This window comes from Nymphaea colorata, chromosome 4, assembly GCF_008831285.2.
Source record: "Nymphaea colorata isolate Beijing-Zhang1983 chromosome 4, ASM883128v2, whole genome shotgun sequence".
NCBI classification, from domain to species: domain Eukaryota; kingdom Viridiplantae; phylum Streptophyta; class Magnoliopsida; order Nymphaeales; family Nymphaeaceae; genus Nymphaea; species Nymphaea colorata.
In genome coordinates, this window is record NC_045141.1 from 22,739,559 (window position 1) to 22,994,886 (window position 255,328).

General features: G+C 39.2%; 22 protein-coding genes and 1 long non-coding RNA gene across 49 annotated transcripts; 12 read left to right on the top strand and 11 right to left on the bottom strand.

Annotated features, from left to right (window-relative positions):
- Positions 1–2,154: 2,154 nt before the first annotated feature.
- LOC116253256 (21 kDa protein-like) lies at positions 2,155–2,995 on the top strand. Its single transcript, XM_031628021.2, has one exon. It carries the CDS (start codon positions 2,161–2,163, stop codon positions 2,779–2,781), a length of 621 nt encoding a protein of 206 aa, XP_031483881.2. The 5' UTR covers positions 2,155–2,160; the 3' UTR covers positions 2,782–2,995.
- A 3,958-nt stretch (positions 2,996–6,953) lies between these two features.
- LOC116253530 (non-specific lipid transfer protein GPI-anchored 7-like) lies at positions 6,954–38,035 on the top strand. Its single transcript, XM_031628377.2, has 3 exons — positions 6,954–7,716; positions 9,951–10,153; positions 37,819–38,035. Exons 1-2 carry the CDS (start codon positions 7,377–7,379, stop codon positions 10,049–10,051), a joined length of 441 nt encoding a protein of 146 aa, XP_031484237.1. The 5' UTR covers positions 6,954–7,376; the 3' UTR covers positions 10,052–10,153; positions 37,819–38,035.
- Positions 30,645–31,485, top strand: LOC116253449 (21 kDa protein-like). Its single transcript, XM_031628270.2, has one exon. It carries the CDS (start codon positions 30,651–30,653, stop codon positions 31,269–31,271), a length of 621 nt encoding a protein of 206 aa, XP_031484130.1. The 5' UTR covers positions 30,645–30,650; the 3' UTR covers positions 31,272–31,485.
- On the top strand, positions 35,889–38,035 carry LOC116252360 (non-specific lipid transfer protein GPI-anchored 7-like). 3 transcript variants are annotated; one of them, XR_004172147.2, is made up of 4 exons: positions 35,899–36,691; positions 36,828–36,878; positions 37,053–37,253; positions 37,403–38,035. XR_004172147.2 is itself a non-coding variant. In XM_031626565.2 (3 exons), the coding sequence occupies exons 1-3, from the start codon at positions 36,352–36,354 to the stop codon at positions 37,453–37,455; spliced, it is 444 nt and encodes a 147-aa protein (XP_031482425.1). In that variant the 5' UTR covers positions 35,889–36,351; the 3' UTR covers positions 37,456–38,035. The 3 variants fall into 3 exon arrangements, 2 of the variants coding, with proteins under 2 accessions (XP_031482425.1, XP_031482424.1); XM_031626565.2 differs by lacking the exon at positions 37,053–37,253 and having other exon boundaries at positions 35,889–36,691; XM_031626564.2 differs by lacking the exon at positions 37,053–37,253 and having other exon boundaries at positions 35,904–36,691; positions 37,616–38,035.
- A 4,595-nt stretch (positions 38,036–42,630) lies between these two features.
- Positions 42,631–65,122, top strand: LOC116252429 (UMP-CMP kinase-like). 9 transcript variants are annotated; one of them, XM_050077309.1, is made up of 10 exons: positions 42,631–43,111; positions 43,211–43,345; positions 45,653–45,747; positions 46,425–46,527; positions 59,789–59,842; positions 61,323–61,427; positions 61,530–61,686; positions 62,656–62,736; positions 62,850–62,957; positions 64,199–65,122. In XM_050077309.1, the coding sequence occupies exons 4-10, from the start codon at positions 46,463–46,465 to the stop codon at positions 64,280–64,282; spliced, it is 654 nt and encodes a 217-aa protein (XP_049933266.1). In that variant the 5' UTR covers positions 42,631–43,111; positions 43,211–43,345; positions 45,653–45,747; positions 46,425–46,462; the 3' UTR covers positions 64,283–65,122. The 9 variants fall into 9 exon arrangements, 7 of the variants coding, with proteins under 7 accessions (XP_049933266.1, XP_049933262.1, XP_049933263.1 ...); XM_050077305.1 differs by having other exon boundaries at positions 43,214–43,345; XM_050077306.1 differs by having other exon boundaries at positions 42,631–43,345.
- Positions 65,123–74,308: 9,186 nt separating this feature from the next.
- LOC116253257 (uncharacterized) lies at positions 74,309–76,940 on the top strand. Its single transcript, XR_007573293.1, has 3 exons — positions 74,309–74,598; positions 74,704–75,453; positions 76,608–76,940. It is a non-coding gene; the product is annotated as an uncharacterized LOC116253257 (long non-coding RNA).
- A 5,125-nt stretch (positions 76,941–82,065) lies between these two features.
- Positions 82,066–82,891, top strand: LOC116253059 (21 kDa protein-like). The gene has a single exon (XM_031627795.2). It carries the CDS (start codon positions 82,131–82,133, stop codon positions 82,716–82,718), a length of 588 nt encoding a protein of 195 aa, XP_031483655.1. The 5' UTR covers positions 82,066–82,130; the 3' UTR covers positions 82,719–82,891.
- A 5,462-nt stretch (positions 82,892–88,353) lies between these two features.
- Positions 88,354–111,078, bottom strand: LOC116252905 (tubulin-folding cofactor D). 3 transcript variants are annotated; one of them, XM_031627519.2, is made up of 18 exons: positions 110,622–111,078; positions 107,780–108,324; positions 106,158–106,260; positions 104,186–104,362; positions 103,780–103,971; positions 101,031–101,147; positions 100,715–100,819; positions 99,852–100,022; positions 99,562–99,777; positions 97,772–97,970; positions 96,294–96,499; positions 93,115–93,339; positions 92,471–93,028; positions 91,703–91,960; positions 90,119–90,160; positions 89,263–89,448; positions 88,639–88,887; positions 88,354–88,540 (listed from the first exon to the last, which is right to left on the bottom strand). In XM_031627519.2, exons 1-17 carry the CDS (start codon positions 110,805–110,807, stop codon positions 88,672–88,674), a joined length of 3,702 nt encoding a protein of 1,233 aa, XP_031483379.1. In that variant the 5' UTR covers positions 110,808–111,078; the 3' UTR covers positions 88,354–88,540; positions 88,639–88,671. The 3 variants fall into 3 exon arrangements, with proteins under 3 accessions (XP_031483379.1, XP_031483378.1, XP_031483381.1); XM_031627518.2 differs by having other exon boundaries at positions 88,354–88,887; XM_031627521.2 differs by lacking the exon at positions 101,031–101,147 and having other exon boundaries at positions 88,354–88,887.
- A 5,854-nt stretch (positions 111,079–116,932) lies between these two features.
- Positions 116,933–122,738, bottom strand: LOC116252146 (UMP-CMP kinase-like). Of its 4 annotated transcripts, none has more exons than XM_031626230.2 (9): positions 122,383–122,738; positions 121,281–121,334; positions 120,394–120,442; positions 119,818–119,935; positions 119,557–119,713; positions 118,489–118,569; positions 118,268–118,375; positions 117,939–118,004; positions 116,933–117,285 (listed from the first exon to the last, which is right to left on the bottom strand). In XM_031626230.2, exons 1-9 carry the CDS (start codon positions 122,449–122,451, stop codon positions 117,277–117,279), a joined length of 711 nt encoding a protein of 236 aa, XP_031482090.1. In that variant the 5' UTR covers positions 122,452–122,738; the 3' UTR covers positions 116,933–117,276. The 4 variants fall into 4 exon arrangements, with proteins under 4 accessions (XP_031482090.1, XP_031482089.1, XP_049933166.1 ...); XM_031626229.2 differs by lacking the exon at positions 122,383–122,738 and adding an exon at positions 122,197–122,375; XM_050077209.1 differs by lacking the exons at positions 121,281–121,334; positions 122,383–122,738 and having other exon boundaries at positions 120,362–120,400.
- A 7,241-nt stretch (positions 122,739–129,979) lies between these two features.
- On the top strand, positions 129,980–135,180 carry LOC116252271 (vacuolar-processing enzyme beta-isozyme-like). The gene is made up of 8 exons (XM_031626427.2): positions 129,980–130,234; positions 131,539–131,703; positions 132,555–132,711; positions 132,877–133,162; positions 133,389–133,437; positions 133,533–133,742; positions 134,047–134,250; positions 134,802–135,180. The coding sequence occupies exons 1-8, from the start codon at positions 130,040–130,042 to the stop codon at positions 134,949–134,951; spliced, it is 1,416 nt and encodes a 471-aa protein (XP_031482287.1). The 5' UTR covers positions 129,980–130,039; the 3' UTR covers positions 134,952–135,180.
- Positions 135,181–138,159: 2,979 nt separating this feature from the next.
- Positions 138,160–140,043, bottom strand: LOC116252376 (glucan endo-1,3-beta-glucosidase 13). Its single transcript, XM_031626580.2, has 3 exons — positions 139,734–140,043; positions 138,612–139,652; positions 138,160–138,454 (listed from the first exon to the last, which is right to left on the bottom strand). The coding sequence occupies exons 1-3, from the start codon at positions 139,780–139,782 to the stop codon at positions 138,423–138,425; spliced, it is 1,122 nt and encodes a 373-aa protein (XP_031482440.1). The 5' UTR covers positions 139,783–140,043; the 3' UTR covers positions 138,160–138,422.
- A 7,316-nt stretch (positions 140,044–147,359) lies between these two features.
- On the bottom strand, positions 147,360–150,439 carry LOC116252242 (uncharacterized). Of its 4 annotated transcripts, none has more exons than XR_004172100.2 (5): positions 148,907–150,439; positions 148,742–148,814; positions 148,560–148,625; positions 147,783–147,932; positions 147,360–147,470 (listed from the first exon to the last, which is right to left on the bottom strand). XR_004172100.2 is itself a non-coding variant. In XM_031626377.2 (5 exons), the coding sequence occupies exons 2-5, from the start codon at positions 148,936–148,938 to the stop codon at positions 147,849–147,851; spliced, it is 255 nt and encodes an 84-aa protein (XP_031482237.1). In that variant the 5' UTR covers positions 148,939–148,974; positions 150,212–150,439; the 3' UTR covers positions 147,446–147,848. The 4 variants fall into 4 exon arrangements, 3 of the variants coding, with proteins under 3 accessions (XP_031482237.1, XP_031482236.1, XP_031482235.1); XM_031626377.2 differs by having other exon boundaries at positions 147,446–147,932; positions 148,907–148,974; positions 150,212–150,439; XM_031626376.2 differs by having other exon boundaries at positions 147,446–147,932; positions 148,907–148,974; positions 150,156–150,439.
- A 6,926-nt stretch (positions 150,440–157,365) lies between these two features.
- LOC116253385 (hsp70-Hsp90 organizing protein 3-like) lies at positions 157,366–162,213 on the top strand. The gene is made up of 7 exons (XM_031628180.2): positions 157,366–158,470; positions 159,697–159,985; positions 160,858–160,943; positions 161,193–161,416; positions 161,508–161,574; positions 161,660–161,719; positions 161,973–162,213. Exons 1-7 carry the CDS (start codon positions 157,565–157,567, stop codon positions 162,084–162,086), a joined length of 1,746 nt encoding a protein of 581 aa, XP_031484040.1. The 5' UTR covers positions 157,366–157,564; the 3' UTR covers positions 162,087–162,213.
- A 901-nt stretch (positions 162,214–163,114) lies between these two features.
- LOC116253091 (uncharacterized) lies at positions 163,115–167,488 on the bottom strand. 2 transcript variants are annotated; one of them, XM_031627853.2, is made up of 6 exons: positions 167,370–167,488; positions 167,172–167,227; positions 166,100–166,223; positions 165,865–165,971; positions 163,534–163,603; positions 163,115–163,468 (listed from the first exon to the last, which is right to left on the bottom strand). In XM_031627853.2, exons 1-6 carry the CDS (start codon positions 167,452–167,454, stop codon positions 163,392–163,394), a joined length of 519 nt encoding a protein of 172 aa, XP_031483713.1. In that variant the 5' UTR covers positions 167,455–167,488; the 3' UTR covers positions 163,115–163,391. The 2 variants fall into 2 exon arrangements, with proteins under 2 accessions (XP_031483713.1, XP_049933471.1); XM_050077514.1 differs by lacking the exons at positions 163,115–163,468; positions 163,534–163,603 and adding an exon at positions 164,928–165,075.
- Positions 167,489–168,361: 873 nt separating this feature from the next.
- LOC116253085 (uncharacterized) lies at positions 168,362–174,093 on the top strand. 2 transcript variants are annotated; one of them, XM_031627840.2, is made up of 9 exons: positions 168,362–168,719; positions 169,309–169,436; positions 169,540–169,611; positions 169,781–169,923; positions 170,018–170,132; positions 170,216–170,296; positions 172,131–172,268; positions 172,701–172,788; positions 173,686–174,093. In XM_031627840.2, exons 1-9 carry the CDS (start codon positions 168,479–168,481, stop codon positions 173,808–173,810), a joined length of 1,131 nt encoding a protein of 376 aa, XP_031483700.1. In that variant the 5' UTR covers positions 168,362–168,478; the 3' UTR covers positions 173,811–174,093. The 2 variants fall into 2 exon arrangements, with proteins under 2 accessions (XP_031483700.1, XP_049933470.1); XM_050077513.1 differs by having other exon boundaries at positions 168,581–168,719; positions 169,309–169,440.
- A 5,572-nt stretch (positions 174,094–179,665) lies between these two features.
- On the top strand, positions 179,666–189,738 carry LOC116252493 (putative ABC transporter C family member 15). 5 transcript variants are annotated; one of them, XM_050077357.1, is made up of 13 exons: positions 179,666–179,855; positions 180,267–180,506; positions 180,645–180,868; positions 182,134–184,508; positions 184,667–184,753; positions 184,940–185,608; positions 185,907–186,071; positions 186,606–186,900; positions 186,990–187,204; positions 187,521–187,826; positions 187,912–187,975; positions 188,183–188,426; positions 189,470–189,738. In XM_050077357.1, exons 3-13 carry the CDS (start codon positions 180,841–180,843, stop codon positions 189,585–189,587), a joined length of 4,566 nt encoding a protein of 1,521 aa, XP_049933314.1. In that variant the 5' UTR covers positions 179,666–179,855; positions 180,267–180,506; positions 180,645–180,840; the 3' UTR covers positions 189,588–189,738. The 5 variants fall into 5 exon arrangements, with proteins under 5 accessions (XP_049933314.1, XP_049933315.1, XP_049933316.1 ...); XM_050077358.1 differs by having other exon boundaries at positions 180,267–180,390; XM_050077359.1 differs by lacking the exon at positions 179,666–179,855 and having other exon boundaries at positions 180,168–180,506; positions 180,654–180,868.
- A 2,362-nt stretch (positions 189,739–192,100) lies between these two features.
- LOC116253076 (tobamovirus multiplication protein 2A-like) lies at positions 192,101–200,336 on the top strand. 3 transcript variants are annotated; one of them, XM_031627814.2, is made up of 7 exons: positions 192,101–192,176; positions 192,445–192,763; positions 194,829–194,928; positions 196,377–196,457; positions 196,538–196,642; positions 199,402–199,617; positions 199,803–200,336. In XM_031627814.2, exons 2-7 carry the CDS (start codon positions 192,531–192,533, stop codon positions 199,908–199,910), a joined length of 843 nt encoding a protein of 280 aa, XP_031483674.1. In that variant the 5' UTR covers positions 192,101–192,176; positions 192,445–192,530; the 3' UTR covers positions 199,911–200,336. The 3 variants fall into 3 exon arrangements, with proteins under 3 accessions (XP_031483674.1, XP_031483676.1, XP_031483675.1); XM_031627816.2 differs by having other exon boundaries at positions 192,509–192,763; XM_031627815.2 differs by having other exon boundaries at positions 192,147–192,228.
- A 3,164-nt stretch (positions 200,337–203,500) lies between these two features.
- Positions 203,501–204,623, bottom strand: LOC116253135 (acidic endochitinase-like). The gene has a single exon (XM_031627910.2). It carries the CDS (start codon positions 204,578–204,580, stop codon positions 203,615–203,617), a length of 966 nt encoding a protein of 321 aa, XP_031483770.1. The 5' UTR covers positions 204,581–204,623; the 3' UTR covers positions 203,501–203,614.
- A 5,997-nt stretch (positions 204,624–210,620) lies between these two features.
- Positions 210,621–211,586, bottom strand: LOC116253258 (acidic endochitinase-like). Its single transcript, XM_031628022.1, has one exon. The coding sequence runs from the start codon at positions 211,584–211,586 to the stop codon at positions 210,621–210,623; it is 966 nt and encodes a 321-aa protein (XP_031483882.1).
- Positions 211,587–215,528: 3,942 nt separating this feature from the next.
- On the bottom strand, positions 215,529–221,417 carry LOC116253441 (acidic endochitinase-like). The gene is made up of 2 exons (XM_031628256.2): positions 220,586–221,417; positions 215,529–215,777 (listed from the first exon to the last, which is right to left on the bottom strand). Exons 1-2 carry the CDS (start codon positions 221,382–221,384, stop codon positions 215,611–215,613), a joined length of 966 nt encoding a protein of 321 aa, XP_031484116.2. The 5' UTR covers positions 221,385–221,417; the 3' UTR covers positions 215,529–215,610.
- A 4,811-nt stretch (positions 221,418–226,228) lies between these two features.
- On the bottom strand, positions 226,229–227,194 carry LOC116253260 (acidic endochitinase-like). The gene has a single exon (XM_031628024.1). The coding sequence runs from the start codon at positions 227,192–227,194 to the stop codon at positions 226,229–226,231; it is 966 nt and encodes a 321-aa protein (XP_031483884.1).
- Positions 227,195–231,926: 4,732 nt separating this feature from the next.
- On the bottom strand, positions 231,927–232,892 carry LOC116253261 (acidic endochitinase-like). Its single transcript, XM_031628026.1, has one exon. It carries the CDS (start codon positions 232,890–232,892, stop codon positions 231,927–231,929), a length of 966 nt encoding a protein of 321 aa, XP_031483886.1.
- Positions 232,893–237,760: 4,868 nt separating this feature from the next.
- LOC116253262 (acidic endochitinase-like) lies at positions 237,761–238,726 on the bottom strand. The gene has a single exon (XM_031628027.1). The coding sequence runs from the start codon at positions 238,724–238,726 to the stop codon at positions 237,761–237,763; it is 966 nt and encodes a 321-aa protein (XP_031483887.1).
- Positions 238,727–255,328: the final 16,602 nt, after the last annotated feature.

The following is a 255,328-nucleotide window of genomic DNA, read 5'->3' on the forward strand; positions in this document are numbered from 1 at the left end:
CCTTCCTCAAATCAGGGCAACCCTTTACCCCAGGGTGTGCCTGCACTCACTGGTGAAGTTCGCCAGCCAAATGCAGAGCAGCCCAAGGGAGTTGGCTCGTGCCGCACTGTTGGTGAGCCTAGCCAAGGCCCGGTCGACGTTGGCCAGGATGTCGGAACTGGAAGCAATTGCCATGGGAAGATTGAGTCATGAGCAAGTGGGTGCCATGAAGGACTGTGTGGAAAATGTGGCCGACTCCATAGACATGTTGAAGCAATCTCTGGTTCAAGTTGAACTAAGCCCTTGTTGTCAAAAAGCCAATTTTTCCGGGCAACTAGTACTAGCCTGATTTCTTTATTACCCATATGGTAGAACAATGAACGCAGAAGAACAATGAACATAGCATGCTTCACTACAGCAAGAAAAACATGATAGCTTACTTTTCCTAATGCAGTTGCTTCAGGTAAAAGTCTGAGGAACTGTCTTTCGCTTTAGTCAGCAACGTCACATGCCACTCCAAAAATCATGCAACAATCACAGGGTAGATGATTGAGACTTGAAGCTGAAGCCAGTTTGATTTGGTTCAAGGTCCAGCTCTATTTGTGCCATATTCTACTCCACATGCTATTTGAACTAAAATATTGATATCACCACCAACCATGTAAAAACACCTCGTATCGTGGCTCTCATTCGGTCAAGGATCATTTCACATCAATTGATTGACATTTTTGAATAGTAACTTACTGAAAGTGGTCCAAAGATAAGATCGAGACCATGATAGAATTAAGTTGCTTCAGGCATGAGCAAGCCATGCCAAGTTGGGAAATCCAATGAATTAAGGCTTTTACATTGGGGCAGGTTCTATGGAAGACATGTAAGGGTCATTAGAGTTAGACAATGAAAATAGTAAACCCGTGAATATGTCCTAAGGATTGGGGTGGATTCATGAACCATCATGAATAGCCTTCAAGATTAATATGATTTCATAAAACAGTTTGTTACTGTTCCCATTGCTAAACAATCCCATATAAAAATTGGCAGTTGGTTCAGCAGCCACAACTAGGACCTTTCACTCATCTGCATGGTTTTGGTAGTCTGTGTAAGGCTTCCACTGCAAGAGCCTTCTTGAACAACAATTTAAACTAATGGTCATGCTAAAAGCCAGGGCCAATGGAGCATATGATTGCTAACTTAAGACAGTTTATGCAGGTGTAATTGGTTCCACTAGGAGAGATGTCACATTAATGCAGTCACTTCCTATGAGTAACACTAGAGCAATGTGTAGCAGTTCCCATCAGAGGACAATGAATAAGAAGAACATTGTATTCTTAAAGCAAATTTCCCTACAGCACGTGTTCCAAGAATCTTATGTTTACATTTCAAGGAACATCTGCATTTGGATCCCACAATCAAATGGTTGACATAATCACACCATGTTCATGGACCAAGGACATGGCGTTCTGGAACACAAGTTTTAGCAACCTGTCTTCTAGAAGCACAGTGCTCTTCTTACCAAATGTCTTTTTGTAAGTACTCCTGGTTCTACCAACCACACTGCTTTATAGAGAAAGGAAAGTAATAGTACGGGTTCAATGACTAAATCTTCTTTCCTTCCACCAGCACTAACTAAGAACACTTGGAGCACATAAACGTCATTTGGCAGAAGAGATACTCTCTAGTAGTCTCTTGAACCTGCTCCAAAGAGTGAGGAATATTCATGAAACAATAGGTCTAGTGTTTCATGAATCTACTTCAATCTTTGGGTAGGCTCATGGGATGCTCACCAAGCGTCCCTGCTATCAAAAAACCTCTATAGAGCAAGTTACCTTACCTTGGTACTCTGCATAAATGGTGGAACTGGTTTCCCAGTATCGATGCTCATTCGTACCCTTGTCCTTAGCATGCAACAAAATGAAACAGATAATTGAGTTTGCAAACCAAACATGCTACCATCCTGCCCCGATGTAATGATACTAAGCAAACGGCTAGCGTAGAAAAACACCAAATACGAACTGCTCCGGGAAAGAAGATTCAGCTAGGGTTGCCAATCAATCCAGACAAAAATTTCTGGTCTTTTTCCTAGTGACTCTTTAGACGCTTGTAAAATTCCAATCCAATGGCGTCTGCACTATATAAAGTTCCTCATCTCTGTTCGAGGAAAGACAAAATAAGAGCAACAGCATGAATTACCTCCCTCTCTCTAGATCCGTAATCATATTGTCTGTCACCATCCTCAGCATTACAAATCTGGAGTTGGCTTATGGAGACACCATGTTCAACCAGACTCAAAACAGCACAGAGTTCATCAGGGCTTCTTGCAATGTCACCCTCTACCCCAGCCTCTGCTTCAAATCCCTGGAACATTTTGCTAACATGATAGATAGCAGCTCAATGAACCTAGCCCATGCTGCTCTAGCTGTGAGCCTAGTCCATCTTGACCAGGCACTGGTCATAATATCCAGGATGCGGTTCATGGCTATGAGCGCAGGAGAAGCAGGGGCCCTTAGAGACTGTATAGATAATCTCGCGGATTCGGTTGATGAGATGCAGAGGTCCATGCGAGAATTCAGGCACCTAGGCAGCGGGGCCGGCAACCTGAGGTTTCAGATCAGCAACATACAGACTTGGGTGAGCGCGGCTCTCACTGACGAGGACACGTGCTTCGATGACTTCGGCGGCGTCGATGGGAGCATCACGTTTACTGTGAGGAGGATGATGAGGAAGATTGAAAGGCTGACCAGCAATTCCTTGGCACTCTTCAACAAATTTGCAGATGATGTGATTCAAGGATTGATCCATTAGATAGAAGAGATGATATGCATGCTTCCCAGTTTGTGAGTGTGAGTGCTTTGTGTTCTTACCCTGTTGTTGAACTGCGGAGTAGATCCTTGTGAGTTGTGAAGTTTTTTCTAGAGAAAAACTTAGGAAGTTTTTTGCAGTTGACTGGCAAGGAGATCAGGTTTTCAATGGAGGCCTATCAGATTATGCCATATAAAGATGAAACCCTGGCATTGAATTCTTGACCTTCTTCAAATTGAACATCTTCAAGGACAACTCTCTAACCAGGTGGATGAAGCTCTTTAATTTTGACAGAAAACTTGAAAGCTAGAACCATCTTGTTTGATATGGGCAGCTGATCATTATCTTCAAAACTACTCCTTTATCCTCAAGGCCGGTTGATCCAATATGAAACCCCACCACATAAAATCACAACTTTGAAAGAAAGAAGTTTAAGAAATTTAATGTTTAATGTTCTAGGAATCATACTAACCATTGGAAAAAGGAGCCACTAATTGTTTCACGGTTATTTTTCTTCAATAGCATTTTCTCTTAATTACAGTAGTGGGCAGATCAATTGGCCAAAAATATAAGTTAACTGTGTCGTTGCGGCTTTCTGAGTTTGGGTAATAAGAATCACAATTCACTAAATTAATCACAAATTCATTAATAGCTCGTTTTACTAACGATCCTAAAAGAGATACCGGTAAAAACTAGTTAAGATTGTACTGATTAACCGGTTCATTTACTTAAATTTTGCTTTTCGTTTAACTGTCTTGCTATACAAGCTCCACTTTTTCTATGAATACTTCTTGACTATGACGTCATGCTTCTTGCTTATTGGAGTTCAACTGGCAAAAATAGTTTCTGTTGTGCTGCTGTGAACAAAATTGTTAACAGGCAATTCTTGAACTTGGGTAGGAGTAAAATGATGCATGTCAAGCAAATCGGATGTAAAAGCACTTCCAAGTTCTTTGCAGATCTGAATCTTGAAATGATGAATCTTAAAAATTTGGCCATGCCCCACGGTGGTAGTAATGATCAGGAATTGCTTTTTGCAGCTGCAAGTTGCAACTGCCTCCATGCGGATAGTGTGCATTTTATAAGATCTGTTGTAAAATTTAGACCTGAACTAAAAGTTAAGTCCCAAAACTGTCTGTTTGTATCCCATTCCTTTCTTCTGAAGTCATTATTTTAATAGTGGTTATCTCAGATTTGGCAAGAAAAGTCGAGCAACTGCTTTCTCTCTCTACGGCTAGATCCTTCGCTGTTTTGAACTCCCCAAAACTTCGATTAACTTTAGCAGCCCGTCCAGCTAGAAAGGGTGAGGCAAGGACCATCTTCTTCCTCGCTTCCCAAGATCGATCTCTCTATCACATTTGCAGACCTCACGGATGCTGCTGCGTACACAATTCCCCTTCTTGCCTTAAATCTGGAAGGTGTGTTAGGAGTCTGGACAATTTTGCATTGCCGTTGCATGTTGCAGATCTTTCATTGCAAGTCTGTTAGAGACCTGATCATTTAAATATTTGTTGTTAATAGAATATATAGACAAAATGCTGTTCTTCTTAAATTAGTTGTAGACTTGGATTGAGTAGTTCAGAATTCCGAAGGAGTAGCTTGTAAACATCACCCTGTGCAAGAGAATTACTTAATTTTCATCCTCACGTTAAGCCCAAAAGCGGAGAGTCCCTCATTAAATAAACAAGTGATTTTAAATATAACTACCAAAGCCAGGGTATGGTAGGACTATATATATATATATATAATACAAAAAATTCAACATTTAAATAAACAAATGATTTTAAAGAAAACCATTACATTTTAATGAACAATAACTCTAAAAATAAAATGAAAACTGAGTGGAAAAAAATAAATCACTTAAAATTAAGCAATTTGGATCAGTTTCATTCTAAAAAGTAGCCATGTGTTGGAGTATCCACTTTGAGTATCGATACAACAACACTGGCACATGAATTTTATTAAAGCACTCATATGATTTAGCTTATAATGATTGACAAATCGGTTATTGCAAATGATATTTGTATATAAGTGTATTTGCATATAAAGTATTTTGGAGGATGCTTGATCACTGTATATTTTAGATGCTTAAGCAGAAACAAGGATGATTTTTCCAATGATAAGATGATTGGGATGAAGCGCAATCGATTTTTTTTCTCAAAAAGGGCCTCAACATAAAAAAAAAAAGTGTTCATTTAACTGCATTTTGTGTATCAACTTGTTAGTTGTTAAGGCATTTTACGTAAAATGCTCTAACACCCAAGTTTTTCTTCGTGTAATGCATATCCCAACTCATGTTTAAAAAATTCGAATCGCTATCTTGCCTTTTTAATTCTTTCTGAAGTTTAAGAAAAGCATGCTCCTTTGAATCACTCGATGGTCATTTTCATGTCAGTCAATAGTGGAAATCTCCAAGCATCCAATGCGCAATTGCACCAGAGATAATTCTCTTTCTTTTAGTCTGGAGATCGACAAAAGAAAAGGACAAGAGGCTGATGGAAAATCAAAATAAATATCGACGGTCCGAACAAAAAAAGAAAAGGTCAAGGATAAAAATAGAATTTTTTTGTATCAGGCTATTTTGGACGTAGGGGTAGAGATAGAGATTTTTCATGAGGATGGTCAAATTATAGTTTTAATATTTTTTAATTTTTATATAAGATAAATAAAAATTTTAAAATTTACATATAAATTTTAGAAAAAAAAAAGTTTTGAACGAGGCAAAGCCCCTGGCTCCTCCCGTGTTTGGACAACATTACCAGGTTGGTCCAGTCTCTTCATTTTTCTGTCCTCTTCCCGATCGCTTTAGTTGAAAACTTTCCTTGTTTACAGTCATCAATATACGGAAAAGTCTCGCCATCCATGGCGGCGGAGTCACGTCAGCCAAGAGGCACCAGGCCGCACCTCGTCATTAAAAAATTTACATATTTTAGCACCCCTCTATACTTAGCTATTAATGAGTTATGGGCCTTCTTATTAGCTGGTAGTTCAATTTTTCATGGGTGCAATACATATGCATCTTAACGGCAAGACTTAGATTGTTTGAGTTCCACTAAGCATGTTGAATGTGCAAGCACAAGAAAGGCTTTGAGCTGAATGTAGCCGGCTTAGCTCGACTCCCAACTGCACCACAAAGGAAAATCATCATGTAAGTAACTTTTTCAAGAAACCAGAATCACGATTGACATTCATGAAAAGGATGGTCTGATCTCCGGCCTTTAAAGTCGCAGCAATCGAGCAAAACCCACTAAGTGAAAAGGAGGCTAAAACCATCTAAAATACACTTTGAAAGTTATGGGTTGTTCGACATTATAAGACTCCATCAATCTTTCAAATCTTTGGAACATATTCACAAGACATTTATAGATGATCCCTAATACCAAACGACCTCTCAGAAGCTGTTCGGTAACAGTTATGAATTTGTGTTAGAAAATGAGGCAGGAGTGTCCCATGAATCTTGTTCAATGTTTTGGGTATATTATCAGATAATCACAATATATTACTGTTGCTAACGGAATATTCAGAAACATTTTGTGATGTTGTTCCTCTCTTTATTGTGGACGATCCTTAACGATTATAAGATTGACATCTAAATAAACTACCAGTTTCTTTGTCCACAGAACAATTATGATTGCCAAACAGTAAGACATAGTTAATTCAGAAATATCCGATACAATCTGTCTGCAAGTATCTCCCAGCATGATAAAAACCACAAGAGAACAAGAATGTCCCGTTTTAATATTGTTCTGCTGATTTCCACGAATCTCCTTGTTACATGGAGCTCAGATGCAAGTACCAATACTCTTCCTGTTCGACTCACAAGTTTGGAAAAGGAGTTCCTAGGCCACGAAAGATGACAATGGACAGGTGGGGGTTCTCGCATGTTATCAAAAGTAAAGGTAATTCCAAATCAAACTTTTCCAGAAAAAAGGAACACGGGAATGCGTCTAATCTTTCTGCATGGTTCAAAATAAAAGCCTCAAAAAATGGTTTTGGAGAAAAAGAGAAGATTGAAGGAAGATAATTTCAAATTTGGCACCTAAGTTTCCTGCAGAATTGAAAGGCTATTCGCCATTCGGTACTATGAAGTTTTCAAAACCAGCCATGGATTTTTGGCCAGTAGAAGACAACCCAAACGGGTCTCTTTCTTCCCAGGCTTCGAACGCAAGGCCGGATCAATTTTGACTAATTTCGCAGCCGGAACGCACACGCATACATACACATTTCCTCCAAATTTTCAACTTTTATCTTTGGTTTCGGCTCGAAGAATCTCTCTACAGATGCAAGGCTGTTTCCTCATTTACAGAAAGCCATGGCCCATGATGCGTCTTTTCTACAGAGGGTTCGAGTTAAAATACCGACGGACGCTTTGCGAGTCGCTCGAATGGCAATCATTCACCATGGTTGCAGAAAATGAGGTCTCACGGGACACCAAGAGCCACCAGTATATAATCCAGGGAGGATTCTGTGGAGCCCCATCCATCTTCCCCTCACCAATACGCATATCGGTTCAGTTGGCAAGAAGAGAGGTGCTCCTCTTCTTGTTTTTCTTTTCAGAGAGAGAAGAAGAAAGGCGGTAAGGATCAGGAGGAGGGGCAATGGAGGCGGGAGCAGGAGGAAGAGCCATGGTGGTGATGACGATGGTGCTGGTGGTGGCGACGATGACGGGATCCCACAGAAGAGGGGTCGGCGTGCAGGCACAGCTGGACTGTCCTTCGAAGCTGGTATCTTGTGCGGATCCCATCAGCAACACGTCGATTAAGCCGGGGAAAGAATGCTGCAGCGCCCTCGCCGACGCTGTCAAGAACGATTTGAAGTGCCTCTGCGACGTCTATAACAGTTCCAGCATCTTCCAGAGCCTCAATATCAACGTTACTCGGGCTCTCGAGGTCCCCAGGCTGTGCGGCGTCTCTGGCGACCCCAGCCGTCGCAAGTCCGGTATGGTGTCAAAAGTCCAAACCCGAATGATGAAGATTCTCTCCCTCCTGCATCCGTATTTTGGAATAGCAGAAGTTTACTTATCGCACGAAAAATTGCTTTCTTTCTTAAACTGTATTACTTTGGCTAAGCACTGTCTAGCGTCTGTCCCTTTCCATGCTCTGGCCGTCTTTCGGCCTTCTGTGGTGGTTTTGAGTAAGTTTTATTCGTAAGTTCATTTGAAATGATGATCGGTCTTCGAATCGCCTTACGTTTTGGGATGTGGTTGCTTTTCCGCGTCTTCTTGGGAGTGTTGGGGTTACCAACCTTAGTTGGGCATGCGAGTCTTCTTTGTGTTCTTGGTGGTGGCGTCTGGCAATTGAGCATTCTCCCATCACCCACTTTATTAGTTCTAAATTCGACTTGCCTTTCCTTAGTGTTTGGAATAGTTTTATCTCTCACTTTTCGTGTGACATGCTTTCTGTCCTTTCTCTTTTCCTCCGCCTTGCCGACCTCTCATCGTCCGCACCCCCATCCTGGCCTCTTTCACCTACCCGTGAGTTCACTTTTTCCTCCTGCTACCTGGCCTCATTTGGTCATTTTGTTGCGTCGTTCCCTCCCCGTTCCCTTTGGTCCCCTGGCCCCTCACCTCGTGCCATTGCTTTTGTCTGGCTTCTTCTTACTGGCCATATCAATACATTTGACCACCTACAACGTCTTGGCATCAATTTGGCTAACCAGTGTCCCCTCTGTCTTGTCACGACTGAGTCTAGGGTCCACCTTTTTACTTCTTGTCTTTTCTTTTCTAGTGTCCTTACTTCTACCTAACCTTCCATTGTTCGTAACCTTCCAAACCCACCATCCATTCGTCTTCTTTTTCTCTTTTGTCATTCCCCCCACCTGTCTGCTTCTTGGGGTCGGAGGCCGTGGCTCATTTCAGCTTGGTGGCGCATTTGAGAAGAGCACAACAACAGAGTCTTCAGGGGTGCCTTCTCTTCGTCAGATTTTGTGGCCTGTCTTGTGCAAGGGGATGTCCAGTTTGCTATTAAATTGAGGCACTGCTGTACGTCTGCGGCTACGTGACTTTGTCGCCTCGTCTTTCTTCTCTCTTCTTGCCTCTCTTTTTCTTCTGTGCAATGTATTTATATTTCATCTTTTGCTCTTGTTTTTGCGGTTTGTTTTTGTATTTAGGGGATATCTTGTCCCAAAATTTTGTTATATATTCCCATTTTATCAGCTCTCTCTCTCTCTCAATATCTGCTGTTCTCTTTTGTCAATGGTACCTGCCTCCTCTCCGTCATCTTCCTTACCACCCAGTGGCGGAGGAACTCAGTCACTCAAATAATTAAAAAAAAATTACATTTCAAAAATTTAAAATTTTTAGTTGCATATTCTATTTTTTAAGTTGAGGTTTAGTTTGGCACTGAAAAAAATGTTGGATTTGTCGGTGTTGGCACCAAATAAAAAATTCTGACTCCGCTGGTGCTGGCACCAAATGCAACTTCAAGCTCTCTCTCTCTCTCTCTCTGCCTGAATTTTGAGTGGAAACTATGAAACATGATGGACAAGCTTTTTTTTTCTTCTTTACTTGAGATTTGTTACAAATAGGAGAGGGGAAGAGAGTTCTTGCAATCTAAGTCTGAGAATTTCCCATAACGTAATAGGTTTGTTTTGGACTCGTTCTCTTTAATGGAGGTGGCTGGACCATTTTCTCCTCAACAACTCGGAATGTTCAATAAAAAACAGGTACTGTATGTCAGCAATGGTGTGGAGCGAAAGACAGCAAAAACATTCAATAAAGGCTTTAATTCTATGGGCAGAGTTGGTGGTGAATCCTGTCCAGCCATTAGTTCCTTTCAAACTCTTAATTAATGGAACAATGATCACGTGAGTTCTCCCCCTCAAGCTATTCATGCAACACCAGGGTTATCACCCAAACAAATAAACCAAATTTTAAAACTCATTGAAAAATTGACTGTATGTCTAACTAATTTTAATTTGAAGTTTGAACTGAGGTCTCTGACATGGCTTTGAGTTTCATGCATACAAGTCGCCGGTCTTAGTTGTGGAGAAAAACTTGAACCTGCAATCTGCCTGATCTAGTTAGAAGTGCTTAGGCTTTGCAGTTCTAGTGAGAAAGCCAGGGAGATGAGTGTTCTTGGCTTGACTGAATTTGCTAAGTGCTGTTAAGAAAGATGTTTTTACCATTTGCTGGTGCCATTCTAATTGGGTCTGTTGAAATATGGTTGATACAGGTTCAGATAATAAGCAGGGGAATGGAGCATTGAGGTTGACATGGTCATTGAAGCCTTTGTGGGCGCTTGGTTTATTCTGGATGTCACTCATCATGATTTGAGCTGATACAGTGATACCCTTTTCACCTACATGAAAAGAATCCATTTACAGAGTAGCCTTCATTCATCTTTGGGCTGGTCCACTTTGGAGAGTGTAACTTGAGGTCTTCTCTCCTTGTTTTTATTTATTATTGTAGGGCATCACCTTATGCACTGTCATTTATGTTTTTACTAGTGGCTATGGTTCATGTTCGCATTGGTCTTGCTTTTGATGCTTCTTGGTTGCTTTCTGTTTGTTGTAATATTTGTCATTTGGAAATTTACTTTGTGAACCAATAGTCATGGTTTTGCAAATGTATTTTAGAAACTGAGTTCATGAACTCATGGGTTTGACAGTTCCTCCAATGGTTGGCAGCTGGGTTTATCTAAGAACTATCTATAGGGGTGCTGGGTTTATTGGTGGGTTTCACATAAACGATGTAAACAAAGTCTTTCTAAGAAAATTTCCCATGAGATTGGAACCATCACATGCCGAATAGACTGATTCAGAGATCCAATTGAATTGATTATAAAGCGGTAGGAGCTATTGTTGTATACAATCTTTAGAAAAGATAAACAGAGGGGATCCTGCAGGAAGAGGAACATTCACTTACTCCTGTATTATTGTGTGTCTGACTCTTATTGTTTGTTGTTCTTCGTCTTCCTTTACAATACTTCTTTTGCTTATGACGATATTGTCCACGACAATGTAAGGCCGTAAATACAAGCCCCTTGAACCTCACGAAGAACCATGTCTTAGTAGAGTTCCAAAAGAGGTTTTGTAACTCATGGCCAACTTTCACTAGATTGGTTATGACACTTTGGCGTTCTTAGTTCACACAATCTAAGGATCTCAAAATCGACCATATAGGCATTTCATCTATTCAGGGCTTGTTTGTTCGTCTGGACAGTTTGTCTATGGACACATGGTTTGAGGCAGGCAGTCAGCAGGATCTTCTATTATATACCATTCGTTCATAGTAACACAGCATGTTTGAAATGGATGTGCATGCTGAAACTATTTGTTCAGTATGTTTTTTTTCGGGCAGAAGGGAGATGTTAAAATTACATGTAGGACCATGTATTCTTTAGCATATTTGACCATGCTTCCCCCACAAATCATGTTATATTGTATTTCAAGTCTAACTATATTTCACACCTATTATTGTAAATATTATTATTTAATGTTAAATATTTTATGTTTACAATTATTTTGTGTAAATAAAATTATTGTGAATCCTACATCCCATGGTCTAATGTGTTTGATATTCCAAAATGTTGCTGGAATCATGGTATATGATCCTTACTGACTAAATGTGACCAGAACCAGCAAGGTCATTTATCATCTTCAGGAGCATCCTCCTGCATATCCAGATTTCAACTTTTGCTTCCCGTGACGAATGGTATGCAGGTGTGAATAATCAAATCTAGAATCCAAGAAAAGTTACCCACAATTTGCATTATAATTTGTCAAAATACGACATTTTCTTCACCTAAGAACAATATAAACAACAAACACGACATTGATCTTGCAATTAGTGGACTCGACAACATAATCGGATGATAGACCATTCTTTGTCAAGATACGATCGCTGTTAAAAATGCACGCTACAATGGACAGATTTCCTCCTTAAGGAAAGCTGATTAGTCCCATGATAGAAATACATGATCTAGAAAATGAAAGTGAAAAACTCATTTCAAATATATACCTGCACATGATGCAAAAGATTTGTGTTTTATTATGAACTAAAGAAGTTGACTCTCCTACGGTTCATCACATCTATTGGCATGAAACGGGAGCACTGCTTTAATGGCAGCATAAATGGTGGAATCATTTAAAAGTTTCAAGCATGGTCTGTCACCTTCTCCCTATTGCCTTTTGGGTTCAGTGGAGCTACACTAAGAAGAATGAGATGTTAACAATTCCATGGTTGATTATGTATTTTAATCCGAGGACACCTCCTTCAGTCTTGGCTTTATCACCAACCTATGCATACTTCTGCCCCACCCCAACCATAAACAGAAAATTTCATCAGAGTTTTTCTTGTGTTCAACCTGATTCTTGTTCCACCTCCAATGTTTTTAGCTGTTGCGGGAAAGGATGTAAAACACCTGAACTTGGATTCGATCCCAGTCTTTTACTGAAACTTACTTTATCAGAATATTCTAATGTAATAGAATTGATTCCGAATCGGATTTAAACTCTACCCGATAAAATGAATTGGATAAAAAACGCATATGATCCGACATTTATCGTTAATTTGCTTATATTTTAATCGAATCGCAGTTGGATATTGAACTTCAAAAATGAATCACTGACTCGTTAAGTTCATAATCAGTTTCAATTCTCCGTCTGTAGAACTGGGATCAGGATGATAATCAACTATACCTCATCCATGAGGTCTCCAATTGAGTAATCCCAAAATCAACACTCATCAATACCACCACCATGGCTCGAACTGAAGACGTGGTTACTACACACCACCTAACTCTATCTCTTGTACTACCCATCATTTGGTACGTACAAGACTCTTAGGTGTGAGATCCATAAGAAATCATATTGGTCATTCATCTTTCTTGTATACCTTATAAGATGTGGATTTTTATAGTTCTTCCGACCTTACTCTGGTTGCTCAAACCTCTCACACATGCAGCTCAATGTATTTCTGGATAGAGGACTTCAACTCCTCGATATATCTATATAAGAATGTGTTCAATCCGCCTAGTTCCTCGTCTTTTGTTAAAAATAAAAAGGATGATCTGCTTTTGCGTTTTGGCTTTTGCTGTTAAAAAGTGTATTGTCAGCACTCAGCATCAATTTTTGAACGGTGTAAACTGTTGATTTTCAGCAACGTCAATGTGGAACAAAAGCCGCAGCGGAAAAATCGAAGATCTATGTGAGTGGGCTTCATAAAACTTTTCAATGAGCGAAACAATGTTGTTTTTTCTAATTTTAATATGAAAGTGTGGCTTTTCAAAATTTCTAAAATTTTGTAAACAATTGATGATGCCAATAGTTGCTGCTGGTTTTTTTTTTTTAAAAAAAAACAAGATAGCCTCAAGGGGCTTGGGCTGCTTGGCAGACCTGCTCGGTCGCTAATAAATAGTTGGTTACTGGTTGGAGTGGCATGAGCATCAACTTCTTTATATTGGAGTGGAATGAGCATCAACCTCTTTGTGTTAATAAATTTGACACATGGATTAGGGATCCCATATCAAGCCCAGACCTCAGCCGTGGTGACAAAGCTGGGAGAAGACTTTACTCTTGACCATATCTACTTTTTCAGATATTCACATGTTCAGATTCAGATCCCGAATGCGGATGAAGAAAAATCATACCCTCTTTCCTGATAACAATCAGCTTTAGAATTGAATTATATTTAAAACAGCATTAAAATCAAATTGGCCAGACCATCTATGCAATGAATTGATTGGTTCAAGTATCCATCCAATCGATAAGGAATGAGCAAAAATATTAATATACAAACTGAAAAACTTAAAAGAGAAAAACACGTAAGCAAAATAATTGAAGTTCTTGTGTCTCACGCTTCTTTATCGGACGTGAAAGAATCGTAGAACGGTTTCCACCGTCAATTCCTGAAGTTCGGCTGAGCTCCACGGAGAAGGATTGAGTGGATGATTTCATCGGCTGCCAACTTTTGGTTCTAATTCTATACTGATCAGTCCCTATTTTTTTTCTTAATATTTCTATCTTCAATTGTTTGATAAGGACCAATTTCTATCATTTTCTAAAATACAACTACAGCAGATTCAAATAGTGGAAGTAATACTTTTCCCGACGACAAAAGAAGGCGGAAATTAAGTAGATATATGGTTGGTTCAAAATTTTCCAAAATTGCTTAAAGTTAAAGGTATGAGCATGAAAGGAAAATCTTCCAAGTGAAAGCAACAAATGCCAGCTAATGAAAGTTTGAGTTTCTTTTCTCCCGAGGGAGACTTGTCACCTGGTTACCTGGCTGCTTCTTGGAGTCACTTGAAAACTCTCCGGAAGTGACATTTCCGTGAACCTAGTGCCCGATTTGGGATAGACGTTGAGCTTTATAGTCGAGCAACCAGAGGAATGGTGGCGGTGGCAATTACCGGAAGCTCCCTGCGTTTTCTTCTCCATTGATCATTTGAAACAGGGGCTGTGGGAGCTCTTCGACCATGGGAGAGCTAAGAGGCAGATTTCAGCGGACGTGCATGATACTGTGTCGTCTTCCCTGCTGCAAATCGACAACCAGAGGCTCAAATCCATGTTAGTGTCATCGATCTCCACAATACTAGCTAGTTTGAGCGTTGTGTCCCAATCAGACTGCGCCATCACTGCTGACGCCCTCAACGATTTCCACCAGTTGGATCTAACGTTGTTGGTAGATCGGGTGAAACCTTCCGAATCACAGGATTGTAGGATCATTCGGCATAGACCTGCTGGTGATAGTGAAGAACTAATTACGATTCTCCATTGGATCGAGTGGTGACCTGCCGATTGTGAATCGATCACCATTTACTGTTACATGGGAGTTGATCTTTGTATTCTTACTTGCAACGAGGGATCATGGAGAAATCAGAAGGAAATCGAACGAATCCCGTCTCATTGAACTACTCCATGTTTGGTTCCCCTGTTTTGCCAACCAGTCTCTAATCAATTGTAAATCTGAAGCAAACAGGACCTGCTTCTGGCAAAGAAAAAATGGCATCATCTTCCTAGCATCCCCACGGTCAATCTGAGCTTAACGTGCTAAATCCGTGCCCAAACGAGAGAGAAATCGATCGATGAACAGTATGCTGTTTGGACCATTGTTCTGCCGCCTACCTTTGTCTGATCAGAGGCAAATCTGAAGAAATCTGGAGTTCCTTTCGACAAACGGACACTTGGAACACCTTCCCAACATCCCTGCGGAGCTTCTGAACTTGATTTGAGAAAATCCGATCAGTATCAAGGGAGATATCCTCATCAGGAGAATTCAGGCAGAAATCAGCGGTGATTTCCTGCATTCTCTGCCAGAACGACGGCAGCGACCCCAAATTCATCAAAAATTGAGGAAAACTTCATGGACAGTGATATGACTTTCTTATGGTTGATTTTCCATGATGTTTTTGCTTCATTGCTGTTGATTAATCCGTGGAAACATGCTTTGATTGGCTGGAAATGATATGAGATCAAGCGGCGGTCGTTTTCCTGCATTGACCTTGTTTTTGCTTGGCTTGAACCTGCGACCTGTTGGAGGAGAAAAGCTTCAACGACTTGACCTTAGAGAGCTGATTTTGATATGGTCTTTTGGGCGTCCTCTTGAGGATTTATGAGGAGAAGCATCACCGGATTGGGATTTAACCCCAGGAGTAGATGGAATTGGGCTGGAGCAAGCTTCGAATAATGCTGAAGCACGCGCGCTGCTGCCCTTAACTTCTCCTTTGTCTCCTCACGCTTAGATCATGATTCAATGACAACAAAGCATCAAGGACATATCAAGAACATAAATCAACTTGAGAGGATGGAGATTGTCACTTGGGTGAAAACCCAAATTAAAAGACAGATTTGAGTAGCAGCCAAGATCCCTCTCGCTGGTCTGGGTTATGTCTTCTCAGGCTTCACAAGTACTCAAAAATCCGCTAAAAATCAACCGTAGCTTCGATCAGTGCAAAATTTGGATTGTAGCACCCTTGGATATATATGCAGACATGCTCCAAAAGACAGATTTGAGTAGCAGCCAAGATCCCTCTCGAAGATTTTCCTTTCATGCTCATACCTTTAACTTTAAGCAATTTTGGAAAATTTTGAACCAACCATATATCTACTTAATTTCCGCCTTCTTTTGTCGTCGGGAAAAGTATTACTTCCACTATTTGAATCTGCTGTAGTTGTATTTTAGAAAATGATAGAAATTGGTCCTTATCAAACAATTGAAGATAGAAATATTAAGAAAAAAAATAGGGACTGATCAGTATAGAATTAGAACCAAAAGTTGGCAGCCGATGAAATCATCCACTCAATCCTTCTCCGTGGAGCTCAGCCGAACTTCAGGAATTGACGGTGGAAACCGTTCTACGATTCTTTCACGTCCGATAAAGAAGCGTGAGACACAAGAACTTCAATTGTTTTGCTTACGTGTTTTTCTCTTTTAAGTTTTTCAGTTTGTATATTAATATTTTTGCTCATTCCTTATCGATTGGATGGATACTTGAGCCAATCAATTCATTGCATATATGGTCTGGCCAATTTGATTTTAATGCTGTTTTAGATATAATTCAATTCTAAAGCTGATTGTTATGCATTCGGGATCTGAATCTGAACATGTGAATATCTGAAAAAGTAGATATGGTCAAGAGTAAAGTCTTCTCCCAGCTTTGTCACCACCATTCGGGGCTGAGGTCTGGGCTTGATATGGGATCCCTAATCCATGTGTCGCATTTATTAACACAAAGAGGTTGATGCTCATTCCACTCCAATATAAAGAAGTTGATGCTCATGCCACTCCAACCAGTAACCAACTATTTATTAGCGACCGAGCAGGTCTGCCAAGCAGCCCAAGCCCCCTTGAGGCTATCTTGTTTTTTTTAAAAAAAAAAAAACCAGCAGCAACTATTGGCATCATCAATTGTTTACAAAATTTTGAAAAGCCACACTTTCGTATTAAAATTAGAAAAAACAACATTGTTTCGCTCATTGAAATGTTTTATGAAGCCCACTCACATAGATCTTCGATTTTTCTGCTGCGGCTTTTGTTCCACATTGACGTGGCTGAAAATCAACAGTTTACACCGTTCAAAAATTGATGCTGACAATACACTTTTTAACAGCAAAAGCCAAAATGCAAAAGCAGATCATCCTTTGTATTTTTAACAAATGACGAGGAACTAGGCGGATTGAACACATTCTTATATAGATATAAAGACCAGATCAAAATCAGCTTTCTAAGGTAAAGTCGTTGAAGCATTTCTCCTCCAACAGGTTGCAGGTTCAGGCCAAGCAAAAATAGGGCCAATGCAGGAAAACAACCGCCGCTTGATCTCAGATCATTTCCAGCCAATCAAAGCATGTTTCCACAGATTAATCAACAGAAATGAAGCAAAAACATCATAGAAAATCAACCATAAGAAAGTCAAATCACCATTTATGAAGTTTTCCCCAATTTCTGATGAACTTGGGATCACTGCCGCTGTTCTGCCTGAGAATGCAGGAAATCACCGCTGATTTCCACCTGAATCCTTCCGATGAGGATATTTCCCTCGATACTGACCGAATTTTACTCAAATCAAGTTCAAAAGCTCCGTAGGGATGTTGGGAAGGTGACCTAAGTTTTCGATTGTCGAAAGGAGCTCCAGATTTCTTCAGATTTGCCTCTGATCAGACAAAGGTAGGCAGCATAACAAAGGTCCGAACAACATGCTGTTTATCAGTTGATTTCTCTCTGGTTTGGGCACAGATTTAGCACAGGTTAAGCTCAGATTGACCGTGGGGATGCTGGGAAGATGATCCCTTTTTTTTTTTGCCAGAAGCAGGTCCTGTTTGCTTCAGATTTATGATTGATCAGGGACTGGTTGGCAAAACAAGGGAACTGAACATGGTGTAGTTCAATGGGGTGGGATTCGTTCTATTTCCTTTTGATTTCTCCATGATCCCTTGTTGCAAGTAAGAATACATAGATCAACTCCCTTGCAGCAGAAAATGGTGATCGATTCGTAATCGGCAAGTCACCACTAAATCCAATGGATAACCGTAATCAGTTCTTCATCAGCAGGTCTACGCCGAATGATCCTACAATCCTTCGATTCGGTTTCACCCCATCTACCAACAACGTTAGATCCAACTTGTGGAAATCGTTGAGGGCGTCACAGTGATGGCGCAGTTCGATCGGCAACGCTCAAACTAGCAAGTATCGTGGAGATCGATGACACTAACCTGGATTTGAGACTCCGGTTGTCGATTTGCAGCAGGGAAGACGACACCGTAATCAGTATCGCGCATGTCCGCTGCTTCTCCAAACGCTGAATCTACCTCTCAGCTCTTTGGTGGTCGAAGAGCCTGCAGAGCCCCGGTTTCAAACGATCAATGGAGAAGAAAACTCAGGGAGCTTCCGGTAATGGCCATCGGCGCCATACCTCTGGTTGCTTGATTATAAAGTTCAACGTCTATCCCAAATACAGCACTAGGCTCACAGAAATGGCACTTCCGGGAGTTTTCAGGTGACTCCAAGAAGCCGCCAGGTAACCAGGTGACAAGTCTCCCGCAGGAGAAAAGAAACTCAAACTTTCTTTAGCTTTGCAAAAAGATAGGGTTACTGTTCATCTCAAAGCTTAATAGGCTGAGTGAACCGGTTCTAAACGTCTCGTCTCGAGACAACCAGAAAAACACACATGAGACAAAGCATAATAAACTGTACATAGACTCGGTTTGACCGATTCAGTTAACTTTATTAGACTTAAACCAAGCCAACTCCTCGGTCTAGGCTGCCGCCGCGTAGTCCCACCTGGGTCCAAACCCACTTCACCTAGAACCGGTCTAGGTGGCCTTCTCTCTGTCCGTCTCGGTCTTTCTTCCTGAAACTGTCCAGAACTCCTTAACGTCCTCTGTTGGCCTGAGTGTGACTGTGCTACCTGTCTGTCCTCAAACTGTTCTAGACATCTGGACGCTTTCTGTTCCTGTCCAGTATGTGCAGTCACCGTATGTCTGTCTCGGCACAGACTGCTCATGTCCCGAACACAGTGATCTGGTCTCTTGGGCTGAGTCCAGGGAACCTGTTCTGGATTCCTGAACATCTCCTGTTCTGGTCCAATTTGTCCAGATGCCGTTCCCTTGTTCAGGTACAGTCTGTCCGCGTCAAGGACGTAACCCCTCTAGTCCACCGAGCTGTGCCTTGGGCTTCTCTTCATGCTGATCCAGAGGTGCAGGGTCCTCTAAACTACGCTCAATTACGTGTGGCTCGGGTTTGGTGAGGAAGACAACCTCACTTCGCTCGAGCTCCTTTGCGCTCTCCACATCCTCGATCGCAACCAATGCACCCACTGTTGTTGCTTGAGGCGGAATAGCCTCCCTTGCATTCGAAACACCTGTTACAACTAAAGCAGGAGAAAGGTTAGCTTCACAATGCCTAATCTCGCCCTCAACTGCGGGCTCTTTGCCCGCGCGGCGAGAGCGCGCGACGCTCTCGTCTCTCGGCAAGCTCCAAGGGAGGCCTGTATCAAATCCACCCCCATTGAATTGAGCTTGTCCCCAAGCTCTTTCTTGGCAATATTCGAGGATGGACTGCACCTTCCCTTTGGCAATGCATCTTGTGGTGCCAATCTGATTCCGCTGCACAGCTGAAAAATGTGTTGGACAAGAATATGTTGTAGAAAGTGAGGTCACAGAAATTTCCGTGGACTACTGAAGAAGATCAAATTTTGGTGGCTTACATCTAGAAATTTGGTCACAGAAATTGGATGGCGCTCCCTAATCAAGCTGGTAAGTTCCCCAGTTGGGTTTTTCTCTGCCAATGTGCAGATAGAATAGGGTACATATCAATAAAGGACGGTTCTTCCCATATGGGAACATTTATAATCATCTTATGGGAAGCTATACGGGAACATTTATAATCATCTTATGGGAAGCAATAAGGGAAGAACCGTCCCTTATTGATATGTACCCTATTCTATCTGCACATTGGCAGAGAAAAACCCAACTGGGGAACTTACCAGCTTGATTAGGGAGCGCCATCCAATTTCTGTGACCAAATTTCTAGATGTAAGCCACCAAAATTTGATCTTCTTCAGCAGTCCACGGTCCTTTCTTGACCAAATTCCTATACCATTTATTTCATCCTTGACTGCGTGTCACTCAGGAATTTCTTCTCCGTCATTCCTTTATAAATTTGAACACGGAAATGTGGTTAGGCAAGTATTGCATTCTGACGGTGGGCATCACATACCCATTTTGTTACCTTCATGGGGTGGCATAAGTGGCGTGATGTTAGAGGACCTGTGTATGGAGAATTTTTGGTTTTAACTAGATGAATAGGCGTTGTTTGGTCTTATCAAATTAGTCGTAGTGGGATGAATCTAGACTTCTCTCATCCTCTCTAAGGTGAGTTTTCTGGTGAAACCAGGGAACCACAGCCCCACCGGTAACTTGTTTTATTCCTATTTCTGATGACCTTACTTCTAGTGAATGTGATGTCACATTATTAAATTGGCTTTGTAGAAACTGAGGTCAGATTAGATCATTAATGATTCATGAATAAAAAAACACTGAAAATGTGTGTTTACATAGCCAGAGACTGGCATGGCTCGACCAGTTCTAAAGTTCCCAGCTTTTGAGTCATTGGAAGGGCCTGACGATGATACGTTTGAGCTGTCATGAAGAAAAAAGATTTTCGTCAATGCTTTGTCTTCCATGGGAACTTTCTCCATTGTAATCTGGTTCTTTTGAATTATATTTGATTTCATTGTCTTCACTGCAGCAGGATGAAGGAGTGAGGCCTTGGAAAGCACTTTGGTTTATCATTTATGTGACGTAGTTCAGTATTTAGTCTAGATCATGCATATGGAATTTTTTTTGGATTTTCTCCTTGCATCTGTATTAATAGAGTGAGAATACAAACCTTCATCCTGTACATGAAGGATTGGAGAAACAGAGAATTGAAATCAACCACTATTTAGAGTCTGTAGACTGTGGTTTCTTGTAACAATGGTGATGGTAGTTTTATATCGATGATAATTTTTTAGAACTCAAAATAGCTTTTCCAGGATTTTCTTTAGATGGAGATATCAACCATCTGCATTTACAGAGCTGTATATTGATTTTTTATTAGGTTGCTGAAAAAACTAAACCCATTTTGTTTCCAAAAAGAGAAGCTGATCTTGGTCTTATATCAACACATTGTTCTGGGATACTGTTTCCCAAGGACCAATGTAGATATGAACGATGTTTAAGTCATAATCATGCATTATCTGCTTGTTGTATTCATTTGATATGTGTAGTGGCCACATAAATTCGATCATTTGATATTTAATGTAGAAATGAGGATAGAGGAACCAATTTTGTATGTGAGGATGCAGATAGCTGCATTTAAGCTTGAACAAGGAGATCAGAAGGAATGTAAAAAACTTCTTGACGAAGGGAAGAGCAGTTTGGACAGCATGACTGATATAGATCCTTCAGTTTATGCAAGCTATTATTGGATTTCATCGCAGTACCACAAATCTCGCCAAGAGTTTGCTGAGTTCTATAAAAGTGCTCTTCTTTATTTAGCATACACCACAGTGGAAACACTGTCAGGACCATTCAAACTGGTATCTCTCTGTCTCAGTCTCTCTCTCTCTCTCTCACACACACACACATGCACGTGCATTATGTTAAAATTGTCCATTGCCTAGACTAATAATTATTTCAGTCAATGTATACATTATATTTCGGCAATAATTGTTTGTTCTATTTAAGGGTTTCAACGTTCTGATCTCTGGAATATTTCGTACCAATGGCTCGGTCCATTGTTAAGTTACGTGGCTTCTGGTAATTGAGTATTTACCTCACCTAAACATTGACATATGTTTTTCACCGTGTCCATTTTGTTGGTTTGTAGTCATGACCTTTGTCCTTCCATCCATTGGACAACTAGCTTATAAGACAAATGTGCACACTGATGGAAACTGTTATAGAGTTGATGAAGCTTGACTTGTTTCACAGTCTTGATTCATTTAGCAAATGTTGCATTTTTGGGCATCATTGTTGTGGCAACATGGCAATTGTGGTTCTTTGATACCCAAAATCCTTTGGTGCTTATCTGATTATGCAGATGTACAACAATGGTGGTCTTGCATTCTTTTCTATCAAGACCCATCTGCATAATCGTGCAACTGTCTTTGGTGAAGCAGACAATGATGTATTTAGTCGTTTGCAGGCCACTTATGGGCTTCATTGTTTTTCGTCAAACATTCAGCTCTATACCAAGTTAAAAAATAAAGAAGAAGCAAAACAAATAAAAACCAACAATGAAAAATTCTTTTCATTGCATAGTTTTTCACCATGGAAGGCCACTATGAGCCTTGCTTATACAATGCATAGAACAAATTTAAATAGTTGAAGTTCCTATAATTTTGGCAACGATAAACATGGAAAATTAAATCTGATTTTTATGGACAGATTTTCTTTTTCTTTTATCATTAATTTTGATTGATTTTGTTGGGATTCTTTCCTTGAATTTCTTTATAACAGTTGCCTTTCAACCTTATCGTTAACACTATAATTTTGGCAACTATAAACATGGAAAACCAAATCTAATTTTTGTAAAAAGATTTTATTTTTCCTTTATCATTAATTTTGATTGATCTTGCAGGGATTCTTTCCTTAAATATCTATAAAACACTTGTCTTTCAACCTTATCATTAAGAGGACGAGACAAGGGTTAAAAGAACAACAATAGACCGTGTTCTCTCGTTCCTTCACGAACGTGACTCTCAACATAACGAGGGTTTCTCAGTGCATGTACAATTATGAAGATGGTATTGGTGTCTTGCAGTATGAGTCCATGGACCGTATCTACTCTCTCATTGACGAGGACATTGACACTGCCTAAGCAAACCACCAGTCGCTGTTTCCACTTTTAGCCATGTTGGTGCCCATTAATCGAATCCTACTTATGATGCTATATATCATCATGTAATAAAATAGGTACATTAATACGTTAAATTCAGTACACACACACACACATAGGCACCTAGCTATAATTTGTCTTTCTATGTGCTTCCAATCTCACCTTTACTATCACTAAAACTGGTTACTATCACTAAAACTGGTTGGATTTAGATAAATGGTGTTCTTGTTTGGTAATTTAAACTAAAAACTATTTCAGTAAAAATACATATATTGTACAAATGGGTCTAGGTCTCTATCAAAATAAGAGGAAAAAAAATTAACAAAGCATATATATACATAACGACCACTTATTATTTTAACACAAACTTTATTAATCTTTATGTTTTACACTATGGAAATCAACATAAAAGTGAGTTTTATAAGCTTAAAAGGATGTTATTGACTCTTGAGATATTATTTCTGCATCACAACGCCACTTTAGGTATATTTATGTTGTTTTCATGACTGAGATTCATGTCTATATTTTGTACGGAAATGATATGGAATGTTAAAGAGCGCAATACACTGTTTCTAATCATCTTTTGCAAGAGACCTTCTAGATCCCAAAAGCACTAACTTTCATAATTCATGTCCAAAGAAAACAAAAAGTGTCTCTCCAGAAGAACTTGACGGGTGCAAAAAGTAAGAGGAGAGACGACTCCTTCACTGCTACACATGTGGAAGATGCAATTCAACGAGAAAAAATTCAACGAGAAAAAATAAATGCAGATGACAAATCTTCTTTAAAATCATTTTACTGATCTAGACACTTCTGAAGCTACAATTACACAGCACTCTCCCATTGACATGTGCAGAAAAAAATGACCTGAACCACCCACCACCCACCGACGACCGGACACCTCCTTCTCCACCACCACCACCAAGGTTCACGTCGAGGGTCCCCACAAGACCTCAGCAATAATGGTAGCAGCCTCGGCGTCGGAGTCCACCGCCTCTCTTTACCTCCTCAGCACCTCCAGCTCGAAGGCCCTCTTCTCCCGCTCCCTCAGCCCCTGCCCCACCTCCAATTATATAGCAAACTTGGCCACACACCCATCAAATGAGTGTCTGCTCCAACCACCCCTCCTCCAAGTCTGCAAAAGGGAACCCTCCATCGCCACCATCTCCACAAGGAGTGGAGAAATCTTGCATTTCTTCACCACTCACACTGCCCAGTTCTTTCTCTTCATTGCCTCCTTTGTGCCGCCAAAGTACCCAATCTCCATAATGCAATCCAAAGCTTCTGATTTCAAACCCAGGTCTTCCGAATCCAAGGCCTTTATGATCTTGGGGAGCTCCCCGCTTTCGACAAAGGGGCTTTTAATGGCGAGGATCAAGCTATAGAGGACCCTGAGGCTGTTGGCGGAGCCCAATTCCACCAGGGCCGTTGCCATCTTGCTCATCACCACCTAACCCACAAACATGTCCTTGTTGTTCCTTTCCTCCCATATGAATATAATTCTTAGATTGTTTTTTATTTTGTTAAATCGATTGAGAAGATAGTCAAAAATTGCAACAGTTTCATAATTTGAAAGGAGCATGAGAAATTAACATATATGCATTTAAATGCACCTAAAACATCATTTCACAAATTTATAGATCCAATATAAAACATAGGGAGAATTGGTAGATTACAGGCCCCTAACTTGGGGATAAAAACCAGACCCTCTATTTTTTTGCTAAAATAAAACCATCATAATATGTTTATAAAAACTAATTTAATATAAAACATGTTTTATTTTTAGTTGTTTTTACAAACAAGGAAGATTTTTCCATGGTTAAAATTTAGATGTTATATTAGCCATTCAATTATATGTTTGATCACATGATTAAATTCAATAAATTATTAACTTAACGTATGTTTCTAATCATTTTATTCATGAGACCATAGCAGTAAGTAAGTTTAGATCACAAAAAAGGAAAAGTACTCTAATCATTGCATTTAAGCAGTGTGGTTTTTATCCCTAACCTAGTAATATAGGACATAAAAATTGCTTATGTAGTTACCTAACTAATTTTAATATTAATAAAAAATAACTAATTTGAATAGTTAAAAAAGAATTAGTAATCCTATATTGTATAATTAAAGAGACCAATAAAAATCAGTCAACATGCAATTTGTTGATATAAATGTTATTTTAATAAAATTTTCCATCAACCCAACTAATTTTAGCAATAAACTTGGCCTTAAAAATATTGAAATACATTAATTTATTTGTAAAACTCATAAAATCCAAAAATAGGGCAATATGAGCTGATTCCTAGCCAAACGAGCTTGACAAAAAAGTTGTTCTCCATTGAAAAATCCAAAATTTATGTGTATGGTTTTAATAATATCAAAAGGTAAGGCGTGTTTTCTGTTATTTTAACTTTTTATGTTCTGTTCACCAAGACCAAATATTACACAATTAAAATATCTCACAGCAACCACATGATCGATGTACCTCACCTTGTGGTTAAATATTTTTTAACATATTGTTTTTTTTAAAAATAATATAAAATTTAATTGACTGAATTTACTGGGTTAATTACACGACACCATTTACTTGGTTGACTCTTGGGCAATTCTTTTAGGATTTTTTCCAAGGATGGTATATAATTACCAAAATTGATCAAGGGTGAAATTAAAATGTTTGGAATTGTTAAATAGTAAAATTTTATTTTTCAAAATTTCAAGGGACCGTGCCGTGAACTCAAATTTGAGGTAGGCGAATAATGACTGGTGCTAAAAGATGTAAAGGTAAAGAAAATATACGGATAAAAATTAACTTGAAGGATGAAAGGAACATAAAATAATTATTATAAACACTTGTCTGAATATAAATGAGAGGGAAGGGAAGTAAATGAATTGTTAAATATGATAGTTTCTTGTTGATTAAGGAGATTACGTCAAATAATTTAAGATTGTTGTCAGTCTTTATAACATAGTAAGAAAATTTTTTCACTCTTTCAGATTCTTTTATCCAGGACTTAGTCTGACCTGCTCTTATATTTATAGCTTAGCAGGTTTAACTTTTAATTGTTTTTAAAATTTTAGAATCGGGTTATGTGGACTGGGAACAATTGTTACATTTATTAATTTTCATTTTATAAAACACAAAGATTTAATAGTGAAGAGTAAAAATCCAAAACGAATCAGATAAATGTAAACCCAGTAGCCAATCCAAATATCCGCTAGCTTGCTCTTTTCCGTTTACATCGAATAAGCAAACTATTGGCTTTTCACGTTGAGATATACAACTAACTAGCAGGTTGATAAAAGAATGTATTTCTTTTGTTAAAAAAGAAATGCAACCCATTTTTCATTTGTTAAATGCATTTGTTGTTGTTGTTGATGTATATACATGTCACCTTAGCTGTTTCTTCCTCAGTTTATAATCTACTCATCATCAACTCAAACACAAGATGGAACTGGTAAATTCAAGTCCGGTTCCTCACACTTAGAGGTCGTTTAATGACCACATGACACGCGAGACAAGACACGTGTGTCCTGTATAAATAATTTTTTTTTTCATTCTGTTTCAAGCTAACCTTTAGAACAGACTAGACAGAACACTTCCTCTCTCGCCCCGAACGACCACGAGCCTTGACCCCGAGCCCTCGATGCCACCTTCTTCTCCTCCACACCCGCCCCCATCTCTCCACCCTTTCTCCTCTTTTCCACCCCCGAGCTGCCTTTCTCTTTCATCTCTGTCCCCGAGCTACCGTAGCCTTTTTTATTTCTCTCATTCTTTTCCATTGTCTGAGCTGTCCTAGCCCTTTCTGTTTCTCTCTTTCTCTTTCTCTTCCGTCTCTACAGGAGGAGACCCCCCATACTTTCCTTTGTGCTTCTTCCTCTTCTTCATCAGCTGAACGGAGTCATTGAGTTATCTGCCCGATGCTTTCCTTTGCACCTTCTGTCTAAGGTGCCATGAAGGACTGTGTGGAAAATGTGGCCCGACTCCATAGACATGTTGAAGCAATCACTTGGGGGAGATGGAGAACCTTAGACAGAAGCAATGGGGGCTGGAGATGAATGATCTGCAGAAGTGTGTCAGCGCGGCGCTTACCAATGCCGACACCTGTGCCGACGGGTTCTCCAGCGAAGCCATGAATGGTCCGGTCAAGGAGACCGTCCGAGCAAGTATCCTTACCGTGGCTCCGTTGACTAGCAATGCCTTGGATTTCGTTAACAAGTTGTCACAAACTAAAGATGGGATAGTACACTCAAGCCCCCTTGTGTGAGTCATTAGATAGGTCAATTAGTCATCTGTGCTCTCTCTCTCCTCTCTCTCTCTGGTGCCAACAAAATCTCCATATACCTGTGATGGAGCTAAACTTAAGACCTTAAAGTTGGAAATAGTATTGGATGCGTTTCTCTTGAAAAGAAAAAGGAAATCCATGAACCCATCGGGCAATTAGTCTATGTATCTATTTATTTATATATAGATGTTTATCTATCTATGCATATTCATGTGCTTAGAGATGCATTAAGAGACGTATTTAATAAGCATATCTAGAGACGTATATAATAAGCATCAATCTTACTTAAGCAACAACTTGTTTAATTCATGATAATAAGTATTGATAGCGCATTTCTCCTGTTTTTTTCTGCTTAATTTAATCTGCAAAGAATCAAGATGGGGAGGGAGGATACACTATCACATATTAGTTGGCATTAAGATATAAAGGGTGAGAAACAATGCACATAACGATCAGCTCAAAGAATTAAGATACTAATAACATATTTTCTCTCTCACTCTCTCTCTCTCTCTCTGTTTGTGTGTGCCATTAAATCGAATTAATTTGAGGAGGCAGTGCTTGGACGTCGAAGATGAGCGATAATGCACTTAATTTGCATCCTTATCAATCGTTTTCATGGTGTGAGTTATTGATTAATAAAACGACGTGCTAAAACAGAAAGCTAGAAAATGTGAAGAGAAGAATGTAGCACATCGTGGACGAGCAAGGAGAAATTGCGCTATCGGGCTTTTTTGATTAATTTGCAGTGTACTTCTTTCATTGTGACCCGACCCGGCAAATTAATTTTCCTATTTATGGAACTTGTACACTTTTAAACACCGTTATCAATAATGCTCGGGATTGGAGCGTGTCGGCCGATACAAATTTGGAATCGGCTCCCAGCCTGTATACGTTTTCAGTTTTTTTTCCTATATAAATTTTAAATTATTTTAAAGTATTTTAACATTTTCAAATATATATATATATATATAATAATATATATATATATATATGTATATGTATATATATATATAATTATAATGATACGTATCGGCCAATATGCTATAGGGTCGAACAAATTGGTGTGGCGCTATACTATTATTTGCAACCTGAATTTAAACAATAAAATATTTATGATCTTGTTATTATAAATCATGATAATTGGCAGAATATCATAGTCAAGCACTTTACGAACTGAGTTTATGTTTATCTTAAAGAAGGACTTGTACGGGATTTTATTGCTATGCCTTTCTTTAATTTTTAATATTTTTCAAGTTAAATAGTTGGAGGGGAGCATGATGAATGCCAATTAAGTTGAAAACTTTTAATATCAACTCTCAACTCTATCGATTACGCTAAGTTTTTTTAAACCGTGCAATTCCCACCTATAGATGTTTTTGTGAATGTATTTCCTAGGGTTTACACAAATTGGATACGGTTTTCTCGAATGACGTTGAATCGAGTTTCAACTGAGAATTCAAACTTTTTTTTGGTAGTTGTGCACCAAAAAATATTTTGGGAATCATGAAGGATTATTTTGAAATATTTCTGCACTACTGAACAATATTGCTGCCAATTAATCCACTTTGGATCGGCTGGAAATGGGTCAGATCTGGTTAGAGGGTCCTAGCTTTTTTTGGGCCAATCCCATATAGACCGGACTGGATCCCTATATATATATATATATATATATATATATATATATATAAACGGAAGAGTTTACAAATCCTACCGCAACAAAACAAAATGCAAGTCTTGAATGAATTGGTTAAATCTCTGGTTCAAGTTGAACTAAACCCTTGTTGTCAAAAAGCCAATTTTTCAGGGCAACTAGTAGTAGCCTGATTTCTTTATTACCCATATCGTAGAACAATGAACGCAGAAGAACAATGAACATGACATGCTTCACTACAGCAAGAAAAACATGATAGCTTACTTTTCCTAATGCAGTTGCTTCAGGTAAAAGTTTGAGGAACTGTCTTTCGCTTTAGTCAGCAACGTCACATGCCACTCCTAAAATCATGCAACAATCACAGGGTAGATGATTGAGACTTGAAGCTGAAGCCAGTTTGATTTGGTTCAAGGTCCAGCTCTATTTGTGCCTTGTTCTACTCCACATGCTATTTGAACTAAAATATTGATATCACCACCAACCATGCAAGGACACATTATATCGTGGCTCTCATTTGGTCAAGGACCATTTCACATCAATTGATCGACATTTTTGAATACTAACTTATTGAAAGTGGTCCAAAGATAAGATCGAGACCAGGCATGAGCAAGCCATGCCAAGTTGGGAAATCCAATGAATTAAGGCTTTTACATTAGGGCAGGTTCTATGGAAGACATGTAAGGGTCATTAGAGTTAGACAATGAAAATAGTAAACCCGTGAATATGCCCTAAGGATTGGGGTGAATTCATGAAACATCATAATGTTTCATGAATATGCCTTCAAATTTAATATGAATTCATAAAACAGTTTATTACATTAATGTTTCATGAATATGCCTTCAAATTTAATATGAATTCATAAAACAGTTTATTACTGTTCTCATTGCTAAACAATCCCATATAAAATTGGCTGTTGGTTCAGCAGCCACAACTAGGACCTTTCACTCGTCTGCATGGTTTTGGTAGTCTGTGTAAGGCTTCCACTGCAAGAGCCTTCTTGAACAACAATTTAAACTAATGGTCATGGTAACAGCCATGGCCAATGGAGCACCCACCTGTAAGTACTCTGGTGATAGATGATTTTGCATGTTGGCAGTTAGTTATTTCTCCCAGTAAATCAACATAAGATGATTGCTAACTTAAGGCAAAGTTTATGCAGGTGTAATTGGTTCCACTAGAGAGGTGTCACATTAATGCAGTCACTTCCTATGAGTAACACTAGAGCAATGTGTAGCAGTTCCCATTAGAGGACAGTGAATAAGAAGAAAATTGTATTGTTAAAGCAAATTTCCCTACAGCACGTGTTCCAAGAATCTTATGTTCACATTTCAAGGAACATCTGTATTTGGATCCCACAATCAAATGGTTGACATAATCACACCGTGTTTCATGGACCAAGGACATGGCGTTCTGTAACACAAGTTTTAGCAACCTGTCTTCTAGAAGCACAACGTTCTTACCAAATGTCTTTTTGTAAGTACTACTGGTTCTACCAACCACACTGCTTTATAGAGAAAGGAAAGTAATAGTTCAATGACTAAATCTTCTTTCCTTCCACCAGCACTAAGAACACTTGGAGCACATAAACGTCATTTGGCGAAGAGATACTCTCTAGTGGTCCCTTGAACCTGCTCCAAAGAGTGAGGAATATTCATGAAACAATAGGTCTAGTGTTACATGAATCTACTTCAATCTTTGGGTAGGTACATGGGATGCTCACCAAGCGTTCCTGCTATCAAACAACTTCTATAGAACAAGTTACCTTACCTTGGTACTCTGCATAAATGGTGGAACTGGTTTCCCAGTATCGATGCTCATTTGTACCCTTGTCCTTAGCATGCAACAAAATGAAACAGATAATTAAGTTTGCAAACCAAACATGCTACCATCCTGCCCCGATGTAATGATACTAAGCAAACAGCTATCGTAGAAAAAGACCAAATACGAACTGCTTCGGGAAAGAAGATTCAGCTAGGTTGCCAATCAATCCAGACAAAAATTTCTGGTCTTTTTCCTGGTGACTCTTTAGACGCTAGTAAATTTCCAATCCAACTGCCTCTGCACTATATAAAGTTCCTCATCTCTGTTCGAGGAAAGACAAAATAAGAGCAACAGCATGAATTTCCTCCCTCTCTCTAGATCTGTAATCATATTGTCTGTCACCATCCTCACCATTACAAATCTAGAGTTGGCTTATGGAGACACCATGTTCAACCAGACTCAAAACAGCACAGAGTTCATCAGGGCTTCTTGCAATGTCACCCTCTACCCCAGCCTCTGCTTCAAATCCCTGGAACATTTTGCTCACATGGTAGATAGCAGCTCAATGAACCTAGCCCATGCTGCTCTATCTGTGAGCCTAGTCCATCTTGACCAGGCACTGGTCATAATATCCAGGATGCGGTTCATGGCTATGAGCGCAGGAGAAGCAGGGGCTCTTAGAGACTGTATAGATAATCTCGCGGATTCGGTTGATGAGATGCAGAGGTCGATGCGAGAATTCAGGCGCCTAGGCAGCCGGGCGGGCAACATGAGGTTTCAGATCAGCAACATACAGACTTGGGTGAGCGCGGCGCTCACTGACGAGGACACGTGCTTTGATGACTTCGGCGGCGTCGATGGGAGCATCACGTTTACTGTGAGGAGGATGATGAGGAAGATTGAAAGGCTGACCAGCAATTCCTTGGCACTCTTCAACAAATTTGCAGATGATGTGATTCAAGGATTGATCCATTAGATAGAAGAGATGATATGCATGCTTCCCAGTTTGTGAGTGTGAGTGCTTTGTGTTCTTACCCTGTTGTTGAACTGCGGAGTAGATCCTTGTGAGTTGTGAAGTTTTTTCTAGAGAAAAACTTAGGAAGTTTTTTGCAGTTGACTGGCAAGGAGATCAGGTTTTCAATGGAGGCCTATCAGATTATGCCATATAAAGATGAAACCCTGGCATTGAATTCTTGACCTTCTTCAAATTGAACATCTTCAAGGACGACTCTCTAACCAGGTGGATGAAGCTCTTTAATTTTGACAGAAAATTTGAAAGCTAGAACCATCTTGTTTGATATGGGCAGCTGATCATTATCTTCAAAACTACTCCTTTATCCTCAAGGCCGGTTGATCCAATATGAAACCCCACCACATAAAATCACAACTTTGAAAGAAAGAAGTTTAAGAAATTTAATGTTTGATGTTCTAGGAATCATACTAACCATTGGAAAAAGGAGCCACTAATTGTTTCACGGTTATTTTTCTTCAATAGCATTTTCTCTTAATTACAGTAGTGGGCAGATCAATTGGCCAAAAATATAAGTTAACTGTGTCGTTGCGGCTTTCTGAGTTTTGGTAATAAGAATCACAATTCACTAAATTAATCACAAATTCATTAATAGCTCGTTTTACTAACGATCCTAAAAGAGATACCCGTAAAAACTGGTTAAGATTGTACTGATTAACCGGTTCATTTACTTAAATTTTGCTTTTCGTTTAACTGTCTTGCTATACAAGCTCCACTTTTTCTATGAATACTTCATGACTATGACGTCATGCTTCTTGCTTATTGGAGTTCAACTGGCAAAAATAGTTTCTGTTGTGCTGCTGTGAACAAAATTGTTAACAGGCAATTCTTGAACTTGGGTAGGAGTAAAATGATGCATGTCAAGCAAATCGGATGTAAAAGCACTTCCAAGTTCTTTGCAGATCTGAATCTTGAAATGATGAATCTTAAAAATTTGGCCATGCCCCACGGTGGTAGTAATGATCAGGAATTGCTTTTTGCAGCTGCAAGTTGCAACTGCCTCCATGCCGATAGTGTGCATTTTATAAGATCTGTTGTAAAATTTAGACCTGAACTAAAAGTTAAGTCCCAAAACTGTCTATTTGTATCCCATTCCTTTCTTCTGAAGTCATTATTTTAATAGTGGTTATCTCAGATTTCGCAAGAAAAATCGAGCAACTGCTTTCTTTCTCTACGGCCAGATCCTTCGCTGTTTTGAACTCCCCAAAACTTCGATTAACTTTAGCAGCCCGTCCAGCTAGAAAGGGTGAGGCAAGGACCATCTTCTTCCTCGCTTCCGAAGATCGATCTCTCTATCACATTTGCAGACCTCATGGATCCTGCTGCGTACACAATTCCCCTTCTTGCCTTAAATCTGGAAAGTGTGTTAGGAGTCTGGACAATTTTGAATTGCCGTTGCATGTTGCAGATCTTTCATTTGCAAGTCTGTTAGAGACCTGATCATTTAAATATTTGTTGTTAATAGAATATGTAGACAAAATGCTGTTCTTCTTAAATTAGTTGTAGACTTGGATTGAGTAGTTCAGAATTCCGAAGGAGTAGCTTGTAAACATCACCCTGTGCAAAAGAATTACTTAATTTTCATCCTCTACGTTAAGCCCAAAAGCGGAGAGTCCCTCATTAACTAAACAAGTGATTTTAAATATAACTAACTACCAAAGCCAGGGTATGGTAGGACTATATATATATATATATATATAATACAAAAAATTCAACCATTACATTTTAATGAACAATAACTCTAAAAATAAAATGAAAACTGAGTGGAAAAAAATAAATCACTTAAAATTAAGCAATCTGGATCAGTTTCATTCTAAAAAATAGCCATGTGTTCGAGTATCCACTTTGAGTATCGATACAACAACACTGGCACATGAATTTTATTAAAGCACTCATATGATTTAGCTTATAATGATTGACAAATCGGTTATTGCAAATGATATAGTGTATTTGCATATAAAGTATTTTGGAGGATGCTTGATCACTGTATATTTTAGATGATTAAGCAGAAACAAGGATGATTTTTCCAATGATAAGATGATGGGGATGAAGCGCAATCGATTTTTTTTCTCAAAAAGAGCCTCAACAAAAAAAAAAAAGTATTTAACTGCATTTTGTGTAGCAACTTGTTAGTTGTTAAGGCATTTTACGTAAAATGCTCTAACACCCAAGTTTTTCTTCGTGTAATGCATATCCCAACTCATGTTTAAAAAATTCAAATGGCGATCTTGCCTTTTTAATTCTTTCTGAAGTTTAAGAAAAACATGCTTCTTTGAGTCACTCGATGGTCATTTTCATGGCAGTCAATAGTGGAAATCTCCAAGCATCCAATGCAAAATCGCATCAGAGATAATTGTCTTTCTTTTAGTCTGGAGTTCGACAAAAGAAAAGGATAAGAGGCTGGTGGAAAATCAAAATAAATATCGACTGTCAGAACCAAAAAACAAGAAGAGGTCAAGGATAGAAATAGAAATTTTTTGTATCAGGCCATTTTGGACGTAGAGGTAGAGATAAAAATTTTTCATGACGATGGTTGAATTATAGTTTCAATATTTTTTTACTTTTCATATAAGATAAATAAAATTTACATATAAATTTTAGAAAAAAAAAGTTTTGAATGAGGCAAAGCCCCTGGCTCCTCCCCTGTTTGCACAACATCACCAGGTTGGTCCAGTCTCTTCATTTTTCTGTCCTCTTCCCGATCGCTTTAGTGGACAACTTTCCTTGTTTACAGTTATCAATATACAGAAAAGTCTGGCCATCCAGGGCGGCAGAGTCACGTCAGCCAAGAGGCACCGGGCCGCACCTTTTCATTCAAAAATTTACATATTTTAGCAGCCCTCTATACTCAGTTATTAATGAGTTATGGGCCCTCTTATTAACTGGTAGTTCAATTTTCATGGGTGCAATACATATGCATCTTTAACGGAAAGACTTTGATTGTTTGAGTTCCACTAAGCTCGTTGAATGTGCAAGCACAGGAAAGGCTGTGGACTGAATTTAGCTGGCTTAGCTCGACTCCTAAGCGCACCAGAAAGGAAAATCATCATGCAAGTAACTTTTTCAAGAAGCCAGAATCACGATTGACATTCATGGCCGACAAAGAAAAAGATGGTCTGATCTCCGGCCTTTAAAGTCGCAGCAATGGAGCATAACCCACCACGTTGATGGGCCAACTTCTTGGTCCAAACGCGTGAAAAGCCCGTCAGAAAAGAAACTTCAGCCTTAGACCAATCATCTCTTCTAACAAAAAATGGAAGAGAAACTCTGCTCAACTTCCCAGTCCGATTGTCTCCAACAAGTCAAGTAACTGAATGATCACGCCAATACGTACTTAAAACACCATTCCCTCACTTCACTTTCACTTTGCCCCAACTTTATATCAAGTCATCCAAGTTGGTTAGGGCGTGCACCCTGATGTTAATGAGGTCCTGAACAAGCCAACAGGAACTCCTCCTAATTCTTTAAAAAGATTGAGGTTAATCACCCAGTTACAAGTTACAGCGCACTAGAGTTAGCATTCCAAGACACCAAAACAAGGCCTGATACGGATGGGAGAAGGGTGGGGGTTTCGGTTTTGAGGCAGAAGATAAAATCATATATATTTCTTTTGGTTAACACCAAGTAAAAGGGAGGCTGAATCCTAGAAGGTAAACCATCTAAAATGCACTTTGAAAGTTTATGGGTTGTTTGGCATTCACTTTATATAAGTGTTCATGAATCCTTTCAATCTTTGAAACATATTCATGAGACATTCATAGATGATCTCCAATACCAAATGACCTCTTAGAAGCTGTTCGGTAACAGTTATGAATTTATGTTAGAAAATGAGGCATGAATCTCCCTCAATGTTTTGGGTATATTATGAGATAATCACAATATATTACTGTTGCCAAACGGCAGAAACATTTTTTTGATGTTGTTCCTCTCTTTATTGTGGACGACCTAAGAAAGTCCTTAACGATTATAGGATTGACATCTAAATAAACTACCAGTTTCTTGTCCACAGAACAATTATGATTACCAAACAGTAAGACATATTTAGTTAATTCAGAAATAATCCGATCCAATCTGTCTGCAGGCATCTCCCAGCATGACAAGAATGTCCCATTTCAATATTGTTCTGCTGATTTCCACGAGTCTTTACTTGTTACGATGGAGCACAGATTCAAGTACCAATACTCTTCCTGTACAACTCACAAGTTTGGAAAGGGAGTTCCCAGGGCCACGAAAGATGACGATGGACAGGTGGGGGTTCTCGCATGCTTTTCAAAAGTAAGGGTAATTCCAAATCAAACTTTTCCAGAAAAAAGGAACACGGGAATGCATCTAATCTTTCTGCATGGTTCAAAATAAAAGCCTCAAACAATGGTTTTGGAGAACAAGAGAAGGTTGAAGGAAGATAATCTCGAACTTGGCACCTAAGTTTCCAGCAGAATTGAAAGGCTATTCGGTGCTTTGAAGTTTTCAAAACCAGCCATGGATTTTTGGCCAGTGAAGACAACCCAAACAGGTCTTTAGAAAGCTCTTTTTTCCCGCTTCGAACGCAAGGCCGGATCAATTTTGTCTAATTTCGCAGCCAGAACGCACACGCATACATACACATTTCCTCCAAGTTTGAACGCACACGCATACATACACATTTCCTCCAAGTTTTCAACTTTTATCTTTGGTTTCGGCTTGAAGAATCTCTCTACAGTTGCATGGCTGTTTTCTCATTTACCGAAAGCCATGGCCCATGAGGCGTCTTTTCTACTGAGAGTTCGAGTTAAAAAATACTGACGGACGCTTTGCGAGTCGGTCGAATGGCAATCGTTCACCATGGTTGCAGAAAAAGAGGTCTCACGGGACACCAAGAGACACCAGTATATAATCCAGGGAGGGTGCTGTCAGCTGTGGAGTCCCATCCATCTTCCCCTCCCCAACACGCATATCAGTTCAGTTGGCAAGAAGAGAGGTCCTCCTCTTCTTGTTTTTGTTTTCAGAGAGAGAAGAAGAAAGGCGGTAAGGATTAGGTGGAGGGGCGATGGAGGCGGGAGCAGGGGGAAGAGCCATGGTGCTGATGATGATGGTGCTGGTGGTGGCGACGATGACGGGATCCCACAGAAGGGGGGTCGGCGTTCAGGCACAGCTGGATTGTGCTTCGAAGCTGGTATCTTGTGCGAATGCCATCAGCAACACGTCGATTAAGCCGGGGAAAGAATGCTGCAGCGCCCTCGCCGACGCCGTCAAGAACGAGCTGAAGTGCCTCTGCGACGTCTATAACAGTCCCAGCATCTTCCAGAACTTCAATATCAACGCTACTCGGGCTCTCGAGATCCCCGGGCTGTGCGGCGTCTCTGGCGACCTCAGCCGTTGCAAGTCCGGTATGGAGTCAAAACCCCAATCTTCCCCAACTGCGTTTTCTTCTCTCCCTTCTTTTTGAGGTTTTACTGGAGAAGATGAAGATTCTCTCTCTGTCTCTTTCTCTCTTGCTGAATATATGCTGTTCTCTTTTGTCAGTGGCACCTGCTCCCTCTCCATCATCTTCCGCGGCACCAAATCCAGCTTCAGGTTCTCTCTCTCTCACACACAGTCTCTCTCTTATGGCCTGAATTTTGACTGCGAACTTATGAAACATGATGGACAAGCTTTTTTTTTTTCTTCTTCACTTGAGATTTGTTACAAATAGGAGACAGGAAGAGAGTTCTTGCAATCTGAGTCTGAGAATTTCCCATAACGTTATAGGTTTGTTTTGGACTCGTTCTCTTTAATGGAGGTGGCTGGCCCATTTTCTCCTCAACAACTCGGAATGTTCAATAAAAAACAGATACTGTATGTCAGCAATGGTGTGGAGCGAAAGACAGCAAAAACATTCAATAAAGGCTTTAATTTTATGGGCAGAGTTGGTGTTCCTCTCAAACTCTTAATTAATGGAACAATGATCACGTGAGTTCTCCCCCAAAAACTATTCATGCAACACCAGGGTTATCACCCGAACAAATAAACCAAATTTTTATCACTCATCGAAAAAACTGACTGTATAACTAATTTTGATTTGAACTGAGGTCTCTGACATGGCTTTGAGTTTCATCCAGACAAGTCGCCGGTCTTAGTTGTGGAGAAAAGCTTGAACCTGCAATCTGCCTGATCTAGTTGGAAGTGCTTAGGCTTTGGAGTTCTAGTGAGACAGCCAGGGAGATGAGTGTTCTTCTTGGCTTGACTGAACTTCTTAAGTGCTGTTAAGAAAGATGTTTTTACCATTTGCTGGTGCCATTCTAATTGGGTCTGTTGAAACATGGTTGATACAGGTTCAGATAATAAGCAGGGGAATGGAGCTTTGAGGTTGACATGGTCATTGAAGCCTTTGTGGGCGCTTGGTTTATTCTGGATGTCACTCATCATGGTTTGAGCTGATACAGTGATACCCTTTTCACCTACATGAAAAGAATCCATTTACAGAGTAGCCTTCATTCATCTTTGGGCTGGTCTACTTTGGAGAGTGTAACTTGAGGTCTTTTCTCTTTGTTTTATTTATTATTGTAGGGCATCACCTTATGCACTGTCATTTATGTTTCTACTAGTGGCTATGGTTCATGTTGGCATTAGTCTTGCTTTTGATGCTTCTTGGTTGCTTTCTGTTTGTTGTAATATTTATCATTTGGAAATTTACTTTGTGAACCAATAGTCATGGCTTTGCAAATATATTTTAGAAACTGAGTTCATGAATCCATGGGTTTGACAATTCCTCCAATGGTTGGCCGATGGGTTTATCTGAGAACTATCTTTAGGGTTTCTCTGTTTATTGGTGGGTTTCACATAACGGATGTAAACAAGGTCTTTCTAAGAAAACATCCCATAAGATTGGAACCATCACAGGCCAAATTTCACTTCCAATGGATTGTCGATCTCATTCGGCCCACTTGTTGAAAATTGAATGGCCAGCTTATAATTCTGTGAATAGACTGATACAGCGATGCAATTGAATTGATTATAAAGCGGTAGGAACTATTGTTGTATACAATCTTTAGAAAAGATAAACAGAGGGGATCCTGCAGGAAGAGGAACATTCACTTACTCCTGTGTTATTGTGTGTCTGACTCTTATTCTTTGTTGTTCTTCCTCTTTCTTTACAATACTTATTTTGCTTATGACGATATTGTCCACTACAATGTAAGACCGTAAATACAAGCCCCTTGAACCTCATGAAGAGCCATGTGTTTGTAGAGTTCCGAAAGAGGTTTTGCAACTCATGGCCAACTTTCACTGGATTGGTTGTGACACTTCTGGCATTCTTAGTTCACATAATCTAAGGATCTCCAACTCGACCATGTAGGCATTTCATCAATTCAGGCTTGTTTGATCCTTACTGACTAAATGTGACCAGAACTAGCAAGGCCATTGCTCATATTGAGGAGCCTCCTCCTGCATAACTAGATTTCAGCTTTTGCTTCTCGTGATGAATGGTATGCTGGGTGTAAATAATCAACATAGAATCCAAGAAAAATTACTCACAATTTGCATTATAATTTGTCAAAATATGACATTTTCTTCACCTAAGAACAATATAAACAACTGTGGATGTTACAAATACTGTACAAATACGTCATTGATTTTGCAACTAGTGCACTCGACAACATAATCGGATGATAGACCATTCTTTGTGAAGATACGATCGTTGTTGAAAAGGCAAGATGCAATGGATGAATGTCCTCCACGAGGAAACTGATAACTCCCAAGGTAAAAGTACATGATCTAGAAAAATATGAAAGTGAAAAGCTCATTTCAAATTTATACCTGCACATGATGCAAACGATTTGTGTTTTATCAAAATCAGTGATCAGAGAAAGCCTTCAAAAACCTGGTCTTGGGGCTTGAGGCTAATCTTCTTGCAAATCCTTGGCAAAATATTCAGTGTTGTTCAATAATCAAAACTAGCTAGGGGTACGGTGCCTCCATCTTCGATAAGCCAATAAACAAACCAATTGCATAACAGCCAATAAACACCTGAATTTGGATTGGATCCAGTCTTTTATTGAAACTGACTTAATCAGAATATTCTAATCTAATGGAATTGATTCCATATCAGATTTAAACTCTACCCGATAAAATGAATTGGATCAACAACGCATAAGATCCAACGTGTATCGTTAACTTGCTTATATCTTCATCGAATCGCAGTTGGGTATTGAACTTCAAATATGTTTCACTGACTCGTTAAGTTAATAATCAGTTTCAATTCTCCATCTGCAGAACTGGAATCAGGATGATAATCAACTGTCTGTACCTCATCCATGACATCTCCAATTTGAATAATCCCAAAATCAACACTCATCAATACCACCACCATGGCTCGAACTGAAGACGTGGTTACTACACACCACCTAACTCTATCCATTTGGTAGGTGAAAGACCCATACGAAATCGTATTGGCCTTTCATCTTTCCCAAATGGATGGTTGAGAGAATCAAGGAGAAAAAAAAAAAATGTTAACTAATGTTCAATAGTCACAAATAATGTACGACCAAGTTTATACCCGGGGTATAATACAGTGAGCTTAAAAAAATGGGAAAAAAGGAAAAAAATGTGGTAAATTTTGAAAAAAATTAAAAGTAGAAGAAAAATAAAATAAGTGAGAAATTAATAACCCAAACATCGAAAGATAAGTAGATTTACAAAAAGTAAAAAACATAAAATGAAAAAAACTGTTTGGCACTAAAAAAATGAAAAAGGTGAAAAAAACATGTTAAAAACGATAATGTTTAAAAAAACGTATTTTTAAAAGTTTTAAACGGCAATTTAATTGATTGCGAGGTCGTGTACCAACTCCTCTATATATCTATATATAAGAATGTGTTCGATCCGCCTAGTTCATCGTCTTTTGTTAAAAATACAAAGGATGATCTGCTTTTGCGTCTGGACTTTTGCCGTTAAAATGTGTATTGTTAACATCAATTTTTGAACGGCGTAAACTGTTGATTTTCAGAGACGTCAATGTGGAACGAAATCCTCAGAAGAAAAATCGAAGATATATGCGACTGGGCGTCATAAACTTTCCAATGAGCGACACTATGTTTTTTTTTTTCCTAATTTTAATAGGAAAGTGTTTCTTTTCAAAATTTCCAAAATTTTGTAAACAATCCATGATGCCAATAGGTTTTTTTAAAAAAAACATATAGCCTCAAGGGGGCTTTGGGCTGCTTGGCTGACCTGCTGTGTCGCTAGTAAACAGTTGGTTACTGGTTGGAGTGGCATGAGCATCAACTTCTTTATTCTATGTCACCAAGATGCAGAGTGCAGGTGCCAGCGCGGGACATCTCAAAAATTTAGGTGTGGTAGAGGGGCGAGAGTATTTATTAATTTATTATTATAATATATTAATAATATCAAATTTGTTAAAAAAAGCCCAAAAAACGTGATGCCGTTTGAGTGCGAATCTGGGTCGCACCCGCACTCGCGTCGCATCGATGCGGGTGCGTTTTCCATTCTGCCGCACCCTGGTAACATAGATTGGAGTTGAATGAGCATCAACCTCTTTGTGTTAATAAATGCGACACATGGATTAGGGATCCTATACCAAGCCTGAACCTCAGCCCCGAACCGTGGTGACAAAGCCGGGATAAGACTTTACTCTTGACCATATCTACTTTTTCAGATATTCACATGTTTAGATTCATATCAGATGAAAAAAAATCATACCCACTTTCCTGATCACAATCAGCTTTAGAATTGCATTTTTGCCATTCGATTTAGTTAAACGCAAGTTCACACGAGGTCATCTCCGAGAGGGTTGGTGCAATGAGTGGGGCAAGGCAAACCATGAAAAATTAAGTAAGGTCTTGTAAAGGGGCACCAATACATAAGCAGTAGCAAAAACATATATTAAGTTTATTTTAATAATTCAAAAATCAATATCTAGCTATGATATATCCTTTGAAGGCCCATAACTCATTAATAACGTAAGCATAAAGGGGTGCTAAAATATGTAAATTTTTTAATGAAGAGGTGCGGTAACTGTAAACATGTTTTTTTAACTAAAGCGATGAGGATAGAAAAATGAAATACTCGACCAACCTGGTAATGTTGTCCAAAACATGGGTGGAGCCAGGGGCTTCGTTTAAAACTTTTTTTTTAATTTATATGTAAATTTTAAAAATTTGATTTATTTTATATAAATTTTTTAAAAGGTTATATTTCAATTCTTATTAAAATTTTAAAATTATAATTTGACTGTTCTCATCTAGCTCTTTCCAAAGTCCCCCGTACCATTTTCCTCTTCACCCGGCTTTGTTGACCTCGTTTTTTTTTGTTCAGACAATGGATATTTATTTTGACTTTCCATCAGCTTCTTCTCCTTTTCTTTTGTGATCTCCAGACTAAAAGAAAGTCAATTATCTCTGATGCGATTTTGCATTGGATGCTTGGAGATTTCCACTATTGAATGCCATGAAAATGACCATCGAGTGACTCAAAGAAGCATGTTTTTCTTAAACTTCAGAAAGAATTAAAAAGGCAAGATCGCCATTTGAATTTTTTAAACATGAGTTGGGATATGCATTACACGAAGAAAAACTTGGGTGTCAGATCATTTTAAGTAAAATGACTTAACAACTATGTTTTATATTGAATCTATAAATTTGTGAAAGGACGTTTTAGGTACATTTAGAATGCATATATGTTAATTTCTCATGCTCCTTTTAAATTATGAAACTGTTGCAATTTTTTACTACAAGTTATGACCCCTTATTTCTCTTATCCAAACGGCTGCACGACAATTTTCAAATTTTTTGGATACGCAGATACAGCTAATTTTATATTCTCAAAAATAATAAAATGAAAAAAAGCATTAAACTAAAACTAATAGTTCACTGTTACAATCTCAAAATGTCATAAGAAATCTCAAACAAAATTACAAAAATATTGTTTGTCACAAAACATTATTCATCACAAAACATGTGCACACAACCTCCGTTTACACAAAAACACACAAATGTTTGACAGGTTACACGCGAAGATGACTACAGAGCCCATTGTAAAAACAACTAAAAGTACAACATGTTTTATATCAAATTAATATGATGGTTTTATTTCAGTAAAAAAATGGAGGGTCTGGTTTTTATCCCTAACTAGCGGCCTGTAATCTATGAATTTCCCTTATGTTTTATATTGGATCCTGTAATCTATGAATTTCCCTTATGTTTTATATTGGATCTATAAATTTGTGAAAGGACGTTTTAGGTACATTTAAAATGCACATGTATTAATTTTTCATGTTTTATGAAACAGTTGCAATTTTTTACTATCTTCTTAGTCAAACCCAAAAAAACAAGGTCTCATGGAAAGGAACAACAAGGACGTTAGGGCATGCTCGCGTTCCACTCTACCGTCTCTCCTCCGCTGGTTATTCCCTTTCTTCTGCGTCTTCCTAGTCGCTCGTAAAGGAAATCCCAAGCAGTTGTGGTGAATGGGTTCCCGTCCACCGTCCTCTGCCAAGAGATGGCGTGGTCTCTTCAATGGGAACGTTTATCATCGGCGTCGTGGAACTGCCAGAGTGGGACGGAGCTTGACGACCCCCTTCGGTTTAAAACTCGACGGGATGAGATTGATGAGAGGGAAGAACGAGAGGGGGGAAGAACCGAAACACCAGAGGGAATAGAAGAAGAAGATCATTTCAGGAAGGAGTAGCAGCTGCCATTTTTCTCACTCACTCTTATAAAGGTTTTAACCACGCGATACCGTCTTTTGCAGCAAGTTCAGAAGTTCTGGAAGTTCGAAGAACTACCTGCGGCTGCGCAAAACCGTGTTTGGTATTTGCGAAAGTTCCATTCCTTTGCATTTCTGCCGTTAAAAAAACACGATTTTTCTGAAACCTTCAACTACTTCCCTGTTTGTGCTGCCTCTTCAAGAAGAAGCCGAAGTCGAAGATGGTCTTCTTCCGTAGTCTCCTGCCCCGTCTCCAAACACTGAGACATCCGCCGTTTCGTGCTTCTCTGCACTATTCAGATTTCGCCAGGATGAAAGGGAAGGTCGCTCCGTTGCAGGTGAGTTTGTAGCTTCTGATTTTAGGATGCTATATCTGTGAGACATTTCAGTATATTGGTAATTGTGTTTTCAGGAAAGGAAAATGGTCGATAGGATCAAGCTATGGGTGAAAGGGGGAGAGGGAGGAAATTGGTGAAGGGGAAAGGGAGAACGAAGGGGAAAGAGGAAGAAGGGGAAATGGCATCGTCTTTCTTCCGCTCCCTTCTTCCTCCTCCTCCTCCTCTCTTCCCTTCCCTTCTTCCTTCTCCTCCCTTCCCTCGCTCGCTTCTTCCTCCTCTTTGCTTCCCTTCTTCCTCCTTTTCCTCACTATTTCCATCAAACAATGAAATCTTTTTCCAGAAAAATAATTCTTCTGTAACAAACAAAACATGGTTTTAGAAAAATTGAATTTTATTTTCGATTCTTCAATTCCAAAAATAAATTTTCGGAAATTTATTTCTGATTCCACTTTTCCACCCATCAAACGGCCCCTTAGTGAAAAGAATATTTTCATTGTTGGTTTTTATTTGTTTTACTTCTTTTTTATTTTTTAACTTGGTATTAGAGCAAGATGCTTGATGATGAACAATGAAACCCATAGGTGGCCTGCAAATGACCAAATACATCATTGCGTTCTCCACCAACTCGATTATGTGAAGAAAATCTTGAAGAATAAAACTTAGGTTTTCTGAATCGCTTCTACTACCTTCACAAAAAAACTTCATGAAGCAAATTTGGGCTCGCCGAATCACTGCCAAAGAAATGGCATGATAACATTTTGTAAAGTTTGCAGCAAACTTGGACTTTTAGATTCATCATCCAGTTTGAGAGATGATGTTAAGGTTGAAAGACAACCATTCTGGAGAGATTCAAGGAAAGAATCCCAACAAGATCAATCAAAATTAACGATAACAGAAAAAGAAAATCTTTCCACAAAAATCAGATTTAGTTTCTCATGTTTATTGAACTTCAACTCTTTAAGATTGTTTTATGCATTATGTAACCAAAGCTCATGGTGGCCTTTTATAGTGAAAAATCTTGCACGTTTAGTGAAAAGACATTAAATCCACTTGTACAACCCACCATTTGAGACAACTGTTGGGAAATTGAATTTGTTGAATGTCACAGACTTGCTATTCACAAGCAATCATTTGTGACCATGCGTTTTGTTGATCCATAATCCTGGAGGATGAGTAGATAATGATTATCAAAGAGTTAAAGAAATAAAAATTGTAGTTGAAAAACCAAATGTCTCTTCATACAAAAACATAACAAGTAAAGTGCTGATTTCTTAGAAACCTCAATTATCCAAATCATGGAAGACCGTTCTCTAGGAAATAAGAAAGAGAAACAGATAGCTACCTTGTAAAAAATTAATCCATAAGGTTTATTGATGATAAAGAGACTGTAGGTAGCAGCCATGAGCTTAACTTGGAAACTAATGGAAAGTCAATCAACTTATCAAGTCAACAATGTAAGAATTTTCATGCAGGCCAAGGATCAAATAAAGAAGAAATGTCAATGCACATAGTAGATGCAAGTCTAACCACTCAATTTTTTTCATATCCATCATAACTGGAGATGATATGTTGAAAGCTCTATAGATATTCAAAACACTCAAGTATGTGTTATCTTTGCATGTCACTCTTATGATATGCAGAGAACAAAAGAACAAACGGTAGTTCCATTTTTTTAACCACTCTCATATCACATTAACAAAATGTCAAGTAGTGTTGACATCGGCTTGGATCAGGCTCTAGCCAGCCTAGAAGCCCATGCCATGGCCGAACCCGAGGCCTGATCATCAAGATCCAAACCCAAGTCCAGCTTGACTCGATTCAATTTTAATGAAGAAAATAAAATGTTCATGTTTAATATAGAAATACAGTATTTGTAAATGAAAATGAATGAAAATATAAATATAATTTCATATTATATATGTTATCAGGGCCTAAGCTCAGCCAACCATACTCTACCTCAAGAAGTTCAATTCATATACTTATTTTTAATATAATATGGTATTCATGGATCTTGCGCATTTGTCCTTTCATGCCTCTAAATTTACAGTTGAAACACTTATATGCTAAAATCCACTTTGTTTGCATTGTTTAGTTTCAGTATCCTTTCGATTTGACAGCAAATATGATCATTTAAATATCTTCAGTTGTCTAAATTTTCCATGCATTCGCATTATGACTTGTAATGGAAGACTAGCAATCAAATAAATCAATACGAACCACTGCAGTTGTTATTTCACCTTTTTGCTAAATTAGAATCCAGATTTTATTCAAATGGAGACGTGTTTGATCCTTCAACTTTCATGCTAGACAGTGGCAAAGCTGATCTTCTGTTCCAATTAGAATCTAGAGTTTGTTCAAATGGAGACGCTGCAATATCCAGCAGTTGGAAAGCAAACAGACCAGTAAGCATTCTCATGGCATTCTGCGATAAAAAATGGGCACTACTTATGTGCAATACTCTAATTGACGAGTGTCTCAGTTTTTTATCCAAGTCTCACACCATAAGTGCAAAAACAAAATGGCTGATATGTTAAAGTACCATTATGCACTCTAGCCTAATAAATATTATGTTAAGAATATTTTAGTAAAAAAACATATATTAAGTTTATCGTTTTGGGATTAATAATGTTCTTAATTATGAAAATTATAAGAAATGGATGGCTCTTGTAACATCGAAGTTCTATGGGTATAAAATTCAAAATTTTTCATAAAACCAACTTGAATTAAATTACCTTTAGTTTAATTAGTATTTACAAAGTTCACTTTTTGTGTAAAACATTTTTTGGAAAAAAGTTTAGAGATCTGGTTTCTGTTATGTGTGATTTTGTCTGCCTGCTATGCTCAATCCTTTACGGAAGGAGATCCGATTGAGCCGAAAAAATAGTTGGTGGAACATTGCACAGTTAGCACACACAGTGACAGGAGGAATAATTCACATTTTCATAATAAGGCTTACCTGCCTTCCTTTCCTTTGCGTATGGGCATAACGTGTTAGAGGTCTTACTTTTTTGGATGCCATCGATGATTAAATTTTCGCTGCCAATCACTGATTAAATTTTCGCTGCCAATCACTGCGCAGAGGCGTGCAGTTAATGGCTACTGTATCGCGAGATTGGCATGATTTTTTTACAGTCCCTCCGCAAATACCTCTGCAGATTCGCCGTTGAAGGAACAGAAAAGCGGTACGCCGATCTCCTCCTCTTCCTCTTTCCCAACTTTCAAGCTTTTGTGTGTTTTGCATGATCTTTCTACGTACGCCTTTTGAGAGCAGGCAGATTCATTAATCCTTTTGAGATTGCTTAAAGATTTTTCAGTATCGCAGGCTTCGTGAATATGGGTGTTTGTTCTTTCTGTTTGTTTTCCCTTATACATCTTCTCATCAGATTTCTTAAAAAAACAAAAGAATCTCTCTCTCTCTCTCTCTCTCTCTATATATATATAATATATATATATATATATATATATATATATATATTATTGAAAGAGGGAAATAAAAATTTAACAGTGAATACTCTCAGATTCTTCGCAACAAACAATTCATCTAACCAATGCCATCTGATTCATAATTTAAAAGTCAACACATTTGCTTCGAGACTCTAGCGACTTAAAAAGTCGATCTACGGGATGTGGTGACCGACCAATTCTCTTTTAGTATCGTAGTCCTAAGTTGGGGATCTTCCATTCAAAATAAAATGTCAAGCTTTATTATATTAATTAGTATCATTAAATAAATAAAACGGGGATTGTACAGTGCTATTTTTGCAATGTATTCTCAAGTCATATCACACTAGCATGACAAACATGTATTTTTACCTCTCAACATTTTAAAATCTAGTTTGTACAGTGCTATTTTTTAGTCAAATAACACTTACAAGAAGTGGATATCATATAGCCAGATGCAAGTGCTTTGCATATTAGCCCCCAGTTATGGCGTACCCACTGAATCCACATCTCTCTCATTGCAAGCTGCTTCGGCATCAAAATACAATGGGCTCCATCAAATATCCAAGTCCTGCTTACACTTTTATCCCTGTAAATGTGGAGGTCGTGCTTCGTTTCAATTCTATTGAAAACGATTTTTTTTTTAACAAATGGAAAAAACAGGAGAAAGTAGACAAGATTCACTAGTGACAGTTTTTCCCATGTTTGGTTAAAATGGCATAAAGCCATAAACCAACAAAACGGAGAAGAAACTTTGATTGTAAAGCGTTCACTCTTTCTTAAAAGCAAGACTTAAAATATAAACAAAAGAAGCTCATGAATCCCAAAAGAATAAATAAAGATGGGGAAGGAGATCAAGCAGAGAAAGGATTTTCCCATCCATTTGGCGTTGGGTTAGAGATCGTTTACAAAGGGCATTTATTTTCAATTTTATACTTATGAACTTGTGTTGAGAGCAAATTTATTTACTACTTGTCGACGATCTACTACTTTGTTGAAAATTAAATGCTATGTATGTACATGAATCCTTCAGTAAAGTTTGGGGCTGAATCACATGATTGTGGATGACTTTCTCTGCTTAATCTCCTTCCCCATGAAAATCTTATCTAGCTGCTCTTGTGAAATATGAACCGAGTTATTTTGGTGAATTTGTTCTGGAAAAGTTAATTCCTTGTACTCTTTCAGCCGATCTGTGTTTGCGGCATGGTGCTACGTTGGCTATTGCAGAAATTGTTTTGGCCCTTCATCATTGTGGCTTTGTATTTTCAATTGGTTAGTCTTTTTACTTGTATATTTTATCTTGTTGGTACTTTCTATGTTAGCGCTTTTAAATTTGCATTCCCTGCTGGATGACCTTATTTGTGTTTTGTCAATCAGGAAAAACAATTTTTTAGTATTGTGGCAGTTTGTTTCTCTGAAAGCATCGCATAAGTAATGGCCTGATAAATAGGCATTTGAATTTTCTTATCCTCACATTTCAAGAAAATTGTGTATATTTGTAAATCATGTTAAGTTCATGTTAAAAAATGTTTCAAACAAAATGTAATATATACATTTTGCCATGATACATGATTTACAAATATACACAATTTTCTTGAAATGTGAGGATAAGAAAAATCAAAGGCCTATTTATCAGGCCATTACTTTTGCCATGCTTTTAGAGAAACAAACTGCCACAATACTAAAAAATTGCTTTTCCTGATTGACAAAACACAAATAAGGTCATCCAGCAGTGAATGCAAACGCTAACATAAAAAGTACCAACAATATAAAATACACAAGTAAAAAGACTAACCAATTGAAAATACAAAGCTACAATGATGAAGGGCCAAAACAATTTCTACAATAGCCAACGTAGCACCATGCCGCAAACACAGATCGGCTGAAAGAGTACAAGGAATTAACTTTTCCAGAACAAATTCACCAAAATAACTCTGTTCATATTTCAAAAGAGCAGCTAGATAAGATTTTCATGGGGAAGGAGATCAAGCAGAGAAAGTCATCCACAATCATGTGATTCAGCCCCAAACTTTACTGAAGGATTCATGTACATACATAGCATTTAATTTTCAACAAAGTAGTAAATAAATTTGCTCTCAACATAAGTTCATAAGTATAAAATTGAAAGTAAATGCCCTTTAAAAATGATCTCTAACCCAAGCCAAATGGATGTGAAAATCCATGCAACGTTGAGAGTCACGTTCATGGAAATGTCTTCGTCCAAGCCCAAGTCTCTCCGCCACCTGCAAACACCCAAAACAATGGAATCATGGTTTAGCCACAAAGATGCAAACCAGCAACAATTTTAAACATAAGACATTAATCAATGGTGGATTGTACCCGGAGAACTCCCTGAGCGTCTTCTTTGCACCATGTTGAAGTCCAACCTAGCCAAATCATGATGCACTTGCAATCTGAAGTCCGTTCTCTCGAATTTTTCAATATTATCATCAAACTTCACCCTACCAAACCTTCTCTGAAATGAAATGAAATCTGCCGCCGTAACTGTTCCATTCTGGCAGATTTCATTTCAGTACCATCAATACGTTTGCAATTTCACGAAGCCTGCCGTACTGAAAAATCTCAAAAGCAATCTCAAAAGGAGATCGGCGTACCGTTTTTTCGTAGAGGTATTTGCAGGGTCGTCTCCTTTTCCCGCCGGCCGTCCTTCTGTAGAGCTCTCAACTCTCAGTCTAAGTTAATAGGTTCAATTACTTAAAGTTATAGTATTACGTAACATAACATTCTTCCTTTTTACATAAATAGAATGTCTTTAACTTAAGAATTTATGATACTTGTTCGCCACTCAAAAACTGTTCTTTTAGAACACCATTTTACCTACACCATTTTACGTTAGCGAGAATGACAATTGCCACATTTTAACCCCTGTTGATAGACGAATATGAAGAAGGAGCAAGCGCCGCTTAGCTCGGCGTAAGCTATGACTTCTAACAAGATCAATAAATTCGGTTTCAGCTTCTTCAGCTCACTAACCAGCTTCCAGCAACACTACCGCAAGGTCTCCTCCAACAAGAACAGGGCAGTCACCAGAATATGAAAAGATTAAGCATAAAAATTTCTTAGGTGGAGAAGCATCACTAGAACATATGTAAAACCGCATCAGTAAAAAGTGAATGGGGTGAGGCAAGCGCCGTTAAACGCCGGTGTAAGGGCGCTGCCAAGGCAGCTCCTGCTCCTCGCTCCTCCTCTGCAACAGCTAGCAGCGGGCAGGCATGCTGCCAAGGCAGCTCCTGCTCCTCGCTCCTCCTCTGCAACAGCTAGCAGCCGACAGAAAATGCCTCTGCATGACAACAAGAACTCAAACCAAGAATAATATCAGCAAATCAAAGGAAAAGTGGCTGAAATCGTACCGGATGTTCAGGTGATAGTGTGACAAAATGGCGCGCAAGCAAGGATCCCCCTTGCAAGTCTGGTTCCAGCAACGGTCAGGATAGCGCTCCACTCGCGGATTTTTAGAAAATCACAGAGCCTTCCAAAATTCCTCAAATTTGGTCAGGAGGTAGCTGTCACCCTTGGGAGTGGATGCCCAAAGTCCCAGCTCCAGGATAACTCCACACGAAAATAGCGTGAAGACTCCAACTCCAGCTGCGTCCCAGCACAGCAACACTCACTTTCTCTATCAGCCGCTCCAGGGACCTTTGCTCATTCAAAATCGATAACTTCTTGTAGATTGGTTCAAAATTCATGAAACTTTGACCAAAAAATAGAAGACATCTGTAGGAATCCAACGCCTCCAAGCTTGTTGTCACGGTCATTCCCAATCAAAAACTCGTTAAGCCCAGAGTGACACCTTCTCTGTTCAACCGCAGCTTGTACTCAGTTCCAGGAATCAGCTCAGAGTAGTCGGCACTCAAAAATTCTCTGCGCCCTGCTGTCTGCACCAAAAATTCTGAAATTTGGTGGGCAGAAAGGCAAGAGGAAGACGATTTCAACGGATATCTTCTCGACCCAAATGGCTGCCTGAGAAAGCAGCGCCGGTGCTTCAAAGTTGATGAAGTTTCTGGTTTTTCTGCCGACTGAGAAAGGAAGAACAGTGAAGAATCAGGTGGTCTCCCGACCGGACACCTGCTGTAAATACAGGGACACGACGACACGTTGTCGCACCCATTGTAAATAACCCGACGCGTGTGAAGCGGGACTCGTCGATATTGACGACGCGTGTGGAGCGAGAGTCTTGGCGGGATTCGACGAGCATCGAGAACGCGGTGGCACGCGACTCCATGGGACGCGCGAATCTCGGCGACCTGAGGCTATTTCGGACACGTTGCACAGGATTCTGCTGGAGACCGAAGAACATGGCGCCGGTTTCTTCGAATGTCGCCGAAGTTCTTCTTCGACGCCGGAAAAACGCCCCAGTGAACTTCAAAATTCGATTATGATCTCGTTTGTTGGCCAAATCAGGCATTCGTGGGCCCGATTTCCTCGGGAATTCGTCAGGAATCTTCTGGTTTGATCATCAACACGTTTTGGATTAATGATTTGACGGATTCGATGCCGAAATGATCAATGGTCGCAGGAAAATGGGAAAGAACAGCGTCTGTTAAACCGCATCTCTTCAAAAATCGATTCCTCGCAAACCACAGCCTGAAAAATTCTGAAAATTTTTTGGAAGGTGCTTGAGACGTACTTGAATCCAATGATCTACTGCTCGACCGGTGAAACCTTCCAGAAAATCAGCGCCGATAACTTGGAGAAGCCAATGTATGTCGTCTCCAACTTCGATTCGCCGCCATGAGCATCCGCTCTGATACCAACTGAAGGAACCCCACCTCCGAGTGCTGCCGAAGGCGGCCGAGGTGCGGTCACTAACCCAAGATCACGCTCATCAATGGGGCGTAATGGATTGAAGGGAGCTGGTTATGTGGAAGAGGCTCGTTGAAGGAGTAGAATCGCAGGCTTCTCTCGTTTCTCCATTGTGAACAAAGGGCAACTTCGCAGATCTCCAGAATCACGCTCGCAACTCCGTTCATGCGATCTATAGCTCGTTGGAACCGCGTGTAAGTTAGGAATCCAATGAGCCCTTTCTCACCTCTATCCAACACAGGAGGCCGAAGTTATGCTCTGCTGATCAGACAGATGTCCTCTGGTGTAGCAGTGGCAATGTCGCAGAAAAGGGGCAACGTGGATCATCTACAGCACTGCTCGGATCCACTCGCCCTGGGGTTCGTTGGAACCGTAGATGAGTCAGGAAGACGATGGGCTAATCTGTGCAGCGATCCGACACCGGAATAGGTATCTATAGCTCTGAGAGCAGAGTTTTGTCCGGTGGTGATAGAGAACGCAGTTCCCTATTGCGGATGAACTGTGATCGACGAACCAAGAGGGTAAAATGGATGGGATTTGGAGATAGAGCACTGGGGAATGATGGCGACTGCAGTGGAATAGATCGTCGCCGAAATACGCTGGAGGTGTAGGCGGAAGGCAATGGAACAGTGAATGGAAGGGCTGGCCTACGTTCTGCGGAAGAAGAGGGACAGGCAATCAAATTAGGTCCAGCCGGGGGTATCTCCTCCGGCAAACTCCCCGGTAAGAGTTCACCCAAAGGGTAGGGTCATGAAGTGTTCTAAGGACAGAGATCACCGGAAACGCACCACGTTGCTGGAGAACAAAGCCCTATCTGCCGATGAAGAAAACAGCCATCGCACCCACGTGGCTGCTCCAATCATCGGATTTGCAAAGTTTTCTTCTAAGAAAAAGATGGAATACCATGGTGGCCATTTGATCAAACTCGCCAGGCAATTTGGGTGCCGGAAACCCTTCTGGAAATTGCGTCAGAACATGAAGAAGGAGAAGAAGAGAGACTCGGTTTGATATGCTTATAGAATCGGGTCGGTGCCCAAAAACCCGCTCGAATCCATTAAGAAACTCGGTTCAGCGGTAGACTCAGCAAAAGTGGATCTGGGTCCCTCCAAGCCCCACAAAACGATCCACAGTCCCAATCAGAATTCTTTTACCGCTTGGTCGGGGTTATAGACTCGCGGATCCAACCCTCTGGTACAATCCGAACCCGTATCCGGTACCCAACACCCGCCGTGTCCCGCTGGAGCTCTCTCGGCGTGTCTCGCTTTACCGAGGCGCGTGTCTCACCTCGGCTCTCCATTGCGTCCCGTGCGTGTCTCTAATCTCGCGTCCCTTCCTGATCGGCGTATCCCTCCATACATCCTTATGTGTCCCGTTTCTGATCTCGCCAGAAGTGTCCGGGTTGTATCCCACTCAAATGTCCTCAGTATCTTGGCGTGTTCCACATCACCTGATGTCGGGTCCCGTCCTGCCTGGTGGTGTCGAGACACGCTCCAAAGCCTACCGGTTCCTCTTGTGGTCGCGTGCAACCTCAGCGTCTTCGGTTGGGATGGAGTTACCCTCCCTATGCCAAACAGGGCACCCTTCAGCAGATGCCCCGACCGTGGTGTCTCCTTACAGCTTCTCCAAAACCCTCTCGAGTAACCTCCCTTACAGGCGGGTGGTCTTCCAGAAATAATAGAATGGCATCCTCTACCTCGGCTTAGTGCTAGATAACCTCCCTTAATCGAGTCGAAGCTAATTTCGCCTATGGCCTGCCTTGCCATCGAGATGCCCTGGTTGTGCTTACCCACCCTAATTGTTTCTATTGTCACAAAAGACATGTACGGGTATAATACGGCAAGAAAAAAAAACAAGTATAATACAGCGAAGAAAAAAATCTTGAAAATAAAATAGGAAAAAGACCGCGAATCACGTATCATGGCAAAATGTATATATTACATTTTGTTTGAAACATTTTTTAACATGAACTTAACATGACTTACAAATATACACAATTTTCTTGAAATGTGAGGATAAGAAAATTCAAATGCCTATTTATCAGGCCATTACTTATGCGATGCTTTCAGAAAAACAAACTGCCACAATACTAAAAAATTGTTTTTCCTGATTGACAAAACACAAATAAGGTCATCCAGCAGGGAATGCAAATTTAAAAGCGCTAACATAGAAAGTACCAACAAGATAAAATACACAAGTAAAAAGACTAACCAATTGAAAATACAAAGCCACAATGATGAAGGGCCAAAACAATTTCTGCAATAGCCAACGTAGCATCATGCCGCAAACACAGATCGATTCGCCGCCATGAGCATCCGCTCTGATACCAACTGAAGGAACCCCACCTCCGAGTGCTGCCGAAGGCGGCCGAGGTGCGGTCACTAACCCAAGATCACGCTCATCAATGGGGCGTAATGGATTGAAGGGAGCTGGTTATGTGGAAGAGGCTCGTTGAAGGAGTAGAATCGCAGGCTTCTCTTGTTTCTCCACTGTGAACGAAGGGCGACTTTGCAGATCTCCAAAATCACGCTCGCAACTCCGTTTGATGCGATCTATAGCTCGTTGGAACCGTGTGTAAGTGAGGAATCCAATAAGCCCTTTCTCACCTCTATCCAACACCAGGGGCCGAAGTTATGCTCTGCTGATCAGACAGATGTCCTCTGGTGTAGCAGTGGCAGTGTCGCGGAAAAGGGGCAACGTGGATCATCTACAGATTTCGCGTCGCTGCTCGGATCCACTGGCCTTAGGGTTCGTTGGAACCGTAGATGAGTCAGGAAGACGATGGGCAATCCGTGCAGCGATCCGACACCGGAATAGGGAGCTATGGCTCTGAGAGCAGAGTTCTGTCCGGTGGTGATAGAGAACGCAGTTCCCTATTGCATATGAACTGTGATCGACGAACCAAGGGGCTAAAATGGATGGGATTTGAAGATAGAGCACTAGGGAATGATGGCGACTGCAGTGGAATAGATCGTCGCACGCTGGAGGTGTAGGCGGAAGGCAATGGAACAGTGAATGGAAAGGGGTTGGCCTGCGTTCTTTGGAAGAAGAGGGATAGGCAATGAAATTAAGTCCAGGAGGGGGTATCTCTGCCGGCAAACTCCCCGGTAAGAGTTTACCCAAAGGGTAGGGTCGTGAAGTGTTCTGAGGACAGAGATCTCTGGAAACCCACCACGTTGCCGGAGAACAAAGCCCCATCTGCCAATGAAGAAAACAGCCATCGCACCCATGCGGCTGCTCCAATCGTCGGATTTGCATAGTTTTGTCGGATTTGCATAGTTTTCTTCTAAGAAAAAGATGGAATACCATGGTGGCCATTTGATCAAACTCGCCGGCAACTTGGGTGCTGGAAACCTTTCTGGAAATTGTTTCAGAACATGAAGAAGGAGAAGAAGAGAGACTCGGTTTGATACGCTTATAGAATCGGGTCGGTGCCCAAAAACCCGCCCGAGTCCATGAAGAAACTCGGTTCAGCGGTAGACTCAGCAAAAGTGGATCTGGGTCCCTCCAAGCCCCACAAAACGATCTACAGTCCTAATCGGAATTCTTTTACCGCTTGGTCGGGGTTACAAACTCGCGGATCCAACCCTCTGGTACAATCCAGACCCGTATCCGATACCCAACACCCTCCGCATCCCGCTAGAGTGTCGCTAGTCTCTCGGCGTGTCTCGCTTTACCGAGGCACGTGTCTCGCCTCGGCTCTCCATTGTGTCCTGTGCGTGTCTCTAATCTCGCGTCCCTTCCTGATCGGCGTATCCCTCCATACATCCTTACGTGTCCCGTTTCTGATCTCGCCAGAAGTGTCCTGGCTGTGTCCCACTCAAGTGTCCTCAGTATCTTGGTGTGTTCCGCATCACCTGATGCCGGGTCCCGACCTGCCTGGTGGTGTCGCGACACGCTCCAAATCCTACCGGTTCCTCCTGTGGTCGCGTGCAACCTCAGCGTCTTCGGCTGGGATGGAGTTACCCTCCCTATGCCAAACATGGCACCCTTCAGCAGATGCCCCGACTGTGGTGTCTCCTTACAGCTTCTCCAAAACCCTCTCGAGTAACCTCCCTTACAGGTGGGTGGTCTTCTAGAAATAATGGAATGGCATCCTCTACTCGGCTTAGTGCTAGATAACCTCTCTTAATCGAGTCGAGGCTAATTTCGCCTATGGCCTGCCTTGCCATCGAGATGCCCTGGTTGTGCTTACCCACCCTAGTTGTTTTTATTGTCACAAAAGACATGTACGGGTATAATACGGCGAGAAAAAAAATAGGTATAATACGACGAAGAAAACAATCTTGGAAATAAAATGGGAAAAAGACCGCAAATTTTTAAAAAATAAATAAATAAATCCTAACAATTATATAAAAATAAAATAAATGAGAAATTAAAAAAACATTGGAAAATGGCTAAATAGGCAACAAATTTTAGGTACACCTCTAAAACAATTTGCCAACTTAAAAATTCAGAGAAATAAAGTTAATAAACTCTTCCCCTCGCAACGTGAACTCCAGCAAGAGGCAGGAATAAACTATAAACAGAGAGATTTTCCCGCTGGCATTTCGGGAGACCAAGGAGAGGATGGCGGGAAGTTAACCCCAATTTTCTTTTAAAAAGACGTTTTTGCCATTAAAATGAGCGTCCAAGTTTAAAAAAACCAATTCTTTTACAAATATTACACGCATGCCATTTTAAAAAAAACTCACTGTGTGCCTTTAAAAAAACATGGAAGACGCGTATAATACACATTTTATACGCATCTTTTATTTTTTACCATTTTTTTTAAAACGCGTTATATTCCCGTTTTATATGGAAATGTCGTTTTTAACGTATAATAGGCGTTTTTTTTTAAATAACGCCGCCTGTAATGGGAAGTGGAACTTGCAATCAGAGTCGCGGTAATATAGGGTTAGGCAACGCTCATATCTACAAATCAACTAAAAATGAATATACAGTCATAGAAAAGGAAGTGCCCATGATCTTATTTACTACCAAATCCCTAGCTGCTTTTTGAAATGGAGGACTTTGGAAAACTATTACTGATCGCATTATTAATAACATTCAGTTTTTTTCTTTTTTCCCGAAAGTAAAGAATATCAAGCCAAGCATGTACCAAATGCGGAGCTTCTTAAGTTATCAGCAAGACATTGGTCGTTACATTTATGCCTCCACAATTTTGGCGACTAATTATCTTTTTAGGTTTTCTTGCTAACTCTAATCATACGTGGACTTGGAAGGTCTAGAAGGAAAAAAAAGACCCACAGAAGTGCTGTCTGTGGGTGATCGATCAACGATCAGTTATCCGTTTCTTCATTGATTGGATTGAATTGTCTAAGATTTTAAATTTTATATTTGAATAAGCAAACGGTTCCTGTTTTGACCGTGGACCGTTGTTACATATATTGGTTTTAAAAAAAGGTGTTTAATTAAGAAAACTAGTTTTGTGATCTAAACTAAGGGCGTGTTTGGCTGATACATGGGACACAGAGGCTTTTGTACATAACCCGTAAGGGGGAGAAGTTATTTGATCTCTTTCCAAAAAGAGGATTTGTCAAAGTTAAGTTTTTCGGAACCAATTTTCATGTCACCCAAACACTTCAAAAAAAAAAAAAAGTAAAGCTACTTTTAGGACATGGATGGTTATATGGTACACCATTCAACTTGAGTGCCATGAAAATCACTTTTTTTAGTATAGAGGAGTCACATTCATGTGAATCAAACTGAGGATGCATCAGCTCCGCGTCCCTCAAGATGACTAGTTATGCTATGTCCCTCGTATCACAACGTGTAAAAGAGTATATCATGTAATATGAAATCTGAACATGGTATAAAACTACTAAATTTTTTGGTATTTCGTAGAACATTTATATATAAATTCACAGTGTGTACTAATGCTATAACAATGCATACATACTACGCCTATGACAATGCCAACTCAGTATACCGCATTTATCCATAAATCTGTAACGTCGTGTACACTATTGTAACTTAAAATATAGAAGAGCTATAAGAATATGTCCTTCACATTAGACACACATCGTCCCACGCCATTGTACTAAACTTTTTAATTCAATAATTCATGTCTACAGTGCTATAATTTTCAATATTTCATAACTTTTTAACACTTAAGAGCTGTTTTACTTCTAACCTACGTAGAGCAAACGAACACTTGATTTCACCGGTGTATAAAAATGACAATTTGAAATTGTCCATACGTAAAGCAGGGTGTTCACGAGCCAAGCTGGGCCAACTTGAGCTCAGTTTTAGTCTTAAAACCCATAGGTCGAACTCGAGTTGGCAAGCTCGACTCAGCTTGATTAAGTTTGAGCTGAGATGAGGGAACTCGAATTCCATAGCCTTGAACCAGGCAAAAGGAAGCCTATTGGAGTAACTTTTTTTTGTTTTTTTGTGATAGTAAGGGAAACAAATTTTTGTATATTTCTCTACTATGCATTTTATCAAACTTCTCCAACTCGACTCGTTCATTCATTAACTTGAATTCGTCTAGTTTCATAGACTCTCTCTTGAGTTGAGTTTAAGCATACAAATTTGAGTTTGAATCCGAGTTAACTCGACTTGTTGAACAACCTACATGATCTGAGGTCCGGTGAAAGGAGTCAGACCTCACATTATCGGCGGTGATTCTTTTTGGTGATGTCGCAAATCTCCTCAATCTCACATGCAAGGAGCACAAACGCCCCCAGTTACTTGCTTGGCACTTGCAACCAGAAAGCTTACGGGCCAGCGATCCCGTGGCCGATTAAAGCGTTCCGATCAAATTAATTCACCCGCCCCCGCGCCCGGACGGAAGAGAGAAAGAGAGAGAGAGAGAGAGAGAGAGTGTTGAACGACCCTAGGAGATCAAGAAAAGCCAACCCAGCACTCCCCATCTGGAGGAGAAGGAGCGAATCCACGTAGTTCATCGGTGGGGGGTCGTTGCGTCGACGCCATCGACCCGTTTCCGCTTCCGACGCAACGACTCAGGCTGCAGATGAGGGAAGACGGGCCTCTCATGCGATGAGCAGAGCACCGCAAAGACGACGACAACGCGCAGCTCAATATCATTGGTGAGAACATGTGGAGGAGAGCAACCATCTCCTCTCTCCTCCTTTTGCCTTCTCGTGCCATCGCCTCTTCACCCAAGGTGGGTTCTGTGATGGTCCATGGCCATTCTACTTCTCCATCTGTCCCTGTGGCATCGTTTCTATAATAATGTGATTGAGAGTTCTTTGGTTTTGAGTCTGTTTATCCGGTCATGAAAGTAAATAGTTATTGGTGGATTTCATTCCTCTGTGCCTTCGCGGTGTTATTTTTTGATCGCGCTCGAGAGTTGGCGGTAAGTGTAGACATTACCTGATTTTTGGATGTTGGCGTTCGATATTCTTATTGTCTCATCAATATTTGTCTCAGACAATGAATTACGAATTGTCTTTGCAATCTGCCAATGGTACGGATTTGATCCAACTGCTTAAATATTGAAAAATGCATGCTTGTCGTCTTTTTGTTGGACCATTTGAGGGGTTTTACGTGTTGATTAATTTGTGGGGTTTGCTGGATTAGTGTTTCAGGAGTTCTATCTGTGTTAAGTGTGGCTTGATAGAGATATTATCCCTTCGTTTGCTTGTTTTTCTGTACATATTAATTGGACAGGACGTGCATTGTTCTTAGATGTCCAAAGAGTTTCAAGCATCATCTCGTTTGCATTCTTGTTTCTTGACTAAAGCAAAGATACCAAATATTTTGCAAATTGTATGGTAAATGTTGTTCCAAGGTATTAATGCCCTCGTGGGTGTGTTTTAGCGCGTCAAGAAAACACAAAAATATGCAGCGGATAGAGAAATATGGCCGGCTTCTCAGTATATTCCTCGCTACGACTGTCGCTAATATTTTCCGTACATGAATTCTTTGGCTTTCTTATGGAAAACTATATGCCTTGAAATAAAGTGGCAGTTGCTATCACAGAGTTAGTTTTTTTTTTTCCTTATATTTCTCAACATTTTAAACGTTATTCTCTTCCTTCTTCATCCATTAATTGTGCTTAAGAATCTCTTTAGTCTTCTTTCCTGTCTAGTGAATCTTGAAATTTATATTCTTCAGTTTCATTGTTTGTGCATCAATACATTACGAATATTCTCATAGACCTTTTGACTGTTATTTACATATTTCTCTTTTTTCCTGTTTATTCCTGTGAAGGATCCAACTGCGTGGAATTTTGTGGAGGTCTGCAGAACGAAAGCTTCTTTACTGGTAATTGCCCTATGATATAATTATGACTCAACATGCAAACTTTTGCTTGATGAGAATGAATACATTTCACATTCAGTGCAAAATGAGACAATGTGCAGCATATAGAGGAGACACACGTCTAAATCAGCTCCTTCTCTTTCAACTTCATATTTTTAGCTTGTCTTATTTCTTCAGTATTGGGTTCATGAACAACAAATAAACCGGGTGAGACATAAAGTTCAGGAGGCATAATAATGTTCATGATCTTGCGTTGACATTGTTTATAGGGTAGAAGCAGGCACTGTATAACTTTGTGGTATTCTAAAAAATTCATTAGTAGGGTGTGACTGCTCTAATTTGGATGTTATTAATAGCACATGCAAATACTATATATATATATATATATAATATATATATATTGTTTTGCGTTGACATTGTTTATAGGGTAGAAGCAGGCACTGTATAATTTTGTGGTCTTTTGAAAAATTCATTAGTAGGGTGTGACTGCTCTAATTTATAGCACATGCAAATACTAAGCTTCAATAGCATTTTTTGGTTGATTCCTGTAATGTTACATAATCACATGTAAGACTGTCATCTTTCAACTTTGGTGTATGTATCAATATCCTTAATGCAGCTTAGTACATTTTCATGCAGATGCTTGCTGGTTACCATATAACCAATAACATCCAAACATCCTCATCTTACACTGATATTTTAATTGTTAAAAATCCAAGTTCTGCCATGAAATGAAAATAATCTTACTCGTTCCATGGGGCTTAGGTATTCTAGCATGAGTTCAACCAAGTTTAGAATGCGTTTGTCTTTGAATCCCAATGAAATGCCATTAAGATAAAGAGATAGACCTCATTATTTGTTGGCACAAAAGAATGGGAGAAGTGATCTTTTCGTGCTTGTGCTTTATGCCATTTAATTATCCAACAATGATTTACAGAATCCATGCTGGTGTGGCCTGTAATGGCATATATATTTTTTAATGCTCTATGCAGGATAAAGATGCTGTTTCTGAGAAAGAACTACATATTGCTTTTGTTTTAGGTAAGCCAGGATTGTTATGAATGTGTCCCATACAAAAGTTGGCAACGTTTTCTTTATTGTACCTTTCATACAAGTCCATCACCATAACAATGGTAAAGAGTAAAGACAACATAAACATGCTGTTCTGTCAAGATCTCTCTCTTTGTACATGATGTATATCTGGTGGGTTGTGAATTTTCTTTTGCCATGATGTTCTGGTGCAACTACACCTCACTGTATGGGTTCACAATTAAGTATTTCTTTTCTTGTTTTCCACTTTTTTTTTTCTCCTAGCTGTTGTTAAGTTGCCAAATGTGCCTTTACTATGTTTTAGTTTCCCTTCTTTTCTTTCTTCTTATTGAGTCTTTAAGTTACTGTAATTTCATTACAACCCTTGAGGAATTTGCAATGGATCCTCTTCTGGAGTGATGCGAAGTCTGATTTGTCTAGGGGGTCCTGGCAGTGGAAAGGGCACACAGTGTGCAAAAATTGTGGAAGCTTTTGGTTTTACACATCTAAGTGCAGGAGAACTACTGAGGAGAAATATTTATTCTAATTCCAAAAAAGGGTATTCCATTTACTTCACTCTGCATTAAACTTTGTTCTACCACTCATTCTTCTGCTTGACTTGTAACATTTTTTTGCTCTTTTCTTTGTTTCTTCTTCTCAGGGAAATGATACGTGATACGATTAAGGAGGGAAAGATTGTTCCATCAGACATTACTGTGTCCTTGATAAAAAAAGGAATTAAAGCAAGTGAGAATGATAAATTTCTTATTGATGGTTTTCCTCGAAGTGAGGACAATCGTGTTGCATTTGAACATATCGTGAGTTTCTTTCTTTTTTCTGTCTTGGGGAAACAATGATGGATGAATATATTTCTCCTTCTGAGATAGAGTAGAGAAATTGCTCAACGTTCACTCAGATGAAATCGTTCTTTTCTCCTGTGGCCATAATAACGTTCTTTAGGTGTTCATTTCTACATTTGGTTTATCTTTTGAGTTGTTGGCTGTCTGTTAATATTTTTTGGTACGAGATATTGATAACCTAAAGTGTCTGGCTACTATGACTTGTTACTGATGGCCTTGACATATGGACACCTAACGTATTTGGCTTTCTTAATCACTGAATGAACTGTTGCTTCTTTGCTACATCTTATTGGTTATAGGTACAGAACACAGACAACTTATTATGATACCCTCACCAAAAAGGACACCAAATCCTTTTCCTTTTCCTCAGTATTCATGATCTTTGAACTAAACTTCTGTCAATTGATGATGCTATCATTCCCAGCAGCAGATAAACAAATTATTTTCATGTTTGGATTGGATGTCAGACTGACCTAATTGGTATTTAGGTATGGTCAGCTCATCCAATTCAGAAGAGAAATCAGTATATTAGAGTTTCTGTCCCAAAATCATCGGACCTGGAGTTGAATTTGGTTGTTTGTCAAGATTGTTAAGTTGTTTTATGTTGTATTGAGAACTTCACTTGCACACACACTAAGTGCAGAAGAATAGAAGGGAAAAACCTACAGTCTAAAAGCGTTCTACACTGTTGAGCTTGTGTAGCATTGTAGCTCCATGGTTTATGTCAATGGTGAAAAATTTTCTGGCAAAATTCAAGCCACCCCCTGTTTAAGTTTTTTACTGCTATATCCAAGCAAAATTTAACTGTTCTTTTTCCTCTGTTGTGAACTTACCTTGTGATGAATATTTATTTCTTCTTTTATACTGATATAGACTGTTCTTCAATGCCAATCTTGGGATACTTATTACTAGAGTTTGAGAATGCAGATTGGTGCAGAACCAGAACTTGTTCTTTTCCTGGAGTGCCCTGAAGAAGAGATGATAAGACGGGTGCTTAACCGTAATCAGGTTAAGCTTCCTCTTAAAATACATGTCTTTCTGTTCTATCTTGTTCCCATGTTAGCTGCTTAGTTATTTTCTTGATCCTGATATGGTGCCTTGCTTTGGTGGTTTGTTCCTAGGGACGTATAGATGACAACATAGAGACCATAGAGAAACGCCTCAAGGTCTTCAACAAGTTGAACTTTCCCGTCATCAACTACTATGATGCAAAAGGGAAACTTCGAAAGGTTTGAGAAACCCTCTCTCTCGCACAACACTCTTGAAGCACATGTTGCAGAAATCAGAGAGCTTCAGAACTGATTTAGACTAGCATACTTCATGCTTTGAATTCATGCTTCGAATCAATATTGCCTAGCATGTATTATTTTAAGCATAGCATGATACGCAGGCGACTAGCATGCTCAAGTAGATAGAATAATCTTCACAGGCGTCTTGCATGCTTACTCAGGTAATATAATCTTTACGGGCATTGCTTACGATCGAGATCGAATTTCACATACCGGAATTCGACAAAGCAAGCTCCATTTTCGTTTTCTATGGGCGTAATGAGGATCCACAGGGCATATCACTACTGTTGAAAAAAGGAGGAATGAGGGAGCCGTAGTTGATGATGAGTGTTGTGTCTAAACGAAGTGGCAGGAGTAGGGTGCATGCATAAACTTCTACGTATGACGCGGCCATGTTGATAAAGTATTGAGTTGAGAAGCTCTATTATGGCCAAACAAAACTAAGCAGCACGTAAACAAAACAAAACAAAACAAACCAGTGGCGTCACGTCAGAATTGATTCAGAATTTGGCTGAGAATCAGTTCTTGTTTGGAAGACATAACTATTGAGATAAACCCTACGCTTACCAACAGGATAGCATTCTTTTCCATTTTTTAAAAATTCTTTCATGCACGAGCGAGCGCATGTGTCTCTAATTGGCCCCAAAAAATGCACATATTTTTTTGCTGGGTTTCAGTCAGAGCTTGGATGTAGATAGATAGACATGATACTTCCATAAGCTCCCCTGACAGCATGTCAGCATCATAATAATAGAGGACAGCATGCTACTACATAAGCCCATGGCTGCATTCCAGTGGCCAAAGTAAGAAGCTTCTCAAGAGCATGCATTCATCCTGAAGCAATTAGGCTCCAAATTATTTTAACGAAGGAACAACCAAATCGGACACTTGTCCACGCCGATCTAGAAAGACTAAGGAATATATATATATATATATTTATATATATAGCATGAAATTCATTTGTGAAAAATACCATCATTTGATCAATATGCCATTTTTTTCAAACTTATATTTGGTCTAAAAATAGAAACAGTAGGAAAAGTAATCGTCAAACTTATATTTCGTGGGGTGGGGCTGTTTTATTTTCAGAAATTGCATGCAAATGCATTCTATTTTTGTACAAAGAAAACATCATAGGTCACGCAAATAAGAGGTTGATATAGACGCACATTCTGATGCAGCTCCATATATTCTCTTCAGAGCGCAGGATAAGCTCCATCATCGACCAGGAGATGGATGTACAAGGTGCCCTGCAGGCAATATAGCTTCTCTTCAGAGCGCAGGATAAGCTGAGCTGCATCATGGACCAGAGGATGGATGTACAGGGTGCCCTGCAGGTGTCCTTTCACAGAAGGGTTGACAGGCACGAGGTTGGAGAGCAAACTGAGACATTCGAGAGGACGGACTGCAGATTGCAAATGCAACATGACTTGGGTAGGCTGAACTTCAATATGGTGCAGACAATGCACGAAAGACAGCTCAGGGAGGTCTCTGGGTACGCTTTCATCTTACTTCTCACTTGTTTTTATGTTAGTTTATTTAGATGTATTCCACTACCATTTCTATGTCCCTCTTTTGTGTGTCCGTTTCTGATGGCATCGGAACTCTCCAGGGCCACTGGCATTCAATGCTCCTTTCTTTAAATTAAGTTAAAACTTGATCGAGTCCGGACCATGTTGTAATACATCAGAGCTTTCCCTCTATTGAGAAAAATACGACCCACTGGTCCACAAAATACAAAATTCTTTCAATATGTGATGCAAATTATAGCAGGTGGTGGAGGGACTTGCGCTTGGGTGAGCACATTTCCATGAACTTGACTCTGAACATTGCGAGGATCTTGCAATGCATTTGGCGATGGTGCATTGGAGACGGTGACCGCGGCCAGTGAAGTTGAACCAAGAACGTTATGCCACTTCAACCCATCCAATAGGTTTAAATAAGGGTTGTTTTTTCAATTTATTTAAAAGTGATGCAAGTCTACGTGCTGCTTAGTTTTGTGTATCAACATTAAGTCTATGATGCAAGTCTACGTTATGCAAGTCTAAAATAATTTGGAGCCTAATTGCTTCAGGATGAATGCATGCTCTTGAGAAGCTTCTTACTTTGGCCACTGGAATGCAGCCATGGGCTTATGTAGTAGCATGCTGTCCTCTATTATTATGATGCTGACATGCTTTCAGGGGAGCTTATGGAAGTATCATGTCTATCTATCTACATCCAAGCTCTGACTGAAACCCAGCAAGAAAATATGTGCATTTTTTGGGGCCAATTAGAGACACATGCGCTCGCTCGTGCATGAAAGAATTTTTAAAAAAATGGAAAAGAACGCTATCCTGTTGGTAAGCGTAGGGTTTATCTCAATAATTATGTCTTCCAAACAATAACTGATTGTCAGCCAAATTCTGAATCAATTCTGACGTGACGCCACTGGTTTGTTTTGTTTTGTTTCGTTTACGTGCTGCTTAGTCTTGTTTGGCTATAATAGAGCTTCTCAACTCAATACTTTATCAACATGGCCGCGTCATACGTAGAAGTTTATGAATGCGCCCTACTCCTGCCAGCCACTTGGTTTAGACACAACACTCATCATCAACTACGGCTCCCCCATTCCTCCTTTTTTCAACAGTAGTGATATGCCCTGTGGATCCTCATTACGCCCATAGAAAACGAAAATGGAGTATCCAAACTCCCTTTCTCTCTCAACTTAAATGGCCGACAGATCGGTTCCCCTGGGTTGGTGAACCCAGAAAAATCAGACTTACTTAAGTGAAAAGAAAATCATGGAAAAAGAATGTTTAAATCATAAAATTCAAATAAAGGATCTACGAACGCTAAGCATAGAACTCAGTGTCGTTAATACTGTTTCTCATGGGAAGCGCCTCAGCCCATGCTTATTATTATGTCGCCCCTTCGCCGATACCATACGAGGCCAACGCAAACTTTATATTTTCTGATTTGATCTTGCAAAAAAATGTGGATTTGAACCCCTCATTTATTGCATGAAAAAAATGAAGACTTGCTACCTTCGCTCATTATATCACAATCATATGTGATTGTGATATTCTTTGTTAATAACAATACATGATGTAGTAACTTGAAGTATTTCACCATCTGCTGCTAATCTGATGGGAAGAGGCAGACTTTTGTCTTCGCAATACCAAACCCCCAAGGTTCAACTGCTTCCTCCCCAGAGAGCTTGAACACCACCAACTAAGCTCAAGCGACCATCGTTAATGCAACAGAAAATGTAAAGAAAGATTATGTGTTTCATATTTATTAATTTTTCTAACCAAGTCATGTATTTTTTTCAACTCTGTTTCATATCATGCACCCATCTCCCTACCATATCTAAAGTTGCATCTGCAGACTGACCCAGACACAAGCTGCTGAGCGAGAGAGTTCTAGTCATCGCTGGGTTGTCCCATCGCCAGAGCCATATCTCATCTGGCATACAATGCAGCCTGCGCTCCAACCTCAGAACCCATTTCAGGGATTGGATCTTTACACGTCTTTGCCAACTCTAGTTGGTTGGGTCGCAGAGTTAGTTCAAGGATGGACCCGGAATGGAAGACTGTATAATGAATATGGATTTGATTAATAATCAGATAAATTCGGTTCATTGACTTTCAAAGGCCATATCAGGCTAATTCAAGATCTAAATCTGAGATGCAAAGTTTAGATCTTATTTTCAGTTTGGATCCAGGTAGTGTCCAGTGAAGCAGAGGTATTTGTTCTGAAATGTCCGTTATGACATTGGATCCAACAAAATAAAGATTTGAGTGGTGTCGTACTTGTCCGAGCTCTTCTATATAAGGCGTCAATCTGGTCTGATCCAATACCAAAATCAACCTAATTAATCGATATCTCAGCAATGGATACTCCAAAAATTCTGAAAATTGGTAGGAGTGATCCTCAGATATAGACGATTCCAGCGAGCCCTTGGTCGACCCCTGACGTGGCCGGAGCTGACAACGCCAGCCAATTTTGTGACACCACCGTTTATTCTTTCCTTGGCTGAGTCGATCCTCCACCTGATAATCTTTTGTAACACGATCAATTAAGGGGGGTCCCATTCCACTGATCCAGCAAAAAAATGACAACATTTCCCTTCCCTAATTCTCCGTTCAGTCTTAGATTGAATCCAACTCCATTCCCACAATGTCCCTTTCTACTCCAAGAGCAATTCGAAGAACCATTAAGTGACCATAGTCTAGGTTTATGAAGATATTTATCTTTGTAAAGTTGGGCTCATAGGCCATTATGTAGAAGAACCGTACAACATCGATTTGCCAAGAGTGCTCTGTTCATCTCTTCCATACGTTACATAAGTTGCTCCATCCCATATTGTGGAGGTGTTTCGAGTTTCATTATCATTTCAAAGAAATCTCATGGAAACACTCTCCGACTTTTTAATGACCTGTTTGGAAAACCATCATCCAATAACAAGGGAAGAGTAATCCACCCGACAAACGAGAGGATTCTCACTTTCCAACTAGCCAGCCATCTTGATAAGCAAAGACAGCAGTCGTAATTCTTCCCCCAAAAATAGACAAACGAGAGGACCTATGGGCCACTGCATCACACCTTTAAGTTCCTCCATCTGAAGGTGATTGACACTAGCCAGCAGGATCTCAGATTTCTCTTTGTTGACCTTGATCCCTGCTAATCTCTCAAACTTGTCTAGAGCTTCCTTGATAGCAATGAAGGAATGTCCAGATGTACTTGCCACCATGAGAACATCATACATAACAGCCACGACTACTTGTTTGACATTACCAACATTCGGGACTTGAATAAGACTCCTGTTCACATCTAACTGAATTTTACGATTAAACATTTCTATAACTAAAAGGAACAAGTGAAGGGACATTGGGTTCCCTTGTTGGAGCCCCCTTTTAGCTCCAAACCAGTCTCCCAGTTTGCCATTCATAATCACCTTGTACCAAACCGAGGTGACACTCACTTCATCACTCTTTCAATGAAAACACAAGAGATGCATGCTATTCTGAAGAAAACTCCAAAGAGACTCTCTCGTATGCCTTAAAAAGGTCAAGCTTGAGAAGACAACCCTCTTTGGTCCAAAAATCTTTCGAGTTCACCATCTCATTGGCCAAGGTGATGTTGTCCAAAAACCAAACAGTAATGGAAGCTTAATTTGGGTCCAACATCTGACTGAGATCCAACAAAGGTCTGGCCCTAAATGTCAGATCCTATGTCCGTCACATCTGGATTTAGCTTCAAAAATGAGACCTGAGTTAGAAATCTGATAAGATAGATTTTATTCCAGGAATTAAAAATTAATTTGAAAAAAGCTGGATCTAACCTGAATCCGAACACCCTTGCACCGCTATATGAATGCAACCACTCAAACTCGACTTTGTCATCGCAATAAGATTGAAAGCCAGACAAGTTGTTGTTCATCAAACTCCCAGTGTTGCCTATGGGCAATCTCAATGGTTTGAATACTTTCTTGGAGTTAGTGTTTTGAAATCAAAACCACTAACCATTTTGTTTGTGCACTTATGTTGTGAGACTTGGATAAAAAACGAGACACTCGTCAATTAGAGTATTGCACATCTACAATTTATAGTATGTAGGAGTAGTGCCCATGAAAATCACCATTTTCTATTACATCATGATTACACTTTTGATCGCAGAATGCTGTGCGAATGCTTACGGGTACTGGGCTTTACTGTTTGCTTTTCAATTGCTGGATATTGCAACGTCTCCATTTGAACAAACTCTAGATTCTACTTTGAACAGAAGATCAGCTTTGCCACTGTCCAGCATGAAAGATGAAGGATCAAACACATCTTCATTTGAACAAACTCTAGATTCTAATTTAGCAGAAAGTGAATAACAACAGCAGTGGTTAGTATTGATTTATTTGATTGCTAGCCTTCAATTACAAGTCATAATGCAGAATGCATTGAAAATTTAGACAACTGAAGATATTTAAATGACCATATTTGCCGTCAAATCGAAAGGATACTGAAACTAAACAATGCAAACAAAGTGGATTTTAGCAGATAAGCAAATAAGTGTTTCAACTGTAAATTTAGAGGCAAGAAAGAACAAATGTGCACGGTCCATGAATACCCTATTATATTAAAAATAAGTATATCAATTGAACTTCTTGAGGTAGAGTATGGTTGGCTGAGCTTAGGCCCTGATAACATATATAATATGAAATTATATTTATATTTTTATTCATTTTTATTTACAAATACTGTATTTCTATATTAAACATGAACATTTTATTTTCTTCATTAAAATTGAATCGAGTCAAGCTGGACTTGGGTTTGGATCTTGATGATCAGGCCTCGGGTTCGGCCATGGCATGGGCTTCTAGGCTGGCTAGAGCCTGATCCAAGCCGATGTCAACACTACTTGACATTTTGTTAATGTGATATGAGAGTGGTTTAAAAAAATCGAATGACATGATCTACTGATTTGGCTATACTCTAGAGCTAGCTCGTACTTCCTAGAACAGTGAATGATTTCTTCATCCATAATGGCATTGAAATGACAAAAATTCTTAATGTTTTCAGTTTGTAAATGTATTGACGTTGAGTTGAAAAGATAGTTGGTTTATGTAAAGATTTATGGTGCAACTTGCTGCTTATTGGATCAAATGAGCAGTTGCACAGAAGGTTGGTCTTTGGTCTCAAGTCGTAATTGAAGACATCTTACTTCTAGAAGGTAATCAAATCAATAACTAATCATGATTTTTGAATTCTCAAGATTTTGAAACCTAAGTTAAACCATATGGTGTTTGTGTTCTATGGTAATGTTTCTCTTCTTTGTCATTTTATTATCACATTCTCTTGATGATAGCTAAAAGCTACATGTTCTGTTTCTTCTAAGGGAAATACCGTTTGTACTTTTGTTCTCTGCATATCATAAGAATGACATGCAAAGATAGCATATACTTGAGTGTTTTGAATATCCATAGAGCTTTGAACATGTCATCTGTAGTTATGATGGATATGGAAAAAATTGAGTGGCTAGACTTGCTTCTACTATATGTGCTTTGACATTTCTTCTTTATTTGATTCTTGACATGCAAGGAAATTCTTATATTGTTGACTTGATAAGTTGATTGACTTTCCATTCGTTTTCAAGTTAAGCTCATGGCTGCTATCTACAGTATCTTTATCATCAATAAACCTAATGGACTAATCTTTTACAAGGTAGCTATCTGTTTCTCTTTTTTATTTCCTAGAGAACAATCTTTCATGATTTGGATAATTTATGTTTTTGTATGAAGATGCATTTGGTTTTCAAACTACAGTTTTTATTTCTTAACTTTTCGATAATCATTGATCTACTCATCGTCTAGGATTATGGATCAACAAGATGCATGGTCACAAATGATGGCATGTGAACAACAAGTCTGTGACATTCAATAAATTCAATTTCCTAACAGTTGTCTCAAATGGTGGGCTGTACAAGTAGGTTTAATGTCTTTTCATTAAACGTGCATGGTTTTTCACCATGGAAGGCCACCATGAGCCTTGGTTACACAATGCATAGAAAAATCTTAAATAGTTGAAGTTCCTATGATCTTGGCAACAATGAACATGGAAAACTAAATCTGATTTTTGTGGAAAGATTTTCTTTTTTCTTTATCATTAATTTTGATTGATCATGTTGGGATTCTTTCCTTGAATATCTCTAGAACAGTTGTCTTTCAACCTTATTGTTAACATCCTCTCTCAAACTGGACGATGAATCTAAAAGTTCAAGCTGCAAAACTTTGTAATGTGATCATGTCATCTCTTTGGCAGTGATTTGGCGAGCCCAAATTTGCTTCATGAAGTTTTTTATGAAGGTAGATCGTGCTTTGACAGCGATTCAGAAAACCCAAGTTTGATTCCTCAAGATCTTTTTCACAGGATCGAGTCTTCGCTTTGGTGAAGAAGGCAATGATGTATTTGGTCGTTTGCAGCCGACCTATAGGCTTCATTGTTCTTCATCAAGCATCCTGTTTTGATACCAAGTTAAAAAATAAAGAAGAAGCAAAACAAATAAAAACCAGCAATAAAAAGATTCCTTTCATTAAACGTGCATGGTTTTTCACCAAGGAAGACCATCATGCCCCTTAGTTACACAATGCACAGAACAAGCTTAAATAGTTGAACTTCCTATAATCTTGTCAACGATAAACATGAAAAATTAAACCTGATTTTTGTGAAAAGATTTTCTTTTTCTTTTATCATTAATTTTGATTGATCTTGCTTTGATTCTTTCCTTGAATTTCTCTAGAACGGTTGTCTTTCAACCTTATCGTTAACACTATAATTTTGGCAACGATAAACATTGGAAACTAAATCTGATTTTTGTGGAAAGATTTTATTTTTCCTTTATCATTAATTTTGATTGATCTTGCGAGAATTCTTTCCTTAAATATCACTAAAACAGTTATATTTCAACTTTATTGTTAATAGAATAAGACAAGAGTAGCAGAGGTACAAGCACGGTAGCACATATGGGACTTGCTAAGAGATGTATGGAGGAGGCTGAATAGAGAGCTGCTCTCGACTCAGCAGTAGGCCTGGGCTTCGGGCTGGGCCAGCCCGGTTTGGGTTCGCCATTAAGAAAATGGGCCGGATCTGACCGGCCCGTTAATACCGGGCCTCACCTTCCCAACCCAAGGCCCGGCCCGGCCCATATCCGAGTCGGACGGGTCGGGCCGGGTGGGCCTCGCTCTCACTCAAGTTCATCCAGAGCCACAATTTCAGGAGAAACTTTGGGTACTTTAACATTATGTGCACTTTAACAAGTAAAATATTCAATAAAACCATTGGGCAGTCTATCATTGTATTTCAAACCTATAAAAGGGTACTCCATTAGCCTATAAACAAACCTGTGCAGTTACTTCTTCCAGCAAATTTAGTGATTCTGCAAGTTCCATTTGCTCCAAAGCAGTTGCTTTCAATGCCTTCATTAATCATTCAAACTTGAAAATGAGCAGAATAAAGATTATAAAGTTCAATCATTGTTTTCCTTGGACATTTGGAAAATCCAAGAGATAACAAGCGATACACAGTCTGAAGCTTTTTAGTAAGAAAAGATCCCTTCAAAACTGAACACAATGATATAGTAGTCATTGAAGGTAGCAGTAGAGCTACGCTAGGCTGGGACAGAGGAGGGGAAGCAATAAGCAGAAACTAAAATGTAAATGGTCCATCAATAGAGTTTCAAAAATCAAAGTAAACATCTTAAAAGTTCATCAGCAACCTATAAATGTCCATTTGCAAATATGTAATTTCACATAAAAAAGTAAATGTTAATAAGAGTTCCCAGTGCTTGTCTGCAAGCATACATGTGAGTTGAGAGAGAGAGAGAGAGAGAGAGAGCAACTTAAAGGTTAATTTGAAATGATTACCTCATACAAGACAAATTTGACGGAAGGTTCAATTTTCAGCGCCTCTTCAAGCTCAAACAAGTTCAGTTGCCAATGTAGAACACATCATGCCATCAATAATCAATTCAACATTAACTCTGTGCTGCAGGAGTGTGTGTGACTGAGTTTTTTCAAGTTAGTATTGCAGCAAATTCTAAGCCTACCATTACAAGCTTTGTGAATAGGGGGAACAAACCCCATTTTCCACTAGGTGTTCTTTCACCGTCTTGGGAAGTTCCATATAAATATAATTCTTAGAATGTTTTTTTTTTTGGGTCAAATCGACAGAGAAGATAGTCAAAAATTGCGATTGTTTCACAATTTAAAACGAGCACCAGAAATTAACAAATCTGCATTCTAAATGCACCTAAAACGTCCTTTCACAATTCTATAGATCCAACATAAAACACAGGGGAAATTGGTAAATTACAGGCCGTTAAGTTAGGGATAAAAACCAGACCCTCTATTTTTTGCTAAACTAAAACCATCATAATATGTTTATAAAAATTAATTTGATATAAAATATGTTTTATTTTTAGTTGTTTTTACAAACAACAAAGATTTTTCCATGGTTAAAATTTGGATGTTATATTAGCCATTCAATTTTATGTTTTAGCAATACATGATTAAATTCAAAAAATAATTAACTTAACGTATGTTTCTCATCAATTTATTCATGAAACCATAGCAGTAAGTAAGTTTCGCAAAAGAAGGAAAAGTACTCTAATCATTGCATTTAAGCTGGCTTTATCCCTAACCTAGTAATATAGGACACACAAATTGCTTATGTAGTTACCTAACTAATTTTAATATTAATAAAAAATAACTAATTTGAATAGTTAAAAAAGAACTATTAATCCTATATTGTATAATTAAAGAGGCCAATAAAAATCAGTGAACATACAATTTGTTGATATAAATGTTATTTTAATTAAATTTTCCATCAACCCAACTAATTTTAGCAATAACCTTGGTCTTAAAATCAGCATTAAAATACATTAATTTATTTGTAAAACTCATAAAATTCAAAAATAGGGAAATAATAGCCGCTCCTACCCAAACAACAATACTGCTTGATAAAAAAGTTGTTCCCGGTTGACAAATCCAAAATTTATGTGCACGGCTTTAATAATATCAAAAGGTGAGGCATGTTTTCTGTTATTTTTAACTTTTTATGTGCTGTTCACCAAGACCAAATATTGCACAATTAAAGAATCTCACAGCAACCACATGATCGATATACCTCAGCTTGTGGTTAAATATTTCTTAACATATTGTTTTAAAAGAATTAATATAAATTTTAATTGACTGAATTTACTCGGTCAATTAAAAGACGCCATTTACTTGGTTGACTCTTTTACAATTCTTTTAGGATTTTTTTCAAGGATGGTATATAATTACCAAAATTTATCAACGGTGAAATTAAAATGTTTGGAAATGTTAAATAGTAAAATTTTATTTTTCAAAAATTCAAGGGACCGTGTCAAACTCAAATTTGCGTTAGGCGATTAAACCGCGGTCCGAATACCAATATGATTAGTAACTAAATCTTAATTTCTTTATCAAATCCAACTAAATAAATGAATCCATCTGGTTCACAAAGTAATTAATTTAAGAAAATGTGAAAAATGTTAGACAAACACTTTATCAATGCTTAGTGGTTATTTAAAGCTTTCAAATTCCACCATGAAGGAACTCTGGGAGATTCTTACCGGCGACGAGGATCTCCTGCGGTGATCAATGGCGGCAGAAACAAGAAGCGGTTTGAAATGTACCGCCCACGCGTGTTGGCGCGAAGAGTTTTTGAGACCAACCATGGTGGCAGGCCGCTGTCGGTTGCTCTGACGGAGCCCCAATAAGGAGAAGCAGAAGCACATGCAGCAATACAAGAGGAGCCTTGTCAGCCTTTCTTTTCCTGCTGGTGCTCGTACTCTCTGTGGCCGTCTTCGATTCCTACAATGGCAGTGGAACAAGTTCCTCCGAACTCTCTTTCTTTCATCTCTTCCCTGTAACCATGTCTGCCCCCGCTCCCACTGATTCTGCTCCTGCACCCATGCCTGTCCCTCACGCTGACTTTGCCCCTGCACCGATGCCTGCGGCTCCCATCGAGTCTGCCCCTGCAACGCCCAACGACACACTTAGCACCGTTTCGAATGCTTCGGTGATACAGTAGGAATTCGAACTCAGCTAATTAATCTCTCTTTATCTTCTTTCACTGATCAATTGAAATGACCAGCCAGTTTTTCTGACTGTAACTGTCCTTTGTGGCTGCAGAGGAAGAAGAAAGGCAGCGGTGTTGAGACGCGGAGGTGGGAGAAGATGGAGGAGGGTCTTGCCAGGTCGAGGGCGGCCATTAGAAGGGGTGTTATGGCGAGAATCTACACTTCTTGAATTCGCCTGAGCTTCGTGCCGAGGGGGAACATCTACCACAATTCTTACGCATTTCATCAGTAAATCAACTTTGTATTTGCCTTCTTTTACAGAAAGTAAAAAGAACTAGTGATCAAGCTTCCTAGGAGTTGATCAGTCCTTGATCACTTCAAGAATATTTTAACAACGAGCTTATAATTTGTAGATGGCATTTGAATCCTGTTACTGATCAGATGTGAAAATGGTAGTTATTATAGTCATAGATCTAGTTACTGACCAGCCATGCCTAGTTTAAACAGGAGCTATATAGAGATGGAGAAGAGGCTGAAGATATGGATCAATAGGGAAGAGGGCTCGCCCATTTTCCATGACGGGGCTAGCATGGGAGTGTACTCGATTGAGGGCCATTTCATCCAAGAGATGGACAAGCAGAGGCTGCCCTTTATCACCAGTGATACAGAGCAGGCCTTGCTCTACTTCCTCCCTTTCAGTGTTCAAAGAATGAGAAGGTTTGTCGCATCCAAGGCCGGTGTTGTGGATCTTCACCGAATGTGGGCAGTCATCAGTGACTACATCCAAGTGATAGCAAACAAGTACCCATATTGGAACAGCACAAATGGTGCATGTCATTTCATGGTCACCTGCCATGACTGGGTAAGTTAAAATCTCCACCACTTTCCTTCAGTTTTTATTTACTTCTTCACCCATTATTCGAAGCCATTGTGAAAAGCACATTTGTTGCTCACATCAACTAGCTGTAAATAGTGATTGGAAGCAGCAAGTTTGCATGTGCTAATTCCAATGCCACATTTGCAAACTATAAAATATTAATATCAAAATCATCCTTGAGTCATGCACTTAATTTAGTTTTAATGACTAACAACTCCATCTTTGTCATTGCACTCATAGAGGTGAAAAGGAGGTTAACAATCCACCACCCAAAAAATAAGCCCAAAGGCCCCTCGATTCTCCTTACCTTCGGGCTTCTAGACTTCTTTAACATCACCTATGGTAATAGTGTTCCCTTCAACTTAGATACAGTGTCACATCACTTATAACACAAATGAAAATCAAACTAGAAACCTATCTTACACATGCCCTTAACTCTACCAACTATGCACTACCTTATAATGCCATTTAATTGCACTCTTGAGGCCATAAATTTTTAACCAAGATTTGCTTAAGGTTGTGGGATCAAGAGAACAACACAAGACCTCATCCCTCCACAAATGCAAGACCCTGATAACCTCCTCACAGACTCACCAGCACGAGCATAGTCTCCAGCTAACTGGGCTACATTAATTAATGTGATCTCAATGAATCCATCCTTCAATCACTTTTCCCAATGCGTATTATGGTTTCTTAACAACAAAAGTATGAGCTGTCCATCCATTTTTCTAAGGCAGGCCAGGGAAGGCATTATGTGCAGATTCAGATTCAGCTATTATATCAATATTATAGTGGCCTAGGCCTGACTCAAATCAGTTGTCCAACATGAACATAATGTGATCATAGGTTTATATATATATATATACATGTTGCACTTATTATATTGAATACATTTTATATATCTTGATTTACCAAGTCTATATCAATATGAATTAGGCACTTTCTGGTCACGTTTAGGCACCGTATTTCACAGTGTTCATCAAAAGTTTTATCAGTGTTGTGCAATGCCAACATCTCAGAAGGCTTCAATCCAAGAAAGCATGCGTCAGTCCCAGAATTGCACTTCAGGTTTCGTCACCCAAGAGCCGTCAGAACCGCAACTCCACCTTCCTAAAAAAGGGTGTTAGCATTTTTTGCAGGAGGCAACCATGGATCCGTCAGAAAGTTCCTCTTAGAACAGTGGGATGGCAAGGACCCCCAAATTCAAATCTTTCAACGCTTGCCAAGAGGCTAAAGCTACAAGGAGCACATGATGAACGCCAAGTACTGCCTCTGCCCAAGTGGGTATGAAGTCACCAGTCCCAGGCTCACTGAATCCATACTAGCTGGTTGTGTGCCAGTACCGATTTCCGATGGCTACGTGCTCCCCTTTAGTGATGTTCTAGATTGGTCTCAGTTTTCAGTTCCAATTCCAGTTCAAAAGATACCCGAACTTAAAAGAGATTCCGATTAACATTCCTGAACATTCATACTTGAAGTTGCAAGCAGATTCATACTTGAAGTTGCAAGCAAATTCATACTTGAAGTTGCAAGCAAATGTTATGAAGGTTCAGAAGCACTTTGTGATTAATGACCCTCCCAAGAGGTTTGATTGTCATACATATGTTGATTCATTCAATATGGCTCAGAAGACTTAATGTGAGGTTATATGATTAGTAGCCATCCTTTTTATATTATTCACTTGCTTGTCTATTCTCTATTGTTAGCGTTCCCTTCCAACACAGAAAAGCAAATCAAACGTACCTCATCAATTCCAGCGTTGAGACTTTCTTGGGAAAGGCATTAGTGATTCACCTGAATTAAATAATAGTAGCAGTATTCGTATGTTAAATGAACGGCAATGCAAGAAGCAACATAATTCATTCCTTTTTATCAAGAGCATGACATAAAACATGGCTTTTTCCATTAAAAATAAAGTAAAGAAGTTAGAATTGTATGCTACCGTTGACCCAAATCAGCAACTGTAGATCCTCGAATATTTGGAAAAGCTGCTAGAGGTAAAATAAGTTAAATAACTAATCCGATCACTTGCCCCAAACTCTCAACTAAAGTGGAGCCCTAGCAGTTTTCTGGTGGACCCACTGGTACCCTGCTGGGTGGCACCACTTGACGGAGCTTCGGCGAACCTGCCGTCATCGGCAGGGGGAGCCACCGTGGTTGTGGGAGGAAGGAAGGGGAGAGGAAGGAAGAACGCGAGAGAGAGAGAAGAGGGAAGATTTGAGTGACCTGATTGCATATCAAACGGTTCAGGTTTCATGTCTTTTAAATCTATAGTCATCGTTCAATATATATATATATATATATATATATATATATATATATATATATATATATATATATATATATATATATATATATATATATATATATATATATATATATATATATATATATATATATATATATATATACATGCTTCTAGATGACCATTATCTAGAAGTTTTTTGTTAGTGAATCTTATGTAATTATATAAACATTAGAAACATGATGGAAAGTTTTAGAATTAGCTAAACAGTATATTAAGGCCCAAATGGGCGTAACTTAGAGACCGATTGCAAAGATTAGTTCCACAACATTCAGAAACCTTCCAAAAACCCAACGGCTATAACCCAGCACGCAGTATGCATCTGATCTAATAATTAATTTTACAAACAGAATGCAAGTGAAAGATAAGAAAGAGGAGAGATGATCGACTTCATGAGGAAAGAACAGTAATGCGCGGAGATGTTACCAAATGTTATGGGGAAAGCAAAACCTTTTTTTTTTCTAACAGCTTCGATTATATTGGAGAAATCTTAATGTAGAAACTATTTAGTGGAAGCCAACTGAAGAACCGAAGGCCTCCCCTATTTCTTCTGCTCCAAGGTACAGGCCAGCTCTGGGATTTGGGTGATCTCATGGTACACTGTCAACTAGATACCAATGTTAATATATCCGGTTTAGATTGGATATCATATCAAAATGTTCTCAAAAAAATATGATGTAGAAAAAAATTTAATATCCGATTAAAAAGTTGGATCAAATTCGGACCTGGTATTCAGATTTAGATTTAGATATATATAAATACCCGATTGGATTCGAATTCGGATTCAGATTTGAACATAATTTAGTTTTAAATAAATATCACATATTCATTGCTCTTATATTTTGAAATGAGCTGGTCTCGGTTCAAAATTTGGATTCGTACATGAATACAAAAATCAGATTATGATCATATTTGGATAGTGAAATTGAACTTCAATTTGGATATAACTTTTCTTTGTTCATCTTTGAATCTGAATGTGTGAATATCTGAACAAGCAGATGCCATTCTCACCTTGTTACAACTGGAGGCAGTTAACGAGTCAGACTGGCCAATTGGCAATGGTTGGTGTGTTGAAGCTTGTTGCTCATGTTTGTAGACAGTTGTAGAATGAACCTGACCTAAACTAGCTGAGGTATGGCGGGCTTGTTCACAAAGAGATGCATTATTTGAAGCTGAAAGTTAGTAGTGATTTAACTGTGGAAGTACTGAATACAGCTATAGTTGATTCTAGAAAAATACTTTGCATCAAAAAGCTGGAAGCAGTGAGATTTAAGTTATAACTTGTAACCAGTGTTGCAAAAAACACTTCATGTTTTTAAATGTCAGACAGTTTTTTTTTTTTTTATTTTTTTATTTGTTGCAAATTTACTTATTTTTTGACATTTGTGTCACTAGTTTCTCACTTATTTTATTTTTTCTTCATTTTTAGTTTTTTTTATTTTAAAAATTTACCGTATTTTTCCTGTATTTTTTTTTCATGTTTGTCTTATTATGCCTGAGAAAAATGTGGCCATTTAAAACTCTGAAACGTTATTTGTGACTATGCTTATAACACAATTTCACCATGTCCATTTGTTGGATACTATTTAAAACATGTCTAAAGTGTATCTTTTACGGCACAGTGAGCCTATAAAAATCAAGGCAAGCTGGACGCTTGTATTTCATGTTCAGAACTCTGAGCCTTTCATTCCCTTTTGATTATTTTTATCTGGTTGCACATTGTGCCCTCTAGCTATCTTATCTGCTCTTATCCTTCAAGTTATGGGTCCAAAACATTCGGTTGCATATCATGCTCTAAATCTTGAATAACAAACCTGCTGCTTTATAGTGAATTTAAGATACTTGCTTCCTCTGCTATTGGAGATGAAAAGACATCGTTTGGTATTCACGTACACCCAAAGAGTGACCCCAACAGGTGAATTGTTCCCTTTTCTTATTCCCTTTTTTATTCTTTTGCATTTTCCAGTTGGTATCAGATTTTAGCTTCCACAGGATATCACATCTTCAAAGAAAGGATGTAAAATAAGCTCAGAGTACCGAGTAATCCAAACAAGAGGGTTTACTGCATTGGGACTTTTTGAAATCACTAGCTTGTTAATTGTTATCTTTCTCTGTAGGGAGTGGATTCACTGCATTCCCCACTGCAGGTCTGTTTCCCTTATCTGGAAGAAGAAGGAAGATACTGGCATTAAGCTATCCTACAGGCAGTAAATCCCGTGCAACTCTATCAACAATAATACAAGATACACATAGAACGGCAACGATATCTGGTACTTACAGGACAACCAAGGCCAACCAGAACCAAACTGTGTAGTTGCTGCGGCCTTAAATTCTCGCACAAATGCATCAAATGAGCCAAAATCTCTTTCAAACAATTCGAGAAGAATCCCAGTAGGAACTCCTACTCCTCCAGGGTTCATAGATTCCCAGAAGAAATTGTGGTTTCATGCCTGCATACAAATTGGAAAAACTTTGTGTAGCAAACATCTAGCTGCAAATTATAATTTCTTTGTGTAGGAACGAGATATAAAGAATTCCCCAAGTACCTCCATTTGTTGATGGTTGCACTAGGTCAAGTTGGCCCACTCTGGCCCGGAGATCGCGGCCATGTGCCTGACTTTCGTGGCGCGTAGGTCCCAACCTCACGGAGAAGGCTCTCCGTCTTTTTGCTTCCTAATGATATTTTTATTTCGATATACCAACTTGGGTAGTCCATGAAAATTCAATTCATCAACCCAAAAAAAAAAAAAAAAAACTTCTGCCAAGTACGTCGGGTGGTGGGTGCCGACAACTCACTCTAATTTCTGAATTTTTTTTACATGAGACAGCTATGACCCATATTAAAAATATGAAAATGAGAGGAACTTTTCAAGTTTTTAGGGACAAAACACTTGATGGACGTATACGTCGGTGGAGTGCCAATGTTTCTTAGTAGTCGGACCTTGTAATTGAATAGTTTTCAGGGGCGGAGTCAGGATTTTTTCTGAGATCGAGTCAAGACGATTTACTGATTGGGTCAGGATTGGGCCAAGAAGAGCGACAAGGAGCAACTGGTCGAACCAAACTAAAAAATTTTGATTTTTTCAATGTAAATATTTTTTTTTTCTTGAGCTTACCCGGATCATGACCCAGGCGCCCCCCTGTGCACATCGGTTAATGGTTGTTAAGTTGATCACACTACACCCTGATATCGACGCAATCCAGCTCTTTAAAGCAAAGCATGGTTGTCAAATTCTCCTCCCACTTCAACGATAATGGTAGGAACGTCTTAAAAGACCGTAAATATGGACGTCCATCAGTCTTCCTCCTCCAGGCACTAAAATTTTGTAGTCGGTGGTTAGGTATCGGTGAGAATTGAAGTGAAGCATGTGGGGTCCCTTGGCTAGGTCTATCCCATTGGCCCTAGACTTGGTAGGACTCTTGGTGGGCTACGCTGGGTCCAGGGGTGATATGTTTCCAAGTCATCTGCCGGACCCAATAACTTCCAAAGTCGTCAGATGTAGTGTGAAAGGAAGAAAGCTTTATCCGGCCGCTTCTCTGCCGAGCTTGTCATGTTTGGGAAGAAGAGTCCCTCGAGTCACATGCCGGCCAACAGCACGCCATTGTCGGCACACCGCCAGCCATATATACAAAAAGATTATTTAAGTGAGAAAACAACTAGTTTAATATATGCTTGCCATCAAATCACTTTACTAATTTAATATATCTATAAGGCTTTATTATATCTATAAGGCTATATTTCAAAAAAAATGTCTTAATAATAGGTATGAACTTTGTCTCTTACACAAAATGGTTTGGTTTTTACCTACTTTCCATATATACATGCACACAATCACACACACAAACACAAAGCTATAAAAAAGAAGCGAAGACACCTCCAAATCCAAATTGGAGTCATTCGAAGAAGATTTCGAGTTAACATTCATCTTTTTCTATATCTCCCTTCAACTTTTTTTTTTTTTTTTACCGCAGCTTTAAAAGAGAAGTTAGAAAGCAACCTCTCAAGGCTGGTGGACCAGACAGGAGATTGGCCTTTTTTTTCTTTTCTTGGAGTCTAAATCATGGACAGAATGGTAAGTGAGGTGCATGTTTCTTTGCTAAGGCAGAATAAATGCGCTTGCACGTATATGGAAATATATTATATTCTTGGTCCACATTCCGGAACACATGCAGCTATAGTTCTCTTCTTAATAATCAACCAAAATGTGAATCCCTCGTTCTTACTTTTCTTTCACGGCCTTACCACCGCAATCGTGGGCATAATTTCCTACACCCACTTCTATAAAAGCCACAGACTCTTCCTTCGTCTCATTGAGAAACACAGCCCTGAGCTCTGAAGTCTGAAACACTTCCGACGATGGAAGCAAGAAGCCTTCTCCTTGCTCTTCTCCTGGTTCTGGTCGCATCTTCATCTGCCTACCCAACATCATCCATCGCATTCATCAAGTCGTCTTGCTCGGCGACGCGCTTCCCGGACCTCTGCGAGAAGACCCTCTCCTCCTACGCCTCCGATGTGCAGCAAAATCCGCGGTACCTGGCTCAGGCTGCACTCTCGACCAGCCTGACCCGGGCTCGGTCCGCCGCAGACTTCGTCACGAAGCTCTCCCTGCACCCGATCGCGCCGGGCGCAAGTTTGTCTCACCGGGAGAAGGGCGCGATCAAGGACTGCATCTCTACGCTGACCGACTCGGTCTACCAGCTGGGTCAGTCCATAGACGAGGTGAAGCACCTGAGCCGGAGCGAGTACCTGTTTCACGTCAGTAATGTGCAGACCTGGGTTAGTGCGGCTCTGACCGACCAGAATACTTGCATGGACGGGTTCTCCGGCTTGGGCCTGAGAGTGAGCAGAGTTAGGGCGTTGGTGAGGAGGGAGATTGTGGGTGTCGCCCAAATGACTAGCAACGCGCTGGCCCTTGTCAATAAGCTTGCCCCTGGTCATGTGTAAGGGCTCGTGGGCTTTGGGGGGTTTTTGTTTGCGCCTCCCCTTAATATAAATATAGGTAAGGAAGAAGATGGTGGTCACTGTGTGGGAGTTTCTGTAGCATGTAAATGTAGGAGATCATGCATGTAATGTATGATTTCATCTTAATGAAATGTAGTTTGCATATAAAGAACGAACCCTATGAGCAACATTCACCTAAACAACCATGGCGCTCTCTCGCCGTCTCTATCTCTGTGTCTCTGTGGCAAATGTATCAATTTGTGTTAGAATTAGTATCTTTGCAACCAAAATCATGTTTTTGAAGCTCCTTACGTGCAGAAAGTCCAAGAGAAACAGGAACTTTAAAGAACCTCGTTTTTTGGATAAGCAAGTACCCTTCTTCTACCTTTGTCTCTTCTAGGATTAGGAACTTTAAAGATCCTGAAAAGGAGAAATCTGGAACTACTGTGTCGGCGGACTTTTGACGGGCTCATTCAGTGGAAGATTGAAAAGGAAGCCAGTGCGTGGATCCCAACAGTCGATCATATTTTAGGCGGTGTGGGCAAGGAGTAGTTCCAAAGAAACAAAGTTAGGCGTCGTGTGCCGAATAAACAATTCCCCCCCAACTTTTTTTTTTGGGGGACAAAAAGTCATTGTTTTATCCCAAGACAAGACAAACGGGCCCTACTAACGCATCCTACCCTAATCAATCAAGAAATGGCAAAAAATTCTCCATTTTCAACTTTGTCACCCTGGCCTTTAATCAACGCCTACCATTCAAGATTTTTGTACCAGTGTTTGGTTGACACTTAAATATTGCAGACTTTTCGTCCTTATAAACCAGTTACCCAAGCATTCAAAGTTGCGCTTGAGAATTTTTGACTCAATCTCATGTCCAACAATGACAGGCTAAGAGAACACGGTTGGTCATGACTTCTCACTGCGTGACCTTCTAATCTGTGCCCAAAAGTAATGCTTATGGGCAAGAGTCCAAGAAAATCTCAATTTGGCCTATTTTTTTCATGACAAGCAAATTGGCCTTTAGGGAACATTATTGAATTATGTCAAGATGCTCATTTTAGATTACTAATGAAATTTTGATTTCCTTTTGAAGGCCTTGAGTCTAATCAACCTCCTATACAGGTCTGACTCACTGCTCCTCAATAGGACTTCATTTTCTACGGTAGTGGACTCCCATGAATGACTAGTCAATGGTTTAGTTGACCCTGGATATCATCTTTTTATGACTCAGCAACACAAACACGCTCATACACCCAAAAAGTTTGTGGTTGAAGTTGGTTTACATGGTAAATTAAGTGTTCAAATGGAAAAAACTCTACAACTAGTAGATGGTAAATTAAGTCTTCAAATCTTCAAGTGGAGAAACTCAAGCTACCAGATTGGTATTTAAAAGTGAACCAATTCTTCAAAAATTAATTGGAGACTCTTTAGAATATTTATGAAAATAAAGATTTTGTACCGTGGTGGAAAGTTTGGTGTTCTGCCCATGTACTGCTTTTCTTTTCAGGCTACTTGTTGGTTTGGAGTTGATTGATTGCACATATCAACAGCCCACAGAATAGAATTACACATGCATACTTCAATAATTCCCGAATTATGCGGATTCGAAATTAATAAGTGGGGAAAGCGTGTGCAAGGGATTTATAAGAAGAATTGATGCATAAGTGAGAGTCATTCACGCTTGTATGCATCACATCATGGCCGCACATTTGATGATCACGGTTGAGCATGATGTCTCTCATATGCGTTCATCTGGTTTGGCTGAGACAGGTAAGCCGTTGGATCGGAGTCTGAAAACAGGCCTGACGTTTTTGAATCTTTTGAAAACTGTTAAATAATGGCCTATTTGTGCCCTTGCATTTGAACTCCCGCTAGAAGCTCGGCTTGACTGGTGAAATGATAAGAATATCTCTTCTTTCTCCATTGAAATCATTAAGCACTTTACGAAAACAAGAGCTATAAGTTTTCCGCATACTTGAAAATGACAGCCTTTCTCATGTTGGCCTCTCGTGTTGATTATTGCCGGCAAAATTTGCAGAGATGGCGGTTTTCTTTCCATGAATAAAGCCACGAGGAACGCTCCATATGAATCATTTTTCTCACTAAAACAAGAAATGATGGCGACCAAGATTCTTATTCTACTAATAATCTTTCAATCTTTCGTTTACTAATTGCGGTCAATTTATTTAGCGTCCCAATCGTTCAAAAAAGAGTGACGTCTAATGGAAAGGCATATGAAGGCCAGACTTTTTGGGTAAAACTCGCGGAATTACAGAGAAGGAAATAACTAAAACTGCCAATCAATTGCTTCTTCATAACCAAATAACTAATTCTTTGAAAATATTTTTTTTCCTTTTGCAAACGCCTAACGGCAAAATAAAATTAATCTGAACCAAATGAAATTGCCGAAAACGTTGATTCATTTGCATGAAGCAAGGCTGGTGCAGAGTGATGGGTTCAGAACCGGTTGGCTGCAGGTAGTAAATCAGCCCATCTCTTCTTATCTTTAGTTATGCAATTGCACAGTTTTAACTGGATCTAGTATCATATGGCGAGCAGGCACGTCTCGGATCTGGACACAAGCAAGCTCGAGGTTTAAAAGCAGGTCCAACCTGCTGTAAACGTAATTGGATACAACGATTGGAGCCATGACCTGAGCATGGGATGTGGAGTCACATGAAGCCATAATGAATACGAATATGATTACATCATGGGCATGGGGCAGCTTTGAACGTGAACATAGAACATGTTACAGTCATGAACTTCAAGAGTCACACCCAAGGCATGGTTTCTTCGAGTTACGAAGACACGGTAGGCCTGCCCGGGCATCCGCTTAACTAATTAGTCATGGCCTGAAATCAGGGCCCATCTGTTCAGAGTGACCCTGTTACTGTTATCTGTCAACATCAGGACGTTGTGCTTTAACCTCATTATAAAGCCTTCTCTCTCCTTTTCATCTCGGGCAAAGATGTCGATGGACAAGCACAATAAAGCAAGAAATTCCGTCCCTCAAATTTTCGGCTGCTTCAGTGTTCACACCTGCCGGATCACGGACTTCTTTTCTGCGGTCTTCGAACTTTTTCTTCTTTTGAATGGGAATCACATACAGTTTCTTTACTGTGGGCATACCTTTAAAGCAAATTAGCTCGAACAATCTCGGCTTATTTCCCATTTCTTCTCTATTTCAAAAGTATAAAGAAATAAAAAGGAACCAGAATGATAAGCATAGACCAATGGAAGATGATGGCATCGATATAATATCGCTTTCTTGTGCACTACTTCCTTAGTGCTATCTGCTTGTTGGGCACTTGGGCTCTTTTCCCTTTTTATATTGAGGCTGTTTGGCATTTTACCGGTTCTTTTGGATTTACTAAAATACATGCAAACAGGTGCTTACTTTACAAAAATAGGACGCCGGGATCTTAAATCAAACCACATTCAACTATAGTTAGATTCGTTTAATCGCCACCATTGTAGTAGTCATCACGATGAAATTCTTATCGACTTTCATGCTGTGCAACTAAAAGACCGGAAGATCAAGTGGTAGACACGTTTTTACTTGGACCGCTCACATTTTTCCTTTTCTTCAACTTGGATTACAAAGGATACTGCTAAATCCTTGATTTTAATGCCTTCTTACTAGCGGCTTCGATCTGGTCCATCTAACTAGTTGAGTAACGTCTGGACAACCTTTTTGTAACTCCCACATCAAGCCGCACAAGTTGTTCACGAATTTTAATTCGCAGCACATCGAGAGATCGTTATTAATAAACATAATATGTAACTTGACCTCAGGTTTTAACCGATGTTGTCATTATCCGCCTACATTCTACTTTGTAATTCAGGAATATTTTAAAACCCAAGAAAAGTATACAAAAACTTCAGACTAACGTTTTGGCTGTGGGCCGTGCGAAACAAATGCGGTAGGGACCAAAAATTTACTAACATTGTCTTTAACTACATTACCTACTGTAAATCCTTGCGTTCCTTTTTCTTTTATAAGATGAGCACATAAAAAATTGCAGCTAGCGTCTTTAAAGCGAGTAACCCATTCAAAACACAATAAGCGTCACTACGGCCGCCCTGCCAAGCACTTGGTAAATAAGTTTTTGGCAAAGAGGGCAAAATACAGGAGTGTATTGACTCTTCAATAAGACAGGTGGTTGGTGAGGAGGTGCGATGTGCAATGCCCTTCCGCATTTAACGCAAGAGCTAACCTTTGAAGTCGCCAGCAGTCAGCAGAACAGCCAAGTTCCTTTCAAAGTTGAAGCTCAAAAGGACTTTTCCAAACGTTATATATATATATATATATATATATATATATATATATATATATATATATTCTTTTGGAAACAAACTGCTATTCACATAAGTTGGTGAATCAGAAAAACCACAACAACAGATATTAATTTCTATATTTAGACTAGATTCAATACGGCCATTTGAACTTTCAATAAACACATAGTTGACGGAAAAAAATGTGCAACAGTTGAGGAGGCATATGGTGTAGTTTCCAATGAGTTGGAAAGCTCGACAATTGCAGAATCTTCGAGCTGAATCACACAGCAAAGATCATACCCACAGCACGATAAGAGTCATTGTAGAATTCAACTCTCATTCTTTAACTCAATCCCACCTCAAACACATAACAGATTCAGTAATCATTTTCGGTTGGGCAACAACCGCTGTCTGGGTAACCACGAATATCTATACGTTGTCATTTTTTTTTTCACGTTAATTTTCCTGACTTTTTTTGCTTTGCATTGTAGTACTTTCCTCTCTTTTAGTTTCCCAGAAACATTTAAATATCGTAGACTGTTACAAATAAATGACGTATATTTCACGTTACATTTCACGTTCTTATAGTCTCTTACCTCCTCTAGATAAAAGTACTTTCGACTTCCCAAAAAATAGACGTATGAAACATCATATTCCTTTAGCATCTAAAATGAAACATCATATTCCTTTAGCTAAAGGGGTTCAGCCACAGCATTAGACTTTATTAAAGGAAAACATTTGAGCGCACCCCATTAAGTATTTTAATTATTTGAAGTAAATCAAGACAGGTTTTGATCTCTGTCCCAGTTTAGACTTATCATGGGGCGGGCTCTAGATACCTTCTTCACACGTGAATCAGGCTAAACTCCAATCTCTTGTACCCAAATGACTCGGATCCTAACCAACTCGCCTAATGTGCAATCCAGATGGTTCTCTCTTTAGGAGGTCGTATCATGTAGACTAAAGAAGTCTTTTACTATAAAAAAGGCATTCACTGATAGCGGTTCGTTTGAACATTGAAAGCCAAAGAGAACGCGTGTGCTTCAGGAAACTGCCATGACTGACCAAATGAAAGCAGATCAAGATCAGGCTCATCGTCAAGCGTTTAATTAGTGGTCAAAGAAGTATCGTGAAGGCACTATAGAACTATGGAACTGAAGAAAGGCCATGGACGAAGAGATGGAATCCCTGAAGAAGAACAAGAACTCGAAGCTTGTCCCGTGTTGCGAAGGTCCTATTCAATAAAATTGGAGGTCGACCCTCCAACAGGGTGGTCTTCGGTCAAAGGTCCTGATGGGGATTGATATTGAGAGAAGTATGTGAAAGACCTGCCACACGAGCGACGAGCTGGTCCGAACAATACACAGAAATCGGCAGAAATTCTCATTGATGATCGTCTAATCACCGAATATGAACGACAGAAACTGTAAAATTTCAAAAACCATGGTCAATCTCCTCACACAAGACACAAAGTTTGAATGTACCTTGATATGCGGAGGGAAGCTCGAAAATTCTATTAACCAGAAGGCTGACGAGGGGATGTTTGGCTGGCTTGACCAAGAAACAAGGACGGTTATAACTCTGCCACCTTTAAATGCGGAAAAAACTAAATTACCCGAAATAAAATAAACAAACTGACACGGACCTTTAAAACAAGGCAATAAATAGGACATTTTTTCTATTTCGGCGTGCTGCTTGCGGTCTTTGCTTGACATGCAACCTCCAAACCAGCCAACTCTCGTAATTTCAGTCTTTGACGCCTGGCTTCTTCCACAGGTCCCTCCCAGCAAGTCTCTTGAACAACCTCAAGGATCATCTCCAATTTGTCTTCTGCCACCACAGAATCATTTTGCAAGAGTACCAAGTAAACCTGGTCGGCTGCAGTGCTCCTTATCTGAAGGGATACGATTATACGGGTCCGTTAGCTGAAAGATCAATTTGGGCAAAGGGAAGCACTGAAAGCAAATCCGGAACTGCAAAATTTAGCATTTCATTGGGCTCAAGATCACCCTCAAGCCAGCCAATTTGGAGCATGCATTGCCCTGGTATTCATCCCAATCAACAGATCCAAATGAATCAGAAAATCCATTTCATATAAATTTGAAACCTCAGCCTACGTGAGATTGATGCAATTGCAGATACAGGAATTAAGAAAATTTCAAGGATTTTCATCTACACAGTAACAATCAAGCATGAAAAAATTAACTAAATCAAAACCATGCAATAATTGTTTCTGATGGACATCATCATGCATCAGCAAAACATATACCTTAGGATAATGATGGCCAAGAAAAGAAAGCAATTTAGAGAATGCCTTCATGCTGATAGGATCCTCAATTGAGGCAACATAACCTAGGATTGAAATGCCCGTACGCAGCTTCGCAAAGTCCTTCGATCCCACCATTTCAACAGCCAACACATCTAAAATAGCTCCAACAAAATTTTGGCTACGGATCTGCATAGTGATAGTAGCAAATTAATGATAAACCAGACTGCTGAAAACGTGGGTAACAATTAAGTCTTAAAACACCATTATCAGATGGAGGCTGCTCTTTCTAAAACATGAAAATATAGGTTGCTGAAGGAAAAGTAAAGAAACCAAAGAGACTTCCAGTTACTAAGATTTCTTTCTAAGAAAAAATATGACTACCGAATATTGAAATATGAAATACGAATAGCTGTAAAAATAAAGGCGGGTGAAACTACCTATAAATCATATGATTGTTTAGTTACAAGTTGTCAGTAATGGTGCTTGTCTGATATCTTAGGGCTATGCTTCTTAACACATCCCTAGAACTTTACATCTGAACAAAGTCAACCATGTATTTCCCTTGGACATGTGGAATGTTCCTACGAGAATTAAACAGCAAAACTATCACTCTCTACGTCTTTAATGAAATTTGATCACTTTTATGCTTCAAGTTCTTGTAAACAAACGTGTCTATCACAATTATGCAGCAGGAATTACTTCTGAAATTAGGCGGTTACGCCCTGAAGTGAGATAAAAAATAAACAGAACAACATCCCCTAAACAATTTATATCTTCAAATTATCAGCATCACATGCAAGATAAAACATATACAAAGAGATTGAAACGAAAGAGCTAGGTGATGAAGAACGCTAACCTCGATCAGCATGTCCATCTTGCTGAGGAGGACTTCCACAGTCTGAAACAATTGAGGAAGAAAGCCAATTATCCATATCATCACAAAAATAAACAACGCAACCTTAGACTACGAAACAAGCCAATCTACGAACACAATTTAGCAGAGTTGGTACAGCCAGATACATTGATAAATGGAAAAGGCAAACACAAGTTCTCTTATCACTCTAGCACTCAGGAAATAAAAAAGCATAAAAAATTTGATATCTCGATAAACAAAATCTATATCAGCAATCCACTACAAGCAATATGTTATTTTTTATCCAAAGATCTTCTATTGATGGCTTTGCATCTGAGAATTGAGATTCATACCAAAGTTAAACACATACTTTTCCATGAAATCTCTTAGTAAATATGCACATATAGCATCATAAAATAATGAAGCAGCTACTGCCTTACAAGAAACTTTAACTTAATGCACCATTCGAGAAAATATAAATTCTTATAAATTTCAGTCTTAGCATACCAACTTAGTCTATTTCTGCAACAAGTATTCTTCAATGTGTAGAAGCATGCAGTAAGCACCAATGCAGTTATGGTCAAATACCCATCTTCCTTAATAAGATTTTGACCTTGTGGCCCAGCTTACACAGCTGTCATTGTAATATTCAATTTTCTTCTTAACTCCAACAGCTATCCTTTTAAGGTATATAATCATGTAGAGTTCCTCCTACTCAAGATGATGATGGAACTAGATGAGCAACCAAGCCAACGACAGCCATCTAATCTCCATCTCCAAATTTTAGGGCTTTCATCATTCCATAAAAAATGACCAAAGGAGGAGAGTCGATTATGAAAGAGATGGGTATATGAACCTCTGGCAGCTGAAAAGAAGTGTGATTCACACCAAACGAAACGATATCAATCATCATGGAAATTAATGAAAATATGGAGAATTTACAGATTTAGCATGAGAATTCCTTTATGAAGACTTCAGGGAGTCAGAAAGATCATGTGGCAAAGTTGTTCTTGAAGTGAAGGTTGTTACCTTCTTTTTCAGGGTGAGTGTTTTTTTCCACTGACCACCCCCCCCCCCCCCCAACCCTCGTGCCTCCCGCCCCTAAGATTCACAAGGCATGCTTTGGGGCCTTCATGGTCTAGGGAAAGAGTGCACTGGGATGTGACAGCAACTATGGGAATCGTAACCTAGACCGTTTGTATGTGGACTGCCTTGCCGCCCAATGCGCTACCCCCTCCCCCTCTTTCGGGACTCTTAAAGTGAAGGTCAGAAGGGTCAAAAGGCTAAGTTAATTTAGGGATCATAGAGATCTAATTCTAGTAACCTATAATCAACATAAAAATCATAAAATTAGACATGAGTTTGATCAAATCAACATACTTATATTAAATGCACAGAATTGAAAATAGACTGTTTTTATCCACACATAGAAATCGTATGGTGATTCATGAAACGGACACAAGAGATATAAAATAACTTAAACATTGCTTTTTCGTCCAATAAAGAGATCTATATTAAATGCATAAGATTTGAAAATAGAATGTTAAATCCACATGTGGAAATCATTTCGTGATTCCCAGTCAATACCTTCAGAGCAGGTATAATAACTCTATCATCTTTTTTGTATTGTTGAAGAACCCAAAGCAGATCAAGAATCAGCATCTTCTCTCTATCATTTTGGGTTCCAGTGGAGATTTGAAGATATTTAAGCAAAGCTTCAATGGAAGCCTTTTGTAAAGAATCTGTCAAACCACCAGTGCAGGTGACAAGTCCTGAAAGAACTGCTTTGCTGTAGCAACTAAATTGAAGTAGCTGTACAATAACTTGATAAGATATATTAGGTGCCTACAGGAAAAAAAGAAAATCACTTGGGTAATATTTAGCAGTCATAGATGAACAGAAAAAACCGTACACATAGATCCAAATGAAACCAAATCCATTGTAAATCAAATATGAGACCCTTATGCAGGCATCATAACCGACTGGATAACATTAAGGATATCAAAGACTGAAAACATATCATAGTCGACTCCATGTAATTGTAACACATAAATGTACATTATTCATATTGTAAACCTCTTTATGAAATGATGCAGCTCAGCTTATTTCTTATCCCTGGTTTCTATATTTTTTACACTACTGCATAGAAGAGATTGATTTAAATTGTACAAGTTGTTCAAAGGAATGGACATGATAAAATAAGCAATTCACCACAGTCACACCCATCAACATGCATGCACATGCACACATACATGCGCACAAGACATACATATACCGTGCATGGAAAATATGGAATAATCAGAGAATCAAGATAGAAACGCTGATTCACAACAAAAGAAATTAAAAGAAACTTACACCCCAGTTTATTTTTGAGTCATTGGGTATAATTTGTTCAAGTGCATCTCTATGTGGTATGCACTGAACAAAAGTTCTTCGATTGTGAAGGATCCTTTGAAGAATTGCTCCAGCAATGGACCGCACCTTGTCGATTTTTTCAACTGCTTGCTTAGCAAGGGATCCAACCAATTTAATTGCAAGATCTTCATCAAACAACACAAATTTGTTAGCTTCCACAGCAAAGTCATGATCTTCAGTATTTGAAGAACAATGGACAGCAGCTTTTTTTATGAGTCTTTGTTTTTCGCAGAAGATATAAGTACATCGTTCAAGACCATCCATTGCAGCTTCTCGAACCCATGAGCCCACATCTCCTCTATTATCAACAGTATAGTCATCAAGAGCTTTAAATAATGTTTGCACGACCTCTTCCTTAATGGTAAGAAAGAAGCAAGTTATGTCATCCAAGACGCAAGAAGATGATTCACAGATTGTTCCAGATAATGCTTCACATACAGATACCACCCCATTAATGGCATTCACACGAGCTTCAGCATCTTGCAATGTGTTGTTATCCTAAGCATAATAAGTAATAAACCATTTGGGTAAATTGGCAGAAAACATACCACCTAAATATGGTAGAGAAAGGCATCTGTCATTACCTGAATCAAACATGAGAAGCACAGTTTTTCCAACACAACCCTCCATGTCTTAACCAAAAATTCTGGGGGCAAGACCCCTAAAGCCAGTGGAGAACCTCGTCGTGCTGCCACATTAGGATCATCTAGCAGCACAATGTATTTTTGTAACAAATAACTAGAAAAAGAACTGTCTACATTGGCAAAGTATGCTCTAAGTAACACTTTGAGAGCTTTAGCGGCAGAATCCTGTAATATGAAAAGATAGAATGTCAAGCAATAAGAGGATATGGCAGTAAATGTCATGAAGAGTAACCGCCATATCTAGAAGTATCATACCATTGAGAAACAATTAATTGGAATTGACAGCAGTTGAAACATGAAAATGTTCAAAAGTTGCATTAAACATGCAACTTTCCAGAATTAACATGGAACTAGTGCTTTCTTCAGATGACAGCATTTTCATCATATATATGTCAGCCAGTGTTACCAAACAGGAGAAAGTATCTGAAAATGGTAAAAAGATACATCAAGTATGTTAAGAAATATTTTCACTTTATATACATGTGCCTATGTGTGTCAGTGTGAGAGATATCATTCTTAGGTTTCTATCGCACAAAATTTTTCAGATATTAACCTGAAATTTTGATTTTCTCAGGAATTCAAAGAAATTTAAAATAAGAAACAATAACATATTATGAAATTTTGAGTTCTCCACTATCATTAACAAAAAGATCAATAAAAATTCAAAATAGCAATAGAAACTTTTAAAGAAACCTCAAAACGTGTAAATACATTCAAAACATATTTTTGAGAAAGTGCAATAATAGTGCGATGTTCTCATTGTTTACATTTATTCTAAATATTCCGATCTTTTTATGTTTTATTCCATGTGTAATCAATGAAAGACAACCACAGCTGCATTTTTGCTCAGTTTCCAGTTTATAATGATTTTTTCAGAAAAAAGGCAAAATTTCTAATAATGGTATATGTGTGTGTGTGTGTATGTGTGTGTATATATAGTCTATGTCACATAGGTACGGGTACGGGTACAGGTACTAACCATTTTCAAAAACCTTGGGTGCGGAGGTACGGCCGTATATATATATAAACAATAAAAAAATACTTAGAAAATATGTATCAAAATAAAGAATATACATCAACATAAACAAATAAAAAACATAGAAAATATATATCAACGGCTCTTGCAACAGTGTGTTTAAGAAACCTAAAAACTTTAAACATCTGGACAACCAAGTAGCCCCCTAGTCAAATATGAATATCAATCGAATTTTCACATCCAAAGAATAGAATGAAAAGTAAGGCGAAAAAAAATTAAATCAAAGTAAAATTAATCGGTTTGGATCTATAGTACCCAAGTGTCAAAGTACCCATTTTGGGTACGGCGACACGGGTACGTGGACCTTACTGAAGTACCATGTGACTTAGTATATAGTGAGTTATGCGTTCCACTTTGTTTGCCAATCATACATATCGTAAAGTAGCTTTTTGAGTAGCAATTACATTGTTACGCTGGGAGCCACAAATTTGTGCATGAACTGGTCATCCAATTAAGTTGATTGGACGAATCATGGTAGTGCACATTAGTGCTCATATTCTAAAAGTCATCTTTGTGTACACACAATCACACACACACACAGTCACACACACATATATATTATTATATAAATGAAACGACAGCAAGAGACAGAAAAATTGGTAGCTGCCAGAACCTTAGGTGCTAGGCTCATAAGGAACCATCTCTCTCTCTCCTATTTTATATATATATATATATATATGTGTGTGTGTGTGTGTGTGTGTGTGTGTGTGTGTGTGTGTGTGTATCATAGTCACAGAAAACGCGTTTTTTCCGAAAAAAAAAACATGATAAATTAGCTAGCCATTTAAAACTTTAAAAAACATGAAAAACGAAATAACATGTTTTTTCCCCTTTTTTCAGTTTTTTTAGTTTTTCTATTTTTTCAGTTTTTTTAATGTCAAACAATTTTTTTTTCATTTTCTATTTTTTATTTGTTGAAAATCTACTTATCTTTTGATGTTTGTGTTATTAGTTTCTCACTTATTTATTTTTCCCTCATTTTTAGTTTTTTAAAAAAATTTAAAATTTATCATATTTTTTCCCTTTTTTTCCATTCTTTTCAAGCTCCCCGTATTATACCCGAGAAAAACTGTCGTTTAAAACTCTGAGACGTTATTTGTGAATATATATATATATATATATATATATATATATATATATATTGCTGCTTTTTGTAACAACTTCATCTGGACCAATTGTCATTTCCAACACGTGTTAATTTTTATGAGGGTTTGCACATCACCACATAAATAACATATATACCAAAACTGTTATATATATACACACACACACATAGGATGAAGATGTTACAATCAGCAAGATTTTGTTAAATGCCAAAAGAGCATAAAGTTGGAAACTGGGTTGATGTTGTCAAAAAACCAGGATTTCTGTAACTCCTTCAAGCGGGTACAACACCCAGTCACTCCAAAACACAAGTGTATATGAAAATCTACATCTCAGAACAATAAATCTCTTCAACAGTGAGTCAAACCATGCACCAAGGCACCATAAAAGTGCTGTCAATGCAGCAGCAAGAAGCACATAAGCAAGCATTAAGGCCTATCAGAGAAACACACCACAAAGGGGCACCAAGGCCCAACAGCTCACAACAGGGCACCATGGCCAACAAAAGCTCATGACTGAGTGAAGAAAATTTTTTTAAAGAAAGAATAAGGGCTGTAAAAAGGCCTCAGGAGAAAATATGTCACAACAAAGTTTAAAATTTTAAATAAGACAGTAAAGAGATGTTGGAGGACCCAACAGCTAGAATTGAAGCCGTTGTGGACTCTGATGTCTCTTACAAAAGAATAAAAATTAAAGATTAACAGAAAATGAAAAATAAAAGAAATACAGGTATATATTAGATTATATATACATATGTATATAAACCTGAAGTACATGTGCACTTTTATATTCTGAGTCTCTGACAGATGTATCTGGTGGCAAAACTGGAGGTTAGTAGTGACCCTATGAACATGTTTGTGGTAGCACTGTAGCAGGGGTATAAGTTGATAACAAAAATAATGTATGTGAACCACTATCCAGAAAAGAAGCTGAAGTTTGAATTTAGAAGAATAATAAGAGCAAGCAAAGGTTGCCAAACCTGAATAAGAGCATTTGGGTGCTTCAGATTCTCATTAACATTGTCAAGCAAGCAACTCTTGGTTTTATCACACAAGCAGATTGATGACAAGGAGGTACACTCAATGAGCCTTGAAATAGCAGAACGCATGATTTCTCCTCCTTTTCCACGGTAAAGACGGGCCTTCTCAATAGCAGGAACTATACTTGAAACTGTCTTTTGTCTGTCTTCAGAGGGGGAGGAAAAAAAAACTCTCAGAACACCTTCAATATATAGCCTAATTTTATTATCCTAGTATTTGAAAAACCATGCCTATCTGAGAGATACACAAAGTGATTTCAGAAAGTTGATTTTATCACCACATCCAAGCTGGTCATTGATGCTATCTGAACCCAAATCCAGAATCAAATTCCATTGACTCAGAGAAACACCAAGATCTATTTTTCATTCATTGTATTTCAATTGATGTCGCTAGCTATCAGGAATATTCAGAACACTCAAGGGTAACCTGTTATTAAAAAGGATAACATTATTGCACAACTGTGCAGTATGCAGTAATCTATATGTAAAGGGGAAAACCAAAGAACTAAAGTAAAATTATCTGAATTTATTTTATTAAAGAAAAGCTCTCAGAGGAACAAAATTTTTAAGGAAGAAATCCAAGAGAAATAAAAATAATGCAACAATCTTTTCCAAAATACCCAGAACTCAGAAGGAGACAATTAAAAAATCGTTAGTCAGAGGTGATGTACATAACCATTCCAAGACATAGGTAACAGCTTAAAATGATTGAGTTGGAGATTCTGGAGAAAGACAAATGCATAACAAGGACATTAACAACAAAAGAGTGGTGCAGAAAAGAATCGGCACAAAAAAGTGCATAATGTATAATGTGATTGAGACTGTCAAAGAAGATGCAATGGGATGCCGTGAACAAAAATAGTGCAAGAAATAAGAAGTTCCAAAACCACGGTTCATGAGAAAAAAGTGTGGAAGGCTACAAAATTACAATAAGTTTCAAGGTGGTAGTGTATACTAATATCGACGCAAAAATAGCCCATTCTGTGACAATAATCTAAGACACTATTAAATTTGCGTTGTTCTCTAGGGCTACTCTATACTTTTATTGGAAAAAATAATAAAACTTCAGCAGCTAAAGTGAAGCATAGCTGCATACTTTACTCAAAGAAGCTTCAGAAAAAGGTAAATATAAAAAACACTGGTAGCACTTTCAGAAGGTACCAAGAGAAAAGACTGTGGTACATGATTTACAAATATACACAATTTTCTTGAAATGTGACGATAAGAAAAATCAAAGGGCCTATTTATCAGGCCATTACTTATGCCATGCTTTCAGAGAAACAAACTGCCACAATACTAAAAAATTGCTTTTCCTGAGTGACAAAACACAAATAAGGTCACCCAGCAGGAAATGCAAATTTAAAAGCGCTAACATAGAAAGTACCAACAAGATAAAACACACAAGTAAAAGGACTAACCAATTGAAAATACAAAGCCACACTGATGAAGGGCCAAAACAATTTCTGCAACAGCCAAAGTAGCACCATGCCGCAAACACAGATCAGCTGAAAGAGTACAAGGAATTAACTTTTCAAGAACAAATTCACCGAAATAACTCGGTTCATATTTCACAAGAGCAGCTAGAGCCTTTGATGCAAGCTGTCGCAATCCTTTATCCTACAATAATCAACAAGCAAATAGATCAATGTATGCATAAAATAAGCCATTAATATCATTATTTTAAAATCCATCATTTCCAACAGAAAGGACAATTTTGTGTATAAATTACAATAATGATATGAATGCTCAGAAATATGTTCACCCTAAGCAGAGCAGGCTAGCACAGTATTCAACAGAAATGAAGTTCCACCAACGAGATAAATTGTAAAATCATGGTAAAACTAAATCAGTTCTGTGCTGCAAGACTCTGTAACATTACCTAGCTGACCAAAAGAGGAGTCTAAGGGAATTCAGAAACCATAAACCAAAAGAAAAAAAACTCGAACCCATGCTGAAGACACCGTCAATAACGAAAATACACCTAAGTTTATCTGAGCATTGAAAATCTATGCCACATGCATGCAAGCTGCAGGCAAAGCCACATGTGGCACATACAGGCAGTTGCCCAAGCAGGGCCAGGGAAATCCCTATATGTTGAAGCTGGATGTGGAACCAGCCAAATGGAGTGGACCCTACTGGACCAGTTTGCTGCCTCGCAGCCCCATTGAGCCGTGACAAGAAAGCAGGTTTGTCCCTTCCCTAGAAATTTCTAGCTCCTCCACTGGTGTAGGTTTAGGGTTAATAGGAAACTTTTGTAAGTTGCAAAAGAAAATTTTACAAATTGTAAAAAGTAGGACATGGTTTGTGGTTTGTTAAATTGTACAATGTCTTCTTTGTAAACTAAGGACGATTAAAGTAAAATGCAACAGAAAAACCTAATGCACACTGTAAACATATTTCCTTCTCTGTCAATCTCTTTCCCTGTAACAGCTACCCTGTTGCCATTCTCCTTCCTCCTACTTCTTCCTCATTCTCCTGCTTCTTGTTCCTCTTCTCACTGTTGCCACACCCACACCACCACTCGTCTAGTGACAATGCAAGTGCATCAAGCTAAAAGACACATGCATGTGACAACACTCAAAACAAACCTTTTAAAGGTTCATACAAACAACTTTGCACAGAAGTGCTAGACTGCTAGGTTGATTAGATAGCCAGGCCCTTAAAAAGAGACCTTCAAGGTCTGGATGTGATTAGTTAAGTTAAAAGATAAAAGATAAAGTTAAAATTTTGAAATTGCCCATGTAATTAAGAATAAAAGATAAAATAGGCCTAGGGCACCTCCTGCTCAGGTCATCACCAGAGCACAGGACTTTTGCCAGGGGACCCACCAGCAATTTTCACTTGAAAAAGGAAAGAAAAAAAAAAAAGATGTCCACCTAACACTATGCTGAACGTGTTCACAACAAGAATATGGCAGAGAATAGATGCCTTGTTTCCTCTTTATCCAAATAATGGAAGGCATCATGAAACTGAGATAGGAAAAGATTTCAGAAGAAAGGTTGGAAATGAAGCAGAAAAATGCATATATCTCTTGGCAGAAGAAAAGGAAAAAGTTCCAGGGCAAGATGATAAGATATCAACAAAACTCAACTTGGTAGGGGCATAATGCCAATTCCAAAAACTTGGGTGCCTCTTTCAATTTTTCAGATATTCCAGATTTGCTTTTGAAGACTTTTCCTAGAAAAATAAATTCAGTAACTAAGCATACCCAGTGACAGACTTTGCTGCTTCTTAGTTCTTCTACGAACATGTATAGATAGCCTTCATACTGGGCGATATACAAAGCAACCTGCATGTACGAATTCACCATGGAGGAAAGAGAATAATAATCTGCCTTATTTATAATATCAATCCCATGTGGAAAATTTCCCTGCCTCCCAACATTTTCCTGGAAAGCGGCTGCAGCAGCTCGTCTACAATTCACCTAAAAGATGCAAATAAAAAGGAAATTCAAGTAGAATGTAAAGAAACATTTTAAGAAACAACATAAAAGTTCACCTCACGGTCATAGCATGCCACTGCCAACAGATGTGGAGCAAGAGACTCCAAAACACCTTTCATGTCAGCATGGGAATAGGCACGACCAAACGCCCAACATACATAAGCTGCAGCATCACGTACATGTGACCCAATGCTATGTGGGCCTTTTCTTATGTCATAGTGAAGTGCCTGCAAAACAGTAATGCTTTCATACAAGCACGTGGCTAACCGACCAGTCAATCAATCCTCTTAGGCAGTCCACCTTGGTCATGCACAAGCAAATAGGCATCATTTGCATTGATACAAAAAATGTAGGACCAAAAAGCCATTTCAAAGTAGACTGCATTGTTACAAATATCACGATATTTTCAAAAATATCATGATATTAACGAGAAAACAAAAAAAACCCAAAAAATGTGCTTTCTTGAAAAAAAAATGAAAAAAATCTGTTGTTTTTTTTATCCCACTTTTGTCCTGCATTTTTCTAGTTTCCTTTTTCTCATTCTTTACATCAATATCATCATGAATTCAAATTTAAACTTAAATAAAATTATTTATCATTATTTTTATTATCATTAAAACATTATTTTTATCATTTTATCTAGTTTTTCTAATGTCTTTTTATTAGTTTCTCATGAATTTTCAGATTTTATTTTATTTTCCTCAGAAAATAATTTCACTAAAAAATACCTGAGAAAAACCTTGCTTTTAAAAACCCAAGAACAATATTTGTGATGATGTTCAAGCTTACAACCAGCAAAGGCCAACCAGTAATGGACTGTACTTAGAGAAAGTCATTAATAAAAATCAACCAGAAAAGTTGGAAACAAAAGAATTGGGCATTTTCTCTTGCAAGAAAGGCACAAGCAAGCATGCAATACCTTTTGAATAACGGGAACTACCATTGGAAGTTTAACAGGTAACAACAAGCCTCTCCGTGCTAACTCTGCTAGAGCTAAACAGCCTCCATGCCATGAACCATCCCCCTAAAATAGAGGAAAAATCAGATTTTTAACAGTATCTTGAAATGAAATGTCACATTAGAACTGAAACGATCACTGAATAAGCACAAATTGAAAACTGAATCTGAATTCTGTGCCATTTTTTCAGGAACATGCATCCCTGGATATCCTTAATACCAGACTGACACAAGATAAAAATGCATGGAATAAGTTCAGAGAGCGCTTCAAGCTAAACCTGTCCAACTGAGAAGAGCTCCAATACAGATGATAAAACTGTTTCGGCATGTGAACGTGTTAAACGTGCTGTTATTCGACCGATGCCTTTTGCTGCACACCATCTAACCACTGTATCCTAAAGGGTAGACGAAAGGAAGGAACAGCAATTTGATTGCATGAGCAGAAAAACTACACAAGGCTGATTTAGTTTAAAAAGTCCAATAAATTACAATCAACACATATGAAAGAATGGAATAAGAAATAGAAGGAGAATATATTTTAGAATTTAATGACCCAACTCTAACTGCAGATTTACATGCCAAATCATTTGTTCATACTCCATACATGTTACATTGCTATTCCGCTGCAGGAAACCCACGTTTCCCACATACTTGCTTATACAATGATCATTTGCAACAGAATCTAGCAATATCACTTAAATTTAAAGCAAAAATTGAATATCTAATTTATTAATTTAACAGTGACAACTCCTAAAGAGTTAACTTTGACATTTCTGAAGCCCGTATTAAAATCTTCAAATGAAGCTAGTTGAATAATGAATACACCATTCAGTAAGCAATCATAAAATATTTTTCTTGTAATGACCTTTATTAAGTATTTTCTAACATCTCCCTTCAGTTTGAATATTCAGATACATCCTAATTTCTTTCAAGTCCAAAATAAACAGTTCTGCTTTTGCAGCTCAACCACATAGAATCATCATTAAAGATCAGCTGAAGAAAGAGAACAGAAGCACGTGACATTTATATACATTATACTATCATGTAAACAAATTTGATGACAAAAACATTTATGTACATATTAGCCAGAATAAGTTACATTTTCATTCTTCACACACACACACAGACGCATATATAATACACACACACACACACACACACACACATAAACAGCAAAAAAGAAGTAACAAGAAATATTTGCAAGAAAGGGCTTATAGCACGGCCTTCTGCTTGAACCTTGCACTCCTTAGTCTGCAAGACATAGATGCCTAAAAAAGATAGGAAAAAGTGGCCTAGCAGTTTTAATAGTCTTCCTCAAAATAAATGTAATGAAATGAAAGTATTTTCTGAAAGCCAGTTTTACATCCCAAAAACTACAATTTCTGAAGCACCATCTACTTTGTTGCAATATTAACACAAACACAAATGATTCCCTTAAAATTTTCTTCTATATCTTTGTCACAGTTTTACATCTAAGATTCTTGATTTGTAAAGTGTAATGTAGAGGGAATTCGTTTAAGGACTTTGGGTATAAATTCTAAAGCCAATTTTATATCCCAAAAACTCTGATATTTGAAGCACCACACTTTAATGCAATATTAACACAAACACAAACGATTCCTTAAAAATTTTTCTTCTATCTGTCGCAATTTGTCATCTCAGGCTCTTGATTGTAAATTGCAATGTAATTGGAATGTCCCTAGAGACTTCGCCTACAAAGGTTCTAAATTTCTGGAACAGCTACTAATGGTAAAAGTCTGTAACATTGCTAAAAAGGAACTTCCAGATTTCTCATCCCCAAGACACCTAGGGACTCTTAAACCATCATGCTTAAAACCACATTCCACACTCGGATTTGAGAATATAAATAGAGTTCACATCATATAATTTGTCATATTTCGTATCTTAAGTTCTTAACACCATTACATGTTGGAGGTATACATACTGGTATATTATCTGCTAAGGGTGCACAACTACATGAATTGTGTCCTGTTCATTCAGGAGCCCAATATGGCGGCAGCATTTCCACATAGCTTAACAATTAACTTGAAATGACATGCATAGCTGAACAATCAACTTGAAGCATACTCCCTTATCCGAGTCAGCCACATTGATAAATGTATGGCAACTTGGCTCCCAGTGTGCCATTACATGCTCCTGGAAACAAAAGAATGACAACATCTTCCATAAAAAATCCTAAGGCCACTGTGGGAATTGGAAATAACAGTCCAAAATGCTTTCTGGCCATGGCAATGAATCTCGCCTACCCTTGCATTGATTGGAACTATCATCCTCTTTTTTGGCTGCAAACCATATTGATACTAAAGGACAACTAATATCTTCCTGGTCATACTTTCTAGGCACAAAAAAGTGTGATCATTGTTTGCTTCATGCCTAGAAAACTACATCAAGTACACCTATGGATGACACATACAGCTAGTCCAAAAATCTCCACTAGTTTGTATAGGTGGACCCAATCATTACTAATATATACATACTGACTTGCATGTGCAGTTGTACACATATATTCATTTTCCAAGATATGGATGAAGCTCATGTCCAATGAATTCTGAGGTGGATGGCTATTAAACACACTGTTACATGCAATAGAGCTCCATAACAGATGACCCACCAGTTATTTTGGAAATAGACATTGGTCCCCAAATTTATACCATCAAGTTATCAACTAGATAGAATCAAAGCTTAACATTGGAATTGGTGCATCTTTGTTACTTATGAAAATCATTTTAATAATTTCAATGCAGAACCATTTTAAGATCCATTCTGCATTTTAACTATTTTATTGAAGATGGACAAGCTGGCAACAACTAACACACCAATTTCAGTCCAACTTGAACATGCGTAAGACACATTGAGAAACGTAAGTTCTGCTAAACAGTATACTATTAATGATGAGAAGAAGCATAAGATACAAAACTAACATGCGCCACAAAATTTACATGCCGACGCATATAATGCCAGTGCATATGAAGTCAGAGGGCCATAGTCAAATAAATCAAGTCTTACCGTGTCCCTAAGACCATTCAATAACTCATCCATCATTTCTCCAATGATTTCAGGTACATCCATGTCATCCTCCTCAGTATAATAATGGCACCCAGGAACACTATAAGAATCTTGATCAGAAGGCCTTCTAGATAAATTATAACTTTCAGATGCATTGGAAGAAAGATTTTCACCAAGTAAGCTATTCTGACCCTGTAACATTTTGATAAAGATAAGGCACTATGCAGTCTGCACTAGTAAAATAGTGTTCATATCGCAAAAAATAAGTCCAACAAAACGTGTCTGGAAAAAAATATAAAAAGTACTGAAAAGATACTGAAACACAAATAGCCACATAACATTTCATTAAACATGGAAAATAATCACTAAATAACATGTCAAAAGAAGACTGCAATGAAGGACTAACCACATAACGCCAATTGGAAGATCTTGGAGGCAAGCAAATCATTCCAATGCGTTGTGTCAACTTCAGGAGGGATTTTCTAAGTAATGCACTTTGTGCTGCAATTGTAGAATTAATTAACTCAGAGATGCCGCTCCAAATGACTGGAACTACATCCAATCGAGTCTTCCTATCACCAACCTGAATTTCAAACAACTGTAAATCAAATGCTGCATTCACAACCAAAAAAATAAAAAGCAAAAAAATAACAAATTGAGGAGCATTAATCATGACTAAAGGGCGAAAGCAATGGATTGATGAAACAAAAATACAGAGGGAAACAGAAACAACCAGATAGTGGAGGTTCAAAATTTAATCAGGTAATAAACTTGATTGACTCAGAGAAGCTCTTACAAATTGGTCAAATCATTTAAACCTGGTCACAAGCATAGAATGAATTCTCTTTGTGAAGCCTTATCTGCAATTGCCCATGCAATATACATGCACAAACACACACACACACACACATATATATAGAAGCAAACAAACATATTTTGTGCCTAAATTGTTTATATTCATGACTTAATCATAAACTATAGACAAATAAACAAAAATGCCAAATAGACAAATAAGTACCAAATATAACTTCCCCAAGCACATGTTAATTGAGAAATTAACCTACGCCAACTCACTTTCAGCTCTATAATCTTTCTAAATTTGTGATTATCAAACTTGACGTTAAAGGAGAACTGGAAAGTTTCAAAAAAAAAAAATGAAAGACCCTGTTCTTGCTCTTTAGCTGAAGAAGTTGAACACATTTAACTTTGCAGCCTTCCTTGGCCATTCAACAATCTGTTTGCCTCATAATAGTTTGGCCATTTCAACCAAAAAAAGGAATTTTGTCTTAAATCCAATCATGCAGATAAGTTCAGAAAATCCAAAATTATAAGATCTCAAACGAAAAAAAAGCATCATTAAAATCTACTGTGTAGATCAAACCTAATAAGCAATAAGGATTCAAATGAACAGTCTCAAGCTGTCAGATCATAAAATCCAACTCATAAAATGGATCTTCATTTTGGAAACAATATTCTTGATATTCCGACCATATTTGTACAATCGGATCTTGAACTGTACCAGGCTACCAGCCAAAGATGCCAAAAAAACAGGCCTAATTCTCTCTCACACACACATATACATAAGTGTCAACATTGACAAGCATTTGCCATTGCACATTTGCTGCATCTCTTTCCTTCAACTTTTTGTCATGCATTATCACTAAAAATATGCAATGGATCCTCTGTTCTGCAAATTGCACTATTTTCAGATCTTACTTAAATGGTATCTAAGTTCTTTTAAGATAGATAGGATGACCCCATTCGCCTTTCCACATCCTAATCTGATCATATCCTGTAGCATCATGCTTACCACTCATAGTTTTCACTCAGCAAAATAAAATAATCAATCTCACAAAAACTTTCTTAGGAGATTCTTCATATCCTATGAAAATAAAGCATGTCCATAAACCAAACATGAAGAAGAGATAGCACGACAAAGTTAAGTCAAAATCAGTGAAGGAGATTAGTTGATCTTCTCGGTGATCAAGAACCTAGCAATGGCAATAGAAGCAGCAATTGTCTAAATTTTAGTCACACTAGAGTAATTTCAAAAGATTCCTTCCAAAATAAAAGATACTTTTAATTGTTAAGCAAAATCTAACTATCTAAGCATGAATAACCAAGTCCAACAGGCAAAGATGGAGGACTTGGTCAAGCATACATAATCAACCAGGATAGTGGATACTTCACAGGAACGTTGTAGCAATAAAACGAAACAAAATAACAGCATCAATGAAGTGTGATTTGTCATTGTGGTTTTCTTTCCACAAAAATCTATCAGAAGTCTACATGCACAGAAGAATATGTTTGCTTCATTAGAAAGTCAAAGACGAAGATTCACATGAGAAGCATGCAATTGGATCATTCAAATAACAAACCTTAAATATAGCTGCCAGTGCTTCGACAACACCAAGTAGAAGAAAGACATCCACCCCATCATCCTTATAAGAACTGAGAACATCTTGTGACCACTGAATGAAACTAACAAGGATTAAAACAAGCATGAGTACTAATCAACTTGGCATTATCTGTAGAGAAAGTAGACACTCCACTTTCCCAGAACAAACAAGAAAAGTACCAAAACTAATATCTTAACATGCAAAAGACAGGCATGTAAAGATCACCTGAAGCCTAAAAAGGAAGAAGGTTGGCACCTATAATTTTAAAATGTCTAAAACCATCATATAACAAGTTAAACAGGACAAATACTATCACTCACAATGTGTCTAAGAGCTAAGGTTTAGCTAGAAGAGTTGCCAGGATAAGATTCAGGTCCTGGCGATACAAGATACAGGAGTGCATCACATTAAAAATGTAAACTTTGCTGACAACATTAATCAGGTCATGTTACCAATAAATGTGAGTACATTTACATCTGAATATATCGAATTGGATACATCATGCCAGCATTCCTGGTGATCCTTGTGTGGTAGTTATGTCTCACATTCTGGGGAAGTCCCAAAAGATCCAGACATGCTATCTAAAAAAATTCAGATAAGCTAGAAAGGCCCAGGTTGCCTACTGCAAACGAAAGCAGACTTTTGTAACCAGGGTCTGATTTTGCAACATGTAAGATAACAGGGCACTAGGGAAAGCTAAAACCATAAGAAGCACAGAATTCAAAAGACATACTAGCTTAGCTTCACGTGATATATATCATTTATACCAATGTACTCTTTTAGATGGTAACTCATGTTTACACAACCGAAAAGTGTGACCTTCCATTGCTCTACTTCATAGTTCATACCAAAACACCATTTCAAAAGAAAATTGGAACTACATTCTTATTTGACTATTTTCTTTAACAGATAATCATGATTGACCATTACTTTATAAGGAAGCTGTGGTTGGACAGATGGTTATCATCAGAACAAAAGACATCCCCCAATACTGAACTCGTACCTCCTTCAACTTGATGGTCTTAAGCCCAATCCTCAGATAGCTGGGTGGAGGCCTTTCTGGCCTTTAATGATCTATCTTGCAAGTCTACATTCAATGGAAATTCCTTTGAAATAATAATTATGCATCAGTCCCGAACTGTGTCATAGGGTGCTTTTCAGAAGCATTAGGAGGCCAGTATAGGAGAAAAATATGAAATGTGAACTTAACACAAAACCCTCAAACTAATGAATTATGATACAAACGTGTGTGTGGAAATATCAGCTTCAGGACACATAGTTGCCAGTTGCCACCTCTTTCACATAATTCTTGATATGGTACAAAACAAAACAATGTACAGGAGATGGTTTCTCAAGTGTTAGAATGATATTGGGAACTATTGACGCTATTACTATTAGACTATTAGTCTATCACCATGAAAATCAAGCCCACTAGACCCTAGTTTGTCAAATTAAAGTCCAAAAAAATCAAGAAGTATCAGAGTATCACAATTATCACTTTATGATCAAAATATTCATATACAGCAACTACAATCATGCAGTTTCATACATTATTTGATGAAATAAGAAACAAAAGGAAAAAAACGAAGACATGGACTAACCTGCCAAAAGCCTTCTCCATATCTGGGCGTGCTAAAAGACTGGAGATTGACAATCCAGCTGCTCTTCGCAATGTACCAGCACTACAGAGGTACTCTCTTGATATTTTCAATATCCTTTGCACTAATGGAGGTACCTCTTCTTTTTCATGACATCTATTTGTAAGACTAGTATCCACCAATAAGATATCAAATGGAATCAAAACCAGTACAGAGAGCCAAAGAACAAGAACACATTTAGTTTCCATCATCCCAGCAGTTTCATGTGCCAATGATGACAAAGAAGGTGAAATGTGGCACTTATCTAGAAGAGAAACAGCAAGCTCCAAGTCAGATACATCATGGGGAAAAAACCTTGAGACAGCCTTGCAACCACAAACTATGACCAGAGTATAGACAAGGATGCACAGATCTTTTATTGTTTCCAAAGTCTGATCAGCTGCCTCTCTGAGCTCCAATGCCTTTTTTCTAACACCAGCCATTACGGGGCAAATGATGTTCTCCAAGTATGGTTCTAGCAGTTGACCCTGTTCTTGATACTTGGCCATCTACAAGAAAGGCAAGGAAATTAGTAAGGCCAATAAAGCATAACTTGATAATGGCTGTGACCATCCCTCAAGTACTTCTTGGGAAAGTTGTTCCTCTTGAGAGAATCTCAGGAAAATCTCAGGAATTCAAAAAAAAATTAAAATATATAGAATAGGAAACATATTAGAAATAACTAATCAGAGTTATATACTGATTTTCTTATAGATATATTAATAAACATTCAAATAGTTCTTGAAATTGTAAAATGAACAAAAACAATGGAGACATAGACTAAGAATACATTGAGAAGTACTCTTTGAAAAAGGGAAATGGGGAGGAGATATTATTGCGAGAAATACTTTTTGGCAATATTTTGAAAATATCACAGGATTTTCCTTTTAAAAAAGGCTTGTGCCATTACAGCAATAAAAACAAGATGTTTCTACAGTATCATCTATATCTATGATTATGAAATAAAATAACTATGCACCATGCCAAATATTTGCAGGATTATTAGGTTATCCCATCTGACAATCAGGCCAAAAAACATAGGTACTTAACCTGTTCCTCAAAAGGTTAAGAATGGTTTGGATTATAACATAAAATGTCTACGAGATACAACAGAACCAGTACATTACACCAGATAGTGAGACAGACATAAACTTGCAAAATTGAATTTGAAATGGATGATATGGATTATATGATGAAAGGATCGATTGAAGTAACCTCTTTGCATATGAGAACAATGAATTGGACCAACTATTGCCTCAATTTATAATAGTTAGACATGCAATACTGAAACAGAAATAATAACAATCCAAAAAATAAACAAAAATAAGTAAACTGAATTTAACTTGAAAGAAAAGTTGGTCATTTGCTAGTTTTTCAATTATAAAGTAGCACACTGGATTCAGATTGATGATTTAAAATTCTAAATGCATTAGTTGAATGAACCTGATAAGTTGTATGAAACTAACAATAAAGAAATATAAAGGACAAACAATCAAACATTTATATGATCAAGCAACATGGCTCCATGTGAAGGAAAGTATTGACAAAAACAAATTTACACTCCCAAACTGATTCTAAAGACTAACCCCAATAGCGCAACAGTCAATTCTCTACTTTGCTGATGATCAAATTTATCAGCTCAGATGCATGAGAAAATAATGTTTTCTGCAATAATCTCACATCCGACTGACTTATATTATCTGCCTCACCAATCAATAAGTGCCAATTCTGACTGTCTCCAGTTATAGACACATAAAAAAGATTATTCAATGTGGTTGTAAAATTTACCTCTACCTTTAATACAAGAACAATTTTGTGAGTCCACCCATATCAACTTGATTCCAAAAGTTAACAGCTTCATCTCAACTTCTCTTTAGTTCAAGATTCATAAGATTGATGAAGTTGAATTATACTATGAATACAACTCTGATGCATGACTTCACTTACAAAACTTCATAACAATTTACACATGAAGCTATTGTATTAGGCTACTAGATTAGAAGTGATAATTAGTGATAATTACCCTACAATATACTATACCTGCATATCTCTTTTGTTACTGTTTGCAAAGTGGGTACTTGTCCAAACTGTTTTTCAAGGTTGCTCAGGAGAATCTCACCAGACATAACTCCAAAGATGAAAATAAAGGACAGCAACATAACATTGTGATTGATGTTATCAAAATCTTTATAAAGGCAATAAGTGTCAATTCTATCGCTCTCCAGTTAAAGTTATTTGCTTTGACCTGCAAGATCCCACCAAAAGATCACTCAACGTAGTTATGAAAAATCCCTCTTTCTTTGATACAGATAGATCACTTTGTAAGACCACCCACACCAACCTTATTGCATAAGATAATCTCAACTTCTCTTTAATTCAAGAATCACAAGAATGATGAATTTGAATTATACTATGAACTGAACTCCGGTGCATGATTTCACCTCCAAAACACGATAACTATCTATATCTGAAGCTATAGTATCAGCATCCCAGATTAGAAGTGGCATTCTTTTATTTGCACTGTACCTGCATATCCCTTTTTATCGTTTGTGAAGTAGGGAACATCTATCGTTCCTCAAGGAGAATGGCAACCGGATATAACTGCTAACTGCAGCTTGCTCACATGGGGCATTTGCTCGTCGCATCCCTGAAACGTAAAATATCTACCCGACGAGAATGACAGAAACGGGAATGCGGTGGTGAATACCAGAGGTCAAATTAAACAAAAAACGAGGTAAAGAAGCAATGATACTGGCGAACAACATAAAAAAAATGAACATCTGTGAGCATTAAAAAGAGGACTTACTATGGACCGATATCTCTCGACCGAGGAATGATCGATTGAGTTTCCTCTCGAGATCTCGTCGATCATGGACTTTATGATCCCCCATTCTTGAACGAAGCAATTCTGGAGGAACTTCTCCTTCGTCTCGAACTCCTCGTCCTCCTCAGTGTCCGCCACAGGCAGATCGGAAACGTCGATCCCGGCCATCGACGGTGGACGTCAGCAAATGGAAAACTAGGGTTTTGATTGCGATCCCACCTTCCCGCCTAAATGCCGTTTCTTGAAAAGGCGGGACAGCGAGAAGCCTTCCCGTTCAACGCGAGAAGGGTTTTCTGAAGAGTGAATGTCTGTTGCGCCGTTTTTTACTAATTTTAGATATCTGCAAAATTTTAAATAATTAAGGTCCCCATTTTCACAATCTGCTCCCAAAGAACTTCGGAAAAAAAAATCCAACAAGGTGGAGCCACGCACGATGCCGTCTACTGAGTATCTTCATCTGGTTTCACATCTGAATCCTTATATAAGGCCACTGCAGCTTTGGACCCGAACCTCTTATGGCAATTGATCAACCAAACTGGGTAGGGTTCAACTTTTGCGAATGTGCTCGACTAGTTCAGCCGCAAGCCCAATGCCCGGAGGTAGTATGTACATTAATCGCCGAAATCTTTCCAGACACTGGAAAAGTAAAAACTACGTATTTTGTTCATTTCAGCCATGGAATGTGCCTGCCGTTATCCATGGTCAGCACCAAAGTTGAATATTTCACTTAAAACACATTCTTATATAAGAATGTCGGATACTGCTTCAAATAACAGGATGGTCTATACAACCCTTCGAATTCCAGCCTGATACCAAAATCGCCAGCCCTTGGGTGCGCTCGGCCAGATCCCAGCCTAACCCGGTGTCACTGAATCTTTTTTTTTTTAGCTAAATGCATAATTCCATTTCGCCATTCCTTACTTTACTATATACTTTTGCCTTCCGCATTTTCCACTCATATTGTAGCCCTGTCACTGGACTGGGATCATAAAAAATGCCAGTTCTGTCTATTGGCTAAGTTGAAGAAAGTTGAGAGTTGAATAATGCTGGACGTCAGCCACTGTATCAGGTAGATACTTGCTGTTGCCAGCTTCTTATTGGTGACATAGCAATAAAAATATAATAAAAATTCTCTTTTGACCGCAATAATCTTTTCTGCTTCACAATTCAATAATCTCCAGTTAATTTCTTCTTTGCCATAGCATTCCTATGGCTTTGCCAACCCTGTACTTCCTGCATCGGCTTCGGCTGCTCAATCTTCGAATCTTTCCCTCTCTTTTGTTCTAAGACATAACTGGTGAATTTAGTATATTCTAGGAGCCAGCACGACGCGTGATATAAATCCCAAAACTCAAAAGGTCATAAAATTTCAACATGAACAATAAAGCACGATAGATGATAATTGTTGTAATAACAAAGTAAAAAGCATTCCGAACTTAGGTATTTTAAAGTGATTGCTTTTCTTTTCTATCACTAGCTAGTAGATAGTGCTGGTAAGAAGCCCAACATGTCGAGCTCGCCTTGTTCAAGCCCATCCATTAACGACAGGAAGTCTATTACCAACGAGCTGACTTTGATCATGCTGAACCTCACCAAACAGGAGATTGACTCAGTTCCTGAAATTTGAAAAGTTTGTTTTTTTGAACTGCTTTTATAATCATAAGCTCACCATAACATGGAATAATGCATATTGTACGAGCTGTGCAGCTTGTTTCTAAAACCTAGAGATAACTCGGTAAGCAGACGACAACATCGGTCGCTTGCCAATAATATACTAGAAACTAACCACTATTAAAGTGGTGTTCATTCAATCACAACTTCTGTCTAAAAATGGTAAGCGATTATTTTTGCTGCCTCCTCCATTAATATCTACTTGAGTGAATTTATTCCTGAATAACAGCAAGGGAAATAGTCAATAAAACTGCTTTTTGGCCACGAAGATGCCACTAGACAATAGCACATAAGCCGTAACTAGAATAATCCTCCAACCACTGTCTGTCATCAATGATGCGCAAAAAAATTGTGGTTTATTTTTAATACGTACCGTCAGGATTTTTTTTTAATTTATTAGGATTAAATGTTTGCCAATCCGTTGAAATATTTTGTCGATCGGGTCGCCCGTCGTGACGACAAAGTTATGCGGTTCAAGAAGGAATGTAGATTACCTCGGAACAAAGCAAAAAACGGTAGGAAATGAAAACTTACAGTGACTATGAAGGAAAGACAATCACAATCTATTCGATCGAGCCACCCGCCATGGCCAGTCTATTTGATGGGGCCGCCCGCTGTGAGCATGGAGTCAAACAAGTTCAAGCAGGAATACAGATATCGATGGGACAGATGTCACGAGCCCAAAATTCAGAAAATGAATCAATACAAAGACTAAAAACAATATACTCGATCGGGCCGAGGCCGGCAGCCGTGAGCACGGGGGCATACAAGTTCAATAATAACCGTAGAACAGAAGCAGAAAAAGCAGAAAATGAAACCTTATAAAGACTAAAGGAAGAGACACACAATCTGTTCGATCGGGCCGCCTGCCGAGACCACAAAATCATACAAGTTCAAAAGGAATGTAGATTACCGTGGAACAGAAGCACAAAAAGCAGAAATGAAACATGGACTAAAGAAAACTAAAGAAAAAGAAACAAAATCTGTTAGATCGGGCCACCCGCGGTGACGACAGAGTCACACAAGTTCAAGAAGGAAAGCAGATAACGCAGAACAGAAGCACAAAGATCAGAAAATGAACCCTCATGAGGACTAAAGAAAGAGAAACAGGATCTATCGGAATCTCTACATTTGCTCCATCGCCTGCAATTTCGTGAAGTGATCTGACTCAAGAACCAACTTAAAGGAGAAAAGGCGTCCACAAAGCAAGAGCAGGGGTTGAAAAAGCGCCAAATCCTACGTCCCTAACGAACAAACGTGTGCCGTTAATGGCGATTTCGCGAAGAACAACGTCTGCTGAAAAGGTAAATGCAAGAAAAGCGAATAAGGGAGGCAGACGGTACGACTGACTACTAAACGAAGAGGAACTCCGATAGGGTGGAATCGGCCAACAGAGGCATGAACGACCGAGACACAAGCGATCTCGAGAAGTCAAGAGTTCGAGACGCAAGGCAAAGAAAGCGAGTACAGTTAAACGTAAAAAAGCAGCGGTGTCGATAAGAAAAAGATAATCGAAACCTATGAAACGCAGAGGAACTACGATTCACCGGTCGGAATCTTTCAACAGAATAAATTCATCGGTCGAACAACCACCCGCGATCTCGACGAGCGTGGAATTCAATCGTTCCTATTCGACGAAGCAACTCCTTTGGCCTTCATGTCAACCTCCTCGTCAGCGTCAGCCATGGGCAAACCAGAAGCGTGGATTTATCGGTTGTCAATGGCGATGCGGGACAAGAAACAAAGTTGGTGAAATCGGGGAACGGATAGTAGGGGTTTCCCTGACCCGGCGTCCCGCCTAAATGGCGCTTCATGGAAAGGCGGGAAGATAAGCGCAAATTTGGAGATGACTGCATTTCCATTTCAGCGCTCTAATTTTACATTTATTATCAATCCCCATGCAAACTTTTCTCATTTTCAAATGCAGGCGTATCATTGGCTGTCAAGATAGATGGGTCCAGTTCCCGGCAGTGGACAACAATACTGATAACGCTCATGGGAACTGTTTGTGTCTGTAATCCGTCGCTTTTTTAATCTGTCGTTTTCTTTTTTCTCCTTCCTTTTTGTTTGAAAGAAGAGTGATACTTTGAAGAAAAAAGAAGTGAAGAAGCAGCTTGTCAACATTCGTTATATTCAACCATTTGCAGTAAAAAAAACAATATATATTAAAAGAAACTTTGTCCAGCCTGACCAACTACGCCATTTTTTTTTTTTCAAATTTGTATAAAATGTGAAGCTCCACTTTTACCAGCCTACCAATTCAACCAACTACACTTTTTTTTTTTTTGGATTTTTAGAATCGTATAATTGTTTGATGGATCTAACTCGAATTTGGCCGAATATTGACCACAATTATGCCTAACCCCTTTCCGTGATTATCTAGCCGATAATAATGTGATACATCAATGGAATGGGTTCTTGTTTTTAGTTTGTCTATGGGCCGAATTTGTTGTTGGGAATGAGAACAGAGGAAATTTGGCCGCTAATGGCACGAATCCATTGGACATAGTAGAGTACCACTTCCTTGTTCACCATCTTTTTTGTGCTTTCACGTCATCAACTTAGGCCTGGGCATCGGTCCGGGCCGAGCCGGCCCGGTAACAGTCGGCCCAGTTCGGCCCGTCGGGCCCAAGACCCGACCCGGGCCCGGCCCGATTATTTGACAGGCCGGGTAACGGGCCGGGCCGGGTAACGGGTCAGGCCGGGCTGGGTAACGGGCCGGGCCAACCATGACTAAGGCCCAGTAACTACCAGGCCGAGCCGGGCCGGGCCCATACAAAAAACTGGCTCCCTGGTTAAGTACACAAGGTTTTAAGCACACAAGGTTTTTGAAGTGTATATACAGGATTCATTCAGTTCGAGCAGAATAACAAAGTTGGCTGCTGAATCAAGTTGAGGACATGATTATTGGCATGTCCTAGCCTCCTTTCTCGAGTTTACGTGTTTAGTTTTGGAGAATTTAGCTGCTTGATTTTTTAAAAATGTACAAATTCCAGAACTAAGACGTTCAACTATATTGTAAGCTTTGAAGCTTGATACTTATTTCAAAGTTTCATAAAGTTGTTGCAATCACATACAACAACCATTAGCTTGTTAGTGTAAGAAAGTTCTCTCGCATGCAACTTGAATTTTGGAACTTTATGCACCTGCCATTTCGGGATGTTATATATATATATATATATATATATATATATATATATATATATATATATACTAATGCCAGCTGAGAGTGAGACAAGAAAAGATTATACAATGTCGCTAACTCCAATAGCTGTGCAGATTATAGGCATTTGTTAAAACATAAAAATTGCTAATATGAAGGCACAACTGCATACATTGGACGTGCAATTTGATGAACTGCATACAATTGCAAACTGCTAGGAAATAGGAATTGAAGACAGCATCTGGTTGCAATCCCATTCGTCAAATGCTCAAATATTTAAAGTCAAAGTATAATGTATGTTCTATCTAACATGGTTGGAAGTCCCCACAGTAATGGATTGGTAGTTGTTTTCAAGCACAGCCCCATCCATAACCAGATGATCTCTTCGTATTCGAAAATCTTTATGTAGGTAGGCGTTAACAACATCAGATTTGAAAGACCCATCAACTGATTCAAAAGAACAATCAAACCAATATAGATTGTAGTGACAATCTACACGGCAAAAACCAATGCATCTCCATCCCAAGAAGCATGAACGTGCACGTGAAGGAGAGAGGCAGGCAATGCTTAGTTTCTAGATTGAGATTTGGAATGGAAAAACAGGCAAAAGAAAAATAACATGTCTATTGCTAAGAGCAAAACAGAAGAAAAGAGATAAAAGACGTGTACCCTCACAAAGCAAAATGGCGACAGTAGTGACGGAGCGGCGAAAGGGCGATGGACCGATGGTGGCCCTGGCCCAATGGTGGAGACTGGAGAGGAGACGGTGCAGCACAACAGCCTCTGCCAAATGCGATGAGGAGGAATCAAAAAGGGGGCAGGAGGAGAAGAAGGAGTGAGAAAAAAATTAAAATGAAAAATCTGTCGAATGACTCAATGACCTAACGGGCCCGTCGGGCGACGGGCCGGGCTTAGAAGTGATAACCAGGCCCGGCCCGTTAAGATATCGGGCCGGGCCAAGCTCAGTAAAGGTAAGCCCAGTGAAAATCTTCAACCCGAACCCGGCCCATTCCGGGCCGGCCCGACGGCGGCCCGGCCCAATGCCCAGGCCTACATCAACTGTTAGATTTGGCAGGTACTTTGGTTTAGAATGTCGTCGGGACGCTTTTTGTGACGTTCAAGTGATGGAGAGGGCACTGTTCCAAGAAGAACAAAGCCAAGAAGTCGCAGCCTGTTGCACCGTGGGGCCGTGGCCGCACCTCTGTTGAGTCCCTTTTTTAAAAGGCACATGCTCCAACAAGTGAACAAACACGCGTTGGATTTTGGAAATAAGGAAAAGAATGTCACACCCAAAAATCCAAGAAAACGACCCTAGTAAAAATAACCCTGGGAGTGTCTTCCTGGGGCCATCAAACACTGTACTCGATGGCAATCCATGAAGACATGAAAGACAAAAGGGCCATAGGACCACCAAAACAAGCACAGATAACCACTCCCAAGGCTAACCAGACAAGAAAGGTAACACCAAATGCAAAAATTCAACTACAGTTGATGAGAACCGCATTATGTTCATACAAAGAGGAACGCCCTCCATAGTACTTTGATTTGGTGCCTCTAAAACATGAAGAGTAATAAATTGCACCTGTTGTCGTGTGCGGAATCGCTGTTTAATGATTGTTTTTTCACGACCATCGATTGCTTACTTTAAATGCAGAAAATTACAGCAAACCGTTTGGAATATTACAGAAAAATTGAATGCTTCCTTTAAATGAGATGCCCACTAAAAAACGTAGCATTGAAATTCCAAAATTTAGAACTACAGCCTGGGAACACATCCATGCCATCTTTTCTGCAGATAATGTTTCAGGTTTCCTGTTTGATAATGGAAATACAAATAAGAGTCAGAGAATGCTTCTGATATGTTACTCGTAACAACAAAACAAAGATAATGGTGCTAACAGACCAAGCTGACCCATCAACCGCATTACAGGACAAGGAAAACATAAATCCAAACGTTGTGATCTACAAAGAAAACAGGAACTGTTCAAATCATTGGCATAACTATTTTCAACCTATACACCTCGTCAACTGATGCATTGTAATATACTAAAATTGTCAAAAATTCAAACCATGCCCTTCTTTATGTCAGAATTTAAATAGTTTATGATATCGACAACCTATGCACCTTGTATCCATCGATGCTCTAATCTAATTTATATTTGGCTGTAGAACAGGTTTTTACTTGTACCATTTTGCTGAGAAAATATTATTATTAAGATTTCTGACGACATGCAAATCTCAAACAACTCTCGGTCCCTTGAAACACAAAAGAAAATACAAAATGTGAAGACAATTGCTCTTCTGTGATCCCACAGGATAGACCATAGAGGGGCATATACTAGCTCTGGCGGTGGAAATTTCTGGTGTCCATTGTGCAAATCCTGATGTTATGCTTGGGATGATCATGTGTGTCTCTTTACAAGTATAAGCAGTCTAACAGAAGAGAAGTCAGCTTGAACGGATACCTTATAAGCTGAAAATTGAGGCTTGATTTTTTCGAAAACTTCCTCTATCGTTCCAACAGCACTAATCTGCATGCACAAGGATATCAAAGTATGGAAGATATACAGGCCACATTCTGATCATCCAATACACATCACAATATTCATGAGGAGGCAGGTTCTTCTTTTTAATTTTTAACAAAAAGGAACAAATCTGAAAAGAAAGAGAAAACCAAAATCGGATGCATAAACTGAAAAGGAATCAATAGCAAAATTAAAATTTTAAAATGTTCCTGCCTCTTAAGTCTTAACTCTTAACTTTGGGAAGGTGCAAAGACAATCAGCAGACAAACCTTTCGAAGTTTCCCTTTTGCATCATAGTAGTTGATGACGGGAAAGTTCAACTTGTTGAAGACCTTGAGGCGTTTCTCTATGGTCTCTATGTTGTCATCTATACGTCCCTAGGAACAAACCACCAAAACAAGGCACCATATCAGGATCAAGAAAATAACTAAATAACTAACATGGGAACAAGACAGCACAGAAAGCTATGTATTTTAAGAGGAAGCTTAACCTGATTACGGTTAAGCACCCGTCTTATCATCTCTTCTTCAGGGCACTCCAGGAAAAGAACAAGTTCTGGTTCTGCACCAATCTGCATTCTCAAACTCTAGTAATAAACATCCCAAGAATGGCATTGAAGAACAGTTTATATCAGTATAAAAAAATAAATAAATATTCATGACAATTGACAAGGTAAGTTCACAACAGAGGAAAAAAGAACAGTTAGTTTTTGCTTGGATCTAGCAGTAAAAACCTAAACAGGGGGTGGCTTGAATTTTGCCAGCAAATTATTCACCATTCACATAAACCATGCGGCTACAATGCGACACAAGCTCAACAGTATAGAACACTTTTAGACTGTAGGTTTTTCCCTTCTCTTCTTCTGCACTTAGTGTGTGTGTAAGTGAAATTCTCAATACAACATAAAACAACTTAACAATCTTGACAAACAACCAAATTCAACTCCAGGTCCGATGATTTTGGGACAGAAACTCAAATATACTGATTTCTCTTCTGAATTGGATGAGCTGACCATACCTAAATACCAATTGGCAATTAGGTCAGTCTGACATCCAATCCAAACATGAAAATAATTTGTTTCTCTGCTGCTGGGAATGATAGCATCATCAATTGACAGAAGTTTAGTTCAATGATCATGAATACTGAGGCAAAGGAAAAGGATTTGGTGCCCTTTTTGGTGAGGGCATCATAATAAGTATGTTGTCTGTGTTCTGTACCTATAACCAAGAAGATGTAAAAAAGAAGCAACAGTTCATTCAGTGATTAAGAAAGCCAAATAGGTTACGTGTCCAGATGTCAAGGCCATCAGTAGCAAGTCACAGTAGCCTGACACTTTAGGTTATAAATATCTCATACCAAAAAATATTAACAGACAGCCAACAACTCAAAAGATAAACTAAATGTAGAAATGAACACCTAAAGAACGTTATTATGGCCACAGGAGAAAAGAACAATTTCATCTGAGTGAATGTTGAGCAATTTCTCTACTCTATCTCAGAAGGAGAAATATATTCATCCATCATTGTTTCCCTAAGACAGAAAAAGGAAAGAAACTCACGATATGTTCAAATGCAACACGATTGTCCTCACTTCGAGGAAAACCATCGATAAGAAATTTATCATTCTCACTTGCTTGAATTTCTCTTTTTATCAAGGACACTGTAACGTCTGATGGAACAATCTTTCCCTCCTTAATTGTATCACGTATCATTTCCCTGAGAAGAAGAAACAAAGAAAAGAGCAAAAAGATGTTACAAGTCAAGCAGAAGAAGAACGAGTGGTAGAACAAAGTTTAATGCAGAGTGAAGTAATGGAATACCCTTTTTTGGAATTAGAATAAATCTCTCTTCTCAGTAGTTCTCCCGCACTTAGATGTGTAAAACCAAAAGCTTCCACAATTTTTGCACACTGTGTGCCCTTTCCACTGCCAGGACCCCCTAGACAAATCAGACTTCGCATCACTCCAGAAGAGGATCCATTGCAAATTCCTCAAGGGTTGTAATGAAATTACAGTAACTCAAAGACTCAATAAGAAGAAAGAAAAAGGGGAAACTAAAACATAGTAAAGGCACATTTGGCAACTTAACAACAGCTAGGAGAAAAAAAAGTGGAAAACAAAAAAAGAAATACTTAATTGTGAACCCATACAGTGAGGTGTAATTGCACCAGAACATCATGGCAAAAGAAAATTCACAATCCACCAGATGTACAACATGTACAAAGAGAGAGATCTTGATAGACCAACATGTTTATGTTGTCTTTACTCTTTACTATTGTTATTGTGATGGACGTGTATGAAAGCTACAATAAAGAAAACGTTACCAACTTTTGCATGGGACACATTCATAACAATCCCGGCTTACCTAAAACAAAAGCAATATGTAGTTCTTCTTACCTAAAACAAAAGCAATATGTAGTTCTTTCTCAGAAAAAGCATCTTTATCCTGCATAGAGAATAAAAAAATATATACGTCATTACAGGCCACACCAGCATGGATTCTGTAAATCATTGTTCGATAATTAAATGGCATAAAGCACAAGCATGAAAAGTTCACTTCTCTCATTCTTTTGTGCCAACAAATAGTGAGGTCAGTTTCCTTATCTTAATGGCATTTCATTGGGATTCAAACACGAACACATTCTAAACATGGTTGAACTCATGCTAGCATACCCAAGCCCCATGGAGCGAGTAAGATTATTTTCAGTTCTTGGCAGAACTTGGATTTTTACCAATTAAAATATCAGTGTAAGATGAGGATGTTTGGATGTTATTGGTTATACTTATATGGTAACCAGCAAGCATCTGCATGAAAATGTACTAAGCTGCATTAAGGATATTGATACATACACCAAAGTTGAAAGCTGAGAGTCTTAAACGTGATTCTGTAACATTACAGGAATCAACCAAAAATGCTATTTCCAGCCATATATATATATATAGTATTTGCATGTGCTATTAATAACAACCAAATTAGAGCAGTCACACCCTACTAATGAATCTTTCAAAAGACCACAAAGTTGTACAGTGCCTGCTTCTACCCTATAAACAATGTTATGCCTCCTGAACTTTATGTTTCACCTGGTTATTTGTTGTTCATGAACCCAATACTGAAGAAATAAGACAAGCTAAAAATATGGAGTTGAAAGAGAAGGAGCTGATTTAGACATGTGTCTCCTCTATATGCTGCACATTGTCGCATTTTGCACTGAATATGAAATGTATTCATTCTCATCAAGCAAAAGTTTGCATGTTGAGTCATAATTATATTATAGGGCAATTACCAGTAAAGAAGCTTTCGTTCTGAAGACCTCCACAAAATTCCACCCAGTTGGATCCTTCACAGGAATAAACAGCAAAAAAGAGAAATATGTAAATAACAGTCAAAAGGTCTATGAGAATATTCGTAATGTATTGATGCATAAACAATAAAATTGAAAAATATAAATTTCAACATTCACGAGACAGGAAATAAAATCGAAAGAGATTCATAAGCACAATTAATGGATGAAGAAGGAAGAGAATAACGTTTAAAATGTTGAGAAATATAAGGAAAAAAAAAAAAACTAACTCTGTGATAGCAACTGCCACTTTATTTCAAGGCATATAGTTTTCCATAAGAAAGACAAAGAATTCATGCACGGAAAATATTAGCGACATTCATAGCGAGGAATATACTGAGAAGCCGGCCATATTTCTCTGTCCGCTGCACATTTTTGCGTTTTCTTGTGAAGCTAAAACACGCCCACCAGGGCATTGATACCTTGGAACAACACTTACCATACAATTTGCAAAATCTTTCGTTTCTTTGCTTTAGTCAAAAAACAAGAATGCAAACGAGATGATCCTTGAAACTCTTTGGACATCCCTAAGAACAATGCACGTCGTGTCGAATAATATGTACAGAAAAACAAGCAAACGAAGGGATAATTCTCTCTATCAAGCCACACTTACCACAGAGAGAACTCCTGAAACACTAATCCAGCAGACCCCATAAATTAATCAACACGTAAAACCCCTTAAATGGTCCAACAAGAAGAAGACGAGCATGCATTTTTCAATATTTAAGCAGTTGGATCAAATCCGTACCATTGGCAGATTGCAAAGACAATTCGTATTTCATTTTCTGAGACAAATATTCATGAGAAAATAAGAATCTCGAACGCCAACATCCAAAAGTCAAGTAATGCCTACACTTACCACCAACTCTCGAGCACGATAAAAAAAGAACACCGCCAAGGCACAGAGGAATGAAATCCACCAATAACGATTTACTTTCATGACCGGGTAAACAGACTCAAAACCAACGAACTCTCAATCACATTATTATGGAAACGATGCCAAAGGGACAGACGGAGAACGGCCATGGACCACCACAGAACCCACCTTGGGTGAAGAGGCGATGTCACGAGAAGGCAAAAGGAGGCGAGAGAAGATGGTTGCTCTCCTCCACATTTTCTCACCAATGATATTGAGCTGCGCGTTGTCGTCGTCTTTGCGGTCCTCTGCTCATCGCATGAGAGGCCCGGCTTCCCTCATCTGCAGCCTGACTCGTTGCGTCGGAAGCGGAAACGGGTCGATGGCGTCGACGCAACGCCCGACCCCCCACCGATTAACTACGTGGATTCGCTCCTGCTCCTCCAGATGGGGAGTGCTCGGTTGGCTTTTCTTGATCTCCTAGGGTCGTACTCTCTCTCTCTCTCTCTCTCTCTCTCTTCTGTTCCGGCGCGGGGGCGGGTGAAGTGCGGATTTGATCGGAACGCTTTAATCCGCCACGGGATCGCTGACTCGTAAGCTGTCCGATTTTGAGTGTCAAGCAAGTAATTGGGAGTAAGCCTGGGCCGCCTCGGCTCAATAATCAGACCGGCTTGACATTAAAACTCAACTCTACTCGAGCATGGTTCGAATTCGACTTAATTAAATTTAAAAATATATTTTTAAATAACAAAAATTATATAAATATAATTAATCATATTAAAATATTATATATATATATATAAAGTTTTTAAGAGGCCCACTCTAGTTTGTTGGGTTGAACTGCACCAGCACCATAAATTATGGTGCTGGCTTGAGTTCCTTTTTTATTGGCCCAAGCCTGGGCCCAAACTTAAAGCCAAGCTAGGTACTGAGTACCCCACGGCAGAAAGCTCGATGCCCAGGCTTAATTGGGAGGCATTTGTGCTCTTACATGTGAGATTGAGGAGATTTGCGACATCACTAAAGAATCACAGCGCATATGGTCAGACTCCTTTCACCGGACTAGGGTTGTTCAAGACGTCGAGTCAACTCGGATTCAAACTCAAATTTATGTGCTTAAACTTAACTCAAGAGAGAGTCATTTATTAAGCTAGTTAAATTAAGTTAATGAATGAATGAGTCGAGTTGGAAAAAAATTGATAAAACGCGTGGTAGAGAATATATGAAAAAAATTGTCTCCCTTGCTATTACAAAAGAAAGTTGTTCCAATAGGCTTCCTTTTGCCTCTTTGAAGTAAGGCTCCGGAATTTGAGTTCCCTTCTTATCTGTACCCATCTCAGCTCAAACTTAATCAAGCTGAGTCGAGCTTGCCAACTCGAGTTCGACTTATGGGTTTTAAGACTCAAGCTGACCTCAAGTTGGCCAGCTCGGGCCGTGGTGAAATCAAGTGTTCGTTTGCTCTATAGGTTAGAGGCAAAACAGCTTTTATATCAGCCTAAAATGAAATCTGAAGTTACCAAACACACGAGACCGCTGTGGGTTAGAAAATGAAGGTGTCAGATAGTATTAAAAAGAATGTTTGCAATGCCTTTGTACTTGACAACAGGCTTTCGGTCCGTATTGGACATTATAGCACTGTAACATGAATTATTGAATTAAAAAGTTTAGTACAATGGCGTGGGATGATATGTGTCTAATGTGAATGATATTTTTTTTTGTAGCATTTTTATATTTCGTTATGGTTTTGTATTTATATTTCAAGTTACAATAGTGTATGCGATATTGCAGATTTATGGATAAAGGCGGTATAGTGAGTTGGCATTGTCATACGCGTAGCATTTATGCATTGTTATAAAATTAGTATACGTTGTGAATTTATATATGAACGTTCCATGAAATAACAAAGATTTTAGTAGTTTGATATCATGTTGGATATGATATTCTTTTATAGGTTGTAACTATAAGGGACATGGCATAGCTCGTCAGCTTGAGTGATGTGCAGCCGAAGCATCCTCGGTTTGGTTCACATGGATGTCACTCCTCTGTACTATAAATGCTGATCTCCATGACACTCAAGTTGAATGGTGTACGGTAGAACCACTTATGCCCTAAAGTAGCTTTATATCATAGGGGTTATTGGATTTATGTGATGATGGTAGTGGATCTCGAATGCATTTTCCTTTATTAACATCTAAAACTTAGGGTGTGTTTGGGTGACACATTTAAATGTTTGCCTCAAATGACATTTAATGCCTGCTTGGGTGATGGTAGAATCTAGGTTTATAAAGAGCCTACAGCAATACTGGTTTAAAAGTGTTTGGGTGGCATTGAAACAGAAAAACTTAATTTTGACAAATCCTGGTTTTAGAATGAGATCAAATGACTTCTCCCCCTTCCCCAGTCTGTGGGGTCATGTACACAAGCCTGTGTGTCCCATGTATAAGCCAAACACGCCCTTAGTTTCGATCACAAAACTAGTTTTCTTTTTAAACACCTTTTTTTACGATGTCATCTAAAACCAAGATTTATACCAACGGTCCACGGTAAAAACAAGAACCGTTTGCTTATTCAAATATAAAATTTAAAATCTTAGACAATTCAGTCCAATCAATGAAGAAACGGATAACTGATCGACCACCCACAGGAAGCACTTATGTGGCCATTAACAAGAAAGGCACCGCAGATTAACTGTTCTGAGATTAATTTTTCTGCCCTGTAGCTTTCATTGACCCATCAAACTTGACTGTATCTCGGTCATGGTTCACATATTCGGCCATTTTAGCTGTCCGGTCCGGTGCCTCATGTTTTCCGTGAAGTGCGGCACATAAATGCATAATGCATGTATAGAAATGTCTTAAATTAAAAAAGAAAAAGGAAATTTCAGTATAAGGCAGTATTTGATAGATGTTAAAAAATGAATAACAGCTTTATGATCGACTTATAAAATTTTCATGTAATATATATATATATATATATATATATATATATATATATATATATATATATATATATATATATATATATATATATATATATATATATAATGCCAATAATTACTATGAAGAATTATTGAGATTTATTCGCCTATCGGACTAGATGGCTTGGAAGCATATATATGTTCATCACTCTTGCTGATAACTTTTTTCCAATGTCCTGCTAACTTAATAAGTTCCTCATTTGATACATGCTTGACTTGATATTCTTTACTTTCGGGAAAAAAGCATCCCAAAGCCATTATTCCCAAAAAAAAAAAAAAAAAAACTGAATGAATTAATAATGAGTAATAGTTTCCCAAGTCCTTCATTTCAAAAAGCAGATAGGGATTTGGTAGTAAGATCATGGGCACTTCCATTTCTAATTCTAGAAGTCCATATGCTCCACATTGTCATAGGAAAACATAATAACCAGCACTTCCTTGCCCATTTGAATCGAAATTTCCTTTTCCGCCGCCACTTCATAGTTGCGGGGCCACATTGTGTCTGGTGTGGGCTGTTGCCCACGCCTTGTGAGCCCACACTAGCTTCACAAAATTAGTTTAATATATATGTCAATGCTTTGGTATTTTTTATTGATATACATATAAGTGCCCCAAACAAATTAAAAATATTGAATAGGTGCTCCACCGGAAAAAATTGCTGGCTCCGCTAGTGGTTCATAGTGTCTTGGAGAGAAGAACAGTTGTATGGCTGAATATTAAGCTTAGAAGCTATAAGATTCCAAATAGAATGTGTTCCAGGACACAACAAGAGAAGATGAGAAATGGATTCTTCCTCTCGACCACAACAGTAGCATCTATTTGGAAAATTGAAATCCAAATTGTTGAATCTTATCCTGCGTTAAAAGTCTTCCATGTACTGCTAAAAACAAACACCATTTTGATCTTGGAGTAGAGTCATTAGTACAAGCATACCAAGGATCCTTGTCTGTCTTATCCCGGATTTCATTATAAGTCATTAGAGCAAGTTAATGAGCACGCATCTCCGTGACTCCCGCGAAAGCAGCGTCGCAATTAGAATTTAAAAATAGTATTATCCATAACCCGCTCAATAGAAGAAGAAGAAAACCCCCTTCCGAAAAGGGTTTTGAACAAAACATGAACCTCTTAATCTATTTTATAAAAATTAATTTAAATTATGTTTTAGTTCAAGCCATTTTTAAAAAAGGTTTGATCTTTCTACCATCAAATTTTTAATATTATAAGAGAATGTTTGTTTTTTATATTAAAAAAACATTATTAAGGTAAATGACTAACTTAATATATATATTTTTTACCATATCACTCTTAAGATAATATTCATAAGATTAGATTTTAAAAAACTTTTAATAATTAACTTAACCAAGTGACTTAGTATTTACTAATTATATAGATAGATAGATAGATAGATAGATATGAGCGTTGCCTAACCCTATATTACCGCGACCTTGATTGCATGTTCAAGCCGAACAATGTTGGCCCCTATCACAAGTTAGAGCAGAAAGAATGTGGACTGGGTTTATGCCAATGGATCCGACTAATCCTATCACCAGAACAAACTTAAATTCAATATATGAGTGGTTTTGCATCTTAATCTGCAAAGGAAAATCCGTAGAATTCAAAAAACTCAACGCATAGGAATTGAACTATTTTTTTAGTTAACGAGAATCTAAATTCTGTTTTAGAAAATCATATCTTTTTTAATATTCTGAATCTGAATGGATCAGATTCGGTTCAAAGACTATAGATGGGACCATTTAATTTAGATTTACATCCAAACGCAGAAACGTAAGTGCAGCTAGTCGGTCGAAAGTGGGCTGCGCGCACCGAAGACTGGTTCCGATAATGGAACGTTTCAACTTCAACATCACCTCACCATCGACATCGAGCGCGCACAATTGCCGCTAAAAGATGACTTAAAATCTTAGTCGCTGGCTTTATCTGGATTGTCTTCCACTAACTTGCACGCTGCTCTAGAAGCACTCCACGCTTTTTAGTCATTAACAAGTAAAATATTTACCACTCACCTTCTCCCTGATTTGACTAAACGACTCACGATTTTCAGGCACCTCCTCCACCATAGCGTCTGCTGTAGCTGAGCCAGGAGCGCATTTCAGTGCCGTGGGCCAGTGCGTGGGAGGTCTTCGACCACTTAAAGCCGCCTTAATGTATCTTTCAGACTTTTACTACGGCCGTGTTTGAATGTCTCGGATTTAAGATCCCAAGTACTGATCTTAGATCCACAGGGATTTGACCACTGTTTGGATTTTAGATCCATAGTTTTTTTTTTTTATGTAAAATGGATTTGTAAGCCATGGATATGAAATCAACTGTTTGTTTAAACGGTGGATCTTTCTAAGTTGCAAGTCTTACATCAGAAACGGTCAAATATACGTGGGTGCAAAGGGGAAGGAGAGGCGGTGGTGCAAATGACTGAGCCAAAGCAACCGTCCGACCAAGTCTCTTAATGTTTTTTTATTTTCATATTAACCTCTTCAAACATTTGCTCTATTATGCACATGAGTGTCTATTTACGTATGAAAATATGCGAATGAATGCCAATATTTAACAAAAAAAAAAAAAAGACTCAACATCAGAGTGAAGTCAGATTTTTTTTTTTGGGACGAACTAAACTATAGTTCCAAAATTTTAATAGAGGCCCAAATAAGAACTTTTCAAATTTTTTATATACTTTAAACTAATTTTTTTGAAATTTATATATAAATTTTTTAATATTCTAAAATCTAAAGTTAGAGGCCAAGATCCCTGCCAGCCCCCTTCTATCTCTCACTCTGAATGAGGTATCAATATAGCAATAATTTTGCTATGTTTAGGATAGGGACTTCTCCTTCAACTTGTGCAATTTAAACAGAAAACGAGAGAAAAGACGGAGTGATTTGACAAGGAACTATATAGATTGTACAAAGTAGCCAAATCATTTTTTGAACAATTTTTTTTGGCTAGGATATTGGGTTTCCAAATGGAGGAGATATGCAGTTCAATATCCAAGGTGTCATGACCACATAATATGTCACGTGTTTGCCTATCTCCATCTTGCTGAAAAGGGAAAAAATAAAAGGAAAAGCAGTTTCGTTTTGCTGTTTGCTTGTAACTTCTAGGGACAGCTTGTCACCACCTGTTGGTAACTATATCTCAACTTTTGTTGGCCGGAAGTGGTATTAAACCATGTTTCAATTCAAGAAAGAGTCTCATAAAAGCGGCCGGTTGACGAAAATAATAATACGAAAGTCCAGAGCATTCATAGATGGGAAGACTAAGACATCTCCTTCTATGTACGTGTTTCAAGTCCCTCTATTAAATGTAAAAAAAAAAAAAGAAGAAGAAGATTGGCAAGTTTTTTAGTGTGTTTTTGCTAATCCATCTAAACTTGAGCTTATTTTTGTAAAGTTTTCCGATTATTTGTTTTCCAACGGCTTGTGGGAAAGGACTAAACTTTCCCATGAATTTGGTGTTTTCTCGCTTTCTTTCAAACAAAGCGAAAGAACATGGTTGTGCTGTACAACTTGCAAGTGAAACGGGATCTTTTGGTTCTCCCATGGGTCATTTCTTTATCATCTAGACTTTGACCCAACCCTTATCAGCTGTGAGGAGTCCTCCACTTTGCTTCACTTCAATTGGTCTATTCTTTCATTAACATATGAACTTTTATGAATGTGCATGTGCACGCGCATGCATGCATGTGTGTGTGTGTGTGTGAGAGAGACAGAGAGATTGCTATTATATATATATATATATATATATTGGCCATGCCTTACAAGGGAAGCTAAACTCTATATAAACATAGGCAAAGCATATATCCAAAACATATTTAGGATCAATAGGCTGCCTAGCCAGCACAAACCAGCCTAACTGAAACCATACAACTGAAACCCTCTAGGTTTTGCCTTACATAAGGTTATTATATTAAGATGAACTATATTGGTTTGCCAGGTTTAGAATGCTCCCTAAATAATCACGCTTACCTAAAGTAAAGATCAGTTAAACAATATATTCTTAAACACAACATATTAGAAGAGCTAAGTTGGTTACAAACTGAGTCCAATTGCCGGTCAGATACATATGGCACAACTTTATTGGATATACACTCTTGCTTACTTCACATTGATTAAGTTCGACCATGATTGGGTTTTGGGTTTTGGTCTATCACAAGGACCATTTGACTACAAGAGGTCAAAGTCCATATCATAAGAACCACTTGACTACAAGAGGTCAAAGTCCATCTCCCATCTTCCTATCTTACTTCGGCACCTAGATGAGGAGAGTGGCACCTATCAACTAAGCATCATAAATCCATCGGTTGCAATTTATAAGAGTAGCACCTACAGAAATCAGAATGATAATCGGCTATTCACTGTGTCGTCAGTTCGACCTACGGCCGTCAAGCACAATTAGTTTGTAAGAAGGTGCAAGTTTTCTTCAAAATTGGTAATCTGAGAGATAGCGAAAGTATATATCAAGATTTAACCAGAAGTTGATCTGAACCGAGTTTTACACCATTGAACTCTTGACCTCCTTCACTTGAAGGCTTTTGTTCAACCCAAGCAGGCATGAGATCCAACGCGGTGGGCCTAAGAAACTGACGTTGCCGGCAACAGAGAAATGGAAGGAAACGAAGCAGTCGAGATCAAATACCAGAGTCTTTGTCGCGGAGGGTCCACGCGCTATTGTCTCTGCCGGAAAAATCAATGGTGGCTGCCGCGTGGAGAAGAAGAACAGTGAGACCAAATAAAATGTGGGGTCCAAGGGAAACCTCTATATAAGATGCCACGATATTGCTAGCTCTTGCACCAAATACATTCAACCCTTTGAGTTCAATAGCTCTCTCTCCCTCTCTATATCCTCAATTCATTGATGATCACCATGAATAGGTCTTCATTCCCTTTGACTGTAGCCTTGCTAGCCCTGCTCTTATCTCTTGCTAGTGGGAGACAAAGTAGCGGGGCTGCTGCAAGGCGCAGTGGTCGTCATGGTGAAGTTACAGACACCGATACTACGTGGGCTGTGCTTGTTGCAGGGTCGTCCGGTTATGAGAACTACAGGCACCAGGTGGGAGTGTGCTCCACTCTATAATTAGCTGGCTCGTCTTTTCAATAGTACTTGGTCGTGATTAAAACCGGAAAGTACTCTTTAGATTGGCTCGATCAAGCCAACCACGCGCCCTTCTGTTCTAGTCAGTCTCGACGCCAAGAATATGCGAGCACGGTTGCATGGACTGATTCGCTTCGTTTTATGTTCTTAACTGCAGTATATGTTAAGTTTCTTTAGCGTTTTAGCTTTATCTCCATTTGGGGTATGTGTGTGTGTGTGTGTGTGTGTGCATGCATGCCCATGTAGGCACATGTGCAGGTTTTTCCTTGCATGTGCTTGCGTATGAACGTGAATGTTCGTGTAGATTTGTGCTCAACCTAATCGAAACTACGGCGTTTTGTTTAAATTATCTTGCTTGGTGTGCTTTCCATTAACACACTATCTAGTAAAGCTTTCTGCTTTTTGTCTTTGTTTTCTGCATGCATGTGTGCGTGCATGTGAAGGATGTTCTTTGCATCAACATAAAACATACACAGACATATAAGACTGAGTTGCATGCACCAGGTTGGCGTGTGCAACAGACATGCACCAGAAGAAATTGAAGGGAAGAGTTGGAGTATTTTGGAGAATTTTAAAAAAGAATTTTAACTTTTTCATTACCTTTTTTTGTCCTTATAAACACGCTTCCCTTTTTACGGATCAGAAGTATTCTAGTCATTAAATCTCTATTATAATTTTTTGTGCACCGGACAGTGTACATAATCAACTTGTGTGCGTGACTTGGTAAAACTTCCTTTACTAAGTACATATTAAAATAAATTGAAAATTGAAAAACACAAAGTTCAATTGCCAGATGACTTCGATCAGAAAGCAACTGGTTGCATGGAAATGAATAGATCTGAAATGGTTTCCACTACATGATGCATGCTGAACGCATGAGTCAAAATTAAATTAAAATATTGATACATCTATGAGGCTTTACTTTGGTGTGCTACCACGGCTCCACCATTTGACGGACGTGATTTCCACGCTTCTTGTGGCAATCAACATGCAAAGTATAACAAAAATCTTTTAATAGCTTAAAATATGTTTCATTCCATGCATGTTTCTTAATACAACATGATTCAACGCGACAGGGTATAAAAACACGCATAGACATGCATTCAATGCACGCGCAGTCGGAGTCAAGTTGACGAAGATGTTAAAGTTCTAAGTGCAGTTGGAGTCAAGTCGACGAAGGTGTTTAAATTCTTGGAGGTTTCTGATATCATGAAGAATCTGTATGTATTTTTTATGTGTAACTCTTGATTTGGGTTTTGCAGGCTGACGTATGTCATGCATACCAAGTGCTGAAAAGTGGAGGTCTGAAGGATGAGAACATTGTGGTGTTTATGTATGATGATATCGCACATAATAAGATGAACCCCAGGAAGGGAGTCATCATAAACCACCCACAAGGTCGAGATGTGTACGCTGGCGTCCCAAAGGTTAAGTCTTTCTACTGAATAGTCAAATATTGCCATCTGATACAAATGTTTTGCATGCGGACATACATATGTAAGTGGGGACGCTGAAAAGCTAGAGCAAGACTTATCAAAAATTCATGGAATTTTAGCTAATTTTTGGTCGTGGAAAATCACATAATAACCAGCCAGATTTTTTATTATTATTATTCTAGAGAGAGAGAGAGAGAGAGGTGATTAGGTGAAAGTGAATCCAAACTATGGTTTTCAGGGTTTTACGCCGAAAACAGTTTTCTTTTTTACGGTGTTTGAAAACCTTGAATTTTGATTATATAACTAAAATTCTACAAACAAAATTGCATCTTAAGTTGCAATTGGAATGAACATTCTAGTTTTAGTTTCTCTTTGTATTTTATAGTCTGAAATTAAAGCCATCGTGACATGACATGTACCTTGAAGAGCGACGACAAAATTCTAAAATTCTGGAATCATAATTTCATCTCCTAGGGTATAATCACAATTCCAAAATTTTGAGATCCCACAGTCAAAATTCTTTGATTACACAATTCTCATTTCATCAAAAAACGAGAATTTTAATTATAGAAAATTCCACAATTTCGGTTCTATCAAACACCAGCTAGTTAAACAATAAAATCAAATAAACGAAAGAAGTTCTTGAAGAAGAGTAATATGGTACTAACTTAAAGCCGGTTCCCTGAGAATTTTTCTTTAATACAGACACCCAAAAGTAAAATTTTAAACATCTGGCCACCTTATATAAGTTATTGATCATTTTAATTTGTGTTTACTACGAGTAAAGATCAATCGATCTGAAGGGAGCGTTTTCGTTTTTTCTTGCTTCCTTGCTTGTGCAGGACTATACTGGCGAGCAAGTGAACCCCAGCAATCTTTATGCGGTTATCTTGGGGAATAAAACTGCCGTTAGTGGAGGCAGTGGGAAAGTGATCGACAGCAAGCCCGGCGACCGTATTTTCATCTACTACACTGACCACGGAAGCCCTGGTTTACTTGGTTAGTATGTGCTCGAGCTAAAAGACAGCGGAATATAGAATTTGTGACGTCGCATTCTGTTAGCTTGAAGGAAACCAATTTATCGAGGTCGTTTGGTAGGGACGAATCCAACAATTTTAAGATGATCCTCTGTCTGACGCATGTTCATCCTACTTGCATTTGCAGGAATGCCTGGCGGCCAGAATGCCTACGCTCATGATTTTGTGAACGTACTGAAGAAAAAGCATTCTATGGGAAGCTACAAGGAGATGGTTATATATGTAGAGGCCTGTGAAAGTGGGAGCATCTTCCAGGGTCTGCTGCCACAAGGGATGGGCATCTACGTCGTGACTGCATCCAATGCAGTTGAGAGCAGCTATGGCGTTTACTGCCCTGGCTCCGTCCCTGAACCTCCTCCAGGGTTTGATACTTGCTTGGGAGATCTCTTCAGTGTTGCATGGATGGAAGACAGGTTTCCCCTTTTCTCATTCTTATCTCCGTAATTCCACTTCAATTATGCATGCTGCAGGGAACCATTTTCGTTTCGTCTCTTCTCCTTCTTCTTGAAGTTTCTATACCATAGATATTTGACATTGTACCATAGAAAGTGGCCATTTTCTGCATCGTTCAGGAAACGCATTCAGAGAGCTCCTTTCTTTCTTCCCACTCTTACAGAAACTGATTAAATTGGTTTACAGTGACGTGGTCGACCGAAAGGCTGTGAGCCTCTTTGAGCAATACTTGAAGGTATTGGCAATATCTTCGTTAATTTGTAGAAGGTGCGGCATGCGTCCCCCCCTTCCATGGTGTACCAATACATTGGTTGGTGTTTGCTGTTACAGGTGCGAACTCGGACATCAAATAATGGGACCTACGATTCAGGTTCCCATGTCATGCAGTATGGTGAAAAAAGTATCGGCGAGGAGCTGCTCTATCTATACCAAGGATTTCGTACCAAACCCATCGATGTGGTTACCTACGTCTCAGAACAGAGCAAGCCTGTGGGGGTTGTTAACCAAAGAGACGCAGGCCTGCTTTCTCTGCAGCACCAGGTGAGCTCTATGTTTGTCTGTTTTGATGTTTCTATGCATTGGAATGTTCGTTGCCTGCCGATGGAAGATTAGAGGTCTGGAGTACTCTTTTTCGTTTGAATTAGTGGAAGAAAAGCTTATTGCTGAAACCCTCTTCAAAGCAGCATCAGAATCTGCTGTTTGTGAGAGGGAGAGCAAATGTTTTAGGAATGAATTTGCTTGGCAAACTTGGCTTTTCACTTGTGTGATTGTATACTTTGGTAAAGAGAGCAGAAGAGGCCGTACTCACTCATGATTTTATTCACCATGGACACTCAATTAACAGTATAGAAATGCAAAGGAAGGGTCTAAAGAGAAGGAAGAGATCAGGAAAGCACTGGCAGCTAAGATTGCACACAGACTTCATGTCGACAAGAGCGTAGAGAACATCGGCAACATTCTCTTTGGCAAGGACGCAGCTCAGATACTCAATGCCATCAGGCCTCCTAATCAACCTTTAGTTGATAACTGGGACTGCCTGAAATCAACGGTAACAAAGTTGCTCTCTCTTCTTACCATTTGGTTACATGCATACCTCGAGACCTTCAGTGAAAATCAGCCAGACAGAAGGCTCTTGCCTTGTGCAGAGACATGCAAGTGAACTGAATTTATTTGATCATTTTAACCCAAATCTAATCCACTTATTAAGGTTTCCAAGGAAAATATAATTGATTAGTAACTGGATTCAGGTTTGCCTCTGGTCTTTGCATATAGAGTCAATCCAAGCATGAACTGAATCCTATCTCTGTTTGGCAACAGTAACAGACTGTTACCATCCAATAGATTCATAGAACAATGTAACAAAATGTTGAAAGAATCTGCAACAACTTTGTTGCATATTCAGTGGACAGTAACAATTTGTTACTCTCGTCAAACCAACTCTAAGCTCCCTAAATTAATCCAATTCCAATTTCAATGCCAATCTGATCATATCCGATTAAGACAGGCTTACTAACATCTTACTCCCACCCATTTGCATCCCTTCCTATAGAGCAGGAAACCATGTTTAGTAGACTCATCTAGAAATGCTGTTGGATGCAGGTTGAGGTTTTTGAGGAAGAGTGTGGGTCACTTGGTCAGTATGGAATGAAACACTCAAGGGCATTTGCTAATATGTGCAACAAAGGAATCCCTATGGATGCAATAAAGAAAGCAAGTGCGAAGGCATGCACCAACTTCATAAAGCCTTGAACAAAACTCTCGAGCTTTTCACTGCCTGGCTATCTTCTTTCCTCTTACTACTGCATTGATGGGCTTCTTGGAAAAACATAGACCTCCCATGATGCATAATATGAAGCATCACATAGAATGTACTCTCTCTCTCTCTCTAGGCAAAACTTTTACTGGGCTCTGAAATCTCTTTAAGGATGTATCACTGCTTGGTTTTCGTAATGAAATTAGGATATGATGAAAAATCGAATCTCTTGTTGCTACTGCAAATTCGCAACTGATTCCGAGTCATAGCGTGATTTGAAAAACAAAATTTGTTGGACATGATGCTAGTCAGATCAGGATTTGGCTTGTAACCGTATGCTCCTAAAGACAAGAGACAAAAAAGGACGACGCAACATGCCTTTGACGGACAAACGGACGCATCTCCCTTTCAAACAGGGGATGACTACTCTTCAAATAGCCTCTTTGTGATAAAAGGTCGTCAAAATTGTCAATAAATGTAGAAAGACTCCTCCTTTTATCATGGGAAGCTCTCCAAAGCCTGGCAACCCTTGGTGAAAAAGTTCATGACTCTGAAGATTATCCTCAACGTACTTAGGCCAATCAAACACTTGGTGAAAATGTTCAAGACTGAGTTCACCATCGTATATCTTTCTATACATGAAATCGAGTGAAGAGAATCGGCGGAGAAGAGCTTCCACCCTCTTCACTTCGTTTTTGGGTGTGTGCAAGCACACACTTGTTAACCTTCCTGCCAATTGAACCTCCTCTCAGATCATGAATCCATAGCAAGTGATGAGAAGCAATTTAATTTTTAACCTAGAGAAACCGCACCTGGGTCGAGAGACTTTGTCGTAGGCTTGTACAAGAAGGGCGATGCCCATGCCACTCGAACCAATGACTAGCTGTCTGTTAGCCACTGGCATGAGCCAGTATGCCAAGGTCCTCGGAGCAAGATGCAATGGGTTGATTGAATTTGGAAATTCGCTATTGGGTTCACTCAAATTCTTCAAAAAGAAAGTGGATTGATGGGCCATTTAGCACTTTTTCTTACAAAAAACTATGGGTGTACAACCTGAGATCAAATTGTACATCTAAAGAGTTTAATTGCTGCCATCGAAGGATTTGGGTTGGCGAATCTCTTATTGAAAAGGATTTCTGTGGAAGGAAATCTCTTATAGCCAGCGAAGATCAAAACCAATATTTGTAATCGGCCGGTTGATGTTAATTTGTTTTTCTTTTAGACCGACGTTAACGTTTTAGAACTTCTTATACATAAAATAACACAAGATATAATAATATATATTAAATCATAAAACTTGCTTATTTACGGGCTTATATTATATGAGCTTCAGGGAAGATATTTGGCATCCTTTTTGGGGCTTATTTCAGAAATGTTGAACTTCAAATGCAGGCAGACTCCAAGCACATCTACTTGGTCGATAACGTACGCAGAGAAACTGGGTCATCCAATCATGGCCTGAAACTAGCTCGAGACTGGTAATGGTGGAGGCTGATGGCCTCTTAATGATTGACAAGATTAGCGCCTACCAAATCAACTCGGTAGTTAGGTCCGCTTGCTCGGAAAAAAGAGACCGAGCCAAGATTCGGCCAGTTCTGACCGATCAAGAACTGTTGATCCGTTCCGAGATATCGACGTCGGAACAAAACGGAGTACAAAGAATTGATTCCCTTCTTGGATTCTTCCTTTGGCTCGTCATGTTCTTTTCCTCTCTGTCTCCTTTGATTTCAGTTTTTCGTCGCCGTGCTTTCGCTCACGGGTCACCTTGAAATCCCCCCAAACCACAAAAAGGAGAATCGATCGCCTACAACCCCTGGTACAATGACTTTTGGACACGGATTGTCCATCTTTTACAGAAGCTTTTTTCCTCTCGTAAATACGAACCTATCATGACTCATTATTGGAGTTTGACTCTCTGTTATAACGCAAACATTTAGCACAAGAGGAACCACAAACGTTCCACAAAGAAAACACGAGAAATACTTTTGTAGGGCTTTCGCGGTGAGTCCATGTGAGATTACAGATGGTGAGAGTGAATCTTTATTAAAATCAGTGATGCATAGATCTCACCCTTACAGCCCCGTTCCATACACGCAAAACTTTCATGGAACAAAAAAAAAAAAAAAGAGAACCACCATACTGCTTAGCTTTTCATTCATCGCTCATTGATATCCGGCAACGTGTGCTGCTAGACAAACTAAGTCGTAGCCATCAAGACCGATTCAGCAGAAGCATTTGGAAGACAAGTCTCTGCTCAATCCCCCAGTTAAAGTTCGATCCAGTAAGCTATATCTTGTAAACTCAGATGGTGGCAACCGGATTTGAGAACCAACTCAAGAATGGCTATTTGCCTAGATCACAGGTTAGAAGAACAAATCTAAAACGTAGCTGATAAAAGCTGGGGTCCTGTGCTCGTTTGGGCTTGACTCATTAACATAAAATTGGACCAACAGCCACAAAAGAATCAAACTATCAAAGTTCATGCAGAGCAATTGAATGAACATGTGATACATCTCTGTATGCAATTTATGACTGAAGCGCCAAAACTCACCTCAGGCGAGCAGTAATTGCAGCTCTATAGAGGCATATTTTCAAATTCTGGGAACCCATCGTTGATATTAGAAGCACCCAAACATCAAATGCAACAGGTTCTAGTGATTTTCTCATTCAATATATTTTACCATATGATACTTTGAAGGAACTAGAAACTGGGCAGCAACCCTGCTCACACGAACTAGAGAAAGCCAGGAAGCCCACAGAAAGAAATCCACGTTGACGAAGTCCCAGCAAAGAAAAGAATGCAAATAATACAACATTGGAATCACAAATTGAAATTTAAACAATACATAATCCTCCAAATATATCAGAAGGAAAGGTCCCATATATGACAGGCAAAGCTAAAACTAAAAGCATGGCTCATAACAAACAGGCCGCCGTCACCACGTGGTTTTCCAACAAAAGCAGGTCATTTAGCAATCCGTAAACAGCATTATCCCCTATCCCTGTTATTGTGGCTAACTAAATCTTCTCAGCAATTTCCCCCCCTTCTTTTTTACAATGCGTGCTTTTGATATTAATAAATCAGAATGAGGACAAATCAGAATGAGGACAATGGTCGTCCACGGCGTATGGAACTTGCAAGTAGGGCTGACAGATGTGTGTGTGTGTGTGTGTGTGTGTGAGAGAGAGAGAGAGAGAGGCAGGGAAGGAGAAAGCATGCTATTTTCGCCAATATAAGAAGTAGAGACAAGCATTTATATGACGCTAACCTATACTACCCTGTAACAGTAATCTACACTGCAATACCATGTCCCAAGAACAAGGTCTCAAGAGCTCAAGAAACATCTCACAGATATAGAAGGGAACCATGGTGACAAGATACCAAAGCCAAGCTCCAGCTATTAATGTTCGAGAAAGAAATCACAAAAAAAAAACCCCACCCGAAACAAGTTTTACAAAGCTCCACCTCAACTGAGCACGTAATGGCAGTGGAAGAAACCTGAAACCAGAAAAACAAATTCTTTTTATCATAGACCGATCAAAATGTGCATAACATAATAAAAATGACAAAACCGAGATGATTCTCATTAAAAAAAAGGAAAAAAATAACATTTTCAAGTTAAGAAAGTGAAGCAACCAGGGCGGGGTTTACTTACTTGGGTCAGAATTGATCAGCATTGCTGTTCCTCCAAAATCACAGGTACCGCCATTGTCCTTTGCCTTCTGCCAATAGCTATTGAAAGCGTAAGAGGCATGAGCAGCAACGGTGTTAGGATAGAAGCAACTGCCATGAGGCATGATGTCTTCACAATCTGCACCACCATCACCACAAGCATAGTCCATTGCCTCCTGCAGTGTGTCCTCGGGAACAGTAGGTTTTGCAACACACCACTGGCCATACTTCCTCGCAGGCTTGGGTTCCTTGTTGACAGGACCGCAAGGAGGAAGCCCGAAATCATCGGAGGGAGGGGCGGGAGCAGGAGAAGGCGGGTAGGTCGGGAAGTTTAAAGGATCTCCATTGTCTGGTGCAAATGTGAAAGAAAAAGCAGGTGGGCTGGCTGATGGAAGAGCAGGGGGAGATGGGTTCTTGACAACATTAGCTGGAACAGAGGCTCCAATATTTGGGTACAACGGTGAAGGAGTAACTTCTGCTATTGGTGATGGCCTCGCTGGAAGTGATTCTACTATCAGTTTCCTGCTTCTACTTCTACTCTCTTTCACCAAGTCTATTCCAAGAGAAAGACCCATGTATCTAAGGGCCGACCTATGAGCAGACAGAGAGAGGAAGGAAGATGGGTTCAGAAGATAGGATGAATTTGTGTTCTGCAGGAAGTTGAGCAGGGGCTTCAGGTGTGTATCAGCCAAAGCTTCCTTAAACTTAGAAGAAGGTGGGTGGTGGGGATATTCAAGGCAGGCAGTGGACACTATAGTAGAGACCCTGGTCTTCTTCTCTAAACCCCTTCTCCCCAGAGCAAAGTATAAGTTCTGAATAGCCGGAAGAATCAAGCCCCACTCCTCCTCATAGTTGGCATCACAAAGAAACCCACCACCAACAACCACATTTCTGGGTATCTTTCCATCAACAATATTATCCTTGACCCATTTGTCTGCCACTGAAATGCTGTGCGCAACCTCATGAACATCTTCCTCATTGACAAAAATGGAGGCAGTGTAGTCCGAATCCTTGTGACCACCAACTGCAGAGAGTTCATCAACATCATCAACAAAAGGAACACAAGAAATTACAGAGAGGGGGAAAGAGACAGAGAGAGAAAAACCTGTGAGCAGCAGCAAAGAAAGGGAGAAAAGAAATGCAGTCTTCGCCATCTTCGCCTTCAAGCCTTGCTCAAAAACCCTAAACCCCGGGTGAGTCCTCGGTGGAGTATTTGAACAGAAGGGAGGGGTTTAAGGCCTTGGGTGGCGTGTGAGTGTGCAAAGTGCTCATGAGAATGAAAGAATCAGCGTCAAGGTGGGAAGCGTGCTGTTGCAGAAGAACAGCAGTGGCAGGGTGCGGGCCCTGGCTTTCTGCATGGAGAAGGCCTACTTGTCAAAAAGGTTGAACAGAAGTTCCCTGGCTCCACTGTTCCCCGGGACATTGCATGCCAGATGGGCAATGAGACCGTCTAAATTTATAGGTTTACCCTCCTTTACTCCATCAGGTCCAGTCTAATTGCTACTACACCTAAAATTGTTCAAATAGGAATTCAGAAATCAATTTCCGAATTTCTGAACAGTACTGATGTGTTTAAATGGTCTAAAGATCGTTTCTTACTACCTAAGTATAAATAAAACGAATAAAAATGAACGATTTAAAATTTCTCAAGCTCTTTGTTCACATTATAAAAATTGATCTCAACCTAAGTTCTTGGTAAGCATTCATAATTTCAGCCATTTGATTGCATGAAGTTTTGCAGTTCCACAGCCGGGTGCAGAGCAGGGAGGGTGGCTCCAAAGAAGGCCAGGGGCCATTCTGGTGTTTCGCTCGGTTGGACCATGTCGACGTACGGAGGACAAATTTGGCCGCTCAAGACGCTTTGCAGAACAGGCAGAAATTACGTAGAGTTGGGTTACTGATGCCAATTTAAAAAATTTACCATAAATTAACCTTCGTTACCTGGTGACCGAAGTACATGTCCTTTTTCTGTCTCAAGACTCTATGAAAGGTTCCCGTTGAATGCAGGCCAGTTGCTGGTCCCGCCATGGCTGAGCTGAGCCGGAGCTTTGATGTTTAAATGATACATATTTCATTTCAGGACTGCCGTTTCACTTGTTTCTATGGGGTCATATAAACACTTTATTCAAAATTCAATTCTAACTTGTACAAATATGAATTCTTTCATTGCATGCAAAAGTGGGACAGAGTATGGTCGTCATGAATTCCATCCATCGGCATCGATGTTACCTCCTACACGGAATTTGGGGCAACACTTGTTGTATTTGCAGACGATCGGCACACCGTTGGCCGATATCCGGCAATATGCGGCCGAAACATTGGTGCCATATGCATGTTCTTGATTGCCATATAATTTTCATCTCCACTGATGCAGACATGTGAACTACTGCTGCTGAACTGTCCTTGAGTTGCCACGATATGAAATCTCAGAAAAGAAGGGTATCTTGAATTTTGCATATGCTACACAAAAGCAATTATGGACACAACTTCCATAGGCAGCATTGATTGCATATTCATTTGATGGTGTATATATACTATTCACTTCTTTTGAGATTTTATTTTTTGTTCCAGAGACAATCAGAGCAGCTTTCCCACTTTTATTTTTAAATTTTTACCTCATAAAAAACATTTCTAAACCGAGCAATCACTCCCTCACTTTCTTTCTTCACTGGAGAAGAGAATGCAAGATTAACCATACTAAAGGTCTTGTCGTATAGCAGTAATGTTGGGTAGTCTAGCACTTTCGGAAAGTTGTCCACTGCCCATATGCCAAAAGCCACCTCTAATTGATATTGTTGTACAATGATCGACTGAGAGCGTTCTTTTTACGTTACAACTTACTACGCGGGTCAATATATACAACAAGGTTACCGAGTAAAGTATTTTGCCATTACAAAACATCTTTCTTTTCTGTTTCTGTGGGGAAGGGAAGGCCTTTTTAGTCTCGAAAGCGATCGATACGTCAGATGGTTATTTCAAGGGTGAATGGCTCTTGATGGTGCTAGTGGGGAGAGAGACAGAGAGAGTTTCTGTTCAGAGGCCAAACCTTTTTCCCATGATTTTAAATTCAAAGCTCCGGTTGCTCAATTTTGTTTAAGAGTTTCTTTCTCGTACACTGTAAAGAGAAAAAGACACCGCAAGTTGATGCCACTCGTCTTGGAAAACATGATCGTTTAGGTGCTTTGTTCCGTTTCATGTAGATAAAAAGATGCTTACCATCATAAAAAGACAAAGCACCATTGATATCTCTTTCAATTTAACTGGTAATATGTGAATATTCCAGTGAAGATGGCTTTGTGTTTTGACAATTTCCAGTTAAAATGATAGTTTAATTTAGAAAAGCTCAAGAACAGAAATCCCTGATTTGAGATTACAGGGAAAACGCTTGGTCATGAATGAGTTTCTGAAAAAATAACATAATATTCTTGTTATCACTATTATTTTTGCTCATCGATGAAACAGCAAACAAGGCCAATCATTTACTGAATGCAGATAAGAAAAGAGCTTAGGAGCGTCTTACATTTTCGAAAGAGAAAATGCTCTGTTCTCCACAGAAACAAAGATAGGACAATACTGATGTGCCCTTTCCAAGAATCCAGAATCAGGTTTTTGCAGCTTGATGCTACTTAAATTATTCTTTTACAGTTTCCTTGTTGGCACACATGCATAATCTAAGCATGGCCTTAATCTGTTGTGTTTTGATAAGAGCGTCGGCCGCAGTCAGAACACAGAGAATGGAGCCCTGCTTGGAGTTCCATTAAAAATCACCTTTTTCTGTTTTCAAGGAAAGATTAATATATTAAATTAATGCTAAATGGGACAACCCAAGAAGCAAAAAACTAGAGAAAGCATCATTTATCAACAAAGATTCTAGGAAACAATGCATAACAAAGGAGAAAACCAAATAAACAACAGATGAGGAATGCAACCAAATACAATAACATATCACGAATGCAAACACGCAGTCCAAAAGTAGCCAACATTTCAATGTCATGTTCTTCGCACATGTGCATGGTCGATTCACCCCAATTCAATGTGTATACACGGGCATAGTTTCATAACTTCAATAATGCTTATATTTTAAGTTCTTTTTAATATATATATATATATATATCATAAAGCACGGGTATAAATATTTTTTAGTATTCGAGAAGACAAAAGAGAACCCATGGTCCAAATTGCACCTTGATTTTCTGGATTCAGGCTGTTATTGAACCGGGGAAAGGGCAACGTTCTGAGAAAGAGTAGGTGGTCCGATCCGGATCTTAATTATCTAACCACATTAGACATCGGATTCGCTCACATTCAGGGCAGGAGAAAAATATAATCACTAATTTATAATCGGTACGTCCTTTAAAAAGTGATTTGTATTTCCTGTTCCCATATAAAACATTGGATGTGACATTATTGGCATCCGTCCATAGCTATTGAATCCGCAGAAAAAACAAAATCATCTCTTAGCGTATGAACCCATATCAGGTACTAATAAAATAATAGTGTTTAATAGTAATGAATCGTTTTCACTTATTGTGGAGGATACGAGCCGGCAGAAGGGGTGTCCGTTGAGGTAGAATATGATAATTCCCGATACTGCTTTTATCCCTTTTCCTTTTGCTGGTTGGCATCTTTACTTTTTTACCTTACTTTTTCATTGGATACCCAATTAGAGAAGGCCAGCATGCTATGAAATGAGGCCTCAATTTTGGCCATATGTACCTCTTAGGTAACTGTTTATCTTACTATTCACCTGTTAAAGGCCAGACAGCAGGTATCTGAAATGCTGAAAAAAGTATATGTAGAAGAAAATGACATGAAACTTTTGCATTATATGTTGCTTTTCTTTAGTTTGGAGCGTAGCACATCCTGTCAAGAGCAGCAACTTGCTCATCTCAGTCTCCGGTTGGACAGGAGGTTTGTTGGGTGCCTATGGGGTGGACATGGATCAATTCCATCTTATGGCGGATTCAATAGGCTAGGGTAAAGGGTTTCGATCAGCTCAGGTCAGTGGCTGGTAGATGGCTGGTCGCTAGTTTGAATGGTGTAAGTGTTTGTTCCTTATTTTAATGGAGAGGAACCGATGCGCAAGTTGAAGAAAAACTCGGAGCTAATTAGAATTTGATGCAGCCTCTAGATCCCAGGGCCGAGGACGGAGAGACTTCGGCTCTAGTTCGGACAGTGGGTTTTTCTCTAAAAATGTCATCTTGAACTGAAAACAGACTTTCTAAAAGGAAGAATGCTCGTTTTTGCCACCAAGAGTTCTATGGAACTTTGATTAAGAATTCAATATCCATTCTCATCTCTTTTAGGATAATATGGCATGCAAACAAAACATCATCGGTTTGATTGCCATGGATGCCACACTTTTAAAATGCAAACGGTGGCACAATAGTCACCTAGGTCTCGAGGCAAACCATAAACCCCGGGGTAGGGGAGGCTTGGAATCACCCCGTTTGACAAAGATTCCAAACACGCTACCCTAAGTTGTACCTAACTTAACCAATAACCATGATCAATGACCAGGAAACACCCGGTTGGAGTAAGCGGGCTACACAAAGGTAGAAACCCCTAAGAAGATAAATGATTTATTTGAACGAAATATTATATAAATCATATTACTTGGTTTCTCTTATCATGTTGAAACAAGGTAATATAAGTTGGTAGATGAATTTGGGAAAGCCCCATTCTTTTTCACTTCAACCATCCAAATCTTTGAAGGTGCAAATGAATCCGTTTCTAATCTTCCGATGTCCTGAATTTCAAGTTTGGCCGGAATCAATCTTCAAAGGGAGGATCTGATCGCCTCCTTATTTAGGTGCTGACTGTGGTCTGTACAACAACAAATTTTTCTCCGGGAAAGGTGAGATAAATTGGGAGGCCCTCAAGTCGCCGGACGTTCAAAGTGGGATAAACTGAAAGTCCTTAGTTGTCGTATGAGCAACTCAGTTTTCCAGATAAATGGGTGCCTATCTCACCATCTGTAATGCCTTGAACGTCGGCTCTTCAGATCGTCAATCCTCACGTTATAAGAAGTTTCTCCATCATTCTTCTTCTCTGTACCTTCTCTTTTTCAGTTTTTGCTAATAGCAGTTGTTGGCAACTGAAAGTTCAGGTCAATTCGTTAGTTGGAGTCAGTTTTTTTTTTTCAAAGGTTAGAATCAGTTGTTGGCAACCGAAAAATTAAGTCCATAGAGAGCTGGAACAAATCTATTGCGTATTTAAAGTGGGGAATGTTAAGCCCACAGGATTTCTTGAACTGTCAGCTTGAACCAAAAGGTACTGTGTTTCTTTTTGGTAACCCTGGAATTCGAAGAATCTGAAATCCTTTGTTCCTTCGCCATTTCGGATGTCCGTTTGGACTTCGCTCCAATACGGTTCAGCGTTACGATCAAGTTGATCGCTGCGTGGAAGCAAGAGAAACGGATGAGCAGAATTATATCCACAGTAAGGAAAAGAGTCCTTTGCGTTGATCAACGCAAAGAAGACGACGCAAATCGGAAAACGATTCGCTGGGTTATGGGGTTCAGAAACGCCATTGCTGATTGAAAGCTGGAAGAAAGCAGTTCAACATCTCTATATCATCCAGAGGATCGTGCATCATAGATAAATGCGATCAAGCTTCAATTCCCTGGTTCGGTTCTTCAGAGCGCGCTGCTATGTCCAGAAGTTCTTAGCAGGCTTTTGCAGAATATGAAATCACCAGGAAAGCGACGGCTAACCAAAGATAATCCAACTCGCAGATGTTCCATACGGAGAAGATGACCTTGAGCCAAACCAAGTTTTTTTTTATAACCAGTAGCTAGCGGCCTGCTAGCTTGCGCCTCTCTAAGTAATTGTTCAAGTTTACTGTCATGATTGCTCTTTGTATACATTTCAGAGGAACAAAAGTTAACAATCTGCTCGAAAAAAAAAACCCCTTCGCTGCACTAGCATCAATGGTGGCAGCGATATGATATACCTAAGCCAGGGCATCAGCCTGGCCCGACATTCGAAACATAGGCCCGAACTCAGCTCGATAATTAAGACCCAAGAGCCTGGCTTGATAATTAAAAATATATATTTTTAATATAAAATAATATATAAATATAATTAATCGTAATAAAATATTATAATTATATATAAAAATTAATCAAATATGTATTAAAAATTATCAAGCTGAACCGAGCTTAATTGGGCCTACCCGGGCGGGCTCAATAACTTATCAAGTCAACAAAGTAACATTCTTTCAGGCTGGGCAGGGTACCCGACCCGACGCCCATATACCCCACTCAAAGTATAGGGTCTCGAGGAATTTCCTCGAATTAAGGACCTATTTTTTCACAAGTCTCTAACTACTCTATGTTTCTTAAAAGCAAATTAATTATATTTTGCAATTTTAAATCCGCCAACAAGAGTTTTAGTTGAAGTAAATGGAAGGTACGATGATCCACTTTATCTTTCTTAATATTTAACTTGCACAACGTCGGCCTTTGCCTTGCACTGTTCTAAAATTTTATACTGTGAACAAGAATATTTCACAAAAAAGTGAAGCAATTATATTCCCGTGCTTTGGGCTGTCGTTCCGTTGCTCTCCGTAAATTTTTTATTGAGTAATTTCAACTCACATCGCGCATATGTTAGAGCATTTGTCCCTCTGCATGAGCAGAAAAAGTAGAGAATTTCACCAGTTAAAAGCCAGACGGCACATATATAGTCAGTAAAAATACTGAAACTTAGCTTTTTTAACTTACATTAATAATTAATTCTATCTTATTAATAACATTGTGGTTATCAGCCTGAATCACTTGATACGGCAAACAAATTTGATTCGATGGTCGGTTCAAGGACGTCACGTGTTAACTATTTTTTAAAACAGTTTAAGATGTTTTTGGGCACTTAATAAATTTTTATATATTTTCATTTACCCCTTCAAATGCTAACATGTTTCTCAGCCTGCAGAATGCCAAGAAATAGTTCTTAATGAGGGCAATACAATGTAACTACATAGATGAATTGGGTTCCGCAACTCATTTACCAATTCTGAAAGGTATTAAGCCCGTACCTGGCCGTTATCCTGGCTTTGGAATACCCGAATATATCATTGCCACCCAATCCTCGGGAATTTAGGCCCTTCGACGATTCCCTCTCTTTCAATCGAGCGCGATCATTCCGCTAATGATACAGTTGTGGATGAAAATCAGACCGAAAGGATAGGACCAGAAAGGAACAAGATCAGACAGCCCTCCAACTCCAAAAATTGGACAAGCTTACTGAAAATAACTATTGTTCCGTGAGGTTCAGTACCACAAAATGTTCCAAAGTAGTTAGGGAAAACAATTTGTTCTGGGTTCCACTAAATACCGTTTGGCATGTCGGAGTCCCCATACATAATGGCAGCCAGCAACGGCTTAGGCTAGGCAAATACCAAATAAACTTCATAGCTCACAACCCTCCTTAGCTCTTGTTGCTACATGCGATTCCTCGTTAAAATAAAAGGCCTCGTCTTTAACATTTTTTAACTGTTGACGAAGCCATGAGCCTAAATTACTCATCAAGTACTGCAAATTGTGCAGCATTTAAATTTCAAATGTAGCATTTCCATCTACCATCTTTCCCACGAATTGTGTCCAAACATGTTCAGTAATAGAATACAATCCTAAGTGCCCCTGCTTGCTTGGTGCATTCACCTCACTTACATAAAGAGCTTCTTGATTTATTAAAATGCAGGGCCCAAGAGATTCTATGTGCAATTAGCTGACTAAATTAAATCTCTGTTTCTAGCTTTAAAATGCCCTACCTGGTTACAGGCTCCATGTTCGATCATATCTAAGCACTGAAAAGTAGCTTAAAATCAAGTTGGTTATTCCTGCTCAGGTATCATGAGTTACACAATTAACATATTTGACCAACATAGATCAAGCAATCAGAAAAATTAATAACATATTGCTGGTGAGGAGAATTAGTATGACACCAACATCTTGTATCCTACTTTTCGCAGGAGGGACTTCCACATCCATGACATCATGAAATCAATTGGCAATGCGGTATTCTGGCCTCCTTCTTGCAGCCCCATGTAGACAGTAGTCCAACCAGTTTTTGACACTCTGAGCTTTATGGGACTAAAGACATCCAGGACATCTATTAAAGCATTGAGAAAAGACAAAAAGGAAATACGAACCTGATGCCTTTACTTGGACTGAGCAGGTCACTAACACCTGTATATGGCATGAACTGTAAAACCATGCTATATGCCATTGTGTGTTTCAGAGGCTGATGCATCTGGAGGAACACCTTCTCTATTATCAGCAGTACTTTGAGCAATATTACTCTGAAATATTAAATAACACGTCCATATCAGAATCATGTCGCTGTTGTGCCGGCAAAGTTTTGGCAACTTGATGCAACTCAAGGTTGTGCATAAGGAGAAATAAGAATGGAAATATCCCAGACGGAGAACTATCCACAAGCAACTGCACTTGGCTTTTCACCATCAGTCGGTGATGGTTTATGTGCATAAGCAATAAATAGTATCACAAAAACATAAAATGACAGGCATCCTGCTGCTTCCTTCAACAAGAGCATGAGGGCAATGAACTTCTCTCTGTACAAGAGTTCATTCATAGACACGCTGGGTTTAAACAAAGAAAACACTTAGGGCGTGATCGAATGGTGGTGAACAACACCTGACTGTCTCATCCGTACACTCCCAATTCAACCCACCACGTTCTTTTCCCCAGAAGGCAGAGGAGAACGTCTTAGACAAACCACTTGTTCAAACATGCTACTACTCTGCCATACTGTCTATAAACGAAAGAAAAGCCATTTCATGCCCCAAGATCTTAGAAGAGAAGGCAGCCAAAACAAATAACTGAACGTGAACTTGTTATCTCTAAATATATGATCAATCAAGCCACCAGATAATTTCTTTCTGCTAAATTTTAAATAGTAACAGTACCTTTTCAGATGAATGCTCGGCTGGAACAAGTTCATGAAGTTTCCGCATAAGCATCTCTTCTTCTACCTTCAGAAGCAAGAACAAGATTTCAATAATCTCAGGAGCAATTAATATTAATAACACTAAAACAGGGAGATGAAAAAAAGTACACCTTATTCTAGAATTTTTATTTTTTTAAGAACCTGAAGTGTATGCAGATCATGTGACAATGAACGATATGCTTGCATGAGAATTTCCCTTTGCTTCTCTAGATGCCTGCATATAAGGATACCAGAAGCAGGTAAACCAGATTGGACTAAGCACATACCAACTTGAGATGTGAAGATCTCCCTAGTTAGAGTACTCACTTCAGCATATCGCCTGAATGCTTCCACTCCATCTACTGATTGATCCAAGGAAGGAACTAGGGATTTACCTTCAAGTATTTATCCATTTCATAAGATTAAAAAAGTCAAAGAAAATGTGGATCCATCAACGTACAGGAACAATAAGCAGCAGTCAGGTGAGACAAATGTATGGATGGAGACAAAAATCATGCATTCCAATAGCATCATGTGATTATGAAACACGGTAACCAAAAGTGTAAACCACTCACAATAACCAATACAAAACAAAAAACGACTTTTAAACAATTAAGGAGAACAAAGAGGTGACATGAAACAAGGACAGAGACTGAAGATCCTCTCTCCCTTGAAGAGGCAGGAAGAAACATAGCCAGGCCACTTCTATGTTAAGACATGACAATGCAATAAAGAAGCAAGGTTAAGGATCAAACCAAAATACAACAGCAGCAGACAATCAATTTCACTAATAACACAAAAAAATTAGGATGGCACATACAAGCAGCAATTCCGAAAACAAAGACAGAAAAGGGAAAAGCATTAGAAGACATACCAACAAGTTCTTTGCCCCCCCAAAAAAAACAGCAATAACCAATATATGTGGAAAAACAGATAGTTCCATAGTCACAAATAACGTCTGAGAGTTTTAAACGGCGAGGTTTTTCTTGAGTATAATACGGTGGGCTTGAAAAAAACAGGAAAAATGGTATTTAAAAAAAATTTAAAAATCCTAAAATTAGGAAAAAATAAAATAAATGAGAAACTAATAAGACAACAACAAAAGGAGAAATGCATAACAAACAAATTAGAAAATGAACACAAGCAGGCAAAAAAATGCATAAGTAACTATTAATTATTAACTATTAAGTATTTATTACCTACAAACCAGGAATAAAGAGAACATATTTAACTACAAATCAGAAATAAAGAGAACATAATACATACGTTACTAACCCGTCATGCAGAAATCAGAATCGAACTAATGCATAAGTAACATCAAGTTTATAGCCCTCATGGCTTTACAACACAATTTAAATCATTCTTAACAGCGATAGAGTTTCTACTTTTTAATGCACATGTGCAAATCGACTGAAACAAGAGGTATCAAGTACAAACTATAAAGTAGAAAACTAACAGACATATGCAAATCGACTGAAAACAAAAACTTGAAACTAATCGATTGAAAACAAAAAACTAGAAAGTAGAAACTTACTGACATAAACAAAAAGTAGAAACCAACAAACGTATTACTTACCTCAAAATGTCCAACGCACATATGCAAATGGACTGAAAAGCTAACGGAAATCCCACCTGAGCACGCGAGCGTGGTTGGATGTAGTTGTGGGAGGTCTGCACGGGGCCGGAAAATGCACCAGTCCGTCGGAGGTTTAATGTCGCTGCAACTCGACGCAAACAAAGAGACGCCTGTCTGATCCGCCGGTGAGTTTGAGGTCGGAAACCTCGCCGGAAATAGAAATCGCTTGGATTTAACGTTCCCCAAATCTGAAAACCCTAAACCCCAAAAGCTCGTCGCACCCCTTTGTCGAAATGTGTTTACTTCAAAATTTTACGTTTTATTCATTTTTACCCAAACTACCATTTAAAATTTTCCAAAATTACAATTTATGCCACTGCCCGAAATAAAAACCGTCTTTCAAGACGAAAAAAACGCGTTTTTTTCGTTTTTCCGTTGTTTTGAAAAGACGCGTTTTTTTCCCATTTTATTCTGCATTCATTTTTTTCTCATTTTTTTGGAAAATAAAAATCCCTGAGAGGTTGAAGCATAATGGTTGCTGTCTCTGGTTCTGGTATCATATAAGACAACTAGCAAGACGAGAGAGAGAAATTCTGAATCGCATAAACTAAAACAGAAATTCATATGAACTAGGCCTGGGCACCGGGCCGGGCCGCCATGGGTACCCGGTATCAGGCCCAATCTGGGCTTGGGCCCATGCCTTAAAATTTTCAATCGGGCGGCCCGGCCCAGCCCAGCCTGGCAGTATAACGGGCCGGGTCATCGATTCAGCCCGTTGGGACCCGTTCGGCCCGACACGGGTATGAGTTATGAATAAAATTTTTAGGAAAGCATTTGTTAGGGTTTCATAACTTTCGTTTGGTTGGAAAGAGAAAGAGAGCTGAGCCACCCCCACCATCGCTACACCGCCGCTGGTCCGCCACAGCCATCGTCGACATCCGGTCCACCACCCAGTTTCTTTGCCTCCTTCAATGGCTCAATTGCTCAAGCTGCTCAACCACAGCAATGCACGGCACTGCACTGCGAGGTGGGTTTCGTTTTTTTTCTTGCTAGGGTTTTGAAGAGATAAGTTCCTATCGTCTGAGAACGATCCACTGGAACCATGTTTAAATGAAAAGGAACAAGAGAAAGCATCTATATTACTGAACTTGTTCAATTTTTCTTTATTAAAATGAATTGAAAACTTTCCATAGTAAGTGCAGATAGTCGTGGGGCTCATTCTGATCAAGGTTTAGTTGTTTATTGTTTCAAATTTCAAGTCTCAAATGGCACACACTTAAACAGAAGCTTCTTATCTCTTAGTAAACATAGAATGCATGGAGTATATATATTAAGCAGTAAGCACATTTTGATGGTATGAAGCATGTCTTTCTTTTTTGATGTACATGGTTTTCATTGACATGATCAGCTTCAACAATCATGCTAAATCGATGGGCAGCTTGCATGAAATAAGTAGTCATCAATAGTGACCATGGTCCTTCTAATCAGTGACCTGTTTGTCCAGGACATGGTTTGTGAATCTAGTATGACATCTCTCTTCTGCACGTGCAGAAAGGTCCTTCAAGGACAGCTTGCTCTGCTATCAGACTCGAGATCCTTTTCCATAACTCCTTCATGGTTAAGGATGGTATGCATGATATGGATAATACAATTTCAAAAATTCGTAACAGTGTCAAATATGTAAGAGGATCACCAAAACGACTACATGCCTTCAAGCAATGTGTAAAGGCAATGGGTTTGGATGAGAAAAAAAGTTTAAACTATGATGTTCCTATTCGATGGAATTCTACATTCATAATGTTGAGAGATGCATTGTTATTCAATTCAAAGATATCTTTCAACATTTGGTAGCGTGTGATCCTAATTATGCATGTTTGCCTTTTGAGGATGAATGGTTTCATGTATCTGATCTATGTCAGTTCTTAAAGGTATTTTACAATGCAACGAATCTATTCTCTACCTCTAAGCAGGTAACATCTAATATTGTATTTGAAGAAATTTTTTCAATTTACCATCATTTGCATGTACATCGTGGAACATCAAATGAACATATAAGGGCATTGGTATGCAAAATGCAAGAAAAATTTGACAAATACTTCAAGAAATACTATATTCTCTTTGCAATTGTAATGGTGTTGGATCCTACGCTTAAGTTGTCTTACTTGAAGTATTTGCTTGATAATTTAGATAAAAGTGATGCACTGGTCAAAGATGAAGATATAGAGAGCATCCTTCATGAATTATATGTTGAGTACAAAAATATGTATGGTCATAATGACACGAGTAATATACAAAGGGGCAATGCATCCACTAGCACCATGATTGCAACAGAAAAATATAAAAATATCGCTAGATTTGGGTTCAAAGCATATGTCAGCTCTATATCGACTGTAGCGGTTCACACAGATCTAGACAAATATTTGAGTGATCCATTGAAAGAAATTGCACTTATTACAGATTTCAACATATTGTCTTGGTGAAAGACAAATGAAAACAAATATAAAATTATAGCAAAGATGGCTCGAGATATATTAGCTATTCATGTATCTACAGTTGCTTCAGAATTTGCATTCAGTATATCAGGAAGAATTCTTAATGATTCTCGATGCTCAACTACTCCTGAAAATGTAGAATCATTAATATGCACACAGAGTTAGATTCGTGATGCAAGCAACTTGTGTGAAATTTAAGTCAGTTCAAAGTTCAATTTAATTTATTTTACATATTAATATAGTAGTTGCTTAAATTAATATGTGTTACAGTTGTCAAGATGTAGAACACCATTCTGACGAGGAAAGTTAATCCAATGCATGATTATCATATAATTGAAGCAATTCTACCTTGTGAGTGGTCATTCTTAATCATTTAAAATTGACCTTTAAGTTTCTCTCTTTCTCTCTGTCAACTCACATGTATGCTTGTAGACAAGCACTGGGAATTCTTAATAACATTTACTTTTTCATGAGAAATTGCAGACTTGCAGATGGACATTTCTAGGCTGCTGATGGACTTTGAAGATTTTACTTTCATTTTTCAAACTCTGTTCATGGACCATTTAAATTCCAGTTTCTGCTTATTGGTTGCTCTCGAATATTACTTGTTTATTCTTCAGCTTGAACTATTGGTTCAATGTAGTTTTTTGTTCATCACTTAAAGGTATAGTTGATGCGCCTGTTCTTTAGTTTAATGCTACAACTAGTTTCTATTTCTCATGTGATCATAAATAACTCGCTCCCATTTTTCTTTTGCAAATTGTGTCATCTTGCAGGTTTCGTTGTTGTTGCTCGAGAGTCAATTTGTTCGGCGCTCAGCTGGAAGAATTTTTTTGGAGCTCTCTAGTTTTCTTCTGAAAAATGTAAGTTTATTGGATCTTTTGGTGACATTCTTTCTTTGGAGTGCTTTGTGTATCTCTTATTTCTGCCTATTCAGGAAGATTTATGGAAAGAACTCATGCATCTATTATGCCTCAGTTTAGAAACGACAGTTTTCTATGTTTATGTGCCAGATTCATCATTGCTAGCACCAGAGCCCAATATGGTTTTAGAGGTCATCATGTTGCTGCCTTGTTCAGATCAAGATTGGTGATATGTTATCAAATATGATATGCTCTATCCAAGTGATGTTGACGAGTTTAATGTAACTAGGGTGTTCAAGCAGCTTCATTGGTTGGTCTGAAGAGATATGTTTGTGAGGCCATCAGCAAGAAATCTAAGATCATATCAGTATCTACATGATTCCACAAATGTTTGCTTAGAAGTTGTAAAGTGGAACTTCTTCAAACTTTACGCATTATATTTAAATCTGTGGATGATAAATCTGGTGTGGATGTGAAATTCTACACGAATGCAGTGATTGCTTCTCTCTCAGTTGCAACATCAAATATACTTGATGGAATTAAGGCTTGTAAATATGATGAATCATCTATCTGCTTGTGCGTCTTTTTGCTTTTGCTCTTCTAAGTTTATGAACATACTCCCTCTAAATCTTAAGATATAGGTGGGGAATTTTGTTTTCTGCACATTGTTGCTTTGCAGCAACATTGTGTTCATTGCTTGTATTTTGAAGCTGTAAAAATTTTCTTAAGAGAAAAACCAGTTGGCTTGAAGTAGTCTAGAATTGTAGCCTAAACAAAACATCATGTGATCTTAATTCGACCCGACTGATCCGACCCGAATATCAAATATTGCAAAAGGGTCGAGCCTTGGGCTAGGAAGGAGAGGCTTGGTACCTGGCCCAGCCCGGCCCATTAATAAACGGGCCGGTCAGATCCGACTCGTTTTCTTAACGGTGGATCCAAACTGGGCCGAGCCGACCCGACCCGACCCGATGCCCAGGCCTAATATGAACTCCTGTATAGCACTAACCACCAACTGAAAAAGCATGAAAGAGGAGGCAACATATGATGGAGAGTTGGGAACTTAGAAGAGCAACCATTAGCCCTTCCATGGCACCTCCATAAATTCTTCAGGAGAAGGTAATAATAATGAAGAATGGAAAGAAGATAATTGCAATGAAATTGAAGAAGACCACCATTGAGCAACACTCGGATTGCAAGAGACAAGGTTTCAAGCCCTCTCGTTCGGTAGGGGAGGACATAGACCCTGAAGCCCTCTCTCTCAATTCCTGGCGACAGAAAAGAGGGAGAGGCCTTTGAGCCCTCTCTACCATGCTTGTCATCCTAGAAGAGAGGGCTCGAAGCCTTCTTTTCCATTGTCGGAGAGCGAGGGATAGGCCTATCTCGCTTTCCAGTGAAAAGAGAGAGATGGCTCAACTTGGGGATCATGTTGCAGCTCCTTGTGGCGAAAGAGAAAGAAAGAGAGGCTACCCGAGTCTAACTGATAGAGAGAAAGCACGGGCGTGCAGCCTGTGTGCGACATAGACGAACATAGACGCTGAGCGATGCGAGAGAGGCAGAGGGGAAAAGCAATGATCTCAAGTGGAGAACCATAGCACGCGAGATTGGAGATGAAAAACACGGGAACACAGAAGAGCACGCGGGAACGACACGTTCCTCGCGCTCTTTTGTCCGGTGTTTGTGCGTCTAGCTCAAACCAGAACGACGCGTTCCAAATAATGCACTGTTCTGGTCTTCCAGATACCAAATGGCCTCACTTTCCAATACATATCCCCACAAGTCTGATAACCACTCAGTGTGTAAGTATCGGGGTAAATTGGAACAAATCCCATAGACTAAAGGCTGAAATATTTTGCCTTCTTTCATGTTCCATGATTTCTGCTTTGGTGTGTCAAAACTGGTATTTGTGTTCTCTTTTTTGCAATATAGACATTTGATGTTATGGGAATTCAAAATGGAGATTGACTGTTTACCAGCCCCTATTTTATTCATTGTGCCAACTTCCTTAGTTCTCATCTTGTGTGAGAAACCTGGACGATGATACATGTCAACGCATATAGGCATGTACCAAACATTTTTAGAATGAGGAAGAAGATTGTTGGCTCTCGCATATGGCAGTTAGGCAGTTAAATATATTCAAACTTGAGTAAGTTTCCTTATCTTTTCAGTGACGTTTGGATGCTAGTTTAAAACCAGGTTTTAGAAGCCTCCAAAATCATGTCTGTAGTATGTTTAAACGTTGAAATCAAGGTTTAGTCTTCTAATTTTCACCAAAAACATGTTGCTCGAGGTTGGAGCCTCCTTTAATTTTGAAAGCAATTAAACAAAGCAAGTATACATCTCCAATGGGTATCACTATGAGGCACTACAAAATAGCCCTAAACCTTGAAAAGACAAAAGAAAGGAGGGAAAGAGAGGAGAGGGTGCTCATCTAAAAATATACACATCAAGTATACAAATGAAAGAACTGTGAAAAATAAAGGAAACTCGGTGAAATGTGGGAAGACAAAATCTAGTTCCTCAACAAAATCAATGGAATGGAACAATCATAATACTTATTGGTTTGGCTAAGGTGGCCAACTCTGCCCTACATTGAACCTGCCCTCTGAGTCCATTCGGGTGAGCGTGAGGACTAGTCTGAAACATAAAATGATTGTGCTACACAACATTCCTAACTTATGGAGATATGATAGGTGTATTGTTTTACTGCACTTGGAATAAGACCTGCTACAACTGTTAGGCCATTGTTGTATGCAAAAACCAAATGAACGTTCAAGTGAATTTCATCAAACCAGCTCGACGTGTTTGGATGAATATCCAACTAAGCTCAACCCATAAGAATGGCCCTATCTATACTAGACCAATCCCAAGGCAAAGATTGTTTGATATCTCGAAATGGTGTGACAAAATCAGGTTAAACCGACAACTGAAATGAAAAGAATTGGAGATTTACTTACAGTTCTTATGCCGGATGATGAGTTGGATTGGTGGGCATGTAGATCGCATGTCCCCAGCTTTGTTTTTTGACAAGTGTTATGCTCCAAATCAGATACAATAATAAACCGAGATCACACCCTACACAACCTTAGTCCCGAAAGGCAAAGGAAGCAATTTTGGCTCCCCCAACATCGCCTTTCTTGAACTAATAGAAAGGAAATAAAAAGACAGAAAAGTGAATACCATAGTTGGTTTAATTTCAAAAAGCAATTAAACAAAACAAGTATACATCCCCAAGAAGGTTGGTGCAACAATGGAACAAGAGCTTATAGGTGGTGAGTTTTTATTTTAAATTCTAATAACATCAACTCTCTATGCTGTAAATAGAGGAGCACCGATATGCAAGTTGAGGCATACTAAGACACCACAAAACAGTCCTAAATCTTAGAAAGATGAAAAGGAGGGAATGAGAGAGAGGGTACTCATCTGAAACTATACACATTAAGTATACAAATGACATAATTGTGAAAAAATGAACGAAACTAGGTGAAAATGTGGTAAGACATAAACTACTCCCTCAATAGAATTGAGGGATGAAACAATCAAAATACTTATTGGTCTCGCTAAGGTGACCAACTCCGCCCTACATTGAGCCTGCCCCCACTGAGTCCATTTGGGTGAGCATGAGGACTAATCCAAAACGTAAAATGATTGTGCGACCCAGCATTCCTAACTTTTCCTAACTTATGGGTACTTATTTATTGGTTTTTGTATGGAAAGTCTCGCTTATCAGCCCTCTCTAGATCCGATCCAACAATGTATCGAAACGAAACGACACGCCAATGAGACAGAAACGGGTTCACGGGGATTCGTTATAGCTTCTGGTTCCCGTCAGAAGCTTCGAGAAGGCGACCGCTCGAGCTCTCTCTCTTCTCTTCCCCCCCTTTATAGGGGCGCCACTCTCACCCTCCCCGCTTCGTCTCCATCACGTCCTCGTCGTTGTCGTTTGTGTGCATCGATCTCTCTGCCGATAATCCGTTGTATTTGCGCTCTCTTCCTGAATTCCTAGCCCTAGCTTATTCTTCTGGAAGATCCGTTTCCTGGTGTTGCGATTCCCATGGCGGACGAAGCCAAGGCCAAGGGGAACGCCGCTTTCTCCGCTGGGCGGTTCGACGACGCCGTCCAGCACTTCTCCGATGCGATTGCCCTTGCCCCGACGAACCATGTCCTTTATTCGAACCGTTCTGCAGCCTATGCCTCCCTCCACAGATACTCCGACGCGCTTGCAGACGCAAGGAAGACGGTCGAACTCAAGCCCGATTGGTCCAAAGGCTACAGCCGGCTCGGCGCTGCGCATGTCGGCCTCGGCTCCCTCGAAGAGGCCGTATCTGCTTATCGGAAGGGCCTTGACATTGATCCCAGCAACGAGGCTCTGAAGTCGGGACTGGCCGATGCGCAGTCGGCGCTCGCCAGCCGTAACCGGAGCCGAGGATCCGCCGGTGGGTCGCCGTTCGGAGATATCTTCCAGGGTCCAGAAGTGTGGGCGAAGCTCACTGCTGATCCAGCGACGCGCGCGTATCTGCAGCAGCCGGACTTCCTCAAGATGATGCAGGACGTGCAGAAGAATCCTAGCAATCTCAACTTGTACTTGCAGGATCCGCGGATGATGCAAGCCTTGGGCGTTTTACTCAACATAAAACTGAAGTCGGGGACGCCGGAGGAGATGGAGAAAGATGTGCCTTTAACGGCCACACCCAGTGACAGGGAAGAGAAGGAAGGGGCACAACCGAAGAAGGAGCCGGAGCCTGAGCCTGAGGCGGAGCCCATGGATGTGACCGAGGAGGAGAAGGAGGTGAAGGAGAGGAAAGCAGAGGCTCAGAGAGAGAAGGAGGCAGGCAATGCAGCTTATAAGAAGAAGGAATTTGAGAAGGCTGTCCAGCACTACACGAGGGCAATGGAACTTGATGACCAGGATATATCCTATCTGACTAATAGAGCTGCAGTTTACTTGGAAATGGGAAAGGTACTAAAGTGGAATTTCTGCTGCTTATATACTTTTTTTTTGGTGCAGCATCTTGCTAGTAGTGCAATTCGATAACTGTCAATTTCAACTTGTCGTCTGTTTGTTGTGTGCTCTTGGATCCATGGAGGTACGAGTGCCTGCTTCGTGCAATTATGATTTTACCTTGAGACTATCTCTGAGTACATCAGGTCTTTCCCGATGAGCTCGATGCTTGTGTTGCGTACAAATTCTTGGTAGTTTGTACTCCTTTATGAATCATTCAATGGATTTTAGTTGCTGGGTGGCATCTATTCATCAAATTACATGTTGCTTTTTACGGCTGTCGATCTTTTAAGGTTTGCCACCAGGGCTCTATAGTTATGAGTTGCTATACGCTCTTCCTGATAGAGCGCTACAAGCAGCCAACAGATGCTGTGATGGTCTGGGCATGTGTCATAGAAACATGAAATTGCATGGTTCATTGGGACTGTTTTCATGATGTTTTTACCTTCTCGTAGGTCTCGCACAATTAGTTTCGACGTTTTGGGTTTGGATGTCGAACGTTAGGAAGTCCTTTATAGATATATTTATGCCAGTCGTGCTTGTTGGTCGATGGCCACGTGGCAAGTACAATTGGGAATCATACTTTCCACACCAGTGTGCAAGTCGCGCAAGAGAGTTCTATCTTCAACGACATTGCATTAGATAGATTATGAATTTTACTTGACGTATATGCAATCTCAAACTTTCCGTGAGATTGAGATATTTCTATGGAGACAACACAGGTCCTAAATCGGTAATGGTGTGAAATTTGTATAAAATTTAACCAAAGCAACTTTGAAACCGTCCTCAAAAAAGAAAAAGCAATGATCACTAAATTTTTTGGTGCATGTGTTTCAAATGGAGCTTCAACTCCCTGTGGTTAAGTAAATCGATTGATGATTAGCTGAAACATTTTTCTTTAGGGGCAACACATAGCTTAGTTGTGCTTTTGATTTTAGTTCGAGGAAGTGTCAATGGATTTGGAGCTTAATCTACAAGGAGTACAAAAGTGAAGTAGCTCCTATGCACCGTGTCTTGCTTCTTTGTGTTTCCTCCTCGTGCTTAAACGGATACAGTCACCCATCTTTCTCATAATTCTCGGTCTAGTTTGTTTAGTTGTGTCCTTGTCGTTCTTTCTGGAAATACAAGTGCTACCCTTTTTCGTGTCGTGCTAGAAGGCTGACCTTTCATTTTTTCTGTTTCAGTATGATGAATGCATCAAAGACTGTGATAAGGCTGTCGAAAGAGGGAGAGAGCTTCACTCAGACTTTAAGATGATTGCGAGGGCACTAACCCGGAAAGGAACTGCCTTGGTGAAGCTTGCCAAATGCTCAAAAGATTTTGAACCAGCTATTGAAATTTTCCAGAAGGCATTGACGGAACATAGGAATCCAGATACCTTGAAGAAGCTTAATGATGCAGAAAAGGCAAAGAAAGATTTAGAGCAACAAGAATATTTTGATCCAAAACTGGCAGATGAAGAACGTGAGAAAGGTAAGTTGCTTTGATTTGAGGGAAGTGGAGTAAGATAGCAACTAACAAGTAATTGTTGCATGAATAAGATGTATTGTTCTGCTATCTTTTCATTATAAAAGGTTGTACTTCGATTTTATTTGGTTTTATTGGCTCTGTTCTGCTGCCCGCTTAAGTTGCATGAGAAAACCTTTTCTTTTCTTTTCGTGCTAACTGCAAGGCAGGAATATATCCTGTTATGCGCACGATGCACATAATATGTTCTGTTAGCTCGCCATTTCTAATTCCAACCAATGTTTTTTGCTGGTACCCTAGTCCATGGTCAAGTTTGAAAGTGACACAACTGGCAAGTTAGCTATTCCTTTCTTAATTGTAAATGATCATATTCGTATTATTTTCCTATAGCTTCATAAGCATTCTTGAATTACACATACACGCACACAACAAATAAAATAAAGCATGTGTAGTGGGCAAATATTACGTGTATAGCTTCACGGTGATTTTCATGTGACATCTAAACGACTGTTTCCCCCACTTCATGCATTTTTTTCTTTTTGTGTCTGTGTATGTGAGCATGTGTGTGTGTATCCACTATGCACTATCCACATCTAAACGACCGTTTCCCCCACTTCATGCATTTTTTTCTTTTTGTGTCTGCGTATGTGAGCATGTGTGTGAGTATCCACTATGCACTATCCACGCCTCTCTGATTAGTATGCGGGTGCTCCTGCACTTTGTTGGATGCATTAGCTCTGATGACTTTGATGCCTGAACACGTATATGTAGAAGATGATATGTTACAACCGTATGAGGCTCTGATTCAGATTTCGAAAATTCGGGCACTAAATTGCGTATCACATCCTTGAGCTGATCTGATCTTTTAAAGTGAACAGGTAACGAATACTTCAAGGAACAGAAGTATCCAGAAGCTGTGAAACATTACACGGAAGCCATTAAGAGGAACCCCTGTGACCCAAAGGTGAGTTATCTATACTAAAACAGCTGTTTCTTCTGAGCCAGTAGTTTCTGTATGTAAAGTCCTTTTGAATTACCAAAATTCCTGTTTGTTGTCATTATATCTTCCCGTAGAATTAGATCGTCAGGTTCTGAATTTTTATGTAAGTTGTTTTTTAGTAAAGTTGTTTTAAAATGTCTCTTTAAGCATCTCAGGATCATGAATTGTTGGGCTGGGGACATCATGAATTAATTAATTCTGTGGGGTATGCAGGTCTACAGCAATAGAGCTGCTTGCTACACCAAGCTGGGCGCATTGCCTGAAGGATTAAAGGATGCTGAGAAGTGCATTGAGCTCGACCCGTCATTCTCAAAGGGATACTCAAGAAAGGCTGCGATACAATTCTTTATGAAGGAGTATGACAAGGCACTGGAAACCTACCAAGAGGGTTTGAAACATGACAAGAACAATCAAGAGCTGCTGGATGGCGTCCGGCGGTACTAGAGCCTCTCTCTCTCTCTCCCTCGCTCGATCTCTCTCTCTTTGTTATTAACCCCAAAAAATTAATGCACTTGTTGAACCATTTAGGTGTGTTGAGCAGATCAACAAGACCAACAGGGGTGAGATAAGTGCTGAGGAGCTGAAGGAGAGACAGGTATGCTGTGAATATTGCCCTATCGACAGTCGCTGCTTTTAAAATTCTTGCTTCATACATCTGACTCTGAGTGCCATATTTCCAGGCAAAGGCGATGCAGGACCCTGAGATCCAAACTATCCTCTCGGACCCTATTATGAGACAGGTATTTGCATAAATGTGTTTGGCATTACGGATGCTTGTGTAAGGTTCTTTGATGTTGCGCCGTGGTTGCCCCACTTGATCTTATGGCGAAATATTGGTTGCACAGCGTTTAAAGTTATAGTTTCCAAAAAACCAGCATGCATCAGAAGTAGAATCGCCCATATTCTCCTGTCTCGGACTTTTTTCTAGCTTAAGTTTGATATCCATTTCCTGGTTTACTGGATAACAAAGCGCGATGAATAAATGTTTTGCAGGTACTACTTGATTTCCAGGAAAACCCGAAAGCAGCACAAGACCACCTCAAGAATCCCCAGGTGATGCACAAGATACAGAAGCTGGTGAGCGCTGGCATAATTCAAGTCAGATGATAAGGTCCGTGCAGAGAGGGCAGAATAGCCTCGTCATGAATTTGTCGCTGCTGTTCTTATCTATTTAAGTCAACCGTGTTCATGAACTGAAGTTTTGGAAAGCAATGTAATTTGTTTTGGCGTTCTACTCTTCCTTTTCTTGGGTTCCGTTATTGCATGTGGGAGAGGGGTCTGCGTGCGTCGTAACATTGTAATAAGCTTTAAATGCCACCTCATTTAAGATGTTAATCTGCCAAGTCGGTGGAACTTTAAGTGCCACCTGGGTAAGCAAGCAGCAGGTTCTCCACTTAGACTACAGTTTCATCTGATAGCAAATGAGAAGTCACAGACGTACCATAGGGCATTTCGGAAGTGTGGGAAAAGCCAGTCAATTTTTCCAGTTTCTGTAAAATGTTCTTCAGTTCTACCCTGTTTTTCTTTTTGCTATTTTGGTCTTGTGCTGTACGAAGGAAAGAAGTCGTCATGGAGTGTTGAAAGTGTTGACCCAACCTCTGCTTCGGTTGCTTATTATTTCATGGCCAGCCAAAACCAACGAAGACGTTATCAATAAGAGGAACCATCCCGGGCCGGAATGGCCCATCCACACCCTTCAAGTAACATGGCCTTGCACCGTTGTCTGCTTGCATTGACAGTGTGAAAGAACACTACTTTATCATGGCCAACTTCGACAAAGAAGCCAACTCAGCTACTTATGGACCCTCGGCCCGGGGTTGTAGTGAGTGCCCCAGTCGACCATCCCAGGAAATAGGAACGTTCTGGGTCTCAAGGCTGCGGTTCATATTAGCGCTCACACAAACTTGCCACGTTTGTGGTTTTTGTCGGCCTTGTGATGATGATACGCTGACAATGAAAGGAATTTATCTTAGTGGAATTTCGCGTCCTCTAGGTTAAATGAGGCCACTTGGATCACACGCTGTTTGTACTGATCAGGCTCACAATTCTCTCGTCTTTGAAGCTGGCTTGATCGAGCATTTGTGAGAGCAAGCTGACGATCTGCTGAGGTACTTAGAAAACAATAAACGAGTTGATGAAACAAAGGCATCATACACTAATTAATTTGACAACGAACCACAAGCATGGACTGCTGTCCCAAACTTGTCGGTCATGTGACAATTAACCACTTTATGTTCCATGTAAGTCCTCCTTTTAAAAGACAAATATTTCGCCAATCACAAAATGAGATACAAAATGTGAATGATGAACTGTTAAAAGCTTGTGTTATGTGCTTGCTTGAAAGACTGATGGCACCCAGATCATTTGAGGATGGAAGCAAGGTGACTGCCATCTGAACCATCAGAAAGTTTATCAAGAAGCTCTTTTCACTGACATGTTACCAATTAGTGTCAAGGTGGTCATTATGGTGTATAACTGCAGAACAACACCTGGAGAAAGAAAAACAGGTGATCCAATGATATGAGACTAACATACAATCATCAGAGAAACTTACTGATAAGCAGGCGTCCATTCTCAATCGCTTCAGGATTTGATGATACTGCTCCAAGACTACCACTGCGTATCTGTTCATTGCAAAACGATGGGCTTCAGTTGCTTGCTAACACACAAAACTGCAATATTTCAATGTAGATGAAAGAAAGATGCCCGAGCCCAGTATAGGAGGAAGTAATTTTTGATGAAGCCATACTGCATAAAATAAAGAGCCCATGTCTAATGAGCTACGACAGACAGACTAGCAGAAAGCATCATATCCAGTGGTCTAGGGAAAGTAAGTGGGTCTAGATTCCACGGCAAGTGCAAAGCTGAAGAAAAGGAGAGGAGGAAAGAGTAAAGCCTGCTCACCCTCAAAACCCCCAGAACACATGCACACACAGTCATGTCTGATATCATTGAGGCCATGCTCAACCAATATTTATCCCAGTGGAAACTTGTGCGTCACTGTGAGCATTAATCACCCATGAATCATGTTCTTCTTTGTCGGTCAGCATGGTCACATGCCATGACTGAGCTATATGTGGCTGAGGCTCCTATGGTTAGATTCATGTTTGTATGGGGAAATTTTGATAAGCTAATACAATGTCATTCCCAAGCACACCTGTCTGTCAATTAATTGAACGATCTTTTTACAAAGTCACCAATATCCAACTAGTATTACAACAAAGAGCAACTCCTTAAAACTTAAAAGCTTCACACCTCAAAATAATCTGGTGAATTAATTTATTGCAAGTGCAACAGCACCAGAATGGAAAGATCCTATGCACTCATGCGGATTATTTTTATTGATGCACAGGAAGAATAATGTCAAACCTTGACCAATGTCGAATAGGCCCTTTCAGGCAGGCACAACTGATCCATGGGTTTGTGATTACCTCTGAGCAAAGGGGCTTGAGTTCCAGAACTCCTACGTTTCTAACCATGAGAGAACTTGGCTTGGGCTATGAAAACCTATAAAATGATGTAAAACCAACCCGATTGGACTTACCAATATGTACCATATGCTGGAAGGACGGATAGCATCTTAATACTATGAGCGGATTCCTAATCTATATTTTCATAGGGCCAGCCAGATAAAACAGAAAGGAATAATTGAGGAGAGTGTTTGACGTTCCATTGCCTCTCCCTGTTCCCCCTTAGTTAACTCCGGATGGAAGGGATGTAGCTCTCTATTGGTTATCCTTCACCGAGTCATATGGGCAAAGGTGGGTGGCTAACTTTATTTGGCATCTACCCCTGACAGGGAAGGAGTTTCCTTATCTAATTTCCTTTTGGATCAGCATAAACAGGAAAAGCAACGTCAGGAATCAGTCGAGGTCATCTTTCCAAACTCTACTTGGAACTGATTATATGACAAACAGGACTGTGGTACCTTTCATCAGTAGTTAGGATACTGACTTCATGTAGGAGATAGTACTCATTCCCGGCTCAGTCTGCACATTCATTATGGAGTGATCACTTTCTCCAAAACTTCAAATCGGGCTCATTTCATCTCTTCAATCACTTGGCTTGGTGGAAAATGGGATCCGTTCTTTTCCCCCTGCCAATAAGATGAGACGAGATCACCACTTCTCTAATGGGCTTCCATCCATTCTAAGATAAGAGACGTTGCACATCAAAGCCTTGGTTCTTGCCTTAACATATCTTTGCCAGCCTACCTATCCCAAATTATGGAGCCAAGATCTGTGTCCCACACTAAGCAGTTTACGTGGTTGTTCTTTTCAGCTAAATACATACAAAATTTGAATCACACATTTATAATACAGATTCCGGAGTTGTCATAAAATAAGAGAATACTGTTGTGGGGAAAACACCAATAAACAGCTAAAGAGCCTTAGGAGGATGTTTGAAATCAATACATAGTTGTAAAAGTTATATCACAAGGATTCGGCGGAAGAGACAGAAATAAGGCCATTTTAATTCAATTTCCAGAAGGATTTCTATATAAGGATATACAGTGGGAGTCAAACTGGAGCATCCCTGTCGAACAAGAATCAAACACACAAATAGTGAACTCGTTCTACTTCTAAGTCCTAACAAAGAGTGTCCTAGAAAAATAACCATTTAATTGAGCAATATAACACCTGCAGAACACTCTAGCACATTAGTGTCAAGTTTGTTTGCAATAGTTCTTAAAGATTCATCATCTTTATCGAGCCACTACAGGTAAATTTTTAATTATTACCACGCATAGATATACAATCAGGTGACTAAATGGGCCAATGCAAAACTTCATATGGGCATGCACTGTGATAATCAGACAGAAGAACAAGTTTAACAAATAAATAAACAAAAATATTTTTACTTAGAAAACAGTCAATGATTTTACCTGCAACAGAAGGTTGCTTGTAATAATTTGTGCAAGAGACAGAATTGCAGCAACAGATGCTACAACAGTATAGGATCTTAGTAGGTTTTTGCTGTTACATCTTCGACCTTCCAATAAGTGAAAACACACCAATTAGCAAAAGTTGATAAAAGTTAAAACCGACACAGCAAGCATAGATTTCAAGCTATGATGCCAATGTTGTAACTTCCATATATAGTCATCCCTTGGCTAATACCTGATTCTCCAATAGCAAGACAAATGAAACCAGCTAAAACAGAAAACACAGCAAGTTGGCCAGGACCCCTTTGTTGCAGGAACAAAAGCAAGAGCCATAGGACACCTATCACTTGGATGGCTGCCTGCAATGGGAAATAACAAATTAAATCAGTTCTGGTCCTCAATATACAATGAAATATCATTTACCTACCAATAATTAAGATCAGAAGCCATGGTATACGGTATTGGGATTGCAGAGAGGACCTTTTCAAATTTTCTTCCTTGCTTTATGTGTTTCATCAATCAAATTTCGATTTTGTCAATGCCAATCCTTTAGATAGTGCTAGACACAATAGATCGGTTGCAATTTATTCCAATCTTGACATGTAATTAAACCATACTATCCAACCTGTCAAATAGGCATGTTGGAACCCCAAAATACGTCTTCAATAAGCGCTTTATCTCACCAACATTTGTCTATCACTCTTAGCCAACTCTATAGTTGACACATCAGAATAGTCCACAGATCCAACTACATCCTAGCAGTTCAAATCAATATTGGCATTATCCATCTTGGATATACAAGACGATACTGACAACAGAGGTTTAAAGTTTACAGTATGCTGACAAATTCATGGTTATGAATGCTCTCATGATACTGTTGCTATGTTTTGCCACATTCACGGCTTGGACTCTTAGGTGCAGATGCAGTTTGCAGACTCGAGGGAAATACCAACTTCCGAAAAAGTAATGCAGTAAAAGGGTCCAAAATTTTGAGGTTCAATTCCTTCCCGTGCACAAGGAAACTTCTACATTTTTGCATGTTGACAACAAATGAAAAAGTTAGTGCCCGTGTAACTATATCCAAGAAGTACAGCCCCAAATTTGGAGAATCCCCTTGATAAAGTTTGAGAATAGAGAATCCCCGAGCTCAATCAAATCGAACCATCGAAGAAACACCAAAGACAGACCCGACAAACAACAAAAGCGAAAAAAAAAATCATCACATTATATTAGAGAAAACATTTTTTCGAAACAGATCAAATCCACCTAAAGCAGATACAAGATATCAAACTTGCATATGGGCTCACCTGTGCAAGTAGCAGCTTGCAAAGGCGACCTTTTCCTTGTGCTACCTTCGTATATCCTGAATAACCATCCACACTTTCTTGTTACGAAGCTACCACCATAATAATTTTTCCTCTTCTTTTCGCATTTGTTATGTGATTATGAAATCCCAAAGACACTGCAAGGGAAGAAGGAAGGAGAGAGAGATGGTGGGTTCTTACTCGAATCGACGACCATTCGATAGGAAAAATCCGAGCCGTCCGTCCCCGAAGGTCTCGCACTGGGTGGTGGCTGCCTTCTGCTCATATCTCTCTCTCTCTCTCTCTCTCTCGCGCGCGCGCGCGGGGGGCAGGGGAAGGCCATGGCTATATACATAACAGCCACGGGCAATTAAGCCCCCGCTGACCAACCAGACCCCGGAGGCCTTGACCCAACTTCTGTTCAAATTGGATGTCCTGTATACAAATGGAATATAGAAAAAAAAAAACATCTAATTAAGAAATTGAATCAAACTTGGATGGAGGAAACTCCATCAAATTAAATTCAAAATTGGAATTATTTTTAAATAGATATATGATCGGATAAGAAGCATCAAGATAGCCAGTTAGTTTTTCAAATATAAAGTACTTATACATTTTGAACATTAGTTCTTAATATATCATAAGATTTGGTTATGGTATAGACAATTTTTCACTTTTATTTAAATATGAATATTTGAAGATCCAATAAAGTAGATGTGGTAAATGGTACACTCACTTCAAATTTGATCATTATTTTGGAAGACCTAATTGTTATATTGTTTGTATGTGCACTAGCAACAGATAAGCCAATAATGCTAGGTAAAAAGCCGAAGTCCAACGAGGAGAGAGATAAGCAAATGCTAAGAAGTAGAGGTGCATAGAAGGTTATAGTTGATTGCCTTAGACCTAACATACGAGGCTGATTTTATATTCAAGATCATGAGTAAATTTGAATTATGGGGAATTGGCAAGAGAATTTCACTTTCATATATATATATATATATAATGAAAATGTTGTGGATGATTAAGAGATAAAAATTCATCGTAAAATGACCGCTAAAATTGTAGTAAATAATTATGGGGTTATATAAAATGTTGCTAATAACAACATAAAGCCGGCAACATGAAGCATACCACATGATGGAACGGTCCAATATCTTGTATATAAAATATATAGACGAAAAAGAGCCCTTTCAAAAATTTCCGGGAGAGCCATAATTTGATTTCCCGCGGCGGTCGTCCCCTCCGGGCGATCCATCACTCAGGGGAAAGCCTCGTTCTCCTTTTTCGTAGGCGAAAAAATTCAGAAAATGAAGTCTCCTGAAAAATCGAGGCACGACAAACAAAAGAAGAAGAGGAAGGACTCCGCTCATCCTCTTCCGCTCATCGGCATCGACCCGTCCTCGAATCTGTTGCCCTCGCGGCACGAGTTCTTCCAGGTGCTCGCTGTCGCCGCCATTGCCGTGATCGTCGCCTTCTCCTGCAATCTCGCCACCAAGAAACTTCTTCTACACCGGAGCAAGCCCTTATGCGATAACGGCGAATTTTCGGGTAAGTATTTGTAGCATTCTTGATCCTTTGCTGGTTTTGCCTTGCGTTCCTTGCCTTTTGAAATCTTGAAGCGCAAGAACTAAGCCGATTTTGACCTGTGATTGGTATGTTGTTTTAGGGTTATGAATTATTGGTGTCTTTTTTTGTTTGGGGAGAAAAAAGGATTCCCTATTCGCATTTCTTACTACTATTATTTGTCGGATATCGATCGGACTGACCTCTCCGACTGGAGCCGGCAATAGCTGTCTTTCGATTTTGATCTAATTTGATAGTTGGATTGTCTGTTTGGGCCCCTCAGCAGTGAAAACTGGTTGGACTTTCATACTCACGTTAAAGTCTGTATGCGAACTTGTCCCTATATGTCTAGTGAAAGATCATTTTCTCCGCGAAATGTTGCTTTCGTCGCCGATCAGTTTTGTTTTTGTAGTTGCTTAATTTACTGCAGACTTAGTGTCAGTGAGTTTCAACTAGCTCAAATTATTCATCTCCTTTTTTGAACTAAGTCTGTGTGAGTTTCAACTAGCTCAACTTATTCATCTGCTTTTTTGAACCGCCTCAAGCTGTATGTCTGATAATATTTTTGTCACAGGTTTATGTGAGCCTTGTCCAACTAATGCGGTGTGTTCTGAAGGCAAGTGGCAGTGTGTGCACGGATATATGAAGCATGGGAGATTATGTATAGAAGATGGAGAGATTAATCAAGCAGCTAGGAAACTTGTGTGTGAGAGGCAATCTTTCTTTGCAAGCTGTTAAGAAATTGGAATTCTCTGGGTATTTGGAAGTAATTCATTTTTTTTAATTACATATCATCTGAATGCAGTCAGACTGGATTCTACTTCATATCTGCAGATCTAGTGCACGGTTTATGTGCACAGGAGCTGGGAAAGTCTGGGTATGTTTTCACATTGATTTGATTTCATGAATTTGCACATTTGCCTCCTAGGACACTTGTGTGGATGCATGTATATATGCTTATCTGCTTGTGTTTGCATTTCATTTTACATGCATAACTGTTTGTACGCTTTTGAGGCGATTGTGCATTTATATGTTCTCGGTTTCAGTTTAAGGAAGAAGAAATATTAAACATCATGGATGGATACAAGTTGCCTGAATTTAGTTCAGACAGCAATTCTCACGTGCTTGTAAAGACAAAGGCAATGGAATCACTGCTTGTTGTACTGGAGACGAGGAAAGGCTATGATGGGTGGGGTGAATTCTTTGTTGCTTATAACTTTTATCTTGCCTGTTTGTGCAGTTTTTTCCTCAACTTGAATACTTTTGTTGGGATTTTTGAGTAGGACTAAGGAGGTTAAGTGCCCAGATGCACTTGCGGAGAAGCACAAATCTGTTACTTGCCTTGTCCATGAGTGGGTCCTCAAGCATGTTTTGTTTTTGGTGGCCACAATCCCCATGGTGTGCTTTGCCCTGATTTTTTTCCCCCAAATTTACCTTGATTTTTTCAATTATTAACGCTTCCTGCAACTGACAAATTACAGACAATTGCTTTGATAAGGATCTGCTGGAGAATTCATCAAAGCAGAAAACTCTCCACAAGGGCTGAACAACTTTATACACAGGTAGGTGTTAGTTGGGTATGGAATTGTTTTTGATAGGTGAGTACAAAGTACATAATTATCCACTATGCTTATGATGTGTTATTCTGTTTACTATAAATTATTCAGTTTGATATTGTTTCACAAAGCTGGAGCAAATATAGGGCAAATGTACTTTATGTTGTTATTACCAAGTTCCATCCAACTTGAGGTATCATTTATCAATTTGATCATGCCTATTGAGTATTGGCATATAGCTAGGGCTTGGTTGCTAAAGAGTCGAGTTCACTATGACTTTGTCTTAGAACCCTCTTGTTTTTTTTTTCTCTGTTCAAGTCCAACCTGATTCTTTTGGTACCAGAAAGGTTGACATATACCCCATCCCATCATATCCTTCAACTGTATTCTCCTGGTTTTTTGTTTGGCATGGTCTAGATTACTGCAATGTAAGTAGCCTTACTTATTTCATTAACGATCTCTCCATAGCTTCCATACATTTAGGATACTCATGAAGCTCTTGGAATTACCAGTTCTCCATGGGAGATCTGGGGTAGGAGGGGTGTGCAGATGAAAATATGCAGAAGTATAAAAATTTTTAAGAAGGTAGACGCAAAATCAATGGAAGAATGGTGCTTTTCTTAGTTTAGGTGTGAAGATAGTGAAAGTGAACTCTTTTAACATAGAAAAGCTAAGCAAAAAGTATACTCATTAGTGGTTACTCAAATATTGAAAAAACTTAAAAACCTGAAATTATTGGTATTTTATATCAGCTGAAAGGATCAGCAGAATATTTTGGAAAAATCTCAATCCTTTTGTGAGTTTCCAAGGAAAAGGAAATTGTCATATTTTGTAAGCATATCTTTTCTATTTTTTCATGTTTCTCTTATAATTTAAAAACATTTACGTTTTTTTCTTGAAACTTTTTATGGAAACATTCTGAAAACCATATAATTTAATAATGTTTGTCTTATTCTTTTTATTCTTCAATTCTAAAACATCCAATATTTTCCCATTAACTAAAAAAAATTGCCACAAATATTGTTCTCGGGTTTTTAACAGCGAGATTTTTCTTGGGTTTTTAATTGCAAAGTTGTATTTTTCAGGTAAATCTTGGGAAAAACTCGGAAAATTTTTAAAAATAAAAAAATTAGGTATAAATGAAATAAATGAGAAACTAACAGTAACAGGAAAACATAAATAAAACTATACAACAGTGATAAAAGGAACGTTTTAATGATGTAATTTTGTTTAAGTTTATATTTGAATCCATTATAATATCAATGCTAAAAAATAGAAAATTGAAAAAATCACAAAAACGCGATAAAAAAATTTCCCTGATTTTTTCAAAATACAGCAATTTTTTCCTGTTTTTTTCGGGTTTCTTATTTTTGGCATTAATGTCATGATATTTTCGATATCAGTGACACTGAAAAAAACAACTGCTGAAAAGAAGCCTCATAGGAAACCCTTGATAACAGTTTTCCTAGAACAATAGTAATTCTTATGCCAAAAGGTTCAAGGTTATCCATTTTGGCAATTGAAGATTTGCCTCAACAGCAACTGATTTGTATATAGAGTCTATTGTGTAATTCACTTAAATGCAGCTTGTGTCATGATATACAACGTGGTAAGTGTAATTTGTCACTACATGATTGTGTTTTTCGTACTTTGGAGGCCCAGATTGTACCGTCACATTATTATACTATATCTTGCATGTCTGAATTTATGGCATTTCTATTTTCTACATGTTCTTTGTGGTGTTACATCAGAAAAACGAAGGGAAGATCTTTATGTGTTTTTAACTCGGCTAGGGAAACCTGCTTTATCAGAAATATAAGGTTCTGTAGTAATTTATCAGGTGTGTGAAGTGCTCGAGGAAGCTGCCCTGATGGCGAAGGATACGGGTACAGAAGGTGATTCTTGGGTGGTAGCATCTCGATTACGAGATCATCTGCTCTCTCCAAAAGAAAGGACAAACAGTGCTTTGTGGAAAAAGGTATTTCATTTCTTAAATAACAAATATTCTTGCATCTCCTCTTCAAGAGTACAATGTTGTAAATTTTCTGCAATTAGTGTGTATATATGAATTCCCAGTGGAGGGAGGTCAGTCAGGGTTTGTTGGGATTAGTGATGCGTATTAGTTGATTGTTCTTTATGGGCGCAAACTGTCGTTACTTGCTATGCCTTCGCTCTGAGAAACAAGTGCGTGCTCAAATTTTGCCTTAAAAATTTCAGACTTCTGGTCATTTTCCTGGTTGAATGCATGTTACATGTGAACACTTGGATTCATGTAATCAAAGTTCAATGCACATTATAATTCTTTATAAGGCCCATTTAGTACCATGAGGCCTCTTATGGCCTTGCTATCACATTGTACATTTCTGAGATCAAGTATGTCATGGGGTAAAAAAGTGTATTTTCCATGTAGGTTGAAGCATTGGTTCAAGAAGATTCTCGTTTAGACCAGTACCAAAAGTTGATAAAGGGTGAACCAAAAATTGTCTGGGAATGGCAAGGTATGATCCAGTCTCAATGCCAGGTTGTTTGTATTACTGTGAATGAGCATGATTAGTCTCAAAAAAATTTGTGAACAACTGTTTCTATCGGAACTTGCTGAACTCATGCCCTAAAACCTTGCAAACATAATATATATTACAAAACTTCCTTAAATTTCTTTTTCTGTGGTTCAATCCCCATTTTGTTGGAATTTCAAATTATTACGATGATCACAAAGCAACTGTTTTCTCATCAACTATTTGGATATGACAGTCAATTGGCATTGAACCTTCTCTCTGAAGATAAAGTTTCTATACATCTGTGGCTTCTTTCCTTGTTACTTGGTTGGTAGCAATCATAATTCATAACCACTCAAGGAGACCCAGAAAGTTTGTCTTGTAATAGATTCATTGTGTTTACATTAGAAATAATACCCTTGGTGGAGGAAGAAAAAGAAAAAAAGAAAAAAATTTGTCTGTTATGATTTCTATTCTGAAAATTTATTGAACTGCATTTTTAATTCTTTTTTTCCCTCATGAGAAATTGTTGAAGTACAGTCATGCTTCTTAAACTGAAAATCGCAGTGTTCCCACAAAACTTGTACTTGAATGTATTACCACGGTTTAGAATTTCTTCTAAGTTGCTTTACAGGTTACTATAATGTTCTGTTAATTGTTGGTTTCAGTTTCAGTCTCTATTGTGAATTGGCTATCCTGGAAAATTGGCTAGGTGTTAAATGAAGGGAGAAAGATCACCTTATGGCATATGTAGATACATAGAGGCTTTTTGGAAATTGACTAATAATCTGTTTACGGCCAACTTAGGAAAATTAGGCACTTTATTTCCCAGATTCTTGGTGCTGATTTTTCTTGATTTATTGAAAAATGTATAAAATACTTCTTCTTCCGTGCTTGTAGTTGAGGGTTCCCTCCGTTCGAATAAAGTGAAGGGCAAATCGAGCAAGATGAAGGCCGATGAGCACATAGTTGAGTCTTCTCAACATGTCCGAAGGAAACTACAGCTATGTGAACCAGATTGCTGATATATTAATTGCACTTTTCTTTTCCCTTTCTTTGTAAAGGTCATTCCTCACAGTATCTGTAATATTTGTTCTTTACGTTGAGGAGAGAAGCCATCAAGTTCTTTTCGATGTGTTGGACAGGGTAACTCAGGAACTGTGTATTTACTTATCCTCCCTTGTTTTGGTTCTCTCAATGTAAAACTCTACCTCTTTCTTACCAGGAAAACTTTTTCTTATTCAACAAACGCCCCATTATCGAAAAAGGACAGTTTCAATATATATACATATATTCTTCGTTCTTTTCTGCTCTTTTTTTTTTTTAATTTTCTTCTCAACTTTTGTCTTCCTATTTTCCATTTTTTTTTTGTTTCTCTATGTTCTTTTTCAAACTCTACTTCCTTCTCCAGCTTCTCTTCCTTGCCTCGTGACGGTAACTAAAACTGCCTTCACTCGACTGGCTCATACAGCTCGTAATGTTCAGTTAATTCGAAAGGAATGAGTACATAAAATGCACAGTTTGGAACATAAAAGCTTAAGAAAAGCTTCTTTATAACCGAGAAAATGAAGCAACCTAATGCGTTGAAGCTTCCAAAAGGCCCTTTCCATCAGCTTTATCGGATCCCAACTAAAAAGTACGTGCTATGTTTCGAAACTGGTCGACCTTGTCCGACGTCCATCACTTTTTGGCTTCCATTTTCCGGAAAAGTTTTTGGCTTTCATTTTCGATTTCTTCATAGTTGAAACATCACATTTATCTATTACCTTGAGGGGTACTCCAAATCGAGTTCTTATTGTTGCAGCCACATATGTTCCTATGCTAAACAGAGCTAGGATTGTTTTTTACAAGGTGTGCTTAGGCTTTTGGCTGTTTTCGTTCTGATGGAGGAAATAGGAGTTTGATAACAGGACTGATGCTGAGAGATTAGACAAAAGCTTCAACAGGAAAGTTAAATCATAAAGGAGAAAGTGGGATATTACTTTGCCAAGAAAGTGGAGTTGCAGAGAGAATTATGAATGCTGGACCCCATAAAAAATGGTGCTTTTGATGTATGTTTCACTCAGCAATGAAAATCATTGTCCTTTGGCAAAACAAATTTTTTTTTTTGGCAAAATGAAGCAAAAAAGGCTCCAAGCTCTACCTTATAGATTTAAGGTGTGAGATGGGCTAGTGATTGAGAGAGCCCATTAATCCCACTGAAATTTGGTCACCAAATTCTGATCCAACTCTGAGGTAGGCGTGCATCTGATCGTAGAAGGATGCTGAAACTGATTATATTAAATACAAATCTAACTGTGTATGGCTTTTATTGCTATAAGTTTCAGAATTTCTCGGCTTCTGTCTGCCACCAAATCCAAATCCAGGTCCAAAAACAAAACAACCTGTTTGGATGCAAGGGAAAAGAAATGAAATGAAGAGAAAGGAAATAAAAAGTCGATGTAAATCCAATCGGTTCAAAATTCGAGAGATTGGGATGAAAAAAAATGCTGTATGACTCACATTCCCTTGCATTTCCTTTCCATCCATTTCTTATCCTTCCTTTCCTTTCGTCCAAACAAGACGCTAGTTATTGATATGCCAGTGAGTCTTTTATTAATTTAAAACATATCGGATTCAGGTATAGGTTAAAACTCATATTTAAATTACTTGAAACCAAACCCAAGTTCAAGCAAGTCAAATATAAAAACCTGACATTTGAGAAGAGCAAGTGTAATGATCAGATCCTTCTCCCCAGAAAATGAGTTTGCTCATTGATGATTATTTGATAAGGGAAACAATTGGTGGAAATTAGACTGGTTTAAAGTTTAAACTGCCACTCGGTCACCGTCTGATGCCTTGTAACATGACGAGGCAGGCGACGTGACATATTGTGATACATGACATTTTCTGTTTTACATTTGAGTGCTAGCTTTTTCCCCGTGCCTTTGGAACATAGCCTTGAAAAGATATAGCATAGACTAAACTAGAAGCACCTTCGAATAAGTATAATCAGAATAATATGATGACTATGCGCAGAAACTTGAGGGAGAAGGAAAGAGCAAAATATTTGTTTAAGACGACCCCAAGTTGTTTCAATTCAATGCTCATATTGCCTTCGATATATGCAAACCGAATTCTTCTTAACAAATATAATATGACTTTGACAAACCTTGAATTACCCAATAAAGAATACACATTTTAAAGCAATATTCGAGAAGGACATCTTCTCCAGAGAAGATGACAGCATCCATTTGGAAGAAGGTCCACATTTGGGTGGAAACTTTTTTAATCTAAAGAGGTTTGGGCACAGTCAAGTTTCGTCAACCTTGTGAATGAGACAAGTCCTCTCCGGCCAGCTAGCTTTATCCCCGTGCCTTTGGAACATAGCCTTGAAAAGATATAATATAGACTAAACTAGAAGCACCATCCAATAAATATAATCAGAATAATATGATAACTATGGCGCAGAAACTTGAGGGAGAAGGAAAGAGCAAAATATTTATTTAAGACGACCTCTAGTTGTTTCAATTCAATCCTCATATTGCCTTTGATATATGCAAACCGAATTCTTCTTAACAAATATAATATGATGAGAAATCGGCCATCGAAGATCACCAATTTTGGTTTTTATGACAAACTTTGAACTACCCAATAAAGAAATGCACATTTTAAAGCAATATTTGAGAAAGACATCGCTTCCAGCAAAAATGGCAGCATCTATTTGGAAGAAGGTCCACATTTGGGTGGAAACTTTTTAATCTAAAGAGGTTTGGGCACGGTCAGGTTTCGTCAACCTCATCAATCAGACAAGTCCTCTCCGGCCAGCCGTCGGTGGGCAGTGGGCGCCGCTTTCTTTTTCATTGTGGCCATCGAAGAAACCAAGAAAAAATGGCGGTCCCTCTGAGGTGGAGTTCCACTTCCACTGGGTGAAGTGATTCTACGTCGCTGGCACACGTTTTATGGAGGCGCATATTGATAACGTAAAAAGTAGCTTGTTGCCACACCACGTGACTTCCTTTCAGAAGCTCGAGGAACTTAAACGATAATTGAAAATTTTGCTTCCCAATCTTTCTCAATCGCCTTTCTTTCAGCTTGTACGAGTTATTTTTCCACCATGGACCGGCTGCTTCATGGCAGGCCTGTAAAGCTCTGCCACTTACAGCTTTCTAGACATTTCTGTGACTTGAATATTATATATATATATATATATATATATACAAATTATTCTTGTCTAGTAAATTACATAGTTCATCACAGTTCCTACCAGGAAAACAACAGCAAGAAGATCCTGAAAAGTTTTAGTAAGTGAGGAAAACTTCAAGAGTAAAAGAACAAGAAAACAACAAAGAGTTCAATAACTTCAAGGGTCAAGTGACAGCCTTGAATTATTTCAAGATTCAGTAGATAGAATCTGCTGATTCAACCTAATATTGGTCTATTCTTGAGACTCCCTCCAGTTTTTTTTTTTTGTTTTTTTGCTAATCCTGACACGGACCAAATTGAATTGCTTCGTTTTTATTGAAATCGATCGATTCAAGCTGATTTTTTACGATGTTTTATTAGAGTGGGTTCTACATGTACCTGTCCACCCTCGAGTGGTTTGGGTCAATCATAGTTGGTAAACTCACAGATCTAAGTTGCGAGTCATCCGAATCGGTTAGGATCATCTAGTTACTGAGTCACGAGTCAGGAACCGTTTAATCAGTTAGGATCGTCAATTAATTACATGTTATTTCTTGTCATGCATTGCTGAATACTGCAGTTTATTTGTTTTTTGAATTATTAAATGTAAAAAACTTTACTAAATATACAAAAATGCTTATTATTACATGTTAAAAAAATCAAATATAAGATCTCCACAGACTAACCTTCTTCACCTAATTATAAAAAAAATGCAGTATAAAAATTCACTTTCACTTGGCTCCAAATGTTGCCCAAAAAAGATCATGTTAGATTATAATATATAACTTCTTGTGTGCATATAGCCTTAAAAAATTGGACGCTACAAATGAGAGTTGTTGGGATGTTAAAGTCCTTCGAAAGATCCCACTAACTTAAAATTAAAAGGAAAACGTTTAAAAAATCGTACCACGAAAAAGATGATTGCTAATGTCATAAGCAAATTCAAGTATTACATTTTCAGTCAAGAACTTGGGCAGCAAGGCGCTATTAGTTTATAGGCCGCATTGGTTATATATATGTCGACATTTATTTTGTAATAATTAAATATTGATAGATGACATGATTATGATCTCCATGACAAAACCATTAGCCAAAAGGTGACAACATGCCAAGAATGGCAGCACATAAAGTATGCAGAAGCAAAATAATTTGCATTGTCCTCTTCGGTTTATTTGCTTCCATGAAATTTCTCGTCTAAATGCAGGACGACTTTATGGGGAGGAAAATCTTGGAATATATTGTCCTTGCAATGGTAATGAACATAGGACAAAGAAAACCTTACTGCTCTTTCATATTGACCATTTGGAGAAAAAGGAGAGTAAATCCATGGCTCAAAAGAAGAACACCTGTCGACTGTTTCTTTCTATATGACACTATCTGTTCACCTCCATTTCTCTAATCAATCGACCTCATGCATCTTTTCTTAAACCACGGTTAGCATTCCTCTTGTGCCAGATCTGTTTGTTGCATATAAAGCTGGAATTTTCCTTTTTTAATGAGATCAATCACTTTTTCTTCGAAAGATGACAACCTCTCCCCACTTCAGCTTGTTGGTTAATAAATGAGACACGTACCACTTTCCCCTTGGCTTTCTTGGATTCGGGATAAAAGTTTTGCTTCTTTAACCAAACACTGTCTTATAGTTTTATGTTTCTGTAATCTCTCAATAATGAAAAGTTCCATGCCTCTTGAGAATGGCCTGACCTACAACTACCAAGGCCACCATCTTGGCCATTCTCTCTCTCTCTCTCAAACAGAAAAGAGAAACGAAGAGAAAGTAGCCACTACCCGCTGCATTTGACACGTTTCCAAGTCTACAAAGTTGATATAATCTGACAGACCTCATTCTTCAAAGAAGATAATATCTGTTTCACAATTCTTAAATTAAGGTATGGAATGGCGTAGTGTAGTTGGTCCGAGTTGGTAAGCCAGTAAAAACTCGTTCTTCAATTTGATTTTTATGAACGCTATTCTTTTAAACAGCAAATAATAGCAAACGCTACCCTTATATTAAATTAAAAGGAGTAACAGTAAATTCACTTAGATTCCAAAGCAATACTAAACCCTGAAAGTAGGGGAAGGGAGACGAGTTTCAGCCTCTTCATGGAGGTTCCTTCCATGACTCTCAAATCAAATTAAGAACACTTTCAATAGTACGAACAAGGAAAGGAAAAGAAAGCTTCAACTGGTTCGGATAATCACTTAGGGCTGTGTCCAAGAGGCTTATTTCGAGCTCGAAGCGAATTGTGTTCATGTCAAAATCTGATTTTGCAACGACTTTTTAAATGATAAAACATAGAAAGCTGAAGATTCCGACTACCCTAAATATGACACTCCGTTCATCACAAAACATGAATCTTTCCATCCAAAGTGAAAAACTTTCAAAGTACATCCGGTAAATGGTTCTAGACGGGATGTTTATCACCAAATGGGTAAATGAACGGCCAGTAATGTGAAAAACACCGGCTTGCGGTGGGTGAGGTTGCCGTACTTTTCACCCTAGAGAGTTACTGACTGTCATGGGATCTTTCATCCAAATTGTGAGTGTGGTTTTGTCTATAATATTGCCAAATAAGATACGTGGCCCATGTTATTGGAAATTTGGACGGCTACAACGGGTGGCAACCTGAGCCTAGTTCAAGTACAGCCGAAATATAACCGGTCCAATGAATGCATTATAAAAGAACTTGGTCATTTCTTGGCCATCAACTGGACAAGGAAAAAGACGAAGCTATCATCTGTCAAGCCCGAAAAGAGCCGACGGTACAAGTTTGAAACTAATCCAATTTGCAATTGGGAGAAAGGTAGCCATATTGTCCGTCACTGGTATGGCCGGTTAGATCGAACTACTGCAACCGTGGCTCACCGCCGGCGAGCTCCTAAAGCCCACCTTGAGACAACACAAGGTATCTCGTTTCTACGTATTGCTATCCTGAATCTCAGCACCATTGCTTACGGAAGGTTTTCCTTTATTTCTGCTCATTCTTTTAATTGGGTTAACTTAGGTTGTCTGAGTTTAGCTGCTCAGTAAATAGTCTAAAAATTCCCCACCCATTCTGAGTTTTAAGATATACGGGCAATTAATAACTTTAGCTCCATTTATTCCATTCATTTCATATTCTGCAAAGTTTGAATGAGATAAGCCTTAAAATTTAGAATAAAATAATGCATCTCATGCACCCCACTAACGAGGTTGGACACAAAATAAAGAGGGGAAAGCAGAAAGGAAACAGAGTCGACACGAGAAGGACAAAAATGCAGTGAGAGACCACTAAGCACGCATGCGCCTGACAATCTTTCTCTTTTCTCTCTGTCAGCAACTTGCCACAAGTGAAAGGAAGAAGCTCGGTTCACGTCCAAATAAGCAGCCAAGAACTACGGCATCATTTCTGTGTCCTATCCACCATCTTCTCCAAGCTTTTCTCTCCTCTATCAAAACCAGTAAGGCTCAGAGCCAACGTTGAGGAGTCATACTTTTAAGTTTAACTTTCAGAAGCGCTTCAGTTTCATCATTGGAGATGCCACTTTCTGTCTCTTGATATAGAAATCCATTTCAAGTACACCGTGAAACTTTTACGTTTATGCTTCTGTTTTAACTCTTTTTTAGGCTAATCCATTTGAAAGTGAAGCTTCTTTTTTCCAACTTTCAGTTGCATAAAGTTCGTTTCCTGATATCTGGTTTTCTTGTTTTTAAGGATTTTCAGGTTCTGCTTCTTGAATGTTGTCTCAAGCCTTAGAATTACCGTTTCTAGTACAATGCAGAAGGAACCTCTCTGGCGCCGGTGAATGATACAAGAGCGAACTGAGGCGAGCTCAGCACCTGATAAGATTGCCTTGTTCAAGCTTCTGCGTTGATTGGTTTTCCATTATATCGTGCGCACATGTTTCTGAATGTCAGTCATGGACCAAATAAGTTCTGGTAAGCTTGATGGCCTCCCCTTCCTCGCTTTTGTGAATTGAGCTGCCTGTGAAGTGTGAATTGTTTCCTGCTCTTCACTCTTCAACGTGAAGGAACCGTGTGGATACATAGTATGGGTCGGAATTTTAGCAGTGGCCTGAGACCACTAGTTTCACCAAGGCGTGTACGGTACAAAAAAGGCAACCTACTAAGTTCCGTCCGTCCGAACAGTTCTATACACTTGTTAATCTGTTCTTTCGCGTACTTCGAAGCGCAAAAGAGAGATGAAAATGGAATTTAGTACCAAAAAACCTCAGTTTCTAATATCATGTGCAGTACAGGCGTATTTATTAGGTGATAGCTCTCTCTTTCTCTCTCCGTAAGCCCCCCATTGTGTGTGTGTGTGTGCATGTCATGTTTTCGATGTTGTGGTGCCGAATCAACAGCTTAGATCTAACTTCTAATAGCAAAATAGAACCCTTTTTATTATGCTGGAAATGTTTTACATGGCTTTTTAAACCTATTCCTATGAATGAATGACATGTACAAATGTACATGCTGCTTTGAAGGAAGACAAATTTAACAGAATATTAAGCTGCACATGAATGATCAATCTCCTAATTGCTTGTTGGAAACACAGTGATCCAGTTTGGCATTGAATACCTCCCTTTCCATGCTCATTATGCAAATATTGAATAGGTCATTGCTGTGCGGCATGTGTAATCACAAAGGAAAATCTCCGTCGTGCTTTTTTTTTTTTTTTACTTTGTGGATAACTGTTTCATAGGCATTGTATGCTACAATTGTATGACATGAACCCAGTGAAGGATAACTTTTTAAGCCTAACAACAACTGACAGCTCTTAAGCACCAGGCTAGGTGGATTGGCTTAAGACCTCTAAGTTGAGTGAGAGGAAAGATGAGTACCTGGGGCATGGTAGGAAACACAATCAGAAGTATGCATGGTAGACGTGCACCTGCCAAATCAGCACAATCGATTCCCTTACCAAAAGAATTTGGTGGATTTCCTTGCCATTGGAAAATAAAATCTACAACTAATAACTTGCTTATAATATTAGAACATCCCTTTGAGGAATTGCCAAGTTATCAATGGTATTTGGCGATTGACTGTTCATATTCAGGAAAACTGTAATCATAAGAATCTCAGAGTAAACATCCATCATGGATTTTTTTTTCAAGAGTTTATTAAACGTAAATGTCATAGATCTGATTCACTATAACTGTAGTTTTGGTTCTACTGCACAACTGAACTTTTCTTCCTGGCAGTATCACAGATTCTTTACAGTTGGCAAATAAATTTACAATCAAGTGCACCTTGTGTCGGGGAGCTAATTGTGGTACTTCTCCATGCTTTCTTCCTTGGCATCTTGCTTCTTCAGTTGCTCCATCAAGGGATCAGAAAAGCGTGCCAAAGATGGTCCACAGAAGAAGGGAAAGATCTGCAGAAGCATCTTAGGGAAACATCTTCACTCTTAGACATAAATTTGGGTATCACATATAAAGGAACTATAGCTTGCTGTTCTTTGTTATTAATTCTCAATCTTTTGACGCCAATATGGCTACTCTTTGTTGGGCAAAGTGCCAATCGCTACTGCAAATCTCAAGCATCGGTTATTTCAGCGCAAGTGACACAGGGACTTTCTTCATTCATAGCACTGGTGGTTGTCTTCAATTTTCAAAGGGCAAGGTCGATAGTAATTCCATGGATACTGCGGGCCTGGTGGATTTGCAGCCTCCCCCAGTCAGTTATATGCATGCTTCTTGATGTCAACTCTGTTACCGCACATCATGACCCCCTGGGAATAAAAGAATATGCAAGTTTCCTCAATTCAATCATCTACTTGTATCTATTTTTGTTTGCAATTAGAGGAAAAACGGGCATTAATATTTCCTCAAGCGGCATAACAGATCCACTATTGCAAAAGGAACAAGGAAATGATGCACTAGGAGAAAGGCAGCCATCTCCATATGGGAGAGCCAATATCATTCAGCTCGTCACGTTCTCTTGGATCAACCCACTGATTTCTCTTGGTGTCAGGAAATCTCTAGACCAAGAAGATGTGCCTGATATTGACATTCATGATTCTGCAGAATTTGTCTCTCATGTCTTTGATGATTGTCTAGGCTCACAGAAAGCTGTTTCACGCGATCATTCTCTCTATAAGGCAATTTACCTATTTATCAGGAAGAAAGCTGCCATAAATGCATTATTTGCAATAACAACTGCCAGTGTCTCGTATGTTGGTCCTTATTTAATTAATGACTTTGTGAAATTTTTGAGCGGGAGAAAGGAGAGTGATACAAAAAGTGGATATATTCTTGCTTTGGCATTTTTTAGTGCAAAACTGATGGAGACAGTATGTCAGAGGCAATGGATTTTTGGAGCAAGACAGCTTGGCTTGCGCCTAAGAGCAGCTCTAATTTCTCGTATCTACAAGAAAGGTCTGCACTTATCAAGCCAAGCAAGACAAAGCCATACAAGTGGTGAAATTATTAATTATATGAGTGTGGATATCCAAAGGATCACAGATTTTGTTTGGTATCTGAATGTTATATTCATGTTCCCCATTCAGATCTCACTTTCCATATACATTCTTAGCACAACATTGGGCCTCGGATCAATGGCAGCACTTGCAGCAACCGCAATTGTGATGGCATGCAACATACCGATCACTAGAGCTCACAAATATTTTCAGTCGAAAATCATGGAAGCGAAAGACAATCGCATGAAATCAACAGCTGAGGTCCTAAGAAATATCAAGACCATAAAGCTTCAAGCTTGGGACATCCATTACTCCTGCAAACTTGAACAATTACGTAAAATAGAGTATGAATGGCTATCCAAATCACTGCGCCTAGCAGCTGTCTCTGCATTCATCTTCTGGGGTTCCCCAACCTTCGTATCAATAATTACTTTTGGTTCATGCATATTGATGGGAATTCCACTGACAGCTGGCAGAGTATTATCAGCATTGGCAACAATCAGAATGCTACAAGAACCCATATACACTCTGCCAGACTTACTGTCAGTACTTGCACAGGCCAAAGTATCAATTGATAGAGTGAACATGTACTTTCAGGAAGATGAACTGAAACCTGATGCAGTTGAGATCATACCAAGAGATGTAGCAGTGGAGTTTGCTATAGAAATAAAAAATGGTGATTTCAGTTGGGACCCCAGCTCTAAGACTCCAACTCTAAGTGGGATAAACTTGCAGGTGAAAAAAGGAATGAGAGTAGCTATTTGTGGCACAGTAGGATCAGGAAAGTCAAGCCTCCTGTCATCTGTTCTTGGTGAGATACCAAAACTGTCGGGCATGGTGAAGTTGAGTGGCACTAAAGCTTATGTTCCTCAATCCCCATGGATACTGACAGGAAATATTCGAGATAACATTCTCTTTGGAAATGAATATGAACATTTGAAATATGATCAAACAATAAGAGCATGTGACTTGACCAAAGATTTAGAGCTCTTCTCTGAGGGAGATTTGACAGAGATTGGAGAAAGAGGGATCACCATGAGTGGAGGACAAAAGCAAAGGATACAACTTGCACGCGCAGTTTACCAGGATGCTGATATTTATCTTCTAGATGACCCCTTCAGTGCAGTGGATGCTCACACAGGCACCCACCTGTTTCAGGTAAGCTTAGAAATTTTCTATCTGGTCTTCGAATACTTCCTGTGCATTTACCTTTCTTATACTTAAATTTTCTTTGACATCTGAACTGAAGAGTTGGAAAGCAAAGTATAGGAAAAAAAGAAAGTGCTCTACCTATTAATCATCTGGTTACCATGTAGGACTGCCTGATGAGACTTCTGAAAGAAAAGACTGTACTTTACGTTACACACCAAGTGGAGTTTCTTCCAGCTGCGGACCTCATTGTAGTGAGTTCATTTTAGTTTTTTGTCCTTTTTCTTGCAATTCATAATATTCTGCAAGCCTGAAAGACCAATTTTGAGCGTTCATAGCTGGTATTCTCTAGAACAATTTAGATCTGGAGTTCTCTGACAAAATTTTATCTTCTCAGTTGAAGCATGATTTAGAGAAGACTTTGCTTCTGCTGGCTGCAGGTTATGCAAAACGGAAAGATCACACATGCTGGAAAATTTGAGGAGCTTTTGCAACAAAGTGTAGGATTTGAACTGTTAGTAGGTGCTCACAACCAAGCCCTTGAGACAGTTTTGACTGTAGAAAATTCAAGCAGACTGGTTGACACACAAAGGCAGGGCAGTACTGAAAGCACTGAGAATGAACTTGAACCAACGTCCAGATCAGTGACTGGTCTGCCAAATGGAACCAAGCACAATTTGAAGCAGGACATATGCCAAGAATCAACCAACAAAGGTAAATTACTGCAGGATGAAGAAAGAGAGAAAGGAAGCATTGGCAGAGAAGTTTATTTGTCATACTTGAGAGCAGTGTGGCACGGTGGTCTGATCCCCTTCATACTCATAGCGCAGAGTATTTTTCAGGCTCTTCAAGTAGGAAGTAACTATTGGATAGCATGGGCTTCTCCTCCAACAGATGAATCAGAGAAAATTGTCAGCACAGCCACCCTTTTCCAGGTGTACATATTTCTCTCTGTCGGAAGTGCATTATGTGTACTGGTTCGAGCAATTTTAGTTTCTGTTTTTGGTCTCCTGACAGCACAAAAGCTCTTCACGGATATGCTTAGGAGTGTCCTTCATGCTCCAATGTCCTTCTTTGATTCCACGCCAACCGGAAGAATCCTAAACAGGGTTAGTATTTAAACCTACTTTGAGTTGTGTGTGTACAACAAAGCGCTACTCAAGACAATTCAACCCAACTAAAGCCTAGCTAAGACTCAATCTACAAAGGTTGAAGCAACTTCATGGCTGTAAGGTGGGATGTTTGTCTGAGTCACTTAGGATTCAGAGTGGAACCCTAACACTTCCAAGCCTAGATGGCCACCATTTCCTGATTCCATATCCTGATTGTGACTTGTGAGTTTAATTTGGTAGAAGTACATGCAAGAGGTCCTTTCTGTTGCAATTTTTAACATTATTAGGACTACAGGCTTCCACAGACCAAAGTGTTCTGGACTTGGAAATTGCAGGCAGACTGGCATGGTCTGCATTTTCAGTAATACAGATCTTGGGCACCATCGTGGTAATGTCACAGGTAGCATGGCAAGTGTTTGCTATATTTATTCCAGTAACAGCGATCTGCATTTGGTACCAGGTAAGTCTCAATTTGCCTTCACTCGTTTGACTACTAGGGTGAGAGTTTTTACTTATATGAGAAATTATATTTCTCGCAATATTCAGTATTTATAGGAGATGCAGAAAAATGGAATCCAACCATGTGCCTGCAGTAGGAAGACGAATAAGACCAGAAGCTTGGACCAGCTTTTTATCCTCCCCTTTCTGAATAGATATTTGTCCACTGAAAATTGGTTTGAAGTATCAGATTCCCGATATACCATCTAGAGCTTGGTGGTGTAGGCTGCAGAGTCTTCTTTACTTGACCAAGGAGATGATTGTGCAGAATAAATGAAAAACATATGGCATATACTTTCCTGTGCCACGTTGAGGACACGTATCCTGAGTCATTGTACCCAGGAATGAACCTGGCTTAAATATTGTGCAGATAACAAGTATGTTAGAAGCTTGTACTAGTTCTTCTTTGCATTGCATGGAATAGTAGTTCATTACGAAGAGAAAAATTTTGCTGAAGAAGTCCTTTTGTTGTAGTAAAAAGTTTCGTATTTTGCAGCGGTATTACACACCAACAGCAAGAGAACTTGCTCGTTTGGCAGGCACTCAAAGATCTCCGATTCTTCATCACTTTGCAGAATCAATCTCAGGTGCTGCAACAATCAGAGCTTTTAACCAAGAAGATCGTTTTATCGTTGGAAATCTAAATTTAACTGATGCCCATTCAAGACCATGGTTCCATAATATGTCGGCCACGGAATGGCTTTGTTTCAGGCTTAACATTCTATCAAATCTTGTGTTCGTTTTTGCCCTGATGTTCTTAGTCAGCCTCCCTGATGGTGCAATAAATCCCAGTAAAGAACTCTCTTATCAAGAATTTAGTACCTTAAAAATTTTCCACAGGTTATATCTTCTAAAGTTCCAATAAATTTTGCATCTGCAGGCATTGCAGGACTGGCAGTAACTTATGCCCTGAATCTTAATATACAGCAAGCCAGCATTATATGGAACATGTGTAATGCAGAAAATAAGATGATATCTGTAGAAAGGATCCTTCAGTACTCAAAAATCACCAGTGAAGCTCCTTTCGTCATTGAAGAATGCAGACCACCGAAGGATTGGCCGTCTGATGGAAGCATTAGCCTGAAAAATTTGGAGGTACTTTACTCATAGAGATAACATACTGGAGCCTGTTCAAGCTGAACACTGGAGTACTTGGCATTTCTTATTTCAGTAGCAGTTCAAACTTGAAATGCACTCACACGCACACATATATATAATACGCACACACACACACACACACATATATATATATATACAACGTACTACACTTGTTCCCCCACTACACCTATGCCCTTTATCATCACAAGATCTCATGAGAATGCTTAATGCACTGAGATTCATCAGTACCAGTGAAAAAGACGCAAGAATAATACTTTGTTCCCTCACTTTCCAATTCTAAAACAAACTGCAGATACGTTACGCCGAGCATCTTCCATCTGTTCTGAGAAACATCACATGCACATTCCCGGGGAAAAGGAAGATCGGCATCGTGGGGCGGACGGGCAGCGGGAAATCGACCCTGATCCAGGCGCTCTTCCGCATCGTGGAGCCGAGAAGTGGGAGCATCGTGATCGACGGGGTGGACGTCGGGAAGCTGGGACTCCACGACCTCCGGTCGAGGCTCAGCATCATCCCGCAGGATCCGACCATGTTCGAGGGGACCATAAGAGGAAATCTCGACCCCCTCCAGCAGCACACCGATATGCAGATTTGGGAGGCACATTCGGAAACCCTAACCCCTAATACCTTGTTCACCCCAATCTATTGATCTGACGAGCTGGTTTTCTGTTTTTCCCCCGCAGGCGCTCGAGAAATGTCAGCTGGGAGAGACGGTGAGGGAAAAGAAAGAGAAGCTGGAATCACCAGGTATTTATAGGTTTCTGTTTAGGCGGTTGAAAAAAAACAGTGAAAAATAAAGCATGTTTTTGTAATTCCATTAGAAATTGAGCGAGTTCTCGTAAAATATTCAAACAAGTTAAGCCGTTATAAGCCCGCCATTACTGCTGAGACACGATTCTGCGGATTGCTAAACGCATCACTAACGGTCTTAATTAATGCAACTCCCACATGCAGTTGTTGAGAATGGAGAGAATTGGAGCGTGGGGCAGCGTCAGCTGGTGTGCCTGGGGCGGACGCTGCTGAAGAGGAGCAGCGTCCTTGTTCTGGACGAAGCTACGGCTTCCGTGGACACGGCGACGGACGGCGTGATTCAGCAGATTATCCGGCGAGAATTCAGGGACTGCACCGTCATCACCATCGCTCATAGGATACACACCGTCATAGACAGCGACCTCGTCCTCGTCCTCAGCCAAGGCATGTCATTCTTCACCAGTAATCCACTCCATTTTCTGCTTAATCACGGAGCTTCAACTTATGAGGTTTATTTTAACTCAAAAATCATATGCCTGACTACCCTTCTTTCAAATCTGAATCTCTCCATTGTCATAGATGACTTCTCTAGCTAGTATTGAACTCTAGACCATTTCCAACATAAACCTACAAATATAGAGCCTTTGTGGGCTACTCACATGTGTTCATAAACTTTTTGGTGTGCCAATATGAGATATTCAAGAGTACTTAAAAAGAAAGGATTGCTAACAAAAGCTTAATTATAACTCATTTGTAGACTTGTAAATGAACTAATAATCTTCTCCCATGAAGTTTGAAAGCTAGGTGTTATGCATCCTTTTGCAGTAGAATTGAACTTGTATACAGTTTTCTCAAGGCTGAGGATTGAATGCTCGGCGCCCGAGCATTGAAGTCAATTGCTTCTGTGCCAAATGACCAACATACCTTTGAACAACAAAAGAAAACCCAAGTTAAAAAATTGTTAAAAGCACCATTTTAGAAGGACAAAAATGCCTCTAAAGGTAAGAAGAGATGCCCTCTGTCACAAAAATGATGGGCCTGAGAATCTATGGTTCTCTTTCTTTTTAGGGGCGGAGATATGCGGGGTCTTTGTAGGGCTATGAAGCTCTTTATGAAACCATAATTCAATGGCTGGACCTTGGTAGACCTGGATTCAACTATATGGGGCAGCTCTATGTGACTCGGGTCAATGTCCTATGGCTCACCACTTTTCGAAACAAAAACTGAATGAGTTTTATATATTTAGTGCCTGCTAAAAAAAAAAAATAGTTGCTCTGCTCCTGCCTCTTTTGCTTGATTATCCATAACAAACAAAACAGGCAGATGCCAACAAGAGTTCCATCTACTAAAATTAAAAATTAAGTTCAAGTTGAAGGAGAAGAAGAGTTCTATTATACCATGGCATGGTTTTAATGTATGACTAAGTGCAGCTTGCCTAGCAAAGAAGGATTCGATCCTTACCTGTGACAAATTTGGACTGTGAGCAGGTAGCATTGTGGAATATGATTCTCCTGCAAGGCTCCTAGAAAGAAGGGATTCTTCATTTTCCAAGCTGATAGCAGAGTACTCCCTGAGATCTAAGGGCTTCAACAATTTAGTTGGCTTATAGATGGCTTTGAGCAGCAAGCAAGGAGAGGGGATTGAAGTGATTGTTGAATAGAATCTTCAATAAATGTATGCCTCTAGAGGAGGCTCATGTACTTTATACGATGCTCTGTATCAGATACGTGGCAGTAGAGGAATACATCGATTAGTATTAACTCCCTCTTTATTATAAACTTCTCGGTTTTTCTTCATTGTTTCCAATAAAAACTATCATTCTCCTCTTTAAAACCTCAAGAAACATGTTTCACTGATCGCATGATATACATCAGTTTTTTCTCTAAGTCGATCGAATTCATATTGTCTGAATCAGAGCAATTTCTCCTTAAGCGGTTCAATCAATATAAACGCATCATCGTGTTTGCATTAAGAGAAGAAAAAAGTCTCAAGTTCAGGATTACGACCTGCTCTGTCCCACCATAATAATTTAGCCGTAGGCAGAACATGGGCCGTTTCTGAATCAAACACGTGAATTCAACCGCTAGCGGTCTGTCCGGTTTGAATGTCAGGTGCACCGACCTTTCAACGTCCCCGAGAAATTGTTTTCTCTCGCATTATTGCTTCGGAATTGGGAAAGCAGACTTGACGTACCTGCATGATTCTTCCGGCCACCGCACAAAGCTCGCTCGCCACCACAAGCAAGACGACAACCACCAGAGCAGCTGAGCTCGTTATAAACTTGAAATATTCATTGAAAATGGACACAAGCTCAAGATTCTTTTCCAGTTTTACAGGCAGTTAAAAAAAACCATTTTTATGTTAAAGTATTAACCATACATAAAATAAAAAATAAAATAAAATCTGAGCCTTCTTATTCAAGACCTTCTTGCTTATCTTCTTGTGTCACGACAGACATCCGCATTGGTGTGGTAGCTGTGAGACAGTCTGCAAACTATTTTATATTTCGATATACAGCTGTTAAGATCCTGCTAGAATATACCTTTTCAAAAAAATAAAGCATATTGAATACACTTTTTAAAGTAAGAGAGGATGCGCGTATTCTTATGAACTGCCCCGGTGCAAAATCATGGAACTAATTTTTTGTCATTGGTAATTTATGACAAAAAAAATAGCATTTTAAATTGAAAAAAACTTTGAAGGGAGCCAACTTTGACATTCTATAATCATGGCTAAGAGGTCTTCATTGTCAGTTTAATTCTTGTGGGCACTAACATTAAAAATGCATAACAAGAGGGGATGAGGGAGACTTTGGTTCCCATCTAAAGAATGAAAAAAAATATTTCCGTCACTCGCCTGACAAAAGGGACTACTCAACGATGATGATCGAATATTTGTTTGCTTGACATAAAAACATAAACATAGCCATATAGCAGCACCTTTTGTGTCAAGTAATTGTATTGGCTCATATAATAATAATAATAATAATAATAATAATAATAATAATAATAATAATACACAATTTCCAAAACTGGATTTTTTTAACGGGCCCATGCATGTTGACTAAAATCTTAAATCCCGCGTGGGGATGCTTGAAAGGTTTCTTATGATAGAAAAAGATGACGACATTTTTGGGTGGCCTTTGACGACTGTGTTTTGGGAAAAACAGAAACACTGCCATGGGATGGGACGACTCGGGCGACAAAATCTGAGGGCTGAAACTTGATCCAACGTCTTCAGCTTCAGTTGCTTCAACGAAACGACACCATTGTAGATCTGAGTTGTTTCAGAATAACACGAAAGTTGGAGGCACGAACGCGAATATCCCATGGTAAGAAGCCGCTCCTCGCATTAAACGCATCTCATGCAACATGTTGGTGTAAAGAGCACGATGGGTCCCACGGTGCTTTGATTAGTGATGCGGGGCCCATCGTATCAGGAAAGCCCACGGTCTGTGCCAGCTCAAACCAACACCCTTTTTCTCCTTCTTTTTTCTTTTTTCTTTTTTTGGGACCTCGAGCATAGCTGCATCTGTTCCGAGAAACAAGCGACTCGGCTCACGACTCACTCGAGATCGACCGAGCCGGAGTGAATGCATATAAATGTAAGTAAATGCACAATATGTTCATTTTCGTATGAAATATTTACGTGATGTATTAAATTAAGCAATTGCTTTCATACCTACACTCGCAGGCCATGGCTATTCTATTATTAAGATCGTGAACATGTTCGTATTGTATACATGAACAACAGTAAATAACAGCATCTTTGTAACAATTTTAAGTTTATATGTTTTTTACAAACATTTTCATTAGGGTTTTAATTTTTACGACAAGTTTTTTTGTATTAGTAGCCAGATCGAAGTTGTATTGGTTATTCTGTATGTATGATATGATTAGCGCATCGGGGTTGCATAAGCTGCTTCGTTTCCCGTGAGGATCGGGACGATACGTATCGGACATTAGCATGACCGGCTAAAGCCAAGCCGTCTCAGCCGACCGGCGTGTGTTTTCTGCGTTTGGGGACTTGCCAACTCTGCAACACGTGGTGGGCCATGATTGGTCCGAAGGCCAACTAATAATGCGGTAAAGGAGCACCAAAAAATGACATTCTTATCCCTCGCTTCGCGCTCCCACCATCATCCTCCTCGTCATCGCCATCACCATCTCTGTCTAAGACCCTTCTGCACCATTCAGAGGTAGAACTCTCTCCCTCCAATACGCGGCAGTTTCTACGAGGATTGGATCGCAGTGCGTTTACCAATTTCAATTATCCAGGGATCCGTAGGCCAGAGATTGTCGTTTCTTTTATTTCTTAAACGAGATTTTCTCTTTGTTTGTCGGATAGCGCGCCTTTTCTCGAAATTTCGAGCAAAGATCAAATCGAGCTTTTTCTTTCTTTTTAGTGGATTTAAGCCTATTGTGTTTCTTATGTTGTTTCGGTACTTGTTTCGATCGGTGGGTTAGGGTTTTCTGTGATCCCGTGGAGCTCTTGGAGTCATGAACTAGGATTTGAGTTCTGCATTTCCAGGGAATTAGGATCATCCGAGAGAATGGCGTGCCGCGGGTTCTGGGAATGCTTGCTGAAGCTTCTGAATTTCTTGCTCACCCTGGCTGGGTTGGCCATGGTGGGTTACGGAATCTATTTATTCGTAGAGTGGAAGAGGAGCACCACCGACTTGAATGCTGCAATAAGCGATGGGGTGCAGACGGCAGTACTTGGTCGACCGTTGCTGATGAGCGTCCCGGTCTCGGCTAGCATCCTTGATGATCTTCCCAAAGCTTGGTATGCGGTTTTTCTCTTCTACCCTGATCTAGCGAGTTGGCTTCCACCCTTAGTTTGCTGTTTATCTTGTTGTTCTGTTATGGTTTGGAGAGTTGTTGGTTGTAATGGTTGGTACTGCTTTTCACTTATGATATTGCGATTCCGCGTGTTATGTCCGGGTGAATTCTCGGAGTTTGGGTTTCCGCGCGATGAGTTTCTATGCAATTTGGCATCTGCGAGACGTGGGTTGTGAAGTAATGAATGCGATTCAACAAGTTTAGTGTGTTACTTGGCCTATTTAAGGGTGATTAGTACTGTAGGTGAATCAGATTCTCACTGCGTTGGCATGCTTTGGAAGGTTTGGCTGCAATTCTTGCTTATTTAGCTGATTGGGCAATCGCCAAATTCCTTTCTTTTCTCATTGTGGGAAGGTGGTCTGACTTGAGCTTGATCGAATCACCAACCTTGGCGTTGTTTCATCTGGATATGATCGGCCAATTATAGTTTGAAGTTCAAAAGGGACCTGTTCTTTTCTCCTAGTTCAGCGCATGTATCATGCTGGTCTTGTTGATTTTCTCACTGTTGTTTGAGGGGCTACAACTTCATAAAATGCAAGCTGCATTACTAATTGTTGGGACATGGTTGCATTGCAGTTCCACCGCTACTTGGGTGCAACTTAGCAGATTTCCTGGTTATAGTCAGTTATTGTTGTTTCCTATGTCAATCTGGGAGCCACACAGTAGACTTATGGTTTTTTAATGGGTGGTATGTATTATGGGACATGGTTTTTTATTACAAAAGAAGTTTCGTAAACTTTTTTTTTTCATTATATTTCCAATTTGGAATTCAGTTTGCAGTTTATAATTAAACAAACATCTTCTAAGGCATAGTACTTCGGGGATGATGCAGCTGCTGGGTGACACATTTTGCCATGTGAATACTTGGAATGACTGGTAGAAAAATAACTTATCAGAAACAAATCATTGAAAGGATATGTCTTCAAATAGGAAAATATATTTTTCTTGTCAATGGTGGCTTTATTGATTTTTTGGCATACAGAAAGGCATTCCAAAGTGGAAGGCGGTCTGTAAGATACCTTAGAGGTTATAGGGAACAAATTTGTCCTTGGGAAGGGACGTGTTTCTGTGCCCTAACACATTAATGGCTGTAGTATGTTGCAACCTTAAAACTAAAAGTAATGCAGTTTCATGTGAAAGAACTGCTTCATGGATTAGTTATACTTGGTCTTTTCAGAATGTAATTTCCCACTAAGGTTCTATTTTTTCTTCTTTTCAAAGTAATGATTTTATCTTTGACTTTATGCAGAGTCCCAATTTGTCATGGTCCATTTTAAATTGATTGTGCATTTGAATACTTTTGGAGAAAAAATATGAACCTATTTTTGTGTCCACTAGATCTGTTGGTCGAGAATTGATATGGTGAAATTATAGGTTCTTCGTACTTAGCTATATAGGAATATGCCGGACATGTAGGATTCTCCAAAAATATACAAGTGCTTCTTATCTTGGTCCCAATAACCTGGTTAGTCTTTTGCAATTTGCTACCCAATTTAATACATGTGTGGAGCACCCTAGGTCAGATAACTAGGTTGAGAGTCATGAACCAAAGCTGGCTTTTCCAACAAAATCTCTAAAGGTTCTAGTCTGGCCAGTAATCCAGATTTTTTCATGCTTCATTCAAATTCGATTATGCAGGTCAACTTTGGAAAAGTTGCTCCTCCTTCTGTCAGTTCAGAAGACATATTTGAGCTGGAATTGTGTGTTCGGTGGAGAATCTAGAAATATATCGCTTCTGATGTGGATGAGTTGATCAATGTTGTGTGCTAATTTGCTTCATTCTAGCACCTAAATCCTTTTCCATTGTGTCCTCAATTTATTGCTTCCATTGTCAGCATAAGTATGTGCAAAAATGGATCAATAAGCATTGTCATTATCACTTGATTTCATTTAGCAGTTGTCTAGATATATCAATTGTCTTTTGTTCTTTACAGGCAAAGTTTCAGCAAAGTCTTGGTCTGCTTGGTGCATTGTGGAGGCTGATGTCACACTGTTTATGTTTCTTGCAGGTTTATTCTTTTATTTATTGGCATTGGAGTCATCCTCTTTGTTGTTTCTTGCTTTGGCTGTATTGGATTAGCGACCAGGCGTGGCTGTTGCCTTTCTTGCGTATCCTTTCTCCTAGCTTAGCCCCTTTGTTTTCTGTCTGGAAAACATAAAAAAAAATGAGGTTACCTGTTTTTTCTTTGGCTATCATATTTCCTTTCCAGCTTCAGGTCCTTTACAAGTGATTATTGCATGATAAATATCAACCTTGCGGTGTTATCTTTGTGTTGATCCTATTACTTTTCTGAAAAAGAAAGAAACAAGTTACAGTATACATGCTCGGAAGGAAAAGCCAAAGGGGTGGAATCCTCTGTTTGTCATGAGAAGCTGACAGAGAACTAATTTCGTTGTGTTTTAGTTGCACTTCTCTACTTTTTGGATCCATGTTATCAGTTTGAGACTTTGAGTCTTTGAGACCCTTTTATGTCTTTCTGTTATGGTTGGACTCCTTGTATCCAATATCCAATTTGTTTAGGCAACCATATTCAAAGGCACATCCTCTATTGCTGAAGATTTATTAATTGAGTTTAGCCCTGAATCCTAATCTTTGTTTGTTTACACTGCTTCACTTTGGTGAGAATTAGAACGAGGAACTCTGATCACTGCATCAGAAGCCAATTTAAATTTCCATTCAAGTTGCATACCCTGGGCATTGAGAACTACTCATGGATTGAAGAAAAGGTGGGGTGTGGGTGGTGTGGGTGAAGGAGTGGGTGGACGAGAGCATGAGGTTGTGGGGCTTAAAGGTAAAGCACATCCAAGTTTCTGTTAGGAATTCAAGTAAATGCCAGCTCAAAAGAAGTCAAAGCCTTTCAATTTTCAGATTGGTAGAACTTGATATGTTGTACTTCCTCCGGGACTTTGAGGTACCATGGTCTTCACTAGTGACACAGCTTATGTCTGAGCATTTTAGGTGTTTATTTGATCTTAGATTACACAGTTTCGGAAAAGACAGAAGGTTTTTTTTTTCCCGTCTTGTGCTGGGACTCACTAAGCTCTAACCGTTGCCATTTTATATGGATGGCACATTCTTTACATCACTTGAAGAATGTCCCTCCCTTACATGAAGCCATCAAACATTAAAGCTACTGCAGACAAATCGTCCTCAATCCTTGTTTTTGCATGAAAAAGGGAGGAAGAAAGTCAACACCCTTAGGTGTCTGACTCTTCTTTCTTTTTTTTTTAAACCCTGATGAGGTCATCCAGGTTGAGCGCCACCTGGGGCATTCTCTCATAATGATGAGGCCCAGGAGAGCAGAGTTGGCTGTATGTTGCTAGTTTAAACTTGTTGCATGTTTGATTCCAGAGGGAATCAAACTCTTGGGGTATAAATATCAAAAACATCTCCAACAAGTTGCGCGATGCTCCTGGTGCTAAAAAGGCATGTGCTAAGTTTCTTATGATGCTTGGCAACTTCATCAGTCACAAGTATAATAATTTTATATCCATGGGTGTTTTCTAGCTAGTACTCTTCTTTGGCTTCTTAAAGTGAATGTACTTAACACAAACAGTACTCCATACTGGTGCTTCTATTGATCTTGGTGGAGCTTGCATTTGCTGCTTTCATATATTTTGACCACAGTTGGCAAGATGTAAGTGCGATCTATATATTTTTTTTCTGTTGATACGTTAGTTTTCTCATACATACTAATGTAATAAACTATATGTATAGGTCATTCCAACTGACAGCACTGGAGATTTTGACATGATATATGATTTTATAGAAGAACACTGGAACATTGCCAAGTGGGTTGCTCTTGGAGTTGTTATCTTGGAGGTATTTTACCCCCTTTTCAAATGAATCTACAAGTGCCTCAGTTTTGCCTTTGTGAGCTGCATCAGATTCTTTTTCAATTTTTTAAACTCGATAAAAAAGCGTAGGTATCTTTTTGTTAAGAACTGCACTGGCTCGATATCCAAATTGCATTCTTTATAGCTTTAGAATGTAATCTTCAAAATTCTCATCTGCATTTTTGAAGGAGTAGACAACGGAGGCTTCTTTCAACACCTGTGTGTTTTCTTTGTTTTTCTTCTAGAAACTTCAAACCATTTGTATGAGCAGATGTGTACACGTGCATGTGTAGGTTTCCCATGTTTATCCTAATGAGTCTTCGTGGTTAGGGCTCATCCAGTGATGCGAACCCAGCTATGGACCCAAAAATTGAGCTCAATTCCTAGCTAAGAGCCACACTTGGTGGAGTTCTTGTTCTGCTATGCTGCAGGATGAATTAGTATATCCTCTTCAAAGCCAAAAAAATTAGGCTAAACAATTCAAGTAAGCCAAGACTCTTAGGATGCCAATGGGATGGAGAGAGCTCTGCCTATAATCCCATGCCCTAATTCATTACCCACAGAAGTTGGGCAAGGAAATATGATAAAATAAACCTCACCCTATAATTGCTTACCGTTTTTGATTGACCACCAATTTGCAAGGGTTTTAACTCTCTTTTGGTTGTATTTGTCTCGGCCATTGAAGTGGCTGCTAGCAAACCTTGATGTTATAAAAAAGTTTTCCAATTTTCACCGGAACTGCATTAGTAGTTTGGGAGTTATGGACTGATCATGAACAGGAACTAGTAGTGACTGGAAGGCTGTTATGAAGAAATCCTCCAATTTTCACCAGAATTGCATGAGGGGTTTGGGAATTAAGGATTAGCTATGAACACACTGACTGGTGACTGGTTTTCACTCATCTGCACTTTTCAGCCCTCATTGCTCTTAAACAATGGAACTTTTCTCCAGCCTTTTATTGCAGAGAAAGAGAGAGAGAGAGAGAGAGCTGATTTCATTCCATAATGATCTCAGTACAAGCCTTGGCTGTTTTGTATAGGCTAGTCTCTAACTCTTTACCTAACACACTGACAATCTAACTCACTATTGTCACAACTAAGCAACCATATTGTATAAGACTCCTAGAATTCTCCCCTTGACATCCCTAACAAGCAATTAACCACCCAATGACCTTTGACCTTCTTGCTAACTGACCCTTGGCCACCAGTGGGCAAGGCATCTAGCGAGCTTACTTGGGTAATTGGTCAATGTCACGTCTCATTGGTTGGATCATTGAGATAACTACCATGCTTTCCTATCGTGGTCGGTTGTTCAGTCTTGATAATGCTCTGTTTTTGGTATCCTCTTCCATGGATTAGTCACCTTGTCCAAGAACTTTAGTTGCCTGGCATGGACTTTGGTAATGCTTGCTATTTCATCCTTGTCTTTACTCCTCTCAGCCTCTGTTTAGTAGCCACACTTGGCTGTGAACCTCAGCAGCCACATGCCTCAGCTGACAATCAGCTGAGTCATGCTCATAGTGCTGCCCATGAATGAAGGCCAATCGCTTGCCCATGCCTTTGTTTCTAAGGGTCATAGTCAGTGGGCCTATAAGTGGGGTTCAGTCAGCACACCGTGCTCCACACTACTTGTCCGCAAGTGGTCAAGTGTTGCCACAAAAATCAATTTGTTGTAAGGATCTCGAATTGTTCATTTTGGCCTGCACATTGGCTATGTGGGGCACAAATTACATCCATTGCTCAACCTAAGGAGCTGCTGTGGGCCTGGGTTTTCCTTCTTGATCGTTTCTGTTATCCAAATGGAAAATATGATAACTTGAAATAGATTAGCTTGATAACATTAAATAGATTGGCTGCTGTTTGTTCGTTCAAAAGGTTTTGCTATGATGCCATGCAAACTGTTGTTTATCTTATTCAAAAAGTTGGATATATAAATATATAAATATAAATATAAATATAAATATAAATATAAATATAAATATAAATATACAGACAGACAGACAGACAAATAGATAAATAGATAGATAGATAGATAGATAGATAGAGAGGTCATTTGGACCATTATTCCATTCTTTTCTGGCCTCAAATGACCAGGGAATTAGCTAGCTGAACATTGCTGATGCTGAAATGAAATATTTAATATTTGATCAAATTGTGTGGGCTGGGGATGGGTGTGAGATCCCATAATACATGGCTATATGAACTGTTCAACCAACAGGAAGAGAGGACATCTAGACTGACCTTACATCCATTGTGTTGAATATTTCCCTTGTCACCTTAGATGGCCCCTCCCTCCCCTTCCTCCTACCTCCTCACTCTCTTCTTTTCCCCCACCTTCTCTCTCTCTGTATTACACAACACACATACACAGGGGCTATAAAATTCCATATGGCCTTCACATTTTATGTGTTCCCATGCAGACGAAGACTGATAGTGGAACATATGTGACACTGTGTTACGGGCGTACTACTATTGATATTTTCTCACTCAGCGCACATGGAACGGGCATTTCCCGCCCCTTTGTTATACAGTTTAAGGATGAAAATTTAAAACCAGATTCAGTTGCTGAATCTGTTTAGTTCAAGCTTGATATGGACTGGTTCAGTCTGCCTTTAATTTGTGTTGCCTTTTCCCTATCTGCTTTGTGAATTATCTTAGCTTCAAGTCATTCGTCGCTTCTGTTCCTTGATATTTTGAATGCACAAATTACAGTGCGTGTTCCATCTAATAGTTTCCTATGATGCAGGTCCTAACATTTTTATTAGCCCTTGTGGTACGAGCAGTGAACAGTCCACCTGGAGAATATGACAGTGATGACGAGTATATTGCTCCACGGCCTTGGATGCAGCAACCATTGCTTGGTGGTAGGCCAGGTGTCCCAGCAACTGGAGTTCCTACGCCTGCTGCTCCTGATCAGCGCATTGTGAGAAATGATGCTTGGAGCGCGAGAATGAGAGAAAAGGTATTGAATTAATGTTTAATTTCTTATTATAGTTGAATTTCATTTTTTTTACTGCTTTGTGAGTCCTCTGTAATGTAAGCCACACTAAGAGCCTTTTTGATTGGGAGACAATTGTTGACTCAGCAGCAGGTTATTTTAGTTTTTTGAGTTAATGTCTTGACAAGCTTCTCCTTAATCGATTGTAGTATGGCCTAGACACGGCAGAATTCACATATAACCCCTCGGAATCAAACCGATTGCACCAACAGGCAGCACCACCGACTGAGGAAAGGAGTCGTTGCATTATAATGTGATTACTTGAAGGTTATCTGATTTCTAAATGCCTTCCTGGGCAATCGAAGGTCATGAAGACAGATTTCTGTAGCAACTTGTGGGAACACTTTTCGTGTGTAAGATTACATGGAATTGGAGATGTGTACATTCCATTTCGGCCCTTCCTTTTGTACGTCTGCTGTTATCCTTGCCAGTCATACTTTTTTGAGTAAACTTGGTGATGTTTACTGGAGCGAGATGGTTCTTGATGTGAGTTTTCCATAGCTGAGCTTTCCCATGTGGGACGGCCAGAAACAATTAGCCTTGGGCGAAAAGGATAGAAGGAAACTTCTTTCCTTGTAAAACAAACCATTATCACCTTTGACCATCAATCAGGGTGAGAAAATCTTGTATTACTGAGAATGTCCCCGCTGCGTCAATGGTTGAGAATGCATTCTTCTTGCTCTCGTTCTTGGATGATAACTCCGTTTAGCTTTTTACTCGGTATGTGTTGCATTTTCTTTGGTAAAAGGTTGTTGGTAAAAATGTCGTCGTTGTGGTGTTTATCATCTAATGGACATCAGACTCCGCAAGGTACTACTTGTAGATTCGAGCTTTAGTAAAGATGCAAGGGCAATATTATTCGAAAGTTGGCATCTATTTGGCAATGATTATTTTATTCGTTGTGTTACTGGCGCTTTTTCTTGTGAACTTTGAGATGTCACGAATACCGAAGGGATCCTTCATAGGTAAATGACCGTTTCTCATGCTCATTACTCAAAAGTTTATTTCACGGGCACCAGTGAAGTTTATATGTTTCAATATGATGGAAGGTGAATACACTTTTCTGGATATCTCCTGGTGTAACCTCGCTATGTTTCCCAACTCACAAGTTACTACAGTCTTCCATCACATGCGTCACAAAAAGTTCCATTCTTCTCTTGCCAGACTTATCATACCTGGAGGGGGGATAAGAATTTGTAACCTGTGTCATAGCAAGGTCAATGATTCTTAATCCATGATTGATGATTTTCAGTCTGCAATTTGGTAATTTTTTTCAAATAAATGTTTTGTAAAAGATTAGGGTCCTCAAGAAACCCGTGGGTCTTCGAGGGGAGCTTTATTCTACATATATTGATTAATGAAACACATGAGCCACTGTATGAGTGAGGATATTTTCATACATTCTGCCTAAAACTGCTAGTTTCTCAATTGACATATGCAAGTATGGCTCATAAAGTGCAATATCAGGCGCAACCGTGATGCGTATTATTTCTATCGAATGGAGAACTAGAGAACTTGTTTCTTTGTGAAATTATGGCTTCCAAAGATAGCCCGTGAACGGAAATTTAAATTTCTATTGATATAAAATCTTGTGAACCATATTTAATTTTGTTTCGGATGGATTGAGCACTGGATGGATTGCTTTGGCTTTGTCAAACTTGACCCATTAATTTTGCTACTTTTCGCAAACAAACGTCAAGTGTTAGTCAGCTATATAGGCCACGGAACTGTGACAGGAAAACTAATCTTTGTAACATATACATTTGGGTTCCCCAAACCAGTAATGTGGGGAAGAGGAGGGTTTATTTTTCTACTTTACTCAGACCGAATCAGATGTGGAAGTCATCAAACACCCGCTAAAGAAAATGTTTTCCCATCAAACAGGAGCAAGCTTTACCCTTTACCAAAAACTGCAATCGAACCATCTGAAGTGAAGTCAGACGTCTCGATGATAGGCGGAGCAACAAGTCGTCTTGGGCCACTTTCACTTTAAGATTCCGGGATTTGATACATCCTGGATTCACATTAGAGATTGAAAGTGGATCAGATACCAGATAAGAGGTCTCTCATGTTGCCATCTTCTGTATCAGATTCGGGTCCGATTTCAATATGTACTTAGCTTATCCCGCTATTCTGATGACCCCTTCGATCTTCGCAAACCAAACCGAAATTTAATCATGTTCGTGGTCAAAGTATCTGTCTTCTCCTTCAAACAAGACAGACGGGGACCGTTTCAAACTTCTACTAGTTTACTAAAAGGGCTTTCGAATACAACGTGCCTCATCGGTTATTAAGGAGGAACACACCTACAGGAGAAGGCCCTGTTTGAACTTCAAAATCGAAGCCAATTATGAACTAATATAAGGTAGTCGAATTACTCGGTTTCACATATGCAAACTTCAAATAGTTAGCGTGACATGTAGGAGTAATTTTCCGATAGTTGCTTCTGCTTTAGTCACACCATCTAGTAAACTTAGGGTCATTTAGACTAAGTTACTGAGAGAAATTGATAATACTATTGAGTTTTGGCGAGGTTTTTGATCTTCTAGTTAGGTTAATTATTTTTCTTTTTGAAGGGTAATAAAAAAGGGTTCATGTCGATGATTTCATTGTTATTCTATTCCTTTGTTTTAAGATGCACTTAATTTAACGGAGAGAGTCTATTTAGCTTTATCTGAATCGGTCGAGCTGTGGACATCTCTGATGAAAGGAACGCAGGAACTCAAATGTGTTCCATATTAATTTGGGGTCGGAACAAGAAGTCTGTTTTTGAAACTTTTCATGAATAATATTGCTATGGGGAAACTTTGGTTATTAACTCTCTCTAACGATGGTGGAGCTATGATTTTTTGGTTCAGGAGCACTCGAGTCATCAGAATCTAGTGCAGGCATATGTAATTTTTGGATTATCGTAGTGTAATTTCATGTCGTTGTAATGGAAACTTTTTATGAACTGGTATGGGCAGTCACCAACACCAGCACCCATTTATCTCCTCCACTCATTACCAGCTCGTTTCTATCAACTTTATTTTTACCTCTAGGAGTCCAACACGACCAACTTTAGTTTTTTTCTTCACTTGTATATTGTCTGTTTCTTATGTCAAATTTAAAGTAGCTAAATGAAAAAATGTAAATATATGCGTGTTTTTGCTACTCCAACATTGTATTAAACACATTTATCCCTCACAAGTGGTGCCTTTCCTTTTTCATATTTTTGATTTGTCAGAGATATGTACAAAATATCCTCGATTTTCTTTTATTCCCTTAAACTAATAAACCTTTTGTTCTTTGCTGTTTTCTGAAGACCCGTCTGCAATTGAGTCTTGATCTCTTGAAGGCTTGCAGCCGCTATGCAGGGGTAGAGCCATTTGGTTTAAGCAGCATTAGTTATAGATTTAAATTTTTTAAGCACATCAATATGGAAATAAAAGAAATTACTTTCAGAGTTAATAATAAAAATAATTATTTTTGTGTTTTGACAATTACCCACACGTTCTCCACGAATGCCTCCACCTCTGCCTCCTTGATTCCCGTCCACTTACCTACCTCTCGAAACCATTCGGTGCAACTATCTGCAAATTTTGAATATACTTTTTTTTTTCTATGTTAAAATCTACATACAATAAACTATAAAAAATAATCGAAGCAATTTGTTATGTCATCCTTCATAAATTCTATATACGGGCAGAATCTAATCCTCGTTTCTTAAATCCTTATTATCAAGTTCAGTAGATAGCGATATTTGTTTAGATCATATGTAACCATATGATTCTTCCACGCATCTTTTATGTTTTTGGATGAGTTATTTGTCGCTCTTTCCCCATCTCCCTCTCATGTTAGCGTTGAAAAGCACAAAATTTCCTTTGAAACAGAAGAAAGTTCAGAAGCATGTAAGCTTCCGCATTTTATTTAGATAGTAGGCAGTAGGAGCAGTGCAGAGGCAGAGCAAAGCTTTTCTGCCTTAGAAACCAGCACGGGTCCTCATATTGCTACTGGGGTTGACGATGCCATATATGAGGTCACTGTAGGGTGCACGGTTGCCGTCTTCAAGGAACTTCACGTCCAAGTACCTGTTCCACAGCATTACCCCCTGGAAGTTCTCATGCTGACGCGCGATCTTCAGTGCACCTGGAAGCTCCCTAGGCGAGATAAAGCCTTTCTCCTTGTGGTCAGGGTTGGCAAGGATCCCCAAGTAGAAGTCCATGTCGCTGAACTCCGTGGCCCAGCTCTGCACAGACGCCTCAAAGGCTGCGGTGTCCCTTCGATTGTAAGAGCAGGTTTGGTCATAGAAGCGCGGCCACACCTTGCTGAACAGCCCCGTCTTCAGCGCGTTGTAGAGCGGTATGTCTGCTTGGCCGGCGGAGTGACTGCACCCCTGGGATGCTGTCAGGATCATGTTCTCGTCCAGCTGCTTTAGGTCCTGTGCAAGCACGTCCCAATAGGCGCTTGTCGAGGCGTCGTTGACGTAGAAGTCGACGCCATCTAGCTTTACCCTGCCGAGGGGACCGTCGATGCCATTGCCGCTCATGTAGACGTCGAAGATGTGGGCGGCCAGCTGGTTGGCCTCCTGCGCCGACGCCAGCGTGTACTTGTTCTCGTCCAGCCCTCCAATAGAAAGCAGCACTTTCACACCGAGTTGTTGGCAGGCGTTGATATCCTCCTGAAGGCTCTTACAGCCATCGGTCTCAACGTCGCAGACGGTACCGAAGTCGGGCCTCGGCGTTCGGCCGTTGCCGAAGTTGGTGAGGAAGGCCAAGCTCACGTGGCTGAAGTGTTTGGTTTCGCATGTGGCCCTGAGATCAGCATTATTCAGGTTTTCCATGTGCGATCCCCAATAGATGGCCATTTGGTCAGCACGGACATTGATGGTGAGGGTAGTGACCACACAAAGGAGGAGAAGGAAGCAAGGCCAAGAGGAGGAAGCCATTTTTTCTCTCTTTCCTCTTCTGTTGGCTCGAGTGGTGGTGATGGTTGAGCAAAGGGAGAATCGGAAGGTCCTTATATAGTTGAACCATGTACTGTTAACTTACACTTTTGAAACTACGAGAAGTAAAAATAGGTGATGGAAAATACTTAGCAGAAATGAAAAGGAAGCGGAAAGAGTTTTCACTTTTCTTGTTTATATTGTCTCGTGTCTTATCAAACCACAATATCTCGAATTCAACAAATTTCAAATTACTTTTCGAAGGTTGCCTTTCTTTTTCGAACATCGTCGTTCTTTTTCAAGGTAACTCAAAGTTAGACAGCAACTTAATAATTTAGCATTATAAGTTAACTTGAGTTAGTATAGAAAAAAAGATGTTTGTTTAAGGAAGAAGAGATTTTTTTCCCTTATGTTCTTACGAGAGTCACAAAAAATTGTCACCTGATAAAAAGGTTTAAAACAATGAAAATAATGAACCCATTTTTTTTATTTTTTTGAAAATACTTCAAAACCAATTTTTTGTATTTCTTTTCTCATTATTTTTTGCTTTAAAGTTAAAAAGTAAGTTAAATTATTTCCCTTCATTTAAAAAAAATTGTTGAAATTTTTGCAAGAATTTCCTCTTTGTTGAAAAAAATGCATGAAAAAACGTTTTTGTTTAAAATCCGTTGGCTGTTTGTAACTATAGTTTTTACCTCAAGGTGCTGTTGTGTTTGCATGAAACCCAGCACACGCATGTGAGCTTCATGATCTACAGAATGATATAATTTTTACTCTGCAGACTAGATTTCATATGCCCGTTTTGATTAATTTTAAAGTTCTTAAAATAAGATCAGTTATGTTTGGTGAAACAACTTTTTTTCTTCAGCTTTCAAGATGATTCTCGCTTCTTAGCAATCCATGCTTTCATTTTTCTCTCGACAATGATGTAATTTCTAAGTAAAAAGTAAGTAAAAACTAAGTATCTAAGATAAGGATGGATTTCTTTTACAAAACTAAAGAGTCTCCGTTAAATAATTAGTATGCAGCCTAATGGATGGATTCCTCTCGATCCGTTAAAAAAAAAAACAGAAGGCCGGAAAGAGAAAACGAAGGAGGACGAGGGATAAGAACATCATATCATTCTTCAAAGTTTGGTGTGGGGACGAGACGGCCACGGTGGCCCATCTCCGATAATGAGGAAAGGCCACCAACAAAAACAATTCATATACGTCCGAAAGCCCGACAATGTGACGCTGCAAAACAAAAACGAGAGAAGAACGGTTCTCTTTCTTTCCGCAAAAAGAAGGAAATTAGTGGAAATGTTACAGAATTGCTTATTTATCTTTCATAAGGAAGACGACACAGAATTGAAAGCAGAGGCTTCGTGGACGATGGATCACGCAGGTTGGGGGCACATCATGGCTGTCTTTGTTAGCGTAATTTGCAAGACGACGAGAGAGCCATGGGAGTCCACGCTTAGCTAATGGACAGTAGGTCTCCTTCATCTGCCTCAGAAAACAAAAAGAAAAAGAAAAAGAAGCAGAAGACCGGAAACAAATTTAGAAAAATTAAGTGGGAAGAGGACACAGAGACGACGAAGGACGAGAGATAAGAAGAACATCATATCGTGCTTCAACGGCCAGTCTCAGATAATGAGAAAAGGCCACCAACAAAAAGAATTCATATCCGTCCAAAAGCCCGACAATGTGACGCTGCAAACCAAAAACGAGAGAAGAACGGTTCTCTTTATTCTGTGAAATTCATACCTTTTTGGTTTGTTTCTTCTTCCGCAAAAAAACGAAAAATTAGTGGAAATGTTAGGACAGCTTATTCATCTTTGATAAGGAAGACGACACAGAATTGAAAGCAATCTGGAGTCTTCGTGAACGATGGATCAGACGGGTTCCTGCACATCATGGCTGTCATTGTTAGCGTAATTTGCAAGACGACGAGAGAGCCATGGGAGTCCTAGCTATAGCTGGCCACTCCTCATTTTAATGGACGTCAAGTTAAGAGATTGAATAGGAAGGCCGTTTGGAGGCTACCTAATCTGAAGGAGCCTTCCTGATGCAACGTGTTATGATGGCCAGTTCATCGATTACCGACGATCGGGCCCTCTCACAGACGAAACCCGATTGAAGATCACCTGACCTTGGACTGGGTGGTCTGCCATGGCCCTACGCCTTGTCAAGATTTCTAGAAGGAAACAAGACAAGACGAAGCAATGGCTATGGAACCTGTCCAAGATTTTGTCTATAGGTAGAGGAGAGGATCGACTAGGTCATGCTCCGACCTCGTCCGGCGGCCAAACTCTATCTCCGGCGTGATCCCCACATCCTCTGCTCCACGTTTTTGGGTCCGGCTAAATCCATGTCACTCATCTCTGCCGTAGTTGCTGGAAATTGATGGATTTCTTTTATCAAAATGAGCACCCTTCGTTTTGCTTCATGCTAGCTAATGTTGTGAGCAAACACCAATCCTTAATCAGAAGCTCTAGGACAAATGATAATAAAAAACGTTATGTTTTTGTTCGACAAACATAATATGATTATGTTCAGTATTTGACTATTAAATTTAATTACATCCATATATATTGGCAAACTAAAAGTTAGCATTTTTGGAATAGCATTCTAAAAATGTGTAATACAATGTTCTTCTTATCAAACATATAAAACATGTATTTTATTAAGTTTTCCCTTCAACTTATGTGCATCGACTGGACACGTACAGTTTACTAGGTTTTCCATTTTTGCCACGCATTTCAGCCTCACTCATTTCCTTTCCATTCATTGTTAACATTGGTCTCGTTTCTTTTAAGTTTCTCTACTTCTCGGCACTCATGCGTCCCTTCATTTTTTTTGGCTGTAAAAAATGGTTATCTTTTAAAGGGTGTTTAATGAGAATGGAATTATGGTATTCTAGAATTAAAAAATTCATATTTTTGATGAGATACAAATTGCGTTATCAAAGGAATAATTTTGATTCCAGAATTATAAGCTCATCCTTAAATCAAAATTATGGACTTGTGATTCTATCTTAAGGGGAGGAATTATGTATTCAAATTTTAGAATTTTTTCACATCTTTTTAGGATACATGCCATGATGGTTTTCATTCATCAATTCTATAATTGTAATTCTTGTTTTATCAAGCACGTCATTATCAATTATGGAATCAAAATTCCAGACTATCAAACACAAAGGAAAACTAGAACTATAATTTTCATTCCAATTCCACTTTGAAGTGGAAATTTAATCAAAGAATTTTAATTCTAGAATCAAAATTCAAGTTCTTCAAACAACCCTTAGAAACCCAAGTTTTCTTGGTAATTGGTGTGTTGATTCTTGTATGAGTGACTCCTATAGGAATTTAGATATACATAAGACAGATTGGATCAGAACTTGTCCCTGCTCTGTGATCTAAATGAATGATGCTTTTTACAAGCTCGCATATAAACTTGGTGCCTATTTCCTGTGATTGCCGAGATAGGAAAATTTAGGCTTCACTAAAATAAGACAGACTTTTGTTGCATTTGCCTTTTAGCAAAAACGATCTTACTTCACATTCATTTCAATATGGTTCATTTCAAAAGGCGGAATGCTACATTTTGGTGTCCTAGTGAATGCAACTACCATTGCCCGACACGATTAGTGGTATTGCAGTATAGCAAAATCCGTTCATGGAGTCGATGAAGGATATCAAATCAACATATTAAAAACTAAACGCATGTTTGCTGACACATTAAAACAGGGGTTATACAACCTATTTTTAACAGTTCAATGCTCAAAATGTGATGACCCATGAAGCATAGTATAGCTGGTTGATACGGAATTCACATACAAGGCACATCATCAGTTCAATTTCTATGGGCGTTATTCTTCTAGATAGTAAATGGCGAGATTACGACAATCTACGTTGATGGGTGTAATTCACCTCACCTAAGTCCTTATGCAGCATAGGACTATGGGGGTAAGGGGATTGGGAGAGGGGTGGCATTTAGGCTTCTTTTTTACAGGGTGGGTTTTCAACCTCTTCCTCACATGTTCAGTATTTGCTAAACAGACAAACATTAAGCAGTCCTTTAGTAACCTTCTTTATACAGCCTATTTAAAACTGTTCAATATTCAAACTTTGATGGCCATGAAGCATGATACAGTTGGTCAGGAATTCAGTTGCATACAAGGCGAATCGTCAGTTCGATTTTCATAGATGTTATTGTCCTGGATAGTAAACAATAAGATCACGACAATCTAAGTTGATGGGTGTACCTTACCTCACCTAAGTCTTGACGCTGCCCAGGGACAAGGAAAATGGGAGAGGAAACATTCAGACGTATTTTTTAGATGCTGGGTGGATCGTAAGTTCGATTTTCATAAATGCTATTCTCCTGATAGTAAGCAATAAGATCACGGCAATCTAAGTTGATGGGTGTACCTTACCTCACCTAAGTCTTGACGCTGCCCAGGGACAAGGAAAATGGGAGAGGAAGCATTCAGATGTATTTTTTAGATGCTGGGTGGATCTTAAGTTCGATTTTCATAAATGCTATTCTCCTGATAGTAAACAATAAGATCACGACAATCTAAGTTGATGGGTGTACCTTACCTCACGATGCAGCCTAGGGACAAGGAAAATGAGAGAGGAAGCATTCAGATCTCTTATTTATATGGTGGGTTGTCAACCTCTTTCTCACGTGTTGAATATTTGATAGGTTATTTGTCAATGAGACAAAAATTAGGTAGTCCCTTTAGTAACTTTCTTCATTGATGCACTTAACTTAAAGGAGTCTGATCACCTGCTACATATGTATCTTATCTTACCTAACTTAAGGGCGTCCGACTTCACTTGCAGTCTATGTATCTTATCTGAATTCAAACCGTTTTGCGTCTCTAATTGCTTGTCTTGCATTTGAGGTCAGAATATGAAGAAAACATTTTCCAACTTTTCACGAACATTTAACAATACTACTATGAGAAAAATTTGGGAAGTAACTCCTTTGAATGGACAGTACAGCCAGCAGATTTGGTGCATGATTCATGACGTCTTTCTTATGGATATCTTGGTATAAACAAAATACACTAAATTTGAAATTCTTTCATTTAATTGTACGTTTCTTATGTAATTTAAGTAAATGAAAAAAAATTAAGCGTGTTTTTGTTATCCCAACAAAATCTGCTATTATATCTGCAATTTTCAAATTAATTTTTTATAAGATGAATCCTTTTGCCTAATTGAAAAACAAAGGCAATCCTTTTGCTCCTGACAGTAACTCGATAGAAGACAAAAGTCGTGGCAAATATTTCTTTTTTTCGACACATATAATGTTTAGAGGGCGAAGTCTTCTTGCCTTAATGAATCCCTCAAAGTCCACCATATCTGTGTGTAAGAGGCATTTTTGTCTCCATGAAAAGCCTACATTTCACTTTGATATTTTGTCTTTATAGTTGGAGTTTTTTTGTCATTTTTTTAATTTTAATTATTTGTCGGAACTATGGTGGACATTTTCGTTCTGTCCATTTTTGGAAAGTATCATCGCTTTTCTTTTTCATCAAACTAATAAGCCTTTTGTCTCGTCTTACGAACTTGAAGTAGCAATGATTAATTCGTCCACTTTTACTTACTTATCTCGAACAGTTCCCATCATCTGCATCCCAACATGAGACTCTACCTCTCTTCTTTCCCCAAAAACAAGAAAAATTAATCGACGTAATTTGTTAAAATTTTTCATAAATTCTATATATAGACAGAATCTAATGTACATTCCCAAATTGCTAATTATTATATGTTCATTAGATAGATTTTTCAATACTAGTTTTAAACTTATATAATTATAAATGTTTCATCATATGCAACCCCATTATTTCATATATATTTAACTCTTTTTTTTTTGTTGAATTAATTCTCACTCTCTCCCTCCCTCTCCTTTTGATGCAGGTGCTGGCAACAGGCAATTTTTTTGAGACATGAAAAGAGAAGAAAGTTCAGAAGCAGGTAAGCTTCTGCATTTTATTTAGATAGCCAGGCAGTAGGAGCCTTACACAGGCTAGGCAAAGCTTTTCAGTTTCAGAAACCAGCAGGCATTCTGATATTGTTACTAGGGTTGACGATGCGATATATAAGGTCGCTGTAGGGTGCGCGGTTGCCATCCTCATGGAACTTCACGTCCAAGTACCTGTTCCACAGCATCACTCCTTTGAAGTTCTCGTGCTGGCGTGCTATCTTCAGTGCACCTGGAAGCTCCTTAGGCGAGATAAAGCGTTGCTCCTCGGTGTCGGGGTTGGCAATGATCCCCAAGTACAAATCCATGTTGCTGAAGTCCGTGGCCCAGTTCTGCAACGACGCCTCAAAGGCTGCTGTATGCTTTGGGTGGTAGGTGCAGGGTTGGCCGTAGAAGCGTGGCCACATCTTGCTGAAGAGCCCCGTCTTGAGTGCGTTGTAGAGCGGTATGTCTGCTTGGCCGGCAGTGTGGTCACAACCTTGGGATGCCGTTAGGGTCATGTCCTCGTCTAGTTGCTTCAGGTCCTGTGCCAGCACATCCCAGTAGTTGTGCGTCGAGGCGTCGTTGACGTAGAAGTCGACGCCATCGAGCTTCACCTTGCCGAGGGGGCCATCGATGCCGTTGCCGCTAAGGTAGACGTCGTAGATGTGGGCGGCCAGCTGGTTGGCCTCCTGCGCTGATGCCAACGTGTATTCTTGCTCGTTGAGCCCTCCAATGGAGAGAAGCACCTTCACTCCGAGCTGTTGGCAGGCGGCGATGTCCTCCTGAAGGCTCTTGCAGCCGCCGGACTCAGCATCACAAGCGGTACCGAAGTCGAGTCTCGGCGTTCGGCCGTTGCCGAAGTTGGTGAGGAAGGCCAAGCTCACGTGGCTGAAGTGTTTAGTTTCGCATGTGGCCCTGAGATCAGCGTTGTTCAAGTTTTTCATGTGCGATCCCCAATAGATGGCCATTTGATCGGCATGGACATTGATGGTGAAGGCAGTGGCCATGCAAAGGAGGAAGAGGAAGGGCAGTGAACAGGAGGACGCCATTTTTCCTCTCTTTTCTCTTCCGTTCGCTCAGAGTGGTGGTGATGGTTGGCAAAGGGGATGGGGAGGTCCTTATATAGTTGAACCTTGTACTGATAAAGTATACTTCTATAGAAGTTGTAAGAATAGCAGATGGAAAATATTTAAGTGGAAAGAGTTTCCACTTGTTCTTGTTTATGTCGTGTCGTGTCTTGTCAAACCACAATTTCTCGAATTCAACAAATTTCAAAATACTAGGTTGCCTTTCTTTTTGGAACACCAGCATTCTTTTCCAGGATAACTCAATGTAAGACAGCAGCTTAACACTTAGCTTTAGAAGTTAATTTGAGTTAATATGAAAAAAAGGTGCTTGTTTCAAGAATAAGAGATTTTTTTCAAAGGTGATTTGGGATTGAGAATAGGGGGTTTATGGATTGGTTAATTCGGGATAAGTGTGACCATTTTAATTTAATTTTAATTAAAGAAAGTTACAAATAAACTGTCCTTGAGGCATACGCCTCAAGCATTGAGCTTGAGGCGTACGCCTCTACCATAGAGGCGTATGCAACAGGGATGCATGCGCCTCAAACCCCTGCCTCAAGGTGAGTTTTGAAAAAAATACATTGAGCCGCTTTTATTTTGTAAAAAGCGTCATTGGTAATTTCTATTTGAAAAGTTAGTATCTATGAAGATAAGGATGCACTTCTGTTACAAAATTAAAGAGTCTCCGTCGAATAATTAGCAGGATGGATTCCTCTCGATCCGTTAAAAAAGAAGAACGGGAAACAAATTCAGAATGATTAATTAAGTGGGAAGAGACTGCAGAGAAGACGAAGACGAAGACGAAGACGAAGGAGGAGAGATAAGAAGGACATGACATCATGCTTGGCTAACGTGGGAAGTTCTGCATTGAGCAAAGTTTGGTGTGGGGACCACACGGCTGCGGTGGCCCATCTCATATCCGTCCAAATCCAAAAGCCCGACCATGTGACGCAGCAAACCGAAAACGAGAGAAGAAGGGTTCTCTTTATTCTGTGAAATTCATACCTTTCTGGTTCGTTTCTTCTTCCGCAAAAAAGGAAAAATTAGTCGAAATTTTAGGACAGCTTATTTATGTTTGATAAGGAAGATGAGACAGAATCGAAGCAGTCTGGAGGCTTCGTGGACGATGGAGCACACCGGTTGGGGCAAATCATGGCTGTCTTTCTGAGAGTAATTTGCAACACGACGAGAGAGCCATGGGAGTCCTACCATTAGCTAATGGATGGTAGGCCCCCTTCAATGACGAAAAGACAGATTGAATAGGCAGTTGTTCTTTTGGAGACTACCTAAAATCCGAAGGATTCTTCATTTTCAGAACCAAACAAGACAGAGCAATGGACATGAAACGTGAAGAAAGATTTTTTTTCTATGGTGAGTGGACTGGCGACGCTCCGACTTTGTTCGGCAGCTTAACACGATCTCCGCCATGATCCCCATGTCCTGTGCAATGCGTTTTTGGGTCCGGCTAAGAGCTAAAATCCATGTCACTCATCCCTTATGCTTCATGCTAGCTAGTGTTGTGATCGAAATAGCATTAATCCTTAATCAGAAGCTCTGTGCCATACATATTTTTAGAACATATGTTAACTACAACGTTATGTTTTTCTTTGACAAACATAATACTATTATGTTCAGGGATTGATATTAAATTAAAAAAATTACATCCATATATATATTTTAAACCAAAACTCAGCAATTTTGGAATGGTATTCTAAAAATGTGTAATTCAGTGTTCTTCTTATCCAACACCTTGTAAATAGCTTATTTGAAACTGATGTGCACCGACTGATACACGAACAATGCCAATATTAGTAGCACTTCCTGATATTAGTCTTCGACATTTAATTGTTGATGTTAATGTACTACCTCTTAAAATGTTTATTGAGCTTTCCATTTTTGCTACTCATTTCAGCATCACCAATTTCCTTTCCATTCATTGATCTGTTTCTTATGAGTTTCCCAACTTCTTGATGCTCATGCATCCCTTCATTTTTTCTGCTGTAACAACTGGTTTTCTTTTAGAAACTCAACTACTTCCCAAGAGTTGGATAAATCTTCCTTGTAACTAATGTTTTGATTTTTGTATGAATTACGCCCACAAGTATTCGATAGACAGTTTGGATCAGAACTTCCTGCTGCTGTGAGATCTATGAAAGATGCTTTCTACAAGCTCTCAGACAAACTTGAGTCCTATTTTCTGAAATAGCGGAGACAGTACCGCCAGCCAGTAGATTTGGTTTACGGTTCATGACGTCACTGATATATATGGATATACGCGAAACTTTTGTTTGTATAACAAAAAATACACTAAATTTGAAGTTCTTTCATTTAATAGTATGTTTCTCATGTAATTTAAGTAGTTAAATGAAGGAAAACAAATTAAGTGTGTCATTGTTATTTCAACAAAATACGATGTTATATATATCAGCAAATTTTCAAATTAATTTTTCATTTATAAGGCGAATACTTTCATCTAATTGGAAAAGAAAGGCAACGGTTTGCTCCTCACAGTTCGTGGCTGGCGCATGAAAGGAAATATGTCTGTTGCTCGACATTATCTTTAGAGGACGAAGTATTCGTGTCCATGTGCAAGAGTCATTATTGTCTTCACGAAATGCGTCCCTTTCAGTTTATTATTTTTGTCTTTATATGAGGATTTTTTTTTTTGTCCTCATCTTCTTTAATTGTCCATTAGAGCTATGGTGGACACTTTCGTTCTGTCCATGTCTACAAAATATCATCGCTTTTCTTTTCACCAAACTCATAAGCCCCTTGTCTTTTACAGGAATTGGGTAGCTCCTGGACTGGCACGTCTGCCATTGAATCTTGTCTGATAGACTTGCAGTCGCCATTGATTAACTCGTCCACTTAATTAAGTACCACGAAAGCTTCCCATCATCATGTGCCTCCCAATGTGAGACTTTATCTCTCTTGTTTCCTCGTTAAAATCTAGGTAACAAGAACTAGAAAATTATACATATATAGACAGAATCCAACGTTCATTCCAACATTCCGAACTATTATATGTTCAGTAGACACAGCAGCACATTTGGTTTACTGATATCGATGTGAATGTTCAAGTTTTCGTGCACACAGAAATACACTTGAGTTCGACATTTTTTTTTCCCCACTTGTATATTGTCTGTTTCTTATGTAATATTTTAAGTAGCTATGAAAAAAATCTGAGCATATGTATGCTATTTTTACTCCAACATGGTGTTAAACGCGTTTGTCCCTCACAGGCCACCATTTTAATTAATTTTTATAGGTGGTGCTTTTCCTTTATTTATTTCTTTTTGCCCGAGCTCCATACAAAATAACCTGGCTTTTCTCTTATTACCCGAACTAATAGACCTTTTGTCCTTTGAAGTTTCCTCAGAACTCTTAGACGTGTCTGCAATTGAACAGGCAGCCGCCATGAATTGGCAAAGCCATTTAGTTAAGGGCCACTAATCATAAATTTTAATTTATTATAGAAAAAATTGCTCTAAAGTGTCAACATACAGATAATTATTTTTTATTTTCCACACGGGCAATTCACTCAGGCCTTTGCCCCTACTCGATCATTCCCGTCGACTTGTCCACCTTTCAAAACCATTCCCTGCATCTGTCTGCATAGTTTAGATGTCACTTATCTTTCCTTGTTCAAAATCTACATACGATAAACTAAAAAAATTAATGGAAGCAATTTGTTACATTAATCCATCCTAAATCCTATCTATGGACAGAATCTAAACTTCATATCTTAAATCCTTAATATTATGTTCAGTAGATAGCTAGTTAATACTAGCCTTAAACTTATATAGCGATATTTGTTTTGATGCATATTTTAGGTTTTTCGATTAATTAATTCTCTCTCTTTCAATCTCTCCCTCTCATGTTGGCGTTGGCAACCACAAATGTTATTTTGAAACAGAAGAAAGTTCAGAAGCCTGTAAGCTTCTGCATTTTATTTAGATAGCTAGGCAGTAGGAGCCTTGCACATGCAGAGCAAAACTTTTCTGCCTTAGAAACCAGCACGCATCCTCATATTGCTACTGGGGTTGACGATGCCATATATGAGGTCACTGTAGGGTGCACGGTTGCCGTCTTCAAGGAACTTCACGTCCAAGTACCTGTTCCACAGCATTACCCCCTGGAAGTTCTCATGCTGACGCGCGATCTTCAGTGCACCTGGAAGCTCCCTAGGTGAGATAAAGCGTTGCTCCTCGTAGTCAGGGTTGGCGAGGATCCCCAAGTAGACGTCCATGTCGCTGAACTCCGTGGCCCAGCTCTGCACAGCCGCCTCAAAGGCTGCGGTGTCCCTTGGATGGTAAGTGCAGGGTTGGCCATAGAAGCGCGGCCAGATCTTGCTGAACAGCCCCGTCTTGAGCGCGTTGTAGAGCGGTATGTCCGCTTGGCCGGCGACGTGGTTGCACCCCTGAGATGCTGTCAGGATCATGTTCTCGTCCAGCTGCTTCAGGTCTTGTGCAAGAACGTCCCAATAGGCGCTTGACGAGGCGTCGTTGACGTAGAAGTCGACGCCATCTAGCTTTACCCTGCCGAGGGGACCGTCGATGCCATTGCCGCTCATGTAGACATCGTAGATGTGGGCGGCCAGCTGGTTGGCCTCCTGCGCCGACGCCAGCGTGTACTTGTTCTCGTCCAGCCCTCCAATAGAAAGCAGCACTTTCACACCGAGTTGTTGGCAGGCGTTGATATCCTCCTGAAGGCTCTTGCAGCTGTCGGTCTCAGCATCACATGCGGTACCGAAGTCAGGCCTTGGTGTTCGGCCATTGCCGAAGTTGGTGAGGAATGCCAAGCTCACGTGGCTGAAGTGTTTAGTTTCGCATGTGGCCCTGAGATCAGCGTTATTCAGGTTTTTCATGTGCGATCCCCAATAGATGGCCATTTGATCAGCGTGGACATTGATGGCGAAGGTAGTGACCATGCAAAGGAGGAGAAGGAAGCAAGGCCAGGAGGAGGAAGCCATTTTTTCTCTCTTTTCTCTTCTGTTGGCGTGAGCGGTGGCTATGGTTGGCCAAAGGGAGAATGGGGAGGTCCTTATATAGTTGAACCATTTACTGTTAACTTACATTTCTGAAACTACTAGAAGTAAGAATGTGAGAGGAAAATACTTGGCAGAAATGAAAAGGATGTGGAAAGAGTTATCAATTTTCTTGTTGATATTGTCTCGTGTCTTATCAAACCACAATATCTTGAATTCAACAAATTTCAAATTACTTTTTCAATGTTTAAGCCTTTCTTTTTCGAAACGCCATCATCCTATCTACTGCCGTGAAGGCTCATAGCTAGACCGCAGCTTAATAATTTAGCATTAGAAGTTAACTTGAGTTAGTACTGAAAAAAAAGATGGTTGTTTGAGGAAGCAGAAGTTTTTTCCCTTACGTTTTTACCATGGTTACAAACAACTGATAAAAATGTTAAAAACAATGAAAATAAAAAACCCATTTTTTCCTTTTTATTGTTTAAAACCCGAAAAAAGCCTTGTTGTTTAAAACCCATTAACGATATTTGGAACTATAGTTTTTACCTCTGCATGGTGGTGTGTTTTCATGAAACCTAGCACACGCATGTGAGCTTGATCATGTTCCAAAGAATGGTATATTTTTCACTCTACAGATTAGATCTTATGTGCCCATTATAATTAACTTTAAAATTCTTAAAACAAGATCAGTTCTGTTTGGTGAAACAATTTTTTTTTCATCAGCTTTCAAGATGAATTTCACTTCTTAGAAATTCATGCTTTGATTTTTCTCTCGAAATTGATGTAATTTCTATTTCCATTGAACGGTCTGCGGGAAAGGTAGCTTGAGATGTAATTTCTATTCAAAAAGTTAGTATGGATTTCAAAATTAAAGAGTCACAGTTAAGTAGTTGAGTATGCAGCCAAATGTAATGGATGGATTCCTCTCCCTCAAAGAAAACAGACGGCCGGAAACAAATTTAGAAAAATTAAGTGGGAAGAGGACGCAGAGACGACGAAGGATGAGAGGTAAGAAGGGCATCATATCATGCTTGGCTAACGGGAGAGGAACGGTCCTCTTTTTTCTCTACATTTCTTTTTTTCGTTTTTCCCTTTTACGTTTTTGTATTCGTCTCTATTCCCAGAAAAGAATTGATTTTTTTAGTGGAAATGTTAGGACAGCCTATTTATCTTGATAAGGAAGACGACACAGAATTGAGGGTTCGTGGACGAGAGAAGATGCATGGGAGCCCTAGCTTAGATAGCTAGTCCTCATTTTAATGGATGGTAGGTCCCCTTCATGGGCGAAAAGAAGAGATTGAATAGGAAGTTATTTTTGAGACTACCTAATCCGATGGGCCTTCCTGATAACACCTGTTATTCCATCAGATACCGACAATGGTGCCCTCTCCCATCTGGCCTTGGACTGGGTGGTGCCTTGTCAAGATTTTTAGAAGGTGTTTGCAAAAAATGGTTTTCTTTGAGCGGGTGTTTGATGAGATTAGAATTGTGGTATTTGAGAATAAAAAAATTCTTATTTTTGATGAAATAGGAATTGCTTATGAAACGAAAAATTTTGATTCCAGAATTATAAGCTCATCCTTGGACCAAAATTCTGGATTTGTGATTCCATCCTAAAGGGGTGGAATTATGTTTCCAGAATTTTAGATTTTTATATATCTTTTTAGGACACATGTCATTATATTTTTAATTCATCAATTCTACAATTGTAAGTCTTGTTTTATCAAGCATGCCATTTTCATTTCAGGAATGAAAATTTCAAACTATCAGATGTGAAGGAAATCTAAAATTAGAAGCTAAACGCATAGATAAATCCATTCATGGAGACGACGAAGGACGACCAAATCTAAATGTTAGAAACTAAAGGCATTCTAGGCTGACACCCTAAAACAGGCGTTCTACGCTCCTATTTGTAACTGTTCAAACTTCAAAATGTGATGCCCCTTGAGGCATGGACTGGTAGGTAAGGCGGTCACGTACAAGTCACATAGTCAGTTCAATTTCTATGAGTGTTATTCTTCTACATAGTAAATGGAGGGATCATGACAGTGTTGGTGTACCCTACCTCACCTAAATTCCGATGCAGCACAGGATCCTTAAGATAAGGGGAATGAAAGAGGGGGCATTCAAGCCTCTTTTCTAGATGGTGGGTTGTCAACCTCTTCTTCAGCTGTTCAATATTTGATAGGTTATTTGTCAATAAGACAAACATTAGGCAGTCCGTTTAGTAACCTTCTTTATACAGCCTATTTGTAACTATTCAATGTTCAAAATTTGATTGCCCATGAGACATAGTATATCTGGTCGAGAAGGCGGCCACATACAAGGTGCATCATAAGTTTGATTCCGATAGGTGCTGTTCTCCTGTATAGTAAATGGTGGAATTGTGACAGTTTAAATTGACGAGTGCACCCTACCTCACCTAAGTCCCAATGCAGTCCAGGATTCTGGAGACAAGGAGCGGAGAGGGGACATTCACGCCACTTTTTCAGATGGTGGATTGTCAACCTCTTCCTCACCTGTTCAATATTGAATAGGTTATTTGTCAATAAGATAAACAATAGGCAGTTCCTTTAGTAACCTTCTTCATTGGTGCACTTAACTGAAAGGAGTCTGATCACCTGCAACCTCTGCACCTTTTCTGAATCCCAACCTTATTCAACTAGAGGGTAAAAACTCAAACTCGTCTTGTATTCGAAGTAAGAATAAAAAGAAAACATTTTCCAACTTTTTCATGAACGTTGAACAATACTACTATGAGAAAAATTCAAGAAGTAAATCCTTTGGATAGACGGCACAGCCAACAGATTTGGTGCATGATTCATCACGTCACTCATATGGATCGTCTCCCATATGAATATCTTGGTATAAACAAAGTGCACTAAGTTTGAAGTTCTTTCATTTAATTGTACGTTTCTTAAGTAATTTAAGTAAATGAAAAAAAATTGTCTTTGTTATCCCAACAAAATCTGATATTACATCTGCAATTTTCAAATTATTTTTTTTATAATGAATCCTTTTGTCTAATTGGGAAACAAAGGAATCCTTTTGCTCCTGATAGTTACTCGATAGAAGCCAAAAGTCGTGGAAAATATTTCTTTTGCTCCTGACAGTTAATTAGAGGACAAAGTCGTGTAAGAGGCATTCTTGTCTCTATGAAAAGCCTTCCTTTCAGTTTAACATTTTGTCTTGATAGGATGAGTTGTTTTGTCCTTAATTTTTTATTTTAATTATTTGTCGGAACTATGTTGGACATTTTCGTTCTGTCTATTTCTGCAAAATATCATCGCTTTTCTTTTCACCAAACTAACAAGCCTTTTGTCTTGTCTTACATACTTAAAGTCGCCATGATTAATTCGTCCACTTTCACTTACTTACCTCGAACAGTTCCCATCATCTGCATCCCAACATGAGACTCTATCTCTCTTCTTTCCCGTTAAAATCTATGTACCCAAAACTTGAAAAATTAATCGAAGTAATCTGTTATAATTTTTCGTAAATTCTATATATAGATAGAATCTAATGTACATTCCCAAATTACTAACTATTATATGTTCATTAAATAGATTAAATACTAGTTTTAAACTTATATAATTACAAATGTTTCATCATATACGACCTCATTATTCCATAAATCTTTTACTTTTTTTTTGTTGAATTAATTCTCACTCTCTCCCTCCCTCTCCTTTTGATGCAGGTGCTGGCAACAGGCAATTTTTTTGAGACATGAAGACTGAAGAAAGTTCAGAAGCATGTAAGCTTCTGCATTTTATTTAGATAGCTAGGCAGTAGGAGCTTTACACAGGCTAGGCAAAGCTTTTCAGTCTCAGAAACCAGTAGGCATTTTGATATTGTTACTGGGGGTTGACGATGCGATATATGAGGTCGCTGTAGGGTGCGCGGTTGCCATCCTCAAGGAACTTCACGTCCAAGTACCTGTTCCACAGCATGACTCCTTTGAAGTTCTCGTGCTGGCGTGCTATCTTCAGTGCACCTGGAAGCTCCCTAGGCGAGATAAAGCGTTGCTCCTCGGTGTCGGGGTTGGCAATGATCCCCAAGTACAAGTCCATGTTGCTGAAGTCCGTGGCCCAGTTCTGCAACGACGCCTCAAAGGCTGCTGTATGCCTTGGGTGGTAGGTGCAGGGTTGGCCGTAGAAGCGTGGCCACATCTTGCTGAACAGCTCCGTCTTGAGTGCGTTGTAGAGCGGTATGTCTGCTTGGCCGGCGGTGTGGTCACAACCTTGGGATGCCGTTAGGGTCATGTCCTCGTCCAGTTGCTTCAGGTCCTGTGCCAGCACATCCCAGTAGCCGTGCGTCGAGGCGTCGTTGACGTAGAAGTCGACGCCATCGAGCTTCACCTTGCCGAGGGGGCCATCGATGCCGTTGCCGCTAAGGTAGACGTCGTAGATGTGGGCGGCCAGCTGGTTGGCTTCCTGCGCCGATGCCAAGGTGTACTGTTGCTCGTCGAGCCCTCCAATAGAGAGAAGCACCTTCACTCCGAGTTGTTGGCAGGCGGCAATGTCCTCCTGAAGGCTCTTGCAGCCGCCGGACTCAGCATCACAAGCGGTACCGAAGTCGAGTCTCGGCGTTCGGCCGTTGCCGAAGTTGGTGAGGAAGGCCAAGCTCACGTGGCTGAAGTGTTTAGTTTCGCATGTGGCCCTGAGATCAGCGTTGTTCAAGTTTTTCATGTGCGATCCCCAATAGATAGCCATTTGATCAGCATGGACGTTGATGGTTAAAGCAGTCGCCATGCAAAGGAGGAGAAGGAAGGGCAGGGAAGAGGAGGACACCATTTTTTCTCTCTTTTCTTCTCTTCTGTTGGCTCAGAGTGGTGGCGATGGTTGCCAAAGAGGGATGGAAAGATCCTTATATAGTTGAAACATGTACTGGTAACATATACTTCTATTGAAGTAGTAAGGATACCAGATGGAAAATATTTAAGTGGAAAGAGTTTGCACTTTTTCTTGTTTTTGTCTTGTCGTGTCCTATCAAACCACAATCTCGAATTCAACATATTTCAAATTACTGTTGGAAGGTTGCGTTTCATTTTCGAACGCCATCACTCTTTTTCAAGGTAATTCAATGTTAGGTAGCAGCTTAATAATTTAGCTTTAGAAGTTAATTTGAGTTAGTATAGAAAAAAAGGTGCTTGTTTAAGGAAGAAGAGATTTTTTTTCCCCTTATGTTTTTACGATACTCATAGAAAACTGTCACCTGATAAAAATGTTAAAAACAATCAAATAATAAACCTACCTTTTTCTTTTTTTGAACATACTTCCAAATCACAATTTCATATTTTTTTTCTCATTATTTTTTTCTTTAAAGTTAAAATGTAAGTTAAATGACTTATCTTCATTTTTAACATTTACTAAAACATCTTTTTGGAACATTTCATCAAGTTACCTGTTGTGTTTCTTGTTAGCTTTCATTCATTTTAGTTTTTACCAATTTTCATTGTTATGTTTTTTTTTAAAAAAAATTGTTGATTTTTTGCAAGAATTTGGCTTTGTTGAAAAAATACACGAAAAAACCTTGTTTAAAACCCATTAACGATATTTGTAACTATAGTTTTTACCGCAGCATGTTGATATGTTTTCAGGAAACCTAGCACACGCATGTGAGCTTCATGCTAAAGAATGATATAATTTATACTCTGCAGATTAGATTTTATGTGCCAGTTTTGTTTGGTGAATCAATTTTTTTTTCTTCGGTTTTCAAGACGATTCTCACTTCTTAACAATGGATGCTTTCATTTTTCTCTCGAAAATGACGCAATTTCTACTTGAAAAGTTAGTATCTAAGATAAGGATGCATTTCTTTTACACAATTAAAGAGTTTTCGTTTAAATAGTTGAGTATGCAGCCTGATGGTGGATTCCTCTCCCTCCAAAAAAAGAAAAAAAAAAGAACAGAAGGCCGGAAACAAATTTAGAAAAATTAAGTGGGAAGAGGACACAGAGACGAAGAAGGACGATAGATAAGAAGAACATCATATCATGCTTCAACGGCCCGTCTCAGATAATGAGAAAAGGCCACCAACAAAAACAATTCATATCCGTCCAAAATCCCGACAATGTGACGCTGCAAACCAAAAACGAGAGAAGAACGGTTCTCTTTACTCTGTGAAATTCATACCTTTTTGGTTCGTTTCTTCTTCCCCAAAGAAAAAGAAAAAAAGAAAAATTAGTGGAAATGTTAGGACAGCTTATTCATCTTTGATAAGGAAGACGACAGAGAATTGAAAGCAGTCTAGAGGCTTCGTGGACGATGGATCAGACGGGTTCGGGCACATCATGGCTGTCTTTGTTAGCGTAATTTGCAAAACGACGAAAGAGCCATGGGAGTCCTAGCTATAGCTAATGGACAGTAGGTCTCCTTCAATGGCGAAAACACAGATTGAATAGGAAGTTCTTTTGGATACCGACGATCGTGCCATCAAAAAGCGGGAGAAGAACGGTCCTCATTTTCTCTCTTTTCCTTTTTTTTTTTTTGGATTCGTCTCTTTTGCCACAAAAGGATGGAATTTTTCAGTGGAAATATTTACACAGCAGCAGCGTAATATTTTAGCATTGGAAGTTAACTTGATTTAGTACAAACAATAACGATGCTTCTTTGAGGAAGGAGAGATTTTTGCCCTTACGTTTTTAGTATAGTCACAAAAAACTTTTAGCTAATAAAAAAGTTTTATACAATAAAAAACTAAAAAAAGCTAGTCTTTTTCTTGTTGCTTGAGAAAACCTCAAAATCAATTTTTCCATTTTTTTCATTAATTCTACATGATTTTACTTTAAAGTTAAAACATAAGTTAAATTATAATTTATTTCCATTTCTATCATTACTAAAACATCATTTGTGTTTAACAAGTTACCAAATTATCTTTTATGTTTTTTGTCACTTTTTCAACTATTTTATTTTTTTTCTATTTTTCTAACTTTTTTTTTCTAAAAAACTACTGAATACTTAATTATTTCGAAGAATTTTGGCTTTACTGAACGGGTGCGGTGTGCTGCTCCAGATAATCAGAAAAGATCACGAACATTTCGTACATGTTCAAAAGTCCAACAATGTGGAGAGAAAGTTATGTGCACCGTGTTCAACAAAGGAGGGAAGAATATTTAGGTAATTTAATAAAAAAATCTTCTATAGTCTTTTTACCTTTTTTTTTTTAAATTTTATCTTTACAAAAGGTTTTCTTTTTCAATGTAAAATAAAAGTATACAAAAAATCATGCAGCGGGTTAAGAAAATGTGACATTGTATCAAAAACGGAGAAGAACGGTCCTCCTTTTTTTTTTTCAAGTGGACCTTTTTGTTTTGCTTGTTTTGCCACAAAAGAATAGAACTTTTTTAATAGAAATGTTAGAACAGCTTATTTATCTGGATAACATGGTAAACGTAGTGCGATGGATGAGAAGGACGACACATAATTGAAAGCGTTCTGGAGCCTTCGTTGACGATGACAGGGGCACGTGAAGGCTGTACTGCTTACAATAGATAGATTGGTAACAAAGACTGGAGATCGATCGATGGGAGTGCTGGACCTCGTTTCCATGGACGGCAGGTCCCCTTCAATGGTGAACTCAAGGAATATATACCTCACACATGGACGGGTGTCACCCACCATGGCCTTATGCCTCTTCAACATTTAATTGTTGATGTTAATGTACTATCTCTTAAAATGATTTCTAAGTTTTCCATTTTTGCTACGCATTTCAGCATCACTACTTTGCTTTCCATTCACTGATCTGTTTCTTATGAGTTTCCCAACTTCTTGATGCTCATGCATCCCTTCATTTTTTCTGCTGTAAAAACTGGTTTCTTTTAGAAACTCAACTACTTTCCAAGAGTTGGATATAATTTTTTTGCAACTGACGTTTTGATTCTTGTATGAGTTACGCCCACAAGTATTCGATACAGTATGGATCAGAACTCCCTGCCACTGTGAGATCTATGAAAGATGCTTTCTACAAGCTCGCAGACAAACTTGGTCCTATTTCCTGGAATTGCAGAGACAGTACTTTCAGCCAGTAGATCTGGTTTACGGTTCACGACGTCTCTGATGTATATGGATACACACGTTCAACTTTTGTTTGTATAACAAAAAATACACCAAATTTGAAGTTCTTTCATTTAATTGTATGTTTCTTGTGTAATTGAAGTAGTTAAATGAAGAAAAACAAATTAAGTGTGTCTTTGTTATTTCAACAAAATATGATATTATATATATCCGCAAATTTTCAAATTAATTTTTCATTTATAAGACGAACGCTTTCATGTCTTAATAAATGCCTCGCAAGCCACCATGTCCTTGTGTAAGAGGCATTTTTGCGTCCCTTTCAGTTTAGTATATTTGTCTTTATATGAGGATTTTTTTTGTCCTTATTTTCTTTAGGACTAGTTATTTGTCCTTTAGAGCTATGGTGGGGACTTTCGTTCTGTCCATTTCTACAAAATATCATCGCATTTCTTTTCACCAAACTAATAAGCCATTTGTCTTGGAATCTTCTATGATAGACTTGCAGTCTCCATTGATTAATTCGTCCACTTAATTAAGTAACCACGAAAGCTTCCCATCATCATGTGCCTCCCAGTGTGAGACTTTGTCTCTCTCTCTCTCTATATATATATAGAGAGAGACAGAATCTAATGTTGATTCCAACATTTCTAACTATTATATGTTCAGTTGACACAGCCAGCATATTTGGTTTACTGACATCGATGTGCTTGTTCAGGTTTTGGTGCACAGAGGAATACACTTTGAGTTTGATTTTTTTTTTTACTTGTATATTGTCTGTTTCTTATGTAACCTTTTGAATAGATAAATGAAAAAATCTGAATATATGTATGCTTTTGTTACACCAACATGGTGTTAAACACGTTTGTTCCTCACAAGCCACCATTTTTAGAAGAGGTGCTTTTCCTTTATTTTATTTCTATTTGCCTGAGCTATATACAAAATAACCTGGCTTTTCTCTTATTCCCCGAACGAATAAACCTTTTGTCCCTTGCCGATTTCTGAGAACTCTTAGACGAGCCTGCAATTGAACTGGCAGCCGCCATATATGGGCAAAGCCATTTAGTTAAGGGGCACTAATAATAAATTTTAAACTTTTGTCGAAAAAAATTGCTCTAAAGTATCAATATAAAGATAATTATTTTTTATTTTCCACACCACAAGCCTTTGCCCCTACTCGATGATTCCCGTCTACTTATCCCCCTCTCCAAACCGTTCTCTGCATCTGTCTTCAAAATTTGGATGTCACTTATCTTTCCTTGTTCAAAATCTACATACGATAAACTAAGAAAACTAATCGGTGCAATTTGTTTATATTAATCCATCTTAAATCCTATGCATGCACAGAATCAAATCTGCATATCTTAAATCATTATTATGATGTTCAGTAGATAACTTGTTAATATTAGCCTTAAACTTATATAGCGATATTTGTTTTGATGCATATTTTAAGTTTTTCGATTAATTAATTCTCTCTCTTTCAATCTCTCCCTCCCATGTTGGCGTTGGCAACCACAAATGTTATTTTGAAACAGAAGAAAGTTGAGAAGCCTGTAAGCTTCTGCATTTTATTTAGATAGCTAGGCAGTAGGAGCCTTGCACATGCAGAGCAAAACTTTTCTGCCTTAGAAACCAGCACGCATCCTCATATTGCTACTGGGGTTGACGATGCCATATATGAGGTCACTGTAGGGTGCACGGTTGCCGTCTTCAAGGAACTTCACGTCCAAGTACCTGTTCCACAGCATTACCCCTTGGAAGTTCTCATGCTGACGCGCGATCTTCAGTGCACCTGGAAGCTCCCTAGGTGAGATAAAGCGTTGCTCCTCGTAGTCAGGGTTGGCGAGGATCCCCAAGTAGACGTCCATGTCGCTGAACTCCGTGGCCCAGCTCTGCACAGCCGCCTCAAAGGCTGCGGTGTCCCTTGGATGGTAAGTGCAGGGTTGGCCATAGAAGCGCGGCCAGATCTTGCTGAACAGCCCCGTCTTCAGCGCGTTGTAGAGCGGTATGTCCGCTTGGCCGGCGACGTGGTTGCACCCCTGAGATGCTGTCAGGATCATGTTCTCGTCTAGCTGCTTCAGGTCCTGTGCAAGCACGTCCCAGTAGGCATGTGTCGAGGCGTCGTTGACGTAGAAGTCCACGCCATCTAGCTTTACCTTGCCGAGGGGGCCGTCGACGCCATTGCCGCTCATGTAGACATCGTAGATGTGGGCGGCCAGCTGGTTGGCCTCCTGCGCCGATGCCAACGTGTATTGTTGCTCGTTGAGCCCTCCAATAGAGAGAAGCACCTTCACTCCGAGCTGTTGGCAGGCGGCGATGTCCTCCTGAAGGCTCTTGCAGCCGCCGGTCTCAGCATCACAAGCGGTACCGAAGTCTGGCCTCGGGGTTCGGCCATTGCCGAAGTTGGTGAGGAAGGCCAAGCTCACGTGGCTGAAGTGTTTAGTTTCGCATGTGGCCCTGAGATCAGCGTTATTCAAGTTTTTCATGTGCGATCCCCAATAGATGGCCATTTGATCAGCGTGGACATTGATGGTGAAGGTAGTGACCATGCAAAGGAGGAAAAGGAAGGAAGGCCAGGAGGAGGAAGCCATTTTTTTCTCTTTTCTCTTCTGTTGGCTCGAGTGGTGGTGATGGTTGGCCAAAGGGGAATGGGAAGATCCTTATATAGTTGAACCATGTACTGTTAACTTACACTTCTGAAATTACGAGAAGCAAAAATATCAGATGGAAAATACTTGGTAGAAATGAAAGGGGTGTTTTCTTGATTATATTGTCTCGTGTCTTATCAAACCACAGTATCTTGAATTCGACAAATTTCAAATTACTTTTTCAAGGCTGCCTTTCTTTTTCGAACGCCATCATCCTATCTACTGCCGTCAGGACTCAAAATTAGACCGCAGCTTAATAATTTAGCATTAGAAGTTAACTTGAGTTAGTTCAGAAAAAAAAGATGGTTGTTTAAGGAAGAAGAGATTTTTGCTCTTATGTTTTTACCATAGTCGCAAAAAAGTGTCACCTGATAAAAAAAATGTTAAAAAAATGAAAATAAAAAACCTATATTTTTCCTTATTTTGAAAATACTTACAGATCAAATTTCTGTATTTTTTCTCATTGTTTTTGCCTAAGAAATAAAACTTAAGTTAAATGATTAATCTTTGTTTATATTTTTTAAAAATTGTTGTTTATTTTATAGATTTTGGCTTTGTCATAAAAAAAACCCAAAAAAACCTTGTTGTTTAAAACCCATTAACGATATTCGGTACTGTAGTTTTTACCTCTGCACGCTTGTGTGCGTTCATGAAACCTAGCACACGCATGTGAGCATGATCATGATCCAAAGAACGGTATATTTTTTGCACTACAGATTATATTTTATGTGCCCGTTATGGTAAAATTCTTAAAATAAGATCAGTTCTGTTTGGTGAAACAACTTTTTTTTTCATCAGTTTTCAAGATGAATTTCACTTCTTGGAATGTCATGCTCACATTTTTCTCTCGAAGTGATGTAATTTCTATTTCCAATGAAACGTCTGCGGGAAAGGTAGCCTCAGGTGTAATTTCCTATTTACAAAGTCAGTGTGGATTTCAAAATTAAGGAGTCTCCGTTAAATAGTTGAGTATGCAGCCAAACGTAATGGATGGATTCCTTTCCCTCGAAGAAAACAGGCGGCCGGAAACAAATTTAGAAAAATTAAGCAGAGCCGACGGAGGAGGAGAGATAAGAAGGACATCATATCATGCTTGGCTAACGTGGGAAGTTGTGAATTGAGCAAAGTTTGGTGCGGGGCTGGCCCATCTGAGATAATGAGAAAAGGCCACCAGCAATTCTCACACGTCCAAAAGCCGGATAATGTGACGCTGGAACAGAAAACGGGAAAGGAACGGTCCTCTTGTTTCTCTACTCTTTTTTTTTTTTGGGTTTTTCTTTTTTAACTTTTTGGATTCGCTTATTTTCCCACAAAAGAATTGAACTTTTCAGTTGAAATGTTAGGACAGCTTATTTATCTTGATAAGGAAGACGACGAAGAATTTAAAGCAGTCTGTTGCCTTCGTGGATGATGGATCACATAGGTACGTAGGAGCACGTGAAGTCTGTCTTGCTTGTGACAGTTTGCAATACGACGGGAGATGCATGGGAGTCCTAGCTTAGGTAGCCAGTTCTTATTATAATGGATGGTAGGTCCCCTTCAATGGCGAAAACAGATTGAACGGGAAGTTCTTTTGGAGACTACCTACTCCAAAGGGCCTTCTTGATAACACGTGTTATTCCATCGGATACCGACGATGGTGCGCTCTCACAGAAAAAACCCGCTTATTGAAGATCATCTGACCTTGGATCGGGTGGTCTGCCATGGCCTTATGCTTTGTCAAGATTTCTAAGAGGAAAGGAAGCAAGACAAGAGAAAGCAATGGATATGGAACCTGTCCAAGATTTTGTCTAATGGGCGGTGGACAGGATCGAGTAGGTGATACATCCATATATATTTTTAAACAAAAAGTTAGCATTTTTGAAATAGCATTCTGTGTAATGCAATGTTCTTCTTATCAAACACCTTGTAAATAACCTTTTGCTGTTAAGTTTTCCGTTCAACTTATGTGCAATTGTGGGTCGATTGATACACCCACAGTTCACTAAGTTTTCCATTTTTGCCAGGCATTTCTGCCTTAAAATTTCCTTTCCATTCATTGGCAACAATGGTCGTGTTTGTTTTGAGTTTCTTTACTTCTCGGTACTCGTGCATCCCATGATCATTTTTTTTTGTTGTAAAAAATTGGTTTTCTTTTAGGGGGTGTTTGATGAGATCAGAATTATCGTATTAGAGAATAAAAAAATTCTTATTTTTGATGAAATAGGAATTCTGCTATCAAACGAAGAATTTTGATTCTAGAATTATAAACTCAACCTTGGATAAAAATTCTTGATTAGTGATTATATCCTAAATGGGTGGAATTATGTTTCCAAAATTTCAGATTTTTATATATCTTTTTAAGACACATGTCATCACGTTTTTAATTCATCAATTCTACACTTGTAATTTTTGTTTTATTAAGCATTCATTTTCAATTCTGGAAAGAAAGTTCCAGACTATCAAATGCGAAGGAAAACTAAAATTAGAATTTTCATTCTAATTCCAGTTTAACGTGGAAATTTGTTCCTATACTTTTAATTCTAGAATCAAAATTGAAGGTCAACAAACGCCCTTAGAAACTCAGGTTTCCTAGAGTTGGATAAAAGTTCTTGGTGACTGATGTGTTCATTCTTCAATGAGTTACTCCTGTAAGTATTAGATACACGTACGACATATTGGATCAGAACTTCTCGCTGCTTTGTGATCTAAATGGATGATGCTTTTTACTAGCTCGCGGATAAACTTGGTCCCTATTTCCTGCGTTTGCAAGGATAGGAAAATTTAGGCTTCACTAAAATAAGACAGACTTATGTCGCATTTCCGTTTTATCAAAGTTGTCTTCCTTCACATTCATTTCATTTCATTTCATAAAGAGGAACGCTACATTTTGGTGTCGTAGTGAATACAACTATCACAGCCCTAAACGGTTAGTGGTATTAAGCTATAAATCCATTCATGGAGACGACGAAGGAGGACCAAATCTACATGTTAAAAACTAAACGCAGCATCCTACAGCTTATTTGTGTCTGTTCAATGTCCAAAATGTCGTGCTCATGAGTCATAGTATAGCTAGTCGAGAAGGTGGTAATGTACAAGTCACATAGTCAGTTCAATTTCTATGGGTGTTATTCTCTTAAACAGTAAACGGTGGGATCATGACAATCTAGATAGACAACGTAACCTACCTCATCTATGTCCCGATGCAGCACAAGACCCTCAAGGCAAAGGGAATGGGGGAAGGGGCATTCATTCTAGATGGTGAATTGTCAACCTCTCCGTCATCACCTGTTCATGTCAATAGGAAAAACATTAGGCAGTCCCTTTAGTAACCTTCCTTCATTGGTGCACCTAAGTCTGATCACCTGCAACATATGTATCCTTTTCTGAATCCCAACCGATTTCATCTCTAATTGTTTGACAAAATAAAGGTGGGTAAGAACTCAAACTCATCATGTATTTGAGGTAAGAATAAGAAGCAAACATTTTCCAACTTTTTCATGAACATTGAACAATACTACTTTGAGAAAAATTCGGGAGGTAAATCCTTTGGATAGACAGCACAGACAGCAGATCTGGTGCATGATTCATGACGTCTCTCATATGGATATCTTGGTATAAACAAAATACACTAAATTTGAAGTTCTTTCATTTAATTGTACGTTTCTTATGTAATTTAAGTAAATGAAAAAAAAAAAATTAAGCGTGTTTTTGTTATCCCAACAAAATCTGATATTATATCTGCAATTTTCAAATTAATGTTTTATAAGATGAATCCTTTTATCTAATTGGAAAACAAAAGCAATCCTTTTGCTCCTGACAGTTACTCGAAAGAAGCCAAAAGTCGTGGCAAATGTTTCTTTTGCTCGACATATATCATTGTTTAGAGGACGAAGTATTAGTGTCTCAATGTATGCCTCACAGTCCACCATGACCGACCGTGTGTAAGAGGCATTTTTGTGTCCATGAAAAGCCTTCTTTTCACTTTAATATTTTGACTTTATAGGAGGAATTTTTTTGTCCTATTTTTTTAGTTTTAATTATTTGTCGGAACTATGGTGGACATTTTCGTTCTGTCCATTTCTGCAAATTATCATCGCTTTTCTTTTCATCAAACTAATAAGCTTTTTGTCTTGTCCTATAGACCCGCAGTCGCCAAGATTAATTCCTCCGCTTTCACTTACGTGCCTCGAACAGTTCCCATCATCTCCTTCCCACATGAGACTCTATCGCTCTTGTTTCCCTGTTAAAATCTATGTACCAAAAACTAGAAAAATTAATCGAAGTAATTTTTTATAATTTTTCGTAAATTCTAAATATATACAGAATCTACTGTGCATACCCAAATTTCTAACTATTATATGTTCATTAGATATTTCAATACTAGTTTTAAACTTATATAATTACAAATGTTTCGTCATGTGCGACCTCATTAGTCCATATATCTTTTACCTTTTCTTCTGTTGAATTAATTCTCACTCTCTCCCTCTCCTGATTATGCAGGTGCTGGTAACAGGCAATTCTTTTGTTTTTGAGACATGAAGACTGAAGAAAGTGAGACATGAAGACTGAAGAAAGTTCAGAAGCATGTAAGCTTCTGCATTTTATTTAGATAGCGAGGCTGTAGGAGCTTTGCATTTTATTTAGATAGCGAGGCAGTAGGAGCTTTACACAGGCTAGGCAAAGCTTTTCAGTCTCAGAAACCAGCGGGCATTCTGATATTACTACTGGGATTGACGATGCGTTCGATGAGGTCGCTGTAGGGTGCGCTGTTGCCATCCTCAAGGAACTTCACATCCAAGTACCTGTTCCACAGCATCACCCCTTTGTAGTTGTCATTCTGACGCGCGATCTTCAATGCACCTGGAAGTTCCTTAGGCCTGATAAAGCCTCGCTCCTCATAGTCAGGGTTGGCAAGGATTCCCAAGTAGAAGTCGATCCTGCTGAACTCCGTGGCCCAGTTCTGCACCGACGCCTCAAAGGCTGCTGTGTGCCTTGGGTGGTAGGTGCAGGGTTGGCCGTAGAAGCGTGGCCACATCTTGCTGAAGAGCCCCGTCTTGAGCGCGTTGTAGAGCGGTATGTCCGCTTGGCCGACAGTGTGGTCACAACCTTGGGATGCCGTTAGGATCATGTCCTCGTCAAGTTGCTTTAGGTCCTGTGCCAGCACATCCCAGTAGCCTTGCGTCGAGGCGTCGTTGACGTAGAAGTCGACGCCATCGAGCTTCACCTTGCCGAGGGGGCCATCGATGCCGTTGCCGCTAAGGTAGACGTCGTAGATGTGGGCGGCCAGCTGGTTGGCCTCCTGCGCTGATGCCAACGTGTATTGTTGCTCGTTGAGCCCTCCAATGGAGAGAAGCACCTTCACTCCGAGCTGTTGGCAGGTGGCGATGTCCTCCTGAAGGCTCTTGCAGCCGCCGGACTCAGCATCACAAGCGGTACCGAAGTCGAGTCTCGGCGTTCGGCCGTTGCCGAAGTTGGTGAGGAAGGCCAAGCTCACGTGGCTGAAGTGTTTAGTTTCGCATGTGGCCCTGAGATCAGCGTTGTTCAAGTTTTTCATGTGTGATCCCCAATAGATGGCCATTTGATCGGCATGGACATTGATGGTGAAGGCAGTGGCCATGCAAAGGAGGAAGAGGAAGGGCAGTGAACAGGAGGACGCCATTTTTTCTCTCTTTTCTCTTCCGTTCGCTCAGAGTGGTGGTGATGGTTGGCAAAAAGGGGATGGGGAGGTCCTTATATAAGTGAACCATGTACTGATAAAGTATACTTCTATAGAAGTTGTAAGAATATCAGAGGGAAAATAAGTGGAAAGAATTTTCACTTCTTCTTGTTTATGTCATGTCGTGTCTTATCAAACCACAATTTCTCCAATTCAACAAATTTCAACCTTTCTCTTTCGAACTACAGCATTCTTTTCCAAGATAACTCATTGTTAGACAGCAGTTTAACACTTAGCTTTAGAAGTTAATTTGAGTTAATATGAAAAAAAATGTGCTTGTTCAGGGAAGAAGAGACTTTTTTCCCCTTATGTTTTTACGATACTCATAGAAAACTGTCATCTGATAAAAATGTTAAAAACAATGAAAATAATAAGCCCTTTTTTAACTACTTTAAAATCAAATTTTAGTACTTTTTTTTTCTTATTATTTTTCTTTAAAGTTAAAACGTAAGTTAAATTATCAATCTTCATTTTTATCATTTACTAAAACATCATTTTTTAACATTTTATCAAGTGACCTTTTGTGTTCCCTTGTTAGCTTTCATTTATTATTATTATTATTATTTTTAAATTTGTTGAATCGTTTGCAAGAATTCTGTCTTTGTTGAAAAATTACACGAAAAACCGCTGTTGTTTAAAACCCGTCGGCGATCTTTGTAAACATAGTTTTAACCTCAGTGTGCTGGTGTGTCTTCATGGAACCCAGAACACGCATGTGAGCTTCATAATCCAAAGAATGATATGATTTTTACTATGCAGATTAAATTTTATGCGCCTGTGTTGATTAATTTTAAGGGTTCTTAAAATAAGATCAGTTCTGTTCGGTGAAACAACTTTTTTTTTCTTCAGTTTTCAAGATGATTCTCACTTCTAAGCAATCCATGGTTTCACCTTTCTCTCGAAAATGATATAATTTCTATTCCAAAAGTTAGACGAAGGACGAGAGACAAGAAGAACATCATATCATGCTTCCACTGCCCGTCTCAGATAATGAGAAAATGCCACCAACAAAAACAATTCATACCCGTCCAAAAGCCCGACAATGTGACGCTGCAAACCAAAAAAGAGAGAAGAACGGTTCTCTTTATTCTCTCTCTTTTTTTCTTTTTTCTCTCTTGACCTTTTTCGTTTCTTTTCTTTCTCCGCAAAAAGAGAAAAAGAAGAAGATCTTTTAGTGGAAATGTTAGGACAGCTTATTTATCTTTGATAAGGAAGACGACACAAAATTGAATGCAGTGTGGAGTCTTCGTGGACGATGGATCAGACGGGTTCGGGCACATCATGGCTGTCGTTCTTAGAGTAATTTGCAACACGACGGGAGAGGGATAGGAGTCCTACCTTTATTTAATGGATGGTAGGTCCCCTTCAAGGGCCAAAAGAGAATGAACAGGAAGTTCTTTTGGAGAGTAGTTCATCCGAAGGATCCACAACCGATTCCCTCGGCTACCGACAATCGTGCCTTCTCACCCAAAAAAAAAAAAAAAAAACCTGCTTGTTGAAGATCATCGAACCCTTGGACGGCGGCTGTCCGCCCGTCCAAACAAGACAGAGCAATGGAGATGAAACATGGCGAAGATTTTTTCTATGGTCAGTGGACAGGCGACGCTCCGGCAGCTTAACTCGATCTCCGCCATGATCCCCATGTCCTCTGCCACGCGTTTTTTGGGGCCGGTTAAGAGCTAAAATCCATGTCGCTCATCTCCGGCCTCGTTGCCTGAAAATAATGGATTACTTTTATCAAAATGAGCTCCCTTCCTTATGCTTCATGCTTTTATCAATTGAAGCGCACCGACTGATACACGTTCAGTGCCAATATTAGTAATCCTTCCTGGTATTATTCTTCGAAATTTAATTGTTGCTAATGTAATACCTCTAAAAATGTTCATTAAGTTTTCCATTTTTCCAGATCAGAAAACGGGAGAAGAACGGTCCTCATTTTTTCTGTTCTCCTTTCCCCTTTTTTTTTTTTTATTCAGTCTCTTTTGCCACAGAAGGATGGAATCTTTCAGTGGAAAGATTACACAACCGCTTAACAATTTAGCATTAGAAGTTAACTTGATTTAGTACAAAAAATAAAGATGCATGTTTGAGGAAGAAAAGATTTTTGCCCTTACGTTTTTAGCTAATAAAATGTTTTACACAATCGAAAGTAAAAAAACTCGTCTTTTTCTCGTTATTTGAAAAAACCCAAAAAAATCAATTTTTTGCATTTTTTCATTAATTTTACATTAGTTTACTTTAAAGTTAAAACATAAGTTAAATTATTTATTTCCATTCCTATCATTACTAAAACATCCTTTGTTTAACATGTTATCAAATTATCTTTTATGTTTTTTCTGTTACATTTTCATTTTTTTTCTATTTTCTATTTTTTACAACTTTTTCTTTTCTAAAGAATTACTGAATTATTCCGAAGAATGTCAGCTTTACCGAACAGGCGCAGTGCAGTGTCCCAAATAATCAGAAAAGGCCACGAACAATGATACAGGTTTAAAAGCCTGACAATGTGGAGAGAAAGTTACCTGCACCGGGTCACCGTGTGGAGAACATTTTGATAATTTATTAAAATAAATGTCTTCCACAGTTTTTTTATGTACTTTTATTTTTTAATTTTTATCTTTTGTACATTAAGTCTTCCACTTGAATTTTTTGATTTTTTTTTTCAAGTGGACCTTTTTGTTTTGTTTCTTTTGCGGCAAAAGAATAGAACCTTTTTAGTGGAAATGTTAGAACATGGTAAATGTAATGTGAAGGATGAGAAAGACGGCACATAATTTAAAGCGTTCTGGAACCATGGCCGGGTGTCACCCACCATGGCCTTATGCGCCCTCACCATTTTTGGATGCAAACCAAAAGGAGCAATGGACGCTTCGTTTTCCTTCATGCTAGCTAGTGTCGTGATCGAAATACCATTAATCCTTAATCAGAAGCTCTGTGCCATAAATATTTTTAGAACACATATTAACTAAAACATTAACGTTTTTGTTTGCCAAACATAATACTATTATGTTCAGTGATTGATATTAAATTTAAAAATTACATCCATACTTATATTTTAAACAAAAACTCAGCAATTTTGGAATGGTATTCTAAAAATGTGTAATACAATGTTCTTCTTACCCAACACCTTGTAAATAGCTTGTTTCCCAACTTCTTGATACTCATGCTTCCCTTCATTTTTAAAAACTGCTTTTCTTTTAGAAACTCAACTACTTTCCAAGAGTTGGATAAAACTTCTTTGTAACTGATGTTTTGATTCTTGTATGAGTTACGGCCACAAGTATTCGATAGACAGTTTGGATCAGAAACTTCCTGCAGCTGTGAGATCTATGAAAGACGCTTTCTACAAGCTCGCAGACAAACTTTGGTCTTATTTCCTGAAATTGCGGAGACAGTGCAGCCAGCCAGTAGACCAGGTTTACGGTTCATGACGTCTCTGACATATATGGATATACACGTTCAACTTTTGTTTCTATAACACAAAATACACCAAAAGTATTCATGTCTCTTGGTCGAGATTATCTTTAGAGGACGAAGTGTATTCATGTCTTAATGAATGCCTCACAAGCCACCATGTTCTTGTGTAAGAGGCATTTTTGCGTCCTTTTCTGTTTAGTATTCTTGTCTTTATATGAGGAATTTTTTTCCCCTATTTTCTTTAGTTGTAGTTATTTGTCCATTAGAGCTATGGTGGACACTTTCGTTCTGTCATTTACAGGTATTGGGTAGCTCCTGGACTGGCACGAAAGCTTCCCATCATGTGCCTCCCAAATGTGAAACTTTATCTCTCTTGTTTCCTCCTTAAAAGTTAGGTAACAAAAACAAGAAAATTAATCGAAGTAATTTGCTATACTTCTTCGTAAATTATATATATACATACATATATATAGACAGAATCTAATGTTCATTCCAAAATTCCTAACTATTATATGTTCAGTAGACACAGCGAGCACATTTGGTTTACTGATATCGATGTGCACGACCAAGTTTTGGCGCGCGCACATGGAAATACATTCCACCGGTATATTGTCTGTTTCTTATGCAATATTTTAAGTAGCTAAATGAAAAAATCTAAATATATGTATGTTTTGTTACTTCAACATGGTGTTAAACACGTTTGTCCCTCACAGGCCACCATTTTAATTATTTTTTATCACTGGTGCTTTTCCTTTATTTTATTTCTATTCGCCCGAGCTATTAGACGCGTCTGCAATTGAACTGGCAGCCGCCATGAATTGGCAAAAGCCATTTAGTTAAGGGGCACTAATAATAAATTTTAAGTTTTTATAAAAAAAATTGCTCTAAAGTGTCAATGTTAAGATAATTATTTTTTATTTTCCACACGGACAATTGCCCACACTTTCCCCACACAAGCCTTTGCCCCTACTCGATGAAGGTGCAAATTTTGGATGTCACTTATCTTTCCTTGTCAAAGATCTACATACGATAAACTAAGAAAATTAATCGAAGCAATTTGTTATATTAATCCATCATAAATCCTATATACGGACAGAAATCCGATCTTCATATCCTTATTATTATGTTCAGTAGATACCTTGTTAAAACTACTCTTAAATTTATATACCGATATTTGTTTATAACATATGTGACCATATTTTTCCACGCATCATTTATGTTTTTGGATGAATTAATTTTCTGTCTGTCTATCTCCCTCTCCCTCATGCTGGCGTTAGAAACCACAAATTTTCTTTTGAAACAGAAGAAAGTTCAGAAGCATGTAAGCTTCTGCATTTTATTTAGATAGTTAGGCAGTAGGAGCTTTTGCACAGGCTACGCAAAGCTTTTCTGCCTTAGAAACCAGCACGGGTCCTCATATTGCTACTGGGGTTGACGATGCCATATATGATGTCACTGTAAGGTGCACGGTTGCCGTCCTCAAGGAACTTCACGTCCAAGTACCTGTTCCACAGCATTACCCCTTGGAAGTTCTCATGCTGACGCGCGATCTTCAGTGCACCTGGAAGCTCCCTAGGTGAGATAAAGCGTTGCTCCTCGTAGTCAGGGTTGGCGAGGATCCCCAAGTAGAAGTCCATGTCGCTGAACTCTGTGGCCCAGCTCTGCACAGAAGCCTTGAAGGCTGCGGTGTCCCTTGGCTGGTAAGTGCAGGCTTGGCCATAAAACCTCGGCCACACCTTGCTGAACAGCCCCGTCCTAAGCGCGTTGTAGAGCGGTATGTCCGCCTGGCCGGCGGTGTGGTTGCACCCTTGGGATGCTGTCAGGATCATGTTCTCGTCCAGCTGCTTCAGGTCTTGTGCAAGAACGTCCCAATAGGCGCTTGACGAGGCGTCGTTGACGTAGAAGTCCACGCCATCTAGCTTCACTTTGCCGAGAGGGCCATCGACGCCGTTGCCACTCATGTAGACGTCGTAGATGTGGGCGGCCAGCTGGTTGGCCTCCTGCGCCGACGCCAACGTATACCTGTTCTCATCTTGCCCTCCAATAGAGAGCAGCACCTTCACCCCGAGTTGCTGGCAGGCGTTGATGTCCTCCTGAAGGCTCTTGCAGCCGTCGGTTTCAGCGTCGCAGGCAGCACCGAAGTCAGGCCTTGGCGTTCGGCCATTGCCGAAGTTGGTGAGGAAGGCCAAGCTCACGTGGCTGAAGTGTTTAGTTTCGCATGTGGCCCTGAGATCAGCGTTATTCAGGTTTTTCATGTGCGATCCCCAATAGATGGCCATTTGGTCAGCATGGACATTGATGGTGAAGGTAGTGACCACGCAAAGGAGGAGAAGGAAGGAAGGCCAAGAGAAGGCAGCCATTTTTGCTCTCTTTTCTCTTCTGTTTGCTCGAGGGATGGCGATGGCTGGCTAAAGGGGGAATGGGAAGGTCCTTATATAGTTGAACCATGTACTGTTAACTTACACTTCTGAAACTACGAGAAGTAAGAATATCAAATGGATAATGCTCGGTAGAAATGAAAAGGATGTGGAAGGAGTTTCCACTTTTCTTGTTTCTATTGTCTCGTGTCTTATCAAACCACAATATCTCGAATTAAACAAATTTCAAATTACTTTTTCAAGGTTTAGGCCTTTCTTTTTCGAACGCCGTCATCCTATCTACTGCCGTCAAGGCTCAAAGATGGACAGCAGATCAATATTCAATAATTTAGCATTAAAAGTTAACTTGGGTTAGTACTGAAAAAAAGATTGCTCGTTTGAGGTAGAAGAGATTTTTGCCCTTATGTTTTTAGTCCATAGTCACAAAAAACTGTGAGCTGATAAAAAAGTTAAAAACAATGAAAATTAAAAACCCACCTTTTTCCTTTTTGGAAGAAACTTCAAGATATTGGTGTGTTTTCTTGAAAACTAGCCCACGCATGTGAGCTCGATCATGATCCAGAGAATCGTATATTTTTTACTTTACAGATTAGATTTTATGTGCCCATTATGATTAACTTTAAAATTCTTAAAATAAGATCAGTTCTGTTTGGTGAAACAACTTTTTTTCAACAGTTTTCAAGATGAATTTCACTTCTTAGAAATTCATGCTTTCATGTTTCACTCGAAATTGATGTAGTTTCCATTTCCAATGAAAGGTCTGCGGGGAAGGTAGCTTGAGTTGTAATTTCTATCTAAAAAGTTAGTATGGATTTCAAAATTAAAGAGTCTCCGTTAAATGGTTGAGTATGCAGCCTAATGGATGGATTGGATTCCTCTTCCTTCAAGAAAAAAAAAAAAAAAAAAGGCCGTAAGCGAATTTAGAAAAGGGAAGTGGGTAGAAGGCGACGGATGAGAAGAGATAAGAAGAACATGATATCATGGTTGGGTAACGTGGGAAGTTCTGCATTGAGCAAAGTTTGGTGTGGGAACCACACGGCCGCGGTGGCACATCTCATATCCGTCAAGAAAAGGCCGGACAATGTGACGCTGGAACCAAAGACGAGAGAAGAACGGTTCTCTTTATTCTCATTTTTTTTCTTTTTTCTCCCTTTACCTTTTTGGTTCGATTCTTTTTCCGCAAAAAAAAAAAAAGTGGAAATGTTAAGACAGCTTATTTATGTTTGATAAGGAAGAGGAGACAGAATTGAAAGCAGTCTGGAGGCTTCTTGTCGTGGACGATGGATCACACGGGTTGGGGCAAATCATGGTTGTCTTTCTTAGAGTGATTTGCAACACGACGAGAGAGCGACGGGAGTCCTACCTTTAGCTAATGGATGCTAGGTCCCCTTCAAGCTTAGCTAAGAGCTAAAATGCATGCCATTTATCTCCGGCCTAGTTGCCGGAAATTGATGGATTACCTTTATCAAAATGAGCTCCCTTTCTTATCCTTCATGCTGGCCAGTGTTGTGATCGATATACCATTCCTTAATCAGAAGCTCTATGCCATAAACATTTTTACAACACATGTTAACTAAAACGTTATGTTTTTTGTTTGACAAGCATAATATGCTTATGCTCTGTAGTTGATACTAAATTTAAAATTTTACATCCATAGATAATTTAAAACAAAAACTCAGCGTCTTTTGAGTAGCATTCTAAAAATGTGTAATACATTGCTATTCTTACCCAACATCTTGCAAATAACTTATTTGAACTTACTTTTAGGTTTTCCCTTCAACTGATGCGTATCGACTGATACACGTACAGTGCCAATATTACTAATCCTTCCTGGTATTATTCTTCAAAATTTAATTGTTGCTCATATAGTACCCCTTAAAATGTTTATTAACTTTTCCATTTTTGCTACGCATTTGAGCTTCGCTAATTTCCCTTCCAATCATTCGTAACTATGGTCGTATTAATTTCTTAAAAGTTTCTCTCTTCTCGGAACTCATGCGTCCTCTTCATTTTTTCCATTGTAAAAAATGGTTTTCTTTTTCCTAGAGTTTCGATAAAATTAACTTCTTTATGATTGAAGTGTTGATTCTAAGAGTTACAACTACAAGCATTAGATATACATAGACGGATGGATTGTATCTGAACTTCTCGCTGCTGTGTGATCAATGAAAGATGCTTCCTACAAGCTCCTAGATAAACTTGGGTCCAATTTCCTGTGATTGCAGATATAGGAAACTAAATTGATGTTTCACAAAAATAAGGCAGACTTTTGTTGCATTTGGGTTTAACCTAAATCTTTCTTCTTTCACATTCATGTCGATATGGCTCGTTTTACAACGATCAATACTACGTTTTGGTGTTCTAGAAAATACAACTCCCACAGCCCCAACGGCTTGAGGTATTGCTGTAAGCATAGCAAATCCTTTCATGGAGATGACGACGTTAAAAACTTGACGCCTGTTTGGCGGACACCAAAAACAGACGTTCTAGAGGTTACTTGTAACAGTTCAATATTTGATGCCATAAAGGGTCTAGTATAACTGGTTGGAAAGGTAGTCACGTAAAAACTGCATCGTCTATACGGTTCTTGTGGATATTATTTTCTTGGATTGCACATGGTGGGATCACGAAATTCTAAGTTCATGAACTCAGAGGGGGCCTTCATGCCTCTTTTTCAAGCGTAGGGTCACCCAGAACTGTTCAATATTTGATAGGCTATTTATCAATAAGACAAACATTAGGCCGTTCATTTCATAAGCAGATTTAGTTTACACGATTCAAGACGCCTTTGATATGAATATAATATGGTGGTACAACTAAAAACTACACTAAACTCGAAGTTCTTTCATTTAATTGTCTGTTTCTTGTGGGAAAAGCTGTTTTTGTTATCCGAACAAAATCTGATACTATATGTGGATATTTTCAAAACGATTTATCATTTATAAGATGAATCCTTTTGTCTAACTGGAAAACGAAGGCAGTCCATTCACCATTAGCTCCTCAAAATTACTCAACAAAAACCAAAAAGTCGTGGCTGGCACATAAGTGCAAATATTTCTCTTGCTCGGCATAATCTTTAGAGGACAATGTATTCCTGTCTTAATGAATCTCACACAGGCCACCTTGTCCCCGTGTAAGCGGCATTTTTGTCTTCATGAAATGCGTCCTTTCCAGTTTAATATTCTTGTCTTTTAATGAAAATCTTTTTGTCCTTATTTTCTTTAGTTGTAGTTGTTTGTCCATCAGAGCTAAGATTATGGTTGGATTTGCCTGGTTGGTGCCTCACAGAAGCAAACCCAGCTAACTCTCATCCTTCAGTTTCTGTTTTCTCTCTTTCTCCTTCTTCTTCTCTTTCAGTCCCTGCCCCTGTTTCCTACCATACTTGAACAGATCCGAAGCCCTCCCTGGTGATTTGCTGACACCACCATCAGACGCTGCAGTGACTTCCGCCGCTTCATCTCCAACAGACAGCAGCTTAATACGGAGGAAGAAGAGATTATTGCCCTAAAAAGTTACAAAATTTGGAAACTAAAAAATCCGTCTTCTTCCTATCTTTCGAAGAAACTTCAAAATCAAATTTTAGCCTTTTTTTCACAATATTTTACATTATTTTTTGTTTCAAATTTAAAACTTAAGTCAAATTATTTACCTACAACGTTATCACTCCTAAAACATTATTGTACCGTGCACACGCATGTGAGCTTCATGATCTAAAGAATGTTATATTTTTTACTGTGCAGATTGGATATTATGGGACAAGTCTTGCTTTCATTTTTCTCTCGGAATGTATGTAATTTCAAATTAAAAAGTCAGTATCTAAGATCACGATGCATTTCATTCACAAAATGAATTATGGCGTCTCTTCGTCAGATGGTTAGCAGCAAGGAACAGGATGCAAGGATGACCGACGAGGAGGGATAAGGACGACATCATATCACGTATCACGAATCTGGTTATGTACATAACACCAATACTCTAGCAAAGGCCTATATATGGATGAGTGCATAGGTCAGGAGGACACATGTCATAAACCAACAATTCGTGCCGGTTCAAATGCCCGACAATGTGACGCTGGATCAGAAAACGGGAGAAGGTCGACGGTTCTCTTTTTCTTCTCCTTCCTTTTTCGTCTTTCATTTTTGTTCTTTCAGGTGAAACTTTTTGATTCGTTACTTTGCCCACAAAAGAACGGAATTTTTAGTGGAAATATTAGAACCGCCTGTTTGTCTGCATTGTGATGGATAAGAAAGACGAGACAGAATTTAGAGCGGTCTGAAGCTTTCGTGGACGATGGATCACAGAGTTTGGGGCCCCTGAAGGCTGTCTTGCTTGGGATAATTTGCAACACGATGGGAGATGCATGGGAGTCCTTGCTAGATAAGATCTCATTTTAGTGGGCGGGGGTCCCCTTCAATGGCTAAAGAGAGTGAACAGGAAAGTCCTCTAGAGACTACCTAAATTCCAAGGGCCTTCCTGATTACACGCGTTATACCATGAGTCCCGCAATGAGATCCATCAATCACTAGTCCCTCTTCTACAGACGTCATTGCAACTTTATTAAAAGTTTCAAAAGTACAACTGCACATGTAACACTATCTCTTTTAGATGGAAATTTTTAAACAAAAACTCAGAAGTTTTGGAGAAGTATTCTAAAAATGTGAAATACAATGTTCTTATTATCCAAGACCCTGTAAATAACTTATTTGAACTTATTTATTATAAAGTTTTCCCTTCAACTGATTTGCATCCACCGATGTTAGTAGCCCTTCCTGAAATTAGTCTTTGAAATTTAAGTGTTGATGCTAATGTAATAACTCCTAAAATGTTTATGAACTTTTTGTTACCGCATTTCAGCTTCACTAATTTCCTTTCCATTCACTGGTCGTGCTTCTTATAAGTTTCTCTACTTTCATGCATACCTTCATTTTTTTTCTCGGATCTTTATATCGGGTTTTCTTTAAGCGTGCTTGATACTGTTGTGAAAAATGGGTTTCTTTTTAGAAATTTTCAAGTTTTCTAGAGTTGGATAAAACTTCTTTGTGATTGATATGTTAATTCATGTATGAATTACGCCTTGGGTCAGAACTTCTCGCAGCTGTGTGATCTATGAATGATGCTTTCTACAAGCTCGCAGATATACTTGGGTCCTATTTCCTGCGTCTGCGAACGTAGGAAAATTCATGCTTCACAAAAATAAAACAGACTTTTGTTGGATAACCTGTTGGATTTGCCTTTTAGTTGAAGCTTTCTGCGTTCACATTCGTTTCCATAAGGTTCATTTCATGAGGAGCGCTACATTTTTTTGTTCTAGTCAATACAACTACCATGGCCCTAAAGGGTTTGTAGTATTGCATAGCAAATCCTTTCATCGAGTCAATGCAGGATGACCAAATCTACATGTTAATCACTTAACGCATGTTTGACCGATACCTAAAAGCAGGTATTGTAGAGACTACTTGTGATTGTTCAAATTTGATGCTTTAAAGGGTGTAGTATAGTTGGTTGCAAAGGTACCCATTAAAAAACGCATCGTTGGTACAATTCTCATGGGTATTACACTCTTGGATCTTAAACGGTGGGATCACTACTTTCTATGTTCAGCTGTGTATGCCACCGAGGAAGAAGGAATGGGAAGGGGGCCTTCAAGGTTTCAAGTGGTGGGTTGTTAACCTCATGTTCACCTAAAACTGTTCAATATTTGAGAGTTATTTGTGCTGCAAACAGTTGGGAGAGTTGGCTCCCTACCTTTTGTTATATATATATATATGTATACACACACACACAAAAAGATGAAAGAAAGTATTACAAAAGAGAGAGAGAGAGAGAGAGAGAGAGAGAGAGAAAGGGATAATCCTGAATTGACTTACAAATCAGGGAAAGACTCACATTCTCTAACAACGACATTCACAAAGGCAAAAAACTTAGGAGATTAAGCTTCTAAAGGTGAATTTGCATTGAATACTGTAGCAAAAATGGAGAAGGACGGCCCAAATTATCTGCAAAACCCCTTCCCTGTAGCCTTGTAGCTGCTCGCTTGAGGGTTTGTTCATTTTAAAGGAGCTCCCAAAACTGCAACCCTACCATTCACTTGCAAAAATGTAGTAAGAATGGTTTCGGGTAACGCTTCAGCATCTGATTGGGGCACTTTCTCCTTCAAACATATAGTAGTATATATACGATTTCTATCTACAGAAAATATGCAGGTAATTGACTTCCCGTAGATAGTAAAACGTCTGTTTACGTTGCAAATGATCCAATTTGTATGTGTGTATAAAGGCCTTGGATCAGGAGGGATCCCATATCTAAACCAGCAAGATAATTCACAGAGATGCTGCTTCCACCACTGTGTTGCACAAATGATGTTTTAAATGTCAACCCGCATAAGGAAAGACAAATTAGTCATAGATGCCCCCTCATTCTCATGCAACAGAGAATTTTGGTATCTCCTTATCCACCAAATCACCATCGGGAAACATAGCCTCCGGCTTGTTGTCATCTATTTAGTCTTGAATAATTTTGCTCTCCGCCAATTCCACATGGCCATCAAAGAAGAGAACTTCATACTAGAAACACCCATTTTAATACTAATATACTGCCAAACAAATTTGGCATACTTACAGGAGATAAAGTTGAACATGTGGACATTATCAAGCTTAGAAGTTTCTGCTTTAATGCCGACAAAGTATTCGAAATAGCTATAGGAATAGCTTTACTTTCCCAAATTGAAGATGGAGATTGATGTACCTGGCCTTTTTTGTTGAATAGCTCTATAGATGTCCATCCTATTCAAATCAACAAAATCTTTGTTCTTCCAAAACAGTCGATCAGGATAAAGGTGCAATTGGGTGCTTTCAACAACCAGCCTAATCCATGGGAAACGTAAATATGTCAAAAGAACACAAGAATATAATGTCAATAAGACAAACATTAGGCAGTTCTATTCATAAGCTTGTTCATTAATACACATAACTTACAACCTATGTAGCTTATCTGAATCCCAACGATTTGCATCTCTAATTGCTTGACACTATCGCCAGGCAGCAGATTTGGCTACGTGGATTCATGAGTTCTCTGATTTGGATAGGGTGGTACAACAAAGAAATACACTGAATTCGAGGTTCTTTCATTTAATTGTCCGTTTCTTATGAAAAAAATAGTTTTTTGTTATCCCAACAAAATCTGATATTATATCTGAAAAGTTTCAATTTCATTTCTCATTTATAAGATGAATCCTTTTGTCTAATTGGAACACAAAGCAATCCATTGCCCCTCACAGTTACCCGATGAAAGCCAAACGTCGTGGCTGGCGGATAAGTGGAAATATTTCTTTCGCTCGACATAAACTTTCGAGGACAAGGTACTCCTGTCTCAACGAATCCCACACAGGCCACCATGTCCGTGTGTAAGAGGCATTTTTGTCTCCTTCTTTTCACTTTAATATTTTTGTCTTAGCAGGAGGATTTATTTTGTCCTTGTTTTCTTTAATTTTAATTATTTGTCCTTCAGAGCTATGGTCGGTACTTTCGCTCTGTCCACTTCTACAAAAGAGCATCGCTTTTCTTTTCACCAAACTAACAAGTCTTTCGTCTTTTCGAGTATTGGGAAGCTCCTGATCCCGCGTGTGTGCCCTTGATCCGTCTACTATAGACTTGCAGTCGCCAAGATTAATTCCGCCACTTACCACGAAACGTTCCCATCATCTGCCTCCTAACGTTAAGACTTTATCTCTCTTCTTTCCTCCTTAAAATCTATGTAACAAAAACTGGAAAACTAATAGAAGTAATTTGTTATAATTCTTCATAAATTCTATATATAGACAGAATCTAATGTTCATTCCCAAGTTTCAAACTATTATATGTTCAGTAGATAGATTTTTTAATACTATGTTGTAAATTTATGTAATTACAAATGTTTCATCATATGCGACCTGATCATTATTCGATATATCTTTTAAGTTTTTTTTCTTGTTTTATTAATTCATTCTTCCCCTCCCCTCCTCTCATGTTGAAGTTGGCGACCACAAATTTTCCTTTGAAACAGAACAAAGTTCAGAAGCATATAAGCTTCTGCATTTTATTTAGATAGCTAGGCAGTAAGAGCTTTGCACAGGCTAAGCAAAGCTTCTCAGTCTCAGAAACCAGCGGGCATTCTGATATTACTACTGGGATTGACGATGCGTTCGATGAGGTCGCTGTAGGGTGCGCGGTTGCCATCCTCAAGGAACTTCACATCCAAGTACCTGTTCCACAGCATCACTCCTTTGTAGTTATCATACTGACGCGCGATCTTCAACGCACCTGGAAGTTCCTTAGGCCTGATAAAGCGTCGCTCCTCATAGTCAGGGTTGGCAAGGATGCCCAAGTAGAAGTCGATCCTGTTGAACTCCGTGGCCCAGTTTTGCACTGACGCCTCAAAGGCTGCAGTGTCCCTTGGGTGGTAGGTGCAGGGGTGGCCGTAGAAGCGCGGCCACATCTTGCTGAACAGCCCTGTCTTGAGCGCGTTGTAGAGCGGTATGTCCGCCTGACCGACAGTGTGGTCACAACCTTGGGATGCCGTTAGGATCATGTTCTCGTCCAGTTGCTTTAGGTCCTGCGCCAGCACATCCCAGTAGTCGTGCGTGGAGGCGTCGTTGACGTAGAAGTCGACGCCATCGAGCTTCACCTTGCCGAGGGGGCCATCGATGCCGTTGCCACTCATGTAGACGTCGTAGATGTGTGCGGCCAGCTGGTTGGCCTCCTGCGCCGATGCCAATGTGTACTGTTGCTCGTCGAGCCCACCAATAGAGAGAAGCACTTTCACTCCGAGTTGTTGGCAAGCGGCGATGTCGTCCTGAAGGCTCTTGCAGCCGCCGGTCTCAGAATCACATGCGGTACCGAAGTCAGGCCTTGGCGTTCGGCCATTGCCGAAGTTGGTGAGGAAGGCCAAGCTCACGTGGCTGAAGTGTTTGGTTTCGCATGTGGCCCTGAGATCAGCGTTTTTCAAGTTTTTCATGTGCGATCCCCAATAAATGGCCATTTGATCAGCATGGACATTGATGGTGAAGGCTGTGGCCATGCAAAGGAGGAGAAGGACAGGCAGGAAGGGAGGCAAAGAGGAGGACGCCATTTTTTCTCTTTTCTCTTCTGTTGGCTCGAGTGGAAATGGTGGTTGGCCAAATGAGATGGGGAGGTCCTTATATAGTTGAACCATGCACTGTTAACGTTAGTCCTAGAAGTGAGAACATCATATCAGATGGAAAATACTTGCTAGAAAAGAAAATCATGTGGAAGAGTTCCCGTTTTCTTGTTTATATTGTTTCGCATCTTGTCAAACCACAACATCTAAAATTAATCAAATTTCAAATGACGTTTCGAAAGTTGCCTTCCTTTTTCAAACGCGACAATTCAATCTACCGCTGTCAAGGTAACTCAATGTTAGGCAGCAGCTTTGTAATTTACCCTTAGAAGTTTACTTGAGGTAGTACTGAAAAAAAAAGATGCTTGTTTGAGGAAGAAGAGATTTTGCCATTATCTTTTACTATAGTCACAAAAACTGTCATCTCATAAACATGTTAAAAACCCTGTTCTCTTCATGTTTTTTGAAAAAACTGCAAATTCTTTTTTTTTTTGCATTTTTATCCTTATTTTTACATTATTTTTGCTTTAAAGTTTTAAACTTAAGTTATGTTATTAACCTACATTTTGGTCATTACTAATACATCATTTTTTACCATTTTATCAAGCTGCGTTTTGTGCATTCTTGTTATTTGACATTTTGTTTACTTTTTCCTAATTTTTATTATTCTTTATTTTTTAAAAAAGCTGTCGATTTTTTCTCAATAAATTTTGCTTCTTCAAAAAAATACTCAAAAAATCCTTCTAGTTTAAAACCCATTCACGATATTTGTTACTCTAGTTTTTACCTCTGTGCTTGTTTTTTTTTTCCTGAAGCCTTGCACGCGCATGTGAGCTTCATAATCTAAAGAACGATATAACATTTTCTCTGCATATTAGATTTTACGTGCCCAGTGTGATTAATTGTAAATTTCTTAAAATAAGATCAGTTATGTTTAGTGAAACAACTTTTTTCTTCAGTTTTCAAGATGATTCTCATTTCTTCGCAATTCATGCTTTCATTTTTTCTCTCGAAATTGGTGTAATTTCTACTTTAGAAGTTAATATCTAAGATAAAGATGCCTTTCTCTTACAAAATTAAAGTGTCTCCGTTAGATGGTTAGCATGCGGCCTTACGGTTGAATTCCGCTCCGTCAGAAAAAACAAAGAAAACAAAACAAAACCAAAGGCAAAAACAAAAGGCCGGAAACAAATTTAAAAAAAGGGATAAGAAGCACATCATATCACGAACCTTGGTTATATACACAACACCAATGCTTGTTCAAAAGTCTATATGGATGATTTGATCAGGAGGACACATGTCATGCGCTGGAAGCTACACGCTGATACACATGACCACCTCTTATCATATCGCTGGAATAACGTGGGATGTTTGGAATTGATCAAGCATGGTGTGGGGGGACCACATGGACGCGGTGGCCCACCTTAGATAAGGAGAAACGGCCACCAACAATCACTACCCGTCCAAAAGCCGGACAATGTGACGCTAGATCAGAAAACGGGAGAAGAACGGTTCGCTTTTTTTCTCTTTTCTTTTTCTTTTCTTCTCCCTATTTTTTCTAGTGAACCTTCTTTTATTCGTGTTTTTCCCCACAAAAGAGTAGAATTTTTCAGTGGAAATGTTAGAAACGCTTGTTTGTTTGTCTGCATTGTGATGGATAAGGAAGACGACACGGAACTGAAAGCGGTCTGGAGGCTTCGTGGTCGATGGATCACTGAGGTAGGAGCACGTGAAGGCTGTCTTGTTTGTGATAATTTGCAACACGACGGGAGAGCCAAAGGAGTCCTAGCTTAGCTAGCTACTCCTCATTTTAATGGATGGTAGGTCCCCTTCAATGGCGAAAACAGATTGAATAGAAAGGTCTTTTGGAGACTACCTAATTCGAAGGGCCCTTCCTGACAACACATGTTATATTGTAGGTCCCTGCAGATGGAACCCACCATTTGAAAGGAAACAAGACGAAGCAATGGACATGGGATCTTGGCCAAGATTTTGTTTACGAGCGGTGAAGAAGATCGAATAGGCGACACTCCAACCTTGTCCGGCAGACTAACTCGATCTCCGCCGTGATCCCCATGTCCTCAGCCGCGTATTTTTGGGTCCGGCGAAGAAATAAAATCCATGTAACCCATCTCCGGCATGGTCCCCGGCAACCGATGGATTTCTTTTATCAAAATGAGCGCCCTTCGTTTTGCTTCATGGCAGCTAGTGTTATGATCGATACCAATACGCTATTAGAAGCACTATAACGTAAATATTTCTAGAACGCACGTTAATAAAAAACGTTATGTTTTGTTTGACAACCATAGTATAATTATGTTCAGTATTTGATTATTAAATTAAAAAATTACGTCCATATATATTTTTAAACTACTCAGCATTTTTTGAATAGAATTCTAAAAATGTGTAATGCAATGTTCTTCTTCTGATTGACTTATTTAAACATCGATGTTATTAAGCTTTCCCTTCGACTGATGTGCATGTAGTTATACACGTACAATACGAATATTAGTAGCCCTTCCCAGTGTTGGTGTTCGAAATTTAATTGTTGATGGGAATCTCATACCTCTCAAAATGTTGATTAAGTTTTCTATTTTTGCTACGCATTTCAGCCTCACTAATTTCCGTTCCATTCATTGGTAACTATACATGGTCATGTTTCTTGTAAGTTTCTCTACTTCTCGGCACTTATGCATCCCTTCATTTTTCTGTTGCAAATTAAAAATGGTTTTCTTTTAGAAACTCAAGTTTCCTAGAATTGGATAAAACTTCTCTGTGATTGATGTGTTCATTCTTGTATGAGTTACGTCTACAGGTGCGACTTATACATAGACAGATTGGATCAGTGTGTGATCTCTGAAAGATGCCTTCTACGAACTCGCAGATATACTTGCGTCCTATTTCCTGCGTTCCCAGAGATAGGACAACTCATGCTTCACTAAAATAAGACAGTCTTTTGTTGCATTTGCATTTTAGCTAAGGCTATCTTCTTTCACATTCATTTGAATTTCGAAATGAATTTTCGAGAAGTCAGTCACATACAAGGTGCATTGTCGGTTTCATTTATATAAGTGCTACTCCCTTTCATTGTAAATGGTGAGATATACTTCCCCCAGGTCTCGACATACAGCCGAGGACCCTCGGAGAGGGGGAATGGAAGAGAAAGCCTTTAAGATTCTTTTTTAGAGGGTAGATTGTAAACCTCATGCTCAGGTGAAGCGGTTCAATATTTGATATGTTATTTTTCAATACGACAAACATGAGGCAGTTCCTTTCTTAATCTTTTTCATTAACGCACGCACCTATGTTAACGGAGTCTGATCTGCAATCTATGTAGCTTGTTGAATCGCAACATTTTGCATTGACAAACTAGAGGAGGGTAAGAACTGAAGCATACCTTGTATGTGAGGTCAGAATAAGAAAACATAATGAACATTGAACAATTGTACTGAGTAAAATTCAGGCATTAACTCCTTTAGATAGATGACAGTACCGCCAGTCAGCAAATGACAGCACAGAGAAAAGGCCACTTGGCTGCCCAATAATTTATCCGGAAATATCGGGCCGGCCCGGTTGGGCTGGATCATTTTTTAAATATTTATTTTATTATTTTTTATATATAAATATGATATTTTGTTAAGATTAATTATATTTATATATTATTTTACATTTAAAAATAATATTTTTTTAATTTGATCGAGTGGGCTTGGGTCGGGTTTAGGCTCAGGTTTTAATGGTTGGAGTGGTTGGAGTGTCAAACCAGCCCAAACTTGGTTTCCAGTTGAGCTAGGCTGATACCCAGGCTTACCTTTAATATGGATGTACACATGATATAACAAAAAATACACTAAATTTGAATTCCTTTCATTTAATTGTCTGTATTAAATGTATTTTTATTTTTCCAAGAAAATTGTATGTGTAACTTTTCATTCATTCATGACACGAATGTTTTCGTCTAATTGGAAAGCAAAGGCTACCCATTTCCTCCTCACAGTTGAAGCCAAAAGTCGTTGCTGTCACATGAGCAGAAGTATTTCTGCTGCTCGACATTATCTTTAGAGGACAAATAATTCCTCTCTTCATGAATTCCTCAAGGCACCATTTCCTTGTGTAAGAGGCACTTTTGTCTTCTTGAAAGGAGTTCTTTTCAAATATATTGTCGTTATAAGAGGCTTTTTTTGCTAGAGCTACGGTGGACACCTTCCGTTCCGTCCATTTATACAAAATATCCTCTGTTTCCTTTTCGTGAAACTAAAGGCCTTTTGCCTTTTTCCGGCATTCGGGAGCTCCTCGACGCGGGCTTCCAGTCACATGATTAATTTGTCCACTTACTAGAATAGTTAATCGAAGAAATTTGGTATAATTCTTCATAAATTTTACAGATAGACAGAATCTAACGTTCATTCCCTAATTCCTTTGTATTTTCAGAAAATAGACTTTTTAATAGTAATAATCTTAACCATACATAATTAAAAATGTTTCATCATATGCGACCTAATTATGCGACCTAATTAAAAATGTTTGATCATAAATTTTAGTTAGTTCTCTCTTTCTCCCTCCCCTTCTCGTGTGGGTCTTGAGAACAAAATCAAGTTCTGAAGCCTACAAGCTTCTTCATTTTATTTAGTTAGATACCGTTACGAGCTTTCCACAAGCTAGGCGAAGCTTTTCATGCAGCAGCAGACATCCTGATATTCCTACTCTTGATGATGGGATATGAGGTCGCTGTAGGGCGCGGCGCCATTGCCGTCCTCAAAAAACTTTACGTCCTAGTGTCTGTTCCATACCATAATCCTTTTGCAGTTCTTGTACTGACGCTCGATTGCCAGTGCACCAAGAAGCTCATTCGGGTGGATCCACTGCTCCACAAAGTAGCTGGGCTTGGCGATGAGCCCGAGGTAGAAGTCCATCCCGCTGAACTCTGTGGCCCAGTTCTGCACTGATGCTGCGAAGGAGATAGTGTCCGATGGCTTGTAGGTGCAGAGGTGGCTGTAGTAGCGTGGCCACATCTTGCTGAACAGCCTCACCTTCAGGGGGCTGTACTGGGGCATGTTTGTTTCCCCGGCCGTGTGGTGGCAACCCTTGGATGCCGTCAGGACCATGCTTCCGTCCAGTTGCCTCAGGTCATGCGTCAACACATCCCAATAGTCATTTGTCGAGGCATCGTTGATATAGAAGTCGACGCCATCAAGCTTCACTTTCCCGAAGGAGCCGCGTATGCCGTAGCCGCTTAAGTAGACATCGTAGATGTGGGCGACCAGCTGGTTGGGCCTCCTTTACTGAAACCAGCGTATAGGTGCTCATGTCGAACCCTCCAATGGGGAGCAGCACCTTCACCCGACGGGTTGGCAGGCAGCGTTGTCCTTTGAAGGTTCTTGCAGCCTCCAATCTCGACGTTGCAGGAGGTCCTAAAGTCAGGCCTCGGCAGCCGCCCAATACCGAACTTGCTGAGGAAGGCAGTGATGAAGTGGCTGAAGTGATTAGTTTGCAGGTGGTCTTCAGAGCCGCGTTGGTGAGATGTGCCTCTTAAAGAAGACTCTCGAAGACTCCACAGGCAGCCACAGCTGTACACCACTTAACCCAGCTATGTTACAGCTGTATCCCACTAAGTAGCACCCATGTAATGTATCGAGATCATGTATGCATATATATATTGGAAAATAAAATAAAAAACTTAATTCGTGTTCTCCATTCTCTCTCTCTGTTTCTCCGTGACCTCTGCTTCCACAGTCTCGCTTGAGACTCCTCTCTTCTTGCAGGCTCAAACCTGTTGCAGACAGATTTCAGCAAATCTGAAATCTAACATGGTATCAGAGCTCCGTTAGATCGGTGGAGAGGATCAAACGAGAGAGAGAGGAGGAAACGCCAGTGCAGCAGTTAAGCTTCCCTGCAGGCTCAAGATCAAGAATCAACGTGCAGCAGGTAAGGTTTTCACCCCTTCAAGAAGATGATGAAAGAGTCCGATCCAGCCCTAAAGATTACTACATCACCCCTAAATGGATCAAACTACATGGTTTGGGCAAAGTCTGCAAGTCTTTACCTATGTGGAAAATCAAAGTTAGGGTATATAAATGGCAAGATTAAAGCTCCACATAAGGACGACCCAGGCTATGAAGACTGGGAGGCAAACGATCGGATAGTAATGTCATGGTTGTTGAACTCCATTGAGCCAGCAATAGCAGAGAGTTTTCTATTCTTGGACTCAGCCAAAGAAATCTGGGAGTCACTGGCCGAGATCTATGGAGAACGCCAAAATCTGGCGAGAGTGTACCAACTCCAACAAGAAATTGCAAAACTGACCAAGGGAGACCGACCATTCCACCTATATTTGAGTTCTTTAAAGGCGATGTGGGACGAACTTGCCCAACATCGACCCCTAAACCCAGACCTAGAAGTCATCAAACAGAGGGCAGAGGAAGACAAGGTGTTTAAGTTACTAGCAGGTCTCAACCAGGAATTTGATAATCTGCGTAGTCAGATATTGATGATGCAGCCCTTACCATCATTCAATAGTGTATGCTCCATCATACATCGTGAAGAAACACGCAGGAAAGTCATGACTAATGAGACAGATGTCAAAGAAGAACAGGCGTCTACACAGGTTGCATTTCAAATAAGAACTGAAACCCCAGTGAATAAGGTGAAGATTGCATTCTCAGCAGAAAATAAAAACAGATATGAAAGAGGAAGGGTTCAAATGATATGCTCGTTTTGCAAGAAAGTAGGACACACGAGAGATCGGTGCTGGCACCTACATGGACGCCCCAGCAGAGGAAGAGGCCAACGTGCACCAAACCAGCGTGCACCTAATCAGCCGAGAGAAGATAGTATGGCAGAACTGACAAAGCTTTTGCAACAAGTTACACGCTCAAACCTGGCTGTCAATACAGAACAAAAGCAAACTCAAGGTAACTCTCAGTCGCTCATTGCATGTTATAGCTCTTTAACGTGGATATTAGACAGTGGAGCAACAGACCATATGATTAACAACAAAAATCTATTGTTTGACTTTCGACCTAGCATGATATCCTCAATAAAAATAGCAAAGTAGCAGTCAAAGGTTGTGGATCTATTTACATTGCTGAAAATTACATGCTTAGAGATGTGTTGTATGTGCCTAGATGTTCTGCTAATCTGTTATCAATAAATAAGTTGACAAAGGAAATAAACTGTTGTGCAATATTTTGCGAGAAGAGGGTGATCCTACTGGACTGCAACCATCAGAGGATGATTGGTGAAGGAATAGGCACCCACGGGCTGTATTCACTAAATACTTGTCAACAAACTTCAGCCCAGTTAGCAGTGGAGTCAATTGAAGAAGCTAAACTTTGGCATCAACGCTTGGGACATCCATCCAATAAGGTCTTAAAAACCATGTTTCCCAAACTGAATGTTGTAGTCGATAACTGTGAGGCATGCATTACTGCAAAAATGACCAGATTACCCTTTCCTAGATCTGAGAGTAACTCT

Excerpts from the sequence above, each read along its gene's own strand:
- LOC116253256 (XM_031628021.2), top strand. The coding sequence starts at position 2,161 with ATGAATTACCTCCCTCTCTCTAGATCCGTAATCATATTGTCTGTCACC.
- LOC116253530 (XM_031628377.2), top strand. The coding sequence starts at position 7,377 with ATGGAGGCGGGAGCAGGAGGAAGAGCCATGGTGGTGATGACGATGGTG. Across the intron at positions 7,717-9,950 it reads CCCCAGCCGTCGCAAGTCCG|GTTCAGATAATAAGCAGGGG; the intron begins GTATGGTGTCAA and ends TGGTTGATACAG.
- LOC116253449 (XM_031628270.2), top strand. The coding sequence starts at position 30,651 with ATGAATTTCCTCCCTCTCTCTAGATCTGTAATCATATTGTCTGTCACC.
- LOC116252360 (XM_031626564.2), top strand. The coding sequence starts at position 36,352 with ATGGAGGCGGGAGCAGGGGGAAGAGCCATGGTGCTGATGATGATGGTG. Across the intron at positions 36,692-36,827 it reads CCTCAGCCGTTGCAAGTCCG|TGGCACCTGCTCCCTCTCCA; the intron begins GTATGGAGTCAA and ends CTCTTTTGTCAG. Across the intron at positions 36,879-37,615 it reads GGCACCAAATCCAGCTTCAG|GTTCAGATAATAAGCAGGGG; the intron begins GTTCTCTCTCTC and ends TGGTTGATACAG.
- LOC116252429 (XM_050077304.1), top strand. The coding sequence starts at position 58,671 with ATGTGGAGGAGAGCAACCATCTCCTCTCTCCTCCTTTTGCCTTCTCGT. Across the intron at positions 59,843-60,831 it reads GAACGAAAGCTTCTTTACTG|GATAAAGATGCTGTTTCTGA; the intron begins GTAATTGCCCTA and ends TGCTCTATGCAG. Across the intron at positions 62,737-62,849 it reads GGGTGCTTAACCGTAATCAG|GGACGTATAGATGACAACAT; the intron begins GTTAAGCTTCCT and ends GTTTGTTCCTAG.
- LOC116253059 (XM_031627795.2), top strand. The coding sequence starts at position 82,131 with ATGGAAGCAAGAAGCCTTCTCCTTGCTCTTCTCCTGGTTCTGGTCGCA.
- LOC116252905 (XM_031627519.2), bottom strand. The coding sequence starts at position 110,807 with ATGGCCGGGATCGACGTTTCCGATCTGCCTGTGGCGGACACTGAGGAG. Across the intron at positions 104,363-106,157 it reads CACTGGCAGCTATATTTAAG|GTTGGTGATAGGAAGACTCG; the intron begins GTTTGTTATTTG and ends TTTGAAATTCAG. Across the intron at positions 93,029-93,114 it reads GCTTCTCATGTTTGATTCAG|GATAACAACACATTGCAAGA; the intron begins GTAATGACAGAT and ends TATTATGCTTAG.
- LOC116252146 (XM_031626229.2), bottom strand. The coding sequence starts at position 122,277 with ATGAAAGTAAATCGTTATTGGTGGATTTCATTCCTCTGTGCCTTGGCG. Across the intron at positions 121,335-122,196 it reads ATCGTGCTCGAGAGTTGGTG|GATCCAACTGGGTGGAATTT; the intron begins GTAAGTGTAGGC and ends ATTCCTGTGAAG. Across the intron at positions 118,570-119,556 it reads GTGTTGCATTTGAACATATC|ATTGGTGCAGAACCAGAACT; the intron begins GTGAGTTTCTTT and ends TTGAGAATGCAG.
- LOC116252271 (XM_031626427.2), top strand. The coding sequence starts at position 130,040 with ATGATCACCATGAATAGGTCTTCATTCCCTTTGACTGTAGCCTTGCTA. Across the intron at positions 133,163-133,388 it reads GTTGCATGGATGGAAGACAG|TGACGTGGTCGACCGAAAGG; the intron begins GTTTCCCCTTTT and ends ATTGGTTTACAG. Across the intron at positions 134,251-134,801 it reads GGGACTGCCTGAAATCAACG|GTTGAGGTTTTTGAGGAAGA; the intron begins GTAACAAAGTTG and ends TGTTGGATGCAG.
- LOC116252376 (XM_031626580.2), bottom strand. The coding sequence starts at position 139,782 with ATGGCGAAGACTGCATTTCTTTTCTCCCTTTCTTTGCTGCTGCTCACA. Across the intron at positions 139,653-139,733 it reads TTCTTTGCTGCTGCTCACAG|TTGGTGGTCACAAGGATTCG; the intron begins GTTTTTCTCTCT and ends AACTCTCTGCAG. Across the intron at positions 138,455-138,611 it reads GCTGATCAATTCTGACCCAA|GTTTCTTCCACTGCCATTAC; the intron begins GTAAGTAAACCC and ends TTCTGGTTTCAG.
- LOC116252242 (XM_031626377.2), bottom strand. The coding sequence starts at position 148,938 with ATGGAGTGGAAGCATTCAGGCGATATGCTGAA. Across the intron at positions 148,626-148,741 it reads ATGATCTGCATACACTTCAG|GTAGAAGAAGAGATGCTTAT; the intron begins GTTCTTAAAAAA and ends TTGCTTCTGAAG. Across the intron at positions 147,933-148,559 it reads CCGAGCATTCATCTGAAAAG|AGTAATATTGCTCAAAGTAC; the intron begins GTACTGTTACTA and ends TTAATATTTCAG.
- LOC116253385 (XM_031628180.2), top strand. The coding sequence starts at position 157,565 with ATGGCGGACGAAGCCAAGGCCAAGGGGAACGCCGCTTTCTCCGCTGGG. Across the intron at positions 159,986-160,857 it reads AGATGAAGAACGTGAGAAAG|GTAACGAATACTTCAAGGAA; the intron begins GTAAGTTGCTTT and ends TAAAGTGAACAG. Across the intron at positions 160,944-161,192 it reads GGAACCCCTGTGACCCAAAG|GTCTACAGCAATAGAGCTGC; the intron begins GTGAGTTATCTA and ends TGGGGTATGCAG.
- LOC116253091 (XM_031627853.2), bottom strand. The coding sequence starts at position 167,454 with ATGAGCAGAAGGCAGCCACCACCCAGTGCGAGACCTTCGGGGACGGAC. Across the intron at positions 163,604-165,864 it reads CAAGCAACCTTCTGTTGCAG|ATACGCAGTGGTAGTCTTGG; the intron begins GTAAAATCATTG and ends TGCAATGAACAG. Across the intron at positions 163,469-163,533 it reads GAATGGACGCCTGCTTATCA|GTGTTGTTCTGCAGTTATAC; the intron begins GTAAGTTTCTCT and ends TTCTTTCTCCAG.
- LOC116253085 (XM_031627840.2), top strand. The coding sequence starts at position 168,479 with ATGAAGTCTCCTGAAAAATCGAGGCACGACAAACAAAAGAAGAAGAGG. Across the intron at positions 170,133-170,215 it reads TGGTGGCCACAATCCCCATG|ACAATTGCTTTGATAAGGAT; the intron begins GTGTGCTTTGCC and ends GACAAATTACAG. Across the intron at positions 172,269-172,700 it reads ACAGTGCTTTGTGGAAAAAG|GTTGAAGCATTGGTTCAAGA; the intron begins GTATTTCATTTC and ends TTTTCCATGTAG.
- LOC116252493 (XM_050077357.1), top strand. The coding sequence starts at position 180,841 with ATGTCAGTCATGGACCAAATAAGTTCTG. Across the intron at positions 180,869-182,133 it reads CATGGACCAAATAAGTTCTG|TATCACAGATTCTTTACAGT; the intron begins GTAAGCTTGATG and ends TCTTCCTGGCAG. Across the intron at positions 187,205-187,520 it reads TTAGCCTGAAAAATTTGGAG|ATACGTTACGCCGAGCATCT; the intron begins GTACTTTACTCA and ends AACAAACTGCAG.
- LOC116253076 (XM_031627814.2), top strand. The coding sequence starts at position 192,531 with ATGGCGTGCCGCGGGTTCTGGGAATGCTTGCTGAAGCTTCTGAATTTC. Across the intron at positions 194,929-196,376 it reads GTGGCTGTTGCCTTTCTTGC|TACTCCATACTGGTGCTTCT; the intron begins GTATCCTTTCTC and ends TAACACAAACAG. Across the intron at positions 199,618-199,802 it reads GCGCGAGAATGAGAGAAAAG|TATGGCCTAGACACGGCAGA; the intron begins GTATTGAATTAA and ends AATCGATTGTAG.
- LOC116253135 (XM_031627910.2), bottom strand. The coding sequence starts at position 204,580 with ATGGCTTCCTCCTCTTGGCCTTGCTTCCTTCTCCTCCTTTGTGTGGTC.
- LOC116253258 (XM_031628022.1), bottom strand. The coding sequence starts at position 211,586 with ATGGCGTCCTCCTGTTCACTGCCCTTCCTCTTCCTCCTTTGCATGGCC.
- LOC116253441 (XM_031628256.2), bottom strand. The coding sequence starts at position 221,384 with ATGGTGTCCTCCTCTTCCCTGCCCTTCCTTCTCCTCCTTTGCATGGCG. Across the intron at positions 215,778-220,585 it reads CTCGCCTAGGGAGCTTCCAG|GTGCACTGAAGATCGCGCGT; the intron begins GTGCACTGAAGA and ends GGGAGCTTCCAG.
- LOC116253260 (XM_031628024.1), bottom strand. The coding sequence starts at position 227,194 with ATGGCTTCCTCCTCCTGGCCTTCCTTCCTTTTCCTCCTTTGCATGGTC.
- LOC116253261 (XM_031628026.1), bottom strand. The coding sequence starts at position 232,892 with ATGGCGTCCTCCTGTTCACTGCCCTTCCTCTTCCTCCTTTGCATGGCC.
- LOC116253262 (XM_031628027.1), bottom strand. The coding sequence starts at position 238,726 with ATGGCTGCCTTCTCTTGGCCTTCCTTCCTTCTCCTCCTTTGCGTGGTC.